Consider the following 257,497-nt stretch of genomic DNA (forward strand, 5'->3'; position numbering starts at 1 on the left):
GGCCAATCGCGGTCATCCGTGCTTTTATAAGAACGAAATGGCGCTTTTAGTGACATTTTGCATACAAATCCCCATCTCGTAGGGCGCAGTCACCCAGTTTCGGTGGAAGTGCGCGAGTTCGATTGGGATTCAAGTAGGAAGGGAGCGTCGCAGCTTCCTCGGACCAAGACCATTCGACTCAGCACCCAGAAGACTACAACTGGTGAAAATTTGATTTTAGGGTATACTTCCCCTTTAAATATTTCACGTGTGAAGTAAATAATTATTGAAACAATTACGGGTAGCTCGCACTTGACTCCGTGCACAGTGTTAGTGTCTGGACCCCTGTCCGGGGCCCTGATCAGCTGAGCTTGTCGAGCCTTCCTCTCCACACACCTGCAAGCTACCACCGGTCCACAAGTGTTTTCGAGGGCACCTCTCGTAATCGACTGCAGATCTGGCATTAGTCGAGTTTGAGTAGGCTAAAACTTAGTGAAGGAAGGCCTTCTGACGGTTCTGTGCTCCAGGAGCGCTACATTTTGTAGAGGTCCAGCCAGCCGGCAGCAGCCCAAACATCACTACGACACTAGGCCTTGGGTCGGTCCGGATACAAACGCAGTGACGGGATAATGCTCCTCGTCACCTCGTGTGCCCTGCGGCGCGGCCTGGATGGCGGTCGTGCGTCAGTCAAGTAGCAGGATTCAAGGGACGTGACCTTCCGGCTTCGATCCATGTACATGTACATGACTGATTGTACATGTACATGTATTTTGTAGGAGCAACCATACTTACAGTTTAATACAAGTTTACTTGTAGTTTGGTTTGTTTGTTTCTTTTATTTGAATTCGTTGTCCATTTTACCCAAATCATGATTCGATGACTTCTTCTGAATCGGTCCTACAGTCAGTGCAGTACACTAGTCACTACAGACACCAGTATTTTAGTACGTACATGTATATTCTTCACTTCAACCACTGAGCTCCATGAGGCATTATCTCGTCACATTATTATTAGTGAGGGAGTCTGGGCTCTACAAAAAAACTGCGTCGCAGGAAGAGTGGCTGGCTTGCGTGGTGAACATGTGAACTGAACTGCGCTGAGTTTCGGTACTCGTAGCTACGTAGCAGTCGTACACTCAGCGCTGCACTGCACTGCTCCTCCACACTGGGCTGATTCTGAGCTTGACAGTCAGTAGATCTACTGAGTATGTGGAAGGTGTGATGGAGGTGTTACCTAGGCTATTGGCTAAAACATACATCATGTGTACCTGCCCAAGCCACTACATGTATACAGTATCGGGTTACCTGTGTTTAGCAGTACAGTCTACAAAAACTGAAATAATTGCTCTTACTACTAGCAAGGAACAGCTAGTGACTTGCGGCCAGGGCCAGGCTACTCGCTCAGTCGCCTCACTAACAGTGACACTCAGTCACTCCGTGTCAATAAAAGACCAAACGTTCCTACAGTCAGACCTCGCATAACCGCACACATCCGTTTTCCACAAAAAATATCCGGATAGGCGAGGGAACCGGATAATCAAGCACACAGTCATACTGTATACATGTACATGTACGTATGCTTGGTAACCAGCGATTTTCTTCCGGGTCGCGATGGATCCGGATAAAATAGGACGGGATAAGCGAGGTCTGACTGTACTCCTAATTCCTATGCCGGAAGTCACGTATCGGTTTCAGAACGCATCTCGACCTCCTTTTGTTTTCCAGCTAGACGTCGCGGACTTTTGATCTTCTTCACAGCATGTGAACATCTGTAACGTGAACACAGATTATAAGTACAAGCACTTGCCATTTTTACCCCCAGGGTAGATCCAGGTACGACGCGGTACATAGTGAAAGAAAGGACAGTAGGCACAGCTGTACAGGTAGACTAGCATTCTGTACCATGTGCACCGCAGCCGGCGGCGGTAGGTGGTTCACGAGTCTCGCAGATCGTGCCACACCAAAGCCAAAGCCTAGGCTGCTCTACACGTAATAGTACTAGTAGTAATAAAATAATTAATAGTAATAAACAGTGATATGAAGCTCGAAGGTTCTTTGCCGTACATAGAGTACAGCAGTTACTTGCGTTCTGGAAGTAGATGTACATGTACATGACTTTGTTCAGCAGGTGAGCATGAGCGATGAGGTCAACGCATCGCCAGCGCTGCAGGCTGCAGCAAGAACGAGCCCACACTGGCCCCACATCATGCACAGTCCGATCGCCTGATCCAGTTGATCGTGTACGTAGCGTAGATCTACGTGCACAGCATAATCATCGTAAATTCTAAAGACTATGTATCCACACGGCACACGCATGCAGCGGAGAGCAAATCCTTCGATCGTGCCATGGTAGGTTGGCTAGAGAGCCATTACATGGACGCTCAGCCTCCCCTGCAACATGTCAACAAGAACCCGCCACATTTTGGCTGTTTAGCTGAAACAAGCTTTTCGACCCAACCAGATGCCATCAAAGTTTCCAAGTAAAGGTTTGAAATTTTCAACTCTACGCAGACCAAAGCCTAGCTAGATTCATCTTGCAAGCAACTGCCAGGTGAGGTGCAAAGATTGTCTCGAGCAATGCTTCAAATTTTATTGCAGCTGCTTGTTCGAACCCCTCCAAGCTTATCCAGCCACCACAGACACCACAGACAGCACGAATCCTCGCCTCGTGCCTATAAAGCTTGGCCTAGCGCCTTCAACAGATAAACTTAGTTTCCATAAAGTGAACATTTGTTTCTCATCCGAAAATCAGACGTTAGTTGGTCGCAGACTGAGAGTTTGCGTCTCCATTGTTTGTGTGTAAAAGGAAAGGTCCGTCTACACAGAATATTTCCGGAACTTCACCGAGGAAACAGGAGTGAGGTGACACTGACAGGTTAGCGGTCTGTTCAGCTATAGTAAATAATTATTAGTATTGTCATAAGTGTTTCTCTGTAGGGTACATTTTATTTGTTGAAGAACCCTCTACTCTAGACCCATACTGTACTGTAGCCTGTAAGGCTGTAGTTAGTTTTGTGGAAGCAAGTACACAACCAGGAGTCCAGCGTGTATTTGTGCTTTTCCATTCCAGTCGAGAGTGTAGTACAGGCATGCAGTTGCAGTGGCGAACATCATCATCGCCCGTTCTTTTCTTTTTTTGCTTTTCTGCTTTTTCAAACATGAAGCCTGTTCTGGTGGTACATGTAGTGTATTATAAAGAGGGTAATAACCGGCATGAAGCCCTAAATCAGTGACTGATCTGATGCGTGTCCCATTGTTCATGCGGTAGCCGCTGTTCTTGATTGCCAGCTCATTCACACTCACAGCAGGCACAGTCAACCACCACCACCAGCTGAGCTGAGCCGAGCCCCCATGCCTCTACTAATGTTAGGGATCTCAGCGCGTGCACTGCGCATGCAGTTCGCGCATGCAGCCAAACGCGCATCAGAAGTGGCATGCAGAATTTTTGCCAAACACTGGCTATTTTTTGCAGAAAATTGAGATCTTGAACGAAGGAGAAATGGCTGAAATTTCCTTGCAAGGAGATGGTGGTTACAGGCTACCTGCTTACCAGAATGGGATCTTGTTTGGTATTTTGGCCGCCCATGTGTTCTGGAATCGATTTGTAGCTTTCGTTGGAAGGCGCGAAGCCGTTTTCGTTCCAAACGACAGGGTTCTTTCAGAGCGGAAAATGGCGACCATGCCGATCGTTGCCACGATCTCCGAGTTGAAAATCTCTGGATTTAACCGGGGAAAAGCTCTGGATTCAATGGTAAACCCGGCAGAAATACTTGATGTTGGATGTTGAGAGCTTGCAGGAAATTTGACCGAAGCGTTCATGCTCCACGTGACGGTGTTCGTTCTGGTGAATTTCTGCATTTCTGACATATCGCCGTGCATATTGGCCGTTGTTCCAGAGACATCGATTGTCAGGTGTGGACAGGGTTTTGTTCGAGTTGTCGTGTGGAGACGTGGTTTGGTTCTCACAGGCAACAGGAGCGGCTCCTCGGGATGGCGAAAGCCAAATCTACCCAAAGCCGACTTCACGATCGCCGATCTTCTGGCGGCGCATTTTCACTTATGCTCTGCAACAAGCGGCACAAACTGTGGAAATTGTCAGATGATATTAGCCTATCAGTGTGCCCAGAACTTCTAGTGACTCTACTGAAGCATTAGCTTGAGTAATCTTTCTTTCTAGCCCTCTCTTTCTCTCTCTCTCTCTGTCCCTCTCTTTCTCTCTAAAAATGTTCCGAACTTCAAAATCTAGGACGAGCTGCATCGGGGAGTCGTCAAATACCGACTCACAGAGCCGGTTTTTGGCGATCGCCATTTTTTTTCAGTCTGCCATCGCCGCGTTGAAAAATCGATTACATCATTGAATGCGCAAAGCCCTGCGCAGTGTCCGCGCTGACATCCCTACTAATGTACTACGGGAGTACGGCGCTAGGCTATTACTTTATTAGTATTACTGTAGTCGTAGATCTACCATGAAGTACAGTACGGACTGTCTGTAGCGTAGGCAGTAGAGTATCTACTACGTACTAGTAGTATAGTAGGACTAGTACGTCCCATATCCGTATGACTATGGCCAGTATGGGAACTGAGAACTAGTAGTAGTACAAAGTACAGCCAGTAGTAGATCTATGCCTACAATGAGTAAAGAATATTAGTAGTACATCTATCTACTGCACTAGTAATGACAGGTACTACTAGTACCTTATCCCCGCTATGGCCTTTGGGGGCTCAGAACTAGGCTCCCACGGATAATGCCGGGCACAATTATTGATTTGGTGGTTGAAAATTTGGAGCATAATTTGGCATCCTTTTGGAGGCAGGAGCATAACTACATGATTGTACTACAGTTCTAGTATGTACATGTACATATTATTATGTAGTCTACATAATAGTGTACAATGCACCTGATCAGTGCTGGTGGACTGCATCACTGTAAAGGGGTAGGAGGTCATACAGACAGACGTCAGTGTTTTTAAGCGAAAAGCAGGGTAGAACTCATGGCCGAATACATAGTTGACTTTGTTGTATGCTCGAACTCGTCTTCTTCATAGTGACACTGTTCTTTCTCACGTTGATACCGTACATGTAGCAGAAGATGCGAGTGAATCAGCCTTTATCAGGTATAATGTATGTCGGGGCGGACGAGATATCGACGGGTAGTCCGCAAAACTCTGCGTACATGTACATTATGCATGATACGAACTCATGACGTTTGGATTTTAGCAGCCATGGCTGTGCCGGCTGTCATCTTATCGACAACTCCCATTGCAAATATCGATACCGGTGTATGCACTTTATCTGATATCAGTCTAATGATTAATAATTTATTTTAATTATTAATAGGTGTGCAGATTAAACTCGGATGGAGAGCCAAGGATTAATATTAAAAAAAGAGGACCAAAAGTTTATAAGTTATCCGTTTTGTCCAACACTAACGGCTATATTCTGCTTATAACTGTTAGTGTTGGACAAAATGGATAACTTATTTGGTCCTCTTTTTTAATTATTAATAGGAGGCATAATTGATGTTCGGTCATGATGGAAGGAGAGGTGGAGCTGCGGGAGAGATGGGATGATTATTTGCAGGGTGAGGTTGATATGTTGGACGAGCATGACGACTACGAAGACAATTGAACATGATGAGGTATAAAACTCAAACAAATTTGGCAATGAAAAATCTTTTACAAAAGAAGTCCACTAATGAATAGAAGGTAATGGTTTCTCTTTTCTATGTTGATCTCTAGCATGCATGGACACCTTGATATGGGGATACTCATGTATTTTGTTCTACTGATGGCCACTTGCAAGTATGAAACACGCACAATTGTGCGTACTCTGAGGCTCCATAAGTACAACAAAGTGAATATGTATCCCCGCATGCCAAAGCATAATACGAGGATTTTGCGAGCATAATGCGAGCATCCATGAAAGCCTAATTTCATGATTTTGCGAGCATAATCCGCCGAAGCCTAGTCAGAGCGCCTGTGACAAACATGCACAGGAAGCATGGATTTCACTTACCGGTATTCACCAGTGCCGGTGTTCACACAATCAATCCTTCTTTTTGTAAACGCTACCCACCAGGGGGGGGGGGGGGGGGGAGCGAGGGAGCAATGTAGTAATACATGTAGGGGTAGGATAGAGCGGCCGGTGCACTCAGTACGTACAGCACGTTGCATGCAGTGCACATGTCGATCGTATGCGTCACTCACGGCTGCATGGCCAGCGCCCTGGGGCCGCTTGACCTCCGACCGGATTTCCATGTCCACGACAGTAGTATCAAACTCAAACTTAGTGACCTAGGGTGAAGTCAGTGCTTGCGCTTTCTTTCTCTCAAGAATTTATCAGCGCTACTGGTATGTTTTATCTCAGTAATATGTCATCTAGGGAATGGCTTTATTGGAGTCTTTATCAGTTAAAATTTCCATATCCATTGAAAAAAAATGCAATGCCTGTGATACTTGGGTCCTCTGAACACTTGTACACACGGATCTCATCATACCCTTGTGTCTCTCCTTTCTCTTGCCGATTTTGTGCAGGAAGCATGACTACTAACGGTTGCACCGATGAGAGCTTGTCTCGTTCGACAAACAAAGTGAATGCCTGGACGGAATGGGGAAAGCTAAACGAAGTGTGCGTCGGCCGAGCTGATGGGGCTTGCTATCCGCACTTTGAGCCAACATGGCGGACACAGTTTAGGTACAACCCGGAGCTGCGTGACATAATCCCGTTCCCGCTTGGACCGAAGCTCAAGGTGAGAGGCCATAGCTGTTTGCAACACATTTAACATGGTTTTTATATTACACACAGATTACCATAATGGCCGGGTCGTCGCTACTTCTTCTCAATGTGGTGGTGTGGTGTATTGGATTACACAGATTACATATGAGCCGCAATCAGCGAAAACGACCCTTAGAGGTTTCGTAATTTTTTCAAGAAAAAGGTCGATTTGTGACGTTCAACAATTTTTTGATCGGCCTGCAAACAGCGCGACGAGTTCTTCTTGAACTCCTTGCTTGAATTTATTTGAAGTTAGTTTGTTGAAGTGGTGTCGAGTGGCGACTCGAGTGTTCCTTGATCTTGTTGCGATGCCTGCGGGCGCCAGAGCTGTTCACAGAGCACACGCGGAAGTCATTGTGTACAGCTAGCTCGAGCCTGGTAGGGAGTGGATGCTGAAGTAGCCGCTGAAGTTCAGAGTGAGGATGAAACGTTTTTTGGTTCCGACATCGATGTCAACAGCAAGGCCGAATCGCAGCCGTCATCTCCTGCTGCGTTGCGGCTCAAGGTGGTCGATGACTCGTCAGAGTCGGAAGATGAGGAGTCATCACCTGAGATAAATTCTGAGTCTGGGGCTAGTGACGGCAGCGACGTCGTGTCGTCAGCTGCGGAGGAAGAAATGGAAGACATTGCGGAATGACTCCACGCAGGATGCAGCTGCAAAATAATAAGTCGATCATGTCTCCGCACTCTTCAGTTATTCTTTGTCATTCTAGCTGCTTACTGCACTACTTCAAAGGTATTCAAGCTGCCTACCCACCTTAGAATGCTGAACATTTATTGTACACACACATCGTATACATACATTGCACCAATTTGGAGTACACCTTGTATATTGGTGTATACACCCGTTTTGAATCGGAATATTGAACTTTTTCTTGGCTGAGGTCCTTCAGTAGATGTGTTTCAACAAATTTCTAACCAAAAAGGAATTTTGAAAAATTTGACCCTAAGGGCTGTTTTCGCTGGTTGAGGCCCATATAATATTATTATGTAAGTACATGGACTGTAAATTTCACTTCTGCATACTTCTGCAGTCCTATGCAGGGGCGTCGGAAGGTATTTTAGTGTGGTACGGTCAGCCATCTGAAGTACAATTTACTCGTGAGGAGGCATGGCTGAGCCGAACATGTTGGGAAATTAGATCCCAGATCAGTGTATTATTGATTCGCGGGGTGACTGGGGCAAAAATTGGTACGGTCAATAGCGTAGTGACCGTACCGTGTCCGACGCGCCTGCTATGAACCAGGTTCTACTTGTATATTCCTATGAGAGCTGCACAGCACTTTTCTGGTGGTTGACCCGTTCCCTGCCTCATCCTGGATTCCACAACATGCAAAATAACTTGCGAATCTGTATGATGTGACTTCCGCTCCGGTCTGTAGTCGGTGATCAAGAGAGCCAATGTGCAGCTTGACGCCATGGCAGATCTGCTGGAAGGTGAAGGCATTGTTGTACACCGCACTCTGCCCATGGACTTCAACGAACCTGTCAAGACTCCACGTAAGAGTGATAATATAATTTTTTTAAGAGCGCACAGGCTCTTCGGCAAAAACACCCTTCCATAATACTAAAATCCATACACACCCTGAAGTTATTGATCTTGGGTGTACTGTGCATCATCGGATACCCCATCAAAGGAGATCATTGGATTTCCGTTTTCCAAGGTAACTCGGTCAGGGCCACAGGATTAACCCCATTTTTGGTGCACACAGTTTGAAGAATGGCATAAGCATTGGACACATCATGCCCATTCGGGACAATACCTAGTGTCTACAGTTACGCCTGCAACCAACCCTGCTGTGAGTGGTCGCTAGCAGTAAGAGCTGAAGGCCTCGACTTGCTAGTGACTTGCTTTTCATCATGAATACTCTGTGCACTGCGCTACGTCTAATAGTCTATACGCTATCACAGTTGCCCTGTCTAGATATTAGACTATAATTATGTGGAGGAGTAACACCAAAAGTCACCACTGTACATGTACACGTATATTACATGTATGTATCGGGATCGTATTGTTTCACAGTTCTGGATTGCGGAGATCCAAAAACTCAGTACAATTCTCATTTCAGCTCATCAATGGCACTCGAATTTGTCTAGTTTTGAAGTGTGTGGTGAAGTTTTGAGCCTGGAGTGCTGAGAAATTGCCATGCCTTGTGAAATCCCGCCTAGTTTAAAAGTATACCTCATTGTCAGGAGAGACATTGTGGGCATGCCCTGTTGCACTGTCACAGCATTGTGGGCATGCCCTGTTGCACTGTCACAGCAAGCCTGTACAGTGACCACCCACCCATCAACCCACCTACCCAACTACCCAACATGCGAAAATGTCTCAAGTATTAACACTACGGTGTCTAAAGTCCATGCTGCAAATAGTGCTCTGTACCGTAACAAGGGCAGAGCCTACTACACAAGGCACAACGACAGAGACCAAACATTTTTCGCGTTACTCCGAGTTTCGTGGGCAAAAACACTCATCAGACGACTCAAACTGATACAGATATACTGGTTTTATATACAGATATACTGGTTATATTGCACAAGGATAGAGTAATAATAGTAATAATATTATTATTACTCTACATGACTGTGTCAACTCTGACTAAGTCCAGTGAAGGTGGTCAAGGCAGTCAAGGTGACCACTCTGATTAGGTGACCACTTGTCCTAGAGGACCACTACAAGTAGGACCAATGCCATGGATGCTGCTTCCAGTCAAATGACCCTGAAAACAGGAATCAGCTAGCTGTATGCAGAGGCCACATTTGGAAGGCCCCTTGAGCAGTCGCCTTAGACAGGTTTCACGGTTTCAACGTATGGCCATTATGCTCTTACCGACCTGCAGGGCATGTGCCTATACAATGGTGATCATCGAAGCCCCAAGGGGATTTCTGTGTCAAACAAATGTGGAGTTCTAAACTTTTTGATTGCCACTTAAACACATCTCAGATTACTTTGTCAGGGAGCTAATTGAACATCTTTACAGCTCCTTTGTTTGTGAAGTGGTTTATCATATCTTCCGTTGGTTCAGTACTCAAGCTTATCGGTCCGTAGCTGTCAGATGAGGGGAAGGGCAGAGAGCAAAAGACACCAGCATGACACCATCATAAGCAGCATGCAAGGAACACAGTTGCAATAGTAAAAGTGCAGGGTGATGAACATTGCCCCCCCCCAGAGGTGATGGCTATGTAGAGAGTTACTCCAGACGGCCTTCCAGGAATGCAGCACTTGAAACGTAGCACACATCAGCCTGTCGCCCACTCTGTCAACACTCAATCAAGCTGTTAGACACCATCATGTCCCCCTGGTCCCTGCCAGCTGTAGCTAGGCTAAGTGGGTGCAGATCGTGAGCAGTTCCACCAAGCCGGGCTGGCTAGATAGTGTACATACCAAGCTATCTAGTATAAAGCAGGGGCGTAGGAGGGGTTTTGTAAGTGGTACGACCAAAGGTCGGCACGGCCGAAGGCCGTTTTGGAGGGGGGGGGGCGGGGGACCTCCCCCGGGAAATTTTTGTAAAAAAGACACAAAATCCTGCGTTCTGGGAACTTCTGGCACAGTTTATCAGTCATAGAATTATTTCACGGGCAGAAGAGACGTGCATGGACATGCACAGATGCATGGCAGATCTACGAGTACGAGTCTAGAAAAAGGTCAAAGTCTGATGCGCATATGCATCGATGGATCCTGATTTTTATATTACGGTTTTGCACGTTCCGGACGGACCATACTTTTCGAAAAGTGGTACGGCCATGGTCGTACCAGTCGTAGCGGGTGCTACGCCCCTGATAAAGTAAAGTAAAGTAATCACACATGTTCACACGTTACCACCGGCTATACCATGGTGTTGAAATTTTAGGAAAATTCGCTTGTGTCAGGCCACCAGCATGCCCGGTAAACCAAGGTGGCAGATGCAGCACCTAGCGGCGAGGGTGAGGTGGTAAGTCTCACCTCGTTAGCTGCATCCAGTAGTTGTAGGTGTTAGGTACCTCCTCCCATACAGTCTACCTTTTCCCTAGCTGATCTGCATGAACCATATGAAACTCAATATTGGCGCCCAATGTGGGGCGCAAACCCACGACCGGCCTGAGATTAAGAGTCTCATGCTCTACCGACTGAGAGTACATGGAACATGGGGACCCACGAATACAAACCAGCATATGCTCCCTCAACATAGGGCTAAAACCACCACGGTTAAACCTGACAACATCACACATACAACTGGTCTCTTCCCTACAAAATTGCTTATCTCAATCCAACCTATGGCCAGGAGCCCCGGCATCACGAGAATGCATACGTGAAAAAAACCCGGATCATCCCTCCTACTCTTGGGGTAGTTGAGCACTCTCATGTGGGGTAGTGCCTTTGCTGTTTGCCTTTCTCAGAGCTCACCAGACTTCTCAGTTTGAGCACTCTGGCAAGGCATGTCCACAGTTCACGCCTGGGTTAAATATGGCTTTGGATTTTTTATTGCTATCAGGTTTGGCCTCGTTATCTCTGTTCTGCGTTGATAAGTCTACAGAGGACGAAACAGTTATGTCCGCAGATTGAATAATACTATCACTGTTCAGTTAAGAATGGACCGCATATACCATATTTGCCGGAGTATACTGCGCACCCCCCCCCCCCTTTTGAACAACATTTTGGAAATTCAAGGTATATCTGGAGTATAATGTGCAGGAGTATAATGTGCAGCCTAGATTTGAGAGCACGATCGATCATCTAAAGCCAGTACTATAGTGCGACCATTGTCAGAATTTTGTCGTAACATCAACGCGTATATTTGTATAATGCACAAGCTACCGATGGGGTCTCGTCATACCCATACCATGTGTTAGCAGTGTAGCTGTCAGTGGACACTAGAGATGCACACCGTCACATATGGCGTGCGCCGGATCAGAGGTGGCAAACTTCGCAACAGTTTGATGCATTGCACTACTTTTCGAAGTACAGGCATATTCATATACGGAGCATAGTGTCGGTGCACCTGCGATTCGGGGCGTGAACTAGTACATCTAAAGTGCGCACTATACTCCGGCAAATACTGTACATTTATACCATTGTTAGGTACCTCCTCCCGTACCTTTTCTAGCTGGCCTGCATGCACTCGCGTACTCACCTTTTGTCTCCTTTCGTTCCGTTGGCCTGGGTAGCTACTTGTGCGCCCATAATGGCCATAGCTACCCAGGCCCTTTATCTTGCCGTTCAGACTTGATCTCTTTCTCTTTTTCTCACTCTTCAATAATCACCATGTAGTCGTTTCGTTCGTCCTGGTCTTAGTCATCCCGTCTCTAATAAATGTCGTTCCACCAACCTACCTGTTCCCGTTGCAATGTCTGGATAATATGTCGTCAGTAGTCCTTTCTCGTATTCAACACCATGGATGTATACTGTACACTTATGCCATGGATGGGTGTACACTGTACACTGTACACTGTACCGGCACTGTCATACATTACCTACAGTGACATCGAGATTATACCAGCATGACTGGTATAATCTGATTAAGTCTGACGTTTCATGGTCAGGTCTTCCAGTTAAAAAAATATATTAAACTAGGTACATGAGTTTCCGACTTTGCATGGCCCAACGTTCGGCTGTTTCTCCGTGTTTTCCTCGAGGAGTGAGATGGGTGTTCTAAGACCTAGGAACTCTAGCCCAGAATATTCCTAAATCTGCCGAGCATCAAATGTGTTGTTCTTCTTTCTACTTGAAGTACCTTTAGATGGTCACATACACACAACTGTGCATGTATCCCCAAATGTATACACACACATATCTTTCTCTCTCTCTCTCTCTCTCTCTCTCTCTCTCTCTCTCTCTCTCCCTCTCTCTCCTCTCTCTCTCTCTCTCTCTCTCTCTCTCTCTCTCTCTCTCTCTCTCTCTCTCTCTCTCTCTCTCTCTCTCTCTCTCTCTCTATCTCTATCTATCTATCTATCTATCTATCTATCTATCTATCTCTCTCTCTCTTTCTCTCTCTTTCTCTTCATGTGTGGTGCTGTGTTTCTTTGGACTTCTAACTGCCCACCTTTCGATTTCTTCCTCTAACCTACTTGGCATGGTGATTTTCGTTTTTTTTTTAAATTCTTGCTTAGATTTCGAGAACCAGTATGGTTTCTGTAACACATGCCCACGTGATACCATCATTACGCTTGGAAATATTCTTCTCGAGGCCACCATGTCACGACGCTCTAGATACTTTGAGTACCTGGGTACGCGCCATATTGTCCAGCATCTCTTCAACAACGACAAGAAGATGCTGTGGAAGGCAGCTCCCAAGCCAAGCATGGCGGATTCCATGTACGACCAAAGCTTCTGGGATGAGAAGGATGCACGCAAGAAGGAACGCCTGGAGAAAGGCAAGTAGTTGCCATCATGCCGCATCATATGCTGCTTAAATGCCATTTCTTGCTGCTGTTAATTCTGCTTCAAGCGTTTTATTGGTTTCAGTGTAGTGTAGCTTTCAATGGTACAAGTATTGCCCAGGTCCAATATTTCCTGAGTTCCACACCAGTCAAGTTAGTGTAATCAGTGCGAGAATAATCTCGACTTATCACTTGGGGTCGACACCGCATTCAATACAAAGTGGGGTCAAAAAGGGTGCTGAATTGCTTGTAGCCGTGATTGGTGACTAGTTATTTGTCGGGTTATTTTGGCATTGATTGTATTACCCTAGATCACCCTAGATCACCCTAGATTACCCTAGATCACCCTAGATCACCCTAGATCACCCTAGATTACCCTAGATCACCCTAGATCACCCTAGATTACCCTAGATTACCCTAGATCACCCTAGATCACCCTAGATCACCCTAGATCACCCTAGATTACCCTAGATTACCCTAGATCACCCTAGATCACCCTAGATCACCCTAGATCACCCTAGATCACCCTCTCTTTTATCGCTGAAGTCAGCATTATCTCTCTAGCCTATGACCAACAAGAGATTCCGTTTCTGTTGTCGTCCTCTGCACCTCCATTGCTACTGTGCAGGCATCTACCGCTATCCACTTATGGACAAGGAGCCTGCGTTTGATGCGGCCGACATGATGCGCATGGGTGCTGACGTCATTATCCAGCATAGTGCAGTCACCAACAAACCGGGTAAGTGCATTTACAGGCGCGAAATGGCACAGGTTCTAATACTTTTAGAGAACACCAACACATGAAAATTTGTCATCCCCCCCCCCCCCCCCCCCCCCAAGTGGGATAAACCCATGTTGTCCCTTCCATGTGACGTGCCAAGTCATTTTTCTTCGCACTGAAACCAAGTGGCGCCAGGTTGTATTGACATTGTTATCCACAATTTGTGACGCAGAGTTGCCATTGTCTGCATGCTGGCCCTGTTGGCATGAAACTCGGAGTAACAACCAAACAAGGTTTCCCGTCATTGTGAACTTTTGCAATTTGCAACCGATAACTTTGCTTAAAGATGCCTCCTCCTCTCTGTTCTTCCATGGGTGGAATGTGCCCTTTATGTGTTCTGCTCAACACGTATCCAGTTTGCTTTCTGTGGGTACTGCTCAACACGTATCCAGTTTGCTTTCTGTGGGTGTTCAGCGGTGTGACTACTGTGATTACATCATGTCTGCGTGTAGGTCTTGACTGGTTACGACGTGAGCTCAACGGTCATGTCAATTTCAAAACTATCCATTCGCCTATGGTGAGTAGTTCATCCAATCTGCTCTAAGAAGGGGGGGGGGGGGCATGCTAACCTTGTACATGTATTGGTATAGTGGTTACGTACTAGGGGCTGAATCTTCACCTAACTACTATTGGACTTCAATCACGATGTTGTCTTATACATCTAGCATGAAAATTGTCCCAAATTGGACACAAAGAAGAGAATCCTTCACTTAAATTTAATATTCATCGGTTTGGGGCCCCGAATTCTCCGAAATCAAGTTCATGTTTGCTCACCTGACAAATATTCTGCTGAGCATTGCAGTCAAATACTAGTATGTAGATGCTACGGAGTTCTAGCCAAGGGGGGGGGGGGGGGGTAGGGGGCGCAGCGCCCCCTACTCTGTTTGCGCGCACCCCTGTGAAAAAGTGCCGTCCCCAACTCATTTTCCGATTTTCGTGTTTTTCATGCAAATGCAGTCGAAAGTCACTATTAGATGGTTCATAGAGGCACATTTGTCTGGGGCGAAGTCGGGGATTCGCCCCGTACACTACATTTCGCATTGCAAGACGATATTGGAAAGTGGAAAAATGGGATACGGGGTAACTGTTTCCTATGCCCCCCCCCCCCCCCACCACTATTTTGACCTGGCTATAACCCTGTGCTGTACTTATTGACGTCCCTTGTGGTCTGTTTCGCCATGTACCTGAACAGGAGGACACTCCCATACATATTGACTGCACACTGGTGCCCATTCGACCGCCGACGGCCGGGTCTCGGGGCATCCTGATGGGCTGTCCGTCGCCGCGACGCAAGCTCATCGACGCCGAGCTGCAGCAGTTCAAGGAGAGCGGCTTTGACATTGTGATGGCACCGGAGCCGACCATGGGTGACGACACCATGCCTGTGATGTGTGAATGGGGCAGGTGGCTGAGCACAAATGTGCTGCAGGTAAGTAACTTGGGGCATTGGAACACACTATGGATGAAAATCCACTGGTGATTTTCGAATGCTGTATGTAACCCATCCTGTTTCGCTGTATGTTTTCCGTTCTTTTAGATTTCACCCACAAAGGTTGTCATCGAGGACTGTGAGAAGTCAATGGAGTTGTGGTTCGAGGACCTGGGAATTGAGGTGCTGAAGATCCCGTACCGGGACGTGTACGAGTTTGGTGGCTCTATCCACTGCTCGACGTGGGACATCAACCGAGACGACGAGAAGAAGAGCTGGATGAAGTGCGACAACCATGAAGCACCCGAGCACACAAATGGACATGGCATCTGAGCAGTGCATATCTCAATTGTCTAGATACAATGACGTTCTCCTCTTCAGGGCTGTCACGTGTAATGGCCATGTGTGTGTGATGCTTTGTAGTAGGACTCTCTAACTTATCGTCTAGATCTAACGGATTTTCCCAACGGAAGGAATGGTTCATCTGGAATTCATTCTTAACTGAGGGTTTCTTGTCAAATCAACCGGCAGCAGACACATGATTTTGTCTTTCACCAATCTCTCCTCTTGTGTACATGGCACTGTGCTAGGTGCATTGCGTAATATTGCAGCAATGCCACTGGCTTTGTGTTTTGGCTTTCCTTTGATAGGTCTTCAAGCTCAGCATGATCTCACACGCACGCACGCACGCACGCGCACGCGCGCGCGCACACACACACACACACACACAGTCATGTACACCCTATAATCAGTCTGCTTCTTTTCAACTAGGTATTTATTGTCACAATGGACAATTATGCTGGGCCTGTGGAAGGTACTACCTAGGCCTGGCCTGGCTAGTTACGTCACCATTTAGAGGCGTTAGTTATGTCATCATTTAGAGGCATTAAAAAAGTTCACACTTAGCACGTTATTTTTCATTAGTTTTAATTTTGTAGTATTTCCACTTCTATCCCTGTGAGGCTATGTCACCCGTCAATGAGCAACTACCCTCGTCCATCATCTCTTTCTTGTTTTATTTTATTTTATTTCCCTTTCTCGTGGCTCTCTCTCTTTTTCTTTCTAACTTGATCTCCCTCCCTCCCAAGCTGCATTCCTATCGATGCCTGGTCGTAGGCTATGATTCCGGGACCTCCGGTCGGATGAGCCTCGCCAACCACATCGGCACATCGCCCCTACTCCCCTTTGTCTTGTTGTCCAGTGTCACTTCAGTTGTCCTCTTCAAGCCCCTGATTATTATCAGGGCTGTGTTTGCTTGTAAAAAAATCCTTCTCATTGCTACTGTCCCCATCGGACTAATCTGCCTGGACTATTCAATTTCCACAGACACCAGCTTGCTCAGTTCACAACAGCCAGAACGGTCCTGCAATCTGTATGAGGATCCTGAAAGCTGTACCTTGCGAACTTTGCAGTAATCATCAGAAGTCAGCCCTTATGTCAATCCTGTAATTTTTTCTTCCGACAAGCAGATATTCCAAACAAAATGGTGGAAAGTGCACGGTTGGAAAAATCCTTCTGCTTCCAAGCAGGACTTGAATCTGGCAGGTACTCTCTTCTTCTTCTCTCAAGCATGGTCGTATACCTTCAAGTTAATTTCCACTTTTGTGCTCTCGTAATATTTACTCATTCAGAAAGTGGTGGACATCATGCAACTGCATTGTAAATAAAAGGGGGGTTTGTCAACTGACTACCGCTCTATTCAGTTGCTATTCACTCTTGGCGCATGCGCGGGATGAAAATACTTTTATTAGTGATGTCGAAAAATTACTTACAACTGAAAAAGAAGAAAAAAAGGTTTGATAGAATGATATCTTCGTTGCTATGCAGCTAACTTTAGAGTACTAAAATTGCTTGGTCGCAGTATGAAAGAGAACAAGCACGGTATAATTGCGAAGGAGTTAAAACTGTTTCGGATCCAGCTTTCTTCAGGGTTCTAGATATATGTAAGAAATGTGGGCCATGTCAGACGGTCCGCAGACAAGCAGTCTTGTATAGTCTTCTACCAGTACCCACTAGCCAAACCAAGCATTCTCTTTCGCCACACCTGGTAATCGCTCGCCCACCGCCTTGTGATGGGCATCGACAAGCGCTGGCCGGAACCTGGTTATGGTCCTGGCTGCCCGAAGAGCAACACGTCCGTACAGGAACGGACAGAATGCAGCCATGATCTGCAATGCAGCAGCAAAGGAAACAAGCAAGACAGTCTGACATTTACTCCCAGTGTATTTCTATATGAACACCATGCTCTATTTTCATTTGATTTTGTTTATCCTATTTTGGCCCGCGTCTCTCTCCCTCCCTCCCTTCCTCCCTCCAAGTCCATTGGCCTAAACTTCCAGGCTAATTACGCACGGTCAGACATCGCTTGTCCTAATATTTTTTATCTGGTTCCCTCCAAACCGATGGGGAATGCGTTCTTTAACGTGTGCCCCATTTACAGCAATCCGCTGACTACGAAGTACGTTTTTTTGTTTATCCGGTTCGGTACCTTCCCGAAAGGTTTTGTGGAAATTGAACATGTTCAATTGGAAATACGGCCGAAAGCTCTGTCGCAATATTTAGATGTTCAATTTCCACAGATATATCCGCAATGGGGAAGGAAGTCCGGGCTGTGCTTTGTGGCTATGAAGGGAGAAGCCAGGGTTTCCCCAAACACATACAGTACATGTGAATGTGAATGTAAACACAAGATTCACCAGCAGGTGTAAAAACAATCTGAAGAGTGTTTTCCACAGTCCACTTCTCCCCGCAATAAGTGGAGAAAACAAATTTTGTTGTTCCTGACGAGGCTGTCGCGGAATGGCCCTATACAATATTCACCCTAAGAGCTTCAAGGTTCACGTGAGCCTCGTTCAAACTGAATTCCCTTCAACCCGGAAGATCGCAACCACCCTCAAGGATCAAGGAGAAAATGCAGCTCCCAAAGCAATGGGAGGTGAGTAGATCAGATCCACCGCAAAGTGGTCAAAGACGGAAAATCCTCTTCACTGCATCCATCCTTTCCTTGTGCCACTGGCGGCCACAAAATTGTGGGTTGTAGCTCTGTAGGAAAACTCTTTCACTTTCAACTGGCCGCGTGACTGCAAATTGGCATACGCTCTGTTTCTCATTCATTGTCTTAGACCATCATGCCTGCCTGCCTGCCACATTCACCCAAGTAGAAGAGAAAATTCTCATCACAATTTCTCCAAACGGTTGCCCTCTAATGTAGGGAGGAAATTGTTCGGATGGACATCATGTCTTGTGAGTAGGTAAAGGATAATGGTCACATGTACAAAGTACATAGCGGAATAGCATGCGCTGCAGTGCCGTACCTGGTTCATTCTGTGCATCGGTAGATCACCATTGTCCGTGAACAGGGTTGAGGGCATACTGGTTCTCTCCACATCAGCAATGTTCACGTCGATGAGTCCCAGTGTTACCACTTCCACCACTTCCAGACCTGCATGCCAATGCAGAACAATACACCAAATTTGACTGTAAATGGGAACTGGTCTATTTCCATAATTCACAATGACATCAGCGCTTCATCTTGCGAAAAAAAAGTCAACTCATTCCCGAAGTGGAAAACGTTGAGTAAGTTTGTACGGTGAAATGTGCCTGTTTGTTTATCAACTTCATTCGGGAGTGGGATTGATCAACTCATTACATGATCGAGTTATGTTCTAGCGTGTTTGTTGACAGCAGGAGCAATGATATGAACAATATCGAGCACAGCTGTGGTGCATAGAGTGCATCTTCCCCCGTAAAGCAGCCACCAAGAATACCCCATGTGACTAGAGTGTAGCACACAGAGAGCCGCAGTGTTGAAGCTGCGCTCTTCTACATGTATCATACTACATGTATCTACAGTGTATGGGTGCTAACGTTTTGCAACACGCTCTGGTACTGGGGAGTAACAGTTACTGGATCAAACGAACAGTACATTATTATGTCTGAGCCGGAATACATTACAATGAGGAAATTTCTAAATTATTATTAGCCTTTTCGCATTGACATCGTCAAGCAAGCTTGGCTAGTCTTCGCGTAGGCCAAATGGCATGAACAATGAGGAACGAGTGCCTATTCTGCTGTCGCATGCGTATTAGCACCTCATTGACCCCGCTCGTTCCTCAATCATTCTACATAGATGACGTTATTTTTCCAGGAATGTCACTTTTGTGCGTCACCGTGATGTTTGCGTTCCTGTGGGGATCATCAGACCTGTAATTCGACTGTGTTTCAAGTTGACTGTATGAGTACAATCATGTACATAGGTTTATGACAGTAACTTAACTACTTACATGTGTTAGTCGTGCACGGCTGCATGTCTTTCACAAAGGTAACATTCAGCATTGTATGATCCTGTTGCAGCAACAGTCACCAGAGTGGCACCAGAACCAGCATCGGTATGAGTATACAGGCTTACAATGTACAGCAGCTACTAGCACTAAAACAGTACACACGTACATGCATGCGCAGATGCACCCACTCCCATCACACTGTACCCACTCCCATCACACTGTATCCGTTGGGTGCTTTTTAAAGTTGCATAAAATTCTCAGCACTGGGTATGCACGAGTCAACAGTGGAGGTGATTATTTGTCACCCACGGCCGTATATATCACATTGGGCAACATTGATTGAAATCATGTGACTCCATCGAATCACTGGTTTTTGATCCTACATGTAGTATCATTTCCATAGAATGCTTTTGCACCCACCCACCCTCAATTCCATGCGAACCCCATCACAGCTTCCATGTGTGCATCGTCTACTCCATTCTCGTGACTACACATATACGACTTACTGGTAGGATGGGTAGGTAGAAGTTGCACGAGGTGATCCTTTCATCAACGCTATCTCCTATATCCATATTAACATTGCTCAGTGCTCCACACAGAGCATACGGTGGAAAGATGGATCCATCCTGCAACACAACAAGAAAGGTATATAACACTCGCAATTGTAGCGTTAACGATGTGAAGCAAAGGACACCGCAGCGAATTTACGATCATGCAACATACCAAGCAATTGATTTATGTGCACAGAAGCATGGTAAATCGTAGCTGTCCTTGGGGAATGCTCCTGAATACATAAACATACAACCGTGATTTATTGTCTGGGCCTGTCAGAGCCTTGAAACAACATCAATAAGTGCAAAGACTATTGAAACCAGGTTGAATGCGAAGTGTGGGTGACCCAATCATCGACTCACTTGTCGCCAGCTGTTGCCCAGGAAGTTGATGAGAAAGGTATTGTCCGAAGCCAGGAAACTCTTCACGTGTTTGTGAATCAGCAACTGCAGAAATTTGAGGAAAGAAATCACAAACTCATACGGGTGGGTTGACTTGCATGGTTTACTCACATATGCCAAATCAGCGCCACAGGTACCGCGGTAGTTCAGCTTCTGGCCATCCCCAATGCCCAAGGAAATTATGTGCATACGGGTTGAGTACCACGCAAGTACCAAGCCTACTACTACACAGTCACAGTGCAACACGTGCCCAAATGCCACAACAGGTCGACTGCCCTTTGGAGCGTGAATTCTATGCTTGTTCAGTAGTTCACTGGACAACTAGGGTCTTCCAGTGGGGTGGTGATGGTGGGGGGGGGGGGGGGATGACAAGCACATAACCGCCAACGTTCTTATGTTGCAGTGTGAAGACAGGCTACCATTGTATCTCGTTCCCTCGGTACCCTATCTTAAAATCACTCACATCGCCCACTGCTAGCTGGGCTTGTGTCAGACATTCAGGTATATTGCTTGATGACCAGCGGGCAGTCCGATCGCTTCCAACTACCACCTTGCTGGCTGCTCCAGTCTGACAACATACAAGAGCATAAGAGACTTGAAGAGCAATGGCAGCTTACTTTGTTCATCATTTCTCATTTCATGTCTACTGTGATTCATCACTGCGAATAATGACCCTCGATCGGGCATAAGAAAAGTGTTGTTATTTGGCTCGTTGTCATGATTTCCGAGGTTGAAAGAATGAAGTCAAATGGCTACTTGCTCTGAAGATGTGGCCTTATTCGCGAATTGCTGGTTATATAGCTGAGGTTGTTATTCACAAGGTTGACTGAATATTATCTACAAACAATAGCTGTTACCATCAGAGCAGGGGCACAGTTTGCGATGGGAACATGAACGAACGAAATGAGAAAGCAGTAAGGCCCTAGCCAATCTAACGATATGGCCAGTGACCTAAAGTCTAAACTGCAAATATGCTTAGGAAGGCTACTGACACAGTTCGAAGGAGTGCGAATATTACAACTTACTTCAGTTATGTCTGCTTCCAGGTCATCGATGTTTTGAACTCGTGATTTCAGAGTCGCACAGAAGCACACATCATTATGCTGATTGATAAGAGCATGGGAGGTTGTGACGATAGCCTGCACTGCTCCACCACTGTTGTCCGCAGAGCCCCCGCTCGGCTGTACTGGCTGCACGTCAGCTATTTCCGTAACAATCTGTAACATGTCGCCGACGTTGACGGTGCGGTGCTGTATTGCGTCGTAGAGGCCGATCAGCTCTCCGTGGAATGTCTCACCTGATTTTCTGCATGCCAGAGCGTCAGTACAAAAGTCACAGAAGTCTTCAGCGCTACAATAGCTCAGAAGTCTTGAGCACTACCACAAGAAACATTAGCAAAACGGAGTTTGCAATTTTGATTGTGTTCATCAGTATTGCGTGAAGTGCCAAGAACAATTACAGGATTGCCAGCAGACTCTTTCATCCATACCTGAAGATTGCTGCATACATGCTTGCGAGCGTCATCAGCATGTTGTGAGGTATGCCGTGGCCGTGTGGCATGCCGTTCTGGAAGCTGGATGAGTTGAAAAGCATCGTGCTCCACCATATGTACCAGTTCTGAGGCACTGTCAGCACTTTGGCTTCATTGGGAATTGTCTTGCCCACCTGCAGCAGGGTCACACATCATGCGACACAGAAATGATATCGATTGTACACAGGCCACACAGAATTGTTACAGGTTCCCCCCCCCCCCTACATACCCACCCTACAGTGATAGTCCAACGGACTGAACACTAGTTTGGTACTGGATACTCCTGTGAAGTGACGGTGAATCTATAGAGGTCTTCTGTCATCTCTGCAAAAGCTACACATTTGGACTAGCATGATCTGTTGTGTTTTGAAGTGCAAGTACAAAATACAAATGTATTCTGAAAGAACCACTTCCGTAGGGGATGTAATGCCCAAGCTTCAAGCCAACACAGCTGACATACCGTACCTTCAATTTTGAATACGATGCTGACGTGGGTGCTGACAGGGTAGGTAAGGGTGAGGGGCGAATCATTTCAGCGCCGCTGCTGCCACTCGCGAGCTCTTTACACGCCGCGTTGCCTCTGTCGCCTCGGTGAAAGCAGTTCCACGTTATGGTGGTCTGCGCTGGTGTCAGAGAAAACACGCCGGTGAAACCCACTTTGTTGGCGTGTGTGGCGTGCAAAAGCATGGACGTGTAGTCGTCGATCGCCAGCAGCGGTGAAGCCACGCAGCCTCCTCCAATGGCATGACACGCCATGACGAAGCGGCTGGCAAACAGTTTGGACGCCATGTTGTACTTGTTCACTTTGCCTCCGGTCTCGGCGACAAAGTCCTCGTTGCCCATGACTCCACCATGGATACGATCAGAGCATGCAAGCACCTCCTGTATGTTGAAATAGTTGGCTGCCGTCTCAGCAGTGATTAGGAACTTCGTGTGCCCAATTGGCATCTGCCTCTCCTTCTCTATCTCGGTCACAAGCTTTTCAAATTGCTGAATATCTTCCGGACAATATATTTTCGGCAGCATCACGATATTTACTTTGGGATGAATTATAGCGCGTAAATCCGCTACTGCCAGCTCCGGGAATAGGTTGAGTGAATTCACGCGAATAGCCAACTTCTGGCCTTCCAGTGTTTGTAGCTGTCCCGTCTCGATCGTCTCCTTCAGTCGTTGTCTCATTACAGATTTCATGCTGAACGCCACAGCGTCCTCCAGGTCTGGGAGCAGGACGTCCGCATGAGCTCGACTGCTGGGCTCAGCTTGCAGCGCCTCAATGGAGCCCTTTACCACAAAGGGACTGACCATTCGCTTTTCCTCGCTCACCGTGGGCCATTTCGCGAAGCATCGGACACCCTGCACCCATGGTGTGCAAGCAAGCGATGGCGGTGCGCGATGGCACGGGAGCTCTGACGCTGCGTACGAACCAGATGCAAACCTAGGAGTAGTAGCACGGCACAGGGACGACAGCTTTCTTCTGAATGGCAGCATAGTTCCCGACCATCAAGGACTAACCTCTCAGTCTGGGCTTCGGTATTTTCATTTCGGTTTCCAACTAAGTTAGTTTACTTACAACTTTTGGAAACCAATGCGGTCATGTCCTTCTAACGTGATAATGCCGGCCTTGTGACGGAGCTACTAGCTACTAGTAGACTTAGTTACAATACTAGTAGACCTACTGAGTACTGTTCACAAGGTAGAGAGAGACAGCTTTGGGGAAGGTAAATTGTTGGTTTGATCGGTAGACACGCTGAGACTGCAAGAACTGAACTCAAACAATCCGAAGTTCACTTATTTTTTTTTTGTGGAACATTGAACCCTGCGCGCGCCCTCTCCTGCTGACTTGACCGATCTGCTGTTACTGCCAAGATCTAGGACGCGATACGAAGATGTTTTGCTACAGTATTACTATTAGTATTACTAGTACTATGATATTACAGACGGTCATTGGTTAGTCATGGAATTGGCGCATCTAAGACTACGACTCGGTACGAGCGCACTCACTCAGATTGACCACCCCAAAATACCACAAATCCATTTCGGTATCACGTGAGAATTAAAGGGGAAGTATACCCTAAAATCAAATTTTCACCAGTTGTAGTCTTCTGGGTGCTGAGTTTAATGGTCTTGGTCCGAGGAAGCTGAGACGCTCCCTTCCTGCTTGAATCCCAATCGAACTCGCGCACTTCCACCGAAACTGGGTGACTGCGCCCTACTAGATGGGGATTTGTATGCAAAATGTCACTAAAAGCGCCATTTCGTTCTTATAAAAGCACGGATGACCACGATTGGCCCATATGTTGTAGTCTTTTGGACGCTGAGTCGACTGGTTTTGGTCCGAAAAGGCTGCGATGCAGCGTTCCTCCTTTATTCCCAATCGAACATGGTTGAACAAGCGGTCACGTGCTCCTGGGTGCCCAAATCACCTGGTCACCGCGCCAGCAGGCGACAACTTTCACACCAAGGTTCAACTCGAGTTCAACTCGAGTGACAGGACTGCACCCAAAAAAGGTCAAACAGGCTAGTAAGTTGTACCCTGCAGGCACGGTGACCAGGTGACTGGTGTACGCAGGAGCACGTGACCACTTGTTCAACCATGTTCGATTGGGAATAAAGGAGGAACGCTGCATCGCAGCCTTTTCGGACCAAAACCAGTCGACTCAGCGTCCAAAAGACTACAACATATGGGCCAATCGCGGTCATCCGTGCTTTTATAAGAACGAAATGGCGCTTTTAGTGACATTTTGCATACAAATCCCCATCTAGTAGGGCGCAGTCACCCAGTTTCGGTGGAAGTGCGCGAGTTCGATTGGGATTCAAGCAGGAAGGGAGCGTCGCAGCTTCCTCGGACCAAGACCATTCGACTCAGCACCCAGAAGACTACAACTGGTGAAAATTTGATTTTAGGGTATACTTCCCCTTTAAACACTGCACTGAGAGCTACATGTAGCGCTGTCACATGATGTAGATCTACATCATAATCATTAATTTTGTGCATACATGTACATTGTTGTACCAACATTATTACAGCCTACACTGTTCACTGTTCTTTCAATCAAATGAACCCCTCGATAGGCACATTGCCTTTGGGTCATTTCATACAAATAATAATATTAAATAATAATAATCATAATACAGGAGCAAGCAGCTGTCATGGAGTGTAACTGACGAACTATTCGTAGTATTCGTGCTGGTGTCTGCAAGCGTCGTGTGGTCTCAGCTGGTCAGAAGAAGACCTTAGCACTCAGTTCGATAATGACTACTGAGGGAAAGCACAGCCTACAGCCTACAGGAGAAACAGAATGGACTAAGTACATGTACATGTAACACCAAGAGTGCATAACTCTCACTTCTCAGGCTGGCTAACACCTTTAAAGCACATAGTGATCGCTATAGCCATATTGATGAAGTAACTTCGAGGTGTGAAAGTTAACAGTAAAGGTTAAGGTGGCTACTGTTCTGCCATAGTGACAGTAAGAACGGGAGGTCGAGGTTGGATACCTCAGTTTATTCCAATCTACTGTACGTAGTATGTAAGCTGTGCAGATCATCGCCTCGCGAGCGCTTGTTGCATCTTCCTCCCCTACCAAAGGTAGGTAGGTACATGGAGATCTACGCAAGCCAATATTGGTCTGCCGGATCGCAGCTACTGTACTACCATTAATTTTCATTATGCGTGCATGCAGATGCATACATTTACAGACAGACACACACACACACACACACACACACACACACACACACACACACACACACACACACACACACACACACTGTGCAAGTAAACGCTATTTTCTGTAACTTTTCAGTACTAATTTCACATATCGAGTTGGGTACGTTAGTGTGATATAAGTTCTTGAAGTAGATTTAATTAAAAGTAAAATAAGAGAACACAAGTAAGAACTAAGCGTGACAAGTGTGTATGAGCAACAACAACAAAAGTGAGAACGAATGATAACAATAATAAAATTTTAATATAATAAACAAGAAGGGGACAAAACACATTTAGGCACAAGTGGCAGCAGCGTTGCCACACTACACAAACGAACATAGAGAGACTAGCTTAGATTATTATGTTCATACTTCAGAAGTAACATGATCCGGACCCTGTGGTCATACCAGAGGCCCTGTCACAGTTAAAGAGAAAATAATAAACAAGAAGGGGACAAAACACATTTAGGCACAAGGGGCAGCAGCGTTGCCATACTACACAAACGAACATAGAGAGACTAGCTTAGATTATTATGTTCATACTTCAGAAGTAACATGATCCGGACCCTGTGGTCATACCAGAGGCCCTGTCACAGTTAAAGAGTTGAGTGAATACACCATGCATGTCTACTACACTGATGATGCTCGTATAATAGAGGTGTTGTTGTTGGTTGCAGCACTAGCAGCATGTATAGCACGAAGGACTAGACAAATTGGTGTGAGTGTTTAGATTACCTACTTTCCAGGTCAGGTTCATTATGTGAAAGATAGAATCTGATGTCAGGATACTGTGAAATGGAGTGGAAGGGCAAGAGTAAAATTGTTCTAAGAGCAGACTCCAGAGATTAGACATTGCTATCGGCTAGTATTCATGTTAGTCCTAACATACATATAGAGTGAGTGCTGAATTTCACTGACTACATGCAGATACAGCACAGCATCAGAAGCGCCAGACTTGCTGAAGTGTCCTCATCTCCATGGACTCAGGGGAACGAAATGAGAGTAAATCGCAACCTAGCTGTACTTGACACTTTCTGACATTGCTGAACTTTTTGGACGACCAGTTGCTGGTTTCATCTCCAGCCAGTGCTTTGCATCAGCTCTGTGCAGAAGGTGAACAAAGAACGTGTATGAAAACATGTCTAAGACAGAATAGTGCGTTTACAATTGCCCGGAATTTGAAAGTGCAAACAAGTGGTGAGAGTCGAACTTCTTCTCCGGCCTCTTTTGCCTGTCTCCCTCAAACTCAATTGCTCAGAAGAATGTTCTAGTGCGGTGACAGGGAGGCCGGCTGCTAACAGCTCTCAGCTCTTAATATATCTAGACAGAAAGGACATGAAGCACGTAAGAGGGTTAATATGGTGCAAAGGATGGGTAAAACGCTGTCCATATCTTTGGGAGTCAGATTGCCAGGCTGCGCATTGGAGCCTGCTTTATGCATCATGAAAGATCCCATTGCACAGGACACCGAGTGTTACCAGTACCAAGAATTTGCCTGCGCATCTCAAAACTGATAGCGTAAACTAAATTTGAGTCTTTTCTAGTGGGCAGGTGAGATCCGAGACTTGTCTTGCTCACCTCTCATCATCCTTATCTGCATAAGTATTGATCCACTTCCCATAGCGTTTGGTGACAGGAGCAATGCGACCAGTTTTCCCTTGAAGCTTCACACAGAAACAACGATACATACAAATAGAAGATATGAAAACCATGAGGCAAACCATGATGGACTTCAAAATGGCTAGAAGAAGGTGGCTTCTCCTAACATTAGAGCTCAGGCCTCCTGTCATCTGACCATCACTGACTGTTACTTGAAAGTTCATCTTTAAATGGCTGCTGCTGCAGTCTTAAATTTAAAAATAGAAATAAATTTCACGGTTCGGTTCGGACCCAGTCAGACTGAGATTTCTGCATGCATAGGAGCTCTCCTCTCCTCTCCCCCAGGGCTACATGCTGTCTCAATATCACAGTCACTTACTTATCCTTATGGTAAATCAATTGTATGCACAATGGATGTCACACGTGGTCCAGAAATTTCTCCACACAACACTTACTGCCTCAGACATGGATCGTATATGGCGTCCCTCAAATCCGCAGCAGCCTCCGATATAGCGTACACCCAGCTTACTTGCCTCTTTGGCATAGTTATAAGCATCAATGCGAGTCATTACTCGGGCATCCATAGCTACAGGACACAGGAAAGGGGAGTCAAATCAAATTGTCGGTGAAATATTTGCAACAATATTAACAAGTTCACTCCGCAGGGAGCTTAGTAAAAATTGTCACAAGATGTCCCTTGGCTATCACATTATTGGGCACTGATCCGTTTGACTGTGCGAAGTAAAATAAAGAATACATACATACATGACCAGTTGTGGAACAGTACCAAGCGAACAACACTCCAAACCGAGCACGTGACCAGAATAGCTAGCAATACCTAAAATCTTCACAAACAGTGACAAGTCTATCAGGACACAGACATTATAATTCACAAGTGCAGGGAACGGGAGGCTGTCTTTGCTGACCCTTAAAGTTTCAAGCCCTGTGTTATTAACAGACAGCATTGGACATTGGAATCATGATGAATATTCTCACCGAAAGGGAATTCCTTCATGCCACTGTATCCGTTGATAGGTGCATCTGGTGTGTGGTAACCATATGGTTGCACAGCGAGGTAGACGTGATCAAGTTTAGCCAGTTTCAATGCTCTCTTCATCATCGCTACCGTCTTGAGACACGTCTGGGGACCGAAGCGGCAGTTGACGCCGACCACATCAGCACCGGCGCGTGCCAAGCGAAGGGCGCACTGCTCGGGCGAAAATGAGTCGGCGTCGCCCTCCGGTCCAATGCAGACGGTGGCCAGGACAGGCTTACCGGACTCCTTCAGCACCTCCACAGCCCATTCTGCCTCCAGTACATGATCAAAGAACTGCACAGAGCCAGAGAAATGAATGCAGACATACATATGCGCATGTATGTCATCAATATTTGCCCAAAAAGGGGCCGCAAATCTCTGGGTTGACATTATATTAGTACTCTTGCCAGGAACCACATCGGCTTTAGTAATCAACGAAGCCACTGCGCATATGAATCTGCTTTCCCCTTGTCAGGGTGCATCTAGCCTGCATAAAATTAATGCATGTTGCATTCAATGAGCTCCAATCAGATGCTGCACACAAAATGAATTATAAGCGTCCCTTTTAGAAAGCTCATCATTACAACAAAGAATTCGCAGGTCATAGATGCCTAGGCCGACAAGGAAAGGACCGGCACAGATTCTTAGACAAACTGCTACCTGTCTAAGCTACACAGTGGATGATGAATTCATGCGCCGACCAACATTCGACATTGGGGAACGCAGTGACATCTGGTGCCGTAGAGCATCCAGGCTAGAAATCAATTAAAAATTGCAAACTTGGCAGACTTGAACCTAAGCTACAGTAACACTATGTGCATGCACTGTGTACGTGTATGGGTACTATGTGAAAATGGTGAAGGTAACCCCACAGGTTAAAAGAACATCACTAGTCTGCAGTGAGCACCCCACTCTTCAATGTCCGATGTTACTCTACACGCCCGCATACCTCTGCTATGACAAAGTCAAAGTCGTTTCTGACGTAGAAGTCGAGCTGGCGGCGAAACTCCGCCTGCACCACCTCTTTGCTCTCGCCTTGCTCGTACAGGTCAGTTTTGGTCACACTTCCTGCAACTAAAATTGGATCACTGGCTTCTTTGGCTGCCTTAAGAGCCAGGGCGCAGGCCGCATCGTTGACAGAAACACCCTGGAGCGGAACAAGTCAACATTCGGAAGTCAGAACTAGATCAGCAAGTCAGCCACGTGGTGGGTTCATGTGCAACGTTGTGCAGTGCCACGATAACAGTTTTTCATTGATGAAAAGGGCCAGTAACGCAGCGTTCAAGGACATCAGAAGATAGCATATTCACTCATCAAGGGACATACTCGTACCTCTACCGTCTCTTCTTCAAGTTTTGACGACCAGAATGTGCAGGTCTGTAGTACTTCAGCACCGTTGTGCACAAACTCACGGTGCATCTGCAAAACTACACAAAGAGCAGCAGTGACACGTCCGGACATCGAGGTGCAGTCTCAGTACCTCAACCTCTCAGTACCGTGTGCTGCCTTTCGGCATACACAGTACAGAACAGAGCATTGTAGCTAGAGAATGTACATGTATGCTTGATGGCTGGGAGAGGAGTGGCAGCACCAGACATGCTTTCCGTGTGGAACGCATTGATCTGAGCAATGATGATGCAAATTGCCTGGCCATGTATTCTTGCATTTTCAATCATGGTATGCTACTACTACTGTACTAGTAGTATGATGTCTCTCCAGTTACGACTCAATCTTGGGCCAGGTTGGCATGTGTTGTCCCGGCCATTCCTATTTGATGTGTACTGACGACGGTATTCAGAGTAGTTGCATGCGGGCCCAGGGGAATCATGAAGCTTACGGCTGTACTTTGCTAATGTTTCTTCTCATCTCATAATAATGACATCAGTATTCGTCGTTACTAACAGAGTGCACCCGCTTCATTTGATATCAGCAAATGAATGTTGATGGCAATACATTCCTCTTGATCAACATACCTACACAGCTACAGTACTCTGCAGTCCGTGGGCTGGGGAATTTGATCATCGGAAGCTGAACAGAGTAGAATCTACGATTACTTATCTCCCAGTCTCTCTTTGTGTTACTATACCTGCTTCCGGATGTTCCACGGCCGCTTCTGGAGTGTATTTACCAGCCTCCGCGTAACCCTTCAGCTCCATGGCCCAGATCATACCGCCATCGCCAATCACTACTCCCTCGGCCAGCCTCTCCAGTAGACCTTTCTTGTTGCTCTGAAGGACATCCGAAAACCAAACGCACCGGTAACAACAACAACAACCCCCCACGCACACACATACACACCGTTCCTCATTCATTGGTGCTCATTTTAGTTGTTTGGAAACACACGGATCAACTCACTCGTTTCGCTGCTGGTTCGCCCGACATTGTTGCTGTGCAAGTGTCCTTGATTCAAGAATAACGTTACGATCCCGAGCCGATGAAAGCACTATCTGACTACTCGAGTTTGCCTCGTTGCTCTTCTACTTTATGAAGCGAGAGAAAACAACCAACAAATGAACTGTCAGTGATGGCGATATCTGCTCGATTCTCACTTTCGAACTTTGTCTGCACTTTAGCCGACACCCAGATGCACGGCCGACATGTCAGTTTCAGACACTTCAGACACTACACCCTTGACCTTGTAGTCAGTCACCTCTGGAGTTGGCAACTTGCTCACAAGAGACTTCGTCTTCGCTGTCAACATCGTGCTAGCTATCAACAACTCAGTTTTCAAGGTGCCTGGTCGTTGTTAGTAGTAGCCCCTGTTTGACACGCCGAAATCGTTGGGACTGCGGGAGAGGAGTGTCTGTAGCTGCCGCGGATCACGGAGTGGACTGCATGCCCCGCGCGCCCGAGACGGGTGCATGCTACATGTAGATCTACATTAATTTTATACAGTGCTGGGAACTGAAATCCGAACCACTGGGCGGCGCGCGGCGCCGCGCCGCCCAGTGGGTCGGATTTCAGTTGCCTGCACTGTATACATGGTATATCTACATGGGATTGTACCTGCACTGTATACATGGTATATCTACATGGGATTGTACCTGCACTGCTGTAGCGCTTACATTGAATTTGTGACATATCTCACCGGCATTGAGTCAATGTCTTCATTTTCTTCCTGTTTCCGGGTGAACGAGAAGCATGGGTCCATTGTTGAATTTGCTTTCCGGATGCAGAATTCTTCGAATTTCTCCGTCAGTTTGTCGATGTCCTTCTTGTCCTCCTCTGTGTCAAACTGCAATGTTTGGTACACTTTCAGGCTATCTTCTCCTATGACTTGGAGGAATACCTAGGCTTGGGTGGCGCCATCCTTGTCCTTGAGTCCAGAGGCACTTAAATACATTTCAAACGCATGTTTGAACTGCCTCCACGCGTCCGCCTTGTTGGGAGAGTTGATCAGGAGCTGTTCTGGCGGCTTGAGCTGGTCCATGGTCCTTGAATCTGCAGAATCTGCAGCATCCAACTTCTGACACCGTGTAACAACTTGATGAGTCGAGGAATAGATACTCAATGGGAGTAGATAGCATGGTATATACATAAGGGAGAGAGCATAGGTGATAACTAACACAATGCAAGTGTAGATGATGTAAGTGTGGGAATAAGCCATATAAGGTGTGAATGGAAGTGTGAGTGTAAGCACTAACTCAATGCTGGTGAGATTTGTCACAGAATTTGTGTAGCTTCTGCTTCGGAGAGCGTAGGTCTAGACTACTACATGCCGTAATACATCATTCCGTGTACGAACGCTTCAAACACGAATGTCACACCTCCTAAATTCGGTACACGGGCCTGTTTCATTGGGAATAAAATGGAAATTCTTGAAAGTAATACACTAATGAATCACTTAGTCTTTAAAAGCAACTGCTTCTTTGAGGCATGAAATCGATACAACTGGTAGGACCAGTTGATTCGAGGGGTGGGGGAATGGTTATTGGTCCAGGCCCATAGTTTGTTTGTATGGAGAGTTCTTGTTTTGTGTGTATTATGAGGACTATTTAATCCAACCCTTCAGTCTCTACAAGCTTGAAAGGCAAACAGGATGGTGAATAGCCGCCCGGAATCACAGTTCGCGACACCGTATTCAATCTTCCTCAAACAACCTCAAGGATGTATTCGAGAGGTGATCCTTTCAATCTTAATTTGCAGACAGTTAGGGACTCTAAAACTGGGCGGTGACCTATAGCAAAGCAGCTGCTGAGCACGGTCGCACTTCAAGCATGTCAGGTAAACTTCAAACGATAAACAATGCGTGGGGTCTGCAACTCTTCTCATCCATAAATATCATACTAAATATCACTTTTGAAGACGTTCAGAATAGTGGCTAGAAAAAGAAAAATCAGCTAAGTGATTAATTTGAAGATGGCGGTTTAGGTGCTCCGCGTGGATCCTCCAATACAGGAGTGACATCGGCCGTCTTCACAAAGTAGGCCAGCAAGTCCATCTCCATTTTCTGAACCACCTGCACAATATCAAGTGCACACATCCACAGCACACAACACATACATGAGTGACCATTTGACGACCATCGCCGGAGGCGATGCTAGCGATGCTACAGCAGAAGCCATAGCAACTTGTGCTGGGATTGCACCATTCAACAGCTTGCAGGGCTGAAGAATTGACCGCCACTATTCAGCCTGGTATATACCACACAGCTATGAAGTGGCTTTTCTGGCCAGTGAATCCCTACTTTTTGGTCTTTTTCATTTTTTTTCCTGCACGCACATCACACCACATGCTCCGGCATGCACTGGCTGTTGGTATCCACCCAGGAGAGTGAAAGAAAAGTCAGGAGGAGTCTGAGAAAGAGAAGAAAGACGTGTGTGACCATAATCGTCGGGAATCGAACCCAAACTCTCGATTGGAAGTCGCTGCACATGCCACTGCACCATATGGGACACACATACACAAGTACACCCCCCCCCCCACCCACACCCCCCCCCCCCACACACACCCACCCACACATACACACACACACACACACACACACACACACACACACACAAATGATTTATAATCTGTCAGGTATCCATACAGAAGTACGGTCCAGGGCAACCAGAATCCGTATTAGTTCTAGATTTTCTGGGTTTTGGTGTACTACTTTCACGGGGCAGTTTCAACTGTGGTACTTGATGGAAACTGCTGTAATTATGTTTATCCAATCCAACAGCAATTTCAGGAAACCAGATTACTTTATAATTATCCCTATTCTTGTTACTCGGATGTTGAGCCAAAAATAAAATGTAGAAAGGAAAAGGACATAAGGATACGAGTTACGAGTTACGAGTTATGAGCTATTCTTGTTTGAAAACAATATGACTGTGACACATTTCTTCCCTTGTCACGGTTTCGAATCATGTGGCTTATTCAGCAAATTAACTTCTCAGAACTACTTGTACATACCACTGATCAAGGGCTACATGTATGCACTGGTTACCAGTGCATAGCCCTTAGTCTCTTGCAGTTGGGTATTATCATGACAATTCGAAACATGTACACGACATCCACAGTGGTGCTGGCTGCACCTAGGCAAAACTGACCTCTTGATATTTTGGATCGCTGTACACGTTGTTGAGCTCTCGTTTGTCCGTCGCCAAGTCGTACAGTTCACTGACGCCTTCAGGTCTATAGACCAGCTTGTGAGTAGAACTCTTGGCCATGATGGCCCTGGGACAGCCTTCCTCCACTTCTTCCTTCCCCCGTGCCCAGTACCTGAGTGAACACAAGATACATTGCACGGTATAGGCAACATTTTACAATCATCCTGAGCCACCGGCATACTTCTGATGAACTTGAGAAGTCTATGTGGTAGTGAAACCATGCGTAGCTGGGTCTTTGTCAATGGGGAGTGAAAGGAAGACACGGAAGAGAGAGAGGGAATTGTGAGAGGGGTAGGGCACAATAGAGAGAGAGACAGCTGTGTATGTGTATGCCAACAGGTCTTGTAATAATTGCGTTGCGGCAATAATGTTGAGGGTCTGCACCGATGGACTTCACAGATAGGCTATAAAAGGTACAATACAAGTACAGCATATCCAGTTCTTGATGGTGGTTCCATGTTGCTAGGGACAGCTAAGGTAAATCTATGAGAATGCTCTGTTCTTTCAAAGCGTTTAGGTAAGACCAAAACCGAACGGCTTGCAAATCTCTAAGTATCTCCCAACAAGCTAGGGCTAAAATGATGCCATTGATAACATTAGATGCGCATACCAACGTACCAACGTGAGTAGAACACTCTGAGCTTCACTCTGGGTGTTGCTTTTAGAGTTTCAAAATCGTGAAAGTCCACAAACAAATACCGTAATGTACCGTTGATCCCCCCCCCCCCCCCACACACACACCATGTCGCTTCCCAGCTGGGTTTTCGGCAGGGGGCGGGAATTAGATCAATGCTGTCAAGTGCAGTACGATGTACAACAACGTGGAGGATCAGACTCGATGTGCTGGATTGTGCACATTTTCATCCTGGATTGGCAAGTATTGTGTACAGCAGTGCATGCGTCGGTTCAACATCGTATTTCGTTGTATACGCCGAAGTCGCTTCACAGGTAGAAAATCGACAGGGAATTAGAGAGGGGGCGGATCAACGGTACTTTAAGGTACTTACGTGTTATGTGGATTAGCATATACAGCTTTCTGTTCCGGATCATTGGGTTCAAATTCTCTGAAGTATTGATATCCACCTTCACTGTAGACTGTTCGATTCATATCACCAGGACCGCCCATCAACTCAGGGAGAAGACTTTTAGCAAAGTGTATGTGATTTACATTTGTCTGCCAGGAAAGTACAAGATTCGAAGAAATGAAAGCACAGTTAGCATTGATTGGTTGCAGAATTATAACCTCCAGTCAATATATCACTATTTCTGAATAATTATATCTTGTGAACCAAGTCCACACTAAGGTTACGTTTGGTTGGTCACATTCCCAAATGGGAAATCACTTGGAATCATTCTCGCCCGTTTGGTTGGTCAAAAAAGTGCGTTAGGTTGGTCCCATTCCAGAATGGGAATCGCTGAGAATGATTCTTTTTGGGGAATGATCATTCCACCTCACAGGCTGGAATGAGCATTCTCATTCCGGAATCAAAAATGATAATGGTTGCCTCGAGCCAAACAATGTAGCATCAGGTTCAAGTGCCTCAAATCATGCAGTCAGAAATACCTCGACTCTCTAAAGGAAACTAGAGTCGGGTAAAAGAGAAGAGAGCCGCCGTTCCACACCGACATCATGGAATTGTTATGTCAAGTGGTTCCTAGTTGATTCTGGCGCGTTTGTTTGGTCAGGTGATTCTCACCCATTCCCATTCCAGAATGGTTGTCATTTACATTCTGAAAATGCCCAACCAAACGCAGCCTGAGATATGAAAGAACCTCATAAAGTTGCATGTAGCATGTGTGCCCAAATCCCTTACTGGGCATGTTATTTACTAGTAAGGACAATACAATGAGGAGCCTGTAGGTATGAGGCAGACTTGCCAGCATTTTCCTCTGCATGCCACGGTGAGCTTTGGATGACTCTGGAGTGCATATACCGGAGAGGATAAGGTGATAGCTGGAGGATTGAAATCCATTACTCCTTCATAGGTGTTCAAATATATTGCTATGCTGGGTATGCTGTGTGAGATCTTACCCCTGCCATGACGTTAATTGTGTAGAAGAGATCGAAGACATTGACAGGAGCCTCCACCACATGACCCTTCACACCGCCGGGAATCCTACCGATGAGAGGCACACGTGTTAGGATGTCATCCATTCCACCTGGCCATTTCTCCACAAGATGATAGTCACCACTGAAGTCTCCGTGATCAGACGTCACAAAGATGGCAGTGTTCTTGGCTATGTCGGGCAGTGCATCAATTCCCTTTACTAGCTGACCAAGGATCTACATAGAAGCATGACAATCAATAGCAAGTACAATAATGTATGTCACTGTATTTTCTGGCACAATCCACTAGCCGGGTTAGTGATCACCGCACGGTTTATCTCAAGACTTTGCGAAGGGTACTTCAGCCTGATGTATTTTGTGACTCTCTCATTGGTCGAGCAGATCTTAGTTGCAATAAAAAATCAACCACGATATAAGGATAGACTCGGATGGAGACCCAATGATTAATTTAGAGTGAAGAAAGGTTTAGTGCAATGTTCTCGAATGTGCTGATTGTCAAGTAACTGACGGTGTTAGTGGACATTATAGCGTAACTTGTAGTTCATTGGTCCTTTTCTGGACGATATAAGGACACCTGTATCCGTATTCAGTACTCTAGAAAGCTTTAAGAGCATTTCAATTCAAAATACTGGACCGGCTGAGCTCGAGGCCATTTCTGTTTGTCACCTACCCAATCAACATAGCTGACTTGCCCAAGGTAGATAGCATTGATCTTGTTGAAGAATGTCTGATTGAGGGATTCCAGGTTCCTGTACTTGATAATGCCGTCGTGGTACTTGGGCTTGTTAGCTACATGTGGTGGACGCAGCGGTGCTAGCTTAGCCACTTGATCTGCAGAGTACCTAGATATGTAGGCAGTGCAGTGAAGCGTGCAGGCACACATGCACACACACACACACACACACACACACACACACACACACACACACACACACACACACACACACACACACAATCACATACACACACAAACATGTGCCCACACACATAATTATAGACGCACAGACAAACATGTACACACACATAATTATAGACACACACACACAAACACAAAAAACACACTCACATGCACACACACACACACCCACACACACACATACACACACACACACACACACACACCATGTACCATGTACCATGTAAACGCCCGTCGCAAGAGAAGCACGCAAATCTGCAAATGCACTGGATGTGCACCCACAGATTTTCTCTTTATAGCAACGATAACGGATCTGATTCTGATTGAAACAGATCAAGACAAGCGCCAGATAACTGTCTAATCCACACAACTCACACACACACACACACACACACACACACACACACACAGAGGAGAGCTAGTCAGAAGGCATCAGATACACTTCTGAATAAAGGATTACTCTTTGAATTAACGACTATTAATTGCACCCGTGCGGAGTCCAATTATGATCAGAAATGTATGATCTTTAGGGCATCTACATATATCCAATTTTGTTGCAATTGAACTGCACAGTCCTAGTGCTGATCTTATCCGGATAGGTGTTTGAGGACAGCAGTGTGAAACAAATGTGTATACCCTGGCATAAACATAGGGACATCAGGAATCTTGAGGCTGTGGACTTCTTTGTTTGTATCGGGGTGAAAAGCTGGCCTCATCTGTGCCACTAATGAAATTCACGCTGGGGAATTATTTTAAACATTTTCATCCTAATGATTAGGGTAATGATTTGGATGAAAATGTTTAAAATATGTCCCCAGCATCGTGAACTAATTACTTACATGTCAAAATAGTCCTTTGGAGCACCATAACTGGGATGAGCACCGATGCCCGGTAGGAAGATGAGGAAAGGCTCTGGTGGATTGCTGGACATAAACTCCAGGCTCTTCACCACAGCTCTGTAGTCTCCGTTGTGTTCCGAATCATTGCCAAAGAACTTGGATGCAGAGGCTAGAAAACTGTAGTATCCGGTCTCGTTGAACTTGAATGGTGATGGACCTTTGCTGCTGCCGATATCATTCGTCCAGTTTGATACGGAGAGTGGAAATGATGCTTGAGAGAACATATCGTTCTTGCCATGCCATGACACGTAATATCCAGCATCCTTCAGATAGCGGAAGAAGTTTGGTTCATACTCTCTCACCAGATGTGTCTGTGTACGATGTCCCAGTACGTGCATATACCGACCAGTGATCATAGCACAACGACTTGGTGCACACTGTGTGTGCAGAACATGAGCTTCCTTGAACACTGTTCCATTAGCGGCCAGTGCATCCAAATTTGGCGTGCGAACAAATGGATGACCATAGACCCCAATACTCTCCGCTCTTGTTTCTGAAAAGCATAGTGAATTCAACAAGAAAACATACTGCCCCAATGATGTCACTGACGTTGATGATATTCCAGAGTCATCTATGATGAATGCCCTGAGATGGTAAGGCGCTATCCACCAATCAGTCTGCTATCGACTTAGATACACTTCATATCGCCAGTTCAGCAAAGTGGCTTATCACTGAAAAACTTCACATGAATCAAAGACCAGACCTGTGGATTAATTGTGAACAACCGTGTCGATTCTATAGTTTGTAGGTTCTTGTGAAATTTTCACGCAAACCACCGAACTCGGTGACAAGGACCCAACTATTCTTGCTTACCGTCCGGGAGGAAAATCACAAAGTTTGGTCTTGTATCACCCGGAGCTCGGTCTGTTCTCGCGGGAATAATGTGGATGATCACAAGCAAGAAGCCAATAGGAAAACCTAGCGACCTCATCATCGCGTTGCTTCGCGCCAGCGCAGCCAAACAAGGAATCCTGGTACAGTGATAGAGCTTGCCCCAGACTCTTTCTCGCGTAGCGTTAGGCTATAAGAGACCGAAACGAGCAGCGCGGGCTATCCGTCGACTTCTACTTGAATGCCGGGTCCTTGACCATCATGCAGACTAGTTGGCTCCACAGTGCTGTAAAAGCCTGGTCTAGGTTTCTTGTCAGAGAGAGACAGCAAGCGAACCTTCCCTCCTCAATCAAGGACAGTGGTGTCTCACGTGATCATGGTGATAGACCAATGACAAAGCCATATATGTACATTGTATGCAGTAGATCATGGTAAATCTACGAAGTACACACTGTTACAATACTTGGAAGTCGTCTGCAGAGAGCGGCGTATCCAGACATGCCTCCGAGAGGCTGTGCCCGGCCATGCTGGCTACGTGAGGTAAGACCATGGTTTGAAATAATAATAATTATTGAATGCAGACCACGGCATCCCGTGCAAAAACATGAGCAGGATTATACATGTGGTTGTATTCGACCGTGAACCTGGTCTGGCAAACGTGATTAATTTTGTCGCGTCGTGACTCGGGATACATGAGGCCTCTTTGCCAAATGTCCGCGAAAGGGATTGTCAATAATCGACGTGGAGACAACAATTTTATAATAGCAATAAAGAGAACAAAATTAATGCTGTTTGTATTCGTTTACATAAGCCTGATCTTTGTAAGCAGAAGAAACATGTAGTTGCGTTAAAATTGTTTTCGTAGGTGCACAGCATGATTGTTTGTCTCACTACACAGTTTTAGCGTTATAATTATTAGTTTCTCACCCACCGTTGCACTTAGCTCTCACTTCACTTCTATTGTCTCACCTTCCCTCATTCTATTTTGGCACTGTATTTTGTTCTCGTAACACATCATTGAATGCCGTATATTTAATCATTGTTCAGCATGGTTACTCTTCAGTCACGACTTTCCACTGATGAATGTGACAAGAAAATGAATTCTGGTAAACTTTCATGACTTCGTTGTAGTGTGGCGATGACGGCAGAATTTGTTCTCTTTATTGCTATTATAAAGGGATTGTCGCGTATAAATGTAAACAGACTCCCTACAAGCATTATACCCATGCTGACTTCCGGATACTAAATATACAAAATTTCGGCGCTGCAAAATTTCGGCACTTCACGATTTTTGACATTTTGGCGGCGATTTATTATTATTATTATTATTCTCAATTCATGGATGACATGGTAGTGTCAACCAATATTATGAATGAGGGCTACCAGCCATGGAATAAAAGAACAAGAAGGCAAAAATGCACACGCAAAATATGGCAAGTTAAATGAAAATGAAATAAAAGTAAATCAATCCAAAACCAAAATCAATTATAAAAATCAATCCAAAACCCAAATGAATTGTACAGGTAGCATATGTGATTTACTTTGGAGCTTGATTTATTTTCGGCGTGGGGTAAAGGGCATGGTATAGTGCGACAGATGCTGTGAAAAATTTCATCGGCGTTTTAATTTAGGCGTTTTGGGTCGGTGCCGAATATACTATATAGCAGGAAATTTTCGGACGGAATTTATTTTCGTACGATTTCGTACACGGCCTCTTTTGTACTAAAATTAATTCCGTACTAAAATTTGTTCATGTGAAATTATGTACACTATACATGCGTACTGCAGGGAAACACGTGTGTTTAGCATGCAGCACTGTACGAAAATATAATCAGTACGAAAGGTCGAAATTCGGCTTTGTCCGAAAATATTTCCGTCCGAAAATTTCCTGCTATACAGTAGCCGAAATTAAATAGCTGCCGAAAATTTGTATATTTACAGCAATCAAAATTAATGGGAATGTACTCGTTATCATGTGACTACGGATGACCATAATGATATACCTGTACAAAGTAGCGCAGGTAGCATACAAGTTAGAGGCGCAGTCATGCTGCAACATCTTGAGATATTCATTAGGCCACCCTTTGTTAATTCATTGTTTAACGTCCTTTTTTTCGCGAAAAGGTACGCGGGAGGGCGGAAAAAAAACAAAAGCCCATTCCAAAAACTGGAAACCCCAATCAAACATTTTGACCAGTAAAGCATGTGATATATACAATATTTCCGGGTCTAACGGCACTTGCAGGCATAGAACAACACTCTTTGATGGTACATTGGAGCACATGCCTGATGAATCCAACAAAACAGGTACATGTACATAGCATGGAGTTAGCATGTCATGAATTCATTACATCTGGATTTTTACTAGGACACACACCGTACGATATTTAAAAGCCAACAAAAAAAGAAAAAGAACACAAGACAAAGGCATGCCCGGGAGGCAAGATTATAAGTTTAAGGTCATGATCGGCACACTGTGAAACTACACAATCATGTATTTACAACTTCGCATATTATTGGTACTACTACTTTCTTGTTTTTTTTCCGGTCGGAGGCAAAAAGGTACGCGGGCGCGGACGTTAAACAACGAAAAAAGAAAGGGTGGCCTTAACGAAAAAAATCCGATAATTAGAACCTTGAACTGGATATGTCCGGTTAATTAGAAGTCCCACAGATTCCACTTACATAGAAAATGGGTGGGATTTGTGCTGATAATTCGAAGTTAGCAAAGTGTAATTCGAAGTTCACTGTACATTGTACTGGTCAGTTCAGTTTTCATGAGCAGGCTGTGCTGGTCAGTTCAGTATCCGTGAAATCTGTGTCTAAGGTCCATAGCGCAACTCTGCGTGACGATGAGAGCATTTTGATATACATATTGTGTTGTGGGTTCATGTTTGGATAATTAGAATGTCCGGATAATTAGAAGTTTTTTCCTGGCATTTTGAGGTTCGAATTATCAGGATTCCACCTGTAAAAGGCTGACTTTTCTCACGATTAATTAACAAAATCCGAGTGACACCAATTTAAATAAAATGTGAGTTGTAGCAGTCTCTGGACGGCAGCAAAGATTGATATTAGTCCTTTTGAAACGTTCGGGGGCTTGGTGGCAAGTCACGCGGATCTTCCAGGACGGGGGTCACATCTGCTGTACGCAGCATCATGCTCAGCAGGTCCATTTTCATTTTCTTTTGAATCTGGAAGCACATGGGCACGAGAGCAATAGGAATGTAGCACGGTTCAGTGGCAGAGAAACGCTGTGATCATATCCAGGCAGGAAAACTTACTTCTGACCCTGGAAACATGGAAAAGATGTTCCTGTAAAGAGAATTGCCATCACAAGATCAGTAATGAGTCTAATGCCTCAAACATCTGGCAGGAATCCTATGCTGTGCAGCAGTACGATGAAGATCATGTGTAAAGAATACGAGGCAAAGAGTTCTGAACGAAGCTATCACGGGATCTAGGCCAATAATTGGCCGCATGCATGGAAACTCGCAAGCCCCTCCCATGTATGATACCATAGTAACTTGGCCGGGAATGGCGATAAATACATGTACACACCTGGCTACGCAGCGTTCTCTCAACTGCTGTTCTTACACAGAGCAAATCCTTTCCCAGCACCACCAAGGAAACTTCTGCTTACAGCTACAAAAAGACACAACAGTGCTGCAGTCCTAACCTCTTGATATTTCGGATTACTATAGACATTGTTGAGCTCTCGCTTGTCCGTTGCCAAGTCATACATCTCACTGACACCTTCAGGTCTGTAGACCAGCTTGTGAGTAGCTGTCTTGGCCATGATGGCCCTGGGACAACCTTCTGTTAGCTCTTCCTGACCACGGGGGTAGTATCTGAGTAGAATGCACGCAGGCACACAATTTGCTGTACAACAATCTAGAAATGCCACAATGCTCAGCACATACACTCCCAATCAATACTGCAATGAACACGTATCGATGGCCGAAACAGCTTGCTGTCTACAGCATTGGGTATCATGGGACATGGATATGTTATGCTGCAAATATGATTTAATTCCCAATAGTCCAGTTCAAGCAGTCATCCAGCACTGAGACATGACACGTGTTGGCAAACAGTTAGCGCAGCAGTCATCATGCATGGGTAGTCCAAGTTGAAGTGGCAAGTCGCAGTCTTAAAAGGTCTTACAGGTTCCGTGGATTGGAATAGATCTTCTTCTGCTCCGGATCGTTGGGTTCAAATTCTCTGAAGTATTGATATCCACCTTCACTGTAGACTGTGCGATTCATATCACCAGCATCACCCATCAACTCAGGGAGAAGACTTTTAGCAAAGTGGATGTGAGATACGTTCACCTACAGACGCAACAGGACATGATTGACTCAGTACATGTACTTGAATCTACTGAGCTTGGAGAAAACCTGTGAATGGTCTCTTTGTATGAAGTGTATGTGACCATCATGATTGGTACACAGCAAGGCCATTATGAGCAGCAGCATTGCACACCACCAGGGGAGAAGAGTCAACATTAACGTCTTGTTTGTTACTGTATCTGGACAAAGGAGCAACACAGGAAACAGTATATTTTTGGATGAAAGATCTTTGAACTTTCTAATATCTTAATCTCTCCAACATAGTTAGCTTAGTTGACATAATTGGTAGTGCTCACACTGGCCAAGCCCAGATTTTTCAACGGGAATAGTAACACGGCTGATGTGTAATGTATGCCGTGTAGAAATGTGCAGAAGCGCATTCGCACACAGGGCACAGGTATGAAATGGTACGAAATTATTTTCGTATGAAAAATTCTCCTCGTACGGCTAGGAACATTATGTCGGCGCTGTCGGTGGTGTTTGTCCATGTCTAGATAATACGATGTGGGTTTGATCATTACTGTAAAACGGCGTATTTTAGCGCCGGTGGTATTTTAGAAATTTTAGCGAAAGGAGTGTTTTCGCTAAAGTTTTGACTCACCAATCAAAACTTTGCATGTATAGTACACTACAAATTATCTATTTTTTAAACTCTGAAACCCAGACCGCAAAAAAACAAATTATTCATCGCGAATTGGGTCTGATTCAGAAAACGCTATTAACATTTTACCCTCTTCAAATTAGCCATTCTACAGTACCTGTAAAAGCGGACCGTCACCATACCTTGGCCATCACAGTCAGTGTGTAGAAGAGATCAAAGGACTGCACGGGCGCGTTGACCACGTGACCTCTGCTTCCGCCAGGCACTCGCGCGATGAGCGGCACCCTGGTCATGATGTCGTCCAGGCCCGTGCACCACTTCTCCACCAGGTTGTAATCGCCGGCAAAGTCGCCGTGGTCGGACGTCACGAATATCGCCGTGTTCTGTGAAATTGCGGGGAGTGCATCGATACCGCTCACCAGCTCTCCTAGAATCTGTATCAGAGCAAACCAGGACCGTGGCATTTAGAACAGAGAATTTATTAGCAGAGGGTAGAATTGAGCTTGTTTGCACATTTGCATCCACTATTTGGTCCACCTGCGAGTACGTGAATAACATCCTAAATGAATAACAATACTGGTTCAAAAGCAAGTAACCATGGTAGTCTATTGCTTCAGCAACCTGATTACATCTCAACTTCTCTTACCCAATCCAGGTAGCTGACTCTGCCGAGATAAATTGCATTGATCTTCTCGAAGAAGGTTTGGTTGAATGATTCCAGGTGTCGGGACGTGATGATACCCTCATGGTAGCGAGGTTTGTTCGGCACGTGTGGTGGACGGAGAGGAGCGATGTCAGACACTTGCTCTGCAGAATACCTGAAACACAGAATAATGACAACACCATTCCAGTCTCATGCGAATATAGAAATAGGTGACCGGTGTGATACTAAAATTATTATTCGTGATACTAGTATGAATGCAGCGCTACTGTCAGACAATGATATACACTGTACTGGAAACCAGAATTTCACGTCAATAGAAATTTGTCCAGTACCAGACGTATAATGAAGCAATTGATGGGTTAGTCTGTGCCTTGGCGTCTACAGAGTCATATAAGAAACTGCATGGCTTTCTAGACCAGGTGATCATGCCCCCTCCCCCGCTCCACACCCTATCAACGTGGAAAGAATTCTAGAAACACAGTGGGACCCACCGAACAGGAACATGCACAAGGCAAAATTTGGGACAAAATTTTGCCTTGTGCATGTTCATGTTCGGTGGGTCCCACTGTGTTTCTAGAATTCTTTCCACTTTGATGGGGTGTGTGTGTGTGGGGGGGGGGGGAGGGAGGGGAGGGGACATGATCACATGGTCTAGAAAGTCATGCAGTTTCTTATATGGCTCTGTAGACCACCATGGGCCAATCTAACCCAATTCTTGCAGGCTGGGTTGTTATGCAGTTTGTTCCACAGGAGGGTGGGGGGGGGGGGATGCGGGGGGGGGGGGGGGGGGTGCGGGGATACTTGTACTCACATGTTCTGGTATTCTTTCGGAGCTCCGTATGGCGGGTGAGAGCCAGCACCCGGCAAGAACACAAGAAATGGTTCCGGTGGATCATCGGCCATGAACTGCAAGGTTTTCAGGACGGCCTCGTAGTCCCCGTTGCCTCCCTGTGTGTCGTTGCCCGACATGTTGGAACCCGTTGCCAGAAAACTGTAATATCCTGGCGTACCAAATGGGTAAGGGTTTTGTCCACTGGCAACACCAATGTCATTCGTCCAGTTTGATACGGAGAGTGGAAATGCTGCTTGTGAGAACATATCGTTCTTGCCATGCCATGACACGTAATAGCCAGCATCCTTCAGATAGCGGAAGAAGTTTGGTTCATACTCTCTCACCAGATGTGTCTGTGTACGATGTCCCAGTACGTGCATATACCGACCAGTGATCATAGCACAACGACTTGGTGCACACTGCGCACGCAAGACATGCGCATCCGTGAACAGCGTGCCATTGGCTGCCAAAGCGTCCAAGTTTGGCGTCCTGACAAATGGGTGGCCATAGGCGCCAATACTCTCGGCTCGCGTCTCTGCAACGAAAAGAAGATCACAACATATCTGTGTCTGATCGTCCAGGCCTATAGCATAGTTTTGTTCTCAGTTATCAGTGATTCCTACATGACGTATCAGCGAATATTCAAATGGGGCACACTCTATTATTCTAAGTGGACTCCTTCCAGGTGTGGGATGCGGCAGGGAAATGGAATCCAGGATACAATAATGTTATTGGTAATTACTAAACGACTCTGATTCATTCCTGCCTCACCGGGTCAATAGTGCACAAACAAGCTGGCCATGCTGTTCTCGCCCCCCCCCCGACATACATGTACAGTTTGTACACATACACACGTAAAAATCATTTTGAACTGAAAGAAACCTTTTCATTCATTCACCACTATAGATCTCTTCTATTAGTAATATTACTAATGGATAAGTAGACAACTCACCATCGGGAAGGAAGATAACGAAGTTTGGTCGTGTATCTCCTGGAGCCCTGGCAGACAAGACCTCGCGAGCCAGAAGGACAGTCAGCAATACGACTGGAACCATATCGCCTGTTTTTGATCTTGCGCCGCGGTAACTGTATTTCCATGAAGTGAACGTGAATAGCAATGAAAACGTAAATCTACTGTCTAGTTCTGTGTGGTTACCATGGTTACAGTATGCCCGAAGTCTACACTACTCTAGGTCTACAGACAGTGCAGTCACAGTGTGTTCCAGTTCGTCACGTGATCGAGTTCAAGGTGCAGGTTTGGGGAAGAGAATCCGCACTTGGCGCGGGACTGAACGTCTACAGCCTTACACAATGTCTTCGTTGCTATTACTTCACATAATTATATGCATCTACTTCGAAGTAGCGGAGTGCGCGGTCATGGTATAGCTAGGGAGGTGTGTCTGTATGCAGGACAACACACATGTACATGTACCTGTAAATTTTGCGACAATGAAACCCGAGCAGACAAATGATTGAGATTGGACACATCTGGACTTTGGTATATTTGTGGTGTTGTGTAGGATGGAGTTCGGTTCTGACAATAGCTGGTGTGTGAACCCGCTATGTATGTCATGGCTGTGAGCCAATGCTTTATAGTTATAAGTCTACATCTCGTTGAACATTGCAGCGTACATATTGCTCAATATTCTGCCCAATGCACGTGCAACCAATTGCGTACTCAGCACCCAGCGCCAGACATCCCAATGCACATACTGCCTCATGTAACCGCGCTCTCCAATATTGTATACGGTATAGCCATTATGGTGTGCGGGCCATCATGTTTTGCTGTACAGCGGACAATAGTACTTCAAAAAAGTACATAGAAAACCCAGCATGCTGTTGGTTACAAATGGTGAGGTGAAACCGTAAAGGCATCCTTAAATCAAACAAGTATGTTTCCAAATGTGCAAACATTAGGAGAAGTAAGTAACTAAAACATATCTCTGCTGACGGACGTGAACAGCCATGATAACAATCTCTGGACATAGCCGCTGCATGCATGTTTTCTTGCGATAATTAGAAATACGTATGCGGGGACATCATCATTAATCAGCATGCCAATCCTTCCACTACATGCTGGTGGCACATCCTGTGGCCAATGTAGCCACAACCCACTTGCGGGCATGTCCATGTTAACCGAGATGAGGCGGCTTCGGTAAGCCTCTGGGATCTTCCAGCACTGGTGTGACATCGGCAGTTCTAACCAAGAACTTCAGCAGATCATTCAGCATCTCAGTACGCACCTACCAGTAGAGTGAGAAAAACATGCAAGAGGAATGCCCAGAGTCAACAGAACAGAAGAGTTTTGCGTGAAAAGCTATTTTGAAGGCAGTGCACTCATGTCCAAGAACAAGAAGAAGGAAACGAATATGATTTTACTGACATACTGGCAGAAAACCGTCCTCACTCAAATAGTTATTATTCATTCGGGCACTGGTTATGACTTCACCGTTAGCCTTAGGCTACGGCTTACCTTTTGATAATTCGGATCGCTGTAGACGTTATTGAGCTCCCGTTTGTCCGTTGCCAAGTCGTACAACTCACTGACACCTTCAGGTCTATAGACTAGCTTGTAAGTAGCTGTCTTGGCCATGATGGCCCTGGGACAGCCTTCCTCCACCTCCTCTCTTCCTCTAGGATAGAAACTACAAAGAATGGCAAAAAAAGACCAGCGTTGGCAGATGTTGTCGACACAAATGTATGGCATAACACAAACAAGCAGTTTGGGCAAGTGGTATGTGACTATGTGATGACGTCATCAATATGCTCAGCTGGCTAGATCAGCGTTTGCTGTTTGGGGAACGCTCAGCTTTCCTTCCACTGAAGTACTCTCGGGACCAGGGTGTCCTGGTGAAGCAGCAGTATATTATAAGTTTGAGACCGAATATTTGACATAAGTATAACACCAGCTGTGCTCTGTATTCACATAGAACTTGATAGAATGATGTCACACACATATCCTATTTGCTGTGATTATTGTTCCTCTTGGATGTTTGAAGACTGACTGTCAGTCTGCAGGAAGCATAAGCTCCTATTTTTGGAGAAGCCAACTTCTTCACTTATCATCGCCAAAGGTGCAACATTTTTAGTTTTTCCATGCTTGCACAACTATAAAGAAATTTGTCATGCTGGCTTCTGTGTGATGCTCATCGTGCAAACTTCAAGGTCTTCCTTACTTTCTCTTCGGGTCGGCATAGCTTTTTGCTTGTTCCGGATCGTTGGGTTCAAATTCTCTGAAGTATTGATATCCACCTTCGCTGTAGACCGTGCGATTCATATCACCAGCATCACCCATCAACTCAGGGAGAAGACTTCTAGCAAAGTGAATGTGAGATACGTTCACCTGGACATTCAGAGACAAACAAAGACCACACTAAGTATGCAGCTGCTGCTGCATAGAACACGATACAACATTGGACGAAATCTCTTTGAAGAAGACCTGTCCAATTGCAGGCATGTTCAATATAGTCCGATCTCATGATCAAGTTCGTGCCCGGAATCAGTCGAGAGTGAGCGCATGTTTGGAGGTGTAGGGCTACACAGTGATGGGTGCAGCAGCTTCACAATGCCTGGTTTTATTGTGCAGCGTTGTGCTCGGACCAAACGGGCCTCACCCACATGCCATGGTACTCGCCATTGATACACATGCTCCATATGCATTCAATCAACTTGCCTGAGCCATCACAGTTAGCGTGTAGAAGAGATCGAAGACATTGACTGGAGCCTCCACCACATGACCTTTCACACCACCGGGAATCCGACCGATGAGAGGCACACGTGTTAGGATGTCATCCATTCCACCTGGCCATTTCTCCACAAGATGATAGTCACCACTGAAGTCTCCATGATCAGATGTCACAAAGATGGCAGTGTTCTTGGCTATGTCGGGCAGTGCATCAATTCCCTTTACCAGCTCGCCAAACATCTGCAGGCAATGATCATAGGAGAGGTGTCAGACAGTCAGACTTAACTCTAGAACTCAGCAATGTTCAATCTGTCACATTCACTGACCTTGTTCTTCAAGAAGTAAGTAATTATTTCTCCACCGAGCAGCATCACTAGGGTTGGCTCAGTGTACAGGACAGCAATGTAGATAATAACGTGTTTGGAGACATTGCTAGTCATTACATTTGTACAGAACTTGACCTGAACAATCATACCGATCATGTGCAACATGCAATTGCCTTTTATGCTCTATCTCCAAATGCTATGAGAGCAAATTTCTTCAGTGCTTCATCAATATTTTGTTGACAACATTTCATTTCATGACTCAAACCAAAAATATAACTTAATTGGGTATATAATAGTATGGAAAGTAAAGTTGTCACATCTATGTTACCGCCGGCAACATCATTTGAGTTCAAAAACAAAGTCAGCTCAGGATTCTTCTCATGTCAGGTCACCACCCAGTCTGATTATACCCTGCATTGGTGGACAAGGGTCTAGATTTAAAGTGACACTCCACCAGTTAAGCTAGGCAGGACATGGTGTTCAGATACTGCTAAATAGGCACACAACTGATAGTACTCTGAGATCTGAATTATCCTACACAGGATCATCGGAAGCTACAGTGCTGGCAACTGAAAGACCCCCAGGGGGTCGGATTTCAGTTGCCAGCACTGTATTTCATGGCGGTGCATGTACTTTCATCCATCTGAAGTGCTTCAAAGTATTCCTCTGGGGCCTCCCCAAAATTTCGACACAAATCACTGCGTATTATTGAATCACGGGAGTACCTGGGGAAAGACAATACAGACTGTATCGGCTGTAGCGGGTCAGAGGCCCCTGCTGCTTTATGTACAACATTGAGCCATATCCTTACCCAGTCCACATAGCTGACCCGACCCAGGTAGATGGCATTGGTCCTGTCGAAAAAGGTCTGGTTGAACGATTGCAGGTCGTGATATGTGATGTAGCTGTTGTGGTACTTTGGCTTGTTTGCTATGTTAGGAGGGCGGAGTGGTGCCAGTTTTGATACTTGCTCCGGTGTATACCTGTGTAAATCGTAAATAAAACGTACAGGTCAGTATGCCATTATTATGGAATGTGAAGAGCGCGCAGGCAAGACATACCATTGTAATTCAAATAACGGGAGAGGACTAAATGTACATTGAATTTCTCCACTCAGCACATGCCCCGGCTCCCACGAACACGCGCGCAGTGAGGCAGATTAACATTGATTGCGTTGCAGGCCTCCCCTCCCTCTACAGTCCTCCAAAGGCCTTGCAGCTTATGCTTATGACTGGACAAAAGCTCTAGATCGTGATATGCGGCGCAGCGGCGCTTAGCATCATCGAAGTGACACACTACTTCAATGCACACTGATATCTGAACATTTCGATGCATTATGACATAATGCACATTGTGACCCGTGTACGCCAAAGTCATGATTTCACTTACATGTCATAGTAACTTTACCTACATACCATTGTAACTTTACTTGATATTCACTGTTTTGAGGGAAAGATGCAAACAGGAAAAGTCTGGAGAAAAAAATTGATTGTCACCACCAGGACCCCAACTTTACTTGAATACTTACATATCATAGTAATCATACGGTGCACCGTATGGTGGGTGAGATCCAATGCCTGGAATGAACAGTACGAACGGCTCTGGCGGGTTGTTCTGCATGAACTGCACACTGTGTAGAATACCCCTGTAGTCACCGCTGGCACTCGAGTCATTTCCATATTTGGGTGATCTGCTACCCTGGTATCCATAGTAACCAGGCTCGCCGAAGGGATACGGATTTGGTCCCTCGGGGACGCCCGTGTCGGTCGTCCAGTTGGTGACTGAGAGAGGAAACGCAGCTTGTGAAAACATATCGTTTTTGCCGTGCCACTCGACATGGTAGCCGGCGTCTTTCAGATAGCGGAAGAAGTTTTCCTCGTAATCCTGCACCAGGTGTGTCTGTGTGCGATGTCCCAGTACGTGCATATACCGACCAGTGATCATAGCACAACGACTCGGTGCACACTGTGTGTGCAGGACATGAGCTTCCTTGAACACCGTTCCATTAGCGGCCAGTGCATCCAAATTTGGCGTGCGGACAAATGGATGGCCATAGGCTCCAATACTCTCCGCTCTTGTTTCTGTTGCGTTACTGCAACAGCACTAAGGGTAAATGCCCATGCACACTCTCTCAGTCCAACACAACCATCACACTCCGGTAGGAATTACGAACTATACTTGATGAAGACCGAAGGAGAAGTCCCGAACACCAGGAACAGAGTAGGCATGTAAACAGCACAGGCACGCAACAGTTACCGCTGGTGCATGCGAGGTGCATGTGCGTACGCGAAGGTGTGAAATAGGAAGCGGGGTCAAATTACATATGGATGCACTATGCCAAATATATAGGCACAGGTAGGTGACTGTACATCTCCCCCCGAAAAAAATGCGAACGGAGGGACACGAGAAAGTGTGGAGCAAAGGAGAGAGGAAAAGGAACAATAGCAGTTCTGGAGCGGGTACCAACGTGAGCATTACTCAGAATGATAGAGAGAAAAAAAACATGAAAAGAACACAGTCATAGTTCAACTGGAACACATGGAGTAAACAGTGTTACTGTGTTCAGGTATTGGCAGCATAGCGTTGCGGCGCATGGCGAACACGGCTGGATGGTGGTCGGCGACCGGGTGGCAGAGGCTTAGCAACTCTAGGAGACTGCGGCACAGGCAGAAGAGGTGGCAGAGTAGAGTTAGCTGGTAGTTGCAGGGCAACATGCACAGGAGCCGGAACACCATACTCAACCTCATACATGGGCTCAATGGAGGAGGGTGAGCGGGAGGGATCAGGGCGTTTGGCTGGCGTGGATGGCAACGCACGCACGTGGCGACGATTTCGGCGGACAGATGACCCAGGAGTGAGGTCGATCGTGTAAGAGCGTTCGGACAGGCGGTTCTGGACGTGTCCTGTTTTGTCCATATCGGGGACATACACAGGAGCACCAGGGGCGAGAACAGGCAGCAGTCGAGCACGGTGGCGTTGATTGTAGCGATCAGCCTGCCGAGACCTGGAAGATGTTTCTTTGTCGGCAAGGGCGGTCAAATCGGGCCAGGCTGGAGCAGGGAGGGGTCCTGGTAGCCGGGAGCGGATTTGGCGGCCGAACAACAGCTGTGACGGTGAATAACCGTTGGCCAATGGCGTAGACTGGTAGGCCAAGAGAGCGGAAGGCAAGTCATCATTCTTGAGGATGAGCTGCTTGGCTGTCTGAACGGCACGTTCTGCAGCGCCGTTGCTTTGGGCGAAGCGAGGACTTGACGTGCGATGGGCAAACCCAAGCTCGGCAGCAAATGCACGGAAGCTGGCACTAGCAAATTGTGGACCGTTGTCAGACACTAGCGTGTGTGGAATACCATGGGTAGAAAACACGGAGTGGAGAGAGGCAATCACAGCGGCAGACGTAGTAGTGGTAAGTTGTTTGACTTCGATGTAGCGCGAGAAATAGTCGACAACAACTAGGTAAGTGGATCCTTTGGCTGCGCACAGATCACACGCGATCTTTGACCATGGAAGAGATGGGAACTCGGACGAGATGAGCGGCTCGGCTGGGTTAGGACGGGCCTTGGCACAGGTGGCACAAGACATCACATACGACTCAATGTCCGTAGACATACCAGGCCACCACATCACAGCGCGCGCACGAGCACGACACTTACCAACGCCTTGGTGACCCTCGTGAGCACTGGCAAGGGCGGCGTTGCGCTGGGATGCAGGGATGATGACACGTTGGCCACGGAATATGAGACCATCAGCAGTTGAGAGCTCATCACGAACAGCGAAGTACGGGCGGAGGCTAGCGGGGACCGAGGTGGGCTTGGCTGGCCACCCGTTGAGGATGAGGGCACGGAGGCGACACATGTCGGCATCAGCGTTGGTCGCGTTCCGAACGTCGACCAAGAGCGGGTCGGTGGAGCAATGCGATGTGACGGCAGACACATGCAGCTGTACTTCATCAGCAAGATCACTAGTAGGCGAGGACTCTTGCGGAGCACGGGATAGGGTGTCGGCAATGACGAGTGATTTGCCAGGCACGTGGATAGCGGTTGGGTTGTACCTCATCAGCCGCATCAGGAGTCTCTGGCATCGCAGAGGAGAGCGGGCGAGATCAGCGGAGTTGATGAGAGGCACGAGAGGCTTGTGGTCAGTCTCGACTGTGAACTGAGGACCGCCGTAGATGTAGTGGTGGAAATGCTCGCATGCCCAAACGATGGCGAGACACTCTTTCTCAATCTGGGCATAGCGCTGCTTAGTAGGTGATAGAGAGCGGGACGCATAGGCAACAGGGCGCCAGCGGGAGCCATCAGGCTGCAGGAGGACAGCACCCAGTCCGTAGCTACTGGCATCAGCACTAATACGGACGGGCTGGTCGGGCGAGAACAGTGCCAAGCAGGGAGCAGTAGTAGCGAGTTCCTTGAGGCGACAGAAGGCAGTTTCTTGCTGGGTGTCCCACTGCCAGGCGGTGTCGGCCTTCAGTAGAGCACGGAGCGGGGCACTGACATTGGCCATATCTGGCACAAACTTCGACAGAAACGTGAACATACCCATAGCACGGCGTAACTCGGGCACATTGGTCGGTGACTTCAGAGCTTGGATGGCAGACACCTTGGCTGGGTCTGGGCGGACACCGTCAGCACCGATGAGGTGACCCAGGAACGTCAGGGACTTCATACGGAGGCGACTCTTGGCGGGGTTGAGGAGTACGCCTGCAGAAGCGAGAGCTGCGTGGACAGCAGTGAGGGCAGCATCGTGCTCAGCTAGAGTGGCACCGAACACGAGGATGTCATCCATGAAGACGACCACGTTGGGAATGTGCCCAACGATTTCCAGTAGGCGACGCTGGAAAACCTCTGGCGCACTGGTGATACCAAAGGGTAGACGGTTGAAGTGAAACCGGCCAAACGGTGTCATGAACGTAGTGAGTGACGCACTGTCGTCAGCAAGTGGAACTTGCCAGAACCCAGACGCCGTGTCAAGCGACGAGAAGACCTTGGCTCCGGACAGCTTGCCCAGGGTGTCTTCGATGGTCGGCAGAGTGAAGTGTGAACGCTTCACGGACTGGTTCAGGCGTTTGAGATCCACGCAGATGCGGATGGAGCCATTCTTCTTGAGCACGGGCACCATGGGCGCACACCAGTCGGTCGGATCGGTGACAGGAGAGATGACTCCCATCTGGACCATCCGGTCAAGTTCGGTCTTGACCTTGGCTTGCAGGTGGATGGGAACTCGTCGTGCGGTCTGGCAGTGATATGGTTGGGCATTGTCTTGCAGCTCGATGGTAGCTGCAGGACCGGACATGCGACCAATGACAGGAGGAGCGGACGGAGGGCTTGCGGATGCCTCGGACACATCGCAAGACAGGAGGTTCAGGTCCTGGCACACACTGCGGCTCAGGAGGTTGCTGGGGCCATTAACAACAATAACACGGAAAGTGACGTTGCGGTCCTTCCAGGAGCTGGCAGCAACAAATGCGCCGTGTATGGGTAGAGGTTGGCCGTCAGGTCCAGTGACCTTAGTGGAGATCGGGGTGAGCTTAGGTTGAGGACTGAGGCTATTGTAGGAAGGCAGTGACAGGAGTGTGCAGTCTGCGCCAGAGTCCAGCTTGAACAACACTGACTGGCCATTGATAGGGAGCTCAACAAGCCAGGGTTCAGTTGAGTCAGGAATGGATACTGAACTCAAAACACAGATACTGGGTTCCTGTGACTCGGATGAAGCACTACCCATAAAACAACTAGCACTAGCACTAGCACTAGCAGAATCACTCACCGGATGGTCAGACATCTCACTCGCGCCCACTTGACGAGAGCTACGACACACTTTGGCAAAGTGACCACGACGCTGGCACTTACGGCACTCGACGGACCAAGCAGGACACTCGCGGCGCGAGTGACCACTGGATGAGCCACAGCCGGAGCAGGGAGCGCGCGGAGCAGAGGTTGCTGGAGGGCCACGTGTCGAGTAGCTAGGCGCGGACTGGCGAGATGCAGCCGGAGCATTCTTCGGTCTGCCAGTTCCACGAGATTGTTTGTGATGTCCGCGAGCGACAGCGGCAGCGACGGAGGGCTGAGTGGCTGCGGAGCGCTGAGTGGCTAGCTGGATTTCGAGGGTCTCAGCTGCCTTGGCCTCCTTGAGAACATCGGCGAGGGTGAGGGAGCCTATGTCCTTTTTCTGCATCGCCTTACTCACTTCAGAATCAGCCATGTGGGCGACGAGGTGATCGCGGATCCGTTCTGACGGCTTGTCGAAACGGCATCTCGCCGCGACAGAGTGGAGTCGGCTTGAGAACGTGGCTACGGACTCACCGGGGAGCTGGCGGAGACGAGCGAACTGCGTCCGTTCGTGGATAACATTGTCCGCAGGTGCAAAGTACTTGTCGAAAGCATCGACCACTTTATCGAAGTCGTCCTTGTCGGAATCTTGGGCGAAGGACAACTCACGCTGGAAGATATCATCCGCAGTTGGGCCCAGAGAGTAGATGAGAGTGGAGATTTGGACATCTGCGGATTCGGAAGAGAGTTTGGTAGCAATCTGGAAGCGTGTGAATCGGCTTTTCCAGCGGGGCCAATTCTCAGGTGCGGAAAAGTCGAAGCTTTCAGGGGGCTGAAATTTCGCCATGGCGAGCGGGTCCGGTGGCGAGGGTTCGGGGTACCAGTTCTGACACCAAGTGTTGCGTTACTGCAACAGCACTAAGGGTAAATGCCCATGCACACTCTCTCAGTCCAACACAACCATCACACTCCGGTAGGAATTACGAACTATACTTGATGAAGACCGAAGGAGAAGTCCCGAACACCAGGAACAGAGTAGGCATGTAAACAGCACAGGCACGCAACAGTTACCGCTGGTGCATGCGAGGTGCATGTGCGTACGCGAAGGTGTGAAATAGGAAGCGGGGTCAAATTACATATGGATGCACTATGCCAAATATATAGGCACAGGTAGGTGACTGTACAGTTTCTACACATGAAACAGAGGCACAGAAGCAGAGAGAAAAGTTCAGTGTGTTAGATCAATGCATCCTCCCATACAGCACTTGGTACTTATCTTCATTCCTTATATAAGGTGTTTTAGATCAATGATTCTGCAACCAAGAAACTAACACAAACATATCATGGTCTGAATGGAGCCAATTCAAGCCATACACGTCCACTTCAGCAGATCAGACAGTTTACATGGGTAAATTTGAGCAGAACTCTGGAATCAACAATGTGGTCAAGACCTGAAAATGATATCAGCTCCGTTTCGCAGCCCTCATGTCTGGTCATAAGCTCCCTTTGGGGGTTTGGGGATCGGCTCCCATTCCAGTAGCAGACATCTCCACGCGGACAGCAAGCTAGATACCAAGCTACCTGAATACTGGTGTCTTAGATGTCAAACATCACGTTCACCGTTGAATCCCTCCATGCACATGTAGACTACCGTCTGAAAATTCTTTTCCTCCGAATGATCGTGGGATGGAATCACAAGTACACTACTGGCGACGAGCCCACCACTATTTTACTCAGTGGAAACCTATCAGGCCTCCGTATTGCTACGAGATCAAACAGTATTGCAGGACCGCAGGAGTACCAAATAAACGGTAGTATATTGCTGCAGCTACTCTTGATGATCTTACCATCCGGAACATAGATGATGAAGTTCGGCCTATCGTCCCCGGCTTGTCTTGCCGCTTGCCCGACACCAGCGCTGCAAATCACGGCTATCAAGAGGTGCCATACTATTGTCGGACAGGTCATGAATGCCATTGCTAGTGGAGGCCGTCTCGTATCATGAAAGCCAAATCAATCGGTCCGAATATTTGCTGGCCGCTTTGCCATTCGGGCTGGTGTGAAAATAATAGTATTATCATGGAATAGTTGAAGGTCAGTGGTTTGAAACTGTATTACTTACTGACTGAAAGTGAAGTCAGAAGTCAGAAGTCTGTACTGTACATGTAGTATACATGTACATGCAGTAAGTCTGGACTGTTAGTGTTACTAGTGTTAGTGATAGAAGTGATTCATTCGCTGGAATACATGTACACAGTACAGTCATGTAGATCTACATACGGAAAGGCGTCCTGGATTATTGAGTTGGAGGCTGCTTTAGTGCTTAGTTATGTTGTCAAGTGACCAGACACAGACTCACTGTAGGTGGAGCGGATCATGCCCACCATGTACATGAGCTGTCAATGACGACGATGGCACTGCACTGGTCAACCACTCACTCCATTATGCCACTGTACTGGGCTTTGAGGATGTGACCAAGATAATAGCATGGGGTCATCCACTATTTTATCTCCTTTCTCCTTGTCATAAGCCAGCAACTGAGTGAGGCTACGACGCTATGCATGGCGACCGGCCTAATCATGTTTGAAGATCCCGTGAAATCTACAAAAAAATTCCATGCAGTAATTTCAAATTTTGCCCCGCTTCGAAGTACATTCTCGAAAGATCATGGAGTCGATTGCATTTGTTTGAATTCAAGCTCTTGGGACAACATACTGCAAATGCCTGGTATATCCCTCTAGCTTGGGTATCAAATAACGCAGAAAATGCCAAGACAATGAAAAGATGAAACGAACAAGAAGAAAAGGATAAAAGGAAGCGGTTCAGGGTATCTCTAGCCCAGCAACGCCCATGTCATTCTGGCATGATGCTGTGGTACATTTACTACTATCAGATATGCATCCTTTGATACTTTATAACAGCATACAACAGGTACTACTGTTGGACGCATAGCAGCCCTGGAGACGTGTACCTTTACTAATGGGTACTTGTAAAATCCAGGACGTACACAGATTCAGAACTGCACGAGTTTGTGATACCAACTTTGCTGATAGTCCGCAAGCCAAGATTCATAATTGCATGGGTGTCATAGTATGCAGCAGTGGCAATGAGTAGCTTACACAATGTTAGATGATGCCATTTGCTCTGGTCGACATATTTTAAAATAGTTCTTGTGATCTACTTCTTTTTGAAGTAATACTACCAACATTTCAGCATAAAGTGTATGATTGCGCTTCATCATCAAGTAATTCATTCATCAGTTAAATGTCATACAGCTATTTTTCAGATTGCTCCGCTTTCCATGCCAATCTCAATTCAGCGAAACTTGCAGCGCCGGTAACCGGCTGGCAGATTGTTCGCCATGCTTCGTCGATGAGTGCCTTGGAACGGTCACTGAGCAAGTGCTGTTGTCCCCCACCTACACGAACCTTTCCCTGGTTCATGCCTGCGTCGGGCTTCAATCCGATTGCCACGTTACGATTGCGCTTCAGTGGCAGTTCATTGTACTGCGATTCGTGTTCCTTCATGAATGCAAACGTTGATTTGTGCACAGCCTGTGCGATCGTGGCCGTGTCGCTGATGCCCATGAAAGCAGCTATACGATCCACTTGCGCTGGCAGGTCTTCTTTCATATCCTCGTAGAACACCCACAGCACGTCGGGATCGGCATGCCGTGGCCACCACGATGCCAAGTGGTGGAGTATTCCGCCGGGTTTGGGTCGTGTTATGAAGTGCTCAGCTACGTACGTTTCAAGTGAGATCTCGCCGGGCTCAAACATCCAACCTTCCATGAATTTGAAGCTAGACACAGCAGTATCGTATGGATGGCGAATGACAATTATGTAACGTCCCCCCTTCGGTGTGAGCGGTTCCCAAAAATGCGTCTTGAACAGCCGTGGTTTGAAGCGCTGGTCTCGATCCAGGCTGACTTCTGTTTCCATGGAACCTTCTAAAAATGGCACTACTTCGCTGATCTCTTCAAACTCCATGTCACCACCGCTCCTGAGTTGATGGGAAATTTGCTGCATCCACGTCGTGCCGGACTTGGGAGGAGTGGAAATGACAATGTCGTCCTTCTCCAGTTTGAAATCTTTTCCTGCTTCACGGCTATCTGCAGATCCCAAACGGGAAAATCGATCTCGGAAAACAGCAAGAGCGGCTATCTCCTTTTCTAGTTGTGCCTCATCCATCGTTGTGTTTGTGATATCTTTGATTTGGGGTGAATGCAACCTTTTTTTCTTTACTGCAAGACACTATTATCACAACGTACTTATAACTTGTAACTAGTACGAGCCGCGTGGGCTGAGCTGTGAGGTAGACCTACAAGGACTTAGGTGCCGGTGCCACCCTCTGACTCGTTGCACTTCATATTGTAATGTAATACAGTAACTAACTGTTCTCGAGTCCGCAATGTAATCACAAACCGCCACCAGCAGCACACTGACCTACAATAGCACTACAAAAAATTGGCTCGACATGATAGAGTCATAAAAATGATTGTCACGATTGAAAACCATTGAAAGCGCGACGTCACAAGTCAAGAAAGCACCAGTCTACATTTTGTAGTCGAGGCAGTCGCGCACGACATCGGCTCATCGCATCGACGTTTCATACATCTTTACTGTTGTGCCTACGGCCACGCCATACTACTTACTTTAACCGTATGGCATCTGGCCCCCAAGACCAGTCCGGGGCTCTACAGACAGTACCAACCGGTTTATGCAGTATGAGATTTCAACGGTCATTTCGCTGATAATTCCAACGTAATCAAATGGATTCGTCGTCAGGCCCAGAGTACACGGTCACCGTCACAGTGGATGTTCAGCGTCACATTGGTGGAGCTTCATGCTTGCCGACACTCAAGGTAAGCAGCGTCTTTTGCGTGATGATTGGGGGTAAGTGGATTTTGCTCGGAAAATGACCAGGTTGTGCACGGGTTATGCTCGCAGGATGCTCGGGAAAACAGCCAATTCTGCTTTTATATGCTTCACCAAATTGAAGACGAAAAGAACAGATAATCGTCATGAAAAAAGGACTCAGACCATTGTCAGGATGTGGACTGGGAGCTTTGTGGAAGTACAAGACAGTAATATGCAAGAGGAATACCAAATTCACAAGCAAATGCTGAACTTTTGGGAGACGACCTACAGTGGCTGCTAAAATATAATTCCAAATCGACAAGAAGCGCTATGTATGGTCCTTCAATAGCAGGTGTGTATATAACAGCCTCATTGGGCATCTGCTCTTGTTTTTTGTATGCCATTTTATGCTCCTTCTCAAAAAGGACCTGATTATGCCGTCAATTATGCCTTCAATTATGCCTTCAGTAGCAGGTGTATATAACAGCCTCTTTGGGCACCTGCCCTTCAAATAATAATTTTCTCACGCGAGGCACATGGGGTGGAAGTCAAGTTCTATGGGTTACCACTGCAAATATCGAAGAGATGTAAATCAACATGATAATCACTAATCAGTCATGATGATACCAGTATGCTATCTAAATACGTAAAATGCTGCATGTCGAATCTTCCACTCAGCAAACGTGCAAGAAAGCACCACCCCCTGCTCAATACACACGGTTTGGGGGAATTCACCCCTCTTCAGTTGAGCTTGAGTAGGCTGATGAAATATATGCTCCAGGAGCCACTAAATGTATAGTGGCTGCAGCAGCCCAAATATCAAGCTAGGGATACAAACTTACAAGGGCTGTGAGGGATGAATTCGCTGGAACACTGTGTATTGAGCAGGGAGTGGTGCTTCCTTGCAGGTTTGCCATGTGGAACGTTCAACATGCTCCTCGTCTGGTCAGGATGGCAGTCGTGAGTCAGTTACTTTTAAGTAAGTGTCAAGTCACTTGATACAACAGGAAGCGTGAGCTCAACCCAGGAGCTACCAACTCTGTTTACTATTAGTGCCCAAGTGGCTACTTCTGAGTTCGTATAGTGCACAAAAATTACCCTACATCTAATTCTTGTTTATTTTTCAAGAATATTCTGCAATGACATATTCAAGTTGAAATTCTGCAGAAACAGTTGTTTTCTTCCATTTACGTGCTACACAGTCCTCTTAAAGCAAATGGTTGTTTATCTAGCAAGTCATGTATCCGTAAAACAAGAACTAGAAAATGGGAATATATTTAAAACAGAAACTTTAACACTAGAATCAGGCACACATATCACGGTGTAGCAGTTGAATGGCAAGTCTATCTTTTGCCATGAGGTGGTTTTGGTAGTCCTCTGGGGTCTTCCAGCACAGGTGTGACATCGGCAGTTCGAACCATGAACTTAAGGAGATCAGTCAGCATTGCCTTACGTACCTACAGGAAGCCAACACAATGAAAAATGCAACAGATACTTTAACGTCAATTAAAGTTAACGATCTCCGGATTTTGTGGGTTAGCGAGGTGAAATTCTGATGATTTCCGTAACGACTTCAAATGTTAACAATTTTTTAAATTCGTTAAATTGTGAGAACTAAATGTTCGTGAACAGTACTGATCTTACAGTAAGTAAGTGCCGCCGGGGTAATCCCAGGTCAAATCCTACTGATAAAAGGGTATCGGGAGCTCAGGAATATACGATTGAGATGATATTTTTGTTTGCCACTGCTCCGTTTATTACAGACTTCGTACATGCCAATGATAATGTAATTCTTTGACTGAGTATGATGGAGCAATGTGGACATGTTGTCCCTCGGTGCTGCAAAGAACTACTTCGAAGTATGCACTTTCCAGGTAAATATGACTGCTCAGGGGATCTTATTTGCTTGTCACAGTGTTCCTCTTGCATTTATCATTATTCAGCCTACCCAATCAAATGAAGTTGGGTGGATTGACGTGGAAGGATATACATGTACTAATGCCGGCTGTGTTAGACAAGTTTACGCGTAATAGGAAAACCAAATACAGCAAATGCAGCTGCAGCAAAATGCCACAAACATGAGTGTTTAGTCTTTCAACAGGGATTGACTGGCTAAAAAAGTTGCAGGTCTTCTCATCTGGTTGATTCTGTACCAGTCAAAATTGATTCACTGAAGAAACGAGTAGTGTACGAAGTCCCTAGAAAGAGAATGAGGAGAGTTATGATCAATAAGGTTTCCTTCCGGTGTTTGGTTTCTGGGCACCGTAACCACGCCAACTTAAACTATTCTATCCTCTCACAGTTTGATAATTCGGATCACTGTAGACATTGTTGAGCTCTCGTTTGTCCGTTGCCAAGTCGTACAGTTCACTGACGCCTTCAGGTCTATAGACCAGTTTGTGAGTGGCTGTCTTGGCCATGATGGCCCTGGGACAGCCTTCCTTGATCTCTTCTTGACCGCGTGGGTAATACCTGTGACAGTGTGAGTCACACCAAGCATTCAGTGTTGGGTAAAGGACTAGTCTTTGTAATATCATTGCAATGCAGCGTTCAAAGACTTTACTCTTGCATGATTCCATGGACTCGCAAACGCCGCTGTCAAATTCATGTTTACATCAGACTTTATATTTGTTTTCATTTCAGCTGGCAATTGAAAAAGCTGAACGAATGGCTACATGTGCACTCCATTGGTAGAGGTAAGTTTGAAGTGTACTGAGCATCCTGCATGCTGGCTGTTGACGTGAATACTACACCCTGTACTTTCGGAACTCAATGTACGTGCATAGTTGTGCGGTGTGTATAATGTATGTGCATAGTTGTGCGGTGTGTATAATGTATGTGCATAGTTGTGCGGTGTGTAGGCTACGATGGCTGTATTGTTGCTATGACATCGCGCGGTAAATAGCTAGGCTATGCGAATCACGAAAACACCTTGAGACTTACAAGTTGTCCTTGTTGGCATATGCATGCCGTTGTTCCGGATCATTTGCTTCAAATTCTCTGAAGTATTGATATCCACCTTCACTGTAGACTGTGCGATTCATATCACCAGCATCACCCATCAACTCGGGTAGAAGACTTTTAGCAAAGTGGATGTGAGATACGTTCACCTACATGGAAATACAATTTGGAGCAATGAAAACTCTGCCATATATGTAGATGTACTCAGATACTCAGTAGCAGGATGGCCATACAACATGCTATTCTGCATATTACATGTTCAGTCAGACCTCGCATAACCGCACACATCCGTTTTCCACAAAAATATCAGGATAGGCGGGGGAACTGGATAATTGAACACACATACTGTATGTATGCATGGCATATGCTGTTAATCGATAACCAGCTATTTTCTTCCGGATGGCGAGGGATCCGGATAAACGAGGTCTGACTGTTCATAATACACAACAGCAAAGCATGACTACTACTGAGTAAGTCAGAGTTACAGCTGAGGACTAGCCCGCTAGCTATGAGGCCACATGCGGAACTTTAACAGGAGGCATGAGAGCAGAAAAGTACCAGAAACATCAGGCTCACTGCCAAAAGTACAACTTTACATGAAGAGCATAGCTGCTCAGTTGGTGATTGTGGGTAATAGTTCCTATCTCAATCTCTTACATGCACATGCACATGCACATGTACCACTATTGCATAGTACTGTTATACTAATTTCACAAACCGGCTTTGGCGTACTTACATTTTCAGAACTTTCAGTTCATTTCTTTCACTAACCAAACAAACACTAGCACACATCTTACAAAGGTAACTGCTTCTCAACACCAACACTTTCTGCTCACCCAACCTGGTCTTTGCGGCCCTTGTACCTTTTAAAATGGCGTGCCCGTATAATGTTCTGAAACCAGAGGACTTGCTAAATGTTTTCTTGACAAATCTTTGATACAGAAATTCTTGGTCCTATCAAGTGGATCACACTGACGGATCGAGAGCACGTTTTATGTCGAGTGTATCGCACGTATGTGTGTAACAATTAGCAAAGCAGATGGCGTGATGGTGCACCACTATGCACACCCTTTATGCCTAGAAATACACTAATCTGATTCCGAACAAGCATGCCTTGGTTACCTTAGCCATCACAGTTAGCGTGTAGAAGAGATCGAAGACATTGACTGGAGCCTCCACCACATGTCCCTTCACACCGCCGGGAATCCGACCGATGAGAGGCACACGTGTTAGGATGTCATCCATTCCACCTGGCCATTTCTCCACAAGATGATAGTCACCACTGAAGTCTCCATGATCAGACGTCACAAAGATGGCAGTGTTCTTGGCTATGTCGGGCAGTGCATCAATTCCTTTCACTAGTTCTCCGAGTATCTGGAAGGAGACGGTAGGGAACATGACCACAGAAAATTCCATTTCGAATTACCTGTGACTTGAACACTTCTATGATAAAGCCAATCACCGCCTTAAAAATACACATCATAAAAAGACGCATTGATGGCAATTTTTCTTTACTGTTGTTGAAGACCATAACCCACTCTCTGAGCACTGGTTCTAAATTAGTGCTGAGTCGGGTAGCGTTTTCTTTGGGTATCGGGTTCGGGTAGGTTTCCACGGGTAGCACGGGTACCCAATCGGGTAATGTTTCCATGGTAATACCACACTGCACCCCTTCCCTTACACACTGGGTGGACATGCAGGGTATTACATGAATTTGTACACATGCACTGCACATGATGTCGTCTGCGACTTCGGGTTTTCGGGTACTATTCTGTACCCGACTACCCGAGGTCCTCACGGGTAGCACGGGTACCCGACTACCCGTGTACCAGTCGGGGAGATGTCCTATCTAGGACATCGCACTCTGAATGAGTCTGATTGGTTACCTGTCCCAGAGTTGTCATGGAAGCGTCGGTCGCGCACACGCGATGAAAAGAAGTGCTGCGTGAGCATTTCTGAATGTATGTGGAGGATGCACGATCGTAATGGCGATGGATTTCTTTCCGAATTGGTCAAGTTTGAGGGAATAGGCGGAGAATATCAGACATCGGCGGGGATTGAGGTAGTGTATATTCGATTCGCCATCGAATACCCGACCGAATGGCCGTTTTCATTTGGGGATTTCATGTAGGGTTTCTCGTAGCCACGCGGCGCTTCTTTGGAAACGATTGGTTCTAATTTTGAATGTTTTGCCTTTTGTAGTACTACTCCCTGGTTTCTTAACGCCCCGTGCGTTCATTTCGCCCCAAACCTGGCCATGCAGAGGAGGAAGACGAGGCAGCAGGCGCTAGGCCCATAAAATACTGCCTGGAAGATATTATTTGGCCGAAGCTTGCTGTTGGCGTTTTTGATTTCTTGGATACGACAGCTCTTGGCTAAAACTGGACCTTGGACGGTCTTTCTTGGATATCAACCCAGGACTTGGTGGTCATGGACGTATCGCCATCGCTTTCAGCCAGATCCTTCTGCTGCCTGAAACCAATGGCGAAAGTAAAAACTTTATCGCAGCAGCAGCTACTGCTCTGGTGAAAGTGCGAACACAAATTGCTTCGCCAATCCTCTTGTGCACTTGCAATTTTCAATGCGACCAAAACGATTCGCTTGCCAGTTCCTTTGTCCAGGCGTACTCCACAACGAGGAAAATAAAATTCGTGAAGGCAAGAGGCAAGATACGAATCTCGACTCGCTTGAGGCAAGCCACCAGGAGAACGACAACTAATTACTTTTGAGACGAAAGGCCTTCGCTGCGTTTGTTTTGAGTGCGACAGTCATGTTCATCTTCCTCGGACGCGACACAAAGTTTTGAGTCACGTGTCACGATTACTATGGGAACTGCATAGTATGTATGCTGGGGCATGCTGGGTTCCGTGATGTCCTATCTAGGACATCTCCAGGACTGGTGTACACCCCTATTCTAAATGAGTCTGTGCTACATGTTACGTATGTAGAGAGGTGCTAGTATGAGAAGTAAGGAAGCTCGCAGGGTGAGGAAAAGCCCAGTATGCTTTTCAAACTAAGAAGGGATAGCCTTCTTACACATCTTACTTCTTACCCAGTCAACGTAGCTGACACGGCCTAAATATACCGCGTTGATTTTGTTGAAGACTGTCTGATTCAGCGTCTCCATGTCGCGAAACGTGATAATGCCGTCATGATACTTTGGCTTATTGGGTAGATTGGGAGGACGTAGTGGTGCTAGCTTGGCCACCTGGTCTGGAGAATACCTGCAAAGAGGGCATACAGGTGTCAAAAATAATGCTAGCGTGCTAGTTGGTTGGATGCTAAGGTGTTAGTGCTAGTGCTAGATGGTTGGATGCTAAGGTGTTAGGTGGTTGGATGCTAAGGTGCTAGTGCTAGGTGGTTGGACACTTCCACACCTACCAACCATCTCGGTTTGGCCGGGACCACCGTCCCGATATCGTAGGGTGGTACTAGGCACCCAAAAGTGCATTTGTCGCTTGCCTTGGCAAGATTTGTATACTATATACTGTGCCTAGGCATGTCATTGTCCCGATCTCAGATTTGCAAAGGTTGGCAGGCATGCACTTCCTGTAGTTGTATCTTCAACGGGTGTGGATGTGTGGATGTATGGATGTGTGGATGTGTGAACAACCCAGTCTCAAGTAACACTTGAATTATTCACACTGCTCTCGCTCCATTTTCGAATCTTCAAACAATCGTTACATTAAAATCTGTCAAGGCAACCACTCTGATATGGCGACCGCCTCTCCCAGGGCCAGAGGACCACTACAGCCGAGACCAAGGGGTGTTGTTTCTACTAATATCGACCTGGATAAGGAGACCATAAACCCACTTCAGACTATTGTCATGGGAATGGAGTACATTTGGCTTGCACGTCAAACAACCCCCTTGCACAATATATCAGTGTTTCAACCATCAGACAATGTCTTCACATACAAGTCCAGTGCACATGAAAGAAGCACCATTGGTTGCTTTCCGGCGCAAAATATAACATGTAATATTACTCAAGTACTGGACAGTCTATTGGAGAAACTTACATGTCAAAGTAGTCCAGGGGTGCACCGTACGGCGGGTGAGAGCCTTTCGTTGGCAGGAACACGACAAAGGGCTCCGGTGGGTTGTTTCTCATGAAGTCCAGGGCCTTCAAGATATCCTGGTAATCTCCAGAACTGCTGTCATTTCCAAACTTGTCTGATTTTCCAGACAGAAAGCTGTAGTATCCAACATCACCGAATTTGAAGGGGGATTTCCCCATTGGCACACCTGTTTTCGACGTCCAGTTTGAGACGGAGAGTGGAAATGCTGCTTGTGAGAACATATCATTCTTGCCATGCCATGACACGTAATAGCCAGCATCCTTCAGATAGCGGAAGAAGTTTGGTTCATACTCTCTCACCAGATGTGTCTGTGTACGATGTCCCAGTACGTGCATATACCGACCAGTGATCATAGCACAACGACTCGGTGCACACTGTGTGTGCAGAACATGGGCTTCCTTGAACACCGTTCCGTTAGCGGCCAGTGCATCCAAATTTGGCGTGCGAACAAATGGATGACCATAGACGCCGATGCTCTCCGCTCTTGTTTCTGTAAAACCATTATGTATGCAGAAAGCAGACGATAGTTTGCCATTGCTAGCCTACGCTCTAGTATCAATGAGTTTGTCTGTAATACCCCTACTTGAAGTAGGTACATACATATCCATGTAATCATGCAATGTACAGTAAAACCTGGTTTAAGTGACCACCCCACGGTGCAAGCAAAAGCGGTCGTTAAAGTCAGGTGGCATTTAGAAGCAGGTCCCACAGTGTCTGTGTAGAACTGTCTGTGCATGGAAAAACGGTCGTTAAAGGGGAAGTTAAGGCAAAAATTAAAATTTCACCAGTTGTAGTGTTCGGGGTGCTGAGTCGAATGGTCTTGGTCCGAGAAAGCTGAGACGCTCCCTTCCTACTTGAATCCCAATCGAACTCGCGCACTTCCACCGAAACTGGGTGACTGCGCCCTACGAGATGGGGATTTGTATGCAAAATGTCACTAAAAGCGCCATTTCGTTCTTATAAAAGCACGGATGACCGCGATTGGCCCATATGTTGTAGTCTTTTGGACACTGAGTCGACTGGTTTTGGTCCGAAAAGGCTGCGATGCAGCGTTCGCCCCTAATTCCCAATCGAACACGGTTGAACAAGCGGTCACGTGCTCCTGCGTACACCAGTCACCTGGTCACCGTGCCTGCAGGGTACAACTTACAGCCTGTTTTGACCTTTTTTGGGTGCAGTCCTGTCACTCGAGTTGAACCTTGGTGTGAAAGTTGTCACCTGCTGGCGTGGTGACCAGGTGATTTTGGCACCCAGGAGCACGTGACCGCTTGTTCAACCATGTTCGATTGGGAATTAGGGGCGAACGCTGCATCGCAGCCTTTTCGGACCAAAACCAGTCGACTCAGTGTCCAAAAGACTACAACATATGGGCCAATCGCGGTCATCCGTGCTTTTATAAGAACGAAATGGCGCTTTTAGTGACATTTTGCATACAAATCCCCATCTCGTAGGGCGCAGTCACCCAGTTTCGGTGGAAGTGCGCGAGTTCGATTGGGATTCAAGTAGGAAGGGAGCGTCTCAGCTTTCTCGGACCAAGACCATTCGACTCAGCACCCCGAAGACTACAACTGGTGAAATTTTGATTTTTGCCTTAACTTCCCCTTTAAGAGAGCAGGTGATCGCTAAACACAGAGGTCGCTTACACCAGGTTTTACTGTAGCAGCAGTAGTAGTAGTAACTAGAGGAAGTAACTAGGTGGATACATGTACTCATTATGTTTATGATCATGTACAAGTGAGAATCAAACCACGCGTCATTATGTTGAAAAGTCAGATACAGCGGTACATGTATTATGTACTCGTTGAGTAGGAGTGATAAATATTTGCCGCAAACCTCCTCCTATTCACCTCCATTCTAGTCTAGTTTGCCACATTTTCAGATAAAAATAGATTTATGGATGGAATGTACATGTCGATTTAATAGTGGTTGCTCCTACCGTCTGGCAAGTAGATGACGAAGTTTGGACGCTCGTCTCCTGGCGCTCGCGCCGCCCAGCCCAGGTAACTGAACGATGACAGCACCACAATGAATAACATTGCGGCGGCAGCCATTGCAGCTACGATTCCCTAGTCGTAAAGAGTATGTTTTCAATCACTGCTGGTACTGTAATGTTCGATATACATGTAGCTGTCAAAGATATGAGAATGCCGTCTTGTGCTTCATGCAATGCAGAGGTCTGCTTGGAGTCTGGGTGGATTATGAATGATGTAGACGACGTTCTGCAGAGCTTTCATCTTTCCTTATCTAGCGGTGCATGTATGGCTGTGGATGAGGCGTCATGATGCATAAAGTACACAGGGTTTTCATGACATCAGTTTGTCATATTCATTATGACGTGGTATGCGTGGAGTGATCTGGCTAGGCTCGATCGTGGGCTGGCCATCGCAGCGATTACGTGATTACGGAGTAGGTCTACCAGTTCGGTGTCTATTTCTCTCTGTCTGCGGAGTGTAAGCCGACATAAGAAGTGTGCAAGTAGTTAGGTCTATCATAGCAAGACTGCCAAGAGTCCTCGCAGTCCTGTGGGGTCACGGGGTATTCAGGTGACAACTAACTTACAAGTCGCAGCTAGCTCATACAGTAATACCTGTCACTGGCAGTGATCACGATACATCTATGAGTATACTATGGGACACTCCATCTACTGTGCAAGGTCTGCAGACTGCACTGACCTGTATATACCGCCCATGACTTACAGTGTCTATCGCCCATACAGCGCAGATCAATGATACTTCATAGATGCAATGACAGCACTTTTCGTAACGTCTAGCACCTGCTATTCCATATTCAGTGCAAGTAACATTAGTTACATAGTGAAGACTACCCCGCTTGAATCTACATCATGTAATCATTTTATTATTTGATGATACAGGACTTGTACATACCGGTATTGACGATTGGCCTACTTTATCTGCACAGAGGAACCGTGATACAACTGTGCATAACGGTATAAATACAGAGTTTGCAGTAGACAATTTGTAGGCATGTGTAGATAAGAAATTTGGTAGCCAGTAATGGGGTTATGTGCCAACATTGCAGTCGGTGGTGGCAGTATCTAGTCTATGGTCTGGAGCAGTTTCTTTGTGCATGCATGTAATTATTATGCCTAGCCCATGTTGCTCAATCGGGTCTGATATCAATATTGATTATACTGATTATAACCGTTCAATGGTAGACCAGAGTATCAATGGAAATGAGCAATTACCGTAGGAAGAATAGAACCACGTAGAATCAAGATAGAATCAGTTGTCGCCCTGTCTGTTAGTGTTAGTGCTTGAGTCATCAATTCAAGGTCACAAACGATAGACCGTGACCTGATTAATTCCGTCAAACTGGTCAAGGCCGACGAAAGAGTACCATGCATAAATCCGGCGTTTATGGTGTCCTAGTCAAGACCCAGACACAACGACCCATGGCGCCATGGCCCACTGCCCACATGATGCACATGATGTAATATTAGTATGATATTACATGCACTATCCAGCACATCTCCAGTTGAGACTTCTGCCGTCACATTTCCCATAGGCATAGGGGGTCATTCCAATGAGAAATTCCCATTACAAGTGCAGTGATTTGCAGAATGCCACTCGATGCCCAAAAGGCCAAAGCACGTGTCAAGCGATAGCAATACCTACAGTGATCGTGTCACTGGTGGTCTCATGATACAAACAGTTTTAGACAAAATGAGAGTGTATCTGAACAATTGGGAATACCATCCAAATTAAAATAAAATTGATGCAACGCTCTCAAATCTCACAGTAAGCAACTTCATACGAGATAATAATAATTATTAAAGTGAGCACCATGTCGTCTGTGTGATCAAGCAAGTGTAGCGAAAGACTACTAGTAAACCGTGTAAAGGGAAGCGTTGTTAAGGGATTGTGATTTCGGGATACTTCGAAGTACGTTACTGTACCCAAATGTGTGAACTAGCAAAGGTGATATATTCAATATGTGTACTCAACGCACAGCAATAATAATTATGTAATATTAAATTGTAAAATAACAACTATTCCAACGCCATGGGCGTGCATGGCATTACACGCTGCATCAGTCTGAAGGGCATTACACACATGTATATGTAAGTCTGGGGAGTGTACACTTCATGTAGAGCAGCATCGATCCAAAACTTGTTCCAGTGCCAGTGGTCAATGATATGCTGTAGTAGTTGTATTGTGTTCACAGGTCGAGAAGGTTGGAGGTGGACCCAGGATCTACGTGCGCTTTGGTCTCTAGCCAGTTGAACTGTTTCGGATCAGCACCCACGTCATTGGCCAGTAGGTCAGGCTGAGACCGAGAGGCTGCCAGTGCTGTGAACTCATCGTCGCTTTCCTCATCTTCCGCCTTGGGCTGTGTGACCGTGATCACACCCATTTTCTCCGTCACTTCCTGCGTGGGTCCCGTCGTGTTACCAGTGGATAACGTCGATGGTTGGGTCTTTTGATCGGCTAGCTTTCGTCTAGCACGAGGTGAATCCTTGTTGGCTGCCAGACTCGCTTGCTTCTCGGCGTTTTGCTTGGCTTTCCATGCTCCGAAAGCGATGCTGAATGCCTTGCTGACGGTCTTCACCATAGCTTGGGCTTTGGGTTTGTCCGCTGCTCTTAGAAGCTGCGCGCGCATTCTGTTCGTCTGGCTGTGTCGGTAGACCAGAAAAAACGCTCGGTCCAGTGTTAAGTGCGAGCCGCAATAGCTGATCAAATGAATGGGAACTTCGTCGATGACCTGCTTGCTGTCGACATCCTTCAGACGAATGCTCTTGTCCTTCACGACCACGCTGTACTTTCTGAAGGGTGCTTTCGAGTTTCGGTACATGTCCTCAACAATGGCCGTGTTCTCCTTGTCTCCTCGTCCTGCCTCGGGTGGTAGATCAGCCGCCTTCATAAACTCGCAGTAGAAAGTGACACCCTGCGAGAATGGATCGGTTTCGTCCTCCTGTGCTAGAGCATAGTTGGGTTTGCGAGCCATGAGGGGACTGTTGCGTATCGCCTCGCCGGCCTTCACTAGGAGAGACATCCTGAGTCCTGACTTGATGAATGCTTCGAAAGATGTTACTTCAACTAATTCTGTCGTCTGGCTCCACTGGCACTAGAACAAGATGTTGCTGAGAATTACTCCTTCTTCCTTGGAGGCGTCCGACTCAAATTGAAATGTGTCTAAAAGCAACGCTTGCTTCTTTATACATGTATCGACTTCGCATTGGCCCGCGGTCGAGTAAGAAGAAGCAGCTGATCGCTGGGTCTCCGACCATGACACCTGACAAACCAGCTAGCCCAGACCAGGAGCTGCAGTAGCACATGTGTGCGCCCGCGGCTCCTCCGTGACACGTTGACACAGCATGCAGCGGACTCTACTGACGACGCCACCGGGTTAGACATATTCAAAGCCGTCACGATTGACAAGGGCGCAAGAATTAGTGACTTTGCCGCGCCACGTCGCCACTAATGTTATGACTGTATTCGGACTAAAGGACGCGTTGCTACGCAGCAAAATGATATTTTGTCCAACACTGCAACTGGCGATCCAGCCTAGCACAGCCTTCCTAAGCCAACACGTTGACTAAATTTGGCTGGATGTGACAGAAAGAGAATGTCAGGACTTTCTCAAGTACATTTTTATGTTTATCCGGGAGTTGAGAACTTGAGAAGAAAGGTGATCGAAGGAGCACGTATTGTTTGTCAGATGTGAGCTTGGGGCATCCCTGGGTGGTCCCTTCGTGTTTTCTCCGAATTACGTAGCATGTACAAGTTCATAACCTCCGGTCCCAGAAGCTAACCACCCTTGCATCCGCCGCCGATGCCCATCTAAAGTTAAGCATACCCATCGGCTATTTTAAAATTTTGTTGGCTGTCTGTAGAATCATGTACGTGTAGGTATGTGCACAGACTTTAGACACGCGTACATGTACATCGCTTTTCCGTGACAGGAGTCCTGCACCTGTAAGTTCTGCAGTGTTTCTCTCCTGTCGTCGCTACAAAACACAACTCGTGCGAACTCCAAAAATGAAGGGCAAGGATCTCCCCACCTCTAACTTATTTGAAGCGTTTACCAAAGTGTTTGTTTGTATTCTCTATTTAGAGTGGGAAGTCCAAAACAGGCCCTAGCCTAATAACAATGGTCCCACTAGTGAGGGAATGCTGTATATCTGTGCATCTTGCACCTGCATGTGGTTGCAGGCAAGTCACATTATCTTTCACACTGCCCTGCTTGCCTTCCTGCCGTCATATTTTCTTTTCTCCCTCACTTGACTAAGGGAGTTTGGCACATTTTCCCTCCAGGACTTTTCACGCCCACCAAACCTCAAACCGCCACGGATTCCCTCCTATAATAGTAATAATACATGGCAAAATGTGTGCACAAGTTATGCCATCGAGTTTTGGGGTGAATTACACGTACTGTTGTAGTACAACCCTGTCCCCGGGGAAAATTGCGGAAAAAATCGCAAAAAACGCGGCATAATATGGCATAATTTGCGGTGAATTTGCGGTAAATATGCGGTGAATAATATTGATGTGCGGCAATTTTCAGTGAGTATGTAGTGAAATCAATCAGTCACAAGTCTCTGGCGTAAGCACTCGTCATATTTGAGTAAAACGCAGCCACGATGAGACGTTGCTGACCGAACAGTGCACTGTGTGTACGTGTAGTGCAACAAAAAAGTTCAAAAAACGCGGGAAAATCGCGGAAAATGCGGTCTTTTAAAAAATCGCCAAAAACGCGGAAAAAAACGCGGCCGCGGAATTGCAATTTTCCCCGGGGACAGACTACCAAGACTGGCAAGAGTATAATATAACCCCCTGGGGGTTGTGTTCTCTTGGTAGTAGATCTACAGTGTAGTAGATCAAGTAAGTTACAGTGTACTGATCCACGCAGGCGAGGAGGGGGAAGGTCCGGGACCTATGTTCTAGCCTAGAGCTCAAGCAGTCCGAATGCGAAGGAGTAGATTATAGATTCTACTCGTAGAGGTGTGACCGTGCGTGCGAGTGCTAGTAGTATAGTACAATGATTGTAGTTCTACAGGTTCTCTCTAGCCAGTCTGCCTTGGCTGTGGGTGATACCTCTGCTGCGCTGGCAGTGGTAGAGGCCCGGGTACCGGCTTAGCGTGCACGAGCGGTAACAGTGACTGGAATTGACTTGAAGTAATTGTATGCAAAATGTCACTAAAAGCGCCATTTCGTTCTTATAAAAGCACGGATGACCGCGGTCATCCATACTTTTATAAGAACGAAATGGCGCCTTTAGTGACATTTTGCATACAAATCCCCATCTAGTAGGGCGCAGTCACCCAGTTTGGGTGGAAGTGCGCGAGTTCGATTGGGATTCAAGTAGGAAGGGAGCATCTCAGCTTCCTCGGACCACGACCATTCGACTCAGCACCCCGAAGACTACAACTGGTGAAATTTTAATTTTTGCCCTCACTTCCCCTTTAATTACTTAGCCCAATCCCAACCCCGATACCGCAATGGTCATCGCCTTTGCACTTGAAATTGTGAGTGTGACCTGGTGACTTCATGATAAAAAAAAAGAAGTCAATTATCGTGTCCGTTCCCGAAGGGAACTCACGACGGCCGCTAACACTCGGACGGTAAACCCTAGCGGCAGATGCAGCGCCTAAATTATAGCCGTAAAGCCTACTAAAGGTGGGGCCGGGGGTGAGGGGGATACGACGATACGTCTCACAACCATACACACAGTTGCAGTTGTGCTCACTGACTGTTCCCTGACCGTGTTCGTGCTCGGAGTCGCCGTGCTTGACGAACTCTGCTGTTCTTTCTACGAAGTCAGTAACTAGTAAGTAATTCTCACACAACAACAGGCTTGTAGTGGCTGAGTAGATTTTCTGTGAAGTTAAATGGGAGAAAACCTCTAGGACGACAGCTGTATAGATTTCCAACGCGGAAAAGCAGCTTATCTGACACTGGACAGTGCGAGCAGAGAAAGTAAGAATAAGCAAGAAGCCATTTGCCGGTACTACGAAGTATGTGTGTAATACTCACAGGCGGTGTAGAAATAAGGTTTGTGAAATGTTCATAATGTTGCATGTCCGTAAATTGGCTACACCGCCATCCGTAGTGTTACGTGGACGTGGAGCTATGCGGCCGACCACATCACCTTCTTCTATAATTATGTATGTGCTAGCGTTGCACAGGAAAAGTCCCTCGTGCAGGTTGCTGTTGCCTTCTCTGACCTAGCTAACTATCGGCATTGTTCATGTTCAGCATGTTTCCGGTCCCCAAACTGCACTCCTCGTGACCCTCTATCGGGCTGCCGAACATTGTTGTGTAACGCAGGCGCCTAGCATGCGCCGGAAGATGTATGAAAAATAATTGACGACCAAGGGGGCGTCCGAATTGTCTTGATCAACTATTCGAACACAAGTATTCGAATACCGGATCAATAATGAAACTGGCAGTAGCAAAGAGTAATTCAGTAATTTTGCAATGCTACATTCCTGTAAGAATCACATATGAAATGCCAAGTTCGCAGCAACTCCTCGTAGAAACTCATCCTTCGTCCTTGTCTCAAACGACCGGAGTATGGCAAGTTGACGAGGCTGTGAGTTGACGACACTCTGAGTTGGTGAGGCTGTAAGTAATAGTTGTGGCGCTGTGAGTTGTCTTGGCTGTGAGTTGACGACACATGTGAGCTGTCGGCTGTGAGTTTTTTTAATTTTTTTTACAAAAAAACACACCATTTTGACGGTTCAATCAAAGCAGCAAGGCAGCGATGAGACATACATGTACATGTACATGTATGGAATGGCAGGAGTGGGGGTGAGGCAGGGGCAGTTATCACGCTGTGAGCTGTCTCTGCGCTGTGAGCTGGTGACCTGTCGTGTTCCCCATGATTCAGCGGGGGAGAAAACACGACCAGAATAAACTTATATCCATAACCAAAACGATTTTTTCTATTCAACTGTGAGCTTTTACAGCCAGAGCATGTTCCAGCAGAGGCATCAGGGTGATATCAGAAGCAGCCAATCAATGAAAAGTAACCACACTGCTAAGCTGGTAAGGCTGTGAATTGCCGCGCTGTGAGTTGGTGTGGCTGTGAGTTGTCTTGGCTGTGACTTGTCTCGCTGTGAGTTGATGACACTGCGAGTTGACGAGGCTGTAAGTTGACGACACTCTGAGTTGGTGAGGCTGTAAGTTGTGACGCTGTGAGTTGTCTTGGCTGTAAGTTGTGACACTGTGAGCTGTCGGCTGTGAGTTTTTTTAAGTTTTTTTAGTTTTTACAAAAACCACACACGGCACAAAGCAGCAAGGCAGCGATGAGACACATGGAATGGCAGGAGTGGGGGAGAGGCAGGGGCAGTTGTCGTGCTGTGAGCTGTCTCGCGGTGACCTGTCGTGTTCCCCATGATTCAGCGGGGGAGAAAACTGATCTCAACAATGACTTCCTTGGCAAGGCACATACTCTAGTCAGGCTTTTGTGAGTACTTGTGCGACGGCGGCGCACCGAGCAGCTTATTTCGGAAAAGCCATCCTGTAGTTCAACATCACCAGAATAAAGAGAAAAGGAAGGAAGCTGAGTCGACTATATTTGCGCTTAGCTGATCGTAGTGATTTAGTCAGCATCGCGGAGAAAGTAGGAGGAAGAGTTGAGTTTGTCAATTTTATAGCATACTTCCATCCGAGTATTACTAGTTATTCCGCAAGGCTACCGGTATACTACCGAGGAGCGCAAGCAGTGCGGCTGCAGAAATAGTCGCATCAGTGCAGTCGACTAGTCCAGTTCATGTGATGTTGTCAACATCAGTCCCAGTTAGCCAGAGTCAACTAGCATAACTGAACAGAGATTGGTATTATAATAATTATTTATTTCCCTTCCTCTGGTCGAGTGTCGGAGCTGAGAGCGTATCCGAAACTCCTAATTCGGCGAGCGCTTGACCCTGCGTGCGCGTACATGTATGTGTATGGTCCCCTGCTCCATTGTTCAGTAGTTTTACCTTCAGGCTGCTGCGATTCGGCACTGGCCATGTCGCCTAGGAGCGCTAAACACCCTTGCATGACTTCCGTCCGGGGTCTCTGGCGAGTGGTTGCCATCGCACTCCTCTGCTTTCTGGCCGCGACCTCGGCACGTTCAATTGATTTCGATGAAGAATTAGCTACTGGCCACGAGCGCCTTCGACAACTTGCACACCGCTATGAGACGGTAGATGTTGACACGGCTCACCACCTGCACGGAGTTCGGCAACGTCGAGCGACTCAAGGAGACAATACATATAGCCACCCACCTTCGACCAACTTTGACATCCAGGCCTTTGGGCAGACATTTCGCCTGCAGCTGGAGTTAAATACTATGCTGTTACCGGTTGGCACACAAGTACGCTACTTCAAAGAGAATGGAGAGCTTGTTGTGGATCATGATGCTGTCAACTGCTATTACCAGGGTGAGATGGATGGATTTAGTCATGGAGCAAGTCATGCTGTAATCAATACATGCAATGGAATTTCTGGATCGTTTGGCGTAGGACCAGCTGGTCACAGGACAATGGAGAGGACCTTTTTCATTGAACCGCTGACCAAGGAACCCACTCCCAATGGTACCCACCTTCATGCCGTTTACAAAGCGGGCGACTCGAAAGAGAACGTTCACTTGGGGAGTTGTGGTGTATCAACTAACAAAGGCCAAGACCATGCATCACCACTAGACCTTGCTGAGGGCATTTTGAATGTGGACACGGACACGGTGCACATTCACCAGCGCACTAAACGCCAGACATCCTCATCGGTCACACGCTATGTGGAGTTACTACTGGTGCTGGATGCAACACTCTTTAACAGCTCTAGAGTAAATCGCGACTTGACCGTTGCTGCAAATCGGGCTCGTTCTGTCGCTAATTTTGTTGATTCGCTGTACAGACAACTGAACATCCGAGTACCATTAGTAGCTGTGGAGATTTTCAACATGGGAAACCGCTTTGTCACGTCAACCATACCAGGTACACTGTTCAACAATTTTATCGCATACAGAACCGCTCAACTTGTGGGTCGTATTGCCCATGACAATGCACAACTAATGTCTGGGATAGACTTTGCTGGCTTCTCAACTGGATTTACTCCGATGTCCGGTATGTGCTCATTGACAAGATCTGCAGGTGTCAACCAAGACACAGCATCAGCGTTCTCAGCAGTAGCGGGCACAATGGCGCACGAAATGGGTCACAGTCTCGGAATGCGCCATGAGTATTACCGCGTCTGTACATGCACAGTTTCATCTAGTGATGGCGGATGCATAATGGCTACCCACAATTCCCGTATTCTACCGTTGGTATGGTCCGACTGCAGCCGCTATGATCTCAGCATGTTTCTATCACGCGGTGCTGGCTTCTGTATGGACAACCAGCCAACAACACTATTTGGTGACCCGGTATGCGGCAATGGGTTTGTGGAGGGCACCGAGCAATGTGATTGTGGCACAGCAGCACAGTGCACAGCAACATGTTGTAATCCAGCTACATGTCGTTTCACCACCGGTTCTCAATGCAGCGATGGTCCATGCTGTCAAAACTGCCGCTTTCTAGCTACGGGCACGCTCTGCCGCTCTGCTGCGAACAGCTGCGACGTAGCTGAGACATGTTCAGGCCTGACGCACACTTGTCCCGATGATATTTTTGCACAGAACGGTCAGACTTGCGGCTCGGGGTCATTGGCATCATTTTGCTACGATGGACAATGCAACACTCACGATACTCAGTGCAAGAGAACATGGGGAACGCCTGCAGCCGTTGCTCCTCAGATCTGCTACGATCAAAACACGCAGGGCTCCGGCAATGCCAACTGCGGTTCCACTTCAACCAACTACTTGAGGTGCGCAGCCACTGATGCTCGATGCGGTCGCCTTCAATGTATCGGCGGAGCAGACTTTACCATAATCTCGTCAACAAGCCGAACAGGCACCGTAACAGTAAGATATAGCCAAGGCACAGTGGTCTGCAAATCCACTACAGTCCCACTATATTTGGACCTGGCCAATTTCAGCTTAGTGGCCGACGGTTCTCCATGTGGATCAAGCTCTCTTTGCATCAACCAACGTTGCAGATCGATAAGTTCACTTGGCACTACACCATGTCCATCAAGTGGTGGTAGGGTGTGTGCAGGAAATGGTGTGTGCACAAATCTCAACTCATGCTTGTGTAACCGTGGCTGGACAGGTGCTGACTGCTCACGTCCTGTGAATGGTCAGTGGAGTCCTTGGACAGTGTGGTCAGGCTGCTCCCAATCCTGTGGTACAAGTGGCGTAAGAACACGCACCCGGGACTGTGATAATCCGCCGCCAAGCAATGGTGGTACAGTATGCCGTGGTGCAACTAGTGAACGAGAAACGTGCAACCGTGTTCAATGTCCTGTTGACGGTGGCTGGTCAGTTTGGTCCGGCTTCTCTCCATGTTCCGCTACTTGCGACTCTGGCTCACACATGCGAACGCGTTCTTGCAACCAGCCATCGCCAGCCAACGGTGGCAGGAGCTGCAGGCCTGATGGTTTGGCAGTGGAAACCAACGTTGCCTACTGTCAGAGACCTTCCTGTTCTCAATGGAATATCTGGGGAACCTGGTCAGGCTGCTCCCGTACCTGTGGTATCGGTGCACGTATGCGCAGGAGAACATGTCCAGTTGCTAACAATTGCCCAGGATCAGCCACAGACACTGGCAGCTGTAACGTATCAGCATGTGATATGTCCATACCTGGTCAGTGGACACAGTGGACAGGATGGAGTCAAGTAGGTACTTGTTATGGCTGTCCACGAGGTAGCTACAGGCAAAGGACTCGCAACTGCACAAGTCCAAAGCCAATGAAAGGAGGTGCTCAGTGCTCGGGTGCACGTGAACAGCGCGGACCATGTCCTGTGTGCCAAGATGGTGGTTTCAGTGACTGGTCAGAATGGCGTGGAAACTGCGATGAAGAACATAGCCAGAGTCGAATGCGAGCATGCACCAGCCCAACACCGGCTAATGGTGGACTCAACTGCTCCGGTCCAACAACTGATGAGCGCATTTGTCCCAGGTTCTTGCCATGGAGCGATTGGGCTGATAGTGGCAATTGTTCACTATGCGGTGAAGATCCGGTAAACAACGTTCAAGTTCGCCATCGTCAATGTAACACAACTCGGGTTGCCCCATGCACAGGTGACCTGAATCAGACTCGGACTTGCCCGGCATGCACCTCAGAAACCAACTCCACCTCCTGCCAGGAACCTTCCTGTTCTCAATGGAATATCTGGGGAACCTGGTCAGGCTGCTCCCTTACCTGTGGTGTTGGTGCACGTGTGCGCATGAGAACATGTCCAGTTGCTGACAATTGCCCAGGATCAGCCACAGATACTGGCAGCTGTAACGTATCAGCATGTGATATGTCCATACCTGGTCAGTGGACACAGTGGACAGGATGGAGTCAAGTAGGTACTTGTTATGGCTGTCCACGAGGTAGCTACAGGCAAAGGACTCGCAACTGCACAAGTCCAAAGCCAATGAAAGGAGGTGCTCAGTGCTCGGGTGCACGTGAACAGCGCGGACCATGTCCTGTGTGCCAAGATGGTGGTTTCAGTGACTGGTCAGAATGGCGTGGAAACTGCGATGAAGAACATAGCCAGAGTCGAATGCGAGCATGCACCAGCCCAACACCGACTAATGGTGGACTCAACTGCTCCGGTCCAACAACTGATGAGCGCATCTGTGCCAGGTTCTTGCCATGGAGCGATTGGGCTGATAGTGGTAGTTGTTCACTATGCGGTGAAGATCCGGTAAACAACATTCAAGTTCGCCATCGTCAATGTAACACAACTCGGGTTGCCCCATGCACAGGTGACCTGAATCAGTCTCGGACTTGCCCGGCATGCACCTCAGAGCAGGCTGGCGGAGTATCTGGAGGCGCTATTGCCGGTATTGTTGCTGCTGTGCTCGCCATTCTGGCAGTTGCTGTTGCTGTCATCCTTATTGTGACATGAAACAATCTGGCAGTGGCTCCACAATTCTGCCGCCAAGGCGTGTCAGTTTTTCAGAGGGGGGACGCTAGGCAGCAGAGTGAATACGTCTTGGCCAGAGACTCACATAAGCCTAAAGCCGCCGTCATCCTACCGCCACGCACAGCCAACAGCCAACCCCCTCCACGGCGGAACCAGGCACCGCCGCCTCGACCTGTGGTTGCATTTTCTACGCCGCTGGCCTAAAGAAAAGAAGACTGCATAATGAGAGAACCTGTTGAGCGATGATGATAGAACCGACTTTAAGTAGATTACACAATCATTGTGATGTTAGAGTGCATGTACACTGTACCAGTCTATGGTGATGTATTTCTAATGACCATGGAACCCCAACACCCACACACTGTAACAGTATAGACTTGATTGATTGGAGAATTCGTCGAATGATGTTCAAACCAGAGGTTATAAAGCAAAAGAAAGGTGAGAACCGCAGGAGTGAGAATAGTAGGAACACAAGGTGTTACCATAAGACAAGCAAGAAGTGTCAAGGTAAAACTATTACACTCTCCCGGCCCCATAGGAAGCCCAAGGTTCTATTAGATAACACAATCCAGTTAGGAGATGCAATTGTGGAAAGGGGAATATTAAATAATCACTCATGCACATGCATAACCACATTGAAGTGTAATCCAACTCAACTTCATCACTCTCACAAGGAGATGACGCAAAACTATATCAGTCTATAACATAATTATTAACTATCTCAGTAAGAGATGCATATGGCTCAGCCCAGTTAGATCAAGGCTGCTGTCGTTGTGAGGCTAGATAGTTCTGCAGCGGTTTAATATTCCGACCAGACTCATCACATAGGTTGCCAGCGGGCTCCCACGTAGCTTCGCTGCTGGGGTAACCCTTCCAATGCACCAGGAAGTGTTGCTCACCACTGCGGTGTCGGTGATTCAAAACGGCTTCGACAACATAGCGTGTGTGTCCATCTAGATCTGTGAAGGGCGGAGGCGGGGGTTGGTGTCTTCCAGGAATCGTGTTCTCTTCGTAGCGTTTAAGAGCAGTGACATTAAACACGGGATGGCAGCGAAGTTCACGGGGTAGTTCCAAGCGAAAAGCATTCGCTCCAATCTTAGCCTGGATACGATACGGACCAAACCACTTGGGTTGCAACTTCCGAGAGGGCTGGCCACGAGCTTCCGGGGTCAGTAGAAAGTCTCTGTAGACAAGAACGCTATCACCAACCTTCAAATCACTGGGCGTTCTCGTCTGGTCTGCGTATAGAGCTTGCCTTGCCTGGGCGTCGAGCATAGCATCTCGAGCTATCCTTAGTGCGGCTTCCTGCTCATGAAGCCAATCGACCGAATCACTCCTTTCCCCTCCCGTAAGAATGAATTCGGGCGGGGACTTAGGGTCAAACCCATAGTTCAGATAGAACGGTGTATTAGCTACAGATGACTGTTGTGAACTATTTATTGCAAACTCGCAGAGTGGTAGAAGCGAATCCCAATTGTCCTGTCTCAAGTTCACAAATGCTCTTAGAACATCTCCCACTTGCCGGTTAACTCTCTCTGTCAAACCATCCGTTTGAGGGTGGTTAGCAGTGCTGAATGCCAATTTAGTTCCTAGCTGAGAGAATACTTCTTTGAAAAAAGCTGCAGTGAATCGTGGATCGCGATCGGAAACAATGGTTGAGCTCAGCCCGTGCAGACGAAACACGTTTTGAATGTACAGTTGAGCGCTGCCCTTAGCATCAATCTTCGAGTTTGTTGGAACAAGATGTACGCATTTCGTAAGTCGGTCCACAAAGGTGTAAATTGCGTCGAAGCCACGAGAAGTAAGGGGCAATCCAACAATAAAATCCATTGAGATATCCTGCCAAGGACTATCAGGTATTGGAAGTGACTGGAGAAGCCCTGTTCGTGGCTGACCTCCCTTCGTTCGCTGGCAGAGATCACAGGTTTTGACAAATCTCTTGATATCGAGACCCATTCGGGGCCAGTAGAAAAAACGTGCTAGGCGGAAGTACGTTCGATCACGACCCGGGTGGCCAGCCGTTGCACACTCATGGTGTTCTTGAATGAGCTTTAACCGGACACCGCACTGTGGTACGCACAACCGGTTATTGGGGGATGCCTTGAGGTACAAGCGATCAGTGGATTCGTCCCAATAATAGCGATCATGCAAATTATCTCGGAGAGAATGCTTCAATCTTTCTATGATGGGAGTTAGCTCTTTGTCTCTCTGGTAGGCATCTGATATTGTATTGGACACGTCATCATTCATTGCTAAAGCATACTCAATAGCATTCAAACGTGGTACTGCATTCTCCACGAGGTTACTCTCATGGAGATCTGGGCGACGCGAAAGGGGATCTGCAGGGTTCTCTCTGCCGGGTCTGTGACGGACTGTGTAGTTATAGTCAGCTAGGAATTCAACCCATCGCGCCTCTCTCTTTGTAATGCTTGGTTTTGTTTTCAGATAAACTACCGCCATGTTGTCTGTAATGACCTCAAAGTGTTGAAAGAGGTAGATGCGCCAGGTCTTTAGCGCAAACACTACGGCCAATGTTTCTCTTTCTGTAGCTGTATAATTCTGTTCCGCAGCAGACAATTTTCGGCTAGCATAAGCCACTGGATGCCAGGCATCTTCCTCTAGTTCTTGGAGAAGAACACATCCCAAGGCGAAATCGCTTGCATCTGTTACCACTCTGAATGGTCGGTTCACATCAGCCAGCCGCAATAGGGGCGCATTCAACAAGGCATGCTTTAGCGATTCAAAGGCATGTTGCCGAGAGCTGTTCCACTCGAATCGTGCATGTTTTCCCGTTATCTCCTCTAAGTTCTTAGAGAGCGATGAGTATTGATCTATGAATCGCCTAAAATAATTCGTAAATCCAAGAAATTGCCTCACCTCTGTGACGGAAGTCGGAGCGGGCCAGACCTTTACTGCGGCAATCTTGTCTGGGTCAGGGGCGATGTGCAGTCCATCGATGCAATGTCCCAGGAACCGCACACTCTCCACGCCAAATTCACATTTTGACCGTTTGCAAAATAACTGGTTGTCCCGGAGCACGCTCAATACCGACCGGACATGCTGCATATGCTCCGACCACGTTTTGCTGAAGATGAGTATGTCATCTAGGAACACGACTACGAACTCCCTCAGATATGGTTGAAGAATCGTATTCATCATGGATTGAAATGTTGCCGGTGCATTGGTGAGACCAAATCCCATGACCCTAAATTGGTAATGCCCAAAGGGAGTGTTAATCGCGGTTTTGGGCACGTCCTCAGCTTGAATGCGAATCTGATTATACCCTGATCGGAGGTCTAGTTTCGTGAAGTACCTAGCGCCCTGTACGGTATCGAATAAATCATCCACATTGGGCAAGCACGCCTTGTTCTTAACAGTTATCTTGTTTAGCTCCCTCCAATCGCAGACCATGCGTAACGAACCATCAGCTTTCTTGACAAAAAACACCGGTGCACCAAAGGGGGACTTACTTGGTTCTACGAAACCCTTTTTCAAGAGTTCTGTGAGCTGTTTCTTCAATTCCTCCATTTCTGGCCTGGGCAGGCGATAGGCAGGTCGCGATGGGGGTGATGAGCCTTCCTCCAGGCGGATTTCGTGGTCTACAGACCTCTCTGGTGGGAGTCTAGCTGGCAGATCATCCGGGAAAAGATCGTCATAGTCACGGAACATGGCCTTGAGATCTGGGTGCTCGTTCTGAGTGGATTTGTCGGGAGGTTCCTTGCCAATGCCGTCTTCTACGCTGACCCACGCCAGAACACCTTCGTCTCCACTCCTAAGGGCATGCCTAGCCTGACGACCAGATATGAACATCGCCTCCACAGGAGCGGTCGGTTCGCTTTGACTGGGCGACGCACAAGGCAAACCATTCGAGTTCAACCTGACTTCATTCGTCCGGAAGTTTATGTCTGGATTGTTACGCGTTAACCAAGGTTTCCCCAATATAGCGTCATAGCGATGAAGGGGGAACACCGTGAAGGTTTGGTTATCGCTGAAGTCGCCTACGATAACCTTCAATTCATGGGTCGTCTCCATGGGAAACGAGCTTGATGCTCCATCAGCCAGCGTGACATTCAGGTTTTCCGAGCCAATTTCGGTTGGCAGGTTAACTCTCCTGGCAAACTGTTCGGCAATGAAATCATGGGTCGAGCCCGAATCTATTAACATAAGCGCGCGACGACCGTTGATTTTGCCTTCTACACGCAGGAGCTCATGTTCCGTTTCCACATTGACGCTGGTAACCTGGGCCTCAATAGTTGGTGTAACATCTCGCTTGAAATTGGCTTCGGAGCATTCAGCATCATCGTCAACATCCTCCACAGCGAGGCTACTGAATCGGTTACGGGTAGAGACGGAGCACACACTACACGCAGGTGATGCCTTTTCTTGCTGCGTCAGTAATCGCATCGGCCTTACTGACGTCCACCGTTTGGGTGATCTCGATGCTGCGGGCAATTCTGGGCCATATGGCCTGGTCGACGACATGCGAAGCAGCCCCCCTGGGCTCGTAATGTCTCACGTTCCTCGGGGCTTAGTTTTGTTAGCTTTTTGCTACCTGATGGTGGTGCGAATCCCGGCGCGGTCGCCAGTGGTGGTCTGCGCTGAAATCGGCTGTCTGAGGCGACTGCTAGCGCTGACTGAACGGCGGCTGACAGTGTAGTGGGGTGTTCCTTCACTACCAAGGTCCGCATGTTACCGTGCAGGCCGTTGACAAATAGCAAGGCTCTGGAGAGTTCGTCAAGTTCCGGCACCTGTAAACTTAGCCGAGAAAACTCCGTTACGTACGATTCAATTGACCCACGCTGTTGGATAGAGAACATATCCAACCGCACTCTTTCCCCATCATAGTGCGGGCCATACACTCGCGCTAGGGCGCTTTTCAAAGAATGCCAATCCGAAAATTGCTCACCTGCTTCCAGGGAAGAAATTAGCCAAAGACGCGCATTCCCAGCGAGGTAGCTAGCCGCAAAGTTAACTTGGCTCTCCGGGTCACCTTGAGGTGAGCACTTCAAGGCTAACTCGACCGTAAATACCCATTCTTTGAACTCGGAAGGGTTGCCATGGAAAACATTCGGTTCTCTGGTAACGCGTTTGACGCTCGGGCTTGTCTGGGAGAGAGAACGCGATCGACACGGGGCTAGATCCGGAGGACTTGAGCTTGATGTAGCAGGTAATTGATGTCGTCCAACTGTAGCAGCCACGTTGTCCCGAGCGCGGCGGATCTCACGGAAAGCGGCGTATAGCAGAGCAGTAGCGGCCAGGAGCACAAGGCACGTCAAAGGGCAAACGATGATCTCAACCATCCTCAAGCTACCAGTGTAACAGTATAGACTTGATTGATTGGAGAATTCGTCGAATGATGTTCAAACCAGAGGTTATAAAGCAAAAGAAAGGTGAGAACCGCAGGAGTGAGAATAGTAGGAACACAAGGTGTTACCATAAGACAAGCAAGAAGTGTCAAGGTAAAACTATTACACACACGTGCACACACACACACACACACACACACACACACACACACACACACACACACACACACACACACACACACACACACCTCCACACACACAGGCATAAACACTGCAGCTCCGTATTCTTGTGCCTGCTTTCCGTTTTGCCCCGAGACATTCTTATAAAATATGTTATGGCGTGGCAGCATACTTCGCTTTTGCTTCTGCACTTTGTGTGTGTGTGTGTGTGTGTGTGTGTGTGTGTGTGTGTGTGTGTGTGTGTGTGTGTGTGTGTGCGTGTGCGTGTGTGTTGTAAACTTGTTTACCTGTAATATGTCTGTGGCTTTTGACACTCTGAAAACTCTTATCAGTGTTCATGTATCATACGTATAGTATAGTATAGTACTCAGCAGTTCTCGGGTTTTATTTGTTTAACGGTTTCTATCATTTTAGAGTTTTTCAGTGGAATTTTCATGACGATGATGACGTCCGATCAGATCAACCATCTCCACGTACTACGGGACGTACTGAAGTAGCTATTCCAAACTCTTTGGAACTAATCCACCTCTCTCACCGGATGAGGTTGTGGAGTTTCGAGGAGTTTCTTTTTTCTGAAGAGGCCAATAAGGCCACCTCTTCAGAAAAACGAAACTCCTCGAAAAATCAAAGAGTGACAATTCGAACGCGCCCTTAGAGTGCCGTGTCACTATAGGGCTTGAAAGTGCTACGTCACAGCATAGCAACAATTTCAAAAATTCAAAAACTGGATCCACTTGGATCCAGTTTTTGTATGGATCCAAGCACATTTCAAGCGGTCTTACCCACAGCATGGTGATGTAGCCAGTGAAACTGACCGATTTGGCTACTGGGGGCGGGGTTACAACTGGTGGCGAAATAAAAGTCACACCTGCATGCGACATGAGTGGGTTGCTATGCACCCACATACTTAGGCATTAGCAAAGTCACACCTTAGTGGATCCAAAAGTAGAAATCTGATGTCAACTTACTACTCCCTGGCCGTTTTGACGTCATCACTTTCAAGCCCTATTGCGACTGGTAGATCTACCGGTACGGTGGTGACAACCTCCATTGGTGTGAAGTGTTTTCCATCCGTTCAAATACTCTGTTTTACGTTTCCGAATCACAGCTCGGTTCTGAATGCGGGAGGGGAGGATCTTTGATCGGTTTGAGGAGATGGGAAACGCGATTGGAATTAGAAGTGCTAGCCAAACGAATGCACATATAATTATTGCGCCTCCCAGATGAAGCATAATGGAAAGAATTACGAGTAAAGCTTCCCTCGTGGAAATCAATACTTCATAGCCTAGGTACAATACCGGTAATATGATGAGAGATGAGACCCTGCATACTTACACTATCACTGAAGAAGAAAGTTTCAGTGTACAAGCTAGGCTAAGCATGAGAGCGCGCACAGAGGATATCAGTGGAGTGGGTGTGAAAATATTCACGGTTCGTTTGAGACTCGGACTGAGTTTTCGGCATCCGTAGGAACGTCACCACCCTGCAAAGATCAATGGCGCAGATGCAGCTTCTAAAGCGGTGGTGGGAGGCAAGTAGAACAGCCCACCAGCAAAGTGGTCAAAGACCGAAAATCCCATTCGCTGCATCCGTGTTTCCCTGTGGATGGCAGCACTGGGTCAATTGCTATGGATATCTCAGGGAACTGTACCAGCACTCATGGTGGTATTTGCTATCCGCTGGTACTGGCCGGAGCGGTCCAGTATCAAGTGCTGTGATTTGGGTGCACTTAGTATTGAATGGTCACCTTTACCAGGCCGGTAACCGCTAGAACAGAGTCACCCAGGTCACTGGCCATTGAGAATGTCAATCCCCTCCCTCCATTCCCTCCTAGTCCCTGTTATCTGTGCACAAGTGCATCTCCTGATAAAGGAAAACGCCAATCTTCAACCTGAGTCGTCAATCGAAACACCAGCAAAGTAGTACAGAATTATTCGAAAAAGTCTAGACCTGTATACTTTTGAAACACATTATAGGTCGTTTTGGGTCGACCCAGTTGACGAGAAAAATGTCTGGGCACCATTGCCCTGGTACCAAGGAAATCCTAGCTACACGGGTGGTTACTTGAATCTATGTGCAATGATTTCAATCAGGGGGTGGCTTTTAAGTTTAGAATATTCACAATAAATCTCGTGCTTTTAATCACTTTCCCTCAGATTATGGGCGAAGTGACGACTTGATGAGCTGTCTCCGCTGACGATAACAGGAGGCAAAGTCACGCTACATTATGCCGGGTGGAATCAAGAATGTTCTCTTTTGTCCTCATGCAAAGATCTTGATCTACTGCATATGGCCAAGACTCACACCCAGTAGCAGGTAAGCTCACAAACTAGATCTATTAACATTGCTGCAGTTGAGCCTTGCTTATCTGGATTACTTTGGGCTGGCACCCAGAACAATGTGTCTGCATTATCCTTTTACAAAAAGTAAAAAGGACCAAGGAACTAGGAACTACAAGTTACACCATAATGTCCACTAACACCACCAGTTACTAAACAATCAGCTCATGCGATACCATTGCACGACACTGACTGACAATCTGACGTTCTACAACTAACTGGCTAACAGCTCTAGCACATCTTGGATGCGCACTCCAACAGCATTCCAACTTGGAAGGATGTGCAAGATGTGCTAGAGCTGTTAGCCAGTTAGTTGTAGACCGTCAGTACCGTCGGTCAGTGTCGTGCAATGTTATCGCATGAGCTGATTGTTTAGTAACTGGTGGTGTTAGTGGACATTATAGTGCATTCTAGCTATAAAGAGAACAAATCCTGCTGTCATCGCCACACTACAACAAAGTCATGAAGGTTTACCAAAATCGATTTTCTTGTCACAATCATCAGTAGAAAGCCGTGACTGAAGAATAACCATGCTAAATCAATGATTTATATACATTCAATAATGTGTTACGAGAACAAAACAAAGTGCTAAAATAGAATGAGGGAAGGTAAGACAATAGAAGTGAAGTGAGAGCTAAGTGCAACAGGGGTGAGGAACTAATTGCAACGCTAGAACTGTATAGTGAGACAAACAATCATGCTGTGCACCTACGAAAACAATCTTAACAATCTTTCTGTTTATAGCTATTATAAAATTGTTGTCTCCGCGTCGATTATTTATAGTGTATTCCTTGGTCCTTTTTACTTTTTAATAAAAAGTAAAAAGATGGAGAGCCAAGGATTATTCATAGAAAGTTTTTGAGAAAGTTTTTATGAATAATCCTTGGCTCTCCATCCGAGTTCATTATCCTTTTCATTGATTTTGTCTAGATTGCCTCTAAGATCAGCACATCGTCAGCATCATGCCCAAGTACATCCATGCCCACCATTCAAACCGTGTTGGAGAACACTGTACACTGTACATTATCCATGCCAACACCCATTCAAACCGTACTGGAGACCCATATCTCAATCCTTTTGGGTAAAATGAACTGACCTACAGCTAGAACAATGGCTTTCAAGCAGAGAAGAACATGTAAAATTCCTGGCCATCCCAAACCCTGACCACCATCCCCTACTGGAATGATTACTTCTATAGCCTATCCTGGCTGTGAACTTCACACCTGAAATGACTAGTGAACCCACCCTCAGCCAATCAGAGTTCAGCAGTGTTTTGCTGATGACTGGACTCTTGTTGTTTCCGCATGAGGAAGGAGAAACAAGCCGGAAAATTCTACTGCAGAAGAACATCTAAAATTCCTGGGGTTCATTAGACATTATTTGACAGGGGTAAATGCCCATTGTTATCGGCAATCTAATCAACTTAACCTCAGCCTGTACCAAATTGGTCGAATGTCACTAATGGAGCCAAATTGTTTTGTTCAAGATTTAGCAAATTGTGTTAGCTAGAACAGGAGTAATACGTGTTCAAGATTTAGCAAATTGTGTTAGCTAGAACAAGAGTAATACGTGTTTCAAGTGGGGACTATGAACAAGTAGATAACAAAAGCTTGGTCAAAACAATTATACCGCACTGGTTGTTGAGTGGCTTTGGTTAGTTCCAGGATTAAGTTAATGATCAGTTATCATGTTGACATCATGTACAGTGGTCAAATTCGGGTTGCTTGCTTACGGCACAGAATGCCAGTCTCATAGACCGCAATACCAAAATATCCAGAAGTGCTCCCAAGTGGCACTGGCAGCGTCTCAGAGACCAGCTTCAGAGTTGATGGGTATCATAGAGTGGCCGTGGAGTACGAATTCCCTTCACCACCCGGAGGATACACAGGTGCCTGCAAGGATATGGCCGGTAATGTCCAGGTGGCGCCAGGGTAGCAACCGCTTTCATCATACTCTGCACCTTCTTCATCATACTCTGCACCTTCTCCATCTTCCTGAACTTCTCCATCTTCCTGTTTGTACTCATCCGATGCAGAAGATGATGTGAGCTGCTCCTGATTTTTACCCATGGACACACCGCTATCAGAGTTCAAGCTTGACGCATTCCCGTCAGTGGTGCTGTCATGCTCAGACAGTGCCGACGCCGCAGTGCTTGCACCGACTGCTGGGCAGTTTGCAGCAGTTTCATCATTGTTCTGGTGTTCCACTGCGACAGTCTCGTCACTTGTGCTGCTCTCAACCCAGTCAATACTCTGTGCTCTGTCCATTTTCTGCTGCAACTCCAGCAGTTCGTCGACGTCACCCTGAAAGGTCTCCATGGGAGGAAGTATGCGTGCACAGATAGGCCCTGTGATGGTTGGAATTTCAATGGGCACGGGATATGCCTTCGGACTGCCTTTTGGACTGCCTCTTGGACTGGCCCTTGCCGGAGAAAGTGCTCGTGACACCGCTGGAGACAAGTTGCTCGGAGTTTGACGGCTGGAGTGGGGTTGCGAAGCTAGCTCAGGTTGAAGTTGTGCTCCTGCAGCGCTATGGTTGGCATAAGCATGTACATCTCTGTCCTCAGCAGTGGTCATGGCAGTAATAGTAGATCTGCAAGATCCCTTGCCAGTGTTAGCGCGGTTATCACCAGACCAGTCCGTGCTGGCGGCGCTGAACACATCCATTTCCTCTTCGATGCCGTCGGCTGTTGAACGGCTGCGTGGTGGCTCCATTAACTCCTCGTAGTTCATCCAGTCGGGTCGCTCCGGAAGCTCCAGGTAGGATAGGAGGATTTCGGCAGTCGGACGGAAGGTATTCGCAAATGTGAAGCACTGCAGCATAATTCCCTTCCTGTGGCAGCAAACAAGTACACATGCAGAGCAAGGAAGAAGGCAGTGTGTTTAGAAGCAGATCAACTTTTCCTTTCACTTATACATACAAGTAAACATTCACTCAAATGTGCACCATTACTAGTCCATAGGCAAACTATGGCAAACATATTGAAAGTAGGGCTGGGCTCAGGTCCCCTGGACCCCGTCTGAATCCGCCACTAACAAACACACATGCACATAATATTCTAGCCAGGTCAAAATAGCCCGGGGTAGGGGAAACAGTTACCCCGTAACCGTTTTCCAAATTGTCTTGCCATGCGCAACGTATAGGGCGAAAAAACCAGGCTTTACCCGGACATTTGTGCCTATGAACCCTCTGTTACCGACTATCGACTGCATTTTTGTTGAACGGCATGAAAAACACAAAAATCGACAAATGAGTAGAGGGTGCCACATTTTCACATGAGGGCGCTCCATCAGAGTAGGGGGGGGGGGGGGGGTACCCTCATTTGGGTAGAATTCTGGCATATATCCCCACTCAGAAAATGTTACCAGAAGTATCCTTCTTTCCCAAACACTTACAGCAGGTCAGGAAAGGGTGCTACCAATCGCACAGGTAGTCGTGGGAATCCACCATCGATCACGTGCTGTACAACATCGTTGTTGGACATGCCCCGGTACGGCATTCTGCCCAGTGTGGCCATCTCCCACAGTACCACTCCATAGGACCTAAGCAACAACAACAACAACAACAACAACAACAACAACAACAACAACAACAACAACAACAACAACAACAACAACAACAACAACAACAACAACAACAACAACAACAACAACAACAACAACAACAACAACAACAACAACAGCAGCAGCAGCAACAACAACAACAACAACACACACACACACACACACAGTGGCGTGTCCAGGATTTGGCTGAGGGGGGGTTGCGGCCGGGATCAAGGCGGGATGGAGTGGGGGTAGATGACATCATGCTACTGTCCCAGGTCAGCCATTTTGAAAATCAATGTCAAGAAGCTCCTCCTGTAGCCCCTTCTTCAACAGTTATTCACCCGAACGGCCCCAGAGATTGTTCCGGAGGATCAGCGCACCACACGGGGACAAGTGTCGAACTTGCTTCAAGTCCCCACGGTGGGCCTGCGGTACGATCGAGCATGATGTTTTGGGGAAGCATTCTCTGGAACGCTCTCCCCTCTGATTTTAGAGTGATACGTGTCCCTGGTCCCTTCCGAAAAGCTCTTTCTGCCATTGATATACTTACTTTGTCCTCGTTAAACTTTTATTATCTGCCATAAATTCCAACCTTCTCATCTATCAATCATTTGTGCATGCATGTCTATAAAATCAACCACGTGTTCCTGACTCGATGAGATTGTCTTTCTATTCTTTGACTCCATGAAATTATTGTCTTTCTATTTCTGACTGCATGAAATTGTTCTTGATATAAATTTTTCCCTTTCTTCTTTTGGTCCTTTCTGTCTTATAAGTTATTATTATTATTATCATTAATTTTCTTGTTTTCCCTTGCATATCATCCCTTCATCATTCTGTGAGAACCTGTCCTATGCCGGGGCAGGTGAGAAGGCATCTCTGTCTGTTCATTTGGTGAAGTAAAAATAAACAACAACAACAAGCCGTAAATCTCACACACCACGACTCACGAGCAGTATTTCTGTACACGCAGCAACAAAATTAATGTACATTGTAAACTTCAAATTTGCCGTTATGTGAGCGAATCAACTGCTTTTTTCTTTTGTTTTAATATGCGAGTCCAACAATTTCTCACCGCTCTCAAAGCATCCTTTACATAGGCAGCGGTACTTGTCACTGTGCGCTGTTCTTTATGTTCTGGCTGCTCGCTGACAACAGGTTCTTCCACGTCTGGCGGAGTTTGACTGTCAGTCCGCTCCGAAAGTTCAACTGGATTGTCTGGAATAACAGCGACTTCATCACTCCCACTGTTTCCTGTTGGAGCGGCAGCAGGAGTTGCGCCGCCACAGGAACGCTTTACAAAAATTCCAGGCTCTGCTGGCTAGAGCTTGGCCTTTTGGGATGTCCCTGAGACATCGAAGAAAAGCCTTCGAGTCAACCAAAACACGATTCGAACGAGGATGATCGCCTGAGCCCTCGGCATTCGAATCGTGTTTTGGTTGACTCGATCGAAGACTTTTCTTCGATGTTTGTACCGTTGAAGACGCGTCGAGCGCGTCCCAGCAGGGATCACACTGTACAACAGTACACAGTCAGGTCACCGTGTTTCTGTACTGTAGCCGTGCATGCTCACTGTACGTAGACTCTACTCTGTCTCTAGCTCTGTAGTCTGTGTATACTGTACAGTGTACTCGTACTGTACTAGCACCGTGCAACCGCTTTTGGACAATCGTTTCAGGCCGCGCGGCGCGCGCGCCCCGAGCCTAGTCTAGCTCGACCCGGCGCGCGCCCTGTATTATTTTTCGAAACCTAGGTCGAAATTTTTGAGGGGGGGGCGCGCGCCCCCCGCGCCCCCCCCTAAACCCGCCACTGACACACACACACACGGACACACGGACACACACACGGCCATTCACAGTTTGTTTTGTTTAGGCTACACCACTACAACAAGGTGGTACACCATCTTGTTGCGTAGGATACATTTTCTTGGTGCTAAAGACAAAAGTACATACTCTTGATGCTGCAGGGTAGGTAGGTCCTGCGGATGGTCTTTCCTCACGAGTGCATGAGGATTTCATGCGGTAACACTGTTGAGCTAGTGCGTGTATGTGTGCCGACGTCTTACCAGATATCAGTGGCATTACAGAACACTCCGTCATCAAGCGCCTCATGCGGAAGCCATCGAACTGGCAGGACACCTGAGAGGACAAGGAGTGGAACAATTAGAGGGTGAAGAAAAGTAGTTTCGAAGCAGATCCTCCTGCTGAGTACTTGTAGTCCAGAAATTGCACGGTTCCATACATGTTGCAACTTGCATGGTTCCGTACATGTTGCAACTTGCAAGGCAATACATGACTTGTACTCAACAACGCTCACATCACTCTCATCTGGTGCATAGTTACATGGACATCCATAATCATTTGTCCAGTAGCAATTGTGTGTGTGTTGTAATACGGACAAAGGCCCAGTCTTACATGACATAATTATGGTTTTGCCCAGTCCACGGCCAATAGTTAGGCCTTTCCGCCGCGGTCATAATCAGCCCATCATGAAAGCGTTGGAAAATTCACAGTGTTCGTGAGGTCAATAGTTTGACTACAGGACGTATTCAGCTTTTGACCATTAGGTCATGTAAGAAATCAGATCAAGCATACCTTTTAATCGGTCATGATGGCTGATCCCTAAGGCATATCACTGGGCCTGGCCTTGCTAAGTCATTGGGCAAGATTTAGCAACCAAGGCCACATGATCCAGAGCATGCTTGGCTTCATATTTCATACGCATGCTAACACCTGTACTGTTTCAGAAGCTCTCTTACATACCACTGTCTCACTATCCATTTTGTAAGTGGGTTTATGGCAGTTTAGAAATATTGGTCAAAACAGCCGAATTTCTGTGCCGGTTCAAGATCTCACCTCTGTCTCTCTTCCTATAGTAATCACTCTGATAGATATCCCGCGTCAAGCCAAAATCTAGTCAAGCAAAGAATACAGAGACCACAGAGTTTGCACATGATAAGATTTGTAGACCTACTTCATGACAAGAAATGTAGTGTAATACATTGCATGCAAACATGCCATGATGTGCAGTTAGCACACAAAAATGGCTGAGAAGTAAGAACCGACAGTAGCAATGCAGGCACTGTCACAGCTGTCCTGCCCATCCCTTGGTGGAATATGTACATCATTACGGTCTGGTGTGGTATGCCTGGGCTGCAGTATGCAGCTGCCACGAATACTTGCAAAGAGATGTATCACCTCTGCAGTAACATACCCGTATAGAGCGTCGTGAGAAGTGGCTTTAAAGCCTCCTGCTCTGACCCTCCAAGTTCAAGGATTGTGCTACCATTTCATTTCTTACTTCTCAGTTTATCTAAATTCAGACAGGAGACTTTTTGAGTTCTTTAAAGAGAGGCAACCATGAACAGTGGAATGAATCAAGTTTTGGTACTTTCAAAACCAGCTGAACATACCTGATATCTTGAGATTGAGATCAGCATTGAGCATGCAGTTGCGGGCTGAGAGATCCCTGATTGAAAAAGCAGGGTAGAAGAGGCATGACACATTACTCTCAATTCCACTTTTAATGAACACTTGCAACTGCTAAAATCTAGGAGTGGTACAGGGCTGGCTTCCGAAGTTCCTCGCCACCATCACACTTTCTGTGCCCCGACCAGCCACTGATTCCCCGCAGTTATGAAACCCAGTGCAGCTCACACATCCCGTCAGGCGAAATAGCACGTCATAGTACATTTGAGAACAGCGGGAAGAAGATGACGACGTCCACTAATTTAGTATCTGTGCACACGAATCTGCTGTGTGTGTGACTCTGTGTGTCAGCTATGACATCAACCCCTGTGGTTCCATGCCTAGCATGTAGGTCTGAACCATCCTGCAAAGTATGAATGACGTAGGTTGAGCGATCGCTCCGCGAACCACCAGACTTTTTGAAATTCTCTTCATAGTATATCTTCCACCATTGAAATTTCGAATTTCTTGCTGAGAGGGGTGGCTTGCAACCTAGATATGGCATGCTGTGAAGCAAACCCCTGTTGAAGCAGTGGCGGGGATCTGCCCTGCAACTGCTACAACAAAAAATGATTCGATATGAGAAAGGGCGAGACCGCGAATCTCGGTTGAATATTGAGTATTTCAAGCCTTTTCACGGAGATGGACGCCGCGGCAAAGGACATGGTGTCCGACTTCTGGCGTCTGGTGAAGCCAGGGATCATTTGTCCAGTCAGGTCGGCAGCCTAACCGTCGGTAAGCTTGTGTTTGGATCCCGTTCTGCTCGATGTGGTAGATCACAAACAATTTCATATCGCACAAATTGATCTCAGCATCGTGCGTACGGTATTTTATATTCAGAAAATCCCAAAGTGTCTCTGTGTGGCCGTCCTATGCCACGAGAAACTCCAATCAGGCTCCTATGTCCTCTGCCTTCATGATTGAATGTCCACTTCGTTTGAACAACGAACACAACAATCGAGGACGGCTTTGCAATGAAAAATACAGCTATTGGAGCTGAAAAAAGAAGAAAAAACGTGCTCAGGATGAGACGCGAGTACACGCATACTCTCCCAGCAGGTGAAACGCAAATTTTTGCGAAAATATGCGTGTCGCCGACTGACCAGTAATTTCGCCTAACAACTGTGCAACTCATGGAGCAATTCCCAAACAAGCGTTTGGACTTCACTGGCCAGCACCGTAAAAAAAAACAAGATAGTTACTGAAAGTGTTTTGAGATGACATACTGTATTTTCCGGAGTATAAGCCGCACTCCCAGTTTTCGCCACGAAACACAGACATCTACCCTATTTATCACCTTTATTTGATCATCAGAGTAGAAGTCGCATCCCCTTTTTGGGGGTGAATTTTCAGTGTTAAAAGTGCGGCCTACATGTATACTCTGCAAAATACAGTAATGAGCACGTTGCCACTGTAGAGGGCTTTATCATTTCGATGATTCATTTTACACCTACCTGTGCACAAATCTCTTCTCCACAAGATGCTGGAGGCCACATGCCAGTTGTGTGGCCCACTGCATGAACAGTGCTTCGTCCGGCATGGGGTTAGTGGCAGTTGACTGCGGGCTGGGGGTGCGCAGGTCGACAGATTCTCGGTGCACGTCCAGCAGACCGATGGAGCCTCCAGACATGCGCGAGGGATGCGATGGCGATGGCTGTAAACACACCAAGCAAACGGGTCAACGCTACAATCTTGTTCATCTTGCACCAGTGCACACTTTACTGTTCATACAATGCACATCGAATTTAATGGATACACTATATGTGTAATGGGTAGGCGAGTGGAGGCACGGCAATCACACGACAATCAACACGAATTGACTTTTATCGAACTTTCTCAGGTACACACCTGGATTACATGTAATTCAGAATCCGGGCTTCCTTTGCTTCTTCATCAAAACTGAACACTAGAACAAGTACAGTTTTAGATCGCGAACGTTCTGCTTTCCGGTTTCTTGCAAACATTGGTGTGTTTCGAGATATTCAAAATTTGGCGGGTAAGAAAAACAAGCCATTCAAGCTTTGCTCTCAAGGTCTGGTGTGACCGCGTCACAGGGAGCACGCAAGCCAGCTGAGCGCAAGCGATAACACGCCCAAAGTGGCTTGTTTCGGTGTGACCGGGGCCTAAGCCGTGCATCAGACTGTGAATTTTTAACCATCCAAACTTAATGGGTACTAGCACATTCAATACGTCAACCACTTTACGACTAAAGCTCCAGCAGAAGTTTCGTTGTTTGTCCCTCGCAATGACCCCCCCCCCCCCCCCTCTGTCTAATACTTGCTTACCCTTGCTGGCCGTGCTGACTTTAGGTAGTGTTTGAGATCACGGTTAGCCATGTACTCCATCAATACCATAGGGCTGGTGTCCTCCACTTGTGACACGATACCTATCAGCTGCACTATGAACGGTGAGGAAAATTTCCTGGGCGTAGAACAGGTACAGGTATGCCAGGAAAAACACGTGTGTTGTACATACGTGTACACATGCATGCACATACATGCACGCGCACACCACACACACACACACACACACGCACACACGCACACACACACACACGCACACACACACACACACACACACACACACACAGGGAGTAGACAATCATGCGTCTACGTACACAAAGACAGGGTGTTGCTTCATAGGGTGGCCCTACATGGAGCCACAGATTTTCTTGCTCCACGTAATGCGGACCAATGCACCGTGTCTAGGAGGCAAGGAGGATGCTAGCTGCCCAGATTTCATATTGCAGTGGTACTGAATGAAAATACAATGATTATACAGTCAGACCTCGCTTATCCGGTCCTCTTTTATCCGGATCCCTTGCCATCCGGAAGAAAATTGTTGGTTACCAATTTACAGCATATGTCATGCATACATACAGTATGTGCGTTTGATTATCCGGTTCCCTCGCCCATCCGGATATTTTTGTAGAAAACGGATGTGTGCGGTTATGCGAGGTCTGACTGTACCTCGATTTTGTGAGACTGAATGCAGGCATATCAAATTTAATCTATAATGTAAGCGTAGCCTTGTTGATAGAATACTTGTATATGTTGGTTGACAGCATGTTACAAAGCAAATGACCACTGTGTTTAAAAACAGTGCCCCTGACTATAACCATCATCAGTTGACAGAGCCCCAGTCTTGCGACCATTTGAACCATATGGGGTCAGGCCTAGGATTGGATGTAAAACAAATGTGGGTATGACTCAAGTTGTATGTTGTACTATGTACCGGTTATATTTCCTTACTTCATTATGGATGCTTCCTGCAAGAACAGTGACTTCACCATGGGCTCTTCCTCAATCTTGGCAGTCTTGGATCCACCCAAAAGCAAGAATTAGCATACACAAAACAGGTTAACGAAGGCATGCGGCCAAAATACAAGTTAGTTGTATTCTTTATTCAATTTGTAAAACCCAACCGTGCCAGAGCAGTAACACAGTGAAGTCTTACGTGCATGTCACTAGGATGATCTTTTAAACAGCCAGCACCAAACCTTGAATATTTGCATTTGCACGAACGCACTACTCTATAACATGTTTATTTCAGTGTAATTTAAATGTCGGTAACTTTGCTACAGGTCCTGTATCACCTAATTTAAAGGGGAGGTCACCAGTCATCTGGTCACCGTGCCTGCAGGGTACAACTTTCTAGCCTGTTTGACCTTTTTTGGGTGCAGTCCTGTCACTGAGTTGAACCTTGGTGTGAAAGTTGTCGCCTGCTGGCGTGGTGACCAGGTGATTTGGGCACCCAGGAGCACGTGACCGCTTGTTCAACCATGTTCGATTGGGAATAAAGGAGGAACGCTGCATCGCAGCCTTTTCGGACCAAAACCAGTCGACTCAGCGTCCAAAAGACTACAACATATGGGCCAATCGCGGTCATCCGTGCTTTTATAAGAACGAAATGGCGATTTTAGTGACATTTTGCATACAAATCCCCATCTAGTAGGGCGCAGTCACCCAGTTTTGGTGGAAGTGCGCGAGTTCGATTGGGATTCAAGTAGGAAGGGAGCGTCTCAGCTTTCTCGGACCAAGACCATTCGACTCAGCACCCCAAAGACTACAACTGGTGAAATTTTAATTTTTGCCTTAACTTCCCCTTTAACACCTACATTTTACGAAATACCAAAATATGTAAAATCATGAAAATTACTGCCACATCCAAAATCCAACTCGGATGGTGAGCCAATTAAAATATGGTGAAAAAGGAGAAGGACAAAATGTTACGAGAAGTGTTGGAGCTAGGTGTCAGGTCGCCGAATGTCTCAGCACTCCTTGTCAGTTTTGTGCCATTTTGTCGCACTCGCTGACTGTATAAGATCTGGTTACGTTGGTGGACAGTTAGTCATAACTCGTAACATTATGTCCTTCTCCTTTTTCAACGTCCATAATCATGAAAATCAGTCATTTAAAACAGATTTCAAGTTGTACTGGTAATGAGGATGTCACAAACCTGAAAAAGATTGTGAACCGTGTGCCGCTGATGCAGATTGTGCACATACTAGTATCCGGAGCCGGAGATTAGTGCAAGTGCTACGTGACTGTTTTTTTTTTGTTTTTTTTTTGGTGCTACATACCGAGTTTATCCTTACACGGAAAGGTCAGGGGTTGGCTTTTACCGAAATTTTACAACACCGAAAATAGGGTGATATACCGTAATTTCACAAATTTTCGGTGTGCTTTTATTTTCGGTACTTTCGGTGCGTCCGTTTCATACCTAAAATTTCAATACACCGAACAAACACTAACACACATAATCCAATACGGAACTGCTTCTCTGTACCGAAAATTTCTGTTCACCTAACCTAGCCTGTTGCCCTCATACCGAAAATATTGAGCACCGAAAATTTCTGAAATTAGAGTACACTACTCGAAGTATATGTAATGTACCTGGTGGGAAACTCCCAAGCTGAGTTGTGCCGGCTATCTAGTATCTAACATAAGCCTGTCAGATTCTTGCACTGCATTCAGTTGCTGATTGACTGGCTTTTACTGATAGAAGGCATAGTACTAAGGCAGACCTTCCCAAGAGTTTCTTTTTTTATAGCTCCACAAAGCAGATTTGGTCAGCTCTTCCTAACACGCACGCACGCACACACACACGCACGCACGCACACACTACTACTACTACTATCAATCAGCTACCCCGTGGGGTCACGCCGCCCTCCACTCAGAGAACTGAGCGCAAGGTGAGGGGCAAAACAAAACAGGAAGTACAGCAAAATGAATTGAAAAAAAAGGAAATCAAAACAAGCTGCCATATTGATGGAAAAGGACTCACAAACAGAGGAAAGAAATATCACAAACCAGATGAACAGTCTGCTGTAGGTCCACTATAAGTATAACATGCAACGACTGAAAAAGGAGCATGATGTTCTGTTCAACATCTGCACGCGTACTGCTTCGGCCTTCATAAACCAGGAAAGCACAATCTTGAACTGGAGGGTGGGCACCGAACGTCCCACAAGGGCTCCACAAGACGAACTTTCACGAAACAACGAGGAGTGTGCACAGCAAGCTAACATCACTACACCATCGCCGCACGATGACTGGCCACTCAGGTCCAAACAACACGACAAATCCACAATTCCAGCGATACACCGCGCAGGAATAAATTGTTGCGTGTGTGACCTGTATCCTTTCTCATCCAGGAATCCACTTGTTTTGCCAAACGCCACTGCATTGTTTCAGGCTGGGGATTGATCCGAGGGCTCGCCACGCCACTGCGGAGGATGCGGAAAGGACGCAAGAAGACGGTGACGGCAACAAATAATAACCCGCCCTGGTCGTCAGCTCACTGAATGTCCTTCCGCGCGAGCGAAACCGGCTGCAAGGCATGAAAAGCCTACTGCCACTCAATACCCAGGGACGACCCTGACCAGAAGGCCAAGGTTGGCTTGTTTCTTTGTTGTTGACACACACACACACACACACACACACACACACACACACACACACACACACACACACACACACACACACACACACACACACACACGTGTACATATGCACGCACACACACACACACACACACACACACGCGCACGCACGCACGCACACACACACACACACACACACACACACACACACACACACACACACACATGTGTTTACCACTGAAGGTTATGACATACCTTCACAGCCACATCAACAACCGTGTCTTCTCCGTTTTCATCTTTGGTGTAGAGAATGCCCTTAAAGACTTGTCCGAATGCTCCTTCGCCCAATTCGTCGTACATTTCTACATGCCTGGCCTCAATCTCCCATTCATCCGGCTGATAATCTGTACACCAAGAGGGCACAACATCAACGTTACTACTGTTTAGGGGGATAGTGATAGTGCATCAGCAGTAGCCACAGGTATGTGTGTGGGTTGTGTGGGTGACGAGTGGCTAGAGCATTGGCCTTCCAATTTCCAGTTTGTTGGTTGGATTCCCAGTTTGTGTGCACCCATGATGCAATGGAGCATACCTATGACATCATGATCAGCGCCAAACTCGATTTCCAGTTTGTTGATCTTGTTCTGGAGATTGCGCCTGGTACAGAGAAGAGCAGAGGAGTGTACAGTTCATAGGTTCCGCCAATACACCACTGGTACAGAAATGAGCAGAGGTGTATACAGGTCATAGGTTCCGCCAATACTCCACGGGTACAGAAAAGAGCAGAGGAATAGACATATACAGTTCACAGGTTCCGCAAATACTCCACTGGTACAGAACGGACCAGAGGAGTATACAGTTCATAGGTTACGCAAATACTCCACCTATATAGACCAGGTTTGTTCACCATCACAGGGTATTCAGCAGGTTATGCGTAGCTTCACATACTCACACACTACAAGTAGATCCAGTCAATATAAATGTATACTGAAAGTTGAAGCATTCACCAACTTTATCAATACCTCTACGAAAGTGATACTTGAGTGCTCACCTGTTACGGGTATTCAAGATCCACAATACGGCGACAGCAATCAAGGAAAACAAAACAATTGGTGCCACAATGAGCGGAACAAGGGCATCTGAGCCCAATCCTTCATGCTTTGCTTCGGGGGACTGTGGGGCATCGCTCGCTCCTGGAAACCCTCCTGCCTGACCAACACATAGCTCATCGACATAGAAACACTCGCCGGGAATCGTCTGATTAGTAATAATGCAAGACGGAGCAGCTGCACTAAGGCTGATGTTGTAGCAGGGAGATGTGTAGTTGAAGAGATGAACAGCTTCCGAAGGAGTACTGCAACTGCCACCTAGGGTGCACGCGGCCACAGATATGCGACAACGAAAGTTAATACACATGCAGATGAGTGACGGGACATTCTTAAGGAAGCACTCCGTGCCGGACTTGCAGGCCGAATAGCAGGTGAAACGCCGGAATGTTGAACCTTGTGGTCCGCTGTCACAAGAACTACAGCCAGCTGCTGCCATCTGCTGGGCAAACTCTGTGCCATATAACTCATCCAAATCCAGGTCTGACAATGTAATGCCAACTGTTGCCAATTCTTGTATTTGAAACTGTACGTAGGAAAAAGGAAGCAAAATTCAAAAAAACCATCATTTGACCATCCTTCTGAGCAACTTTGGAGAAGAAAATTTATGGCTCAGGGCCGTCGGACACGGTACGGTCGCTACTGTATTGATTGTACCACTTTTTGCCCCAGTCCGGCACCCCATGAATCGATGAAATACACTGATCTGGGCTATAAATTTCCAAAATTTTCGGCTCAGCCCCCCTCCTCCTTGAGTAAATTGTACTTCAGGTGGCTGACCGTACCACACTAGAATAGTAAATACCTCCCGACGCCCCGTGACTATGACCCTCATGGGTTCGAGATGCCCCGAGCGTGTTTTCCTTTCTTTTCCTTTCTTTGATGTTTTGCCAAAAAACAGCTTATTATGATTGCCTGGAAAAGTATATTCCAGTGACACCTGAAACGTGAAACCCGGCAGGCATTTTTTTCTAGCCGAACAAAGAAAACTCAATGCCAAATTTGAAGGAAATTCTTGTAGCAACTTCAACATTCTTGATAGCGGTAATATTGAATTCACCTCTAAATCAAAGTGAGATCACTGACTTGTTGACACTGTATGTTCACCTACCGCAGTGCCTAGGTTGATGGTGGATTCGCATTCAGGATCGACCACAATCTGGTACATGTGCACGGAGGAATCATTCGCCGCACTCCACCGTATGCCAGCAAAAGGGGATTCACCTGCACTGGCGTTGGGTAGATAGAGCTGTGGTGGGGATAGTGTGATACCTGTGGGGTGAGTTTGAACAAAACCGGAGGATTCAAATGTGTAAATTAGGACAGGCCCCTGAAAGACAGATACTCCACAAATCGGAAATATCCACAACGATGGGATTATAGAAATGCGGCATAAATAGATTACAGACCTAGCTTGCCGACTATACACATCATGGGAAAATCCATCATCACTAGTTGCTTGTCCTGGGTCTAGTATTGTGCGTAACACGCACACCCAGGTATGCTGCACCCCCACTTTTTGACCAAGATAATAATAACTACCGCCAAGAGTACATAACCCAAGAGTGTGCAACTCCAACTATGGGGTCTGCGACGGCAGAACTTCACATCACGTGATGAACCCGTACACATTATTTGCACTCTGTGCATGATAGATACAGGGTTGTACGCAGCCCAGCTTTGGGTACAACTCTCTTGTGGTCACTTTGCACTGTTTGCCAGCATAACCTTTTGAACCATGTCACGTGATGTGAAGTTCTGCCGTCGCAGCACAGCATAGAGGTTGTGCAGGCAGTTGCACACTCTTGGGGTTATGTACTCTTGCTACCGCCAATAGTGTAGGTGAGTGCACAGGGCTTTTTCTGGTCAGCGGTGGCCAATCTTGCACCGTTAATTTTTTTTGCAGCTTTTGTATTGCATGCATTTTCAATACGGGAGTACAGTGCACACCCACGATCTTGAGACTGAAACAACACGTCTAATGTGCGAACCATAGTCTGTAGAATACAGTGATCATTGTGGCAATCAGCATCTGCTGAATGAATCAGCATAATCATCTATCTCATGCATCTCTCACCTACATATACTACAGGCACGTCGCACCCACTTTGGAGGTGGGGCGGCCATGGAAGGGGGGTGCGGGGGTCGTCCCCCGGGAAAATTTTTCAAAAATTGAAGCCAATTGCAAGCATTTCCGGGCATTTGGTGCCATTTCAGTGTACGGTAACTACAACGAAAGACTTTTTGATTCTGCAAAAAACCAAGAAGATGCTACGACCGGGGACAAACATTACCCTCCCCCGGGAAAAATTCAAAAATTGAAGCCAATTGCAAGCATTCCCAGGCATTTGGTGCCATTTCAGTGTACATGGACTTTTGATTCTGCAACAAACCACGATCGGGGACAAGGATTTGCCACGTTTGCGCTGAGATCATCGCGCTTTGTTGTAGTGTGCTAAAAAATAAAAAATAAACGCCGAAAAAGTGGGGCGGCCATGGCCACCCCGGCCGGTGCGGTTCCGACGCCCTTGTACTAGGATGGCCAGCTAAGTGCGCGCTACTGCTTACCTGCCACATGCGGACTGTCTCTGGTCCAGGATGCCTGCATGTCCAGAGCTGACCATTGACTGTACAGAGACCTGTGCAAGTTATAGCGTGCCTGGAGAAAGAACAAGCCCACCATTCACAATACAGTCAGACCTCGCTTATCCGGATCCCTCGCCATCCGCAAGAAAATCGTTGGTTACAGCATATGCCATGTATACATACAGTATGTGTGTTCAATTATCCGGTTGCCTCGCCTATCTGGATATTTTTGTGGAAAAACGGATGTATGCGGTTATGCGAGGTCTGACTGTATGAAATACCAAGCACACAACTGTCTAACAGTTAATTGCAAAATGCATGCAATTGCGAATTAGGCTATAATAGTTGATCAACTGAGGGTACCTCCTTCTCTAATGATGTGAAGAAGTATGTAATTATTTCAATCGAGAGGGAGGTGCAGCAGCTGTTTAGTTATCGCTATGCACCCCGTGAAGATATCTGTCTGGAGGGGAATACAAATGCACCTTCACAGGAATCGCAGGCACAAAACAGGCACACACACACCCACACGCACACATACGCACACACTCGTATATGCACACGTGCCAGCACACACTCACACTCACGCACACGCACCATGTACCATGTATACGCCCGTCGCAAGAGAAGCACGCAAATCTGCAAATGCACTGGATGTGCACCCACAGATTTTCTCTTTATAGCAACGATAGCGGATCTGATTCTGATTGAAACAGATCAAAACAAGCGCCAGATAACTGTCTAATCCACACAACTGGCGAAGCCATGTGAATCGACCCCCCAATGCACACCTGGTCTACACCACACGGAGTACATTGGAATATGACGGCCAAGACAGTTACCTATGCACACCCTACACTTGCTGGGGTAACCAGTATAGACAGCACACTGCTTTGATCAAAGCAGACACTAGATGCACTGGTACCTTGAAGTGAAATTGGAGTTATTTTACCAACCAGCCTCGGCAACTGGGTACTGGGAACCCAGGGCCAACAGACGTACCAACAACCTCAGCCATGAAAGCTATAATAGTAACGACACACTGGATTGTGGAGCCGAAACTAGTCCAACTTCCAAAATGCTTTGGCAAGAGGGTAGCCTTCCGACAGGTTGGACGCACACGCACACACACACACGCACACACACACACACACACACACACACACACACACACACACACACACACACACACACACACACACACACAGCTGCTTACCTCGATGAAGTACTGGGATGACGGTACCAAATCTCTTAGTGAGAAGGTGTTGTCGAAGAAGCCAGTATCAAAGTCGAAATCACGAACGGTGATATTTGAAAGGGACTCTGAATACTCCTCCTCAAGCGGAGCTCGTGGCCACGGAGTGCATGATCCAAGTAGCGAAGAGTCAGGAAGGTTCCAGTAGAAGTTAATGTGATTGGGAACATTTGCATAGCAAACACGGTTGCCAGCGTAGAGGTCGGGGCGAGTGTGCACAATACGCCTGTAGCGTACCTGCACGCTGAACGGGAAAGGAATCACTGACGACGCTAGGCAGTCCAGCAGCCGAGGTAGGACGACGTTGATATCCAGCCATGTGGCACCATAACCAACCACTGCAGCCCGGTCCAATGCTGGGAGGACTGTACGTGAAGACAGGTCATGGTGGAACATGGCACAAGTCAAGCCTAGAACACTAAAATAGGTCCCAAACAATAGCTGTTTAGTAATGTTCGACTGAAATTTTAGATCATTTTAATGACTGCCCCAAGCCATTACTGCAGTAAGATGGTATTAGAGTGTGTCTCATGATCTCATCAGGGACTTTCCCGCTTCAAGAGCTTAGAAGGCATGGTACTACATGTATCGTTCTGAGACTCGGTGATGAGATAAACAGATTGAATACCAACAGCTACCAAACTCCAGTGGTCCCTTGGTAGGGAACCCTTTACACACTGCTCCAGCACTGCAATGAGCATCGGGAAGGGTTAAAAAAAAAAGAAGAACAGCTGGGATCAGTCTGGTTGATTCTGCTTCAAATCCGGAATGTTCCAGTCATGCCGAATGAAATGTGTTTCGACTGGTGCATGTGCATTTTCGGTGCAGTGCAATAAAAAGGAGCGTACATTAGGGCTACATACTTCCAAACGGTGGCATCTGCTGCACTTGCAGGTTGGATCTGGCCAATCCATACACACGCCCATCCTCTGTAATCCATGTTACCAGCAGCTGTGTCACGTAACACGTGCACGACTCAAGCAAGTACAATGCCGAGCGGCGGTTTAACAACGATCTCTCCTCCAGGCCAATGGGGCCCATGGGGCCTATTGACGCAGTGGCCAACCACCTGTGAAGAAAACAAAATATGAGGGTGTACCGGTACGGACATTACATCATGTCTCTGCTGTAAGTTTGACAAATTTCGGCCCATTCAAATTTCGGCTGCAACAAATTTTCGGCCTGTACTGCTGCTGCCTGTATACACGGTCACACTGCCTTGAACCTTGCAAAACAAAATTTCGGCTGCAACAAATTTTCGGCCGAAAATGATCAGGCCGAAAATAGCCGAAAATAATTTCGATGTTTTTTTAGAGACGATATTGGTGCGTCTGGGGGGGGGGGGGGAGGGGGTTTGAGCCATGTGCGTCTTTTCGAGCATCAGAAAAATATCGATGTAAATATCTGAAGTTTCGCCGATCCCTGCACGCGGACGTCTAAATGGCTATACAAGAAATGTGAAACCAGCTTCCGTTCGCGGAGCTAAAACTCGCGACACAAGAACAAAATCAAAAATTGGAAGCTGTACGCCCATGGCGAATTTCAAGAGCAAAAGAATGAGCTATTGATTGTGGAAATCGGCCGAACGATGCCTGCAGGAGACCTTTTTCAAGACGTAGAGGCAGTGCGAACAAACACGGACGAACTCCACAAGAGTTTCCAGTCTTCACTGTCTGAACAAGGATTTGAAAAAATTCAAGCCCGAGCGTAGCCGCTTTGGCTACACCAGTACACGATGAGTTGCACTTTGAACGCTTTTTGTACGATGAGTTGTACTGCACGGGTAGCGCTAGCGCGCCAGCGCCCTCATCTTTTCATGTAAAATGTGAATTTTGACTGGCCGTGCCTGAAGTTTGTTCTTTGTCGAGAGAGAAGTTGAGGAAGTTGTGAACCGCATGGCCATGGCAAAGTGACAGGTTAGCTGTGAAAATGTCGTCTTCACCACCGCCCAAGAAACGGAAAACGAAACAGTTGACGTTGTTTGGGGGTTGTGTAGTCGATACAGGAATTTACAGTTCGGGCAGCAGTTCAACAACGAAGTGTGCTCTCCTTCTCAATTAGACCATATAAATACTGCAAACTTGCCATCTTGGGTTCATATTATTGACAAAAAAAGGAAAAAAAATGAGCATCCAAAAATATTGATTCCATGATCTAGATGTCCATGTGCGTCTTCTGGGGGGAGGGGGGGGGGGTCAAGGGAGAGAAGCACCAATATCGTCTAAAAAAAAACATCGATATTTACGGACGGCCCCTTACAGGATGCAAGCCGAATCATAGACAGCACTGGGCCAAGAAAATCTCGAAATCTAGCTTTCAGCAGCAGAGATACTCAGATATTGAATTCGTTGCGTAGCTGAACAGTCGCATAGGTCAACAGGAGACAGGTACGGGCTAGCAAAGCTAGCAACAACAACAACATGCTGAATTCAGCGTGTAACTGAGCAGTTCACAATTTTGATTTGATTTCTGCCCTAACGTGGGTTGGCCCATGTTGCCCATCATACATTTCTGAATCACTCATGCACAGCGAAGAATTAGAGACAATGACATGCCAGGAAGCACCCTACATTCAGGCACACATTCTCATGGCCATGAATTCGTCCCTTCCTTGGCTTTCCGATACGAGGTTGAAAAGTGGTACAGGAGTGGGCAGCTTTGTGTCCAAAGCGCTGGTCTCACTATTAAAAATGCAACATTTTGTTTGCCCCCTCCCCCTCCTCATATTGACAGATATGGAGCATACAAAATATTTTCATGCAAGCAAAGTACACCTCACTCAAGTGCATGCAGCGCATCCTGCACTGTCACTTGTAACTTCTGAAGTTCTGTTGACTGCATGCACTTGCTTCAGTCGTTCAGAGTGCACTTCAACCCTGTTGCATGCAGTCAGCCCTGCCAGCCAATATGGCCCTTTTGGCTAGTTTTTGGTCGCTCTGTGCATGTCCAATATGGCACTTGGTACAGTAAAAGTCGGTCGCAGGTCGCACAAGGCAGGTGGTCGTTGTATCCGGTGCAGTTTCTGTGTAGAACTGTCTGTGCATGGAAAAAGGGTCGTCAAAAGCAGGTGGTCGCTAAAACCCAGAGGTCGCTTACACCAGGTTTTACTGTAGCCGCGGTGAGACAGAATGTGTCAAACTCACCCGTCAAGCCGATCAGAGCAGCCATTGGGAACTTGGAACAAATCATCCAATGCTTCCTGAACCTCCGTCGAGTTCCTGAGACATGGGCAACAGCCGCACAAACAGAGCGTATCACAGGAATATCCACCGCAGCACCACACAATGTCACTTTGCCTAGAAACCGTGTGCACCCCCCCCCCCCCCCCCCGTACAACCATAACCATGGGGTCTGTCTTACATGTGGCAAGATGTGATATTGTCTAAGGCGTGATTCCACAATTGCACAGAGGGCACCAGGCTGCGGTTGAAGGATGGCGGTTGAGGATAGATTGTAGGCAGCTCATCATAGCAGGATTCTATGATATCCGTGAATGTGATATTTGGCGTGACAGTGAGAAAACCATCCGCATCCAGTTCCGTGCTCTCAATGTTCAGCTTGAAATCGGATATGCAATCACAACCTAAACACATACACACGGTGACACACACACATACACACACACACACGGACACACACACACACACACACGTATACACAAGTATACACACACATACAAACACATACGCACACATACGCACACACACACACACACACACACACACACACACACACACACACACACACATACGCACACACACACACATACGCACACACGCACGCACGCACGCACGCACGCACGCACGCACGCACGCACGCACACACACACACACACACAGAATGACATACTTGCAGTACACATGCAGATACAGGAGATTCAGATCAATAACTTCTTCCCAGTTTAGAGAGTTGCAATCAAGAACATGTCAGTTGAATTCCATGAACTAATTACTTATACTTCATGATGGATTGCAGTGCAGCTTGCCCTAGATAGTGGGAAATACAGAGAAAAGCCTGGTTGCATGGTTGCAATAGAACTGGCCACTACGCATGTGCCAAAGGAGTACCCAAACTCACAAACAACCAAGAATGCGTGGGGAAAACCGTGAACATGAGCTTGAGCAAAAAGATTAAGCCAAGCGCTATGTAGTAAAATACTCTAACCTTATTCCCCTGAATACAAGTCGCACCTTTTCGCAACACATCCCAAGGTCAAACGAAGGAGTGTGACTTACAATCAAGTGTGACTTACAATCAAGTGTGACCTGTTACTGAAGTGAACATATTGAAACCATGATTATTACGACGAAACCTCAAAATGGGGGTGCGACTTATACATGTGACTAACAATCGTTGAAATACTGTACACGTACCTACATACTGTACTCGGTCTACATACTGTACATGTGACTTGTGGCAGTGGTGTATATACCATGTGTGCTACAGAGACCATCCGCATAGACATTCCGAGGTCTGAGGTACCAGGCTACTATACTGCATACTAGGCAGTGTACACAATCAACTCGCGCCGCCGCCGTACACTCCTCGCCAATCTGCTTCCCATTGTTAAATCGTTCCCGTCTTTGCCGCACACTGTCGCTCTGTACCCCTCTCTGTACGGACTATTGATAGCTTTTAACTGGGGCTGAAACGATTATACCGAATAATTGAGTACTCGTTTGATAACTCTAACGATCGAGCAATCGTTTAGATTACCGATTACGATTATTTTGCGTGTTTAAATTTGTGTCCAGAAAGTACTGTAAACCCTCGTTTTGTGAAGTTTGAATCAGTTTCCGCTGGGAGTATGCAGTTGCCAGGGGTATGGTTCATGTTCTGAGGTTAAATTGACTTCAAAACTGCCATTTTTCGGAGCTACCCTTTCACTAATGCAGATTTGTTGGTATTATGAAGGCATAGTTTGTGGAAACAGAGTAATGTTTGCACAGAATTATGACTATTTGCTAACGATTATAATCGATTACTCGGTCGTTAAGCTAAAGAGTAATCGATACGTGAAAATCCACGATCGTTTCAGCCCTACTTTTAACACAACAATGGTGCTGAGTGCAAATACAACTAAAGGGCTGGTTGTCAGTTGAACACCTTACAGTATCCCGAGAATCCATTGTCTTCTTCGACTAGCCTCGCACCGAGTCCTGTAGCCTGACGCATGGCGGCAATCTCCACTGGACACAGGTTGGCATTACGGCGAAATGTGACACTGGACTTGAATTGGACTTGGCTGGTGAATCTCCCAAGGTCAGAGAGAAAGCTGGAGAACAGACACCGCCGTCATGGTCAATGAACACACACACTACTACTATCAATCAGCTACCCCGTGGGGTCACGCCGCCCTCCACTCAGAGAACTGAGCGCAAGGTGAGGGGCAGTGGCGCAAAACAAAACAGGAAGTACAGCAAAATGAATTGAAAAAAAAAGGAAATCAAAACAAGCTGCCATATTGATGGAAAAGGACTCACAAACAGAGGAAAGAAATATCACAAACCAGATGAACAGTCTGCTGTAGGTCCACTATAAGTATAACATGCAACGACTGAAAAAGGAGCATGATGTTCTGTTCAACATCTGCACGCGTACTGCTTCGGCCTTCATAAACCAGGAAAGCACAATCTTGAACTGGAGGGTGGGCACCGAACGTCCCACAAGGGCTCCACAAGACGAACTTTCACGAAACGACGAGGAGTGTGCACAGCAAGCTGACATCACTACACCATCGCCGCACGACGACTGGCCACTCAGGTCCAAACAACACGACAAATCCACAATTCCAGCGATACACCGCGCAGGAATAAATTGCTGCGAGTGTGACCTGTTTCCTTTCTCATCCAGGAATCCACTTGCTTTGCCGAACGCCACTTATTTGTTGCCGTCACACACACACACACACACACACACACACACACACACACACACACACACACACACACACACACACACACACACACACACACACACCTCAGACCTGCCCATCGTGGAAGCGATGATAGCGAACAGCTATGTTAGACATAGCAACTTGTGCTGGGATTACACAATTCAACAGCTTGCAAGGCTGATGAATTGACCGCCACTATTTTTAGCCTGGTATCTACCACACAGCTGATAGGGTCTTGGTCGAGCGGAATTGGATCTTTGCGTCATAATACCGTACACATCTGAGGGGAACCCGGGAAGTCGCGGGTACTCTCGGGTCAAAAACAATGGTGCCCTGCCTCGAGACCGGCGTTGCGCTGGCGTGGAGTGTACGCATGACATCAAAAGATCCGATTCCGCTCGACCAAGACCCTATGCAGAGCTGGATCGGCGTTGCACACCCTGGGGGTTATGTACTCTTGGTTCAACTTATTCAACGTGCGATTAACCAATCTCTCTTTGGGCTACGTGTCACTTTAACCTCCGTCGGTAGTATATAATTATGTTGTCTACGAATAATCTAGTATGTGAGGTACAGTGTGAGATGAATAACGGTATGGCAGGATTTTTAGGGGAATCCCCATTACCTAGGTAAGCCCGTCGGCAAGCATAGATGTCTACAGTGGAAAATGGTTAGTACCACTTCTATTTGGCACTCTACTCCAATTCGCGATCCATCATAAAGCATGGCAATGGCTAATGCCGTGAGACTGCAGTTGTCATACAGTCAGCACATTGCATTGTATAGTTTACCGGTTTTCGCTGATCTCCACAAGGCCCTGCACAACCCGGAGAGATCTAAACACGTTGAGAGTTGTTATGCAGTCCGAACCAAGGATGCTCAACGACCCACTGATTTCCTTGACATTACCAAGCATGATCTGTGCACAGCAGAGCAGTGATGGGAGGTCAAAGCAAAACAAAGCATAATATATATTTACCGTATACACGCGCATAAAAGGTCACGCACTTACATTCGAATACAAGGGCACCTCCACATGTAAAGGCATGAAAAAGACACAAGACCCAAGAATGGATTTTGAAGACTTGAATACTCGTATCGAAAGACATGCCCTTGTATCAGAAATATTTGTGTCCTGGAGAAATGAAAAAAAACCCATTTTTCGCACATAAGGGCATGCACTTGTAGGTGAATACAGTATACAAGAAAAAAATCTTCAAAATACAGAAATATATTTGGGAACTTTTACCCAGTCGACAAGGCACTTCTCATAAGTTCTCGACCGTTTTTTCGTTCTCTTCTCATCAAGGATAATACAGAGAATGGTTCAATTTGGAAAGACTGACACTTTTAAATAGGGTAAAAATGGACCCGGATGGAGAGCCAAGGATTAATTTACAGAAAAGAAAAAGGATCACATGAGCTGATTGTCTAGAGTAACTGGTGGTGTTAGTGGACATTATTGCGTAACTTGTAGTTCCTTGGTCCTTTTTCTTTTCTATAAATAGAGTAAAGATCAAGATAACAACACTAGGGACAAGGTGGCAATTTATCAAGTTTAGAAAAACACAAATTTCGAAAAATAAATGAAAATATAATGACACCAACGAAGGGAGCAAACTATGTAGCATTGTTGACACCTCAATGAGGACTTACACTAAACAATTGCAAAGACAACACATTTTATTTTTGTACACAGCCTATGTATAAACGAAGCTTCTAAAAATCCAAAATGCAGTTCCCCTCTCGCCGGCCAGCGACATTCTGATAGAAACTGACGCATCAGGAGCCATCAGGCATGGCACAGTTTACGGCACGTACAGTGAAACCTGTCTAAGGCGACCCCTCAAGGGACGAGAAAAAGTGGTCGCCGTGGCCAGATGGTCTTCTTATCCAGGTTCAGTGGGTCACGTGACCATATCCACATGTGATACATCATTTTGATCAGTGCATCACAGTGCACACACCTACGCTACTCTAGCACGACTCATGTGCCTGGGGTCCTCAGACCTGTCAAATGTCGTGCATGCACCATGCACATCTACACTTCCTGCACTGATGTGTAGATCTACCATGCCTGGTGCACCATGCAATGCATACATTTACATGACTAGCACTGTACAAAGCGGTCGCGGGTGGGTGGTCGCCGGTCGCGTTGAACGAGTGGTCGCCTTATCCGAGGTGTTTTGAATGTGAATGCGTCCGTGACAAGGAAAAGTGGTCGCCATGGTAGAGTGGTCGCCATATCCGAGTGGTCGCCATTACAGGTTTTACTGTATTGGTTCGCCGACACCTGGTCACCACAACACACTCCGCTCTGCATTACGTTCAAGGAGCTGCATCCCATCTGCATTGCATGTGCTACGTGGGGCCGCCAGTGGTGTCGCAAGCGTATCCGCTTTCATACCGACAACGAAGCTGCCACCGCTGTTAAGTCTGGCACCAGTCACTGCCCTAATGTGATGTCTCTCCTACGGCAGCTCTCCTTCATCTGCGCCAAGGGTAACTTTATGGTCACCGCCCGTTACATACCTGGCACTACCAACATCCTTGCCGACGCTCTCTTCCCGGCAAGATTTCAAGCGATTCCATACGTGCCACCCTACCGCCGCTCATATGCCCACTCCAGTGCGTGCTCTTCCGTCCATCTCTGGGGCGACTTCGGCCGTGCCTTGCACTGCCGCGTGACGGAAGTCCACATGCAAACTGCCATGAAAGCTGGCAGCACCGGTCTTGGGAAAGCGCTGATCAGACAGACTGGCAGCACCGGTCTTGGGTAAGCGCTGATCAGACAGACTGGCAGCACCGGTCTTGGGTAAGCGCTGATCAGACAGACTGGCAGCACCGGTCTTGGGAAAGCGCTGATCAGACGGACTAATTCAATGTATCGTGGCTGCCAGAGCATAACTGAATGTCACCAATGTACCGATTGTACACTCAGTACCTCAATAATTATCATTCTACAATTGTCCACAATCTTTGGTATCCCCCACTACAGGTAACAGTGAATAGGAGGGTCTCCATTTGGGGAGTCGACCTTGCTTACCAGGCTCCTCATACTGCTCATTCAGCCCCTCACACTCAGACGGCTCACTCAGCCTCTGAATACGGCTCTGTAAGGCTCACCCAGCCTCCGCAGCAGGGCCCTGCCCAGCTGCCATACACACAGTCACACAGCTCTAAGCCGTCACTCACTCGGAGCCTGGCAAAGCAATCGACAAACCCTCCTATTCCCCAAACTGTTTGCTCGTTGTGTGAGTGTGGCATGCAGATGCTTGTGTTAAATGAAAATAAAATGACACCAACCAAGTGAGCAAACTATGTAACGTTGTTGACACCTCTACAAGGACTAACAACAAACAATTGCAAAGACAACACATTTTATTTTTGTACACAGCTTACGTATATGCAAAGCTTCTAAAATAGCCAAATGCAATTCACCTCTACCCCGTGAAATGACTGAGAAAACATCATCATTGTACAACTCAACACAATTAGCACGTGCGGACAGATCATTGTAGCCATTTTCTTTCTCTTTTTAATGTGAATCTCTTAGGCTTCCCCGTGATGTTCTGGGTCAACTACTCACATAGCATGGTATAGTATTTGAACAAGAACGTCTCAACGGAAGTTCTTTGAGAGGGAGTTCTATGAGATTTACATTGAAAATTGGGAAACAGTGGGGCACAAGATTTGATGACACTGCTGAAAACTGCATCCAGGAACAACTTGGAGCGCTCGCTCACCTCCACAATTTCTGTTAGAGTACTGCTAGTTGTTAAACCAGGGAATTGGGAGCTGGCCAACAGAGTCGTGAGATCCCTCTCTGCAAGTAGGCAATAAGTGAAAGACAGAAAACAATTGAGAAATCAAATATTCGATACTAACTCATGATCGCGGCTTGGAGCTGCTTACTTTTCTTTTTGCTTTTATTTATAAAACATTCACCAGTGCTTCTACTTCACATTAGTTTATGACTGACAACAACGAGTTTAGTTCATATAAAGTCAAACATACAGTTACACACATACAGTTACACACATACAGTTACACACGGATGAACATGACAACAGACAGATAAGCAAGCAGATAGATAGGCAGATAGATAGGCAGACAGACGGATGGACGGACGGATGAGCAGGCAGGTAGACAGACTGTGAAAAGAAGACCAGCAGATGGATAGACGGACAAACGGATGGATGGACGGACAGGCAGGCAGGCAGGCAGGCAGGCAGAAGCAGGACAGCTGTCGCCTAATCTTACCACTGGGTGGCCGGCTAAAAGCTAGTAGAAGATCACCGACAATCCTGGTGCAGCCGAAATAGACAGAGAGCTGAAATGTATGGACAATGTTCCCTCCGAGGCAAGCTGGATAGGTGCAACAATATCCAAGGAAGTGTTAAAATAGGACACTATATTCCCTAGGTGAAGAATCGGCTCCCTTGTGAGGAGAAGTCTTGGACGGCAAAACCATGCATTTCAAAATTGCTTCATACCGGAGATTCTACACAACACTCGTCCGGGTAATCGAAAACATTCAATACATATGACCTGACACAAAGGTTGAATCTTCTGAAAGAATTGGTGTATTTCCATTTTTTCTCGCTTTTCTGGCAGCCCATTTCCCTGACGTTTCATTTTGAATTTGAAGTTCTCCCAATTCCCAATCCTTCACCACGGCAACGTATTAATATCCAATCTGTTTAACCTGTCCACAGCTGTTGTATCCCGTCTTTGCTGCACATGCATATAATTATAAGCGCTTGCTGCGCTTACCTCGGACGCACGGAATGTCTAGATTTAGGAACCAGGGCGCCACTGGACTAAGCAGGTTGCAGTCATACTCGCACAGCTGGAGGATACTATCTGATTGTTGTGCTGAAGAGTGGCTCATCCGCGCACCTTCAGAGCCACTGTATTGGACAAGAATCGGGCAACTCGCCAAGTGTAGATCACCCAGGAACTGCAAAGACGGAAAGTTGAACACAAGAAGACATCCCACAAGAAGACATCACACAAGAAGGCATCACGCAAGAAGACATCACAGAAGAAGACAGCACAGAACAGGAGTATCGTGTATCAATATCGTTGTTATAACTGTTAGTTCAAACCATAATTATTATTACTCTCAAGACCAGAGGTTGATAAAAATGGTGGTAAAGACACACCTGTCAATATGGCGGTAAACACACGCCTGCCCACACACGCTCTCTAAGCTGCAAAGTTCTGGCACAGAGCTCTCCTTCTCACCACCACCACCATCAGTTCGCGCCTGGCGCCTAGTCGATGCATGGTTGGCGGTATCCGACATAGCAGGCTGGCACATCAAGTAGCGCATGGCACATAGAAGATGACACAGCAACGACATAGCTCGATTGCGACGTACGTTTCGTCCCCGCTGGACTCACCAGGCAATCTTCTTCTTGGATGTCTTCATACGGAGCTTGACTCGGGAGAATGAAGTTGAAGTCACCACTGCAGCTGTACTTATGGTTGATAAATATGGTGGTAAAGACACACCTGGCAATATGGCGGTAAACACACGCCTGCCCACACACGCTCTCTAAGCTGCAAAGTGTGGGCAGGTGTGTCTTTGTCGCGAACGTCGCGATGAAATACATGTACATGAATTCGGAATAACCAATTTATATTTGCATTACATGACGATGATTTTGTACTCTCTTGCTTGCTTACGTTGTGGCTGATTCCACGCTTGGGTTAGCCGAAGTCTAGTTCCCCATCGTCCTTTCTACAGTCCATTCATAAAAAAATGGGTCCTGGCTCTGGCGAGCTCCCGTATTTGGCGATTTTTCGTGATTTCATCGTACACAGTGCAGTGCTGCGAACTTTGAAATTTGAAAAAGGGTCCAAAAAGGGTGCCTGAACTGGGGTTCGAACCGCAGAATGCACTGTTTCAGGCGGGGTCAAACGGCCTGGATTTTGATGGTTTTTCCCAATTCAGTGCTTTTGGGGCAAAACCTGGCCGAAATCCTATTCTTGCTATGGCTTGCTTTTTGGACAAAAAAACTTCAGAAACATAATTGGAAGAGGATTCCATATGGGATTGCAGAAAAAAATTCTAAAAAAACTCAACGTTTGACCCATTTATGGCCAAAAGCTAGAAGTTCATTTTTTTCTGAATGGACTGTAGTGATTGATTTCATTCTACTTCGAAGTAGCTTCGAAGCAATCCCTCGTTTCTCTATTCTTTGCATTTTGCTCACAAACAAATTCTTCGTTATGTTTTCGTCCCGTGAGTATTTTCGCGCTCTTGATTTGTTTTGCTCACGCGTGACTTTCCTTTCCTTTCCTTTTCTTGTTATGCATGACCATGATGACGTATTTGGTATGACGTGTTATGTGTACGTGACCACGTGACTGCGTGTTCACTAACTACATGACTGTACAGACAGTAGGCTAGTGCATTTTAGCGATTCGCTCTCCTTGCTGTTCACTTCTTCTCCATTTCTGTTTGTCGCTGCACTAGTTCCTTTTGTTACCATGCCACGTAACTGAAGGTCGTGGTCGCCATTTTTATGCATGTTCTTTGTGCGCAGCTGCCTGTGGATGCAGCTGCCTTTTTCCGTTGAAATTAGATCTTGTTTGAGAAAGAAACAAAGAAACAAACTTTCCAAAATCAAGAAACGTAAATGTCTTTCATGTCCGTTGAGTCGGGATCATTTATGATGTCGCGAGTCACGACAGTCTTTACCACCATGTTTATCAGGGGCGTCACAGGGCGGTTGAGAGTGGTACGACCGGGAGTCCGGGGGTGTCCCGCGGAGAAAAAATTCGGATTTTTCGGCCAACAGGGCACGTTTTAGCACTCTACAGCCGCAAAGGAGGGTTCCCCTAGCACTTATTATAATAATAGACAACCCACTCCAGCTCAAAAAAAACGTTCTCATGGATTTTTTGGAATTTTCTGTACATCGTAGGTGGCCAAGGCAAAAAGGAAGCCATTGCCCTCGAAAAATCGAAAAATCCGAAGTACAGTTCTAGCGCCAGCCGCTGTGCAAAAACGTATGTCTTGTCCTGCGAAAGTGCGCCACGCCGCATGCACTAGTCTATGTACATGATGAACACCTGGTACACGGCCGGACCGCGGACAGTCGCGAAGAATAGTTGTTTTTGGAGAGAGAAGAGGATCCTTTTTTTTGTTCGGTGGGATTGAAAGATCTGCCAGTGGACCGGAGAGCTACAACGCTGGAAGCAGAAGAAAGGGCTTGCGGAATCTTCTCTGTCTTCGTGGCAACAGGACTTTAGTTTGCGAGAGACTTTCGTCCTGTCGTCGCGGACGCAATTCTTGTTGCTGCTACCAAAACATTCGGAGAACGAAACGATCGTAAGTCGTTTGGTGAAGCGGGTCGCGTCGGTGAACAGATGCAGAATGTTCTGCCGCCGTGGAACAGCAGTCCAAACACTTTTCAACTTCGGAGAATGAAGCGCTTCCCTATTCCTTTGACAAGCGCGGCGTTCGCGGGTGTAGATGTAATGCATTTTCGCATCAGCTTGCAGTAGATCGTCAGGAGCCAGAGGTACTAGGTAGGTGTCGTAGTGGAAAGAATAATAATAATGTTGTAGCTGACAAGTGACATGCTTGTAGTGTCTCTTGACCACCATTGTAACATGGCCGATCTTGGAAAATTTTAGTTCTGGACCCAGAGATCGCCGCCAGCACTGTTTCCGACAAGTTTGCAGCGAATGTGTCCGTGAGAAATCCATCATCTGGTTGTCTGTACCCGTGACTCCAACGGCCTATCGCAATGGATAGCCGCCTGGAGTCTTGGGGTGCTAGCTGCTAGGCATCGAGTCTGAACCAAATATGCTCCTTGCAATGAAAGTTGTGATGTTTTGGACAAGTCCGAAGATCCTTGAATTTTTTTATTGCTTTTTTGGATGAATTGGGTGGACCATCCTGGACGAAAAGTGGTACGACCATGGTCGTAGTGGTCGTACCGTGTGTGACGCCCCTGTTTATCAACCATAGGTACAGCTGCAGTGGTGTCTTCAACTTCATTCTCAAGACCAGAGGACCCATCAAAAGCAGTAAGCAAATTGGACAGTACAGGGCTGTTCACTGGTACCTCTACTCGTAAACCGCACAATTTTAGACAATCTCGCAGGCAGGGCTCATCAAGATAGCATAGAGGCACTAGCTGGTCTCATGACGCAGACAGCTAGCTGGTCTCATGATGCAGACAGTCTGTATGTGCACACCTACGTAAATGTACTTCAAGTGCGTCACCGCGCCTCCCGATTACGGATAGTGGCGTATGGGTAGTATCGAGCACCGACACCCGGCACAACGTTGCAGAACGCTACTGGGCTGGAAGACGCAGGTTGGTGAGTGGAACAGTGTGGTACACCACCAGTATGGAATTTCACCGGGATACACACCCATAGGTTCTACAGAACATCACAATCATCGCATGACAGCCACAGCCTTACCTGCACATGACTTTCATTGGAGAAGACAGAGAACACAGATCCAGATACACCCACGCAGGTGTCCCTTCCAAGAATGGCTGCAGACGAGTATAACAAAATACCGGCAAGACATACTGAAAACCAAAGCGCCTACATTGGACGTGTAAGTATCTGGGCTTGTCACAGTCTCTAGCCGTGGGTCGCCAAAGACCACAAGCCATCTGTGCTGAAGAAGCCATTTTCCGGTAACGTAGAATGCTCCACGTGAAGGTATTGTATTCTTTTCTTTCATGTGCTCTATTTCCAGTATGTTTTCACTTTGTGGGCAAAAGAGGGAAGAGGTAGAGGTATGTGTGGGGTGTGTGTGTGTGGGGGGGGGGGTGTTTCAGGGGTGGGAGCATGTGCGTGCGTGTCAGGGGTGGGGAGTCAGGGTGAAAGCTCGCAAACCCACTGTTACAATTCTTGATGTTGACGTACCTAGCTGCCGGACATCTTGCTGAAGGAAACTGGGCACATTTTGCTGAAGGGGACTAGGCTGGGAGGAACTGGCGGTTCGCACTGGGTTGCAGAGGAAAACGTTGTTCAGCAAAACTACAGGATCCTCTGCTACAATGGGGGCTAGGCCACCACCGTCTTCACGATTATCAGCTACCTGATTGAATCCATCATCCACGCGTCCACCAACAGCACGTGCATTCTTGACACAGATAGGCGTTCTGCTCACTGGCGTGTCGTATCGAAGATTGGTTACTGTGCAGTATGCAAGATTTAAATGGGAAAACAAGATACACCCGCCAGGGTCACAAGTATGCTGGAAACTCAGCACTGTCATGTCAGCAGAGTGTTTACCTGCATGACTGAACAGTAGGGGCGTCGGACACGGTACGGTCGCTACGGGATTGATTGTACCACTTTTTGCCCCAGTCCGGCACCCAGTGAATCAATGAAATACACTGATCTGGGCTCTAAATTTCCAATTTTTTCCGGCTCGGCATTCCCTCTCCCACGAGTAAACTGTACTTCAGATGGCTGACCGTACCACACTAAAATACCTTCCGACGCCCTGCTGAAGAGTGAGCTTAGTACTCGTACATGGCATGGGATGGTGAAATGAAATCCAGTGCTCGACGCCAAGACTCCTTTTTTTTGATTGGCAGTAACGTTGGTGTTGTGATTCACTTTTCACGGGGGATATCCACTGCCTGGAAGGGCACGTGTGTATGATTCAATATGGGTAGCATTCATCACTAGTAACACAACCCCGTGCGGTTGTAGGCAGACAAACAAGTACAAGTTAACATACATTCAATGAGGAATGCTGTTGTGACGGTTGCTGATGTAGCAGTCTGGACACGATTGATGCCCATGAAACCATGTATAGCCACCAGGGCTGGGAAGATCTGCGCAAGAGTGTCCTTGCCCGTGGGGAATGAGACATCGCTGAGGCGAACAAAGCCGGTGATATCGGTCAACAGTGGAAACAGGGCACCCTTCATATCGGTGCAGTCCTGTAGCTCGGCGCAGCCATTCTGATCTCCTTCTGCCACGACAAAGTCACAGCAGGTCAGGGATACCCCTAGAATGTCCAACCGCCCCACAATGACTGTGCAGTGCCGCAGCAACCCTAGATAGGTCCGGTTGCGTACAGAGCCACCAGTGCAGTACACTGGACCTTCTTGCGGTGCTGGACTGACATCTGCAACAGGAATTATTACGAATAGGACAGACAACAACAATGTTAAACTTGTAATGTAAACACAATACTTCTATTCCTCTGGCTGGTGGCCATGTACAAGTGATATCTTGACTGAATGGCAGTTTTAGTGAGAAGGGGAAGGAGAAACTTTGGATACCAGTGCAACTGACTACAATCGCACAGTATGTTTCCGAACATTACTCTCTCCCCACTTGGCATTTTGACGATCCAGTGACATCATGAAGTACTGTAAAAGCCATAATATATAATTATAACGAAGTGCTAACTCTAACGAGTTAACGAGGAGAAATCTGTCGTTAAAATAGAAATCGTTATACAGAAATCGATACATATACTGTCCTATTGAGCGTTGAGAATAAGTGAGAATCGTTACCTTTGAATTTGGGGAAATCGTTATATATGCGCCTCGTTAGAATAATGGCTTTTACAGTAGGTGGTATACGCTATATTGACTATACAGCATGTGAATGACACACTATCCCACTGAATCATCACTAAACATCCGGCCACAAAGTGCACGAGTCATTGACCGTAACTGTGGCTCACTGCACTGATGGTGGCTGTAAAATGAAGAAATACTGATGCACATGCATTACGTGAAGTGCAGTGGCGGCAAATGAAATCCAACCCCACCAATCCAGAGCTATGCACAGTCACTCACTGCACAGTGTTTTGGTAATGCTATGGCTATAGGCATTGACCGGCACTAATCACGGGACTGGATTTCACTTGCATCACGGTAGGTGACCTATAAATCAATGCTCTCCTTGCTCCGCCTTCAAGTAACGCTGGTGTTTCGCCAACCTTAGCACAAACAGCAGTGCTCTGGGCAACATCACTGGAAAATTCACCTGACACAACAGAGCAAGCTGTGTGCCTCCAGTACATCTACATGCCAATACGCTGCACTGTCACATACAAACTCTTCCGGGTACATGCATAGTGGTCAAATAAACAGTCTGAGTTATCAAACGAGTTTTTTTTACTGTTCCATGCTTGCAAATCATTGCCTCTGACACTGCCCACATTGAACAGGTCATTTGCCACTTTGTCTTTCTGACATTGACCGTTCATGGCTAGCTATAAGCTCTCACAACATGTCCCAGCTAATATACCAGTGAGCATGGGCTGGATTTCTGAATGCCTTGGAACATACTCTACACTCGTGGTAACTGTCGTGACCAACTCCTACTAGTATCGTGTTCATCACATAATTATCTTATAATCGGTGCGGAGACAACAATTTTATAATAGCAATAAAGAGAACACATTCTGCTGTCATCGCCACGCAACAACGAAGTCGTGGCAGTTTTCCAAAATCAATTGTCATGTCACAATCATCAGTGGAGTGTCGTGACTGAAGAATAACCATGCGGAACTATGATTAATTATACATTCAATAATGTGTTACAAGAACAAAATAAAGTGCTAAAATAGAATGAAGAAAGGTGAGACAATAGAAGTGAAGTGAGAACTGAGTGCAAAGTGGATGAGACACTAATAGTAACTAATTTGTCTCACTGCACAGTTCTAGCGTTACTATTAGTGCCTCACCTACTTTGCACTCAGTTCTCAATTCACTTCAGTAATGTTTCACCTTTCTCACCTTTTCTCACCTTTCTCACCTTTCTGTATTCTATTTTAGCACTTTATTTTGTTCTCGTAACACATTATTGAATGTATTCTGAACTTAATCATTGTTCAGCATGGTTATTCTTTAGTCACCATATTCCACTGATGAATGTAACATGGAATCGATTTTGGAAAACTTTCATGACTTCGTTATAGTGTGGCGATGACAGCATAATTTGTTCTCTTTAATGCCATCACATATCTTATATTGTCTCTTTCCCTCAAACCAGTTAACATATCTTATAGCGATCGTTTTACAAATAAAGGGGGGGGGGGTGTTGTCAACTGACAACCGCTCTCTCCAGTTGCTATTCACTCTTGACGCATGCGCTGAATGAAAAGTTCTTCCAATAGTGATGTCGAAAAAATTATTGACGTTTCGGGCCGCCCGAAACGTCAAAAATTTTTCCGACATCACTATTGGAAGAATTTTTCATCCAGCGCATGCGGCAAGAGTGAATAGCAACTGAAGAGAGCGGTTGTCAGTTGACAAATCCCCCTTTTATTTACAATGCAGTTGCGTGATGTCCACCACTTTCTGAATGATCATTTTACAGGTCCAAGAAAAGCAAGAATCTTTACCCGTCTGCTTCTCTGCATAATCATACGCATTTTAGGAATGATACACTGATGCACAATGAACTTGAAACTCCCCAACCACTCTGGATTAGTCGAAATGCCAAAATCGGCTACCTACCACCACTTTCATATCAAGATGCTATGATGGTTTTTGTTTTCATCGGTAGAACAGCACATACAGCAAAATGTAATACAGTACTGCTGTAAGTTCAGGTTGCTAAATGAACAGGTAATCAAGTGGTGTGCTTCATTGTCCAAAGAGTGTTCAATACCCATGTAGGGCAGAGCCTTGTACACAAGAGAGAGACTGGAAGCTGTGTCGCAACTCTGAGTTTCACGTATTGCTACGCTCATCAGAGTTGCGACACAGCTTCCAATCTCTCTTGTGTAAATGAACAGGTAGAAAGTACTTGCAGTACGCACATCAAAAACGAGTCTCGTAATTCTACAGTGATATCACCCACAATCTGACAACTGCAAAAATGTTTTCATGTGTAGAGTTACTAACCTTCATCCAAGATAATAACAACAGTGTTACTATAGCACATTGCCATATTCACTGAGTATGTTTTGATCACATGATCATTCTCTACGTGTATGTAGGGAAGAGGAAGGAGGGGGGGGGGGGGGAGGGGCTCCACAATCCACATCAGCACATGCCCATGCTTGCAAGCTTGTTACATACCGTTATGATGTACAAGTAGTTGTAGTCAGGCGCGTGCCCCGTATGGGTTCCTGGGTGCCCGGAACCCCCCTTTTTTTTCGCTCAAAATGCAGGATTTTGCTTCATTTTTTGAGAATGTTTCCCCCCCCCCCCGTGAAGGGCACCAGCGCGCGCGCCTGGTTGTAGTTGTCAAAGACTCACCTATCGGCTATCGCTGCTTTCATTACTTATGACCGAATGCTGCACACTACAAACGAGCAGCACCGTGATACTACACACTACACTTCAGAAAATTTATATATTTTGATATCACCAATGGTGACCAAGCCTGGCAAGAACCCAACAAACTGGGATGCATAACACGCTTCCAGAGTGTAAGAGGCGTTGCAGGTACCGAGAGGCTTTTTGTCTCCAACGAAACGCACACTGCTCACCAACCTGAACTGAAGGGCATGAAAACCCCACAACCACTTTCCTCGACTAACTTAGAAACATTCCGGAACAGGGAGAACACTTACCTTCGGGAGGAATAGCAACAGGTATAAGTGGAGGTTGTCCAACGTCCTGTGGACTTGTCGTCGACGCCTCGTCAGGCTCAACTGTACTCAGGCGCTGTGCTCGGACAACGCATTCATGCTGGAACAAGAAACTGCTGCCGTCCAAGAAGAACACTAATGCCAGCAGGAGAGCGGTAAGTTTCCGACAGGCGGAAATCCCGCTTCCCTCCAGCTTGGTTCTGCTTAGCACAATGAGCTGCATCTTCTACAACAGCTATCATAAAAATGTCACAAAGCCATGCGCGTCGACAAGCCAAAACTTGCACGCCAACGGCATTACAGGACTCACGCTTCGCACCGCGCTATCGCATTGAAGGCGAGGAACTTGCCTGGCTGAGACTCTAGTCCTGGCTATTGGAATGAAACTCAGGTTCACAGAATCTGTGATGGTCTTACTCTAGGAACGCCGAACGGAGTATCTGCAATCTTTTGACGTTTCGTAAAGAAGTCCGGTAGTAGATCTACTGGTGCAGCACAGAAAACTGGGAAAGGGATCACGTGGAGCGCTAGACTTTAGAGTGAGGTGACACCACGAGTCCACGACACCTACAACGAGGAGATGTTTGGAAGTCCAAACACACACTGCGACACATCCGCGGAGCGTCCGCTGACGGCGTAAATACACACTGGAGGTGGTGATAAATTGAGGAGGGATTGGTGGCAACTCGACTCGCTAGAAAGGTTATCCGAAAAGTTGGTGGATGGATGACACGCAAACTACCCGTGACGGGGTGAACCACTGAAAGAAGTAGCGTTCATCATGTTCATTGGCGGTCCACCAAGAGGCAAGGATGTACATTTCCAGTTGTCGGTATGCACAAGTCATGTACTAGTAGTAGTACTGGTACATGGTGCCAGTACAGTCAGTTGGCATGGTCTCTGCATGGGTCTGCTAGTGTAGGCAGCGTGGTGCATGATGGTAGTGGTGCATTCATGGCATATCTCGCACTAACACAGCCAAGCAGCAAGGAAGTCACGTTGGTCTACGCCATACGGACTGGCTATTTTAGTATTAGTATTACTAGAGCCGAGTAGCAGGGGTCGCCTGGAGGTACCGAGGCCCAGTGCTCAATCCAGGACCCTCTTGAAGTCTCGGAAGTTGAATGACTTGATTATGACTGATTGTTGATATCCCCTCTTATAAACAGTCATCGTCACATTATGGTAGGTTGATCGGCATGCTCGGCACCGGTGGAAGCTTCTCCGAGCCCAAGAGAGCCGCTCAGACCATTGAAGTCAAGGTATGGTTGATGGACAGGATGAAGTAAATTATTAATGATCCCCTGTCAAGCGGAATCATCCACTACATGTCTGGTAGTCAGAGCTTTTGAAGTGGAACCACTTCAGTCCGCACTAGATCTCGAAGTCGAGTCAATTCAACAATGCCTGTTTGGGTCATGCACTCCCACTTCGTCGAGTCGTCGATCTACGCTACACATGTACACACCGCTGTATTAGTACTACTACTAGTACTAGCTAGCTAGCTCTACCTGCAAGTACAACTACAAGTACAAGTGCGACAAGTGCAAGGCTGCATGCCAGGGAGTAGTGGTATTTGACGCCGGACTCCCTGCTGCATGCAGGGTACAAAATATTGATCTGACATAATTCTGTATTCTGTACATGTAGTCACGTATCTCGATAATAATCCCTGCAAATCACACATGCCAAGTACATGTACAAGGCTTAAAATGCGTGTTGTGACTCCGAGTTTCAAGACAACCAGGTCGATGACAGTGTCGTTAGCTTGGGTTGAGCACTTTCACCAGTCAAGACAGTTTTATTTCGCTTTGTACAGTCATGTACTAGTACATTCCATGTACTACATGTAAGTATGTAGATCCTGGTATAAGAAGACCAAACATAAGGATGTTGACCTAGCTGGCAAAGCCACACGTCCTTTGTAAGCAGTAGCCTCAACAAAATTAAAAAATAAATTACGAGCGGATGAGGGGTCACTCTCATCAGAGCAAATGGAGGACACAGTGGTCGCCACAATGACAATGCAAAACGACTATGCCCGTCATTTGCCGGTGCGTACTTTAATGGTCCGAGGAAGCTGAGCCGCCCCCTTCCTTCTTTATTCCCAATCGAACTCGCGCACTTTCACCGAAACTGGGTGACTGTGCCCTACTAGGTGGGGATTTGTACGCAAAATGTCACTAAAAGCGCCATGTCGTTCTTATAAAAGGACGGATGACCGTGATTGGCCCATATGTTGTAGTCTTTTGGACGTTGAGTCAACTGGCCCAAGTTTTGGTCCGAAAAGGCTGCGATGTAGCGTTCGGCCCTTATTCCCAATCGAACATGGCTGAAGAAGCGGTCACGTGCTCCTGCGTACACCAGTCACCTGGTCACGATGCCTGCAGGCTACAACTTACAGCGTGTTTGGGCGAGTTTCTGTCTCTAGAGTTGAACCTTTGAACCTTGGAGCTGAACCTTGGTGTGAAAGTTGTCGCCTGCTGGCGCGTTGACCAGGTGACTTGTGTACGCAGGAGCACGTGACCGCTTGTTCAACCCTGTTCGATTGGGAATAAGGGCCGAACGCTGCATCGCAGCCTTTTCGGACCAAAACCAGTTGACTCAGCGTCCAAAAGACTACAACATATGGGCCAATTGCGGTCCTCCGTGCTTTTATAAGAACGACAAGGCGCTTTTAGTGACATGTTGCATACAAATCCCCATCTAAATGTACATCTAGTAGGGCGCAGTCACCCAGTTTTGGTGGAAGTGCGCGAGTTCGATTGGGAATAAAGGAGGAAGGGAGCGCCTCAGCTTCCTCGGACCAAGACCATTCGACTCAGCACCCCGAAGACTACAACCGGTGAAAAATTGAATTTAGGCTTTTAACTTCCCCTTTCAAAAATGCACACATGCGGATGGATTTGCATGGATATAGAAGTGAAAAGAAAGGGCTAATGTGCCTTGAGGCGAACCATGACCCCATGGTCTCAACGCATGCCATAGATACTACAACTCTAATATCTTGATCTGGGAGGAGATAAAATTAATTAATATAAAGTGCAAATAGGGCGAGCATTCATGCAGCTTGCAACGCAACCGCATTTCTACATGCTCATTCATAGAGGTCATAATACCCTTGCCACAAGACTCTGGTCGTACATATACAGTAAAACCTGGTGTAAGGGGCCTCTGGGTTTAGCGACCACCTGCTCTTAACGACCGTCTTTCCATGCACCGATAGTTCTACACAGACACTGTGGGGACCTGGTTCTAAAGACCACCTGGCTTTAACGACCGCTTTTGCTTGCACCGTGGGGTGGTCTCTTAAACCAGGTTTTGCTGGACAGTACTTCAAAGTACATTAAAAAGAAGAAACGTTTCTCTTGACAGAGCCTCAGAAGAAGTCAAAAGCCCAAACTGGTATGAGAAGAAAGCATGGCCCACAAAACCAAATCAATCGACAGAAAGGATCGTGTTGCTCATAAGAAGGCTTGGAGCAATGGGAAGCAGATTACTAAGAAAGAGTGATACTAGACGCGGACAAAGGAATCCGGCAAGCTTCACCCAATTTTGAAACGATCGCCCCATGTAGAAAGCTGAACTTAGCATGAAAAAAGAAAAGACCCAGGACTGAGAAGCCCACAAAATACTTCGAGTACCAAAAATAAGTCAGAATAAAAGATAAATCTTTAAAAGTTTCGCAGGGAAGAGCCTGCTTCAAAATGTATGCAAACGAAGATCAATGTAACGTTATTCACGAAAGGTCTAAAACACAACAGGAAAAAAACAGCAGCAGCAGCAGCAACAGTAGAACACAGGGAAATGATCCTTTTTCTTCTCCTTCTTCAAAACGTTAATCAAAGCAACCTAATTGTAGATGTAGATGATACTCAATCAGAATTGTAACAAGGCAAACATCTGCTTTTCTCAGAAGGGTGCATATCCGTCGAAGAAACCATCCACATCACTATCATCATCAAAGTCAGAGTTGTACTCTTCGTCGTCTTCCATGTCTGGCCCGCCCTCTGCGTTGCGTAGTTCATGCTTTCTGCGCCGCCTCTGTCGGCGCAATTCTATTCGGCAGAACAGGAAAAGAAGATGAGAAAAGATGGCTTCAGAAGACGAAACAGTAAACGTGTTGGTGACACCATAAATATTATTATTATGACTACGCAATGCATGAGAATGACACGGCAATATTAGCAACCTACCTCTCCACTGTCGCAAGGAAGTCAGACTTTCGAAACTTTAGTGTGGGCATATGAAAATTACTGGTTGTTCCCAATCTACTGCCATGCAAAGGTCATCTATGACGTCACACATCTGCACAAACTATGCCATCATCATGATGTCGCAGAACGAAATCAAACACCCCGGATCCAGCTCTGCATAGGGTCTTGCTCGAGCGTAGTCGGATCTTCTGAATCCGAGCAACCCTGCCCCAGGAGCAGGGTTGACTGGATCCATCGGATCCAAATGTGACCTTTGTGTGTATATGGCGGGTAAAATCATGTTAAATAACTTTGTACTCATTGTCGTACGACTAGTCTCTTGTTGACCTTTCGTACGACGCTCGTGATCAGTACGACTTTCGCCCTTTCGGGTGACCTGTCGGCGCCATTTTTTACTTCGTGAACATGGCAACAGCCAAGGTCCGGAAAAAATGATCGGTTGATTCTGAAGGATCCGACGGATCTGAGATTGGGGTCTGGATTTGGATCCGACCAAACGATCATAGCCTTAGACAGGCCTGCTTATAGCCCGGCTAGAATGAGAAAGATCACAGAAGTTGTCGCCACGGAAGAAGAACAGTTCACAATACTGGTGCTAGTAAATTCTGTGCAAGAAGTATCTTGAGAAGTACATGTATGTCCCGTTGAAGTCCTTTACCAGCGAGTATGGACAGGTGAGGTCTAGCTTCAAGTTCCCGCCATTCCCATCGTCCCCTGTACCTGTCTGCTGCACCCGGCGCAGAACGTATTACGATGTTGTCGTCCGACGAAAAGCTGAATCCTGTCACATCTACCGAAGCTAGGAGCGTCAATCACCGTGAACTCGACAGTTCGACAAGCGCCAAGCACACATTGCTAGAACGGGATCCCGCAGGCGTTCATACTCGGCTGGGCAAGGATGACCAGACACGGACATTTGACAGGGACGACTATTGTCGAAGAGCCATGGCCGTATGCTTCCATTCTCCAAAGGAAGCAGAGGTAATCAGCTAGAACTTTTCGTTGACTTGTTAGCTGATAATAACAAACTGGGAGTGGCGGGTTTAGGGGCGGCGCTGTGCAAGCGCGTAAAGACACAACAGTGAACTTGTCACAGGCAAGCGCTTCTTTCCGCAACTAAGTTACTTTGCACAACGATCTTTTGAGCTCTGATTATCGCCTCGGCGTTCGAATGTGATTTGGTTGACTCTGTCGCGAAGACTTTTCGACGATGTCTCAGCGACATCCCAAAAGGCCAAGCTCTAGCCAGCAGAGCCTGGATGGATTGAGAAATTGTTGGACTCGCAGAAATTGCAGTTGATTCGGTCCAGAAAACCAGTGTCCGGTTGCTCGTTGCCATTCTCGCTACTTGCTGACAAGAGAAAGCAGTTGGGCACATCGAAGCGATTCCTCCAGCTGTCTTTGTTTGAGAAGCACCAGTGGTTGGCGTATCACGACGGTGAAGGAGACGTATCAGCATGCTGTTGGTGAACCCTGTCCAGGAGGAGTCCGAAGGTAACTGCCCCGACTTGTAACTTCTCTCTCCTGTTGACGTGCCCTGCCGAACTTTGAAGCAAAGCTGTGTGTACTTACCATGTGCAGAGGCAACTGCTATATCCCTTCCAGGGGATCGATTTATCCGGGTTCGCATCGCAGTTTGCGAATCAAAATTCACTGGCTGCGATTCGCTTTTCGATTTTTATCGCCCAAAACTGCGATGCACTGGCCATGCGTACCGGTATGTACAAAGACCATTCTGTACTGTTTGTGTGCAGTTTGCATGCGACTGTTGTACACACTGCTGACAAGGGAGTAGTATTTTACTACTCCAACCAACTGGCCTGTCCTGCTCAGGCCGCGCGTGGATCGCGCTCTGTTTGATTTTGGACACTGCACTAGCCACTGCTATCACTGGTCGACCGGTCGTAGAAGACTGCACAGTTTGCAGTCTTTTGAAGTTTTGTACACGGCGGCGACTTTCCCTGAAGTTCTCCTTTCTTCTTTCACTGTCAACCTCAGTTTGTTTCTGTTCGGCAAGACACAGTTGAAGTAAATGGTTCTTAGTCTCATGTAGCCAACATAGCAGTGAATCTGATCACTGTCCAGAAGCGGGAAAAAGAACTGGACGCACCAGGAGTGTTGATTCGTTTCGATGAAGAAAAGGAGAGAAGCGAAAATTCTGTGCGCTTTGAACGAAGTGTCACGATCGTTTGAGCGCTTTCCTGAGCTTTCTTTGTGGAAGGAATCAGTGGAACTGCCCTGTTGAAGGACATTGTGTTGTGAAGAACTCGAAGTCGGATGAGACGCTGAACATGTAACAAGCCCAAGCGAAAACCCTAACGTAAAATATTCAGGTCAACCGTTCGTTTGGAAAAGCAAATAGCAACTGCAGCTATTGTCCTCTTCTGTACAAAATACTGCTATTGTACAGATATACATGTAAACTTTCGATGAAGGAAAACTGCAAATCAATACTGGGAGTTGCTAGTCAATTGTAAAACTGTGTAGCAGTAACTGCTATGCAAAAAATCAAAGTAAATCGATCCCTGCCCTTCTATGTACTTTCATTATTAATTTTGTGATGCAAGCTATGGAAAAAAATTTCACAGTTCGCGTCAGACTCGGTTTCTCTATATAGCGGCCGAGTTTTCCACATCCGTAGGAACGCCACCACCCTTCAAGGATCAAGGCGCAGATGCAGCTCCTAAAGCGGTGGGAGGTGAGTAGATCAGCTCACCAGCATGTGGTCAAAGACAGGGGGCTATGGAAATACATGTACAATAAATGATTTTAATACATTTTGTTTTCGTGGTGTGTGCGATTCATGGCTTCTTGACATCATTTTCAAAATGGCCGCCCCGGGACAGTAGCATGATGTCATCTATCCCCACCGCGTCCAGGCCGCAACCCAGAGTTCTCTTGCTATAATGTTGAGCGGTTCCTTTGGGTGGTTTGGGCGTGCGCCGAGGCACAAGCACGCCTCTACAGAACGCTGTAGAAGCCAACGTCACGGCTAGGCTTCTACTTAACACCTGGTATTCTAGTGTATGTCCACACAAAAACCAGGCCTATGTGCGGACGGACCATCTTCAAAATCAGGTTTGTATTCAAGACAGGCTTCTATGCTAGACCGGCCTCTATAGAAGACAATACGGGTACAGGCTTCTATGCTAGACCGGCCTCTATAGAAGACAATACGGGTGCGTTATGTCCAGGGTATTTTATACTGAACATATTCTGCTGTCTAGATGAAATGAGATATCCTACCTGCTATTTGTCTCCTCTCCTCTTCCTCATCTGAGTCATCATAGTTATCAAAGTCCAAAGTAATGAATGGTGCCTGTTGTAGAAAACAATCACAAAGAGACAAACAGGAAATAATTATGACTAGATGATTGTCAGAAGAACTCCGTCTTCAAGCACGTTGCCAAGAGTGTCTACATCGCCACATTACAATCTCCATTCAACAAGTAGCTCTCTAAAATTACTTTCAGTCCACAACAGTTTGCCAGGATAGTTTCCGTTACACATGACATGATAACTGTGTTGGTGTTCTGATTTTGCAACACAACACCCGGTGAGGGCTTCTGCTATGAAGAGCTTCTACCAGTTGTTTTTTACTGCATTGCATTTCCCCTTCTGCAGTGTGGCTAAAAACCATTCAAGGTATCTCGTTTTTTCTCTCTCCTTTCTCTCTCTCTCTCCTTTCTCTCTCTCTCTCTCTCTCTCTCTCTCTCTCTCTCTCTCTCTCTCTCTCTCTCTCTCTCTCTCTCTCTCTCTCTCTCTCTCTCTCTCTCTCTCTCTCTCTCTCTTTCTCTCTCTCTCTCTCTCTCTCTCTCTCCTTTCTCTCTCTCTCTCTCTCTCTCTCTCTCTCTCTCTCTCTCTCTCTCTCTCTCTCTCTCTCTCTCTCTCTCTCTCTCTCTCTCTCTCTCTCTCTCTCTCTCTCTCTCTCTCTCTCTCTCTCTCTCTCTCTCTCTCTCTCTCTCTCTCTCTCTCTCTCTCTCTCTCTCTCTCTCTCTCTCTCTCTCTCTCTCTCTCTCTCTCTCGGCAGGTCCATGTGTGAGGAAACACCATAAAAATGGCTGACGAGTTGATGCTGGTGGCATTCTTCAAAACCTAGGAGAGGACAATGAAAAGGAAAATCGAGCGGCCTTTGAAGCCATGCTTACCTTGACCTTGGTGTGTAAGAGTCGTGGCCAGAAGCACTCCTCTTTCTTCTTCACAATCAAGCTGTATGACGTTCCTATAAACTTCTCTTGTAGGTCCTGAATGAACCACAATCACAAACATAATGAATACGAGCTGAAAGGAACACACCTGCTTTCCATCCACTCAGCCCAACCCAGGATTGAGCTACAATAGAATGCTTAACCCCCCGCCCCGGATAAAACCAAAACCAACACATGAAAATAGCGGCCAGGGGAGAGTACCGTCATTCTTCATGAACACAGCACGTCAGTGAACAACTTACAGATGTTAGAACGTCACCAAACAAAACCAACTCAACGTGGTAGGTCTGCCGATCGACAACAGTGCTGGATGGGAAGAAGAACAGAGAGAAGGCAAGAGTTGACAAGCAATAATAAACCAGCATTGGCTGTAAGAAAGAGAAGACGGCCACAAAAAGGCATTGCACAGCACGGCAGGATCCCCGGTCCCAGCGGGCCACATACCTCAATCTGATCAGAGACATTACTCAGGATTCAGAATTTCTTCTCTATACACAAGACGACTAACAGCACATGAAAATGGTCATCATGTATGTGTGTATGTATAACCCATAACCATTATCGTCGTAGGACATAAGGCAGCAGCAGCATCAAAAGAACAGAAAAAGAGAAGAAAAACCTAACTACACTGATAAACAAGCTGCCTATGCATATCACGATCAGCAGCAACGAGAGAGAGAGAGAGAGAGAGAGAGAGAGAGAGAGAGAGAGAGAGAGAGAGAGAGAGAGAGAGAGAGAGAGAGAGAGAATTGTAAGATTCATTGGTCCAGTCTTTGATGTTGGTGAAGCCTAGCAATAAGTTGGCCAGCGGTGTCCACCAAGACCTAAAACAAACAAGAAACCGTCCCGTATATCGCCGAAGTCGCAACAACCTCTTCTTCTCGCTAAAAAAACCCTTCCAGCACTAAGTTCTAACTAAATACCGGTAGTGAAAATGCCTGAATAATACTCACAGGAATGTGATTTGGTTGTCCTTGACCTGCAGCTGCCGTTTCACCACATCAGCCACGCAGAACGACAGCTTGAGGAAACCTCGCCGCTGGGCCCACACTATCTTTGGCCGAATGCTGTCACAAGAAAACCATAGGCAACTAGCATGTCAGTGAAGGCAACACAATCATGATACAATACAATCGCAGTACCCAAAAACACAATTGGATCATTAAAATCAGTTTTCAGAGTGACAAAAGCCCATCACCAAAAAGGCCCATTGTACAAATTCTTATGTAGATCCAGGACTGCAGAAGCACACAAGTACATGCAAAGCAGAGAGCAATTGACATTAACCCAGGAGCGACTAGAACAGGCAGCCGGGAGCGAAGCCTGCATTGGGTCACATTTGAATTGCCTGTGTCGTCTCCCTAGATGGTACGAATCCCTGATGCAAGCGCACTTTTTAAAGCAAACATACACATATACATACTAGAACTGGCACCACACACATACTACACACATGCACAGACAGACACACAGACACACAGACACAGACACACACACACACAGAACCTACGTTTGACAGCCACCGTCAAGCTCCACAACCAAATCATGCGTATCCACATCCGCTGTACCATTGGCTCTGTTTGCTAGGGCATTGATATTCTCAGCCGACACCAACGAATGACGTGTGGAGATACTGAATGGTGGGACGCGTCGCTGCAGGTCCATAGCAAGACCACGTGTGACCATGCCACACCGATGGGACAGTATGCTGTAGGTTAACAAGAACGTGCACACGTGCACGCACGCACATGCACACACGCACACACACACACACACACACACACACACACACACACACACACACACACACACATTACGTGCAATTCTGAGCAAAAACACAATCTGTATTATGTCTGGTTGCACACTCTACCCTGCTCAGAGCGTAATCACTTTGTTACAGACATAGTTTGGGACACATGGTCGATCAGAATGCACGATAATGTTATCGATGAATGCCTACCACGCCAATAGAGGGACGTTCACATCGTGTGAGAGCATTTTTCTAGAAAGTGTGCATGGTATGTGGACAGTGGAAATCAACATGGCCGGCATCACATATCGATGCAGGGATCAACCAGGAGTTGGAAACCAACATGGTTGCCCTGTATGGTCATGTGACCAACATGGCTGTCCTGTATGGTCATGTGACCAACATGACTGTCCTGTGTGGTCATGTGACCAACATGGCTGTCCTGCATGGTCATATGACCAACATAGCTGTCCTGTATGGTCATGTGACCAACATAGCTGTCCTGTATGGTCATGTGACCAACATGGCTGTCCTACATGGTCATGTGACCAACATAGCTGTCCTGTATGGTCATGTGACAGATGTGCAACAGCTGTATACAGTATACTCACGTTCGCAAGTGCTCGTGCACGCCCACAGATGACGCGTACTCAATATTGGCTTCGTCCTCTCCAATCATTGCCTTCAGGCAGCGGATGAACTGAACCATAGACTGAAGGTGAAAAGAACGCAAACATAAAACAATGTGATTTACACGTTTGCTTTAACTATAGCAACCTGGTGTCATGCACAAAGCAGTTACCAACTACCTCAGCTGTTGTTGTGACAATGCTGATGGTAACGGTCACAACATCAACAGTAAACAAAACAAGTTACAAAAACGATTGTGATGACAATCACAAACAGCAGAAGCAATAACAGTGACAGCAGCGGCGACACCGCTGACAATAACAACGACAACCATAAGCATTGGCAATAGCTATCCAGATCTGCAGCGGCAGTGCCCGCCTGGCATACCTTATCGTTGTGACACTGCAGCATGACGTTGGACAGCTGCACAATAGCGCCTGTCGTTCTGAAGCTGGTGGCCGCTCTGCACGCACGCACCATAACCACAATACAAAGACACAAGCACAATCACCCCACTGTCTACACGGATGCTGATCATCAAAGAAAACCATTTCTACGACTGAGTGCTTTAAATGACGAACAATTTAGAGCAAACCAAAACATGGCCCTCATACCGTATGTCCGCACATTTAAAACCATGGCGGTAGATTCAATTATAAAACCATGGCTTCATAAATGAGATAACATTTGAAGCACGTTGCGTAAAAAGTGAAGGCATAAAACTAGACTAACAAACTGCCAGTCCAGCAGAAAGGGTAAACAAGTGGATTTCGATTGAGATTTCGGTGTGGACATTGACTTTCATGGCGTAGTGGGCGAGTCGTTTCACACCTAAAATAGCTAGGAAAGCAGCAGTGTTTGGAATATAAGGCCATGGCTATAAAAGCACAAGCATACAGCAAGTAAACCCGCATGGTTTCCCAAACTTTCACACGTGGGAATACGATAACTGTCAAGTGATCAGGCTAGGAGCTTGAATTTCGAGGGAAAAAGGATCCAGTCACTGTCACTTGATTGTTAGGTCATCCAAGAGAAGTGGATCATCCTGCTCAGTGCTGATACAGCCAGACACACCACAGCTATAGGGACTTGGTAATCGACAACAATACAGCCGTGTCACAAACAGACTGCAAACAAACACAGTAAAGAGGTTGATGACACGCAGGCAAGGGCAACTGACCGTGGACAGTGGGTGGCGATGACCTCTAGGCAGCGCGACGCTTGCTCGTGAGACCGCACGCTGGTCTCCTGGCTGAAGATACTGCCGGCTGCCTGCACAACGCCCTCGTTACGAAGAGCCTCGCAATTTCTAGGAGAAAAGAGAGACGGCAAAGAACAGGGATATGATGGACCCAGTATCAACTTGGAATACATACAGTGGCAAAGAGCAATGCACTTATGCTCAATGTTCAAACACGAACACAACATATTCACAGCATCGTTTTGGGAGAGAGGATGCAACAAGAATCTCCTGCCAATGCACGGGAGAGGACACCTAACAATACGGTATACAATCAAAATACTATTGTAATAAGAAAAATGCACAAGGACTGAACTGTAGATAAAATTATGATCGTGCAACCTTGAAAGGAAGGTATGTAGAGCGACGGCATAGAAGTAAACACCATCAGTATCAGGTTTCATATTGCCTGGCAAGTGTGCAACATAGGGCTGATAGTCTGATACCAGACATCTTGTCTTACCGTGTACTGTCACCAGCAAAAGCTATCATGGCTGATACTATTGCTTCCACAACCTGAAGAGGAGCAAGTACAGGACAAAGCATAGCATGACATTATATCAGTTGTACTTTGTAGGGCTAAAGCAATTCTACTGGATTAGAACAAACCGATCACAAAATCGATAGAATTTAGCTATCAGTATTTCAATTTTCCATCAGCTTCAACTTTCTAGGATAGTTTTTGGACGGACAACTCCCAACACATCAGATGGAGACAAACATCTCCTGGCACAACAAAGGCACCAGTCTGAGTAGTGATGTTTCGTAACTGTTGTCACATCTAACCCAAGAAATGGTTGTAGCCACTGCAACAGTTGTCTTAGTCAGCACTAGGTACCAGCAGAACATAAAATCACTAAACACGTTCTAGTGCGGGGGCTAAAATGAAGTCAGGATGGCTATTTCACAGACTTTAAACAAGCAGGATTAAACAAAAATTTATATTCTCATGGATGGTCCAAATGATGGGTCCAAAATCAGGTAAAATGATACATCACCATAGCCATCGCCATGTCAAACACTGTACTGCGACTGACCTGTGGATCCTGACATGCCTGTGACAGGAGCTGACAAAGTACTCGAACGCCACCATCGTCACGGACTGCATCACGCACACTGCATAGTTTGTTCATACATATGCACACATACACGCATGTGTCCATGCAGCCACCCACACGTGAACACACGTGAACACACGTGAACACACCCCACCACACACACACACACACACACACACACACACACACACACACACACACACAAACACACACACGTGAACACACACGTGAACACACACGTGAACACACACACACACACACACACACACACAGGCAGACAAGCACACAAAACAAACATTCAAACCTCCATGATTTAGAAGTAATAGCACTACTCACATGCACAGTGCAGATATGCACATGTAAAGCTGTTGTTATTTGTTTTCTTTAGAGCCGACGAACAAAGAGGAAAATTTGTCTGCCGCAATTACATGATATCGACTAAAAGTTAGACTGACCATGCCAGGTGAGAGAAGGCAATACAAAATCCGCAACACCAAAATGTCAACCACAGGCAGCATATACATGCACATGCTATTCAGACTTACATCTGAGACGTTGCAGCCAGTTTCCTCAAGACAGAGCAACATACGACTATAAGCGATGGCTCTGAAAGCTGGAGGGGAGCACGCAAACAAGGGAGGGAAACAAGAACAAATCACATATCAAGCGTAACAATTGCACGCAGTAGTGGAGAGAGAGAGAGAGAGAGAGAGAGAGAGAGAGAGAGAGAGAGAGAGAGACCTGATAGATGTCCAGACATAGCCACATAGTGGAGGAAAACGTTTTTAACAAAGAATTCCACGGCCCGCGCGAGACTCAGTCAGATTGGATTTCCACATCCGCAGGAACACCACCACCCTCAAGGATCAAGGCGCAGATGCCGCTCCTGAAGTGGTGGAAGGTGAGTAGACAAGACCCACCACACACAAGTGACCAACGACCGAGAACCCCAAGACAAGCCTAGCTAACACAGTATGCAGCAAGGTGTGTATGCGTAAACGGAAAAAGGGGCAAAATATGTTGCATTCAAAACAAATACTGTATGTACAACACATAAAATGGCAGGAGAATAGACAATGCACTGAGCCTTGTCTAGAGGAAGTCAAACAAAAAATGAAAAGCCCACTCACTGGTGATAGGAACTGACACATTGCCTTGATCCCATGGAAGCGGGCTATTGACTCACACACCCTGCAGAAAGAAAACAGAAACATTGGTAGCATAGTAGTTAAACGTACTGACCAACCATGGTGGTGCTGTGTAGCGTGTGCATGGTGGATAGAGACCTAAGTGGCTGGAGTCGAGTCTCCACATAGTGGCTGGAGTCGAGTCTCCACATAACAGTTATTACAAATACAAACAGGCAGCAGCAGTCAGCGGAGATCACTGCAAATATTTTTTTCCATCAGATCAAATCACAACATGGGAGGGGGGGGGGGGAACCCGCTACACGACATCGCTCTGAAAAAGAAATGGTGACCAGTGAATACTGGATAGTAACAGTTAGTAGTGGATACCACCACGACCTGAACTATCTAGCACAACACCAGAAGATGACACCAACATACAAACTGCAATGCAGTACTCTCCCTGGTGAAGCCAGCAGGCTACCTGCACATGACCTTACCCATGGCCGCAGTCAATCAACAACGAGAGCACTCCAGCAAGATGTTCCCTGATGGCGTCCGTCTCGACCACCTCCAGAGCACGGCATAACAGATTCAGCCCTGTAGTCTTCAGGAACTCAGGGCGATACCTAGTCAAAGACAACAAAGCAAAAAAGAAATCAGGCCGGGATCACACAGGGATTTAGACAAACAAAAAAAATGAAAAAATGGAGGATATGGGGTTCGAACCCATGGCCTCTCGCATGCAAAGCGAGCGCTCTACCACTGAGCTAAACCCCCAGGTTACAAATATTGTGGTTCTAGAGCAGATCAAGTACAGTCAGCCCTGTTCCCTGTGTTAAAGGGGAACTGTCACCAAAATTTTTCTTTGTCTTAGGGGCCGTCCAAGGTTACCAATACTTCCTCCGCGTCATCGAAATTGTCGCAGTTTGACTTTTGATGTAAAATGCGGTATTTACTCACCAGCACTCGTACCAGAGGCAAGGAATCGGACATAGGCGATAGTCATCAGTATAGGGTGACGGCAAAGTTCTATTTTCTGTAATTGGAAGCTGGAATTTTTGAACTAGACGCAATTTCTTCGCTGATGTCGCTGCGCTGGTAATTTCGACTCGCTGAGATCAGTCAGGCGTTGCAGCCTGCACATTTCTCGTGCTTATGGCCATTCACTCAAGCCCGATCACTGTTTTACCTTAGCTGAGATGAGAATGACTTCTTGGAACAAGTGGCAGCGCTTGGAGAAACATCGAGGGGTCGGCAAACTAAATGCCTGCAACAGCGATAAAATTTGTCGCTCTGGCTGAGACACTCAGCACTACAATACATGATTGTACCTGCAAGAGCCGTGTAGACTCTACACGTAGTGCTAGTGATGCACGCGCAGGTGCCGTACCATGGTATACCAGTGCTGAAAAAGAGGGCGCGCTGGACGTGATACTACACTTACCTGCATGAGCTGTGGGCATGCCACGGCTAAAAAAAGTTCATTTCAAGATCGAGGTGATTCCAAAGGTGATTCCGCCGACGGTAATCAACTGACCTCGCAATGATCGTGTATTCTTACTAGGCTTCGTTGGTGGTGAAGTAGAAATCATCCAGAGCTAGCAAACGACAAGCATAGCAGCTCTTGTCCTGTGGAGAAAGTCAAAGCGTTTGAGATGAGGCGCGACCAACTTTCAACCTTCCTTGAAATATTTCAGAACGATATTTTTGCGTCCATAGACATCAGCGACGACGAGGACTTCATCTCTGTATGAAAACTCTCAGTCCAATTGTCCTGGAACGTTACTCTAGTCTTCAGACTATCATACTGTGTAATAAGTTCCGAATGGCGTAGTTTATGGAGTTGTCAGTAACAAGTGAGATTTCACTAGTCAAACTGCGACAATTTCGATGACGCGGAGGAAGTAGTATTTTCAAAACGAAAAGTTTTTGTTTGGGGGTGGGTGGGTTTGAAGCAGTTTCGTTTTGAAAATAATTATTGAATGCAGATGGAGAATGCCCAGTTACTTCTGGGTGTCGAAAATTGACATCAATATTTTATTGGAATTCGTTTTACCTGCAGAAAAGGTAGGTGGGTGGGTGCCGAAAAATACTAAAGCTTTTCGTTTCGCAAAAACTATTGGTAACCCCGGACGGCCCCTTATCTTGTAGTTCTTTGGCTCCTGATCACGATGGTGGTATTCGTTTTTCTCTGCGATGACTGGAAGTGGGTGAAAACTTGAAAAGAAGGTGCGCAAATTTGTCCCGAAGTACCGAGTGACGTCACGTCGGACTTGACCTCCACGCGTACTTTCATCGTCAAAAACGAAGTCCAGCCCGTGTGCTGGTTGATCGAGCCAACTGGTTGATCGAGCCAACTGTTCGATGTACGGTGCACGCTTGCCTTCTGAACTCGGACACTCGATGTGTACATTGTACACAATGAGAACGCCAAAAAGGGACAAAATAAACAAAAGTTCTCCAGCCAGAGCCTGCCAGAGCCTGGCAGAGGGGCTAAATACATGTCCAAGAATAAGGTCGCATATTCTTGCAACTGAACACAAGTATAGCACAACAAACGCACTCTCATTCGAAGAATATTTCCGATGAATTGCCTTCACTTACTTGTCATTGTCTCGCACAAGGGCATGCACAACTGAGGCTAGCTCCAACAACATATCTTGGTCCTTGTATGGCACAAAAAAAAACCCACACGCACATGCAGACAGAATCAGATGAGCTTGCAGAATATTATGTTATTTTAACTTATTTACTATGAAAACATATAGGTGGCATGAATAAGAGCAGAACAAGCGGTAGTCATTCCTTGGGAGAACGCTCCACAGACGAAATCCACCAGCAACAGGTCACACTTGCCAACATGAGAATGTACTCCCCGTGTCAACTGTTGTGATGACGTTTATGAAAATGATAATCTCACACAGTTGCAGCTCTCAAAAGCCTAGCAACCCGGCCTCTTGAAGTGGTTCTATAATGTCCCAAACTGTCGCCCAACATTCCAGAAGAAACAACAGAATACCAGTAGTTTTCTTGTGGACTCGGCGGGTCAGAGACTCAGAGGCGAAGACGGCCTCTTTCTAAAAGGCGGCAAGCAAACAGCAGCTGTGCTAGATATCGCAAACCGTCAGCAGTGAGCTAGTATGGCTACCAAACAGGTCACTCCATTAAGTAACAAGCACTCTTATCTTTACCGTTAAGACTTAAGACCAAGTGAACACATGAACAAAGCAGCGCCTGGACTAGAGGAGAGAGAGAGAGAGAGAGAGAGAGAGAGAGAGAGAGAGAGAGAGAGAGAGAGAGAGAGAGAGAGAGAGAGAGAGAGAGAGAGAGAGAGAGAGAGAGAGAGAGAGAGAGAGAGAGAGAGAGAGAGAGAGAGAGAGAGAGAGAGAGAGAGAGAGAGAGAGAGAGAGAGAGAGAGAGAGAGAGAGAGAGAGAGAGAGAGAGAGAGAGAGAGAGAGAGAGAGAGAGAGAGAGAGAGAGAGAGAGAGAGAGAGAGAGAGAGAGAGAGAGAGAGAGAGAGAGAGAGAGAGAGAGAGAGAAAGAGAGAGAGAAAGAGAGAGAAAGAGAGAGAGGGAGAGAGAGAGAGACAGAGAGAGAGAAAGAGAGATAGTAGTATGTGTACCTTGTAGTGGAGTAGGCAGCGGCAGAAATCAGTCAGCTTTGTGACCGCAACCTAGAGAACAAGCAGAACAGAATGAAACTCATACAAAGCTTTCACCTCATGATGAGATTGAGGTGTGACACCCCCAGCATGGGTATCTTGATGCCAAACTGGAGCATGACAGGGACACTGTTGGCGAGGCTAGGGGCGTCCTGGAGGTGCTGTATGCTGTGACAAGTACGTGGAAGATGACGAGCAGGGAAGGAGCTTTCCAGTAAGCCATAAGTTGTGAAAATCCGTTGAGAAACAAATATGTTGTGACAATTTGTTTGTTGCGATCTCCACAATTGTACGGATGCACTGAATTTCAGTGCCCAGACGTAGTAAATGCACTGTGACCCTGAAAGGGTTGATGAAACAAAACAAAAATTCACGGTTCTTGTTAAACTCAGTTAGAATGGGTTTCGGCATGCGTGGGAACGCCACCACTCAACCAGTGAGTGAGACAAGCCGGTGTACATGTACTTACATCACCAAGCTGTCCGGCATACTCTGCCACGGTTACACTCTCAGGAATCTGAACACATGGACACGTACACCAGAAGTACATTCGACGCAAAGTAGTTATAGAAGCAAGCAATGCAACTGTGGTAAAATAATAGTCATCAGTATAACGTTTGTACTGACGTTCCACAACACTTCCAATCTTCGTTGTCACACAATACGCGCCAGCTCCCAGAGTTGACCAGGTAACTTAACACATGCAATAGATAAACCCACTAAAGGTCAAATCTAATAATAACTCTCGTTTTGTACGTTAACCTCGACATAAGGTAGAAACTTGAAATGAGCCGATCGTTAAGGTATCAGCTAAGCTACTAAGATAAATGTAATCGCTTTTGCACTAATATTGCAGCAATGAGGTTTCCTCAACTTACCAAAAAGCTCAAAGCTGATGGCAAGAGTTTTCCGTGCCCAGATTTAGAGAGCTCAGCGGCGACTAACACATCTTGGCCAGATGAGGTGTCGTACAGCTCCACCACAAATGTTGCCACATTGCTATCTTGATTAGAAACCTCTCTGACCTGCAATGCATGCATACAGTTAGGCAGAGTGAAAAAATAGCATTGGTTTACAATTGCAAGAAGCAACCAGCAGAGACTTAGCAGGGCTAAATCGAATATGACCTTACGACTACAGCGGGAAAACTGATCCACCCACCTTGTTCTGCCAGTCTCAATCATTCACTCACTCACTCATTCACTCATTCTCCCTCCCTCTCTCCCTCTCCCCTTCCTCTCTCTCTCTCTCTCTCTCTCTCTCTCTCTCTCTCTCTCTCTCTCTCTCTCTCTCTCTCTCTCTCTCTCTCTCTCTCTCTCTCTCTCTCTCTCTCTCTCTCTCTCCTCTCTCTCTCCTCTCTCTCTCCTCTCTCTCTCCTCTCTCTCTCTCTCTCTCTCTCTCTCTCTCTCTCTCTCTCTCTCTCTCTCTCTCTCTCTCTCTCTCTCTCTCTCTCTCTCTCTCTCTCTCTCTCTCTCTCTCTCTCTCTCTCTCTCTCACGCACGCACACACACACACACACGCAGACCTGTTTAGTCACTTATTTGCTGCTAAATAAACACATCCATTCACCCTCACCTTGGCTAACAGCTCCTTGTCCTGTACCAAATTATCCAGCTCGTCCTGGTCGCTCTTGATCCATTCATCACCTGTACCCAGCAATTCAACAAAGGGTACAACAATCAGAAAAGCAGGAATCCTTCTCCAACTTCACATGATTCAAATCGTGTATCCAGCATTGAGCAGAGCACAGACAAGGACTCTCAAAGACGTGAACAAGAAATCACAACTGAAGACCAACTATACTCACCGGCTGGCAAAATGTCCGCCAGGGAACAGTGAATGGCTTGCGCTGGTAGCTGGGAACACACACAGAAAAGCACGACGCACGCTTCAGTAACAGAACGACTGCAGTAACGTCGGGCGCCGAAGAACGGCCAGGGTAGAATTTCATCAAGCACAGCATACCAATGTATACAAGGGGACTCAACTGCCCATAGACTGTAATACATGAAAATAAGAACGGTCTAGATTAGTACTGTACATTGTACATGTAGTTCACCGCAGGAGAAAACAAAAAAAGTTTCACGGTTCGCGTCAGACTTGGCTAGAGGCCGAGTTTTCCGCATCCGTAGGAATGCCACCACCCTTCAAGGATCAAGGTGCAGATGCAGCTCCTAAAGCGGTGGGAGGTGAGTAGATCAGCTCACCAGCAAGCGGTCAAAGACCGATAATCATTCACTGCATCCATGTTTTCCTCGTGCCAGGCCATGAGTTCCCAATTAAGGCCTCGGTCACACTATGGCAAGTTTGAAGCTGGACGCAGCGTCAAGCCGCAGCACTTGACGCAGACGCGGGGTCACACAGTGTTTTGTTTTTTTGCAGCTCATGACTGCCGCGGCCTGACGCATTTGTCTACGTCACAAAATCACCAGGGAAACTCAATGACACGGATTCCCACGGAAACCGGCCTGCTGTTATTACGCAAAAAATTGTCGGACAAAGTTTTCAAATTTTTCATTGATTTTTCAATAATACAATATTACAAGAAGACGAAAGGTCAACGCGCATGCACTATCATTGCTGTTTCTTTCGGGAAGCCCTTTTCAGTTGTAGTGTCATGGATCGGGCAAGAAAAGTCCGCATTGTAGCTGTGTTTCTCCTGACTTCGTCATACTGGTTATCCTTTTTTGGGCTCTTGGCGACAACAACACTCACAAGTCAACAGGCTCCAGTTGGCCGATGACCCTTTCATACTACATGTACTGTCCTTTTCCGACATCATTTTCTTCTCAGAAAAGCCTCGCTCTTCCGCCAGGTTCGGAGCAGAGCAGCCTCGGCCTAGTTGGTCCACGGACTCATCTCGAAAAAAAGAGGGAACCAAACAAACCGTGAAGAGACGAATGTCGAATGACTACTCAACTCAAGCAACTGTCTTGAAAGACACTGTTTTTCCGCCAAGCGTCACTCCCATCAGCGGCAACGCAGCCGATTTCTCCATGTCAGACGCAGCAGCGTCTGACGCTCAAATTTCCCGCGCTTGCGTCAGTTGCCATGGAAAAGGTCATGATTCTGACGCCGACGCAGCATTTTTGCCGTAGTGTGACCGAGGCCTAACTGTAGGTCGTAGCACGGCTGGAAAAAAATCCTTCCACTTCCAAGCAGGACTTGAACCTAGTACCCTCTGTTTCTCAATCATGGTCCTAGACCATCCCACTATGCCTGCCCGCAGGAGAACTGCAAACTAAACACGATACACCCAGTAACAGGCTTGCAAACGTTTCGCCGAGCACCTTCTGCTCAACAGGCTAAAAGTAGGCTATATTGTTCAGCACATACATGTGTATGTTCTAGCCACAACACAACTTTCCTGTTTCCTGGGTACACTTTCGTGATGTTTGTGTGAATCACATTACAAGTACAAGTACAAGACAACAAGACTGACCTCACTCTGTGGCTCACGCAACAGTGGCCTCAGGTGTTCGCTGCTTCGCCATTCCTTGTTGCCAAAGTCCACGTACTGCACTGAGTACTGCTCGCCCTGACGCAAGATGACCTTTGCTCTGTACCAGCTGCACACGGCGATGACAACCGTGAACGACAGCAACGACAAATAGCAGCAGCGGCGGCGGCAGCAGCAGCAACAAAGATGTATCAAGGACATCAAGATAATATGTGAGAGTCCCAAGCAGCAGAGGGAGACACATGACCTAGAAAGTGAACTACATGTAGCACAATCATAGCCGGCCGGAGAAGCTCGAAAGAGTGCTCCATACACCTGAGTGCACAGCGGCGGTATACACAACTTGAATACATCAGATGGTAGGTTGTTTTGCTGTAACTTTACTACTGGTAATGAAGTTTCACGCACTCTGTGATCATCAGATGATATAAACTAGCATGCAGACCTGTTCACTAAAACCACCTGTACCTAGAGACCTACTTCTGTACAGCTGCATGGGTGGTTGCCAAACATAGACTGTGCATTCAGTGTTAGCAAAGAGTATCAGCACCAACCACAACACATTCTTACTTGTCATCGGCAGAGGCATGGCACAGTACAAAGCCACCGACATGCAGCTTCTCCGGAGCTGCAGGTCGATCAGCTGGGTTACCCGATTCATAGTGAATCCAATCCTGTAGGTCCTCTAGCCTAAACATGTAGAACATAAGACAATAGGAAGAGAGACAACAACAACGACGACGACGACGACGACAACAACAACAACAACAACAACAACAACAACAACAACAACAACGACAACAACAACGACGACGACGACAACAACACACAACACTTGAAAGTGGCAATACATTGTTCACTTGTGGACACTATAAGTGTGGAGATTGATTTTGACTGGGAAGTCATGAGCGCAAAAACACACACTCAGTGCTGGCAGGCAAAAGACAGACATGCGTCCAGTGATAAAGCATGCGTATGCGCGCTTCTGACTTACAGACCAGTAGACTTCTTCTGTTGAACATAGAAATCAGAGGGTGAGTTGATATGCGACACAATGACCTCTGTGTAGCCTTCGGAAGACAGACCCATCTGGTCCAGTCTATAGAAACAACACACACACGCACGCACGCACACACACACACACACACACACACACACACACACAAGCACAGTCACGTCTATTGTACGGCTAGGCTTTCGGGCTGTCCAGAAGCCATGGGCTTCGTCAAACTGGCGGCGATGTCATAGGATACATGCCCAAGCAGTAAACTACAAACCATCACTAAGGGGCTGTCTATGGCTGCTTGTGGCATCGGGTATGACCAATACATTGGAATAAGTGTAAAAAAAAACCGGTATGCCCCTGAAGCAAACCCTTCATCTGTAGCAGAGTAGGGACAAAAACCAGTACACAACAAAGAAATCATGCAGCTTTCCAATGAAATCAAGTAAAACTGGGGCAGCAACTTGATTCAGAGCCATACTTCAAGCTTTCAGTTCAAGGTGGCATCATCATGACATGCTTTGATAGCTCAAACTTGAAAAGAAAGATAGCGTCAATAGTCAAGCCACTGACAGTGCACAACGACGTTGTCCATGGTTGCAACAGTGTGAGACACGCGTGCAGCCCAGACCGGTGCATGGCTGTGAGCCTACTGTGAACCTACCGCTGTAGCAAGACCACATCGTCACACGCTTTGGGTGTGAGGATCGGCGGTGCCCACGATGCCATCATCTTAGTCAAGTTGGCAAGATGCTGTACAGAAGAGGACGACACACACACACACACGCACGCACGCACACACACACACACACACACACACACACACACACCCACAGAAGCATGGAAACTACAAAGTAAGAAGCGGCCAGGGACAAGGCCTACATACAACAGTCATCCTTACTGCCTTAGCGCGCACATGCACTGTAGTTCACCTACACACTGTTAACTAAAAAAGCACCAGCAGTGTTGACGGCTGCAAGGCCAGCGTCCCGTGACTGCTTGACTTCTCAACGGATTTCAACGTCCACAACAGTACATGCATACATGTGTGGATACACTCGCAGAGACTATCACCCAGTCCTACGACCTACCGTGGGGTTGCTGGACGCCAGCTTTTTCTCTTGAAGCTCATAGCGTATGTTGACGGTGGTCTCCAAGACGTGGAGGTTGCTGAGCATCTGCTGCTCGATGAGCGGGTCCAGCCACAGGCAACCCTTCATGCTGAGCGCAACCTTGCCATTCAGCGTTCGATTTAGCAGCGTCTTGGCCAGCTCGGTTGCCTGTACAACATAATACACACAGTGGAGCAGGAAGGAAGCAGTGTCAACCAAACCACGACCAGTGGTGCCACACAATTCCAGTTGCACACACTAAGACTGGGTCCCAGCTTTCCATCAACATCGGCACGATATCCAAGGTGATCCTACTGGGTGTAACCTTCGTCACTTTCTAGTCTAGTCTGAAACAATACAACCACTGTCCTGATTGTCTGCACATTTCATGAAAAACGGGTTTAGATTGTTGTTATGTTCAAGCTGTATACTCGAGAAGCAGGACAGAAACAGGCCAAATAGGACCCCCAACCCCCTTCACAGGGAAATAATGGTTTGGCGTACTCACCTGAGGTGTCCAGTGGTCTTCCTGGTCGCACGGCCGAAGACGACACGCAAATATCTCAATCGCCTAAACACACACACACACACACACACACACACACACACACACATCAACACACACACACACACACGCACATGCACACAAACATTCACACACCACACACACATGTGCGCACGCAGGCACGCATGCACGCACACACAACACAATCACCCCACAAGAGCAATTGAGAAAGTGGACTTAAAAAGCAGGCAAATCTGGTGTGACGAGCACATAACCCCCAAGAGTGTGCAATTCCCGTATACCCTGCTGACATAACCCCCAAGAGTATGCAATTCCCGTATACCCTGCTGACATAACCCCCAAGCGTGTGCAATTCCCGTATACCCTGCTGACATAACCCCCAAGAGTGTGCAATTCCCGTATACCCTGCTGATCCGACATTAAGTTACATGTACCGGTATGTCATTTCCATGATGCAATGGGACTTATACATGTGTGCTTGTGGTCAATTCTAGTATGCGGACGTGCATGTACACGCACACGAGTGCTCATTGCACTGTCTCCACGAAAGGTAATATTGTACAGTAAATACTGGATATAACGTGCCCCTTTGATTTTCGATAATTTATCACTACATTCGGTGCATCACTATAGCCGATTTGCATGTATGACTGACACATGGCACATGACTGTGCATGAAATGATGCGTACATGCTGGAAAAAGCATGAAAAGCAGCCATGTGTACATGTGGCTGCTTACAGCATACAGGGAAGAATCTTCTCTCACTCACGTCTGCTGCCAGATGCATCCAGGCAACACTGGATAAGTTTCGGAAGAAGTGAATTTTATTGGAAGAACACTTGTTTTGTGATCATCACTCTTGATCGTTATAATGCGATATTTCCCTGTACATTTGATATGGTTTGCTTCCTGAAGATCACTATGTTCTCGAACTACACTCTTCCGGCTTCCACTGTCCAAATGGACAACGTCTCACTGGATTCTAAAAGTACGGTAACACATCTAGGCGTAGAGATCAGAACTAATCTTAAATTCCAAGATAATTTAAAAAGGCGAAAATCGCCCCCTACGGCTAACACACCGGATGCTGCACGTGAATCGACCCGCACCCCTGAATACAAACATGCATGTGCACGAACGCACCCACTCATCCACATACAAACCACACGTGCAAGCAAGCAAGCGCATGCATGCACACGCACGCACACACGCACGCACACACGCACACACACACACAGTACCTGAGGAATAATTTCAGCTAGGTGACGCGGCAGTTCATGGAGGCTATCCTGCTTCACAACGACCTCCCGACCTTCGTCCAGAAGATGGACCTGAGTTGCAACAAAGAGGCACGGCGATCAAAAACAATATTGACACCAGCAGTGCCACAGGCTGGATTTCACTGCTGCGGTAAACAAGAAGGACAGCAAAAGGAGGTAATCGAGAGGTTCCGCACAACGTAATTACGTTTGTAAAAAAAGTAATCGATCTACGGAAAGTCTTACGTACACGGCATGCAGATCTGTGTTCCGCCATACATAGTTTTCGAATCACGTAGCTGCCCCTGACAACTCCAAACACGACCTAGGGAGAGAGTCATAAATTTATACCCCAATCCACTTATGGAGCACCTCCGTTAGTAGAGCTCCATTCACGTACTCTACGTAGACAACTTTCCGTAAGTGGAGTGCAAACTCGCGAATTCCCAGTTTTCCCCCCACCGACTTGCGTAATGTTGCTCAACGTTACGTAGTGCGGAACCTCCCTAATATCTCTGCCAAATAACCATGACCGCTACTAACACTGACCTTAACTAGAAGGCGAGCACCGCGTTGCATCTTCTCCAGTACACGGGCCCTGCGTGTTACATTGGCAAACAGCACACAGTACAGAATTGCAGGGCACATGTAGATAGGCATGTCAAAAGGACACGTAGCGGATACTGTAAAACATATAATTTTACGTGTGTTAAAATTTCGGTATCAGGGACCTGCCAGGTTTCAGGTGTGATGTAGAATTAGGTGACCAACTTTCCCTTCACATACTGTGCATACTCTAGTGTCTTTTAGATGTAATTTAAATTTAGGGGCTTGTTTTCACTACCGAGATTACCGAAAATATCGTGTTTTGCAGTAACTTAGTTAACCCAGCCACGGCACTATTGGATACTGCCAATTACGTGTGCAAATACAGCAGTCAATTACGTGACTGAGCAAGACACATCACTCACCTGCAATAAGCTTGCTGAGCATTGGTGCACGCACACAAATCACCCACTTTCACATCATCTGTTCCATAGCACACATGCACATACGCACGCACACATGTACACACAGACATGCACATGTGCACACATACACACACACACACACACACACACACACACACACACACACACACGCACACGCACACACATGCACGAATGCACACACGCACATACAGAAAACAAGCAACAACTATGGGCTAAAGCAGACAAAGCCAGGCCACGAGACAGTCACCTAGTCAGTAAACCAGCGTGCACGTTTCTCAAGAAAATATCTATCACGGAAGGGAAAACCATACACCAGTAGACGTATTGTCAGGAAACAAGAAAGAAACATGTTTTGTTGCTGATACACACATGATACACACATGCCACGCTTATAATTCTCATACCCTTGTTTTGTGCACACCTTTGTGAGAAGTATCACACTTTGATATGTTAGTGCTGTCACTGTACCTTGCTACACTAACTTGATTGCTAGATTATTTCCTTTGTTCTTATTTGTTCTTTAGTACAACGGTGATTCCTGAAGAGTGTTGTACGAAAACATGCTCGAATCATCTTTTTTTCCATCGCTTTTTCTCCTTACATGTATTTCTCCTTACCTTTTAGATCGTTTTTCGCATCATCTCCATCACTTTTAAACATTGTTTAATAAAGTAATCCAAATGTCACTTCAGCTCGTCCTCCTTATTGCAATATTGAAACACTTACAGTTCACACATTCAGCAATGTCCAGCAAAACTGTTTGAAGTTAGTAACTGGACATCCAGGTATATTATGTGGTAATGCCCCCACCTCCCCCAAACATGCCATTCGTTAGAATTGTGGATGACAACCAAGAGACAATCGTCTGACTAATGTACTGAGTAATGCAGCAACATCCGCTCAAAAACCTCAGCACTCACCCTTCTGGACGACATTCTCCGGGTTGCTGTAGAAAATGGCCAGGTCCATGGTGAGGTTAAGGTAGGTACGGTTCTGGATCTTCGAATGAACATCACTGGCTAGTGAGCGATGACTGACAATTCGACCCCAGTAGTGACTGGCCGATACCACACTCATAACGATCACCTTGACGTAGCCTTCGGTGGGAATGCCGGACGGCTGGTCGACTTCCTCCAGGACGACGTGACGCATAGAGCAGCTGCTGACACCTTCGTTGAACTGCGAGCACGCGCCCCACTGGCGTAGACTGGTGCACAGCGGTTGACTGCGGCGTTTCTCCTCGCGTAACTGCACTGCCTGGGCGCTCTGCTTCAACAACTCTTTGGGAACCTCTGAGCCGAAGCGCTTCAGCAAATGCATAATAGTGTGAGCAGACTCGACATCTTCCTCCGAGATGAACAAATGACTGCTGCATAATTCCGTCTGTCCCGCGAGGAAAGCCTTGCGAAGGCAGTCAAGGCGATGGCCGAAAGCCGATTTTGAGGAGGGGAAATCAAAGTGAATGACGCAATGTGCATCATCAATGCTCATCTTCAGCAGAACAGAGTCAGTGACGATGAGTAATGGCACGGAGGCTTTGCTGCACGGTGTACGCCAGTGTGTCAGGGCAGTCTCGAGCTGATCGTGAACGAGATTCTCGTGCGCGCAGAGCACCGAGTGAGAGTAGCGCATGAAAATCTCCTTGAGCCGATCAGCATGCTGTGCAGACGATGTGCAGATGACAATGCGATCGCCGCGCTGGCCCTCCGCGATCGTGTCGACAATACGGCGCAGCTCTGTGAAGCGGCTCTCGGCACTGGTGACATGAGCCAGCATGTTGCATCCCGTTGACACCGCCATCTCCAGCTTGCTGCAGACGATCGTCAGCTGATTCTGCAGGTAGGCCTTGTTGAGAGCACCAACCTTTGGTGTCCATGTTGATGTATAGAGCAACACTTGGGGTGGTGAACGAGAACTATTCGCAGCCAGAGACTCTTCCAGCAATTTCATAATAGCGTCGAGCTCATCAGTAAACAAGTCTCCAAGCTGATCACAATCATCAAGAACCAGGTGACACAGTCGGGCCAGGCTTGTTTGCCTCTTCTGAAGTAGCCGTAGCAGTGATGCAGGAGTAGCAATGATGATTTCACAGCCATTGATAAGATTGGTTACCTGCTCCTCTTCCGAGCCACCTCCGTGAATCGGGAACGAACGGCACGGGTTTTGGCGTGTGCTGTCGCCCAGATTATCATACATCGCGTGCGCAGCCAAGACCTTGCTCCAAGACGGCAGCAGGACGACAATGAAGGGGCCAATGCCTTTGGGCATGGATCGCGTGAAGGTCGGGTTCATGATCTTGGCCAGCAGCGGAACACAGTGGCCCAGTGTCTTTCCGGTACCTCGCGGCGATACGCAGGCAACGTCGTGGCCACGCATCACAGCCGGCCAGCAGTAACTCTGCACTGGACGGGCCGCCGTCAAATCACACTTCTCGCACCGGGTGACGAGCGCGTTCGGAAACGAATGCACGCCGGCCACGCTGTCAGCCGGCTCAGGAGTATGTTGGCCGCGTACAAGAACAAATCCTCCCGACTTCCGAGAAATACTCTCCTGCAGATGAAACACAAAATTGACCAGGTTACAATAAACGCTGTGCACCTAAAATGTACATAATTATCACTTCAACACTGTGTCTGGTCTCTCGGCTATATACGGGATTTGTTAGCCAATATTGGGGCTGTTTTCACAGAACATACCATTCCAATGCATTTCCATGATACACTGTACACGGTAAATACACCAGTGCTTCAAGGTAAGTTAGTACGATAGTAAGCAAAACTATGCTAAGTACATCTGATAGATTGGCTGAACATCCTGGCATGCCAATGTAACACACACTCCAGTAGTTTTGCCTAGCTCAAACCCCAGACTGGGTCAGAGCACCATTCGACCTAGGATCAATTAACACTTACGTGCATGCGATTGCGCATCTCTCTAGCCTGAGCGGTGATCTCATCAGCGGCTTCGCCGTGACAGTTTGCATCCTGCCTGATACAGTGCAGATCAAAGCGACTTCTCTGGCCTCGGTGGCGAGGATGACGTTTGGTATCCGAGTCGCTGCCTCTGCCGGACATGGCACCTTGCATGCCGCGAATACCAGTGCCAGGGCTGCGGTCGTCGCTGCTGATTGGCGATTCGTCCGACGACTGCCCTTTGGTAATTGCAGCAGTCCTGGGAGCAGTGACAGCATGGTAGCGCTGCATACGCTCTGTACCGGTGGGCTGGCTACGGAGGCCAATGACCGGCTTCAATGGCGATGCCGCTGGACTGGGTCCAGGCCTGTGTGCATCACTCGCCGGTGAAACGTTCTCCGGGGAAGCAGGCCTATCGCCAACGGGAGCAGTGCAGGTAGCAGAAGTAGGAGTCTGGCCACCTGCACTGGCCGGAGAGCGTTTCTCTGATGCTGCCATGCCGCCGACTGGAGTGGTGGATAGATTGGCAATGGCTGAGGCAATGGCTGCGCCGCGGCCACGGCTAACTTTCGGCGGCGGTGGCGTTTTACCCTTCGTATCTGCAATTGACGGCGCATTAGCAGCAGGACCAGCCACCGCTGGCCGATCACAGATGCCGGACGCATGGCCGTGAGGCGAGGATGAGTCAAAGCTGGTGGATGAAGACCTGGCCAATGGCTCATTCGAGGAAGATGCCGTTACAGGATGACTGGTTGCACACTGCCTGCTGTTCTCCGTTGTCGAAGCATCGCTGCTACTGCGTTGCTGGATGCCACGAGACGTGTCAGCATTGCGTCGGGAACTCTCTAGACATGCATCTGCGCAGGGAAGAACAGCGGAGAACAAAACTCATCTACTGCAAGTTTGCAACACAATGCTTGGTTGCATTTAATTAATTTGATGACCCTTACAACTGCTGCTTGCATAATCACATATTATCATTGTGGTTTCTGAATTCCCAGAGCACATCACACTACACAACAATGAATCGTTTACTCTGGGGTCTAGCAAATACGATGAAGTGGAATTTGGAGCTCATACAGCAGAGGATAAGACTATGTACTGTGAATGCACGTCATGCTGAAAGCAAAGCTGCTTTGGGACAGGGTTTCATTCCAAGGTATATCTGAGGATTTCCAAACACATGGAGGACTGGAATGACCATCCGCGCAGTAGGAACATGAATACCTCTGACATAGCACTCCCCACTACAACGTCCGCAATAACAGCCGCTGATGCATGCACTGTAGGGATGGTTCAACCTCACAAAGAAAGAGATAAGAGACAGAACATTGCGTTGCATACTGACCTAACACATTAGCAGCCTGCTCCGCTTCTTCAACAAAGCCAGCGTCAGACATCACCAGAATAAGTTTGTCTCCGGTCAGGTCCTCTTGCTGCCAGCTCTTTAGAAGCATGAAGCATGCTTCAATGCTGCTGCCTGCTGCCTTTGCCTTCAATTGGTTGATGTCAGCAGAAGACCAGTTTAATTCATAGGCCAGGTCTGCCCACACAGACTGCAAGCAGCGAGCCAGTCGACGTAAAACGCGATCATCCAGCGAAGTAGAATGTTTGCTAGAAGTGCTTGTGATCCGGGGACTTGGTATCTTTGCTGTGGCGAGAGAGAGAGAGAGAGAGAGAGAGAGAGAGAGAGAGAGAGAGAGAGAGAGAGAGAGAGAGAGAGAGAGAGAGAGAGAGAGAGAGAGAGAGAGAGAGAGAGAGAGAGAGAGAGAGAGAGAGAGAGAGAGAGAGAGAGAGAGAGAGAGAGAGAGAGAGAGAGAGAGAGAGAGAGAGAGAGAGAGAGAGAGAGAGAGAGAGAGAGAGAGAGAGAGAGAGAGAGAGAGAGAGAGGGAAAGCTGTGTGATGCATTCTATAACGTTCAACGAAAAAAGAAAGAAAAAACTCCCCTGCAGCTTGGAGCTGCTTTGAAAAAGTCATCAGAGGACAATCCGCAAATTGTGAGCACACACACACAAAGGCATACCGGTACTACATAACACGAAGCAATGAAGTACATACGTGTACGTGTAGGTAGAACAGAACAAATACTAACTAGCACGCGGTTGTGACCAGGAGCGCTTCTCTGGCGGACCATAGCTGTCGTCAAGTGGGCGACCGGCCAGACCAGGGCGACTCTCCGGGCGCGTAGAGTGGTACTGCTCACCATTTTGGGCTACACTAACCGCAGGTGTTGCACTGCTCACAGGCGTCGTAACGTTTGGAGAAGTAGAGACAACATCTTCCTCTGCTTCAGTTGCGTATGCTTCTGCGACAAGAAGTTTGCTGACCGATGTCTGTACAGAAGCCATGGTGACAGAGACAAGCAATTAACCATGGTGTCAACACCAGAAATCACAATACTGTAAAAGCCATATATATAACGAAGTGCTAACTCTAACGAGTTAACGAGGAGAAATGTGTCGTTAAAATAGAAATCGTTATACAGAAATCGATACATATACCGCCCTATTGAGCGTTGAGAATGAGTGAGAATCGTTACCTTTGCTACACGTAAACTAGTCAATGTTGGGAAATCGTTATATATGCGCCTCGTTAGAATAATGGCTTTTACAGTACAACGGTTGAACCTACACCAGAAATCGTATTACAACCTAAACCAGAACCCCACACCCTCACACACATTCACGGATGCACAAGAAACACAAGCACGCAACCAAACAGGCATACACATTGTCGGTTCTATCGATTTTATCACTTTAGTTGGGAAGTCTCACCCGACTGTATGGTGTTCTTATGGTGTGCCTCACAGGGATGGGCCATGGAGTATGGAAGCGTACGTTCGGGTGAGAATTCTGTTTTCTAAATGAAGAAAAGATCAGTTTGGCCCTCCTGATTTTCACCCACACATGCACCTAGGGTGCAATGGAAATCAAATAATTACAAAACTTTCCTTGTCTTACTCGCTTCGGACCAAAACATATTCTCACTCGAAGGGACAAGTACCGATATGTTATGTTTCAGTCGTTCTTGGGGCAGGTATTCCTCTATATGCCCACATAGCTGAACAGCAACCGTAGTCTCCCCCAGCACCACACAGAAACAGTCACACACATCAGCTCACCTTTCCAGCATACAGGTTGACACGGAGCACACCATCACCAGATACGTCCATCACCTCCACCGAGAGACGCTGATCTACACATCACGACCAAAGAAGAAAGAAAGCTATGCATGAGAGCGCATATACACATGCATACAACCACAAAGGCGCCGAAAAACGAGGAAGAAACCCAAAACAACAAGTACTATAGTAATATACCATCGCTGGCCTCAAGCGAAGAAGGTCCCTGTTTCAAGTCCTGGTCAGTCAGGTTTTTCTTCAGACTTTTTTCCCTTTTCCATTCCCTCAGCTAGTGACTACTATATTGCACGTACTAACATGACGGTGCTAGTGCAACTAACACTGGCCATCACGTGTACACCCCCGTGGTGCTCGGGGAAAGCCAAAAACTTACCTTTGATACTTTTGTGAAAGAAGTTTCTGGCTGATTCGTCCCATTTCTGTCCTGACCTACACAATGACACACACACACACCAAGCCATAGTTATAATCAAATTTAAAACAGAAAGGATATTCTATGCAAAATCAAGGTGCAAAAATCAAGGAAAAATTAAACTTTCTGCCGTTTAGCCACTTGGCAAGGGATCCAGACAAAAGGGGACTGGATATTGAGAATGACAGTAGCTTGTAAAAAATATCTCTGCAAAACACACCAAAAAGGATTAGTCAATGAAATGTGCAAGAATTAAGAACTACCAGCTTTCCTGTCTCGAAGACATCCAAAGTAGACAGACAGACAGACAGAAGTATGCGCCATATGCGAACACAGGCACACACATGCACAGGCACACACACACACACACACACACACACACACACACACACACACACACACACACACAGTGACACTGGCTTACTTTGGAACCTGCTGCATGTAGTCCAGGGAGAAGTGAAGAGACAATGGCTTGACGCCATGTAGAGTACACTGCTTTGCCTGCCAATCCAGCGAGTCAAAGTTTGCCGGTGCCGGTCGAAGACTACAAGAAAATCAAGAATTTGGAAGTGGCTAGTATGAGTGCCTCAAAAATGTCAGTGTGCTTGAGAAATTCCAGTGGCATGAGCAACAATGCCCCATAGCAACTCACTGAGACGAGTGCACGGTGAAAAGAAGCTTCAAAGGTCACGGTTCGGGTTGCAAACAGGAAAGCATGCAGACAAAGCTACCACAGCACCGTGGAGCCAAACAATTGTGCAACAATCGACACAATGCACCCGACAACAAATGCACTGTACCCACTAACCTGTCAGCCTTCACCGTCACTGTCTGGCCATAGTCCAGATAGAAGACTCTATAACAGAAAACGTCAACACACAGCAACAACCGTAGCGTCACTCAACACCGGCGGCCAGGCTTGGTCAATATCAATTACCACAGACTGTTCAAGTACAACAACTGAGATAGACGGCCAGCCTTATTGAGAGGCCCATGGTCATCCTGCTCCAGTGAGATCCACACTATTTGAAGCAAGAAGGTAATGGGAGTCACCGCTGGATCCAGAATTCATACGTCACATATTATTATAAAACAAGATATGCTTGTGTGTGATAGCGGATATTTACCTATTCTTACTGGTTACCTAGTAAACTGGGGGTGACAATATCTGCAAACACCAAGGTGAAGTGCGTTCCTGTCAACCTCGTTGTGGTGAAAGACAGCGATCCAGAAAACTAACTTGGGCCTGCCGCGGCTGTGACTTTTGTCCTTCAACAGAAATGCATTCATCTGCAGCAGACAGACTCTTCACAGACTTCAGGCTGAGGCTAAACTGCCGCAAGTGTAACGCTCTTGACGCGGGAGTGCCAGTTGTGCCAACACTCCTAAGTACCAATATTCCTAAACGTGTACATGCCCAGATCGACGCTGCACGAAGCGAACAATCGCACAACAATCTTACAAGATGTGACTCTCCTAATCGTACATACCGTGCCAGAACTCCATCCGAACCCTGCAGCAAATGGTGTATCCTACCGCGGTACCACTGGCGATCATCCTTATCCTTAACGAGGACGTTCTGTGTGCAAGTGCAAGACACACAAGAAAGACAAGGTGCAAGACGAGAGAAATATCAAATGTGTTTTCAATCAACCGAGTACGGGCAACAGTGAACAGTGACAAAGAATCTCTTTTTTCGCTCCTTTGTCTGAGCGACGGCGCTTGTGTACCCGAGACCAGTAGAAAGGTGCTCAAAATAGCCGACCAGGGAGAAAAACGGTAATACAGTATACTCATATTGTATGCTTGAGGACTTGCCGGCATGTATGTAAATCTCAAAATAGAACTCAGAAAGTCAGAATATGAAAAATTACCTAGCCTGAACACTCACTAAATACTACATTTTCTTATTATGTTTTCTTCTCTGCAAAACATATGTTTTATACTGTCAGATTCACTAAATATTCAGGCACGGCCTATCCTCAGGGTGAAACACTAAACTAGACATGAACAACAGAGAAATGGAGTAGATATGACGTGAGGCGCACTAGAAAGGTGCGATAAGGAAAGTGACGAATATGCCAGCTAAGGTGTGTATATGTGGAGAGTAGGAGCGATGGCGAAAGGTGTTGGGAAAAAGGGAGGGAGCGAAGTGGGGAGCTATGTTAGTATGAAATGAAAAGAAATGTTTGTGGAGCTCCAGCCCTACGTGAGAAGACAAATACCTGCCAAACACGATCGGGTCAGTATGTGCAACATGTGCAATATCGCATGCAAAGTAGACCATGTATTTATCACCTTATTTGCTAGCAGAGTACACACTTCCTGCTGCCAGGGCGAATCTCCAAATCGGGGGCCTTATGATCTACAGACAAGCCCACAACCGCTCAGCCAAAGCGCTGGCCGGCATAAATAAATAAAAATTAACGAGAGAGCTCGACGCATTGTCCTCGCTAGGCTTTTTCTTTACCTAGGTCATCAACATCAATATCATTATCATGATCATTTCGCTGTGCTAGGTGCACTGGTGGTCAGTGACGTGTCAGTCCTCCTTGTCCTTTTTTGTTATAAATTGCGCGCGTCTGACTGTTCATGATCTGGTGCAGTTGGTGGACTCTAACGCATAAGTTGTACCTCAGCTAGTGTTCCTCTTTTTTCGGGCTCTAAATATTAACAAAACATCCTGCAAGGCTGTAGTAGATTCTTCACCCAATACAATCATAGCACCTACAGTAGCACATACATGTACCTATACTACTTCATATCAAGTAACACTGCCGACTGGAAAAATATTGGTCTTCTAGGTTAGGGGTTTAACTCACCTGGCCAGGGCTCGGTGACGACAGTCGTCCAGGAACGGATAGAGAAAGGTCATTCAGATGCTGCTCGAGTTCCGACAGTTTCTGCAACGTGGCGACTCCATCTTCGCCAACTCTGAATCTAATCCAGAACTCTCCGGGGCTTTCCACCTGAATGGAGGAAATAACAACCGATAGGATGACAAAAAGGACCACTTATCACAGTTTCTCAGTGGAAATAGTTCGAATTTTGAATGAGTACTCGACCGACGCTATTATTTTAAAGTTGGTGAGATGCCTATGTTACAGTGCAATGAAACAAAGTAAGGTGAGGGAGCTAACCTTCAATAGAGATACTTCAGGCATCCTAATGTCTGCTCCTTTTTCTACCAAATAGCCCTTCTTTCCATCACAGCTCACAGCTCAATTTCAAAGGAACAACAATGAAACTGCAATTATTTTAGTATTTTGTCATTGATTTCGATTGAAAAAAGGCATGTCACTTTTTTGTTGTTGAGTTCAGCCGGCCGTGCACGTGGGCGTGCATGCAGTGTGTACAAGGCTGCAGTGAGTGACCATGGTGACCAGTGACGCGTGAGAGGGCTGTGTGTACGGGAATATGCAGATGTGTATGACATGTGTACGGGAGTGTGTGCATATACGGGAGTGTGTAGTTCCATGTACGAGACTCTACACGACAACGAAAAACGTTTTTCAATCGTTCTCGAGACCTTTTTGCTGTTTTGCACGAAAAATGGCGGTACGTACATATGTACATACATGCTACAATATAGCGCTAGCATGCTGTGTGTGTGGATTTTGAAAACGTTTTTCAATCGTTGTCAGAAGAGGCTCGAGCGCTCATACACACACGTGTACACATGCACACGGGTACACACACGTAGATCTACGTACACATGTACACAGTGATTTCATTTTTTATTTGAAGGATTCTCCAAAAGTAAATCATTAATGGTACCAGCAAGAGTCCATTAAACTCTTTTTTCTCGTGTTTATGCACTCTTGATACCAGCAAGAGTACATGAAAACCGTTTTCATGTACTCTTGATACCAGATACCCTGATGGATACTTATCGGGATCGGGGGAGTTTCGAATTTCCTGGTGGTGGATGAGACCAACAACAATAGTTACATGGAAAAAGGTGTTCATGTACTGTAAGACATGTTATTATAACGAGTCGCACATTTAACGATTGTCCAAAATTCATAGGTTAACGAGAAGATATGTTAACAATCTTGCAGTATTCTGCCATATACACACACAGCATATATGAAGCAGTACGGCCTCAATGGATCTATTATAACGAAGAAATGTCATCCGTTAAAACGTTAGATTTGCTTCCTCGTTATATTATATACATGTCTCACACAGTTACAGTACTCTTGTCTTGATGAGACGAAACTCATCGTCGAAAGGGAAGTACAAAGGCAGGTCATAAAAGACACACAAAACACGTCACCAGTCACGTCACTGTCATCAGGCCAGCACTCAGGCAGCGCTGCAGCAGGCCGCCGCGCCGGCCGGGAGTACTAAAATTAGTAAAAAACGGAAGTTTTAGTACTCCTGCCTTGGCTGACAGTGACATAATGTCATCTGATATGAGAGATATATTACAGAGAATCTGGGGAATCCCCAACGGCAAAGGGTTGCATGCAGTCGAGAACAATGTGGAAAAGTCTGGCGTTTTCCGAATCTTTGCCGATCTGTAAGAAGAAGCTGCTACTGCTTTCTACTAAATTCTAATCGTTCGCGACATTCTCGTACAATTCTAGTAATTTCATAGTCATTATTATAAATATTGACGATGGCTCGGCAGATCGATACAAAATTTGTTCAGAGCTTTGGAATTGGAAGGTTGGTTGAAGTGTGCTCAGAGCCTTGGGAGTTCAAATCGCAAGAGTTGATTTGTTCAGGAAGGCGCAAGGATACCAGTAGAAATCGCAATGTTCACCAACTCTTTTTTCTCATCCCCGCTGGGCAGCGGCAGTGGTTCGTTTGCTCCCCAGTACACGGGGTATTTGGATGATTTCGACTCGCCATCATGGAGAGTTCCATCGCGCAGCGCTGCGTCGTACAGAGTGCCATTTGGATATGGTGAGAGGCAGCAAGAACCTGCCTACACTCGGCCATCAACTGCGGCTACTCTGCGCCAGCGACAACGGGCAGCGGAAATGGCAAGATTCAGACTGCCAACTCGCCCAGTTTATACCGCTGCTGATGAATCGGACGAGTCATCAGAAGACGAGCGACCAGGCTTCTGGATGTCGCGACCGACGGCCACACCAAGATGTGCACCTGCTTCAGCTGCTACTTCTCAGGCAAGGTATGGCGGCCAATCACCACATGTTCACTCGGCTTTCACTCGCACCTGTAGTCCGGCAGTGAGCAAACGAACTCCAGTGACAACTACCAGAACCGCTAGTCCTGCGCCGAGTGCAGTGGAGGAAAATCGCCGTCGACCAGCTCTACGTGTTGTAGCTCCATGGGAGCAGCACCAGCGCTACCCTGTGGATGACTGCGCATCTGAAGACGAAGCCCAACCAGTGGCTGAGTCGTCCCTGGCTGAGTTGCTGAACAGAAGACGCACCCATCGCCTGTCTTCGTCATCGGCACCTCTGAGTACTAGTAACCGTGCCATGCCACAGTCTGCTGATGAGCCAACCAGTGAAGGAAGCTCAGAGGATGAGCAAACAAGCTCGACCACACCTTTGGCAGCCGCAGTAACTACACCATCCAGTGCTGGAACGAGTGCACAATCGTCACCTGTACACACCGATGTCGAACCCGAGATCGAAACCGCTGCAGTTACGCAGGAGAGAGCAGCGTTGATGGCCAGCTTTGCAACCATCTTGGCAGTCACGAAACAAATCGATGCTGTTCGCCATGAAGTGGAGACGTTTTCTGACACTAAGCAAAGCAAGACTTTCCTGCGCCTGGAAGACACACTGACTCGCATTATGCTTCGCCTGGACACCGTCGAGTCATACGGTGATGACAAGCTGCGTTCAATTCGCCGTAAAGCTGTAAGAGATGCGCAATCAGTGCTGGATGAGCTGGAGAGCAAACTGCAGACCCAGCGAGCAGATACTGCTGCTATTGCCTCCACCGATGACACGCCGAGTACAAGCACAAGTTGTGCTTTTGATGACCTGGCTCCTGAGTTGGGCCCGGAATCGACCACCGACTGCGATGAAGCCATCGCTGAACAACAAGCCGTGGCGGACAATGATACTAACGACGTCATGAGCACTGATGATGCTGCTACTGCTGAGGACAGTCATGATGATGATGGTAGTTATGTCCCAGACCATTGCTCGGAGCTGGTAGAACCCAACCTCGAGATCGACCAAGATGATGAAGAGCCAGGAGAAGTAGATGTTGAACCCATGTCCGGGGAAGAGTTTTAACAGGCAAGTCCATATGAACACTTGGACACCACTCGGTTTAGTGCTGGCCATTAGGACAGTTACTCTTAATAGCTTGTATCCATGTTTCCTTTCTTTCTACGTTTTAGAACTTTCCTTGGCAAAGCAACTTTATTTTGTGATGAATGATTTCCGATTCGAGTGCACACTCACCTGATCAGACTCAGTTATTCAGGTACTCTCTCTACTTCCGTGTTATATTCACTCGGTCACATGCCTGCTTCTGCATAGTTTTTTTGCTTCTCATCGCTACGCTACACTCTAATCGTCTGGACAGTTGTGAAATGTAGATATCCCTCTTGTCTTCTCTTTTAAAAGTCTAATTCTGCAGTGGAAATGACTTGATTGTTTCTTGGCATTGTGAATTTTGTATAATATAAAGCCAATTTAAGCCATACATTCCAACTCCCGTCATATGAACAATTATTTCTTTGCAGACAGCATTCTAATAAGATCACAGTCATTATTTCCAATACTGTTGTAATTATTGTAGTTGAGCAATGGTCACATACTGGAAACGGCTGGCTTTTGAATGTGAACGGTGATTGGGAATTTGACAGTCAATGGCGGAATTTGACATCGATGACATGGCCTGCAGGTATTCAATACCGCTGCCACAGCCAATGTTTTTGAATATGCTCTACAGATACTGTACAGATTTACAGAACAACAAGGACAATCAAGGCTTGTTTGCTGCTACTTCAAGTAATATTAGTTGTGTGCTCTCCCAAACATCAGGCAACATGAGGATGGAGTGCCAACCATGCCGGTACACTACACTGTGCCAGGAGAGGGTGGGTCTTGTAGCGCTGTATCAGCAACTGTGTGAGAATGTGGGGGCTCTATGTTTCAGGACTAGCGGTGTCATTTTAGGCAGGAGGCTGTGTGCAGAGTGTGTGGTTGTTGAAGGCAGGGGCTAGCAGTGCAATACTAGGCGCAGGATGCGTGTCTGGTGTGGGCAGGAGGTAGTGAGCAAGGTGTGTGGATGACATCATGTAACTTATGGGCAGGAGACTTATAATACCCCACATTCATGTACTACATGTACCTGCAACACTCAAAATTGTGTCACTTCGCTTTGCGGTGAGCTAGGGCTGTGCGAGAGTTGTTTTTCACTGGTGCAGGCTTCCGTCAGCCTGAAGCAGCCGTTGCCGAGCTCTCACTAGCGCGAAAAAGTCGATTTGACAAGAAGTGATACAATACACCCATTCCCATAGCGCTGCACATCACATCCGAACCAGTTCCGTTATTTTTACAACGTTTCGGCACTTGGCCATCGTCAGGTAATAACAATGAATACCGTGGAAGCCACGTATATACGCAGAGTGTAGAGCCAAAAAAAAGAAGCGAATTATGTCACCTATGTCACCTGTCACTGTAGTATGCAGAAGGGGGGGGGGGGGGCAGAGAGAGAGAAAGTGCAACTAGCACATCACGGAGAAGAAGCAGCAGAAGATATCGCGCCATTGTGCTCTGTGAAGTGAGGGCGCGTGCCATGGCGTTACGCAGAGTGTAGCGCCAAAAAAAAAAGGTTTCTGGACTTCGAGAGGCGGATCAACGTGTGGCGGGAACCAACAGCTCGCCCCGCGGCCCAACTCCTGTTGCCGCCGTTGGTGTTGCGTCACCCAGTGGGCATACGGCCAATGCTGAGCCAGTCCATGAGCGGGGCCGTTGGTGGTGGACGACTGTGTGTCCGACCAGACAAGGCGTCTACCTGGAACATGGACCTAGCTTTGTTCCGTCGACGGGGAGGCTCACCAAGCAAGAATGAACAGATGTTGAGACATCGGTAGAGACGATGGCGTTCACCCTCCGGTGGCAACAGCCCCAGCCTCAGGGTGTGGACCTCAAAGAGGATGGATGACCCACCGCCAGAGATCAGACAGGATAAGAAATTGTGGAAGCTGATGAAGCGTGGCTTTAAGCAGCCCCCACAGATGGATGACAAAGACGAAAGGAACATGGCCAACTTCCGCGACGAGGTGTTACGGGCATATGACAGACACACACCCTCTAAGCGCAATCTGACGCAGAAGGAGCGGGTGGAGCTGAAGCGACTTCGCACAGACCAAGAAACCATCATCAAACCGGCATCGGATAAAAGTAAAAAAACTCGTCGTTGCTATGAGACAGGAGCTGTATTTGCAGAAAGCAGAAGACATATTATTGAACATGACCATGTATGAGAAAGTTGATTTGACCATAGAGTCCTACGAGACCAAGACACGAGAAGTAACACTGTCAGAGTGCAAGAACATGGATTCAAAACTCCTAAAGTCAATCCTACCAAGCAGTACGAAGTTCCCCGAGTGGTACGGTCTTCCAAAGGACCATAAACAGAACTTACCATTACGACCCGTGGTAGCAGCGTGCGACAGCCCAACGACTGAAGTATCTATTGTATTGGAGCGCGTCCTACAGCAGCTCATTCAATAACCCACATCTGTGACGCATGTCCGGGATTGAACGCCCCCGATGGCACCATTGTTATGTCCATGGATGTAGTCGGGTTATATCCGAGCATGCCGTTCAGGCAGTGGTGGATATGCTGCAGCAGTATTCCCAGCGGATCGACATGTTTGGGCTGAGTATGAGCAGGGTACGGAATCTGCTGCTTTTTGTTCTCAGCCACAACTATTTCAGATTCGGCCATCAGATCTATCATCAAGTGGACGGGTTTGCAATGGGTAACAACCTTGCACCCCCATTTGCGATTCTATTCATGCATACGGTTGAGGCCAGGCTTCTGCAGGATTCTCTGTTAGTACCGCTCCTCTACAAACGCTACATCGACGATATCCTACTGCTATGGACCCACGGCAGAGAGAGCTTGATGCGGTTTGTGCAGCATTCCAACTCTGCACACCCAAGTATCAACTTCACATATGAGCTCAGCGAGGTGAGTGGCTCCATAAATTATATGGATATAACAATAATTATTATGATCCAGGAAGGCAAGCTGGCATACAAGCTGTACCAGAAGGCATGTGCTAGCGGTCTACTCATTGATTATACTTCGGCAGTTCCCCACAGTATCAAATTGGCAGTTGCTTCGTCGCAATTCCTAAGAGCTCAGAGGCTCTCATCGAATACCAGAATGCGTGCAGAAAGTGAAGCGAGGGTTCATGAATAGCCCTTTCCCAAAGATGCTCGCCACTTTTTTTCGCAACTTTTCGTTGTTTAGGAAGAAATCGCAACTTTCCGGCGCAACTTTCGCAACTATTACTTTCTTCATTTTCGCGAACTGTTTCGCATCTTTTCCGCAACCTTGGCGCAATTGGCCCCAAAAGGTCAAGTCACCGACTGCATGTCGGACAAATGCATACTCGTACTCGCTCATTTCTCGCCTGCCTTCAGACTGATTTCAGAGAAACAGTAGATCAACGGTAGTTATGATAATGTACATTCCCTTTTGCTTGCATTGGAATGATGTACATGTACATGTAGATCTACATGTAGGATACATGCAACAGGCTACTGGCACTGTGTAAAGTGGTGGTTCACCGCAGGAAGGGGTGTAGATCTACGAGTTTGCTGTCGCCGCACTTCTGCTATTTCTTCTCCCTTTTTTGTAGGTTTTGCACAAGAACTCTCCAATTTTAGGTTGCGATATTAGCAACGTTTTTTTTCTGAAAAATGGATGCGATTTCAGCAACTAGCACTTGTTTTGGCACAGTTGCAAAAAGCATAAGTTGCGAAAAATTATGGCATCTTTGGGAAAGGGCTATTCATGAACAATTAAGATTGAACAATTACCAAAAGAGAATCATTGAAGAGGCATACACTGCCTCCAGAAGGCCAAAGCATCGTCGCTATGCCAACTGCCAACCCATGGTGAGCATTTCTAAAGCTTCCATACAAGTCAGATAAAGTACATCAAGCAGTGAATACAGCAATCAGAAAGAATAAAATTCCGGTTAGAGTCGTATATGAGCACACTGGTAGCCTGAGGCGCGAATTGTGTCGCTCCGCCCTCGTTCCTCCTCTATGTGTCAAGGCTGCAACTCCGCTACAACCGAAAAAGAGAGGTCGCCCAAAGGGGCCGTGTATCTCGTGTATATCCGGGGGACAGGATGTATGTATGCAGAAGAATGTTGTATATCAGCTGAAGTGCAAAGAATGTCCGGAACAATATGTTGGTGAGACTGGCCGCTTTCTGGAAACTCGCCTGGAAGAACATAATGGTGAGGCAAGACGACAGGAACTCGACAAGCCATGGGGCCAACATTTTCGTACCACTCACCCTAGATGCAAGCTCAACTATGGGCAAAGTGCATTCTCTGCAGTTGAAGTAATAGGGAGAGAGCCTGATCGAGCCCGTCGCAAACTGCGCAAGGCGATTGAGATTCGTGATTAGGGTCCAGCGGATAATGCTCCGAAAATGTTCGTATAATGCTTATCATAATGCTCCAAAAACTACCTTGTAATGCTGATTATAATGCTTCAACAAGACTAGCTATAATGCTCCTGGTTTGGAACAAAAAATGAAAGGAAGGCTGCACATTGTCATGCTTCCAGGAAAGGATGCATTTAGTCGATCCGCCTCAGAAGCTGCTACAATATCTCTCACGAGCTCCACCACTTCTTAGCACTATAAGACATGATTACGTCTCCATTGGCTGCTCTCCATTGCAACTTTGATGCAGGGCTGTGGCTGAATAGTGGGTGTATCAACTCTTTCCCCTTTCTTATCCATGTAGTGAGAGGTGAAACCATTATTGCTGGTGATCATTTGGACGCTGGAAGCATATCATGGGAAGTGGTATTCCTGCCTGCAGACAAGATGTCACTGCTTCCACTCTGTGAAAAGTGTCTTCATCTGAAACAGCTCACGTGAGGCCAGGTCCTGGGAGACGATCTCAGATCTAGATCCCTCCCATCTGCGGAAATCCTGAAAGCACGTGGTCAGAAGTTACTTTGCCGCTCTACATCCTCTGCTTGCGCTGTCTTCTTCTTCTGAGGTTGCGTGGAGACAAATGGTTGGCCACAATACTCTTCTTTTCTGATAGCACTTGACTGTAGGCCTTCCATTACAATCATCCACGACGAACTGTACGTGCTTCACCAGGAAAGTAAGACACACGCTGCTGAGCACTCAAATCGTCTTGATACTGCGTCCATGAGAAATTCTAGTTCTTTTCGAGCCTGCTGAGCTGGATTCGGCATAGGCAGTCATTTGGAACAAGCTCTTTCTTTTTATAGCCGCTACTTCATCCCGGTCCAAATTTATCAATGTTTACTTCAGTATCGCTAGAGATGCTATGGCCAGAGCCTATAGCATATATATAACAGGAAACCTCCTCTTCGTCTGTTTGATATTCCATTCGCGTACAATGTACGTCTAGTCTCCTCCATGGCTCTTCATGATTTCTAAAAAAGAAGAACTCATAAATCATCGTTACGGATTTGGTGTAACAGCCTCAATTGCAACGTTGGGTATGCTACATCACCTGTACATTTACCTGACTACACTGCTACATACAGTAAAGACTTTATAATAGCATTGCGTGGGGTAGTGCCTTTGCTGTTTGCGTTATGCAGAGCTCACTGACTTGTCAGTTTGAGCACTCTGGCAAGGTACGTTCGGGCCTGATTGGAAATTTTTATTTTCATTGCTATCAGGTTCGGCCTCATTTTCTCTGTGCTGCGCTGATGAGTTCAAAAAGAACGAAACAGCATGCTGTCCGCAGATTGAGTATAGCATTACATGTATGTAGTCAGGTAAATGTAGCATTAGTGCTAAAGGTGTTACGTGTCTACAAAATCACAAATCCATGTGCCGGTACATGGCTAGCCCTTTCCCAAAGATGCCATAATTTGTCGCAACTTACGCTTTTCGCAACCGTGCCAAAACAGGTGCTAGTTGCTGAAATCGCATCCATATTTTCAGAAAAAGCTCAAAAGTTGCTAATATCGCAACTCAAAATTGGAGAGTTCTTGTGCAGAAACCACCAAAAAGGGACTAGAAATAGCAGAAGTCAAATTCGTACATCCCTTCCTGCTGTGAAACACCGCTTTACACAATGCCAGTATCCTGTTGCATGTATCCTACATCATTCCAGTGCTAGGCAAAGGGACCGGAATGCACATTATCGTAACTACCATTGATCTACTGTTTCTCTGAAATGAGTCTGAAGGCAGGCGAGAATGAGCGAGTATGCATTTGACATAGTAGTAGTAGTAGTAGTAGTAGTAGATTTTATTATTTTACTAGGGGAGTCCCAACAGGCGTTGCCTTTTTACTGGGAACCCTAGGTGAATTTTTACCATGTTTACATACAGAGTAAGAGACGGGGCCTGACGGCAGTCAGTGGGAAGAGCATTCCATCTGTCTGCCGCCAGGAAAGAAATAGATGGAATGCTCTTCCCACTGACATGCAGTCCGTGACTTGAATTTTTGACCACATGCCATATGGGGCCAAGGTTGCGGAAAAGTTGCGAAATAGTTCGGGAAAAAGAAGGAAGTTGCGAAAGTTGCGATTTCTTCCTAAACAACGAAAAGTTGCGAAAAAAGTGGCGAGCATCTTTGGGAAAGGGCTATGTAACATGGCGTTGCATCTCATTGCTTTAGTCGACTGCAGCCAAAAACCGGAGATTTCCCGGCATTATCCACTATGAAACTCGTTATGCCGCTCAAACCTCACATAATGCTCGTTTTGTTCCCTTCTAATGCTTCTAATGCTCCATAATGCTCTGATGCTCGGATAGTCTCATAATGCCGATTATGACTCCCTTAGTATTGACTCCCATAGACTTTTGCCATACCTAAGCAGTCAAATATTCCTGCATATTTCACTCCTTAGGGCTATATTGACCGCTTATATTTGACTCCTTTTTAGCGATTGAACACATGCTTTGGTTAGTCGTGATAAATCTAATATTGACTTCGTACTTGGTCAGTATAGGAAATAAAAGACCTCGTAAAAGACCTCGGCTTCGCCTCGGTCTTTTACTCGGCTTTTATTTCGTATACTGACCTCGTACTCAGTCAATATTAGATACATATAATGCCGGCATTATCCGCTGGACCCTATTCGTGATGCTAAGCCCCATGTCAACATAAGCACCGGATGGGATTTATTGTGAATTTTCTCAGCTTCCCCTGCTGCTACTCTTTTTTTCAATATCACTGAATATAATATGAGGCGGGTCACTCAAATCCATTCTGTTCCTGATGCCTCGTCGCGTCCCTGGTGGTAACAGTTTGGCATGGAAGTGTGGGATTTCGCAGTTGTCTGCTTTTCTCACACATTCTGTTATTAACCTAGCTCATACTCATAGTGCATTGGCGGGGAATTTGGCGCATGGGCCTCCGTGCTCCCCTCCTGTAATGTGCTAGAATTAACACCATAACTATTTTGGCATGATTGTATCCTCACTTCGAAGAGCACAATGGCGCGCTCTTCTTCTCCGTGATGTGCACAGTTGCACCTTCTCTCCCCCATCTGCATAGAGGTGACATAACTCGCATCCCCCTTTTTTTTTTTGGCGCTACACTCTGCGTAACGCCATGGCACGCGCGCTCACTTCACAGAGCACAATGCAATGGCGCGCTACCTTCTGCTGCTTCTTCTCCGAGATGTGCTAGTTGCACTTTCCCTCTCTCTGTCCCCCCCCCCTTCTGCATACTAGGTGACATAATTCGCATCTTTTTTGGCGCTACACTCTGCGTATATATGCTGCTCTTGTGTGGCTTCCACGGTATTCATTGTTATTACCTGACGATGGCCAAGTGACGAAACCGTTACGTTGTAAAAATAACGGAACTGGTTCGGATGTGATGTGCAGCGCTATGGCAATGGGTGTGTCCACCCGAATTCCTTTCAGAGATGAAGCTGCAGGAAGCCTCAGCCCTTCTTCAAAGTGATACAATACTCGTATTTTATCCAGCCAAAGCCGGGAGTGCAACCCGTCGAGAAACAGATACAGAGAGAGGTCTGTCGTGGCAGGGTATATTGACCGAAGGTTTGAAGATTGGTTTGAAACGTGGCGCATTGCTATTCCCGACTGCTCACTATCGAGGAAACGAAGTACTTAGTTACCGGCACGCAGCGTCAGCAGGAACACAAGCCGTAGAAGCAATGGCAACGGGAGATTCGCGCACTGTGGAGGAGTGTTTTTTGGAGGACTGTTTCACTATGTTTCGCTACACCATTCCGCACCCGGATAACTTCGAACGAGCCAAGGCCATATGCCAGTCCAGCGAACCTGTTACGATCGAAACACCGCAAGTGGAGGATGTGAAGGACCCAGGCGAATGTATCTATAGTTCAGATGCAACGAGCAGACTTGTGATGAAGGTCACCACCAAGAAGGGCTCCGAAAGCACTGAACAGTTTGAAGCCGGTCCAACTGTGCTGAAATTACACAAAATCCACCCTGCTAAACATCGGTACGAAACTAAGATGCTGTACAAAGAACTCCTTATAACCATGTATGTACAGAGGTGCGAGGAGAAAATTCGGCAGGAGAAAATTGATCGGCTGTTTGCAACGTGCAAACCAATTTGGTATAAGTTCAGCAGTTGTGAAGGATTCGAAATGGACTATTTCGCAGAAGGCACACTTGGCCAGCTATCCCGGACTCTGCGGCATGATAATGAGCGACTAGGTTTGCTGCGGGATGCTGCATCCAGTCTCCACTTCCTCAACTCTCTGAACATTATCCATTTTGATGTGAAGCCATCGAACATCTGTGTAACCATGGGAGCCGACGGCACACGCGTTGCCAAGTGGATCGACCTAGGTTCTGCTAAATTTACCGGGGAGAAGGTGGATAGGTGCAATCTCAATGATACTGCTGCATATCGACCTCCTGAACTATTCCCACGCCCAGGAATCCAACCCACTGAGGATTTAGTTCTAGTTAATTCGTCAGCAGACTTCTGGAGGTTTGGACTATGTATTCTGGAAGTCATGACGCGGAAAAGCTTCCCCCCGTTATGGAGCAAAGCTCTAATGAGTAACGATATGTACAAGCAGTTCATCAGGATGAATGACCGTCAATTGATGAGGGGTTTGTATGAGCCTCTGAAATTCCCAGGCTTGCGTACCTCAAAACTACCCGAATGTGTTGACAGGCTGCTGTTCTACCTGTTGCGACTCGATGGAGCTGCGCGTATGGATATGGAGCACGTCACAGAGGAGCTAAACAAACACCTTGTCCTTGCAAAGGTATCTCCTCTGGATGATGCAGGCACGTCGAAGGTGTCCAGTGTGATCAAACCTGCTGGATCCATTCCTTGCCAAGCAATGCTTCGAAATTCTATTGCAGGAAGCGGCTTGGAGCTGTCCCACACTCACTGTTCATGACGTCTACTCCTGTGGATGCTCTTGCATCCGGTCAGTTCAAAGCACTGAATGCTGGTGCAAGTAGCTTGGATGTGTCCAAACACCATGATCATTGAGTGCTGGCTTGCGGTTCATGACGCCTGATTGTGTGCATGCTCTTGCATCCCGTCAGTTCAATGCATCGAATGGCTATGCCTATGGCTCAGATGTGTTAGCTGCATACACTGTACTCATTATTACGATGCTGATGAAGACAGCAAAGACCCTGCTGCACTAGCACCTGAATTCACATCATTGCTGAGAAGTGACACATTTTCTTCGCGGACTGTTCCACCGCAACATGAAAGGGCTGATTTTGACTGAACGCCACTAGCCACCTAGGCAGCTGGGTTAATCTGGATTGTACCCTAAGATTGATTAAATGAGTCACACAACCCACCGTCCAACTAATGTCACATACATGAACATGTAAACATCACTTTCCAACTGTTTTTAACAGAGGCATTACATCCGTTCAAGCTGACTGTTTTAAAAATTGTATATCTACAAGTACAATAATATTATGTACTCCTGAAGTACAGCTGTACATTCTGCTTTTGAACGTCTTGTCATTTAACTTTTAACCCTGATGAGGGAAAAGTTCTCCATACAACCGGACATACATTGTCCATCATTCTGACTGTTATCAGTGTGCGCCCCACCTTATGATCCAATCTGCACTCATCACTGTACCTACGAAGCAGGCACTAGAGATATTTAGCAACTCTCTGTATAGTGTATACTTGGTGCCGATTAGAAATCCGCATATTTACCCAATGACATCATTCGCATAACCTCTATAGTGTGATTTGTTCACTATATCCAACTTTGTCATGTATTTCTCCTGTTTCAGTTCGTGACCTGATGTGGTGGTAGCTAGTTTTGAACGTATAGCCAAGTGGCTCAAGCTGCAATGAAGCTGGGGGAGGATCCGCTTTTACCCCATGCTCTAGTATGTTACAGGCACTGAGCTTTATTCTGAAGCTGGGGGAGGGTCCGCTTTTGCCCCATGCTCTAGTATGTTACAGGCACTGAGCATAAAGTATTCTGACATTTTATTGTACTGCGCAGTATTTCATTGTACTGTAGCCTGGGCTCCATTGGCACTACTGGCTTGGCACTGCAGATTCCATCAGAATGATTTCTAGCCAGCTCACATGGGCGGCTATCATAGTGGTAGACACACCACGGAATGGCACGCAGTGTAAACCCAACATCACAGGTATCCACCATCAGCCAGAACAGACCCGATTGAGATTAGTCCATAGTATTGTGACAGAGAGTTCTGCTTAGTAACTGAACTATAGTTATGGTGTGCATAGTAGGGAGAACACTCCGGAGCAAGTGGAACGTAGAAAGCATTGCATGCAATGTCTATTGAGCACTCAGTGAGTAGTCCAAATAGCTAGGCATATAGCTTGTGCTATGCGCTGGTCCTATCATGTCATACAGTAAGCAAGCACGCACGCACACACACACACACACATGTGCATGCGGAGGAATGTGTATCACAAGGAGACAACAGCCATGCAGAGGTCACAGTGTAACAGTGTACATATACCATCAGGAATACAGCCGCGATGATCAGTACTGGAGGCACTATGAAGTATGATGAATGTAATGCAGCATGTCAGTTGACTAGTAGTACTAGTAGTAGTGACAATGGCAACTAACTGAAACTCCACACATGTGCATCAGGATTTTACAGTTGCAGGCATGCAGTTCAGTATGCATTGCTTACTAGGCCACATGCATCATAACGTTAGATGTACAAGGTTCTGAGAGAGCCGTCCAAAGGGGCTTGAATTCTACAACGCTAGTACGGACACCATGATGCACCAGCACATGTGATGGTTACGTCGCTGTAGACTTGGTTGTTCAGCGCAAGCTGCTCTAACCACCCTAAGCAGTACACGGCGTGTGTCCACAAACCAGACGGGCTGTGGCAGTAACAGCGAGAGACTGCTCTGCACTGTTGTCTGGCAAGGTGGTTGATATGCTGAAGTGCACTACTCCGTGCTCTGCTAACTGGATTCCTGGTGTGATTGGAACCATCACAACCTGTGCCACAATACAAAAAAACCAACCAGTGTACAACTTGGGATATTGCGGCAGGCAAACCAGCTAACCAATGTTTTCCACAATCGAGGTTTTTCAAAATTTTGATGAAGGTGATCGGCACCTCGCTAAGATGGTTCTGCGGTGGCTGACAAGTGACAACACCATGCTGAGCACCATACAGTAGCTGCTTGCTGCATTTGAGGTATGTGCTGATCGCGAGTCAATCAAGTCTGCACAAGGTGCGATCTCCAGCTTGTATTGGGAGGAACCAAATTCTCTTTTAGATGACTGAAATGTTCTACTATATCACATGATAGCAATAACGGAACCTCCTGTACTTGCGGCAACACTCCCATCAAGTCGGGTTATGTGATTTCATCACTATTTGATGTCTTTGGTATTGAATGGCACCAGCAGGAAGTGCTAGTGGCATAAAGTCATCAGCACACATTCCATGCGTTATTAGAAATACAAAGTTTCTCGCTCACCGCTGCAAGAAGCCTGCTGGAGTGTTGTTCAAAGTCCACGGTCTGCTGCACTGAGCTTGACCTGATGTGCAAAGTCAGGGTGAAGTTCTGGCCATCGCTCTGGAAACGCCTCAACTTCCGAGCGTGCAGTTTGTGAATCTTCACATTGAGGCACCACGAGGTGGATGAAGCACTGGTGCTTTTGCTCAGAGATCCAGCACGTGTTTGAGTTTGTGTGGGCCATTGGGCAGGAAGCATCATGTAGGGCAGATCTTGTGTGGGCAACATGACATTGTCTTCAAAGATACTTCTCGGCTTCCACAGGTAGTGAGTGAAGAGACTGTCACGAAGATAGGCCAGGCAATCCCTTGAAGACTTGGTGGTGCTCTCGATGGAACATGGAGATGCTTGAGAAGAAGACGGGAACGGCAATTCCAGGTTTTGATATGTATGTCCAGATGGTGTGATATATCTGATACCGTTTGGATTCATCACTACGATGTCCTGCCAAATTTGTGACTTGCTTTGCAGTTGGTCAGTCAGCCTGATCGCACTGGACAAATCAGGAGCATCAGAGATCGATGGCCTTCGTGCGATACTTTTGATACGCTTTCTCAGGAGGCGCTTGCCCTTCGAAGTCCTTGGTTCGTTGTTGAAGATCATTTGCGCCTGGCCAGAGTAACTGCGAGCTGCTCCATACGCCATCACTGCAATACTGCCAGCAGTGGTGCGTGATGCTGTTGTGACAAACTCCATCATGGCGTTGCCAGCTGCCACAAGGAAAGCGTCCGTCACATTCGAGGATGTGTCCACCAGAAAGACAATGGCCTCGCCAAAGCATTCCCGGAGTATCTGCATTGCATTCCCACACGCATAGGATATCATACCCAGAAGGTGTTATTCTCACACTCATCACTAGTTCTGTACACGTGTTGTCTATTGTTATATCACACTTTATGCTGACCTTTCATACAAACTTCCAGTCAACTTGCCCATCATGCTGGCGGCTTATACTGGGCATATAAACCTCATACAAACCCCATATAGACCGCCACCATAGAAACAGGAAGAAGTTGACTGTCAGTTTGTATGAAGGTCAGCATAAGTATAATACATCCTACTAGTACGCTTGTACGTGAAATATAAACCATCATACAAACCTCGGCTTCGCCTCGGTTTGTATGTCGGTTTATATTTCACGTACAAGCGTACTGTTGGGTTGTATTATATACATATATCACACCTACTTTGAAGTACATTGACCTCTTCACACTTATAATGCATGTACATGATTAGAAGACTTGCCTTGATTTTGTCTATATGCTTGAAAATCAACGCTTTCGGTGCATTTTGTGTGTGATATTCTCTCTGTGTTTCGTCACTTTGAATTTAGCCGCACTATTTCATACCTCGGGAGAATGAAGTTGAAGACACCACTGCAGCTGTACTTATGGTTGATAAATATGGTGGTAAAGATGGTGGTAAAGACACACCTGGCAATATCTTCTAGAAGCTTGCCTGATGAGTCCAGCGGGGACGAAACGTACGTCGCAATCGAGCTATGTCGTTGCTGTGTCATCATCTATGTGCCATGCGCTACTTGATGTACCAGCCTGCTATGCCGGATACCGCCAGCCATGCATCGACCAGGCGCCAGGCGCGAACTGATGGTGGTGGTGGTGAGAAGGAGTGCTCTGTGCCAGAACTTTGCAGCCTAGAGAGCGTGTGTGGGCAGGCGTGTGTTTACCGCCATATTGCCAGGTGTGTCTTTACCACCATCTTTACCACCATATTTATCAACTATTTCATATCTCTTACTGATGTTTATATCATCTTTACATTGTATATCAGATACTGTACTGGTTAGTCTACTTTCTGCCCCTCAGTGTATGCACGTGAAGAGAAGGCAATAAAAGTACTCATGGAAACTTTCAGAAATGTTGCTTGTGACGAGCCTGTAGTTTGTTCTGTTTTATAGCAATCACGGTACCATTAAAACACCTACCCTGAAGTCTGAAAGTACTCAGCTGCATGGAAACATTCAGTAATGTTGCCTGTTACAAGTCTGAAGTTAGCCCTGTCCTATAGTACTCAAACTCAAAGTAACCTTTAAACACTTACCCTGAAGTTTGTCTTGGGACAATGGCCGTGATTGCCTGGAGTGCGTTTCAGTAGTGGCTTCAAGTCACGGTGATTGGTAAGCATGTGGACTGAACCTGCTGCATTGTCTTGCGGGCTTGCCGAAGACACTTGATAATTACTGGTAGGGGAAACCTGTGGAAAGAGCATATTCTATTGATAAGAGAATAGCGTGCCAAGCACAGCTAAGAATAGTCCAAAAGCACCACTCCAGTATGTGTAGATAAAATTTGCAGGAGTGATTGGGTACCCAAGTATCATTCAGTATGCCATATTGCCAATTGTATGTTGTAGAAAATGTTGGGACTGGGGTTTGTGAAGAAAATTGCATCTGAGGGTTCAGGATCTATAAACCAAGTGTTTACCATCCAGCGAGGGACAACACGGCGATTCTTAGGCCTCTCACCTCGTATGACCCAGAGATGCTGCTCTTCAAGATGGGAGACAGAACACCTGCAGTGGATTCTGAACTCTGTGCAGCACTTGAGCTGCTCACAAACGCCGGTCCCCAGCGTAGCTTGGCTAGAATAGCTAGGAAGATGTTTGCTGGATCTGGGCAGGACACCTGCATGCAAGAACAGTCATGAAATGCCGTGAGAAAAAACCATGGGCATACATGCAGTCCATTTGTGTACTTTTAAAGCTAAGAATTATTATTACCGGCAACTTGAAAAGGTTGTGAATGTTGGATAGTTGAATTATGACTCGAGCTGAATTCGACTTCAAAATGGAATCCTTTTAAAATTCATGTGAGCTTTTGTTCTGGCGCTCTGTATTTAGCTGCGTGATTATCGCCGAATTATATGCACATGTGCATGTGAGAGGCCTGGTTGAAACACTGACTCCCCGATCTTCGATTCAGTGTCTGGCCTCCACCCTGACCAAGTGAGTAAAATACTTGCAAACCCCGAGATAGCATTACCATGATAACCACACGTTGGCCCGCAAGACATCTTCCTTCAACACTCCACAGCTAGCAGCCAACCACCGCTAGATCAATGCTGTCATAGCAATTCCGTTCTGCAGCATTCCAGCGGCAGCCGAAGTTGCTGCATATCCAAATTGCAGCGATGGGTAGAAACCCTATGACGGAGGGTCTAAGAATTGAAAATATCTTTAGGCACTTTGAAGAAACAGGAGAATTTCTGCTTCCTTTCTACCATTGCTCCCCAAAACATTTGCTATTTTAGGATCTGCACTGCATTACATCTGCGCCTTGAGGATATGGCGGTGTTCTTGCGGATGCAAGAACTAAGTCAGACCGACTCCCTGGCGCGTAAAGTAACTTTATCGGTAGCATTGTACTGCAGGAGTAAACGAGTGCAGGGACAAAACACTACATTGTACTTACGTTGCAATTGGTGATAAGGGAGAGAGGCACTCGGAGAGTTTGTTTGTCCATCGAATGATTTCCGCTGCCTGGATGTTCATCGTCATGCGCTACGAAGACGAAGTCTCCGGCTTCACCACACACATCACCCGCCATCTTGCTTCCGGACACCATGGTAACCGCATGGTTACCGAGATCAGCTTCCCCGGCGCATTGGAGAGCGTTCCCTGGTAAGTTGTCGCGTGGCCAGTGGAAAGGCAGGAAAATTCTCACATGGTCAATGAAGGCGCGTTTTCCTGTTCCAGTATAGAGGAGGCGAGACGAGCGACGGATCACGGACACCATTCGATGCAGCATCCCAATATTTGGACACTGTTGCGGAGAGAGAATGGCATCATTCTCGTCCAAACTGTCGTCGAGCCTCACGTCGAAACGCAACCTCACAAGACCGTCCCCTGATATCGGTGTTGATGCGTGCGCGGCCATATGCCACAGCAGAGCATGGAAGGTAGCCGCCAACAAGACGAAACGAAAGAGCGGCCTGATTGTCCCGGAGCCGTAGCCTCTGATGTGAGCCATTGTCTTCGTGGATGACAAGCACAGTGTTTCTTATTTGCTTTGCAAATTGTCGTTTGCTTTTCCTTCTGGGTACAGTAATGAACTGTACACACAGTGGTAAACCTCCTCTTCTGCTCCTTTTTACTTCTCTCTCTCTCTCTCTCTCTCTCTCTCTCTCTCTCTCTCTCTCTCTCTCTCTCTCTCTCTCTCTCTCTCTCTCTCTCTCTCTCTTGCTTGGCTCAACTTTGCGTTCGAAAGTAGCTGTCTACCGAAATGAAAACTTTTCTAGCTATTTATACTCTTTGAGAAGGATCTTCAAAAACAAACCCATCATATTGGAAGACAATGTGGCTGAATGTGGCGTGTACGCAGAGCTGACAGAGTCATTCATTGCCGTTTGCCTCCTCTGGATCGGCTTGCTTGACTCCAACATCTGGACACAATGGCCAGGAACAACAAGAAGAGAAACTGCTGGGCTGCTTGCAGCCTACTTTCTGTCTTTACCTAGCAATGGCATACATGTACATGTACATCCATTGGTGGCAAAGAAATAGCATGAAGGACACTCCGACATCGATCTTCGCCGACGCTGTGGTTTGTTATCTCCAGAAATAGACCTTCGCCGAATCCGTGTGTAAGAAGGGCAGCAGAAAGAATAGCACTCTAGCTTTCTGCAGCCCCCCCCCCCCTCTCTCTTTCTCTCATCTTGGCTATTTTGTCCCATGGTTCTCTTCAAACTTCAAACAACATCAATAATGGTGGGCCATGTGTGTGCGAGTTAGAGTTCCAAGTAATCCAGGCGCCGTTTAAGGGCCTCTCGCGATGCGAGGTTTGTAGGATGCAAAGTTGCAAACATCAACAACGAGAGCAATGTGCACATTTTATGTTTATGCACTCTTGATGTGTGATGCGTGTACTGCTCACTACCTGTACAATGTCAGTGTACATCCAGCTGCAAGCCTGGACACCGGATTTACATAACATTCTACTGAGTCTGAGAACCACCGATGTGCTTTTCTCGTGATCACAGCATAATGGCAAGGTTGCAATCAGCTAGCTGCTGGTCTCTTAGTTCCACGAAAGTTGGTCTTGTCATGATGCATGAGGGTTTCGTGGGCCGGGAAAATACTATAGATTGTTTCGACAAAGGTACTCTAGATGTTCATGAGTATTTTACATGTACGTGTACACGCAGGTCATATTCATGAAGACACGAGATATCGAGACACATACATGTACATGTACACGTGACGTGTATCCATCCCATCATTATCATGTGCGATACGAAGTCACGCCAATCATTTGGACATTGCGCTATACATGTACATAATTGTACATGTACTAGCAACCATTCGTGCGTGTTCTTGTGCGTGTGCTTGTGCGCGCGGACAGTAATGAGTTGTTGTGTTGTTCGTATGATTGTATGTGCGTGTGTGCTGTGTCTGACACCATCCGGGTATCTCATGTCCGCGTTATGACTCCACCGTAGCCAAACAACGCAGATGCTGCACTTGCATGAACTATTCCTGTGCTTGCGGGTTGAATGTACATGTAGAAAGTGTGTACAGGTGCTGCGCTGACCCTCAGTATCACCAGTATCCATCGAATGAGATCTGAAGTGGTGTAGACGATGGCTTGATCCTATGCTACATGTATATCCGACTACTACGTACAGTCAACTAATTTCTTCGCTTATAACGACACTCGGCGGGGCATCAGAAAAGTGTCCTTATTCGCAAAGTGTCGTTATACCCGAAGTCTCATTTTATGTGTCACAGTGGGATGGGACTTTGCCCTGAGCATGAAAATTATGTCGTTATTCGCGAATTGTCGTTATATCCGCAGTCGTTAATAGCGAAGTTGACTGTACATGTATATCAGATACACATACACATACACATACACATACATGCACATGTATTTCAGATACACATACACATACACATGTACATGTACATGTATTTCAGATACACATAGTCATGTACATGTACATGTATTTCAGTAACACATTAACGTTACATTTCAACAGTAAACTATACAATACATGTATCGTACATGTATTATGTAGCGTTGTTGGTCACGAGCTTACTTGCAGAGTTGCACAATACAACTGGCTTGGTGTACACACGTACCCCCCCCTCCCCCAAACACACGTACCCCCCTCCCCCAAACACACGTACCCCCCCCTCCCCCAAACACACGTACCCCCCCCCCTCCCCCAAACACACACACAAACCTAATTTTTTTAACACAAACCTGTTTGTTGCAGCACACCTGCGGACTGTGGGGCCTGACAATACACTCGTACTCGTCAACAGGTCAGTGTAAAAGAAATCATATAAACACTCGACAAACAGACGAACCAAGTACCAATTACCACAACGTGCAGGAAAAGGCGTTTATTATCGCTTGGTCATGATTGTGCTGAGTAAAGTCGCTGACTCCACATCTTACAGAGCAATCAAATTTTCGATCAAGGCGAATGACTTCAAGAAACCCTGATGATGACGCCCCCTAACCAGATAGATCGTTTTTAGAAACATGTGAACTTTCCAATGCCGAAGCTGGAGATATGTTATTTCCCAGACCAGGAGAGCTTGGCTTGACATTGTGAATCGCCAAAAAATGAACTTTGGAATATCTGCATTTCCCCTGACAACAGTTGGTAACAATAATCTGTTGTAGTAAAATTGAAACTAGTCCTCGTACAAGTACTTACCTGCTAAGGGACATTGATGGAGTCGAGGCAGATTTGCCTGGAATATTGATAATTGAAAGGGAGTGTAAATTTGAACTCGAATGGTGAGCCAAAATAGTTATGATGAAGAAAGGAAAAGGACAAAATGTTACGAGTTATGACAAACTGTCAACCAACTTAAGGGGGCACATCACCCAAAATTCGCTGAAAAATCGAATTTGTAAATTCATATTGAGTGCTACGTCAGTTGAAAGAGCATGAATAGCTGCAAATTCTCTGAAAACTGTGTCCCTATCTGACCAGCCGTACGAGAGTATGGCCGAAAATGTGCCCTTGCAAGGAAAGATGTTTTTGTTGCATGCTGTCATTTGTTGGCAGCACTGTATTTGAATGTGAGCAGACCGTGCGCAACTTGTCGTATTATGGAAACACGCGAAAGTGTGCAGAATTTTGCCCCAAGTCCAAAAAAGTCCAAAAAATCACGTTAAAGCCCGCCGCCGTGCAGCAGGACTTTTGCCAGCACCCTCGTGACGTTGCAGATATGTGGCTTGATTATTGTAGTTGACGTTGATTTAGTGACTTTGGCAAGTTTGAGTCGTGTCAAGAAGTCAGGTAGGATTCAGTACTAGGCAGTAGTGAAACGTGAGTGGCAGTCTTTGCCGGTTTCTGAGGGCATCCTGGATTTGGTGTGCAGCGCTGTGGAAATGGCTTGCTGTGGAGGTCCCAGCACTGGATGTTGTATCAAAGGTACGACCTCGTAGCACGTGCTAAACCTAAAAAAATTCAAAAATTGACTTGGGTCTGTGGGAGTCCGTGAGAGAACGCCCACTCGTTCCGTTGTGACAGATTCCAGGGCCACGTTGAGGGGCCCTACCCCACCACCCATGGCTGCTTCTGGACTTGTTTTAGGTTTGGGTCCCGCGCACGGACAGAATGGGCACGAAAATGTGAAAAAAATGTAAATGCATTTGTTTGGCTCCTGGGTGGCTCGCACACCGTAGCACTATGCCGGAAATTTGAGTTTTTCCGGCCTGGAAAGCCTGTCATGTCAGTGAGGCGCAAGAACTTGTAAATCATGTCCTGAGGGCCAGCATAGTGCCAGGAGTGTGTGGTCAAAATTTCACTCAAATCCACTGAGAAACACCAAAGTTACGGTCAATTGAATGCCATATGAAATTTTTGGGTGATGTGCCCCCTTAACCAGATCTTATACGGCCAGCGAGTGCGACAAAATGGCACAAAACTGACAAGGAGTACTGAAACATTCGGCGACCTGACACCTACATTGTAGCTCCAACACTTCTCCAAGGCGCAAACCAACAACCTTTCAACAAATTACTTGGAAGGCTCAGGTTCAGAAAGGTCCAAGAGCCTGTAAGGTCGCCGAATGTCTCAGCACTCCTTGTCAGTTTGTGCCATTTTGTCGCACTCGCTGACTCATGACTGTATAAGATCTGATTACGTTGGTGGACAGTTTGTCATAACTCGAAAGGGAGTGTGTTCTCATTTTATTCATATACGGGCAGACGAGTTAACCCGATGGGTCATCTCACTCATGCCATGGGCTACTTGCGAGCTGTTCGCGAAGTAGCATTATTCCTGTTGCAAATTTGTACTCGGATGTTGAGCCAATGTAATCATGGATCAAATTAATATAATGACATGTTACGAAATCGACCCTGCTAAACGTACATGTACAATGTAGGTACGACACACAAGATGCTGTACAAAGAACTGCATAAAACCATGTACATGTACATGTATGTACAGATGTGCGTGGAGAAAATGGATCGGCTGATTGCAACGTGCAAACCAATATGGTACAAGTTCAGCAGTTGTGAAGGATTCGAAATAGATTATTTCGCAGAAGGCACACTTGGCCAGCTGTCCTGCACTCTGCTGCATGATAATGAGCGACTAGATTTGCTGCGGGATGCTGCATCCATTTTGATGTAAAGCCATCAAAGATCTGTGTTAGCATGCCAGCCGATGTCATACGGATTGCCAAAGTGGATAGACCAAGGTAGATACAGTCGACCTACCCTTATAACGATAACCTCTATAACGATATTACCCATAACGATATTTTTCTGCCAAACCAAATCACTTCATTGACTTGTGTATACAATGCCTCACCTCTATAACAATAATTGCTATAACGATATTACCCCTATCTTCTCTTTACTTATAAAGAAGAGGCACCTGTGACGTGTGTCTGTGTGTGTGTGTGTGTGTGTGTGTGTGTGTGTGTGTGTCACGCTCCTTATAAAGAAGAGGCACCTGTGACGTGTGTGTGTGTATGTCACGCTGAAGCGCTCCGGAGCAGCGCTGCCCTGAGCACGCGAAGAGTGCGAACAGTGTAGCACAGTGTAGCTAGCGGCCGCAGAAGCACTGAGCTAGCACGCGAAGGGTGCGAATCGTGTAGCTAGCGGAAGCAGCCACAGAAGCACTGAGCACGCGCGCGCGCGAAGCGTTCGAATCGTGTAGCCACCACCACGTGCTGAGCACGCGAAGCGTGCGAACAGTGTAGGTGGTACCATGGTAGCGCTTATACTAGTTACAGCAGACACGATCAGTACGAGTAGCAGTGCCAGTAGCAGCTGCGCGCAGAAGCACTGAGCACGCGAAGCGTGCGAATCATGTAGCCACATAGCCTCATAGGGCTTAGGTAGCACTAGCAGCCGCACAAGCGCTGCGGACCACGTGAACCGTTCTCTGCAAATAGAAACATCTGCAACAAAAGGATACAAAAGATCTGCACTGACTGCACTCTGCATCTGGTCTGCAGTGAAGAGCGCATCGCACTTTTGTACGTAAGTTTATGAATTTTTTGAGCCGCTTCATCCGCCACCAGGTGATGGACAACCCTGACCAGCCTCCCGAAGGCGTAACAGACGTCCCTCCTTCTCCTTCCAACCATGAAGAACCTTCCTCACCAGGACTTCAGCGGTCTGGCCACCACCACGTGCTGAGCAAGTGTGCTGTTCATGTACTTGCTTCACCCGCATGCCACATTCGGCCAGGCAACGCTGGCCTGGGGTGCTGCTAGTAAGGATATAAAATGGGCTGACCAATCGACATTTTCCATTAAATTTTTATAACAATACTAGCATGCATGAAGCACCCCAGGCCAGCGTTGCCTGGCCGAATGTGGCATGCGGGTGAAGCAAGTACATGAACAGCACACGTGCTCAGCACGTGGTGGTGGCCAGACCGCTGAAGTCCTGGTGAGGGAGGTTCTTCATGGTTGGAAGGAGAAGGAGGGACGTCTGCACTGTTACCATGGTTACGCCTTCGGGAGGCTGGTCAGGGTTGTCCATCACCTAGCACGATTCGCACGCTTCGCGTGCTCAGTGCTTCTGTGGCTGCTTCCGCTAGCTACACGATTCGCACGCTTCGCGTGCTCAGTGCTTCTGTGGCTGCTTCCGCTAGCTACACGATTCGCACGCTTCGCGTGCTCAGTGCTTCTGCGGCCGCTAGCTACACTGTGCTACCCCTTTCGCACGCTTCGCGTGCTCAGGGCAGCGCTGCTCCGCAGCGCTTCAGCGTGACACAAAAACACACGTCACAGGTGCCTCTTCTAGTATATATAAGGAGCGTGACACACAGACACACGTCACAGGTGCCTCTTCTCTACAAGGAGCGTGACACACAGACACACGTCACAGGTGCCTCTTCTTTATAAGTAAAGATCCAGTAGGGGATATGTCGAGTCCACTGTCAAGGTAGGGCAAGCTTCACTTGTTAAGTTGCTGGGAAATGACGAAATGCAATGGGGGCACCAGTGGGCACCTTGCTGTGTACATAATGTGCATGTGCGTCAGTTTTTATGCTATGAAGAGTGTAAAAAATGAATAAAATCCATGTATTATGACGTATGTGGATGAAGTGAACCAGTTACCCCTATAACAATATTACCCTTATAACAATATTTCTTGGTCTGACGCAAATATCGTTATAAGGGTAGGTCGACTGTAGGTGCAATCTCAATGATATAGCGGCTTATACAATATACCTCCTGAACTATTCCCACGCACAGGAATCCAACCCATAGAGGATTTGGTTCTACATGTACTTGATTCGTCATCAGACTCCTGGAGGTTTGGACTATGCATTGTGGAAGTGATGACGCGAAAAAGCTTCACCCATTTATGGAATAAAGCTCTAATGAGCAACGACCGACATGTACAAGCAATGTATAACTATGAATGACTGTCAATTGAGGAGGGGTTTATATGAGCCTCTGAAATTTCCACACTTGCACACTTCAAAACTACCCCACTCCCTGTTTTGACAAGTAATTGCTGCTCTAATTGTTGCGACTCGATGGGGCTGCGAGTAGGGATATGGAGCACGTCATAAAGGAGATCAAAGAACACCTTGTCCTCGCGAAGGCATTTCCCTGGATGATGCAGGCACATCGAAGGTGACCAGTGCGTTGGCACTGCAGATTCCATCACAAGGATTTCTAGCCAGCGGCCAGCGGAAATGGCAAGATGGCAGACTTGGCAACTCGCCCACTGTATATCCCTGCTCATGAATCGGAGTGAGCCCAGTCCTGCGCTGAGTGCAGTGGAGGAAAATCTCCGGCGACCAGTTCTACGTGTTGTAGCAGCATGGGAGCAGCACCAGCGCTACCCTGTCATTGACTGCGTATCTGAAGACGAAGCCCAACTAGTGGCTGAGCCCGCCCTGGCTGATTTGCTGGACAGAAGACATACCCAACTCAAATCTCCGACATCACCTCTCAGTAACCATGCCATACTACAGCCTGCTTATGAGGCAAGCAGTCAAGAAAGTTCAGAGGATGAGTAACGAAGCTCGATAACACCAATTTATACTAGCAGCAGCAGCAGCAGCAGCAGCAGCAGCAGTAACTACACCATCCAGTGCTGGAATGAGTGCACTGTACTAGTCTATCGTCACCTGTACATACTCCACTGATGTCGAACCCGAGATCGCAGTCGCTGCAGTTACGCAGCTGGATAGAGCAGCGTTGATGGCCAGCTTTGCAGCCATCTTGGCGGTGACGAAACTAATAATTATTATTATTGATGCTGTTCGCCATGAAGTGGTCACGTCGTTTACTGACACCAAGCAAAGCAAGACTTTCCTGCACCTGGAAGACACACTGACTCGACTCGCACTATGCTTCGTCTGGACACCGTCGAGTCACATGGGGATGACAAGCTGCGCCGCAAAACGGTAAGAGATCTGCAATCAGTGCTGGATGAGCTGGAGAGCCAGCCAGCAGATACCGCTGCTACTATTGCTTCCACCAATGACACGCCGAGTACAAGCACAAGTAAGAAATATTAGTTGTGATTTTGATTACCTGGCTCCTGACATGGGCCTGGAATCGACCACTGACTGCGATGAAGCCATCACTGAACAACAAGCTGTTGCCAGTGTTGGCAGACAATGATACTAATGACGTCATCAGCACTGGTGATGCTGCTACTGCTGAGGACAGTCGTGCCGGTGGTGATGATGATGGTGACCAGACCAATGGCTGGTAGAGTCCAACCTCCAGATCGACCAAGATGATGAAGAGCCAGTAGAAGTAGATGTAGAACCAATGTCTGGGGAAGAGTTTAAGCAGGCAAGTCCATAATTATGAATACTTGGACACCACTCGGTTTAGTGCTGGCCATTAGGACAGTTAGCTTGTATCCATATTTCCCTTTCTTTCTACATTTTAGAACTTTCCTTGGCTTAATGTGCGAAAGCTCCACTGCAGCCACTAATGGAAAACCTTCCACACACACCATCTTCAATCCAAGTGGTGTCTTCGTTGCAAAATAGAGAAAAATAATTGAGAATTATTTTTGCACTTGGATTGAAGATGGTATGTGTGTGTAAGGTTTTCCATTTCCTTGGCAAAGCAACAATAATTGGTGATGAATGATTTCCGATTCGTGCTGGACTCACCTGATCAGACTCAGTTCTTCAGGTACTCTCTGAGTCTCTCTCTCTACTTCCATGTTATATTCACACGGTCACATGCCTGCTTCTGCATAGTTTTTTTGCTTCTCATCGCTACGCTACACTCTAATCATCTGGACAGTTGTGAAATGTAGATATGCCTCTTGTCTACTCTTTAAAAAAAAAGTCTAATTCTGCAGTGAAAATGACTTGATTGTTTCATGGTATTGTGAATTTTGTAAAATTTAATATAAAGCGTAGTTAAGCCATACATCCCATGGCCCAACTCCCGTTCTATGAACAATTATTTCTTTGCGAACAGCATTCTAATAAGATCAGTCATTATTTCCAATAATGTTGTAATTGTAGTTGAGCAATGGTCACATACTGGAAACGGCTGGCTTTTGAATGTGAAGCGATTGGGAATTTGACATCAAGTGACGTGGCCTGTATGTATCCAATACTGCTGCCACAGCCAATGTTTTTGAATATGCCCTACAGATCCTGTACAGATTTACGGAACAACAAGGACAATCAAGGCTTGTTTGCTGTTACTTCAAGTTTCATGCTCTCCCAAACATCAGGCAACATGAGGATGGAGTGCCAACCATGCCGGTATACACGGTATACTTATGCCAGGAGAGGGTGGGTCTTGTAGCGCTGTATGAACAACTGTGTGAGAATGGGGGGGGGGGGGGGGCTCTATTTTTCAGCGCTAGCGGTGTTATTTTAGGCAGGAGGCTTTGTGCAGAGTGTGTGGTTGTTGAAGGCAGGGGCTAGCTGGCTAGCAGTGCAATGTTAGCGGCAGAATGTGTAGCTGATGTGGGCAGGAGGTAGTGAGCAAGGTGTGTGTGTGGATGTTGTAGGCAGGAGACTTGTACTAGTACAAAGGCTGAGTATTAGTGGCGCTAGTTTGTGCGTGACGTGTGTGGGTACAGTGATAAACCACAGTCTTTCAAAAATCTGTTGGCGCAATGCCAATGCCAATGGTGAGCAAAGGAAAAGTGTGAGTGATCCTGAGGCTGTTAACTTCAAACCTGTGCTGCATGCATACAATCATGTAGATCTAACACACATGTACATGTACATACATTTGACACATACATGACTGTACATGTAGATCTGCATGTGGCTAGGGTGCATGAGTGATAGTGATAGCTATCACTCCGGGTTACATACTTCAGTACTGTTATACAATATTACTTCAGTACTGTTATACAATAAAATTTTGTACCTAGGCTATGTCTATGATACTGATAGACATCACTCAGCAGTACAATGACCATGATGATGTAGATCCTTCATCACTTACGTAGGTTGTGGGAGTTTATCTACAAAGACCGCATGCATGTCAAGCAACGTCCCGATTTCTTCAGTGGTTCAGCACAATACTCAATACTATAGTCATCATTGACACGTAGAGTCTACGCACAACGCGGCGGGCTTGTGGGCTCACGTCATCAGGCAGAGGCGAGATGAACTTAAAGCGGGGGTTTTCAGTTTCGTGACTCTCTGAAGCAGGTCTACCATGCATGGTCTACATACCGCGCCGCTAATCATGATAATAGCCATGGCAGACCGTCTACGTGGATCAAAGCACTGTCGAGACGCGAAGCAAAGCCACGCAAAGACAAGTCGAGGTAGAATCTACTTGGTACAAATACCGGCAAGATTTGGTCAAAACTGTGTCACTTCGCTTTGCAGTGAGTTAGAGCTGTGCGAGAGTTGTTTTTCACTGGTTCAGTTTTCCGTCAGCTTCATCGGAAGCAGCCTTTGCCGAACTCTCACTAGCGAAAGGTCGACAAGACACTACTGATACAATACTCGTATTTTAGCGTTAGGCAAAGGTGTAGATTTCATCGAGAAACAGATACAGAAAGAGAGAAAGATCTGTTGTGGCAGAGTACATCAACCGAAGGTTTTGAAGATTGGTTTGAAACGTGGCCGCTTGCTATTCCCTACTGCTCGCTATCGAGGAAACGAAGTACTTAGTTACCGGCACGCAGCGTCAGCAGGAACACAAGCCGTAGAAGCAATGGCAACGGGAGATTCGCGAACTGTGGAGGAGTGCTTTTTGGAGGACTGTTTCATTATGTTTCGCTACACCATTCCACACCCGGATAACTTCGAACGAGCCAAGGCCATATGCCAGTCCAGCAAACCTGTTACGATCGAAACACCGCAAGTGGAGGATGTGAAGGACCCAGGCGAATGTATCTATAGTTCAGATTCAACGAGCAGACTTGTGATGAAGGTCACTCCCAAGAAGGGCTCCGAAAGCACTGAAGCCGGTCCAACTGTGCTGAAATTACACAAAATCCACCCTGCTCAACATAGGTACGAACCTAAGATGCTGTACAAAGAACTCCTTATAACCATGTATGTACAAAGGTGCGAGGAGAAAATTCGGCAGGAGAAAATGGATCGGCTGATTGCAACGTGCAAACCAATTTGGTATAAGTTCAGCAGTTGTGAAGGATTCGAAATGGACTATTTCCCAGAAGGCACACTTGGCCAGCTGTCCCGCACTCTGCGGCATGATAATGAGCGACTAGGTTTGCTGCGGGATGCTGCATCCGGTCTCCACTTCCTCAACTCTCTGCACATTATCCATTTTGATGTGAAACCATCGAACATCTGTGTTAGCATGCGAGCTGACGGCACACAGGTTGCCAAGTGGATCGACCTAGGTTCTGCTAAATTTACAGGGGAGAAGGTAGACAGGTGCAATCTCAGTGATACTGCTGCATATCGACCTCCTGAACTATTCCCACGCCCAGGAATCCAACCCACTGAGGATTTAGTTCTAGTTGATTCGTCAGCAGACTTCTGGAGGTTTGGACTATGTATTCTGGAAGTCATGACGCGGAAAAGCTTCCCCCCGTTATGGAGCAAAGCTCTAATGAGTAACGATATGTACAAGCAGTTCATCAGGATGAATGACCGTCAATTGATGAGGGGTTTGTATGAGCCTCTGAAATTCCCAGGCTTGCGTACCTCAAAACTACCCGAATGTGTTGACAGGCTGCTGTTCTACCTGTTGCGACTCGATGGAGCTGCGCGTATGGATATGGAGCACGTCACAGAAGAGCTAAACAAACACCTTGTCCTTGCCAAGGTATCTTCTCTGGATGATGCAGGAACGTCGAAGGTGCCCAGTGCGATCAAACCTGCTGGATCCACGCCCAGCAATGCTTCGAAATTCTAGTGCAGGAAGCTTGTAGCTGTCCCACACCTACTGTTCATGATGTCTACTCCTGTGGATGCTCTTTGAATGCCGGTGCAAGTAGCTTGGATGTGTCCAAACACCCTGATCATTGAGTGCTGGCTTGTGGGTCATGACGCCTGATGATGAGCATGCTATTGCATCCCGTCAGTTCAATGCATCGAATGGCTATGCCTATAGCTCAGATGTGTTTGCTGCATACACTGTACTCATTATTACGATGCTGATGAAGACAGCAAAGACCCTGGTGCACTAGCACCTGAATTCACAACATTGCTGAGAAGTGACACGTATTCTTCGCTTACCGTTCCACCACAACATGAAAGCGCTGATTTGATTGAACGCCACTAGCCACCTAGGCAGCTGGGTTAATCTGGATTGTACCCTAAGATTGATTAAATGAGTCACACAACCCACTGTCCAACTAATGTCACATACATAAACATGGAAACATCACTTTCCAACTGGTTTCAACAGAGGCATTTCATCCGTTTCAAGGTGACTGTTTTAAAAACTGTATATCTACAATAATATTATGTACTCCTGAAGTACAGCTGTACATTCTGCTTTTGAACGTCTTGTCATTTAACTTCCCTGGTGAGGGAAAAGTTCTCCATACAACCGGACATACATTGTTCATCATTCTAACTGTTATCAGTGTGCGCCCCACCTTATGATCCAATCTGCACTCATCACTGTACCTACGAAGCAGGCACTAGAGGTATTTAGCAACCCGCTGTATACTTGGTGCCGATTAGAAACCCGCAGATTCACCCCATGACATCATTCGCATAACCTATATAGTGTGATATGTTCACTATTGTCAACTTTGTCATGTATTTCTCCTGTTTCAGTTCGTGACCTGATGTGGTGGTAGCTAGTTTTGAACATAGCCAAATGGTTCAAGTTGCAATGAAGCTGGGGGAGGGTCCGCTTTTGCCCCATGCTCTAGTATGTTACAGGCACTGAGCTTTATTCTGACATTTCATTGTACTGCGCAGTATTTCATTGTATTGTAACCTGGGCTCCATTGGCACTACTGGCTTGGCACCGCAGATTCCATCAGAATGATTTCTAGCCAGCTCACATGGGCGGCTATCATAGTGGTAGACACACCATGGAATGGCACGCAGTGTAAACCCAACATCAAAGTTATCCACCATCAGCCAGAACAGACCCGATTGAGATGAGTTCATAGTATTGTGACAGAGAGTTCTGCTTACTGAACTATAGTTATGGTGTGCATAGTAGGGAGAACACTCCGGAACAAGTGGCACGTAGAAAGCATTGCATGCAATGTCTATTGAGCACTCAGTGAGTAGTCCAAACAGCTAGGCATATAGCTTGTGCTATGCACTGGTCCTATCATGTAATACAGCAAGTAAGCAAGCACACACACACACACACACACACACACACACACACACACACACACACACACACACACACACACACACACACACATACACTCACATGTGCATGCGCAGGAATGTGTATGACAAGGAGACAACAGCCATGCAGAGGTCACAGTGTAACAGTGTACATATACCACCAGGAATACAGCCGCGATGATCAGTACTGGAGGCACTATGATGAATGCAATGCCGCATATCAGTTGACTAGTAGTACTAGTAGTAGTGACAATGTCAATGGCAACTAACTGAAACTCCACACATGTGCATCAGGATTTTACAGTTGCAGGCATTCAGTTCAGTATGCATTGCTTACTAGGCCACATGCATCATAACGTTAGCTGTACAAGATTCTGAGAGAGCCGTCTGTAGGGGCTTGAATCCTACAACGCTAGTACGGACACCATGATGCACTAGCATAATGTGATGGTGACGTCCCTGTAGACTTGGTTGTTCAGCGCAAGCTGCTCTAACCACCCTAAGCAGTACACGGCGTGTGTCCACAAACCAGACGGGCTGTGGCAGTAACAGCGAGAGACTGCTCTGCACTGTTGTCTGGCAAGGTGGTTGATATGCTGAAGTACACTACTCCGTGCTCTGCTAACTGGATTCCTGGTGTGATTGGAACCGTCACAACCTGTGCCACAATACAAAAAAAAGAACCAGTGTACAACTAGGGTTATTGCGGCAGGCAAGCCAGCTAACCAATGTTTTCCACAATCGAGTTTTCCAAAATTTTGATGAAGGTGATTGGCACCTCGCTAAGATGGTTCTGCGGTGGCTGACAACACCATGCTGAGCATGTCTTCAGTTGACGCCCCTGACAACACCATACAGTAGCTGTTTGCTGCATTTGAGGTATGTGGTGTTCGCGAGTCAATCAAGTCTGCACAAGGTGCGATCTCCAGCTAGTATTGGGAGGAACCAAATTCTCTTTTAGATGACTGCAATGTTCTACTATATTACATGATAGCAATAACAGAATCTCCGGTACTTGCGGCCACACTCCCATCAAGTCGGGTTATGTGATTTCATCACTATTGATGTCTTTGGTATTGAATGGCATCAGCAGGAAGTGCTAGTGGCATAAAGCCATCAGCATACATTCCATGCGTTATTAGAAATACAAAGTTTCTCACTCACCGCTGCAAGAAGCCTGTTGGAGTGCTGTTCAAAGTTCACGGTCTGCTGCACTGAGCTTGACCTGATGTACAAAGTCAGGGTGAAGTTCTGGCCATTGCTTTGGAAACGCCTCAACCTCCGAGCGTGCAGTTTGTGGATCTTCACATTGAGGCACCACGAGGTGGATGAAGCACTGGTGCTGTTGCTCAGAGATCCAGCACATGTTTGACTTTGCCTGGGCCATTGGGCAGGAAGCATCATGTAGGGCAGATCTTGTGTGGACAACATGACATTGTCTTCAAAGATACTTCTCGGCTTCCACAGGTAGTGAGTGAAGAGACTGTCACGAAGATAGGCCAGGCAATCCCTTGAAGACTTGGTGGTGCTCTCGATGGAACATGGAGATGTTTGAGAAGAAGACGGGAACGGCATTTCCAGGTTTTGATATGTATGTCCAGATGGTGTGATATATCTGATACCGTTTGGATTCATCACTATGATGTCCTGCCAAATTTGTGACTTGCTTTGCAGTTGGTCAGTCAGCCTGATTGCACTGGACGAATCAGGAGCATCAGAGATCGATGGCCTTCGTGCGATACTTTTGATACGCTTTCTCAGGAGGCGCTTGCCCTTCGAAGTCTTGGGTTCGTTGTTGAAGATCATTTGCGCCTGGCCAGAGTAACTGCGAGCTGCTCCATACGCCATCACTGCAATACTGCCAGCAGTGGTGCGTGATGCTGTTGTGACAAACTCCATCATGACGTTGCCAGCTGCCACAAGGAAAGCGTCCGTCACATTCGGGGATGTGTCCACCAGAAAGACCGTGGCCTCGCCAAAGCATTCCCGGAGTATCTGCATTGCATTCCCACACATATAGGACATCATACACAAAGGGTGTTATTCTCACACTAATGCATGGACGGTGGATAGAAGCAGATCGTGACTGAACACTATTATCCATATATAGGCATCGCTGAAGGCAAGCACATCATTATGGTGCCTGTATGCTGGTCTCTCTGTATCCGAATCTTATACTATGTAAAAGTAAAGTAAATGAATTCAGTTAGCTTCTTAGGGCACTGTTGTGAAAACGAACTCAAGAACTGAACTAACTTCAGACTTCTCCCTGGCAACATTTCAGGAACTCATTCTACTGGTATTTTCTTTGCCTTCTCTTCTAATGGATACAGGGCATCACTAGTTCTGTACATGTGTTGTCTATTGCTATATCACACTATATGTCACACCCCACTTTGAAGTACATTGACATCTTCACACTTATAACACGTGTACATGATTAGAAGACTTGCCGTGATTTAGTCTATATGCTTGAAAATCAACGCTTTCTATTGAGTGTGATATTCTCTCTGTGTCTCGTCACTATGAATTTAGCCGCACTATTTCATACCTCTTACTGATGTTTATATCACCAGTTTACATTGTATATCAGATACTGTACTGGTTAGTCTACTTTCTGCTCCTCAGTGTATGCACGTGAAGAGAAGGCAATAAAAGTACTCATGGAAAATTTCAGAAATGTTGCTTGTGACGAGCCAGTAGTTAGTTCTGTTCTATAGCAATCACAGTACCATAAAAACAGCTACCCTGAAGTCTGAAAGTACTCAGCTGCATGGAAACATTCACTGGTAATGTTGCCTGTTACAAGTCTGAAGTTAGCCTAGCTGTCCTATAGTACTCAAACTCAAACTGTAACCTTTAAACACCTACCCTGAAGTTTGTCTTGGGACAATGGCCGTGATTGCCTGCAGTGCGTTTCAGTAGTGGCTTCAAGTCACGGTGATTGGTAAGCATGTGGACTGTACTTGCTGCATTGTCTTGCGGGCTTCTCGAAGACAAGTCTTGATAATTACTGGTAGGGGAAACCTGTGGAAAGAGCATATTCCATTGATACGAGAATAGCGTGCCAAGTACAGCTAAGAATAGTCCAAAAGCACCACTCCAGTATGTGTAGATAAAGGTTGCAGGAGTGATTGGGTACCCAAGTGTCATTCAGTATGCCATATTGCCAATTGTATGTTGTAGAAAATGTTGGGACTGGGATTTGTGAAGAAAATTGTATCTGAGGGTTCAGGATCTATAAACTAAGTGTTTACCATCCAGCGAGGTATAACACGGCGATACTTAGGCATCTCACCTCGTATGACCCAGAGATGCTGCTCTTCAAGATGGGAGACAGAACACCTCCTGCAGTGGATTCTGAACTCGGTGAAGCACTTGAGCTGCTCCCAAACGCAGGTCCCCAGCGTAGCTTGGCTAGAATAGTTAGGAAGATGTTTGCTGGATCTGGGCAGGACACCTGCATGCAAGAACAGTCATGAAATGCCGTGAGGAAAAACCATGGGCATACATGCAGTCCATTTGTGTACTCTTAAAGCGAAGAATTATTATTACCGGCAACTTGAAAAGGTTGTGAATGTTGGACAGTTGAATTCTGACTCGAGCTGAATTCAACTTCAAAATGGAATCCTTTTTAAATTCATGTGAGCTTTTGTTCTGACGCTCTGTATTTAGCTGCGTGATTATCGCCGAATTATATGCACGTGTGCATGTGGGAGGCCTGGTTGAAACACGGACTCCCCGATCTTCGATTCAGTGTCTGGCCTCCACCCTGACCAAGTGAGTAAAATACTTGCAAACCCAGAGATAGCATTACCATGATAACCACACGTTGGCCCGCAAGACATCTTCCTTCAACACTCCACAGCTAGCAGCCAACCACCGCTAGGTCAATGCTGTCAAAGTGTCATAGCCATTCCGTTCTGCAGTATTCCAGCGGCAGCCGAAGTTGCTGCATATCCAAATTGCAGCGATGGGTAGAAACCCTATGACGGAGGGTCTACGAATTGAAAATATCTTTAGGCACTTTGAAGAAACAGGAGAATTTCTGCTTCCTTTCTACCATTGCTCCCCAAAACACATGCTATTTTAGGATCTACACTGCATTACATCTGCGCCTTGAGGATATGGCGGTGTTCTTGCGGATGCAAGAACCCAGTCAGACCGACTCCCTGGCGCGTAAAGTATCTTTATCGGTAGCATTGTACTGCAGGAGTAAACGAGTGCAGGGACAAAACACTACATTGTACTTACGTTGCAATTGGTGATAAGGGAGAGAGGCACTCGGAGAGTTTGTTTGTCCATCGAATGATTTCCGCTGCCTGGATGTTCATCATCATGCGCCACGAAGACGAAGTCTCCGGCTTCACCACACACATCATCCGCCATCTTGCTTCCGGACACCATGGTAACCGCATGGTTACCGAGATCAGCTTTCCCGGCGCATTGGAGAGCGTTCCCTGGTAAGTTGTCGCGTGGCCAGTGGAAAGGCAGGAAAATTCTCACATCGTCAATGAAGGCGCGTTTTCCTGTTCCAGCATAGAGGAGGCGAGACGAGCGACGGATCACAGACACCATTCGATGCAGCATCCCAATATTTGGACACTGTTGCGGAGAGAGAATGGCATCATTTTCGTCCAAACTGTCGTCGAGCCTCACGTCGAAACGCAACCTCACAAGACCGTCCCCTGATATCGGTGTTGATGCGTGCGCGGCCATATGCCACAGCAGAGCATGGAAGGTAGCCGCCAACAAGACGAAACGAAAGAGCGGCCTGATTGTCCCGGAGCCATAGCCTCTGATGTCAGCCATTGTCTTCCTTGATGACAAGCACAGTGTTTCTTATTTGCAGATTGTCGTTTGCTTTTCCTTCTGGGTACAGTAATGAACTGTACACACAGTGGTACACCTCCTCTTCTGCTCCTTTTTACTTCTCTCTCTCTCTCTCTTCTCTCTCTCTCTCTCTCTCTCTCTCTCTCTCTCTCTCTCTCTCTCTCTCTCTCTCTCTCTCTCTCTCTCTCTCTCTCTCTCTCTCTCTCTCTCTCTCTCTCTCTCTCTCTCTCTCTCTCTCCTTCTCTCTCTTTTGCTTGGCTCAACTTTGCGTTCGAAAGTAGCTGTCTACCGAAATGAAAACTTTCCTAGCTATTTATTCTCTTTGAGAAGGATCTTTAAAAACAAACCCATCATATTGGAAGACAATGTGGCTGAATGTGGCGTGTACGCAGAGCTGACAGAGCCATTCATTGCCGTTTGCCTCCTCTGGATCGGCTTGCTTGACTCCAACATCTGGACACAATGGCCAGGAATAACAAGAAGAGAAACTGCTGGGCTGCTTGCAGCCTACTTTCTGTCTTTACCTAGCAATGGCATACATGTACATGTACATCCACTGGTGGCAAAGAAATAGCATGAAGGACAGACACTCCGACATCAACCTTCGCCGACGCTGTGGTTTGTTGTCTCCAGAAATAGACCTTCGCCGAATCCGTGTGTAAGAAGGGCAGCAGAAAGAAGAGCGCTCTAGCTTTCTGCACCCCCCCCCCCTTCTCTTTCTCTCTCATCTTGGCTATTTTGCCGCATGGTTCTCTTCAAACTTCAAACAACATCAATAATGTTGGGCCATGTGTGTGCGAGTTAGAGTTCCAAGTAATCAAGGCGCCGTTTAAGGGCCTCTCGCGATGCGAGGTTTGTAGGATGCAAAGTTGCAAACATCAACAACGAGAGCAATGTGCACATTTTATGTTTATGCACTCTTGATGTGTGATGCGTGTACTGCCCACTACCTGTACAATGTCAGTGTACATCCAGCTGCAAGCCTGGACACCGGATTTACATAACATTCTACTGAGTCTGAGAACCACCGATGTGCTTTTCTCGTGATCACAGCATAATGGCAAGGTTGCAATCAGCTAGCTGCTGGTCTCTTACCCACGAAAGTTGGTCTTGTCATGATGCATGAGGGTTTCGTGAGCCAGGAAAATACTACAGAGTGTTCCGACAAAGGTACTCGAGATGTTCATGAGTATTTCACATGTACATATCAGAGGTCATATTCATGAAGACACGAGATATCGAGACACATACATGTACATGTACATGTGACGTGTATCCATCCCATCATTATCATGTGCGATACGAAGTCAGGCCAATTATTTGGACATTGCGCTATACATGTACATGTACATGTACCAGCAACCATTCGTGCGTGTTCTTGTGCGTGTGCTTGTGCGCGCGGACAGTAATGAGTTGTTGTGTTGTTCGTCTGATTGTATGTGCATGTGTGCTGTGTCTGACACCATCCGGGTATCTCATGTCCGCGTTATGACTTCACTGTAGCCAAACAACGCAGATGCTCCACTTGCATGAACTATTCCTGTGGTTGCGGGTTGAATGTAGAAGTGTGTACAGGTGCTGCGCTGACCCTCAGTATTACCAGTATCCATCGAATGAGATCCTCAATCTGCGGACAGAACTGTTTCGTCCTTTGTGGACTCGTCAGATCTGTAGTGTTGTAACGTTAGACGATGGCTTGATCCTATGCTACATGTATATCCGACTACTACATGAACATGTATTTCAGATACACATACACATGTACATGTACTTACATGTATTTCAGATACACATAGTCATGCACATGTACATGTACTTCAGTAACACGTTGACGTTACATTTCAACAGTAAACTAAACATTTATGATACATGTATCGTACATGTATTATGTAGCGTTGTTGGTCATAATTTGACGATTGGCCGAGCATAGTCCGCCAATGGCTAGTTGGTATTAACCAATAATCTGTTGTAGTAAAATTTAAACTGTCCTCGTACAAGTACTTAGCCTGCTAAGGCACATTGATGGAGTCGAGGCAGATTTGCCTGCAATAAGAGAATTGAAAGGGAGTGTGTTCTCATTTGATTCTCATTTACGGGCAGACGAGTTAACCCGATGGGTGATCTCACTCATGCCATGGCTACTTGCGAGCAATTCGCGAAGTAGCATTATTCCTGTTGCCAATTTGTACTCGGATGTTGAGCCAATGTAATCATGGATCAAATTAATAATTGAAAAGGGACAACATGTTACGAGTTTACACAAAATCGACACTGCGAAACGTACATGTACATGTACAATGGAGGTACGACACAAAGAACTGCTTATAACAATGTACATTGTACATGTATGTACAGATGTGCGTGGAGAAAATTCGGCAGGAGAAAATGGATCGGCTGATTGAAACGTGCAAATCAATATGGTACAAGTTCAGCAGTTGTGAAGAATTCGAAATGGATTATTTCGCAGAAGGCACACTTGGCCAGCTGTCCCGCACTCTGCTGCATGATAATGAGCCGATGGCACACGGATTGCCAAAGTAGATAGACCAAGGTTCTGCTAAATTTACAAGGGAGCAGGTAGATAGGTGCAATCTCAATGATATAGCGGCTTATACAATAGACCTGAACTATTCCCACGCACAGGAATCCAACCCATAGAGGATTTGGTTCTACATGTAGTTGATTCGTCATCAAACTCCTGGAGGTTTGGACTATGCATTGTGGAAGTGATGACGCGAAAAAGCTTCACCCATTTATGGATTAAAGCTCTAATGAGCAACGACCGACATGTACACGCAATGTATAACTATGAATGACTGTCAATTGAGGAGGGGTTTATATGAGCCTCTGAAATAATTTCCACACTTGCACACTTCAAAACTACCCCACTCACTGTGTTGACAAGTAGCTTGTTGCGACTCGATGGGGCTGCGAGTAGGGATATGGAGCACGTCATAAAGGAGATAAAAGAACACCTTTTCCTTGCGAAGGCACAAGGACACAAGGATTTCTAGCCAGCGGCCAGCGGAAATGGCAAGATGGCAGACTTGGCAACTCGCCCACTGTATATTCCTGCTCATGAATCGGACGAGTCATTACAAGACGAGCGACCAGGCTTCTGGATGTCGCGGCCGCCGACCATGCCAAGACGTGCACCTGCTTCAGCTGCAACTTCTCAGGCAAGGTGCCGCGACCAATCACCACAATCATGTTCACTCGGCTTTCATTCACGCCTGTAGTCCGGCAGTGAGCAAACGAACTCCAGTGACGTCTACCAGAACCGCTAGTCGAGTCCTGCGCCGAGTGCAGTGGAGGAAAATCTCCGTCGACCAGTTCTACGTGTTGTAGCAGCACCAGCGCTACCCTGTCATTGACTGCGTATTTTTTATTTTTTTTAATTTCGGCCAGTCTGCTACTATCATTTCGTCTTGGGCCAGTTGGGGGACTGCGTATCTGAAGACGAAGCCAAACCAGTGGATGAGCGCGCCCTGGCTGATTTGCTGGACAGGAGACATACCCAAGGCAAATCTCCGACATCACCTCTCAGTAACCATGCCATACTACAGCCTGCTTATGAGGCAAGCAGTCAAGAAAGTTCAGAGGATGAGTAACCAAGCTCGATAACACCAATTATTATAATACTAGCAGCAGCAGTAACTACACCACCCAGTGCTGGAATGAGTGCACTAGTCTATCGTCACCTGTACACACTGCACTGATGTCGAACCCGAGATCGAAGTCGCTGCAGTTACGCAGCTGGATACCTGGATAGAGCAGCGTTGTTGGCCAGCTTTGCAGCCATCTTGGCGGTGACGAAACAAATTGATGCTGTTCGCCATGAAGTGGTGACGTCGTTTACTGACACCAAGCAAAGCAAGACTTTCCTGCACCTGGAAGACACACTGACTCGCACTATGCTTCGTCTGGACACCGTCGAGTCACATGGGGATGACAAGCTGCGCTCAATTCGCCGCAAAACAGTAGGGGGGGGGGGGGGGGGGTAAGAGATCTGCAGTCAGTGCTTGATGAGCTGGAGAGCCAGCCAGCAGATACCGCTGCTAATAATACTGCTTCCACCAATGACACGCCGAGTACAAGCAAAAGTAACAAAATTGTCAATGGTTGTGCTTTTGATTACCTGGTCTGGAATCGACCACTGACTGCGATGAAGCCATCAGGCATCACTGAACAACATAAAACAAGCTAGCTGTACTGTTGGCATACTAATGACGTCATCAGCACTGGAAGATGCTGCTACTGCTGGAGCTGAGGACAGTCGTGCCAGTGGCGGTGGTGATGATGATGGTGGCTATGTCCCAGACCAATGCTCGGAGATGGTAGAGCCCAACCTCCAGATCGACCAAGATGATGAAGAGCCAATAGAAGTAGATGTAAAACCAATGTCCGGGGAAGAGTTTTAGCAGGCAAGTCCATGAACACTTGGACACCACTCGGTTTAGTGCTGGCCATTAGGACAGTTAGCTTGTATCCATATTTCCCTCATTTTTTTCCACATTTTAGAACTTTCCTTGGCAAAACATTTCTTAATGTGCGCAAGCTCCACTGCAGCCACTTCAATGGAAAACCTTCCACACACACCATCTTCAATCCAAGTGGTCTCTTCGTTGCAAAAATAGAGAAAAATAATTGAGAATTATTTTTGCACTTGGATTGAAGATGGTGTGTGTGTAAGGTTTTCCATTCCTTGGCAAAGCAACTTTAATTTGTGATGAATGATTTCCGATTTGTGCTGGACTCACCTGATCAGACTCAGTTCTTCAGGTACTCTCTGAGTCTCTCTTTTCTACTTCCATGTTATATTCACACGGTCACATGCCTGCTTCTGCAAAATTTTTATGCTTCTCATCGCTACGCTACACTCTAATCATCTGGACAGTTGTGAAATGTAGATATGCCTCTTGTCTACTCTTAAAAAAAAGTCTTATTCTGCAGTGGAAATGACTTGATTGTTTCATGGTATTGTGAATTTTGTAAAATTTAATATAAAGCCAAGTTAAGCCATACATCCCGACTCCCGTTCTATGAACAAATATTTCTTTGCGGACAGCATTCTAATAAGATCAGTCATTATTTCCAATAATGCTGTAATTGTAGTTGAGCAATGGTCACATACTGGAAACGGCTGGCTTTTGAATGTGAAGCCATTGGGAATTTGACATGAATGAAGTTGCCTGCATGTATCCAATACTGCTGCCACAGCCAATGTTTTTGAATATGCCCTACAGATAATGTACAGATTTACAGAACAACAAGGACAATCAAGGCTTGTTTGTTGCTGCTTCAAGTTTCATGCTCTCCCAAACATCAGGCAACATGAGGATATGGGTGCCGACCATGCCGGTATACTACACTGTATATTATGCCAGGTGAGGGTGGGTCTTGTAGCGCTGTATGAGAATGTGGGGGGCCTGTATATCCGGGGGACAGGATGTATGTATGCAGAAGAATGTTGTATATCAGCTGCAGTGCAAAGAATGTCCGGAACAACATGTTGGTGAGACTGGCCGCTTTCTGAAAACTCGCCTGGAAGAACATAATGGTGAGGCAAGACGACAGGAACTCAACAAGCCATGGGGCCAACTTTTTCGTACCACTCACCCTGGATGCAAGCTCAACTATGGGCAAAGTGCATTCTCTGCAGTTGAAGTAATAGGGAGAGAGCCTGATCGAGCCCGTCGCAAACTGCGCAAGGCGATTGAGATTCGTGATGCTACGCCCCATGTCAACATAAGCACCGGATGGGATTTATTGTGAATTTTCTCAGCTTCCCCTGCTGCTACTCTTTTTTTCAATATCACTGAATATAATATGAGGCGGGTCACTCAAATCCATTCTGTTCCTGATGCCCCGTCGCGTCCCTGGTGGTAACACTTTGGCATGGAAGTGTGGGATTTCGCAGTTGTCTGCTTTTCTCACACATTCTGTTATTAACCTAGCTCATAGTGCATTGGCGGGGAATTTGGCGCATGGGCCTCCGTGCTCCCCTCCTGTATTGTGCTAGAATTAACACCATAATTATTTGGCATGATTGTATCCTCACTTCGAAGAGCACAATGGCGCGCTCTTCTTCCCCGTGATGTGCACAGTTGCACCTTCTCTCCCCCATCTGCATAGAGGTGACATAACTCGCATCCCCTTTTTTATGGCGCTACACTCTGCGTAACGCCATCGCAAGCGCCCTCACTTCACAGAGCACAATGCAATGGCGCGCTACCTTCTGCTGCTTCTTCTCCGAGATGTGCTAGGTGCACTTTCTCTCTCTCTGCCCCCCCCCCTTCTGCATACTAGGTGACATAATTCGCATCTTTTTTTGGCGCTACACTCTGCGTATATATGCTGCTCTTGTGTGGCTTCCACGGTATTCATTGTTATTACCTGACGATGGCCAAGTGCCGAAACCGTTACGTTGTAAAAATAACGGAACTGGTTCGGATGTGATGTGCAGCGCTATGGCAATGGGTGTGTCCACCCGAATTCCTTTCAGAGATGAAGCTGCAGGAAGCCTCAGCCCTTCTTCAAAGTGATACAATACTCGTATTTTATCCAGCCAAAGCCGGGAGTGCAACCCGTCGAGAAACAGATACAGAGAGAGGTCTGTTGTGGCAGGGTATATTGACCGAAGGTTTGAAGATTGGTTTGAAACGTGGCGCATTCCTATTCCCTTCTGCTCACTATCGAGGAAACGAAGTACTTAGTTACCGGCACGCAGCGTCAGCAGGAACACAAGCCGTAGAAGCAATGGCAACGGGAGATTCGCGCACTGTGGAGGAGTGCTTTTTGGAGGACTGTTTCACTATGTTTCGCTACACCATTCCACACCCGGATAACTTCGAACGAGCCAAGGCCATATGCAAGTCCAGCAAACCTGTTACGATCGAAACACCGCAAGTCGAGGATGTGAAGGACCCAGGCGAATGTATCTATAGTTCAGATGCAACGAGCAGACTTGTGATGAAGGTCACCACCAAGAAGGGCTCCGAAAGCACTGAAGCCAGTCCAACTGTGCTGAAATTACACAAAATCCACCCTGCTCAACATAGGTACGCACCTAAGATGCTGTACAAAGAACTCCTTATAACCATGTATGTACAGAGGTGCGAGGAGAAAATTCGGCAGGAGAAGATTGATCGGCTGATTGCAACGTGCAAACCAATTTGGTATAAGTTCAGCAGTTGTGAAGGATTCGAAATGGACTATTTCGCAGAAGGCACACTTGGCCAGCTATCCCGGACTCTGCGGCATGATAATGAGCGACTAGGTTTGCTGCGGGATGCTGCATCCGGTCTCCACTTCCTCAACTCTCTGCACATTATCCATTTTGATGTGAAGCCATTGAACATCTGTGTAAGCATGGGAGCCGACGGCACACGCGTTGCCAAGTGGATCGACCTAGGTTCTGCTAAATTTACCGGGGAGAAGGTGGATAGGTGCAATCTCAATGATACTGCTGCATATCGACCTCCTGAACTATTCCCACGCCCAGGAATCCAACCCACTGAGGATTTAGTTCTAGTTGATTCGTCAGCAGACTTCTGGAGGTTTGGACTATGTATTCTGGAAGTCATGACGCGGAAAAGCTTCCCCCCGTTATGGAGCAAAGCTCTAATGAGTAACGATATGTACAAGCAGTTCATCAGGATGAATGACCGTCAATTGATGAGGGGTTTGTATGAGCCTCTGAAATTCCCAGGCTTGCGTACCTCAAAACTACCCGAATGTGTTGACAGGCTGCTTTTCTACCTGTTGCGACTCGATGGAGCTGTGCGTATGGATATGGAGCACGTCACAGAGGAGCTAAACAAACACCTTGTCCTTGCAAAGGTATCTCCTCTGGATGATGCAGGCACGTCGAAGGTGTCCAGTGCGATCAAACCTGCTGGATCCATTCCTTGCCAAGCAATGCTTCGAAATTCTATTGCAGGAAGCTTGGAGCTGTCCCACACTCACTGTTCATGACGTCTACTCCTGTGGATGCTCTTGCCTCCTATCCCGTCAATTCAAAGCATTGAATGCCGGTGGAGGTAGCTTGGATGTGTCCAAACATTGTGATCATTGTGTGCTGGCTTGTGGGTCATGACGTCTGATGGATGCTCTTGCATCCCGTCAGTTCAATGCATGGAATGGCTATGCCTATGGCTCAGATGTGTTTGCCGCATACACTGTACTCATTATTACGATGCTGATGAAGACAGCAAAGACCCTGCTGCACTAGCACCAGAATTCACATCATTGCTGTGAAGTGACACGTATTCTTCGCAGACCGTTCCATCGCAACATGAAAGCGCTGATTTGACTGAACGCCACTAGCCACCTAGGCAGCTGGGTTAACCTGGATTGTACCCAATGATTGATAAGATGAGTCACACAACCCACCGTCCAACTAATGTCACATACATCAACATGGAAACATCACTTTCCAACTGTTTTTAACAGAGGCATTACATCCGTTTCAAGCTGATTGTTAAACTGTATATCTACAATAGTATTATGTACTCCTGAAGTACAGCTGTACATTCTGCTTTTGAACGTCTTGTCATTTAACTTTTAACCCTGATGAGGGAAAAGTTCTCCATACAACCGGACATACATTGTTCATCATTCTAACTGTTATCAGTGTGCGCCCCACCTTATGATCCAATGTGCACTCATCATTGTAGATCTACCTACGAAGCAGGCACTAGAGGTATTTTAGCAACTCGCTGTATACTTGGTGCCGGTTAGAAATCCGCAGATTCATCCCATGACATCATTCGCATAACCTATATAGTGTAATATTTGAAACTCGGGTATTGAGCCAATAATAAAAATAGAAAGGAAAAGGACATAATATTATGGACATACATGTATGTTGTTGCACTTTCTGACTGTATATAGTATCTAGTTACAGTGGAGTTACTCTGAACTCGTTTCCATGGTGTAACATGTTCACTATTGTCAACTTTGTCATGTATTTCTCCTGTTTCAGTTCGTGACCTGATGTGGTGGTAGCTAGTTTTGAACGTACATGTATAGCCAAGTGGCTCAAGTAACAATGAGGCTGGGGGAGGCTCCGCTTTTGCCCCATGCTCTAGTATGTTGCAGGCACTGAGTTTTATTCTGACATTTCATTGTACTGCGCAGTATTTCATTGCATTGTAGCCTGGGCTCCATTGGCACTACTGGCTTGGCACCGTAGATTCCATTAGAATGATTTCTAGCCAGCTCACTTGGGCGGCTATCATAGTGGTAGACACACCACGGAATGGCACGCAGTGTAAACCCAACATCACAGTTATCCACCATCAGCCAGAACAGAACCGATTGAGATTAGTTCATAGAATTGTGACAGAGAGTTCTGCTTACTGAACTATGGTTATGGTGTGGATAGTAGGGAGAACACTCCCGAACAAGTGGCACGTAGAAAGCATTGCATGCAATGTCTATTGAGCACCCAGTGAGTAGTCCAAATAGCTAGGCATATAGCTTGTGCTATGCGCTGGTCCTATCATGTCATACAGCAAGTAAGCAAGCACGCACGCACACACACACCTCAGACCTCAGACATGCCCATCGCGGGAGCGATGATAGCGAACAGCTATGTTTTAGACATAGCAACTTGTGCTGGGATTACACCATTCAACAGCTTGCAAGACTGATGAATTGACCGCCACACACACACACACACACACACACACACACACACACACACACACACACACACTCACGTGTGCATGCGCAGGAATGTGTATCACAAGGAGACAACAGCCATGCAGAGGTCACAGTATAACAGTGTACATATACCATCAGGAATACAGCCGCGATGATCAGTACTGGAGGCACTATGATAATGCAATGCCGCATATCAGTTGACTAGTACTAGTAGTAGTGACAATGTCAATGGTAACTAACTGAAACTCCACACATGTGCATCAGGATTTTACAGTTGCAGGCATTCAGTTCAGTATGCATTGCTTACTTGGCCACATGCATCATACCGTTAGATGTACAAGGTTCTGAGAGAGCCGTCCGTAGGGGCTTGCAATCTACAACGCTAGTACGGACACCATGATGCACCAGCACATGTGATGGTGACATCGCTGTAGACTTGGTTGTTCAGCGCGAGCTGCTCTAACCGGCCTAAGCAGTACACGGCGTGTGTCCACAAACCAAACGGGCTGTGGCAGTGACAGCGAGAGACTGCTCTGCACTGTTGTCTGGCAAGGTGGTTGATATGCTGAAGTGCACTACTCCGTGCTCTGCTAACTGGATTCCTGGTGTGATTGGAACCGTCACAACCTGTGCCACAATACAAAAAAAGAACCAGTGTACAACTTGGGATATTGCGGCAGGCAAGCCAGCTAACCAATGTTTTCCACAATCGAGGTTTTCCAAAATTTTGATGAAGGTAATCGGCACCTCGCTAAGATGGTTCTGCGGTGGCTGACAAGTGACAACACCATGCTGAGCACCATACAATAGCTGCTTGCTGCATTTGAGGTATGTGGTGATCGCGAGTCAATCAAGTCTGCACAAGGTGCGATCTCCAGCTAGTATTGGGAGGAGCCCACTTCTCTTTTAGATGACTGCAATGTTCTACTATATCAAATGATAGCAATAGCAGAATCTCCTGTACTTGCGGCAACACTTCCATCAAGTCGGGTTATGTGATTTCATCACTGTTTGATGTCTTTGGTATTGAATGGCACCAGCAGGAAGTGCTAGTGGCATAAAGTCATCAGCACACATTCCATGAGTTATTAGAAATACAAAGTTTCTCACTCACCGCTTCAAGAAACCTGCTGGAGTGTTGTTCAAAGTTCACGGTCTGCTGCACTGAGCTTGACCTGATGTGCAAAGTCAGGGTGAAGTTCTGGCCATCGCTCTGGAAACGCCTCACCTTCTGAGCGTGCAGTTTGTGAATCTTCACATTGAGGCACCACGAGGTGGATGAAGCACTGGTGCTGTTGCTCAGAGATCCAGCACATGTTTGAGTTTGTCTGGGCCATTGGGCAGGAAGCATCATGTAGGGCAGATCTTGCGTGCACAACATGACATTGTCTTCAAAGATACTTCTCGGCTTCCACAGGTAGTGAGTAAAGAGACTGTCACGAAGATAGGCCAGGCAATCCTTTGAAGACTTGGTGGTGCTCTCGTTGGAACATGGAGATGCTTGAGAAGAAGAGGGGAACGGCAATTCCAGGTTTTGATATGTATGTCCAGATGGTGTGATATATCTGATACCGTTTGGATTCATCACTATGATGTCGTGCCAAATTTGTGACTTGCTTTGCAGTTGGTCAGTCAGCCTGATTGCACTGGGCAAATCAGGAGCATCAGAGATCGATGGCCTTCGTGCGATACTTTTGATACGCTTTCTCAGGAGGCGCTTGCCCTTCGAAGTCCTGGGTTCGTTGTTGAAGATCATTTGCGCCTGGCCAGAGTAACTGCGAGCTGCTCCATACGCCATCACTGCAATACTGCCAGCAGTGGTGCGTGATGCTGTTGTCACAAACTCCATCATGGCGTTGCCAGCTGCCACAAGGAAAGCGTCCGTCACATTCGGGGATGTGTCCACCAGAAAGACAGTGGCCTCGCCAAAGCATTCCCGGAGTATCTGCATTGCATTCCCACACATATAGGACATCATACACAGAGGGTGTTATTCTCACACTAATGCATGGACGGTGGATAGAAGCAGATCGTGACTGAACACTATTATCCATATATGAGCCGTCAGATGCAAAAAGGTACCTTATGACATTTTTGGCCAAATCGAGTTAACGATTGTTTCAGATACAACCTGGTCAGGAGAGTGTCGTGCAAAAACCCAGGTCCAAAAATCTCAATTCATCACCGAGTTACCCTGGAAACTATCCGGACTATCGATCACATATTCACAGAAAATACTTTTTCGAACGCGATTTTCTCAACTGCGAGCAAAACGTCATAAGGTACCTTTTTGCATCTGACGGCTCATATAGGCATCGCTGAAGGCAAGCACATCATTATGGTGCCTGTATGCTGGTCTCTCTGTATCCGAATCTTATACTATGTAAAAGTAAAGTAAATGAATTCAGTTAGCTTCTTAGGGCACTGTTGTGAAAACGGACTCAAGAACTGAACTAACTTCAGACTTCTCCCTGGCAACATTTCAGGTACTCATTCCACTGGTATTTTCTTTGCTTCTCTTCTAATAGATACAGGGCATCACTAGTTCTGTACATGTGTTGTCTATTGTTATATCACACTTTATGATGACCTTTCATACAAACTTCCAGTCAACTTGCCCATCATGCTGGCGGCTTATACTGGGCATATAATCCTCATACAAACCCCATACAAACCCCATATAGACCGCCACCATAGAAACAGGAAGAAGTTGACTGTCAGTTTGTATGAAGGTCAGCATAAGTATAATACATCCCACTAGTACGCTTGTACGTGAAATATAAACCATCATACAAACCGAGGCGAACTGTTGGGTTGTATTATATACATATGTCACACCCCACTTTGAAGTACATTGACCTCTTCACACTTATACTGCATGTACATGATTAGAAGACTTGCGGTGATTTTGTCTATATGCTTGAAAATCAACGCTTTCTATGCATTTTGTGTGTGATATTCTCTCTGTGTTTCGTCACTTTGAATTTAGCCGCACTATTTCATACCTCGGGAGAATGAAGTTGAAGACACCACTGCAGCTGTACTTATGGTTGATAAATATGGTGGTAAAGATGGTGGTAAAGACACACCTGGCAATATCTTCTAGAAGCTTGCCTGATGAGTCCAGCGGGGACGAAACGTACGTCGCAATCGAGCTATGTCGTTGCTGTGTCATCATCTATGTGCCATGCGCTACTTGATGTACCAGCCTGCTATGCCGGATACCGCCAGCCATGCATCGACCAGGCGCCAGGCGCGAACTGATGGTGGTGGTGGTGAGAAGGAGTGCTCTGTGCCAGAACTTTGCAGCCTAGAGAGCGTGTGTGGGCAGGCGTGTGTTTACCGCCATATTGCCAGGTGTGTCTTTACCACCATCTTTACCACCATATTTATCAACTATTTCATACCTCTTACTGATGTTTATATCACCAGTTTACATTGTGTATCAGATACTGTACTGGTTAGTCTACTTTCTGCCCCTCAGTGTATGCACGTGAAGAGAAGGCAATAAAAGTACTCAGCTGCGTGGAAACATTCAGAAATGTTGCTTGTGACGAGCCTGTAGTTAGTTCTGTTCTATACCAATCACAGTACCATTAAAACAGCTACCCTGAAGTCTGAAAGTACTCAGCTGCATGGAAACATTCAGAAATGTTGCCTGTTACAAGTCTGAAGTTAGCCCTCGGTCCTATAGTACTCAAACTCGAACTGACCTTTAAACACCTACCCTGAAGTTTGTCTTGGGACAATGGCCGTGATTGCCTGGAGTGCGTTTCAGTAGTGGCTTCAAGTCACGGTGATTGGTAAGCATCTGGACTGAACCTGCTGCATTGTCTTGCGGGCTTCCCGAAGACAAGTCTTGATAATTACTGGTAGGGGAAACCTGTGGAAAGAGCATATTCCATTGATAAGAGAATAGCGTGCCAAGTACAGCTAAGAATAGTCCAAAAGCACCACTCCAGTATGTGTAGATAAAAGTTGCAGGAGTGATTGGGTACCCGAGTGTCATTCAGTATGCCAAATTGCCAATTGTATGTTGTAGAAAATGTTGGGACTGGGGTTTGTGAAGAAAATTGTATCTGAGGGTTCAGGATCTATAAACTAAGTGTTTACCCTCCAGCGAAGGACAACACGGCGATTCTTAGGCCTCTCACCTCGTATGACCCAGAGATGCTGCTCTTCAAGATGGGAGACAGAACACCTCCTGCAGTGGATTCTGAACTCTGTGCAGCACTTGAGCTGCTCACAAACGCAGGTCCCCAGCGTAGCTTGGCTAGAATAGTTAGGAAGATGTTTGCTGGATCTGGGCAGGACACCTGCATGCAAGAACAGTCATGAAATGCCGTGAGGAAAAACCATGGGCATACATGCAGTCCATTTGTGTACTCTTAAAGCGAAGAATTATTATTACCGGCAACTTGAAAAGGTTGTGAATGTTGGACAGTTGAATTCTGACTCGAGCTGAATTCAACTTCAAAATGGAATCCTTTTAAAATTCATGTGAGCTTTTGTTCTGGCGCTCTGTATTTAGCTGCGTGATTATCGCCGAATTATATGCACATGTGCATGTGACTCGGAGGCCTGGTTGAAACACTGACTCCCCGATCTTCGATTCAGTGTCTGGCCTCCACCCTGACCAAGTGAGTAAAATACTTGCAAACCCCGAGATAGCATTACCATGATAACCACACGTTGGCCCGCAAGACATCTTCCTTCAACACTCCACAGCTAGCAGCCAACCACCGCTAGATCAATGCTGTCATAGCAATTCCGTTCTGCAGCATTCCAGCGGCAGCCGAAGTTGCTGCATATCCAAATTGCAGCGATGGGTAGAAACCCTATGACGGAGGGTCTACGAATTGAAAATATCTTTAGGCACTTTGAAGAAACAGGAGAATTTCTGCTTCCTTTCTACCATTGCTCCCCAAAACATTTGCTATTTTAGGATCTGCATTGCATTACATCTGCGCCTTGAGGATATGGCGGTGTTCTTGCGGATGCAAGAACCCAGTCAGACCGACTCCCTGGCGCGTCAAGTATCTTTATCTGTAGCATTGTACTGCAGGAGTAAACGAGTGCAGGGACAAAACACTACATTGTACTTACGTTGCAATTGGTGATAAGGGAGAGAGGCACTCGGAGAGTTTGTTTGTTCATCGAATGATTTCCGCTGCCTGGATGTTCATCATCATGCGCTACGAAGACGAAGTCTCCGGCTTCACCACACACATCACCCGCCATCTTGCTTCCGGACACCATGGTAACCGCATGGTTACCGAGATCAGCTTCCCCGGCGCATTGGAGAGCGTTCCCTGGTAAGTTGTCGCGTGGCCAGTGGAAAGGCAGGAAAATTCTCACATGGTCAATGAAAGCGCGTTTTCCTGTTCCAGCATAGAGGAGGCGAGACGAGCGACGGATCACGGACACCATTCGGTGCAGCATCCCAATACTTGGACACTGTTGCGGAGAGAGAATGGCATCATTTTCGTCCAAACTGTCGTCGAGCCTCACGTCGAAACTCAACCTCACAAGACCGTCCCCTGATATCGGTGTTGATGCATGCGCGGCCATATGCCACAGCAGAGCATGGAAGGTAGCCGCCAACAAGACGAAACGAAAGAGCGGCCTGATTGTCCCGGAGCCGTAGCCTCTGATGTGAGCCATTGTCTTCGTGGATGACAAGCACAGTGTTTCTTATTTGCTTTGCAAATTGTCGTTTGCTTTTCCTTCTGTGTACAGTAATGAACTGTACACACAGTGGTACACCTCCTCTTCTGCTCCTTTTTACTTCTCTCTCTCTTTCTCTCTATTTCTCTCTCTCTCTCTCTCTCTCTCTCTCACTCTCTCTCTCTCTCTCTCTCTCTCTCTCTCTCTCTCTCTCTCTCTCTCTCTCTCTCTCTCTCTCTCTCTCTCTCTCTCTCTCTCTCTCTCTCTCTCTCTCTCTCTCTCTCTCTCTCTCTCTCTCTCTCTCTCTCTCTCTCTCTCTCTCTCTCTCTCTCTCTCTCTCTCTCTCTCTCTCTCTCTCTCTCTCTCTCTCTCTCTCTCTCTCTCTCTCTCTCTCTCTCTCTCTCTCTCTTGCTTGGCTCAACTTTGCGTTCGAAAGTAGCTGTCTACCGAAATGAAAACTTTCCTAGCTATATATACTCGTTGAGAAGGATCTTCAAAAACAAACCCATCATATTGGAAGACAATGTGGCTGGATGTGGCGTATACGCAGAGCTGACAAAGCCATTCATTGCCGTATGCCTCCTCTGGCTCGGCTTGCTTGACTCCAACATCTGGACACAATGGCCAGGAATAACAAGAAGAGAAACTGCTGGGCTGCTTGCAGCCTACTTTCTGTCTTTACCTAGCAATGGTATACATGTACATGTACATCCACTGGTGGCAAAGAAATAGCATGAAGGACACTCCGACATCGACCTTCGCCGACGCTGTGGTTTGTTATCTCCAGAAATAGACCTTCGCCGAATCCGTGTGTAAGAAGGGCAGCAGAAAGAATAGCACTCTAGCTTTCTGCACCCCCCCCCCCTCTCTCTTTCTCTCATCTTGGCTATTTTGTCCCATGGTTCTCTTCAAACTTCAAACAACATCAATAATGGTGGGCCATGTGTGTGCGAGTTAGAGTTCCAAGTAATCCAGGCGCCGTTTAAGGGCCTCTCGCGATGCGAGGTTTGTAGGATGCAAAGTTGCAAACATCAACAACGAGAGCAATGTGCACATTTTATGTTTATGCACTCTTGATGTGTGATGCGTGTACTGCCCACTACCTGTACAATGTCAGTGTACATCCAGCTGCAAGCCTGGACACCGGATTTACATAACATTCTACTGAGTCTGAGAACCACCGATGTGCTTTTCTCGTGATCACAGCATAATGCCAAGGTTGCAATCAGCTAGCTGCTGGTCTCTTAGTTCCACGAAAGTTGGTCTTGAAATGATGCATGAGGGTTTCGTGGGCCGGGAAAATACATGTACTACAGAGTGTTCCGACAAAGGTACTCTAGATGTTCATGAGTATTTTACATGTACATGTACACGTAGGTCATATTCATGAAGACACGAGATATCGAAACACATACATGTACATGTACACGTGACGTGTATCCATCCCATCATTATCATGTGCGATACGAAGTCACGCCAATTATTTGGACATTGCGCTATACATGTACATGTACATGTACCAGCAACCATTCGTGCGTGTTCTTGTGCGTGTGGCTGTGCGCGCGGACAGTAATGAGTTGTTGTGTTGTTCGTATGATTGTATGTGCATGTGTGCTGTGTCTGACACCATCCGGGTATCTCATGTCCGCGTTATGACTCCACCGTAGCCAAACAACGCAGATGCTGCACTTGCATGAACTATTCCTGTGCTTGCGGGTTGAATGTAGAAAGTGTGTACAGGTGCTGCGCTGACCCTCAGTATCACCAGTATCCATCGAATGAGATCTGTAGTGTTGTAGACGATGGCTTGATCCTATGCTACATGTATATCCGACTACTACATGTATATGTACAGTCAACTAATTTCTTCGCTTATAACGACACTCGGCGGGGCATCAGAAAAGTGTCCTTATTCGCGAAGTGTCGTTATACCCGAAGTCTCATTGTATGTGTCACAGTTGGAAGGGACTTTGCTCTGGGCATGGAAATTATGTCGTTATTCGCGAATTGTCGTTATATCCGCCGTCGTTATTAGCGAAGTTGACTGTACATGTATTCCAGATACACATACACATACACATACACATACACATACATGTACATGTATTATGTAGCGTTGTTGGTCACGAGCTTACTTGCAGAGTTGCACAATACAACTGGCTTGGTGTACACACGTACCCCCCCCCCCCCAAACACACACACACACACACAAACCTAATTTTTTCACACAAACCTGTTTGTTGCAGCACATCTGCGGACTGTGGGGCCTGACAAAACACTCGTACTCGTCAACAGGTCAGTGTAAAAGAAATCATATAAACACTCGTCAAACAGACGAACCAAGTACCAATTTAAAAGCCTTCCAAGTAATTTGAAGGTTGTTGGTGTGCGCCTTGGAGAAGTGTTGGAGCTAGGTGTCAGGTCGCCGAATGTCTCAGTACTCCTTGTCAGTTTTGTGCCATTTTGTCGCACTCGCTTGGCTGTATAAGATCTGGTTACGTTGGTGGACAGTTTGTCATAACTCGTAACATTTTGTCCTTTTCCTTTCTTCATCATAACGATATTGGCTCACCATTCCAGTTCAAATTTACACTCCCTTTCAATTCTCAATATTCCAGGCAAATCTGCCTCGACTCCATCAATGTGCCTTAGCAGGTTAAGTACTTGTACGAGGACTAGTTTCAATTTTACTACGACAGATTATTGTTACCAACTGTTGTCAGGGGAAATGCAGATATTCCAAAGTTCATTGTTTGGCGATTCACAATGTCAAGCCAAGCTCTTCTGGTCTGGGAAATAACATATCTCCAGCTTCGGCATTGGAAAGTTCACATGTTTCTAAAAACGATCTATCTGGTTAGGGGGCGTCATCATCAGGGTTTCTTGAAGTCATTCGCCTTGATCGAAAATTTGATAGCTCTGTAAGATGTGGAGTCAGCGACTTTACTCAGCACATGACCAAGCGGTCATAGTAATAAACGCCTTTTCCTGCACGTTGTGGTAATTGGTAAAACATGTGAACTTTCCAATGCCGAAGCTGGAGATATATTTCCCAGACCAGGTGAGCTTGGCTTGACAATCAAGTTGACATTGTGAATTGCCAATAAATGAACTTTGGAATATCTAGTCCTCGTACAAGTACTTAGCCTGCTAAGGCACATTGATGGAGTCGAGGCAGATTTGCCTGCAATAAGAGAATTGAAAGGGAGTGTGTTCTCATTTGATTCTCATTTACGGGAAGACGAGTTAACCCGATGGGTGATCTCACTCATGCCATGGGCTACTTGCGAGCTGTACGCGAAGTAGCATTATTCCTGTTGCAAATTTGTACTCGGATGTTGAGCCAATGTAATCATGGATCAAATTAATATAATGACAAAGGACAACATGTTACGAGTTAACACAAAATCGACCCTGCTAAACGTACATGTACAATATAGGTACGACACACAAGATCATAGATGCTGTACAAAGAACTGCATAAAACCATGTACATGTACATGTATGTACAGATGTGCGTGGAGAAAATGGATCGGCTGATTGCAACGTACAAACCAATATGGTACAAGTTCAGCCGTTGTGAAGGATTCGAAATGGATTATTTCGCAGGAGGCACACTCGGCCAGCTGTCCAGCACTCTGCTGCATGATAATGAGCGACTAGATGTGCTGCGGGATGCTGCATCCATTTTGATGTAAAGGCATCAAAGATCTGTGTTAGCATGCCAGCCGATGGCACACGGATTACCAAAGTAGATAGACCAAGGTTCTGCTAAATTTACCAAGGGAGAAGGTACGTGTAGATAGGTGCAATCTCAATGAAATTACGGCTTATACAATATACCTCCTGAACTATTCCCACGCACAGGAATCCAACCCATAGAGGATTTGGTTCTACATGTAGTTGATTCGTCATCAAACTCCTGGAGGTTTGGACTATGCATTGTGGAAGTGATGACGCGAAAAAGCTTCACCCATTTATGGAATAAACCTCTAATGAGCAACGACCGACATGTACAAGCAATGTATAACTATGAATGACTGTCAATTGAGGAGGGGTTTATATGAGCCTCTGAAATAATTTCCGCACTTGCACACTTCAAAACTACCCCATTCTCTGTGTTGACAAGTAGTTGCTGCTCTACTTGTTGCGACTGGATGGGGCTGCGCTGCGAGTAGGGATATGGAGCACGTCATAAAGGAGATCATTCACTCAGATCAAAGAACACCTTGTCCTTGCGAAGGCATTTCCCTGAATGATGCAGGCACATCGAAGGTGACCAGTGCGTTGGCACTGCAGATTCCATCACAAGGATTTCTAGCCAGCGGCCAGCGGAAATGGCAAGATGGCAGACTTGGCAACTCGCCCACTGTATATCCCTGCTCATGAATCGGACGAGTCATTAGAAGACGAGCGACCAAGCTTCTGGATGTCGCGGCCAACGACCATGCCAAGACGTGCACCTGCTTCAGCTGCAACTTCTCAGGTAAGGTGCCGCGACCAATCACCACAGTCATGTTCACTCGGCTTTCACTCACGCCTGTAGTCCGGCAGTGAGCAAACGAACTCCAGTGACGTCTACCAGAACCGCTAGTCGAGTCCTGCGCAGAGTGCAGTGGAGGAAAATCTCCGTCGACCAGTTCTACGTGTTGTAGCAGCACCAACGCTACCCTGTCATTGACTGCGTTTTTTTTTTTTTTTTTTAAATTTCGGCCAGTCTGCTACTATCATTTTCGTCTTGGGGGACTGCGTATCTGAAGACGAAGCGAAACCAGTGGCTGAGCGCGCCCTGGCTGATTTGCTGGACAGGAGACATACCCAACGCAAATCTCCGACATCACCTCTCAGTAACCATGCCATACTACAGCCTGCTTATGAGGCAAGCAGTCAAGAAAGTTCAGAGGATGAGTAAACCAAGCTCGATAACACCAATTATTTATACTAGCAGCAGCAGCAGTAACTACACCATCCAGTGCTGGAATGAGTGCACTGTACTAGTCTATCGTCACCTGTACACACTGCACTGATGTCGAACCCGAGATCGAAGTCGCTGCAGTTAACGCAGCTGGATACCAGGATAGAGCAGCGTTGATGGCCAGCTTTGCAACCATCTTGGCGGTGACGAAACAAATTGATGCTGTTCGCCATGAAGATTGAAGTGGTCACGTCGTTTACTGACACCAAGCAAAGCAAGACTTTCCTGCACCTGGAAAACACACTGACTCGCACTATGCTTCGTCTGGACACCGTCGAGTCACATGGGGATGACAAGCTGCGCTCAATTCGCCGCAAAACGGTAAGACTCTAACTTCTAAGAGAGATCTGCAGTCAGTGCTGGATGAGCTGGAGAGCCAGCCAGCAGATACCGCTGCTAATATTGCTTCCACCAATGACACGTCGAGTACAAGCACAAGTAACAATGGTTGTGCTTTTGATTACCTGGCCTGGAATCGACCACTTACTGCGATGAAGCCATCAGGCATCACTGAACAACAAGCTGTACTGTTGGCATACTAATGACGTCATCAGCACTGGTAGATGCTGCTACTGCTGGAGCTGAGGACAGTCGTGCCGGTGGTGATGATGATGGTGGTTATGTCCCAGACCAATGCTCGGAGGTGGTAGAGCCCAACCTCCAGATCGACCAAGATGATGAAGAGCCAGTAGAAGTAGATGTAGAACCAATGTCCGGGGAAGAGTTTTAGCAGGCAAGTCCATATGAACACTTGGACACCACTCAGTTTAGTGCTGGCCATTAGGACAGTTAGCTTGTATCCATATTTTCCCTTTCTTTCTACATTGTAGAACTTTCGTTGGCAAAACATTTCTTAATGTGCGCAAGCTCCACTGCGGCCACTTCAATGGAAAACCTTCCACACACACCATCTTCAATCCAAGTGGTCTCTTCATTGCAAAAATAGAGAAAAATAATTGAGAATTATTTTTGCACTTGGATTGAAGATGGTGTGTGTGTAAGGTTTTCCATTCCTTGGCAAAGCAACTTTAATTTGTGATGAATGATTTCCGATTCGTGCTGGACTCACCTGATCAGACTCAGTTCTTCAGGTACTCTCTGAGTCTCTCTCTCTACTTCCATGTTATATTCACACGGTCACATGCCTGCTTCTGCATAGTTTTTTGCTTCTCATCGCTACGCTACACACTAATCGTCTGGACAGTTGTGAAATGTAGATATGCCTCTTGTCTACTCTTTAAAAAATGTCTAATTCTGCAGTGGAAATGACTTGATTGTTTCATGGTATTGTGAATTTTGTAAAATTTAATATAAAGCTTGAAATTAATCCTTGCTGGGTTTTTTTCATCTAAATGTCCCGCTATTATCTGCAGAGGTGATTTCTTCCCTCGTCGATTTCTTTCCTGCTTTTATACCTCGATATTTAGGTACTTGTTTCCCTTCTTCCCATGCTTCATCTTCCACTCTCCTCTCCCCATTTCCCCATTTTTCTTGCGATATTTATGTGGGAGACTTCCGTGATAAGCATCCATTTGCTTTTGGAGAATCCTTTTAAATAAATACAATACAATAAAGCCAAGTTAAGCCATACATCCCATGGCCCAACTCCCGTTCTATGAACAATTATTTCTTTGCGAACAGCATTCTAATAAGATCAGTCATTATTTCCAATAATGTTGTAATTGTAGTTGAGCAATGGTCACATACTGGAAACGGCTGGCTTTTGAATGTGAAGCGATTGGGAATTTGACATCAAGTGACGTGGCCTGCATGTATCCAATACTGCTGCCACAGCCAATGTTTTTGAATATGCCCTACAGATCCTGTACAGATTTACAGAAAAACAAGGACAATCAAGGCTTGTTTGCTGCTACTTCAAGTTTCATGCTCTCCCAAACATCAGGCAACATGAGGATGGAGTGCCAAACGTCACAGGTGCCTCTTCTTTATAAGTAAAGATATGCCAGGAGAGGGTGGGTCTTGTAGCGCTGTATGAGCAACTGTGTGAGAATGGGGGGGGGCTCTATTTTTCAGGGCTAGCGGTGTTATTTTAGGCAGGAGGCTTTGTGCAGAGTGTGGCAGGGGCTAGCTGGCTAGCAGTGCAATGTTAGCGGCAGAATGTGTAGCTGATGTGGGCAGGAGGTAGTGAGCAAGGTGTGTGTGTGGATGTTGTAGGCAGGAGACTTGTTGTACTAGTACATAGGCTGAGTATTTGTGGCGCTAGTTTGTGCGTGACGTGTGTGGGTACAGTGATAAACCACAGTCTTTCAAAAATCTGTTGGTGCAATGCCAATGAATGCCAATGGCAATGGTGAGCAAAGGAAAAGTGTGAGTGATCCTCAGGCTGTTATCTTCAAACCTGTGCTGTCATGTAGATCTAACATACATGTACATACATTTGACACATACATGTACATGTAGATCTGCATGTGGCTAGGCCTAGGGTGCATGAGTGATACTGACATGATACTGATAGCTATCACTCCGGGTTACTTACTTCAGTACTGTTATAGAATAAAAGTAGTTTGTACCTAGGCTATGTCTATGATAGACATCACTCAGCAGTACAATGACCATGATGATGTAGATCCTTCATCACTTACGTAGGTTGTGGGAGTTCATCTACAAAGACCGCATGCATGTCGAGCAACGTCCCGATTTTTTGAGTGGTTCAGCACAATACTCAATACTAACAATAGTCATCATTGACACGTAGAGTCTACACACAGTGCGGCGGGCTTGTGCCTTTTTTTGTTGTTGTGGGCTTCATGTCATCAGGCAGAGGCAGGTCTACCATGCATGGTCTACATACCGGTACCGGTAATCATGATAATAGCCATGGCAGACCGTCTACGTGGATCAAAGCACTGTCGAGACGCGAAGCAAAGCCACGCAAAGACAAGTCGAGGTAGAATCTACTTGGTACAAATACCGGCAAGACTTCGCCAAAACTGTGTCACTTCGCTTTGCAGTGAGTTAGAGCTGTGCGAGAGTTGTTTTTCACTGGTTCAGTTTTCCGTCCACTTCATCGGAAGCAGCCTTTGCCGAACTCTCACTAGCGAAAGGTCGACAAGACACTACTGATACAATACTCGTATTTTAGCGTTAGGCAAAGGTGTAGAACTCATCGAGAAACAGATACAGAGAGAGAGAAAGATCTGTTGTGGCAGGGTACATCGACCGAAGGTTTTGAAGATTGGTTTGAAACGTGGCCGCTTGCTATTCCCTACTGCTCGCTATCGGGGAAACGAAGTAACCGGCACGCAGCGTCAGCAGGAACACAAGCCCTAGAAGCAATGGCAACGGGAGATTCGCGCACTGTGGAGGAGTGTTTTTTGGAGGAGTGTTTCACTATGTTTAGCTACACCATTCCGCACCCGGATAACTTCGAACGAGCCAAGGCCATATGCCAGTCCAGCAAACCTGTTACGATCGAAACACCGCAAGTGGAGGATGTGAAGGACCCAGGCGAATGTATCTATAGTTCAGATTCAACGAGCAGACTTGTGATGAAGGTCACTCCCAAGAAGGGCTCCGAAAGCACTGAACAGTCTGAAGCCGGTCCAACTGTGCTGAAATTACACAAAATCCACCCTGCTCAACATAGGTACGAACCTAAGATGCTGTACAAAGAACTCCTTATAACCATGTATGTACAGAGGTGCGAGGAGAAAATTCGGCAGGAGAAAATGGATCGGCTGATTGCAACGTGCAAACCAATTTGGTATAAGTTCAGCAGTTGTGAAGGATTCGAAATGGACTATTTCCCAGAAGGCACACTTGGCCAGCTGTCCCGCACTCTGCGGCATGATAATGAGCGACTAGGTTTGCTGCGGGATGCTGCATCAGGTCTCCACTTCCTCAACTCTCTGCACATTATCCATTTTGATGTGAAACCATCGAACATCTGTGTTAGCATGCGAGCTGACGGCACACAGATTGCGAAGTGGATCGACCTAGGTTCTGCTAAATTTACAGGGGAGAAGGTAGACAGGCGCAATCTCAGTGATACTGCTGCATATCGACCTCCTGAACTATTCCCACGCCCAGGAATCCAACAAACTGAGGATTTAGTTCTAGTTGATTCGTCAGCAGACTTCTGGAGGTTTGGACTATGTATTCTGGAAGTCATGACGCGGAAAAGCTTCCCCCCGTTATGGAGCAAAGCTCTAATGAGTAACGATATGTACAAGCAGTTCATCAGGATGAATGACCGTCAATTGATGAGGGGTTTGTATGAGCCTCTGAAATTCCCAGGCTTGCGTACCTCAAAACTACCCGAATGTGTTGACAGGCTGCTTTTCTACCTGTTGCGACTCGATGGAGCTGTGCGTATGGATATGGAGCACGTCACAGAGGAGCTAAACAAACACCTTGTCCTTGCAAAGGTATCTCCTCTGGATGATGCAGGCACGTCGAAGGTGTCCAGTGCGATCAAACCTGCTGGATCCATTCCTTGCCAAGCTATGCTTCGAAATTCTATTGCAGGAAGCTTGGAGCTGTCCCACACTCACTGTTCATGACGTCTACTCCTGTGGATGCTCTTGCCTCCCGTCAATTCAAAGCATTGAATGCCGGTGGAGGTAGCTTGGATGTGTCCAAACACCATGATCATTGAGTGCTGGCTTGCGGTTCATGACGCCTGATTGTGTGCATGCTCTTGCATCCCGTCAGTTCAATGCATCGAATGGCTATATGGCTCAGATGTGTTAGCTGCATACACTGTACTCATTATTACGATGCTGATGAAGACAGCAAAGACCCTGCTGCACTAGCACCTGAATTCACATCATTGCTGAGAAGTGACACATTTTCTTCGCAGACCGTTCCACCGCAACATGAAAGGGCTGATTTGACTGAACGCCACTAGCCACCTAGGCAGCTGGGTTAACCTGGATTGTACCCAATGATTGATAAGATGAGTCACACAACCCACCGTCCAACTAATGTCACATACATGAACATGGAAACATCACTTTCCAACTGTTTTAACAGAGGCATTACATCCGTTTCAAGGTGACTGTTTTAAAAACTGTATATCTACAATAATATTATGTACTCCTGAAGTACAGCTGTACATTCTGCTTTTAAACGTCTTGTCATTTAACTTTTAACCCTGATGAGGGAAAAGTTCTCCATACAACCGGACATACATTGTTCATCATTCTAACTGTTAGCAGTGTGCGCCCCACCTTATGATCCAATGTGCACTCATCATTGTACCTACGAAGCAGGCACTAGAGATATTTAGCAACTCGCTGTATACTTGGTGCCGATTAGAAATCCGCAGATTCACCCCACGACATCATTCGCATAACCTCTATAGTGTGATTTGTTCACTATATCAACTTTATCATGTATTTCTCCTGTTTCAGTTCGTGACCTGATGTGGTGGTAGCTAGTTTTGAACGTATAGCCAAGTGGCTCAAGTTGCAATGAAGCTGGGGGAGGATCCGCTTTTACCCCATGCTCTAGTATGTTACAGGCACTGAGCTTTATTCTGACATTTCATTGTACTGCGCAGTATTTCATTGTATTGTAGCCTGGGCTCCATTGGCACTACTGGCTTGGCACCGTAGATTCCATTAGAATGATTTCTAGCCAGCTCACATAGGCGGCTATCGTAGTGGTAGACACACCACGGAATGGCACGCAGTGTAAACCCAACATCACAGTTATCCACCATCAGCCAGAACAGACCCGATTGAGATTAGTCCATAGTATTGTGACAGACAGTTCTGCTTACTGAACTATACTATAGTTATGGTGTGCATAGTAGGGAGAACACTCCCGAACAAGTGGCACGTAGAAAGCATTGCATGCAATGTCTATTGAGCACTCAGTGAGTAGTCCAAACAGCTAGGCATATAGCTTGTGCTATGCACTGGTCCTATCATGTGATACATCAAGTAAGCAAGCACGCACGCACACACACATACACATACGTGTGCATGCGCAGGAATGTGTATGACAAGGAGACACCAGCCATGCAGAGGTCACAGTGTAACAGTGTACATATACCATCAGGAATACAGCCGCGATGATCAGTACTGGAGGCACTATGAAGTATGATAATGTAATGCAGCATATCAGTTGACTAGTAGTACTAATAGTAGTGACAATGTCAATGGTAACTAACTGAAACTCCACACATGTGCATCATGATCATACAGTTGCAGGCATTCAGTTCAGTATGCATTGCTTACTAGGCCACATGCATCATAACGTTAGATGTACAAGATTCTGAGAGAGCCGTCCGTAGGGGCTTGAATTCTACAACGCTAGTACGGACACCATGATGCACCAGCACATGTGATGGTGACGTCGCTGTAGACTTGGTTGTTCAGCGCAAGCTGCTCTAACCACCCTAAGCAGTGCACGACATGTGTCCACAAACCAGACGGACTGTGGCAGTAACAGCGAGAGACTGCTCTGCACTGTTGTCTGGCAAGGTGGTTGATATGCTGAAGCGCACTACTCGGTTCTCTGCTAACTGGATTCCTGGTGTGATTGGAACCGTCACAACCTGTGCCACAATACAAAAAAAAGAACCAGTGTACAACTTGGGTTATTGCGGCAGGCAAGCCAGCTAACCAATGTTTTCCACAATCAAGTTTTTCCAAAATTTTGATGAAGGTGATCGGCACCTCGCTAAGATGGTTCTGCGGTGGCTGACAACACCATGCTGAGCATGTCTTCAGTTGACGCCCCTGACAACACCATACAGTAGCTGTTTGCTGCATTTGAGGTATGTGGTGATCGCGAGTCAATCAAGTCTGCACAAGGTGCGATCTCCAGCTAGTATTGGGAGGAACCAAATTCTCTTTTAGATGACTGCAATGTTCTACTATATTACATGATAGCAATAACAGAATCTCCGGTACTTGCGGCCACACTCCCATCAAGTCGGGTTATGTGATTTCATCACTATTGATGTCTTTGGTATTGAATGGCATCAGCAGGAAGTGCTAGTGGCATAAAGTCATCAGCATACATTCCATACGTTATTAGAAATACAAAGTTTCTCACTCACCGCTGCAAGAAGCCTGCTGGAGTGTTGTTCAAAGTTCACGGTCTGCTGCACTGAGCTTGACCTGATGTGCAAAGTCAGGGTGAAGTTCTGGCCATCGCTTTGGAAACGCCTCAACTTCCGAGCGCGCAGTTTGTGGATCTTCACATTGAGGCACCACGAGGTGGATGAAGCACTGGTGCTGTTGCTCAGAGATCCAGCACATGTTTGACTTTGCCTGGGCCATTGGGCAGGAAGCATCATGTAGGGCAGATCTTGTGTGGACAACATGACATTGTCTTCAAAGATACTTCTCGGCTTCCACAGGTAGTGAGTGAAGAGACTGTCACGAAGATAGGCCAGGCAATCCCTTGAAGACTTGGTGGTGCTCTCGATGGAACATGGAGATGCTTGAGAAGAAGACGGGAACGGCACTTCCAGGTTTTGATATGTATGTCCAGATGGTGTGGTATATCTGATACCGTTTGGATTCATCACTATGATGTCCTGCCAAATTTGTGACTTGCTTTGCAGTTGGTCAGTCAGCCTGATTGCACTGGACAAATCAGGAGCATCAGAGATCGATGGCCTTCGTGCGATACTTTTGATACGCTTTCTCAGGAGGCGCTTGCCCTTCGAAGTCTTGGGTTCGTTGTTGAAGATCATTTGCGCCTGGCCAGAGTAACTGCGAGCTGCTCCATACGCCATCACTGCAATACTGCCAGCAGTGGTGCGTGATGCTGTTGTGACAAACTCCATCATGGCGTTGCCAGCTGCCACAAGGAAAGCGTCCGTCACATTCGGGGATGTGTCCACCAGAAAGACAGTGGCCTCGCCAAAGCATTCCCGGAGTATCTGCATTGCATTCACACGCATAGGATATCATACACAGAGGGTGTTATTCTCACACTAATTCATGGATGGTGGATAGAAGCAGATCGTGACTGAACACTATTATCCATATATAGGCATCGCTGAAGGCAAGCACATAATTATGGTGCCTGTATGCTGGTCTCTCTGTATCCGAATCTTATACTATGTAAAAGTAAAGTAAATGAATTCAGTTAGCTTCTTAGGGCACTGTTGTGAAAACGGACTCAAGAACTGAACTAACTTCAGACTTCTCCCTGGCAACATTTCAGGAACTCATTCTACTGGTATTTTCTTTGCCTTCTCTTCTAATGGATACAGGGCATCACTAGTTCTGTACATGTGTTGTCTATTGTTATATCACACTATATGTCACACCCCACTTTGAGTACATTGACATCTTCACACTTATAACACGTGTGCATGATTAGAAGACTTGCTTTTTGTCTATATGTTTGAAAATCAACACTTTCTATGCATTTTGTGGGTGATATTCTCTCTGTGTCTCGTCACTATGAATTTAGCCGCACTATTTCATACCTCTTACTGCTGTTTATATCACCAGTTTACATTGTATATCAGATACTGTACTGGTTAGTCTACTTTCTGCCCCTCAGTGTATGCACGTGAAGAGAAGGCAATAAAAGTACTCATGGAAACTTTCAGAAATGTTGCTTGTGACGAGCCTGTAATTAGTTCTGTTCTATAGCAATCACAGTACCATTAAAACAGCTACCCTGAAGTCTGAAAGTACTCAGCTGCATGGAAACATTCACTGGTAATGTTGCCTGCTACAAGTCTGAAGTTAGCCTAGCTGTCCTATAGTACTCAAACTCAAACTGTAACCTTTAAACACCTACCCTGAAGTTTGTCTTGGGACAATGGCCGTGATTGCCTGCAGTGCGTTTCAGTAGTGGCTTCAAGTCACGGTGATTGGTAAGCATCTGGACTGTACTTACTGCATTGTCTTGCGGGCTTCCCGAAGACAAGTCTTGATAATTACTGGTAGGGGAAACCTGTGGAAAGAGCATATTCCATTGATACGAGAATAGCGTGCCAAGTACAGCTAAGAATAGTCCAAAAGCACCACTCCAGTATGTGTAGATAAAAGTTGCAGGAGTGATTGGGTACCCAAGTATCATTCAGTATGCCATATTGCCAATTGTATGTTGTAGAAAATGTTGGGACTGGGGTTTGTGAAGAAAATTGCATCTGAGGGTTCAGGATCTATAAACCAAGTGTTTACCATCCAGCGAGGGATAACACGGCGATTCTTAGGCCTCTCACCTCGTATGACCCAGAGATGCTGCTCTTCAAGATGGGAGACAGAACACCTGCAGTGGATTCTGAACTCTGTGCAGCACTTGAGCTGCTCACAAACGCCGGTCCCCAGCGTAGCTTGGCTAGAATAGCTAGGAAGATGTTTGCTGGATCTGGGCAGGACACCTGCATGCAAGAACAGTCATGAAATGCCGTGAGAAAAAACCATGGGCATACATGCAGTCCATTTGTGTACTTTAAAAGCTAAGAATTATTATTACCGGCAACTTGAAAAGGTTGTGAATGTTGGATAGTTGAATTATAACTCGAGCTGAATTCAACTTCAAAATGGAATCCTTTTAAAATTCATGTGAGCTTTTGTTCTGGCGCTCTGTATTTAGCTGCGTGATTGTCGCCGAATTATATGCACATGTGCATGTGACTCGGAGGCCTGGTTGAAACACTGACTCCCCGATCTTCGATTCAGTGTCTGGCCTCCACCCTGACCAAGTGAGTAAAATGTACACGTACTTGCAAACCCAGAGATAGCATTACCATGATAACCACACGTTGGCCCGCAAGACATCTTCCTTCAACACTCCACAGCTAGCAGCCAACCACCGCTAGATCAATGCTGTCATAGCCATTCCGTTCTGCAGTATTCCAGTGCCAGCCGAAGTTGCTGCATATTCAAATTGCAGCGATGGGTAGAAACCCTATGACGGAGGGTCTAAGAATTGAAAATATCTTTAGGCACTTTGAAGAAACAGGAGAATTTCTGCTTCCTTTCTACCATTGCTCCCCAAAACATTTGCTATTTTAGGATCTGCACTGCATTACATCTGCGCCTTGAGGATATGGCGGTGTTCTTGCGGATGCAAGAACTAAGTCAGACCGACTCCCTGGCGCGTAAAGTATCTTTATCGGTAGCATTGTACTGCAGGAGTAAACGAGTGCAGGGACAAAACACTACATTGTACTTACGTTGCAATTGGTGATAAGGGAGAGAGGCACTCGGAGAGTTTGTTTGTCCATCGAATGATTTCCGCTGCCTGGATGTTCATCGTCATGCGCTACGAAGACGAAGTCTCCGGCTTCACCACACACATCACCCGCCATCTTGCTTCCGGACACCATGGTAACCGCATGGTTACCGAGATCAGCTTCCCCGGCGCATTGGAGAGCGTTCCCTGGTAAGTTGTCGCGTGGCCAGTGGAAAGGCAGGAAAATTCTCACATGGTCAATGAAGGCGCGTTTTCCTGTTCCAGTATAGAGGAGGCGAGACGAGCGACGGATCACGGACACCATTCGATGCAGCATCCCAGTACTTGGACACTGTTGCGGAGAGAGAATGGCATCATTCTCGTCCAAACTGTCGTCGAGCCTCACGTCGAAACGCAACCTCACAAGACCGTCCCCTGATATCGGTGTTGATGCATGCGCGGCCATATGCCACAGCAGAGCATGGAAGGTAGCCGCCAACAAGACGAAACGAAAGAGCGGCCTGATTGTCCCGGAGCCGTAGCCTCTGATGTCAGCCATTGTCTTCGTGGATGACAAGCAGAGTGTTTCTTATTTGCTTTGCAAATTGTCGTTTGCTTTTCCTTCTGGGTACAGTAATGAACTGTACACACAGTGGTACACCTCCTCTTCTGCTCCTTTTTACTTCTCTCTCTCTCTCTCTCTCTCTCTCTCTCTCTCTCTCTCTCTCTCTCTCTCTCTCTCTCTCTCTCTCTCTCTCTCTCTCTCTCTCACACACACACACACACTCTCTCTCACTCTCTCTCCCTTGCTTGGCTCAACTTTGCGTTCGAAAGTAGCTGTCTACCGAAATGAAAACTTTTCTAGCTATTTATACTCTTTGAGAAGGATCTTCAAAAACAAACCCATCATATTGGAAGACAATGTGGCTGAATGTGGCGTGTACGCAGAGCTGCCAGAGACATTCATTGCCGTTTGCCTCCTCTGGATCGGCTTGCTTGACTCCAACATCTGGACACAATGGCCAGGAATAACAAGAAGAGAAACTGCTGGGCTGCTTGCAGCCTACTTTCTGTCTTTACCTAGCAATGGCATACATGTACATGTACATCCACTGGTGGCAAAGAAATAGCATGAAGGACACTCCGACATCGATCTTCGCCGACGCTGTGGTTTATTATCTCCAGAAATAGACCTTCGCCGAATCCGTGTGTAAGAAGGGCAGCAGAAAGAATAGCACTCTAGCTTTCTGCAGCCCCCCCCCTCTCTCTTTCTCTCATCTTGGCTATTGTGTCCCATGGTTCTCCTCAAACTTCAAACAACATCAATAATGGTGGGCCATGTGTGTGCGAGTTAGAGTTCCAAGTAATCCAGGCGCCGTTTAAGGGCCTCTCGCGATGCGAGGTTTGTAGGATGCAAAGTTGCAAACATCAACAACGAGAGCAATGTGCACATTTTATGTTTATGCACTCTTGATGTGTGATGCGTGTACTGCCCACTACCTGTACAATGTCAGTGTACATCCAGCTGCAAGCCTGGACACCGGATTTACATAACATTCTACTGAGTCTGAGAACCACCGATGTGCTTTTCTCGTGATCACAGCATAATGGCAAGGTTGCAATCAGCTAGCTGCTGGTCTCTTACCCACGAAAGTTGGTCTTGTCATGATGCATGAGGGTTTCGTGGGCCGTTAAAATACTACAGAGTGTTCCGACAAAGGTACTCGAGATGTTCATGAGTATTTTACATGTACATGTAGGTCATATTCATGAAGACACGAGATATCGAGACACATACATGTACATGTACACGTGACGTGTATCCATCCCATCATTATCATGTGCGATACGAAGTCACGCCAATTATTTGGACATTGCGCTATACATGTACATGATTGTACATGTACTAGCAGCCATTCGTGCGTGTTCTTGTGCGTGTGCTTGTGCGCGCGGACAGTAATGAGTTGTTGTGTTGTTCGTATGATTGTATGTGCATGTGTGCTGTGTCTGACACCATCGGGGTATCTCATGTCCGCGTTATGACTCCACCGTAGCCAAACAACGCAGATGCTGCACTTGCATGAACTATTCCTGTGCTTGCGGGTTGAATGTAGAAAGTGTGTACAGGTGCTGCGCTGACCCTCAGTATCACCAGTATCACCAGTATCCATCGAATGAGATCTGTAGTGGTGTAGACGATGGCTTGATCCTATGCTACATGTATATCCGACTACTACATGACTTGTATATGTACAGTCAACTAATTTCTTCGCTTATAACGACACTCGGCGGGGCATCAGAAAAGTGTCCTTATTCGCGAAGTGTCGTTATACCCGAAGTCCCATTATATGTGTCACAGTTGGATGGGACTTTGCTCTGAGCATGACAATTATGTCGTTATTCGCGAATTGTCGTTATATCCGCAGTCGTTAATAGCGAAGTTGACTGTACATGTATTCCAGATACACATACATGTACATGTACGTGTATTTCAGATACACATACACATACACATGTACATGTACATGTACATGTACATGTACATATTGTATTTCAGATACACATAGTCAGCACATGTACATGTATTTCAGTATCACATTAACGTTACATTTCAACAGTAAACTATACAATACATGTATCGTACATGTATTATGTAGCGTTGTTGGTCACGAGCTTACTTGCAGAGTTGCACAATACAACTGACTTGGTGTACACACGTACCCCCTCCCCCCCCCCCAAACACACACACAAACCTAATTTCTTTCACACAAACCTGTTTGTTGCAGCACATCTGCGGACTGTGGGGCCTGACAAAACACTCGTACTCGTCAACAGGTCAGTGTAAAAGAAATCATATAAACACTCGACAAACAGACGAACCAAGTACCAATTTAAAAGCCTTCCAAGTAATTTGAAGGTTGTTGGTGTGCGCCTTGGAGAAGTGTTGGAGCTAGGTGTCAGGTCGCCGAATGTCTCAGTACTCCTTGTCAGTTTTGTGCCATTTTGTCGCACTCGCTGGCTGTATAAGATCTGGTTACGTTGGTGGACAGTTTGTCATAACTCGTAACATTTTGTCCTTTTCCTTTCTTCATCATAACTATTTTGGCTCACCATTCGAGTTCAAATTTACACTCCCTTTCAATTCTCAATATTCCAGGCAAATCTGCCTCGACTCCATCAATGTGCCTTAGCAGGCTAAGTACTTGTACGAGGACTAGTTTCAATTTTACTACGACAGATTATTGTTACCAACTGTTGTCAGGGGAAATGCAGATATTCCAAAGTTCATTTTTTGGCGATTCACAATGTCAAGCCAAGCTCTGCTGGTCTGGGAAATAACATATCTCCAGCTTCGGCATTGGAAAGTTCACATGTTTCTAAAAACGATCTATCTGGTTAGGGGGCGTCATCATCAGGGTTTCTTGAAGTCATTCGCCTTGATCGAAAGTTTGATAGCTCTGTAAGATGTGGAGTCAGCGACTTTACTCAGCACATGACCAAGCGGTCATAGTAATAAACGCCTTTTCCTGCACGTTGTGGTAATTGGTAAAACATGTGAACTTTCCAATGCCGAAGCTGGAGATATTATTATTATTATTTATTGCAACATCTCAAGACTCGGCGGAAACACCGGCCAATATTACGAGAGTGGGTGATTGCCAACCACGGGGGGGGGGGGGGGATATATTTCCCAGACCAGGAGAGCTTGGCTTGACAATCAAGTTGACATTGTGAATTGCCAAAAAATGAACTTTGGAATATCTAGTCCTCGTACAAGTTCTTAGCCTGCTAAGGCACATTGATGGAGTCGAGGCAGATTTGCCTGCAATAAGAGAATTGAAAGGGAGTGTGTTCTCATTTTATTCTCATTTACTGGCAGACGAGTTAATCCGATGGGTCATCCCACTCATGCCATGGGCTACTTGCGAGCTGTTCGCGAAGTAGCATTATTCCTGTTGCAAATTTGTACTCGGATGTTGAGCCAATGTAATCATGGATCAAATTAATATAATGACAAAGGACAACATGTTACGAGTTTACACAAAATCGACCCTGCTAAACGTACATGTACAATATAGGTACGACACACAAGATGCTGTACAAAGAACTGCATAAAACCATGTACATGTACATGTATGTACAGATGTGCGTGAAGAAAATGGATCGGCTGATTGCAACGTGCAAACCAATATGGTGCAAGTTCAGCCGTTGTGAAGGATTCGAAATGGATTATTTCGCAGGAGGCACACTCGGCCAGCTGTCCAGCACTCTGCTGCATGATAATGAGCGACTAGATGTGCTGCGGGATGCTGCATCCATTTTGATGTAAAGGCATCAAAGATCTGTGTTAGCATGCCAGCCGATGGCACACGGATTGCCAAAGTGGATAGACCAAGGTTCTGCTAAATTTACAAGGGAGCAGGTAGATAGGTGCAATCTCAATGATATAGCGGCTTATACTATAAACCTCCTGAACTATTCCCACGCACAGGAATCCAACCCATAGAGGATTTGGTTCTACATGTAGTTGATTCGTCATCAGACTTCTGGAGGTTTGGACTATGCATTGTGGAAGTGAGGACGCGAAAAAGCTTCACCCATTTATGGAATAAAGCTCTAATGAGCAACGACCGACATGTACAAGCAATGTATAACTATGAATGACTGTCAATTGAGGAGGGGTTTATATGAGCCTCTGAAATAATTTCCACACTTGCACACTTCAAAACTACCCCATTCTCTGTGTTGACAAGTAGTTGCTGCTCTACTTGTTGCGACTCGATGGGGCTGCGAGTAGGGATATGGAGCACGTCATAAAGGAGATCAAAGAACACCTTGTCCTTGCGAAGGCATTTCCCTGGATGATGCAGGCACATCGAAGGTGACCAGTGCGTTGGCACTGCAGATTCCATCACAAGGATTTCTAGCCAGCGGCCAGCGGAAATGGCAAGATGGCAGACTTGGCAACTCGCCCACTGTATATCCCTGCTCATGAATCGGACGAGTCATTAGAAGACGAGCGACCAAGCTTCTGGATGTCGCGGCCAACGACCATGCCAAGACGTGCACCTGCTTCAGCTGCAACTTCTCAGGCAAGGTGCCGCGACCAATCACCACATGTTCACTCGGCTTTCACTCACGCCTGTAGTCCGGCAGTGAGCAAACGAACTCCAGTGACGTCTACCAGAACCGCTAGTCGAGTCCTGCGCCGAGTGCAGTGGAGGAAAATCTCCGTCGACTAGTTCTACGTGTTGTAGCAGCACCAGCGCTACCCTGTCATTGACTGCGTTTTTTTGTTTTGTTTTTAAATTTCGGCCAGTCTGCTACTATCATTTTCGTCTTGGGGGACTGCGTATCTGAAGACGAAGCGAAACCAGTGGCTGAGCGCGCCCTGGCTGATTTGCTGGACAGGAAACATACCCAACGCAAATCTCCGACATCACCTCTCAGTAACCATGCCATACTACAGCCTGCTTATGAGGCAAGCAGTCAAGAAAGTTCAGAGGATGAGTAAACCAAGCTGGATAACACCAATTATTTATACTAGCAGCAGCAGCAGCAGTAACTACACCATCCAGTGCTGGAATGAGTGCACTACTAGTCTATCGTCACCTGTACATACTGCACTGATGTCGAACCCGAGATCGAAGTCGCTGCAGTTAACGCAGCTGGATACCAGGATAGAGCAGCGTTGATGGCCAGCTTTGCAACCATCTTGGCGGTGACGAAACAAATTGATGCTGTTCGCCATGAAGTGGTCACGTCGTTTACTGACACCAAGCAAAGCAAGACTTTCCTGCACCTGGAAGACACACTGACTCGCACTATGCTTCGTCTGGACACCGTCGAGTCACATGGGGATGACAAGCTGCGCTCAATTCGTCGCAAAACGGTAAGACTCTAACTTCTAAGAGAGATCTGCAGTCAGTGCTGGATGAGCTGGAGAGCCAGCCAGCAGATACCGCTGCTAATATTGCTTCCACCAATGACACGTCGAGTACAAGCACAAGTAACAATGGTTGTGCTTTTGATTACCTGGCCTGGATCATGGAATCGACCACTTACTGCGATGAAGCCATCAGGCATCACTGAACAACAAGCTGTACTGTTGGCATACTAATGACGTCATCAGCACTGGTAGATGCTGCTACTGCTGGAGCTGAGGACAGTCGTGCCGGTGGTGATGATGATGGTGGTTATGTCCCAGACCAATGCTCGGAGATGGTAGAGCCCAACCTCCAGATCGACCAAGATGATGAAGAGCCAATAGAAGTAGATGTAAAACCAATGTCCGGGGAAGAGTATTAGCAGGCAAGTCCATGAACACTTGGACACCACTCGGTTTAGTGCTGGCCATTAGGACAGTTAGCTTGTATCCATGTTTTCCTTTCTTTCTACATTTTAGAACTTTCGTTGGCAAAAACATTTCTTAATGTGCGCAAGCTCCACTGCAGCCACTTCAATGGAAAACCTTCCACACCAGGGAGTCGTAAAATACCGGTATTTTACGACTCCCTGTTCCACACACACCATCTTCAATCCAAGTGGTCTCTTCGTTGCAAAAATAGAGAAAAATAATTGAGAATTATTTTTGCACTTGGATTGAAGATGGTGTGTGTGTAAGGTTTTCCATTCCTTGGCAAAGCAACTTTAATTTGTGATGAATGATTTCCGATTCGTGCTGGACTCACCTGATCAGACTCAGTTCTTCAGGTACTCTCTGAGTCTCTCTCTCTACTTCCATGTTATATTCACACGGTCACATGCCTGCTTCTGCATAGTTTTTTGCTTCTCATCGCTACGCTACACACTAATCGTCTGGACAGTTGTGCAATGTAGATATGCCTCTTGTCTACTCTTTAAAAAATGTCTAATTCTGCAGTGGAAATGACTTGATTGTTTCATGGTATTGTGAATTTTGTAAAATTTAATATAAAGCCAAGTTAAGCCATACATCCCAACTCCCGTTCTATGAACAATTATTTCTTTGCGGACAGCATTCTAATAAGATCAGTCATTATTTCCAATAATGTTGTAATTGTAGTTGAACAATGGTCACATACTGGAAACGGCTTGCTTTTGAATGTGAAGCGATTGGGAATTTGACATGAATGAAGTGGCCTGCATGTATCCAATACTGCTGCCACAGCCAATGTTTTTGAATATGCCCTACAGATCCTGTACAGATTTACAGAACAACAAGGACAATCAAGGCTTGTTTGCTGCTACTTCAAGTTTCATGCTCTCCCAAACATCAGGCAACATGAGGATGGAGTGCCAAACGTCACAGGTGCCTCTTCTTTATAAGTAAAGATATGCCAGGAGAGGGTGGGTCTTGTAGCGCTGTATGAGCAACTGTGTGAGAATGGGGGGGGGGGGCTCTATTTTTCAGGGCTAGCGGTGTTATTTTAGGCAGGAGGCTTTGTGCAGAGACTGCAGAGTGTGTGGTCGTTGAAGGCAGGGGCTAGCTGGCTAGCAGTGCAATGTTAGCGGCAGAATGTGTAGCTGATGTGGGCAGGAGGTAGTGAGCAAGGTGTGTGTGTGATGTTGTAGGCAGGAGACTTGTTGTACTAGTACAAAGGCTGAGTATTAGTGGCGCTAGTTTGTGCGTGACGTGTGTGGGTACAGTGATAAACCACAGTCTTTCAAAAATCTGTTGGTGCAATGCCAATGCCAATGGCAATGGTGAGCAAAGGAAAAGTGTGAGTGATCCTCAGGCTGTTATCTTCAAACCTGTGCTGTCATGTAGATCTAACATACATGTACATACATTTGACACATACATGTACATGTAGATCTGCATGTGGCTAGGGTGCATGAGTGATACTAGTAGTAGCTATCACTCCGGGTTACTTACTTCAGTACTGTTATACAATAAAAGTAGTTTGTACCTAGGCTATGTCTATGATAGACATCACTCAGCAGTACAATGACCATGATGATGTAGATCCTTCATCACTTACGTAGGTTGTGGGAGTTCATCTACAAAGACCGCATGCATGTCGAGCAACGTCCCGATTTCTTGAGTGGTTCAGCACACTACTCAATACTAACAATAGTCAATAGTCATCATTGACACGTATAGTCTACACACAGTGCGGCGGGCTTGTGCCTTTTTTGTTGTTGTGGGCTTCACGTCATCAGGCAGAGGCAGGTCTACCATGCATGGGGTCTACATACCGGTACCGGTAATCATGATAATAGCCATGGCAGACCGTCTACGTGGATCAAAGCACTGTCGAGACGCGAAGCAAAGCCACGCAAAGACAAGTCGAGGTAGAATCTACTTGGTACAAATACCGGCAAGACTTCGCTTTGCAGTGAGTTAGAGCTGTGCGAGAGTTGTTTTTCACTGGTTCAGTTTTCCGTCAGCTTCATCGGAAGCAGCCTTTGCCGAACTCTCACTAGCGCGAAAGGTCGACAAGACAGTTGTGATAGAATACTCGTATTTTAGCGTTAGGCAAAGGTGTAGAACTCATCGAGAAACAGATACAGAGAGAGAGAAAGATCTGTTGTGGCAGAGTACATCGACTGACGGTTTTGAAGATTGGTTTGAAACGTGGCCGCTTGCTATTCCCTACTGCTCGCTATCGGGGAAACGAAGTAACCGGCACGCAGCGTCAGCAGGAACACAATCCCTAGAAGCAATGGCAACGGGAGATTCGCGCACTGTGGAGGAGTGCTTTTTGGAGGAGTGTTTCACTATGTTTAGCTACACCATTCCACACCCGGACAACTTCGAACGAGCCAAGGCCATATGCCAGTCCAGCAAACCTGTTACGATGGAAACACCGCAAGTGGAGGATGTGAAGGACCCAGGCGAATGTATCTATAATTCAGATTCAACGAGCAGACTTGTGATGAAGGTCACTCCCAAGAAGGGCTCCGAAAGCACTGAACAGTCTGAAGCCGGTCCAACTGTGCTGAAATTACACAAAATCCACCCTGCTCAACATCGGTACGAACCTAAGATGCTGTACAAAGAACTCCTTATAACCATGTATGTACAGAGGTGCGAGGAGAAAATTCGGCAGGAGAAAATGGATCGGCTGATTGCAACGTGCAAACCAATTTGGTATAAGTTCAGCAGTTGTGAAGGATTCGAAATGGACTATTTCGCAGAAGGCACACTTGGCCAGCTGTCCCGCACTCTGCGGCATGATAATGAGCGACTAGGTTTGCTGCGGGATGCTGCATCCGGTCTCCACTTCCTCAACTCTCTGCACATTATCCATTTTGATGTGAAGCCGTCGAACATCTGTGTAAGCATGCGAGCTGACGGCACACGGGTTGCCAAGTGGATCGACCTAGGTTCTGCGAAATTTACAGGGGAGAAGGTAGACAGGTGCAATCTCACTGATACTGTTGCATATCGACCTCCTGAACTATTCCCACGCCCAGGAATCCAACAAACTGAGGATTTTGTTCTAGTTAATTCGTCAGCAGACTTCTGGAGGTTTGGACTATGTATTCTGGAAGTCATGACGCGGAAAAGCTTCCCCCCGTTATGGAGCAAAGCTCTAATGAGTAACTATATGTACGAACAGTTCATCAGGATGAATGACCGTCAATTGAAGAGGGGTTTGTATGAGCCTCTGAAATTCCCACTCTTCCCTACCTCAAATCTACCCGAATGTGTTGACAGGCTGCTGTTCTACCTGTTGCGACTCGATGGAGCTGCGCGTATGAATATGGAGCACGTCACAGAGGAGCTAAATAAACACCTTGTTCTTGCAAATGTATCTCCTCTGGATGATGCAGGCACGTCGAAGGTGCCCAGTGCGATCAAACCTGCTGGATCCTCGCCCAGCAATGCTTCGAAATTCTAGTGCAGGAAGCTTGGAGCTGTCCCACACTCACTGTTCATGACGTCTACTCCTGTGGATGCTCTTGCATCCGGTCAGTTCAAAGCATTGAATGCTGGTGCAGGAAGCTTGGATGTGTCCAAACACCATGATCATTGAGTGCTGGCTTGCGGTTCATGACGCCTGATTGTGTGCATGCTCTTGCATCCCGTCAGTTCAATGCTTCGAATGGCTATGCCTATGGCTCAGATGTGTTAGCTGCATACACTGTACTCATTATTACGATGCTGATGAAGACAGCAAAGACCCTGCTGCACTAGCACCTGAATTCACATCATTGCTGAGAAGTGACACATATTCTTCGCAGACCGTTCCATCGCAACGTGAAAGGGCTGATTTGACTGAACGCCACTAGCCACCTAGGCAGCTGGGTTAACCTGAATTGTACCCAATGATTGATAAGATGAGTCACACAACCCACCGACCAACTAATGTCACATACATCAACATGGAAACATCACTTTCCAACTGTTTTTAACAGAGGCATTACATCCGTTTCAAGCTGATTGTTAAACTGTATATCTACAATAGTATTATGTACTCCTGAAGTACAGCTGTACATTCTGCTTTTGAACGTCTTGTCATTCAACTTCCCTGATGAGGGAAAAGTTCTCCATACAACCGGACATACATTGTCCATCATTCTAACTGTTATCAGTGTGCGCCCCACCTTATGATCCAATCTGCACTCATCACTGTACCTATGAAGCAGGCACTAGAGATATTTAGCAACTCTCTGTATAGTGTATACTTGGTGCCGATTAGAAATCCGCATATTTACCCAATGACATCATTCGCATAACCTCTATAGTGTGATTTGTTCACTAGATCAACTTTGTCATGTATTTCTCCTGTTTCAGTTCGTGACCTGATGTGGTGGTAGGTAGTTTCGAACGTTAGCCAAGTGGCTCAAGTAAAGTTGCAATGAAGCTGGGGGAGGATCCGCTTTTACCTCATGCTCTAGTATGTTACAGGCACTGAGCTTTATTTTGACATTTCATTGTACTGCGCAGTATTTCATTGTATTGTAACCTGGGCTCCTTTTGGCACTACTGGCTTGGCACCGCAGATTCCATCAGAATGATTTCTAGCCAGCTCACATGGGCGGCTATCATAGTGGTAGACACACCACGGAATGGCACGCAGTGTAAACCCAACATCACAGTTATCCACCATCAGCCAGAACAGACCCGATTGAGATTAGTAATAGTATATGGAGTAGTAGTAAGTCGGCGGAATAGCGCGAGCTCCGGTGTGGGGAGCAAACCCTTTCTTAGTAGTAGTATTCTTTTATTTATAGTGGAGAAACCAAAACAGGCAGACGCCTAATAAAAATTGACCCACTGTGTAGGGTGGAGGAAGGGGGAGACATGGCTAATGGTAAATAGTGGCGGCGAAATAGAGCAGTTCCAGCACAGCTACAGAAACATGGGCGAAAAGCTAAAAGCAGGCAAGAATGTGTTGCAAAGCGCTCGACTCGAAGGCGGCCAGTTTGGTGACGCCTCGGATGTCCACATGGAGGGAATTCCAGAGAACTGCGCCAGCATGTGTCACCAATTTGGTAGAATGTGCAGAAGCAACTGCAGGGACGAAGAGCAGGTTATTGTTGCCTCCTCGAGTTCTTCGTGAAGGAAGAGGTCGAAAAAAAGTAAACAATCTACTTCCTAGTTCATAGTATTGTGACAGAGAGTTCTGCTTACTGAACTATAGTTATGGTGTGCATAGTAGGGAGAACACTCCGGAACAAGTGGCACGTAGAAAGCATTGCATGCAATGTCTATTGTCAGTATTGAGCACTCAGTGAGTAGTCCAAACAGCTAGGCATAATAGCTTGTGCTATGCACTGGTCCTATCATGTCATACAGCAAGTAAGCAAGCACACACACACACACACACATACACACACACACACACACACACACACACACAGTGACACACACACACACACACACACACACACACATGCACACACACACACACACACGCACACACACATACACACACACACACATACACACACACACACATGCACACACATACACACACACACACATGCACACACACACACACACACACACACACACGCGCGCGCGCGCGCACACACACACACACATTCACACACATACACACACACACGCATACACTGACGCGTGCATGTGCAGGAATGTGTATCGCAAGGAGACACCCAGCTGCATGCAGAGATGATCCAGGACACCGTGTTACAGTGTACATATACCACCAGGAACACAGTGTCAGTACTGGAGGTACTATGATAATGCAATGCAACAGATCAGTTGACTAGTAGTAGTGACAATGGCAACTAGCTGAAACTCCACACATGTGCATCATGATTTTTACAGTTGCAGGCATTCAGTTCAGTATGCATTGCTTACTAGGCCACATGCATCATAACGTTAGATGTACACGGTTCTGAGAGAGTTGTCCGTGGGGGCTTGCAGTCGACAAGCCTAGTACGGACACCATGTACCAGCACATGTGATGGTCGGATGTCGCTGTGGGACTTGGTTGTTCAGCACGAGCTGCTCATACCACCCTAAGCAGTACACGGCGCGTGTCCACAAACCAGACGGGCTGTGGCAGTAACGGCGAGAGACTGCTCTTCACTGTTGTCTGGCAAGGTGGTTGATATGCTGAAGTGCACTACTCCGTGCTCTGCTAACTGGATTCCTGGTGTGATTGGAACCGTCACAACCTGTGCCACAATACAAAAAAAGAACCAGTGTACAACTTGGGATATTGCGGCAGGCAAGCCAGCTAACCATGTTTTCGACAATTTACTTTTTCCAAAATTTTCATGAAGGTGATCGGCACCTCGCTAAGATGGTTCTGCAGTGGCTGACAACACCATGCTGAGCATGTCTTCAGTCGACGCCCTTGACAACACCATACAGTAGCTGCTTGCTGCATGTGTGGTATGTGGTGATCGCGAGTCAATCAAGTCGGCAGAAGGTGCGATCTCCAGCTAGTACTGGGAGGAACCAACTTCTCTTTCAGATGACTGCAATGTTCTACTATATCACATGATAGCAATAACAGCCAGGAATCTCCTGTACTTGCGGCAACACTTTCATCAAGTCGGGTTATGTGATTTCATCACTATTTGATGTCTTTGGTATTGAATGGCATCAGCAGGAAGTGCTAGTGGCATAACGTCATAAGCACACATTCCATACATTATTAGAAATACAAAGTTTCTCACTCACCACTGCAAGAAGCCTGCTGGAGTGTTGTTCAAAGTTCACAGTCTGCTGTACTGAGCTTGACCTGATGTACAAAGTCAGGGTGAAGTTCTGGCCATCGCTCTGGAAACGCCTCAACTGCCGAGCGTGCAGTTTGTGAATCTTCACATTGAGGCACCACGACGTGGATGAAGCACTGGTGCTGTTGCTCAGAGATCCTGCGCATGTTTGAGTATGTTTGGGCCATTGGGCAGGAAGCATCATGTAGTGCTGACGTTGTGTGTGCACCATGCCTTCGAAGATACTTCTCGGCTTCCACAAGTAGTGAGTGAAGAGATTGCCACGAAGATAGGCCAGGCAATCCCTTTTAGACTCGGTGGTGCTCACGATGGAACATGGAGATGCTTGAGAAGAAGAGGGGAACGGCAATTCCAGGTTTTGATATGTATGTTCAGATGGTGTGATATATCTGATACCGTTTGGATTCATCACTATGATGTCGTGCCAAATTTGTGACTTGCTTTGCAGTTGGTCAGTCAGCCTGATTGCACTGGACAAATCAGGAGCATCAGAGATCGATGGCCTTCATGCGATACTTTTGATGCGCTTTCTCAGGAGGCGCTTGCCCTTCGAAGGTTTGTTGTTGAAGATCATTTGCGCCTGGCCAGAGTAACTGTGAGCTGCTCCATACGTCATCACTGCAATACTGCCAGCAGTGGTGCGTGATGCTGTTGTGACAAACTCCATCATGGCGTTGCCAGCTGCCACAAGGAATGTGTCCGTCACATTCGGGGATGTGTCAACCAGAAAGACAGTGGCCTCGCCAAAGCATTCCCGGAGTATCTGCATTGCATTCACACACATAGGACATCATGCTCAGAGGGTGTTATTCTCACACTAATAGAGAGGTTCTGCAAAACGAAAATGTGTACGAACTTTCGCTCTACGTCACGAAGTGATAAACTTCGCACGACCTTTCGCAACTTTGGACGCGAAACTTGCAGGGAACGCGAAATGAACTTTCGTAGGAAGTTTCGTGAGATTGGGTCATGGCGTACGTGCACTTGGTGCGTGCAAACTACAAAAGTGTGCAGAGCACAAAGTTCGTGTGAAAATTCGTACACATTTTCGCAAGGCCTGTCGCGAAACTTCGTTCGAATTTTCGTTGTGCAGAACCTCTCTAATGTATGGACATTGGATAGAAGCAGATACTGCAGTGTCTGCTCCAGCGCCGGGTGAGCCGGGTAATCCACCCGGTTGGGCGGCGCTTGCACCCGGTTGAAAAGATAGTACCGGGTCACCTGGGACCCGGTTGGTACTTTACACTTTCGAACTTTGAAAGGACTAACTACATGGCTTGTATGTGTCAGATACTTCTTCTTCTTTCGTAATTTTCTAATTCCTGTCCTCTCTTTTTCTAAATGCGGCTTAGCCATTCGCCTTTATATCATTGGGCCTAGTTCCCGTTTATTGTCTGAATTAAAATAAACCAACCAACCAGTTAAAGCATGTGACTCCGCTGGTGAGACAGCGCCAGGTACATGTGTACCCGGCTCCAACCCGGTTGACATGGTTGCGCCAGGTACACGTGTACCTGGCTGTCCTACAATCCTAGAGCAGACACTGTACTGAACAAAATTCTCCAAGTATAGGCATCACTGAACCTTTAATTAAAGCACATCATGATGGCGCCTGGATGCTGGTCCCTCGGTATCCGAATCTTATACAATCCAAAAGTAAAGTAAATGAATTCAGTTAGCTTCTTAGGGTACTGTAATGAAATCAGACTCAAGAACTGAACTAACTTCAGACTTCTCCCAACATTTCAGGAACTCTTTCCACTGGTATTTTCTTTGCCTTCTCTTCAGATGGATACAGGTCAGAGAAGAGACTATCCAGTATAATGACTGATACAATGTAAAGGTGATGTAAGCAGCAGTAGGAGGCACAGCGAATATATACACACAACATGTGAGCCCGAGCGCGCTAAAACATGACCACAGCTTTTTTTGAAAAAGTCGAGAAAATCGCGATTTGAATTCCGCGGCAAAAAAATACGAAGTGCTGTGCACGTGACATGGTGCAACGCGAGTCGCTGTTGTTGTTCTCCTCGGTCGACTGGACTGTTCCGGATGCAATTCTTTGTTGCAAGTAAGTTTATTTGTTAGAGTTTGTATTCCATGTTGCGCTGAGTCGCCTAAAACTGATCGTCATCGATGTATCGACAGAAGAGCCTAGTAGTAGTAATGTACTGCGGAGCGGAAGAAGACGACATCATCGTACTCCATGCGCAGGATAAAATATTTTGAGGATTCGACTCGGAAACAGAAGGAAGACGATGATGGCTACAGCGACGAGTCATTTGAGGGCAACACTTTCATCGAGCGTAAAAGGAATTGATGCTGGTAGTCCCACGATCTGCAGTGACGAGGAATTCTACTCTGATGACAACCTGGCAAGCGATTGGCATCGACACTGACTTGGGAGGTGAGTCGGCCGATGATTTGGCCAGAATGGACATCGCTGCACATATCCGGGACAGTGCCAGTATTGGTTGCAAGTGCAAAAACAATCACTTTGCTGCTCCCTCAACTTGCTCAAGTCGTTAATTTGAGTACCCGTCACATGATGCGGAACATCGCTAGCATGAGCAGTATGCAGCGAAAACAGTAGACCCAGGTGCTCGAAGTCCGTACATGGTATCCTAAGTTCGTACGCCCATAATTTCATGTTCTGTTATTGTATTCGACTCAAATATTTTATGGAGGGGACAGTGTGGTATGTTCTCCTCGCGTACCAATTTTCAGGGATCTACGATCAGCAGAAGTCCCATACCACGGGAGTGGGTTTTCGAGTGTCCATACGAAATACAAATTGGGTTACATTTCATGCAAAAATCAACTTTGCCAAGACCGATTTCGAACGGACACAGCGTCAAACAGACATTCACTCAATCATCAAGAGCCAGCTTAGAGCTGACAATGGCCAGAGGAGAAGAATTTACAGAGAACCACCAATCCTTGCAGAAAGGTTGACACTCCTGGCATCTCCACCACTGTTTTCCCGCGGTTTTCACAGCGCAGCTGCTTCTTCTCTGAGCCGACTAAAAAACAGCTTGCATTTCGGCAACAAACTACGCTTTTGCAAGAAATACCGGTGGAGGCACATGCCAAACATATCCCTTCGGTGCTTTCGTCGTAACCGAGGGATTGCAAGTTAGCAATTAACAGAAATATGTGTGTATTTCGAGTCACTTCTGATCAGTACGGACTTAGAGTACCCTCTGCGACACCAAATTTTGATATGAAAAATGAGCGAACTCCAGAGAAACAGATCGGATCGAAAGATGGCCTGGTTCAATCGAGCCTGGCCTCAAAACAAACTTGGACAAGATACCTTCCATCCACGAGCAGGATTCTGGCAAGTGATCATTGCTAGTGTGAGTTTCAGCTCGGCAAACACACACTGTAAACGTGTACGGACTTCGAGCACCTGGGTCTACTCTCTGGCGAGCGGAGAAAACCGTGTGCAGATGGGCTTTGGTGTGGGGAATATGAGTGCGACGTCTACAGTATGTTGAGGAACACTGTGTGCAGCAGTGTATACTGTATATCTGAAAGTACAGGTGGAGTGTGGTGGAGAGGACATGGAGTGCCAACTTCTTCGGCCATGTTGACCGTGTTTTCGCTGGCGGTTCTCCAGTGGTGCTCCAAACAGGAGGTATCTCGGACACCCAGCTCAGCTGCCTATAGACAATTTGGATGTGGCTGAGTACCTGTCAGCTCATGCTATAAGACCCTGGACTGAGGAACTGACCCGGAAAGGATGAACCAAGGGGCATATCAATTGTGTGCAAAAATGACAATCCCATTGCTGCACATAGAATTTCACCATTTCAACAGTGCTGCATATAATACCATTGTAGCAACACTTAGACATGTCGGATCAATCCAAAACTTTCAGACAGTAAACATTACGTGTGTTAGATCATTTTTGAACAAAAAACAGAAAATCGAATTTTTGGTCTGTGGTCATATTTTGGCGTGCTCTGGCTCATGTATAGGAAGTGTTGATCTTGTTTGTAGATAATTAGGAAGTGCAAGCGGTCCTGTAATCATGCCGCACACGTGGTTTAAGGAGAGGTCAGAGTAGTTATGTGATGTGTATTGTGATAACAGCACACAAAATGTACAGAACTAATAATTATTATGACTGTTGATGTCCTACCAATCATCCTACGCACGAGTGTTTTCTTTCTAGGCTTGCATAGGCTTGGCTTGTTAGGCTTGGCTTGTTAGGCTTGGCTTCTTTGTGTGAATATTGTCAGCTTCCAAAACATTCAACAACTCAGTACTATGGTGGGGTGCGCGTACCCAGGCCAGGGTAGAGAAACAATGATCTAAATACAAAACCACCATCATGACATTTAAGGTGTTTAACCTAATGCATAGCAATGGTCAACTCATGCTTGGAGTGCTGGCGGACAAATCCACTGCCGAATCCAACAAGGCTTCTGATCGGCAGGACATCCACACATCATTAGTTCTGTACATGTGTTATCTATTGTTATATCACACCTACTTTGAAGTACATTGACCTCTTCACACTTATACTGCGTGTACATGATTAGAAATAGAAGACTTGCATTTTGTCTACAGTCAGACCTCGCTTATCCGGTCCTCTTTTATCCGGAAGAAAATCGTTGGTTACCAATTTACAGCATATGTCATGCATACATGCATTATGTGTGTTCGATTATCCGGTTCCCTTGCCTATCCGGATATTTTTTCGTGGAAAACGGATGTGTGCGGTTAAGCGAGGTCTGACTGTATATGCTTGAAAATCAACACTTTCTATTCATTTTGTGTGTGTGTGTGTGTGTGTGTGTGTGTGTGTGTGTGTGTGTGTGTGTGTGTGTGTGTGTGTGTGTGTGTGTGTGTGTGTGTGTGTGTGTGTGTGATATTCTCTGTGTGCCTCATTCTATGAAGTTGGCTGCACTGGCATAGCTCTTACAGCTATTTATATCATCTTTACATTGTACATGTATATAAGTTACTATACTGGTGATACTCCTTTCTGGCCTGTTTGCCCCTGAAGAGATGGCAATAAAAGTACTCATGGAAACCTTTAAGAAATGTTGCTTGTGAAGAGGCTGAAGCTAGGTCTGTTCTATAGTATAAGAAGTAGCATTAACACATTTTAAATATTTTTTAACACCTACCCTGAAGTCTGTCTTGGGAGAAGGGCCGTGATTGCCTGGAGTGCGCTTCAGCAGTGGCTTCAAGTCACGGTGATTGGTAAGCATGTGGACTGTACTTGCTGTATTGTCTTGCGGGCTTCCTGAAAACACTTGATAATTACTGGTAGGGGAAACCTGTGGAAAGAGCATATTTCATTGACAAGATACTGAGTCATGCACCAAGTGCAGCTAAAAATAGTTCAAAAGCACCACTCCAATATGTGTAGATAAAGTCTCAGGAGTGATTCGGTACAAAAGAAGGTCATTCTGCATATCAATTGCATGTTGTAGAAGATGATATCGGGACTGCCTTTTTTGAAAAATATTGTGTCTGAGGGCTCAGGATCTGTAAACAGTGTGTTTACCATCCAGCAAGGGATAGCATAACGGATCTTAGGACTCTCACCTCGTCTGAGCCGGAGATGCCGCTCTTCAAGATGGGAGAAAGAACACCTCCTGCAGTGGATTCTGAACTCTGTGCAGCACTGCTCACAAACGCCGGTCCCCAGCGTAGCTTGGCTAGAATAGTTAGGAAGATGCTTGCTGGATCTGGGCAGGACACCTGCATGCAAGAACAGTCATGGAATGTTGTGAGAAGGAATCATGTTCATACACAGTGGAGTCCATTTGCGTACGTGAAGAATTATTATTGCCGGCAATTAGAAAAGATTGTGAATGTTGGATAGTTGAATTCTGACTCGAGCTGAATTCAACTTCAAAATGGAGTCCTTGAATTCACGTGCGTTTTTTTGTTCTGGCCCTCCGTATTTAGCTGCATGACAATCTCCCAGGTATATGGACATGCGCGTGTGAGAGGCCTGGTTGAAACACTGACTTCCCGATCTTCGATTCGGTGTCTGGCCTCCACCCTGACCATGTGAGCATATTTGCAAACCCCGATGTAGCGTTACCATGATAACCACACGTTGGCCCGCAAGCCATCTTCCTTCAACACTCCACAGCTAGCAGCCAACCACCGCTAGGTCAATGCTGTCATAGCCATTCCGTTCTGCAGTATTCCAGTGCCAGCCGAAGTTGCTGCATATCCAAATAATTCCAGCGATGGGTAGAAACCCTATGACGGAGGGTCTACGAATTGAAAATGCATGTATCTTTAGGCACTTTGAAGAAGCAGGAGAATTTCTGCTTCCTTTCTACCATTGCTCTCCAAAACATTTGCTATTTTAGGATCTGCACTGCATTACATCTGCGCCTTGAGGATATGGCGGTGTTCTTGCGGATGCAAGAACCCAGTCAGACCGACTCCCTGGGACGTAAATTATCTTTATCTGTAGCATTGTACTGCAGGAGTAAACGAGTGCAGGGACAAAACACTACATTGGAAAGGCTTCCTGTCTGAAGCCTTTCCATACTGGTACTCGATGTTCCAGTTTTGTGACACGAGAATGGCACGAGAATTAGTGTACCGCTGAGTGTACCGCTATACACATGGTCGACACGTAGTCGACACTTTGTTGATACTTTTTTGACACGTGACCCCGTCAACGGTCTGCTTTGTGCCAATGCCACTCGGTAAACGCCGATGTCGCGTACGACAAAGACGACTATCCCGTACGCGAAATAGTTGAGAACTGCATGACGTGGACCTGACGGCAAGGACAACTGCGAGGAGGCCCCTTTCGGTACCCCTGACGGGAAGGAGAACTACAGAAGTCGACGAAGTCGAACGAGGAGGCCCCTTTTCCGTACCCCATACTGCAAAGTGCCATTGATGGATACCTTTCGCACCTGGAACGACGACTATCCCGTACGCGAAATAGTTGAGAACTGCTGACGTGGACCTTTTGCACCTAGAACGGCCCCGTAAACGCTGTCGTGTCGGCGGAGTGAATGTGCAGGGCGAAAAGAATTGCTGCAAAGACGTCCCCTCTAGGCCTTTGGAGACATCGTCGGCGGACTGAATGCGCAGGGCGAAAATAATTGCTGCAAAGACGTCCGCTCTAGGCCTTTCGAGACATCGTGGGAACTCCTTCCGGTACTATACAAACTGCTGACGTGGCCGTGGAGACATGGTGGGACTTCATGTACATGGATACATGGTGGGAATTCCTTCCGGCACCCCCATACCGCAAAGCCAACGGTGGGGAAGGAGAAGTGCAGACGTGCAGGAAGACGAACGAGGAGGAACCAGGACGAGCGAGCAATGGCAGGACTAGCTGGACCGTAAGTAATAGCTGAATTGTGAATGACAACTTGACATCCATGCGGCACTCGCCACTTGCCGCTGCATATTTCTTGTCCACTAACAATGTCTCTCCTCTGCCCCCTGTGTGTCCACAGCCCTGTTGCTGAATTGGCCCGATGAATCGAATGTCTTCCGCAACTGGAACGGCCCAGTAAACGCTGTCGTGTCGGCGACTGAATGCGCAGGAGGGAAAATATTGCTGCGAAGACGTCTCCTCTAGACCACGGTAAGGCAACCCATTGATATGTTGCCAGTTACCTTCTACTAACACGTTATCAGGTCAAAAAAAATTAATGGTCTACAGTCGTGTCGGAAGGGTACGGTGGGACTGTAGACCTGTTTATACCTTCTAACACGTTATCACTATATCAGGTCGAGAGCGTATTGTAGTCACTCTCTCTATTCCTGTACTTCATTACGTTTCAGGTGTACGTATAACTTTTCCAAAAAAAATAATGGTTCACGTCTTCAGATAGAGAGCGTATTGCACCCACTGTCTAGTCTGTAGTGCATTGAGATTTTGTTGATCGCACATGAAAATGGATACACAGACAAAGCAGGCCAAGTACATGGCGAGATGTCGCCAGAAGAACGTCTTCAGATAGACAGCGTATTGCACCCACTGTCTAGTCGATTTTGTGGATCGCACATGAAATGGATACACAGACAAAGCAGGCCAAGTACATGAGAGAGTGGACGATGTGCGGATCGACACGGCCTGTGGGTACTTCATTAAAGTTACCCGTGACATAACTAGGATAAAAGTTAATCACAGCAAAGACATTGCCAAGTATGTGAGCACTTTGGACTTGACAGAAGAGTGCATGGGCGACGTTGACAAAACATACCGCGGTGACTGTCACCATCATGACAGCAGGGCACATCGCACACAGCATCGCAGATCGTGTCGAATTGCGCATCATAATATTGCAAAATTGCTCCTGTGCATGCAAGTGGATTTCATTGCACTTCTCAGTTTGGGAAATGCTCGATTATGACAATTCTGCATAAGTTGCGAAAAACTATGGCATCTTTGGGAAAGGGCTACTCATAGCCTACCTCACGACCTTCTGCTTTCTTTCTTCATCACTTGTATCTTGCAGGTATATCATCCCGTGACGACCACATTGAAGTCTGAATTTGAAGTGTGAAGATGCTTCAGCAACCACATCGTACTTTTCCATTGCTTTCATTGTGCTTCTACTGTACATGTGTGTAACTTGTGGGGTAAACATGTGATGACATTGTATGCTGGCGACACGGTCAGATGGTGTCCATGCGTCTAACGTAAACCTGCATGTTATGCATTGAAAAGGATTTGCCACTTGCGATCCTGGGACGAGTATCAGGTCAGCTTTGTCCTGTGTGGGCTGTATCAGATTGCTGTTCACTTCTCTATCTGTTGGATGTGTGACTTTCTGCAAGTTTCTGGTGTATGATGGCCACTTCCTTGCTTGACACTTTGTATGATATTACATTCTGTATTCGCTGCTTCCATGGCGTGGTCTGCAAACTGCAATCCTTGGGCAAATGTCATGTTTGCTATGTTGTGCTTTGGCCGTCAGCTTGTCTACATGCTGTAGTTGCATTATTTTTGTTTCACAACTGACTTCCTCAAGTACGGTGGCCACTGCTTTGCATGGCATTATATATGAAGAACTTAGTTTCCTGTTTGTGTCGTGTGCATGTGCGTGGCCACGTGTGTGTGCCGTGTGCATACGCATGTTTGTGTATCTGTGTGCGGGGTAGCGAGGCGGGGAGGGCTGGTATGTATCAGTGTGTTATTGCAATCTCATGGCTACATACAGTACATCGCGCGCGTGGTCATCGTGTTTACCTTCGGGGTTGGGGTGGGGAGGGAACGGAAAAAGAACTGAAATTATCCATATAAAAACCACTCTGTGAGCGGTTCTGAAAAACCTTTACTGGTACTGCCCCGTCGTAAAAGTAAGAAATTAGAACTGGCCCATTGTCCCCCCAAATGCGAACTGATCCACCTAAATCGCGAATGACGGGACCCGAACGCACCAGTAGCACGAGGTTCCTACCTGTGAATGCAGATGGGGACGTTGGTCCGGACTATAGGCCATGTACTGACCGTCTGTACTAGCGGTAGGTGGTGTTACCCTATGAGAATTGCTGTCCTGTGCCCTCCCGACCTCGTGCTACTGGTGCGTTCGGGTCCCGTCATTCGCGATTTAGGTGGATCAGTTCGCATTTGGGGGGACAATGGGCCAGTTCTAATTTCTTACTTTTACGACGGGGCAGTACCAGTAAAGGTTTTTCAGAACCGCTCACAGAGTGGTTTTTATATGGATAATTGTACTTACGTTGCAATTGGTGATAAGGGAGAGAGGCACTCGGAGAGTTTGTTTGTCAATCGAATGATTTCCGCTGCCTGGATGTTCATCGTCATGCGCTACGAAGACGAAGCCTCCGGCTTCACCACACACATCACCCGCCATCTTGCTTCCGGACACCATGGTAACCGCAACCCGAACGCACCAGTAGCACGAGGTCGGGAGGGCACAGGACAGCAATTCTCATAGGGTAACACCACCTACCGCTAGTACAGACGGTCAGTACATGGTCTATAGTCCGGACCAACGTCCCCATCTGCATTCACAGGTAGGAACCTCGTGCTACTGGTGCGTTCGGGTCCCGTCATTCGCGATTTAGGTGGATCAGTTCGCATTTGGGGGGACAATGGGCCAGTTCTAATTTCTTACTTTTACGACGGGGCAGTACCAGTAAAGGTTTTTCAGAACCGCTCACAGAGTGGTTTTTATATGGATAATTGTACTTACGTTGCAATTGGTGATAAGGGAGAGAGGCACTCGGAGAGTTTGTTTGTCAATCGAATGATTTCCGCTGCCTGGATGTTCATCGTCATGCGCTACGAAGACGAAGCCTCCGGCTTCACCACACACATCACCCGCCATCTTGCTTCCGGACACCATGGTAACCGCAACCCGAACGCACCAGTAGCACGAGGTCGGGAGGGCACAGGACAGCAATTCTCATAGGGTAACACCACCTACCGCTAGTACAGACGGTCAGTACATGGTCTATAGTCCGGACCAACGTCCCCATCTGCATTCACAGGTAGGAACCTCGTGCTACTGGTGCGTTCGGGTCCCGTCATTCGCGATTTAGGTGGATCAGTTCGCATTTGGGGGGACAATGGGCCAGTTCTAATTTCTTACTTTTACGACGGGGCAGTACCAGTAAAGGTTTTTCAGAACCGCTCACAGAGTGGTTTTTATATGGATAATTTCAGTTCTTTTTCCGTTCCCTCCCCACCCCAACCCCGAAGGTAAACACGATGACCACGCGCGCGATGTACTGTATGTAGCCATGAGATTGCAATAACACACTGATACATACCAGCCCTCCCCGCCTCGCTACCCCGCACACAGATACACAAACATGCGTATGCACACGGCACACACACGTGGCCACGCACATGCACACGACACAAACAGGAAACTAAGTTCTTCATATATAATGCCATGCAAAGCAGTGGCCACCGTACTTGAGGAAGTCAGTTGTGAAACAAAAATAATGCAACTACAGCATGTAGACAAGCTGACGGCCAAAGCACAACATAGCAAACATGACATTTGCCCAAGGATTGCAGTTTGCAGACCACGCCATGGAAGCAGCGAATACAGAATGTAATATCATACAAAGTGTCAAGCAAGGAAGTGGCCATCATACACCAGAAACTTGCAGAAAGTCACACATCCAACAGATAGAGAAGTGAACAGCAATCTGATACAGCCCACACAGGACAAAGCTGACCTGATACTCGTCCCAGGATCGCAAGTGGCAAATCCTTTTCAATGCATAACATGCAGGTTTACGTTAGACGCATGGACACCATCTGACCGTGTCGCCAGCATACAATGTCATCACATGTTTACCCCACAAGTTACACACATGTACAGTAGAAGCACAATGAAAGCAATGGAAAAGTACGATGTGGTTGCTGAAGCATCTTCACACTTCAAATTCAGACTTCAATGTGGTCGTCACGGGATGATATACCTGCAAGATACAAGTGATGAAGAAAGAAAGCAGAAGGTCGTGAGGTAGGCTATGAGTAGCCCTTTCCCAAAGATGCCATAGTTTTTCGCAACTTATGCAGAATTGTCATAATCGAGCATTTCCCAAACTGAGAAGTGCAATGAAATCCACTTGCATGCACAGGAGCAATTTTGCAATATTATGATGCGCAATTCGACACGATCTGCGATGCTGTGTGCGATGTGCCCTGCTGTCATGATGGTGACAGTCACCGCGGTATGTTTTGTCAACGTCGCCCATGCACTCTTCTGTCAAGTCCAAAGTGCTCACATACTTGGCAATGTCTTTGCTGTGATTAACTTTTATCCTAGTTATGTCACGGGTAACTTTAATGAAGTACCCACAGGCCGTGTCGATCCGCACATCGTCCACTCTCTCATGTACTTGGCCTGCTTTGTCTGTGTATCCATTTCATGTGCGATCCACAAAATCGACTAGACAGTGGGTGCAATACGCTGTCTATCTGAAGACGTTCTTCTGGCGACATCTCGCCATGTACTTGGCCTGCTTTGTCTGTGTATCCATTTTCATGTGCGATCAACAAAATCTCAATGCACTACAGACTAGACAGTGGGTGCAATACGCTCTCTATCTGAAGACGTGAACCATTATTTTTTTTGGAAAAGTTATACGTACACCTGAAACGTAATGAAGTACAGGAATAGAGAGAGTGACTACAATACGCTCTCGACCTGATATAGTGATAACGTGTTAGAAGGTATAAACAGGTCTACAGTCCCACCGTACCCTTCCGACACGACTGTAGACCATTAATTTTTTTGACCTGATAACGTGTTAGTAGAAGGTAACTGGCAACATATCAATGGGTTGCCTTACCGTGGTCTAGAGGAGACGTCTTCGCAGCAATATTTTCCCTCCTGCGCATTCAGTCGCCGACACGACAGCGTTTACTGGGCCGTTCCAGTTGCGGAAGACATTCGATTCATCGGGCCAATTCAGCAACAGGGCTGTGGACACACAGGGGGCAGAGGAGAGACATTGTTAGTGGACAAGAAATATGCAGCGGCAAGTGGCGAGTGCCGCATGGATGTCAAGTTGTCATTCACAATTCAGCTATTACTTACGGTCCAGCTAGTCCTGCCATTGCTCGCTCGTCCTGGTTCCTCCTCGTTCGTCTTCCTGCACGTCTGCACTTCTCCTTCCCCACCGTTGGCTTTGCGGTATGGGGGTGCCGGAAGGAATTCCCACCATGTTACAGACACTTGAACATGAATTCACAATTATTGTATTTGCTCGTTCGAATTTATTTGTATTTTGTTTCTCTCACCTTTCACTATTCCCGAGTTGTTCACGTACGTGCGTGCTCCACTCTGCTGCAGTTAGAGGCAGCTACTCTACATGCAGTCGAGTCGATTCTATTGTGTATCTGCATGTCTCCTTGACAATATCTGTCCAGCTCTAAATAATTAGAATTAAATTCCTTCTCTCTTCTCTCTCGCTTCTTCTCTTCGATTTATTTATTTTCGCTTCTCTCAGTTATTTTTGTTTTGTTTGTACTTTGTACGCTATCGCTCTATCTGCATGACGCGATGCAGTTTATGTATGTCGTCACTCCTTGGGGCGCCGTGCCTGCACCTTTGGGGCGCAGTGCACCGGATGCGCAGTGACCTCTACGATGTACGCCAGAGCTAGGCATTTTTTGGCTGCGTGTTTCCTTTTGCGCTGCGAGCTTTTTTGTTTTGAGGCTACATGTACCCGTGTCGCTTTTTGCTTTCAGAAGTCTTTGAGTTTCAGTTTTTATTCCACTTTGTAAAGAACAAGAACAAGCAATGGTTCGAAGGAAATCTTGTCTACCATGGCCACAGGGCCGCAACATGGTCCTTCGAGCCGGATGAGCAGTTCTAAAGAAATATACAGTCTTCAGATTACAGAAACACAGCAATGTTGCTGCGAAATCGTAGAGGTAAGGGCGAAACGGATATGGCCGATGTCGCCGAGCAGGCTGCTGAGCTGGAGTTGCCAGCATCCCCTGCCTCACTCGCCTCATCGATGAGATCGTCCTCCTCTGTGAAACGGCAAAAAGCGGAGGCCAATTTGGAGATGGCACGACGTTTGATGGCAATTGAGGAGGCGGATGCGCAAGAACGACTGGACAGGCAGAGGCGTTTGCTTGAATTGGAGTTGGAGGCGCGCCATGCCCAAATCGAAAACACCTCGTCCTCTCGTTCGCGACGATCGTCTCGTCCTGCATCCAGTGCGCCTACTCAGCATTTGAGGCCGTTGTTGGCATCGTCGACTACCCGATCAGCAGCGTCGTTGATCAGCTCTGGCCAGGAGAATAAAGTAGAAGTAAGCTCATCTCAGCCCCGATTAGAAACAGTGTGTAAACTTCCGGGAAAGTCCGCCTTGACAGCTACTAGGCGTTGGGTAGAGACCCAGAAACCCGTCACTGCACACGCCACATTTGCGCCAGTTGCGGCAGGGACAACAGCAACAAAGCCAGCTCAGGAGAGTCCTGAGGCTGGAGGCCTGCACCCAGCGCAAGCAGCAAACGGCATGCAGAAGTTTCTGATCCGACAGACGGTTGGTCGTGACTTGCCGGCATTCTCTGGCGACTCGGAGGAGTGGCCCATATTCGCCTCGACCTACCAGAGGACGTCAGACGAGTGTGGGTTTTCGCCATCGGAAAATGTAATTCGGCTGCAACGTTGCCTAAAAGGCCCAGCCAAGGCTGCCGTCGGAGCGATGCTCACCGTGCCGGAGAACCTGCCGACGGTACTCCAAGTCCTCGAAAGCCGGTTTGGTCGACCGGATGCTGTGATTGCTGCCATGATCGGGAAAGCCAAGGCCATTGGACAGGTCAAGCCAGGAGACTTTGATAGTCTTATCAACCTGTCCACTGCTGTGACGACTCTAGTTACTACCATGGAACACCTTCGAAGTGAAGGTCACATGTATAACCCTCAGCTACGTCAAGAGCTTGTTGGTAGGTTGCCAACATCCCTGCGACTGCAGTGGGGAGAAGTACTTGTGCGTCAGGGTAGCCATGACATCAGCTTGCGAGTGTTTTCTTTGTGGCTGGCGGACAAGGCTGAAGCAGCTGTGCGCGTCGTGGATCTGCCGGGTACCCGAACCGACAAGACGCAGCGGGTGTACAGTCACCAGGAAGTTTCGACAGTATACAGCACAGCAGCAGCGACGGCACCAGCAAGTGCAACCAGTAAAACTCAGTCAGCCTGCCTTTGCTGCAAACAAGTGCAGCATGCCCTCAGTAAGTGTTCAACATTCACGAAGCTTGGCCAGAAAGCCCGTTTTGAGCTGGTAAAACGTCATCGTCTTTGCTTTTCTTGCCTGGCCAGTGGACACGCTACCAGGGAGTGTGGCAGCAGGAAGCAGTGCAGTGAGCCTGACTGCAAGTACTACCATCATGTGCTCCTGCACAAGGGCAAGGCCGCAGAGAAGCCAGTCGACACTTGTGGGCACACTGGTATTCCTGGTACAACCCGAGTGTTGCTGAGAGTGTTGCCAGTGACGGTTAGTGGCCCAAAGGGCTGTGTGGAGACACTTGCTCTGCTGGACGAAGCCTCAACTGTCACGCTAATGGACAAGGCCTTAGCGGATGACATAGGTGCTGTTGGACAGTCGG

General features: G+C 46.7%; 19 protein-coding genes and 1 non-coding gene across 30 annotated transcripts; 4 read left to right on the plus strand and 16 right to left on the minus strand.

The window, feature by feature from the left end:
• The first annotated feature begins 2,386 nt into the window (after positions 1–2,386).
• LOC135809554 (glycine amidinotransferase, mitochondrial-like) lies at positions 2,387–16,636 on the plus strand. Of its 3 annotated transcripts, none has more exons than XM_065322923.1 (9): positions 2,387–2,529; positions 2,785–2,853; positions 6,512–6,726; positions 8,135–8,252; positions 12,840–13,103; positions 13,738–13,848; positions 14,343–14,407; positions 15,083–15,319; positions 15,428–16,636. In XM_065322923.1, the coding sequence occupies exons 3-9, from the start codon at positions 6,517–6,519 to the stop codon at positions 15,650–15,652; spliced, it is 1,230 nt and encodes a 409-aa protein (XP_065178995.1). In that variant the 5' UTR covers positions 2,387–2,529; positions 2,785–2,853; positions 6,512–6,516; the 3' UTR covers positions 15,653–16,636. The 3 variants fall into 3 exon arrangements, with proteins under 3 accessions (XP_065178995.1, XP_065178996.1, XP_065178997.1); XM_065322924.1 differs by having other exon boundaries at positions 2,790–2,853; XM_065322925.1 differs by lacking the exon at positions 2,785–2,853.
• A 409-nt stretch (positions 16,637–17,045) lies between these two features.
• LOC135809552 (uncharacterized) lies at positions 17,046–24,009 on the minus strand. Its single transcript, XM_065322920.1, has 9 exons — positions 22,552–24,009; positions 22,045–22,220; positions 21,581–21,860; positions 21,019–21,123; positions 20,517–20,600; positions 20,109–20,228; positions 19,603–19,663; positions 18,634–18,761; positions 17,046–17,487 (listed from the first exon to the last, which is right to left on the minus strand). Exons 1-9 carry the CDS (start codon positions 23,572–23,574, stop codon positions 17,332–17,334), a joined length of 2,133 nt encoding a protein of 710 aa, XP_065178992.1. The 5' UTR covers positions 23,575–24,009; the 3' UTR covers positions 17,046–17,331.
• Positions 24,010–25,907: 1,898 nt separating this feature from the next.
• On the minus strand, positions 25,908–31,928 carry LOC135809556 (betaine--homocysteine S-methyltransferase 1-like). Of its 2 annotated transcripts, none has more exons than XM_065322927.1 (8): positions 31,518–31,928; positions 30,516–30,657; positions 29,762–29,856; positions 29,379–29,576; positions 28,390–28,723; positions 27,849–27,979; positions 27,373–27,458; positions 25,908–26,896 (listed from the first exon to the last, which is right to left on the minus strand). In XM_065322927.1, exons 1-8 carry the CDS (start codon positions 31,578–31,580, stop codon positions 26,809–26,811), a joined length of 1,137 nt encoding a protein of 378 aa, XP_065178999.1. In that variant the 5' UTR covers positions 31,581–31,928; the 3' UTR covers positions 25,908–26,808. The 2 variants fall into 2 exon arrangements, with proteins under 2 accessions (XP_065178999.1, XP_065179000.1); XM_065322928.1 differs by lacking the exon at positions 31,518–31,928 and adding an exon at positions 30,785–31,128.
• A 581-nt stretch (positions 31,929–32,509) lies between these two features.
• LOC135809555 (uncharacterized sulfatase YidJ-like) lies at positions 32,510–39,036 on the minus strand. The gene is made up of 7 exons (XM_065322926.1): positions 38,723–39,036; positions 37,850–38,402; positions 36,765–36,936; positions 36,059–36,310; positions 35,034–35,200; positions 33,967–34,138; positions 32,510–32,888 (listed from the first exon to the last, which is right to left on the minus strand). The coding sequence occupies exons 1-7, from the start codon at positions 38,841–38,843 to the stop codon at positions 32,778–32,780; spliced, it is 1,548 nt and encodes a 515-aa protein (XP_065178998.1). The 5' UTR covers positions 38,844–39,036; the 3' UTR covers positions 32,510–32,777.
• A 1,857-nt stretch (positions 39,037–40,893) lies between these two features.
• On the minus strand, positions 40,894–46,386 carry LOC135809559 (uncharacterized sulfatase YidJ-like). Its single transcript, XM_065322930.1, has 7 exons — positions 46,139–46,386; positions 45,166–45,721; positions 44,337–44,508; positions 43,873–44,124; positions 42,905–43,071; positions 42,420–42,591; positions 40,894–41,934 (listed from the first exon to the last, which is right to left on the minus strand). Exons 1-7 carry the CDS (start codon positions 46,239–46,241, stop codon positions 41,815–41,817), a joined length of 1,542 nt encoding a protein of 513 aa, XP_065179002.1. The 5' UTR covers positions 46,242–46,386; the 3' UTR covers positions 40,894–41,814.
• Positions 46,387–46,908: 522 nt separating this feature from the next.
• LOC135809558 (uncharacterized sulfatase YidJ-like) lies at positions 46,909–57,068 on the minus strand. Its single transcript, XM_065322929.1, has 7 exons — positions 56,807–57,068; positions 50,726–51,278; positions 50,009–50,180; positions 48,860–49,111; positions 48,363–48,529; positions 47,660–47,831; positions 46,909–47,429 (listed from the first exon to the last, which is right to left on the minus strand). Exons 1-7 carry the CDS (start codon positions 56,934–56,936, stop codon positions 47,319–47,321), a joined length of 1,557 nt encoding a protein of 518 aa, XP_065179001.1. The 5' UTR covers positions 56,937–57,068; the 3' UTR covers positions 46,909–47,318.
• Positions 57,069–57,632: 564 nt separating this feature from the next.
• On the minus strand, positions 57,633–59,416 carry LOC135809560 (sulfotransferase 1E1-like). Its single transcript, XM_065322931.1, has one exon. The coding sequence runs from the start codon at positions 59,147–59,149 to the stop codon at positions 58,235–58,237; it is 915 nt and encodes a 304-aa protein (XP_065179003.1). The 5' UTR covers positions 59,150–59,416; the 3' UTR covers positions 57,633–58,234.
• A 1,496-nt stretch (positions 59,417–60,912) lies between these two features.
• LOC135809561 (uncharacterized sulfatase YidJ-like) lies at positions 60,913–68,979 on the minus strand. The gene is made up of 7 exons (XM_065322933.1): positions 68,795–68,979; positions 66,799–67,348; positions 65,832–66,003; positions 63,902–64,153; positions 62,762–62,928; positions 62,119–62,290; positions 60,913–61,275 (listed from the first exon to the last, which is right to left on the minus strand). The coding sequence occupies exons 1-7, from the start codon at positions 68,907–68,909 to the stop codon at positions 61,162–61,164; spliced, it is 1,542 nt and encodes a 513-aa protein (XP_065179005.1). The 5' UTR covers positions 68,910–68,979; the 3' UTR covers positions 60,913–61,161.
• Positions 68,980–70,402: 1,423 nt separating this feature from the next.
• On the minus strand, positions 70,403–71,999 carry LOC135809562 (uncharacterized). The gene has a single exon (XM_065322934.1). The coding sequence runs from the start codon at positions 71,869–71,871 to the stop codon at positions 71,038–71,040; it is 834 nt and encodes a 277-aa protein (XP_065179006.1). The 5' UTR covers positions 71,872–71,999; the 3' UTR covers positions 70,403–71,037.
• A 4,197-nt stretch (positions 72,000–76,196) lies between these two features.
• LOC135809563 (SCO-spondin-like) lies at positions 76,197–81,179 on the plus strand. Its single transcript, XM_065322935.1, has one exon. The coding sequence runs from the start codon at positions 76,762–76,764 to the stop codon at positions 80,800–80,802; it is 4,041 nt and encodes a 1,346-aa protein (XP_065179007.1). The 5' UTR covers positions 76,197–76,761; the 3' UTR covers positions 80,803–81,179.
• An 8,924-nt stretch (positions 81,180–90,103) lies between these two features.
• Positions 90,104–186,779, minus strand: LOC135809566 (uncharacterized). Of its 2 annotated transcripts, none has more exons than XM_065322941.1 (26): positions 186,775–186,779; positions 122,118–122,510; positions 121,292–121,564; positions 120,836–120,912; positions 117,161–117,347; positions 116,648–116,752; positions 116,131–116,210; positions 113,176–113,303; positions 111,600–111,763; positions 109,849–110,071; positions 109,632–109,706; positions 107,352–107,557; positions 106,450–106,853; positions 105,216–105,306; positions 103,759–103,919; positions 102,593–103,173; positions 102,134–102,198; positions 101,797–101,945; positions 98,909–98,973; positions 97,943–98,078; positions 97,112–97,311; positions 95,603–95,658; positions 95,046–95,102; positions 94,256–94,328; positions 92,041–92,187; positions 90,104–91,477 (listed from the first exon to the last, which is right to left on the minus strand). In XM_065322941.1, exons 2-26 carry the CDS (start codon positions 122,308–122,310, stop codon positions 90,481–90,483), a joined length of 4,893 nt encoding a protein of 1,630 aa, XP_065179013.1. In that variant the 5' UTR covers positions 122,311–122,510; positions 186,775–186,779; the 3' UTR covers positions 90,104–90,480. The 2 variants fall into 2 exon arrangements, with proteins under 2 accessions (XP_065179013.1, XP_065179012.1); XM_065322940.1 differs by lacking the exon at positions 186,775–186,779 and adding an exon at positions 125,925–126,705.
• LOC135809564 (uncharacterized) lies at positions 129,285–162,069 on the minus strand. Of its 2 annotated transcripts, none has more exons than XM_065322938.1 (40): positions 161,796–162,069; positions 161,478–161,624; positions 160,146–160,234; positions 159,464–159,511; positions 159,080–159,199; positions 158,617–158,672; positions 158,223–158,296; positions 157,305–157,434; positions 156,450–156,752; positions 155,102–155,958; positions 153,110–154,739; positions 152,169–152,226; positions 151,747–151,795; positions 151,180–151,269; positions 149,920–149,982; positions 149,391–149,579; positions 148,964–149,052; positions 148,291–148,395; positions 147,867–147,986; positions 147,279–147,405; positions 145,644–145,692; positions 145,412–145,482; positions 144,715–144,861; positions 144,306–144,353; positions 143,798–143,848; positions 142,780–142,841; positions 140,673–140,801; positions 140,176–140,236; positions 139,591–139,658; positions 139,025–139,103; positions 138,451–138,503; positions 137,928–138,056; positions 137,135–137,210; positions 136,729–136,829; positions 135,878–136,075; positions 135,321–135,434; positions 134,610–134,673; positions 134,308–134,403; positions 133,406–133,478; positions 129,285–130,000 (listed from the first exon to the last, which is right to left on the minus strand). In XM_065322938.1, exons 1-40 carry the CDS (start codon positions 161,817–161,819, stop codon positions 129,855–129,857), a joined length of 6,183 nt encoding a protein of 2,060 aa, XP_065179010.1. In that variant the 5' UTR covers positions 161,820–162,069; the 3' UTR covers positions 129,285–129,854. The 2 variants fall into 2 exon arrangements, with proteins under 2 accessions (XP_065179010.1, XP_065179009.1); XM_065322937.1 differs by having other exon boundaries at positions 157,194–157,434.
• Trnaa-ugc (transfer RNA alanine (anticodon UGC)) lies at positions 140,881–140,952 on the minus strand. The gene has a single exon. It is a non-coding gene; the product is annotated as a tRNA-Ala (tRNA).
• On the plus strand, positions 163,293–165,457 carry LOC135809565 (uncharacterized). The gene has a single exon (XM_065322939.1). It carries the CDS (start codon positions 163,419–163,421, stop codon positions 164,880–164,882), a length of 1,464 nt encoding a protein of 487 aa, XP_065179011.1. The 5' UTR covers positions 163,293–163,418; the 3' UTR covers positions 164,883–165,457.
• Positions 172,751–193,753, plus strand: LOC135809569 (probable serine/threonine-protein kinase DDB_G0278665). Its single transcript, XM_065322944.1, has 2 exons — positions 172,751–172,835; positions 191,290–193,753. The coding sequence occupies exon 2, from the start codon at positions 191,443–191,445 to the stop codon at positions 192,613–192,615; it is 1,173 nt and encodes a 390-aa protein (XP_065179016.1). The 5' UTR covers positions 172,751–172,835; positions 191,290–191,442; the 3' UTR covers positions 192,616–193,753.
• LOC135810822 (uncharacterized) lies at positions 175,446–180,397 on the minus strand. Of its 2 annotated transcripts, none has more exons than XM_065324252.1 (5): positions 180,248–180,397; positions 179,303–179,461; positions 178,879–179,031; positions 176,779–177,609; positions 175,446–176,290 (listed from the first exon to the last, which is right to left on the minus strand). In XM_065324252.1, the coding sequence occupies exons 1-5, from the start codon at positions 180,380–180,382 to the stop codon at positions 176,132–176,134; spliced, it is 1,437 nt and encodes a 478-aa protein (XP_065180324.1). In that variant the 5' UTR covers positions 180,383–180,397; the 3' UTR covers positions 175,446–176,131. The 2 variants fall into 2 exon arrangements, with proteins under 2 accessions (XP_065180324.1, XP_065180325.1); XM_065324253.1 differs by lacking the exon at positions 180,248–180,397 and adding an exon at positions 179,819–180,139.
• Positions 193,754–193,839: 86 nt separating the features above from the next.
• Positions 193,840–198,369, minus strand: LOC135809568 (uncharacterized). 2 transcript variants are annotated; one of them, XM_065322942.1, is made up of 5 exons: positions 198,279–198,369; positions 197,323–197,484; positions 196,896–197,051; positions 195,189–196,019; positions 193,840–194,682 (listed from the first exon to the last, which is right to left on the minus strand). In XM_065322942.1, exons 1-5 carry the CDS (start codon positions 198,327–198,329, stop codon positions 194,524–194,526), a joined length of 1,359 nt encoding a protein of 452 aa, XP_065179014.1. In that variant the 5' UTR covers positions 198,330–198,369; the 3' UTR covers positions 193,840–194,523. The 2 variants fall into 2 exon arrangements, with proteins under 2 accessions (XP_065179014.1, XP_065179015.1); XM_065322943.1 differs by lacking the exon at positions 198,279–198,369 and adding an exon at positions 197,842–197,909.
• A 10,588-nt stretch (positions 198,370–208,957) lies between these two features.
• LOC135810823 (uncharacterized) lies at positions 208,958–213,690 on the minus strand. 2 transcript variants are annotated; one of them, XM_065324254.1, is made up of 5 exons: positions 213,633–213,690; positions 212,681–212,842; positions 212,254–212,409; positions 209,641–210,471; positions 208,958–209,153 (listed from the first exon to the last, which is right to left on the minus strand). In XM_065324254.1, exons 1-5 carry the CDS (start codon positions 213,681–213,683, stop codon positions 208,995–208,997), a joined length of 1,359 nt encoding a protein of 452 aa, XP_065180326.1. In that variant the 5' UTR covers positions 213,684–213,690; the 3' UTR covers positions 208,958–208,994. The 2 variants fall into 2 exon arrangements, with proteins under 2 accessions (XP_065180326.1, XP_065180327.1); XM_065324255.1 differs by having other exon boundaries at positions 213,204–213,668.
• Positions 213,691–225,058: 11,368 nt separating this feature from the next.
• LOC135809570 (uncharacterized) lies at positions 225,059–229,441 on the minus strand. Of its 2 annotated transcripts, none has more exons than XM_065322946.1 (5): positions 229,292–229,441; positions 228,335–228,493; positions 227,908–228,063; positions 226,202–227,032; positions 225,059–225,694 (listed from the first exon to the last, which is right to left on the minus strand). In XM_065322946.1, the coding sequence occupies exons 1-5, from the start codon at positions 229,424–229,426 to the stop codon at positions 225,536–225,538; spliced, it is 1,440 nt and encodes a 479-aa protein (XP_065179018.1). In that variant the 5' UTR covers positions 229,427–229,441; the 3' UTR covers positions 225,059–225,535. The 2 variants fall into 2 exon arrangements, with proteins under 2 accessions (XP_065179018.1, XP_065179019.1); XM_065322947.1 differs by lacking the exon at positions 229,292–229,441 and adding an exon at positions 228,863–229,278.
• An 11,836-nt stretch (positions 229,442–241,277) lies between these two features.
• Positions 241,278–252,274, minus strand: LOC135809571 (uncharacterized). Of its 2 annotated transcripts, none has more exons than XR_010552210.1 (5): positions 252,132–252,219; positions 248,002–248,157; positions 247,578–247,716; positions 242,381–243,199; positions 241,278–241,869 (listed from the first exon to the last, which is right to left on the minus strand). XR_010552210.1 is itself a non-coding variant. In XM_065322948.1 (5 exons), the coding sequence occupies exons 1-4, from the start codon at positions 252,264–252,266 to the stop codon at positions 242,942–242,944; spliced, it is 702 nt and encodes a 233-aa protein (XP_065179020.1). In that variant the 5' UTR covers positions 252,267–252,274; the 3' UTR covers positions 241,278–241,869; positions 242,381–242,941. The 2 variants fall into 2 exon arrangements, 1 of the variants encoding a protein (XP_065179020.1); XM_065322948.1 differs by having other exon boundaries at positions 247,578–247,730; positions 252,132–252,274.
• Positions 252,275–257,497: the final 5,223 nt, after the last annotated feature.

Source organism: Sycon ciliatum, chromosome 2 (genome assembly GCF_964019385.1).
Source record: "Sycon ciliatum chromosome 2, ocSycCili1.1, whole genome shotgun sequence".
NCBI lineage: Eukaryota > Metazoa > Porifera > Calcarea > Leucosolenida > Sycettidae > Sycon > Sycon ciliatum.

Excerpts from the sequence above, each read along its gene's own strand:
- LOC135809554 (XM_065322923.1), top strand. The coding sequence starts at position 6,517 with ATGACTACTAACGGTTGCACCGATGAGAGCTTGTCTCGTTCGACAAAC. Across the intron at positions 8,253-12,839 it reads CGAACCTGTCAAGACTCCAC|ATTTCGAGAACCAGTATGGT; the intron begins GTAAGAGTGATA and ends ATTCTTGCTTAG. Across the intron at positions 15,320-15,427 it reads TGAGCACAAATGTGCTGCAG|ATTTCACCCACAAAGGTTGT; the intron begins GTAAGTAACTTG and ends CCGTTCTTTTAG.
- LOC135809552 (XM_065322920.1), bottom strand. The coding sequence starts at position 23,574 with ATGCTGCCATTCAGAAGAAAGCTGTCGTCCCTGTGCCGTGCTACTACT. Across the intron at positions 22,221-22,551 it reads CATCGTATTCAAAATTGAAG|GTGGGCAAGACAATTCCCAA; the intron begins GTACGGTATGTC and ends ACCCTGCTGCAG. Across the intron at positions 20,229-20,516 it reads TGGGCAACAGCTGGCGACAA|GATGGATCCATCTTTCCACC; the intron begins GTGAGTCGATGA and ends GTTGTGTTGCAG.
- LOC135809556 (XM_065322927.1), bottom strand. The coding sequence starts at position 31,580 with ATGGACCCATGCTTCTCGTTCACCCGGAAACAGGAAGAAAATGAAGAC. Across the intron at positions 29,577-29,761 it reads TTGAAGAAGAGACGGTAGAG|GGTGTTTCTGTCAACGATGC; the intron begins GTACGAGTATGT and ends GTTCCGCTCCAG. Across the intron at positions 27,980-28,389 it reads CATGAAGGAATTCCCTTTCG|CTATGGATGCCCGAGTAATG; the intron begins GTGAGAATATTC and ends TGTGTCCTGTAG.
- LOC135809555 (XM_065322926.1), bottom strand. The coding sequence starts at position 38,843 with ATGATGAGGTCGCTAGGTTTTCCTATTGGCTTCTTGCTTGTGATCATC. Across the intron at positions 38,403-38,722 it reads TGTGATTTTCCTCCCGGACG|AAACAAGAGCGGAGAGTATT; the intron begins GTAAGCAAGAAT and ends TATGCTTTTCAG. Across the intron at positions 36,311-36,764 it reads AAGTCAGCTATGTTGATTGG|ATCCTTGGTCAGCTAGTAAA; the intron begins GTAGGTGACAAA and ends GCTTCTATGTAG.
- LOC135809559 (XM_065322930.1), bottom strand. The coding sequence starts at position 46,241 with ATGGTTCCAGTCGTATTGCTGACTGTCCTTCTGGCTCGCGAGGTCTTG. Across the intron at positions 44,125-44,336 it reads GAGTCAGCTACCTGGATTGG|ATTCTAGGAGAGCTGGTGAG; the intron begins GTAAGAGAAGTT and ends GCTCTGATACAG. Across the intron at positions 43,072-43,872 it reads CACTGACTGTGATGGCCAAG|GTGAACGTATCTCACATCCA; the intron begins GTATGGTGACGG and ends TTGCGTCTGTAG.
- LOC135809558 (XM_065322929.1), bottom strand. The coding sequence starts at position 56,936 with ATGGCATTCATGACCTGTCCGACAATAGTATGGCACCTCTTGATAGCC. Across the intron at positions 48,530-48,859 it reads CGCTAACTGTGATGGCTCAG|GTGAACGTATCTCACATTCA; the intron begins GCAAGTTGATTG and ends CTGAATGTCCAG. Across the intron at positions 47,832-48,362 it reads TATGCCGACCCGAAGAGAAA|TTTCTATCCTAGAGGAAGAG; the intron begins GTAAGGAAGACC and ends CATTCTTTGTAG.
- LOC135809560 (XM_065322931.1), bottom strand. The coding sequence starts at position 59,149 with ATGGATGAGGCACAACTAGAAAAGGAGATAGCCGCTCTTGCTGTTTTC.
- LOC135809561 (XM_065322933.1), bottom strand. The coding sequence starts at position 68,909 with ATGGCTGCCGCCGCAATGTTATTCATTGTGGTGCTGTCATCGTTCAGT. Across the intron at positions 67,349-68,794 it reads CGTCATCTACTTGCCAGACG|AAACAAGAGCGGAGAGCATC; the intron begins GTAGGAGCAACC and ends ATGGTTTTACAG. Across the intron at positions 62,929-63,901 it reads CGCTAACTGTGATGGCTAAG|GTGAACGTATCTCACATCCA; the intron begins GTAACCAAGGCA and ends ATTTCCATGTAG.
- LOC135809562 (XM_065322934.1), bottom strand. The coding sequence starts at position 71,871 with ATGTCTCTCCTAGTGAAGGCCGGCGAGGCGATACGCAACAGTCCCCTC.
- LOC135809563 (XM_065322935.1), top strand. The coding sequence starts at position 76,762 with ATGTATGTGTATGGTCCCCTGCTCCATTGTTCAGTAGTTTTACCTTCA.
- LOC135809566 (XM_065322940.1), bottom strand. The coding sequence starts at position 126,165 with ATGCAGCTCATTGTGCTAAGCAGAACCAAGCTGGAGGGAAGCGGGATT. Across the intron at positions 106,854-107,351 it reads GCAGATGCCACCGTTTGGAA|TCCTCCCAGCATTGGACCGG; the intron begins GTATGTAGCCCT and ends CTTCACGTACAG. Across the intron at positions 103,174-103,758 it reads CCATCAACCTAGGCACTGCG|TTTCAAATACAAGAATTGGC; the intron begins GTAGGTGAACAT and ends TCCTACGTACAG.
- LOC135809564 (XM_065322937.1), bottom strand. The coding sequence starts at position 161,819 with ATGCCTGAAGTATCTCTATTGAAG. Across the intron at positions 148,396-148,963 it reads GATGTGGTCTTGCTACAGCG|ACTGGACCAGATGGGTCTGT; the intron begins GTAGGTTCACAG and ends TTGTTTCTATAG. Across the intron at positions 145,483-145,643 it reads GGCGGACATTTTGCCAGCCG|GTGATGAATGGATCAAGAGC; the intron begins GTGAGTATAGTT and ends TGCTGGGTACAG.
- LOC135809565 (XM_065322939.1), top strand. The coding sequence starts at position 163,419 with ATGTTCACCAACTCTTTTTTCTCATCCCCGCTGGGCAGCGGCAGTGGT.
- LOC135810822 (XM_065324252.1), bottom strand. The coding sequence starts at position 180,382 with ATGGCGGGTGATGTGTGTGGTGAAGCCGGAGACTTCGTCTTCGTAGCG. Across the intron at positions 177,610-178,878 it reads GTCCCAAGACAAACTTCAGG|ATACTCCGGGAATGCTTTGG; the intron begins GTAAGTGTTTAA and ends AATGCAATGCAG. Across the intron at positions 176,291-176,778 it reads CCAGCAGGCTTCTTGCAGCG|GTTGTGATGGTTCCAATCAC; the intron begins GTGAGCGAGAAA and ends ATTGTGGCACAG.
- LOC135809569 (XM_065322944.1), top strand. The coding sequence starts at position 191,443 with ATGGCAACGGGAGATTCGCGAACTGTGGAGGAGTGCTTTTTGGAGGAC.
- LOC135809568 (XM_065322942.1), bottom strand. The coding sequence starts at position 198,329 with ATGGACAAACAAACTCTCCGAGTGCCTCTCTCCCTTATCACCAATTGC. Across the intron at positions 197,485-198,278 it reads CCCTTATCACCAATTGCAAC|GTGTCCTGCCCAGATCCAGC; the intron begins GTAAGTACAATG and ends TCTTGCATGCAG. Across the intron at positions 196,020-196,895 it reads GTCCCAAGACAAACTTCAGG|ATACTCCGGGAATGCTTTGG; the intron begins GTAGGTGTTTAA and ends AATGCAATGCAG.
- LOC135810823 (XM_065324254.1), bottom strand. The coding sequence starts at position 213,683 with ATGAACAAACAAACTCTCCGAGTGCCTCTCTCCCTTATCACCAATTGC. Across the intron at positions 212,843-213,632 it reads CCCTTATCACCAATTGCAAC|GTGTCCTGCCCAGATCCAGC; the intron begins GTAAGTACAATG and ends TCTTGCATGCAG. Across the intron at positions 209,154-209,640 it reads CCAGCAGGTTTCTTGAAGCG|GTTGTGACGGTTCCAATCAC; the intron begins GTGAGTGAGAAA and ends ATTGTGGCACAG.
- LOC135809570 (XM_065322946.1), bottom strand. The coding sequence starts at position 229,426 with ATGGCGGGTGATGTGTGTGGTGAAGCCGGAGACTTCGTCTTCGTAGCG. Across the intron at positions 228,494-229,291 it reads CCCTTATCACCAATTGCAAC|GTGTCCTGCCCAGATCCAGC; the intron begins GTAAGTACAATG and ends TCTTGCATGCAG. Across the intron at positions 225,695-226,201 it reads CCAGCAGGCTTCTTGCAGCG|GTTGTGACGGTTCCAATCAC; the intron begins GTGAGTGAGAAA and ends ATTGTGGCACAG.
- LOC135809571 (XM_065322948.1), bottom strand. The coding sequence starts at position 252,266 with ATGGCGGGTGATGTGTGTGGTGAAGCCGGAGGCTTCGTCTTCGTAGCG. Across the intron at positions 248,158-252,131 it reads CCCTTATCACCAATTGCAAC|GTGTCCTGCCCAGATCCAGC; the intron begins GTAAGTACAATT and ends TCTTGCATGCAG. Across the intron at positions 247,731-248,001 it reads GCATCTCCGGCTCAGACGAG|GTTTCCCCTACCAGTAATTA; the intron begins GTGAGAGTCCTA and ends CTCTTTCCACAG.